Source organism: Anas acuta, chromosome 2 (assembly GCF_963932015.1).
Source record: "Anas acuta chromosome 2, bAnaAcu1.1, whole genome shotgun sequence".
Taxonomy (NCBI): domain Eukaryota; kingdom Metazoa; phylum Chordata; class Aves; order Anseriformes; family Anatidae; genus Anas; species Anas acuta.
In genome coordinates this window covers 991,346-1,205,757 of record NC_088980.1, presented here as the reverse complement: position 1 = coordinate 1,205,757, position 214,412 = coordinate 991,346, and the positions used below count along the sequence as shown (strand labels likewise).

The window sequence follows — 214,412 nt, the reverse complement described above, 5'->3', positions numbered from 1 at the left end:
CCATCTCAGAAGTTGCACTTCCCTTATCCGTTGCTTAGCTTACGTTCCTTAGCTTCAGTCGCATCTGGCCTCTCCAGTTATGAAATAATTCAGTCCTTACAGCGTGCTATTTAGCTAGGCTGGTTTATTTGCTTCTCTGCCTCATCTTTGGCTAGTTACGCCGACTTTCTCTCACTATGGTTTATGTAAGTCATCACTGAGCTAAAGTCAAGATTAAGATTCCACATCACTGCAGCAGCTGCTGGTAACATCCCACGGGAAAAAAACGAAAAAAAAAAAATCACAGATTTCTAGTAAAAATGATGAGCTCAAAAATTGCATTTATGGTAACGACCTTCCAAGCAAATACTCACAGCAACTTTCCAAATGAATCCTCACAGCTTTTCCACAAACCAAGCCTTTTCCATAAATTGTATTAGCCTCATAGTGCAGAAAAAGCCATGAAAGCTTGAATCAAAATCTAAATACTTTCATCTGCGCTGCCCTATTTTTCAACATCCCCCAGCAGCAGTCGGTCTTAGCTCTTCTGACAATTAGCTTCAGTGAAATTACACCAACATAGTATTACATCCTTTGTCTTTAGGACTACAACAAGCCAAGTATAAACCACACGCAGGATGGTATAAGCAACCCTGTAAGGAAGTCTAACGTAGCTGGACTGTAAAGGCCTCAGATCTTAGAAGATCCCAAAAAAAAACAATACCAATTACTCATTTGATTCACCCAATGAGAGCTGCAGTGTCTGGGTAGGAAGAGAAGACCATACAGGAAAACAAATTAAAAACGTGTTTTACCGGAATTACAGCAAGGCTTAATTGCTTGCACGCATTATAAATAAATAATACAGTTTCCCATCTCAGAAAGCAGAACCTTACGTTTGTTTGTTTGTTTTAATTCAGCATCTTCATTATTAGGAACTTCATTTGTGGGACAGACATCTCCTGACTGTTCTCAGTTAAGGGTGAGCAATGGGGGGGTCCCCTCTGGTGGTGCTGACCACCTGGAACCTCCTCTGCTAACTTCTAAACCCACTAACTAGTATCAAATAAAGTCAACGGGGACGTGAACATGCAGAGATACCAACTTCTTGCGTGGAGAAGAGAAGTAAGATCAGCCTCCTGTACGCACAGGCAGTCTGGATACAACGCTCACAGTGATTTTGATGGCTTTCACACTAATTGCTGCGGCTTTCACACTAATTGCTGTCACTTGTGCAGCTGGTGGCAAAGGACAGACAGAGGAGGGGACTCTGGAGACTTTTTGGTGAGTTATGCTGGGCATGGTAGTTTTAAATTTTTTTCAGAACAAAACCAGATGATTAAGTAAACCAAGCCTGACAACAACAACAAAATAAATAAATAGAAAGAAAAAGTATCATCTGTGGTTTTATCTTTACTTTACAGTTGCAAGGAGTGACAAACTGTATTTAGTATTGCATTTAACACTTGATTAAAATCAGTTTTTGCAGCATCTCTTAGGTTACTTGGAAGAAAGACTACAAAGTAACACCAGTAAAAACGGTACAATCAGTAGGAAGAGAGTAGAGGATTATAATTAAATGATCATGCTTTAGATGGCATGACATATTCTCTACAAAGTCATTGTATTAGAGTGATTTTCCATGCAAAGCCCCCTGAAACCAATTGCTTTACTTAAGGTAACTTAACAAATGACTTCTGACTGATTATGCAGGCTTTTTAGGTGAAGCCCGCAGGAATGGCACAAGTTACTCCGCTTATCTCAGCACTTTCTTTTACTGTCCGTGTTCTTATCTCTAAACACTAGAGAGGGATGAGGAGAAGCCATTAACCTTTCTGCCTTCACACTCTGCAGATGTGCAGGGCTCCGTGCTCACCTCCTGAGGAAGGGTGCGTTCTGCAGAGATCCCCAAGCATCTGCAGCAGATGAAAATTCTCTACACGGCCGCTTCCTCCCCTCCCACGTGTTCTCCGGTCGGCGTTACCTTGTTTTACGGTTCTGCGAGCAGGCAGGTAAATTCTGGGGAAATTCCACTTTCACGCTCTTACCTTTAGATGACTTCCTTTCCATCACGTTTTGCCTCTTCACTAGCGTGAAGACAGCGGTGGCCTGCAGACCACAGCAAGGAAACGAGAATTTCGGTAAGCTTTAATCACTGCAGGCATCTCAACACTTCATTCAAGGAAGCTTTTGAGTAGCTAGCATGTTTTCAGCTGTAGTTTCCATCTCACGAAACAAAGCTTTTCTTCGGATTGGTGTTCTGAAAAGTTTATTTTACAAATACATGGATGATATGAAGAATTACAGTGAATAAAAACAGCCAGAAAAGCAAAGAACTCTGCATACAAATAAGCTGTTGTGTAATAAGTGCTAAAACCTGTATCAACACCGTGTTGAATTTAGGGTTAAATTACCAGACAGAACTTAAAACATGACCATTTTCCATAAGTTTAAGCCTAGTTTTTCCATGTTTACCTTGCTAGAGAATCAGTAACGATAGCAAACCTGCATGCCCAGCGCACAGCTCTATTTATCAACGGCCCGGTTCCCTCACAAATCAGAATTTCCCTCACAAATTCAGCTACGCTCGTCGCACATTCCTGCTACCACGGCACCCACGCGATTTTGGTGTGTTGTAGGAAGCGGTGACACGTTTCGGCTCAGGGGGAACCTGAGTGTGACAAACCCTCGTGTGTTACCACTGTCAGAGCTCTACACTGGGAGGCACTGGGAGTACTGTGCTCAATTTTGGGCCCCTCGCTACAAGAAGGACATCGAGGTGCTCGAAAGAGTCCAGAGGAGGGCAATGAAGATGGTGAGGGGTCTGGAGAACAAGTCCTACGAGGAGCGGCTGAGGGAGCTGGGCTTGTTCAGCCTGGAGAAAAGGAGGCTCAGGGCGACCTTATCGCTCTTTATAAGTACATTAAAAAAAGGCTGTAGTGAGGTGGGGGTTGGTCTGTTCTCCCACGTGCCTGGTGACAGGATGAAGGGGAACGGGCTAAAGTTGAGCCGGGTTTAGGCTGGATATTAGGATATTGGATATTTTAGGTTGGATCCAGTTTAGGTTGGCTATTAGGAAGAACTTCTTTACCGAGAGGGTTGTGAGGCATTGGAACGGGCTGCCCAGGGTAGTGGTGGAGTCACCATCCCTGGAGGTCTTTAAAAGATGTTTAGATGTAGAGCTTGGTGATACGGTTTAGTGGAGGACTGAGTTAGTGTTAGCTCAGAGGTTGGACTGGGGGATCCAACCTCGGTGATTCTGGGACTTTGTGACAGTTTCATGAGGTGACTGCTCACAACAAGCCAGAAGAGGGGACAGACACTGCTCTGTGAGGCTCTCACTGAGATCCCTGAGGTGAGATCCCTGAGGAGAGATCCCCGAGGTGGGATCCCTGAGGTGAGATCCCCGAGGAGAGATCCCCGAGGAGAGATCCCTGAGGTGAGATCCCCGAGGAGAGATCCCCGAGGAGAGATCCCTGAGGTGAGATCCCCGAGGAGAGATCCCCGAGGAGAGATCCCTGAGGGGAGATCCCCGAGGAGAGATCCCCGAGGGGAGATCCCCGAGGAGAGATCCCCGAGGAGAGCTCCCCGAGGAGAGATCCCTGAGGTGAGATCCCTGAGGAGAGATCCCCGAGCAGAGATCCCCGAGGTGAGATCCCCGAGGAGAGATCCCTGAGGTGAGCTCCCTGAGGTGAGATCCCTGAGGAGAGCTCCCTGAGGTGAACCCCACCACAGGGCCCCACAGCGCAGGAGCCCCCCCCCTTTCCCCCCCCCTCCCTCCCGCCTCAGCAGCGCCTGAGGGCCGCAGGCTCCCGCCGTTGCCATGGCAACAGGCCCCGCCCCCCGCGGCTTCGCGCTCCCCAACCCTTGGCGCGGGGCCGGAAGCGCCGCTTCGCCCGGCGGGGCCGCGCCCCGGAAGCGCCTCGCGGGGGCTGCTGGGAGTTGTAGTCCTGGAGCGGCGGCGGACCGGCGCCAGAGAGTTGGCGGCGAGGAGGAGGAGGAGGAGGTCGGTGGCGGGGAGCGGGGCCTGCGCCGCTCCCACCGGGCGGCACCGGGACCCGGCGGGGCTTGGGGAGAGGCGGAGGGGACCGGGATCTGAGGCCTGGGAAAGGGAGAAGAGGGAGGGGGCCGGGCCCGCGGCCTGCAGCGGGGAAGGAGCGGGGGGATGGCTGCCAGGCGGGGCCCGGCGGGGGGCGGCGGGGCCTGAGGGGGGACCTGAGGAGGCCCAGGGGGGGCGCGGAGCCCCCCGGGGGGGGAACCTCAGCCTCGGGGGACCCGGCTTGAGGAGGGGGCGGCGGGGCCGGGCCGGGGGGTGAGGGGGGCGCCGGCCTGGGGGGGGGCCCTGAGGGGGCGGCCCCGGCCTTGGGGGGAACCGGGCCGGGCCCTGGAGGTGCCCGGGGGGGGGTCCATGAGAGCCCGGCTGCTTTTGTGTGCCCCCCCCCAACCCCCCCCTGGGGGCCTGGATGCTTCCAGTCCCGGTGTGGGGCTGCTGGGGGAGCCCCTCGTGTCCCCCGGGTCGCGGCGGAGCCACGCGTGGGGCTCTGCGTCCCCACGGCCCTCCTGGGGCTGCCCGGGTAGCCCAGGAGGGGAGTTGTGAGGGAAGCCCGGCCGCTAACGCTTTCTTGGTCCCCTTTCCAGCAGCAGGAAGCCCGCAGGATAGGAGTGGGAAAGAGAGGGTTCTCGCACGCACCCCGTGCGCCTTTGGCCCGAGTAGCAGACAGGCAAAGTGCCCCGCTTTGCGTGGATCCCCGTGTAGGTGACCCTTGAAAGTGAGTGATACGTAAGGCAATGTAATTTCTCCTTTGTTCTCGTGACAAAGCACTTGGGGCTATACCTCTGTGCGTGCCGCTGGAACGCCAGGAGGTGATAATCAGAAGTTCTGTGACGCTCGCTGTGTGGGGGACCTGGTTTCTCCTCATACGTGTGTGTATCAGTTCTCAAGTGGATCAAAGAAACCCAACAAAGACCCAATTCCTGGACCTTTGAGATTTATCGAAGTTTCCAGCACCAGATTCACTGGGTTCATGCCCTACCTTTGCAGTAGGGGCGTTAAGTCTGTCCCTTTCAGTGTCTCTTATGCCCCTGGGTTGCCAGTACTTTGCCAAGCGTGAGGCTTAGAGGCACTCTTCCTTCTGATAGTGTCATCGCTCGCTTGATTCTCATCCCAAACGTGCCATTACCTCGTCCATAAGAGTCCTGTCTCATCCTGTTCTCCTTCATAAATCCAGTGTCCTTTGACGCCCGCATCTCCCACCTGTCCTGGGACCTAACAAAACATATTTTGAGCCTTCCAAAGTCTCCCTCTTCCAATGATGCTCATGCGTCCCCTTCACGTCAGTGCGTGGTGAAGCAGCTGCTATAGTTGGACACCTCTTCTTGGTGTCAGGGTCTTCGGCAGCACCAAAAAGCCAGGATTTTCACCTGGCTGCTGCCTCTGCTAAAACTGATGGTTCCTCCTGTGAGCTCCCCCGTGTTCGGATCCACCAGATCTGGTCCTGAGTAACGTAGAGGTGATGCTGTGGTCTCTTCATAACCAATAAATCTGGGCTTATCTGTCCGAGCTCCTCTCTCTGCTTTGACCACGTTCCTTCAAGACGTGCAAGCTTTAGGTGCTTGAACTCTTCCATGCAATTTAAAAGGCGTCTCTCATCAGCAGGGTTCTGTTCCTGCATCTCACCTGGATTGATTTATCTCTCCGTGCCTTTGTTCTCCTCCACGTCTTGTCCCCGCTCCCATCCGGGCTGACAACAGCTCTTTGATTCTTGAGCCTGTTCCTGGTTGCCCACGAACTGTCCCCATCTCAACTGGAGATCTGCTGCTTGCCAGTGGTGCTCTCAGTTGTTAGTCTCGTAAGCTCACCCGTGTAGGGTTTTATTTTTTTTTCCTCAGTCTTGAAGAGATGAGACCTGTTTCTCCAACTTCTATCTTGTTTTTATTTTTGGAAGTGCCACTCTGCCCTCCCTGATGTAGGTGAGATGTTCTTCGTTCTCTTTTTCACTGATTTGTGCTCTGTAGACGAGCCTTGCTCTTCCTCTGAGTGGTGCATGCCCCAGAACGCTCTTGTAGACCAGTTTCCTCGTGTTCTTTGGAATGGGCTTAGTCTGCTTTCAGGCAAATGGCTTCCCCAGTTTTGTCATGCTTGGAAATTTGGGAGGAAGATGTTGCCTTTACCTCCGTGACTGAGCTCCAGGAACTTACTGTGTTCATCATACTTCTGGTTGTCGTTCTCCAACGACTTCAGAGTGTTCGAAGACTTACTCATCCGTGTTGGAACAATGTTGGACTCGATTTATCAGGAATAATGTTGGCTTTAAGATGGTTTGTACCCAGTCTGAGACGGTCCCTGCGTGGCTGCTCTTCACACTTTGTGTTTCTCCTGTACCACTGATGGTTGGATGCTTCAGCCTTGGGAATCTTGCTCAACTGCCACAGCAGGGCTTCCTAACCGAGCAGTGCAGCGAGTTATTGGCGCTGTTTTCTTCAGCCACCTTGGTAATTACTACGGCACGTCTGATTTTTAATTTTTAAACGAGCCAAATAACTGTTTTTGAGTCAGCCGTTGGAAAAGACAAAGCGTGGACGTGTCAGTAAAGGCAGGTTTGGTTTCGTGTGCCTGTAGGGAGCTGGCTTGCTGGAGGAGGTGTCCTGTCTGCGGAGCGTTGTTCTGAAAGCCCTGCTGTTTTAGGCCTCGTTTGCTGTTGCTGAAGAAAACACTAATTTTGTCGTTAGTTTCACTGAAGGCAAAAGAAGATCACGTGAAAGCAAAATACTTGTAGGAAACGAGTTGTGCACACAGGAATAGCCGTTAGTATGGGTAGTTAGTTAGCTCTGCGTGAGGACCCTCACCCATCAGACCTGTTTGTTTAAAAAAAAAACAAACTCGTTAATTCTCATTAACATGCTCTGTTAATGAGAAGGCCTAAAATGTATTCAATATTGGGCACGCCAGATGCAAAAACCCCAAACCAAGGTGGTTGTTTTCGTTTTTCTCTTAAGTAAAAGTTTTTTTAATGAGAAAACAAAATAGAAAATTTAATGTAATTTCACTAGTGAAGATTACCAAAAGTCCGCGTCTCTTTCTTCGCTTATTTTGCGTGAGGAAAGGAGAAATGATGGCCGTGGTCTCCCTCTCAGTGGTGTCCAGGCTTAAAAAGGTTTAAGAAAGTGTTGCCTAAGTCAGTATCACCGAGCAGACAAAGCACTTCCAAAACCTACAACCTGCCCTTTGGGTGTAGAGCAGCCGGTTACAGCAGGATAGCAAATAGTGCGTGATTCAAATGAGACAGACAGGACAGAAACACCGGGGTGAAATTTGCTGGGGACTAGTGGCTTTGTTTTGTGCCCAGGACAGCTACTTTCACGCGTTCGAAGCACTTTAAACATCTCAAAGGCAAGATGAATTCTAACTTCCTCTTCCTTTTTGCTACTCTTGCTTTCCTAGGGATCACCGCTTTCTGCCGGGATGGAGATGTTCTCATTGAATTCCCTTAAAGGTAAGCACCTCCGACAATCTTACAATTGAACAATTTTTTTTTTCCTTTGCTTAGAGATTTAACACTATGGCAGACTCCTCAAGAAAATGACTTTCTAAAGAAACAGTGCTGCCCTTCTCTCTGCTGGATAAACGAGAGGTTTATCCTCCGTGTGTCTTTGTCAGGCTTCCTTCTCAACGCCGTAGGGAGACAAAAGGAAGGAGATGTGAATTTACCAGGGCTAACAATAGGTGTGTAACACACCATGCCCAATTTTGGTTGTAACAGGCTTTTTCTCCAAGAGGAGCCCAGCTTACACAACTTTCAGCTTGCTGGGTGTGAAGCTCGTAACAGTTGTAACAACACCAGTAGTTGTTGTGGCCAAGCTAACTGAATTCTGCCTTGGTTAGTGTAGCGCGTGAGTAAGTGTTGCCCTCAGCTTGGGGCAGGCCAACCAAGTGTTGGAGAATTTCAGGCAGAGGACGGATTCTGGCAAGGGGAAGGACCTGTTGTGCCACCCAGTAAACAACAATGTAGACCCGGGGGAAGAAAGCTCAATAGGGAACTATTTAGCTCTCAGTAAGGGCTTTTTTTTGCTGCCTTAATTTTATCCTCCTACTCATAGCTGCATCCTTTTGTACCAATTCAGTGAGTGATTTCTCCCTAGTGTTTGCATACTTCAAATATTTGTCAACTGTTATCACGTCCTTATTTTCCTGTCATTGCTTTGCCAACCTCTTCATTTATTTTTTTTAAAGAAATCCCTTCATTCACTGGTTGTTTTGTTTTTTTTTTTCTTTTGTTGTTCTTTTCTGAATTCTGCTACTTGGTCTTAAAATAAGGAGCATAGCATGGAATAAAATACCCCAGACGTGGCCGATCCGGTGACGGATCGCTGCCTCCTGTCTTGGGGAAGTAATGCTTCTGCTTTAGCTCCTGGGGAACACAAGAGTGTACCAGCCGTTCTTGTAACGCTGCCATGCTAATCAAGTGAGTCACCAGTTTGTGGGTTCCATATTTAAAACAAAAATTCCCATAGTGCTTGATATATCCAGGGCGTTAATTAGGTACGAAGGAATTTTAGCTGGAATTAAAAAGCCTCTGACCTGTCAAATAAAGCGTGACCTGGGTTGGAGCCTGAGAGAGGAGGAACTTTCCTGAGAGGGCTAGTGGTTTGTCGTGGCCAGGCTGGGTTTGGGACTCTGGATGCTGTAACGCTTCTGCTCTAGGGGAAAATGAAACCTTTAAAGTAACGTGGTTGGTTAATGCGCTCCTGCACGGTGCTGCAGCCTTTGCAAAGGCTTGGCTAGAGAAGATGAATTAACCACAGCTCATCGAAGTGAGCCTGAACTGGCAAAGCCTGGGAGGATGGCTTTCAGTGATGACTTATATGCTGTTTAACTCTCATCTCTGCAAAATAAAGGTACTTGGATTGAATTTACGCAATCTGTGACTTCTGGAATTTTTTAATAAATTGAGTCTTAGTTATTTTTTCTGTGCTCACAAGATAATTTTTGTATCACTCACGCTGACAAACCACTAGCCCTGCTCGTGTCAAACTTTCCGTGTACCACCACACTGTCATTCAGCATCTCCCAGGCTACTCCTTCCCACTGACTCTGTATTTCCAGTATTTTCCCAGACTTGTGCTTTATTTATGTTTTCTTTTGCTTGTTTTGATTTTAATCATTGTGTTCTCCAGCCATGGTTTATCTCTATAGGGCTCTTGTTCTTTTTATTTTTGTGTGCCTCTTCAAGATAAAGCTTTGTGTTTGTTTTTACAAACTGTACACAGACAAATCACTAGCAAACTCACAGAGGTTCTGAGGTGTAGATTGGAAAAGGCAAATTTGTATAGTAAGATTTTCTTCAAATGTTCACCTATGTATGCTCTTCCAATGATCTACTTCTTTATCTAGGGTTTTTGTGATAACTTTCCACCTCTTCAACCTCTTCTTGAGGAGTACAAGCTTTGTAGTGCTTGTGTCAAGTTATGTTAGTCCTTCTGTGGTTTACTGGGGATTTGTTTTTCTGCTTGAACTTCATCATGATATTTAAACAACTATTCATGAGAAATTTTTGGCTTACACACAAAATATCGTCCGAGTAATAGGGTATTTAACATAAAAAGGATGTCCTGCTGTAAAGAAGCCCACAGCCTAATGGTGTGCAGCTGCATGCTGCAGCTGGGGATGTTAACATGTATATACAAACTTTATATATATATAAATAATTTGGACTTTTGTCAAATATAAAAAGGCATGAAGTGCCCTAAGTCACTTGTACAGACCCGAACAGCAGGGTCTGCTTCCAGGAGGGGCAAGTGTGTGAGAAGGGAAAGGCACTGCGGTCTTGCCATGTAACCGACTGAAACGTTTTGGTGTTTGTCTCCGATGTTAGAAAATGATATGCTGCAAGTAGGATTCATTTTTAGTAACAAACACACCTGGATATGTGAATTGCACAAGCTGCACGTGAGTGAGGGGTGCAGGCGGGCTGCTTGTGTGGGTGAGAACAAGTGAGGAACCCCCGCGACTTTCAGGCTCCGGGGCAGTTTCTGAGTTTCCCCTTCTCAGTTGTTCTGGTTTTATGAGGGAAATGGGAAATAAATGTGTGCAGGAGGGAAACCGAGGGGTGCCAATATCTCAGCTGGAGCTGCTGGGCGTTGTGTGGAGCAGCCCGGGAGCACTTTGTGAGGAGGGGTGGATGGCTGCAGGGCCCTCACCAGGCGCTCTGGGGGCAAGTTTCTCGGGCTGTGTGTGTGAAGACATCCTTTTTAATTTATTTGTATTTTTTGGGGATATCTCCCAAACATTTCCAAGCCTCTTTGAGGCGACCTGCGTGCGTGTGGCACCAACTATCCTTGAACCAACCGCCTTCGCGCTCGGCAGGAGCCGCCACACGCTCCCCGCGAGTAGATTCTCTTCTTTTGTTTTACTTTTTGTCCTTTTTTCCCTCACTTTTCCCTCAGATTTTAATTTTTTTCCCTCCCTCAGCGCTGGGTCCTCCCCGCCTGAGGTACTTCGTGGGGGCGCTGTGACGGGGAAGCGGGACCCGGGCTCGGCCCGGCCCGGCCCAGCCGCTGCCCTGAGGCCGGCACCGGGCGCGCGCGGCCTCAAGATGGCGGCGCTGGGGCTGCTGCTTCAGGCGGCGGCGGGCTGCGGCTCGGCGGGGCCGCTCCGCCTCTGCCGCCGTTACCGGGGGGCTCGGGGGCTCTGCAGCCGCCTGCCGGCGCCCGAGAGCACCGAGGAAGCCCGGCAGGAGGAGGAGGAGGAGCCGCAACCAGCAGCAGCAGCGGCGGCGGCGGGCGGTGAGGGGCAGGACGGCGGCGCCGCCATGGGGATGGGTGAGGCGGCGGGGGATAAACCGAACCGGGATAAACCGAAACGGGTTAAACCGAGCCGAAACGGGCTGAGCTAAACGTAGCGGAAGGGAGGAGCGAGCCCCGGTGCGAGGAGGAGGAGGAGGAGGCGGCGTGTGCGCGCCCACGGCCCTCCCGCCCCCCTCCTGCAGCCGGGCCGGGCCCTCACGGCGAGCACCGGGGTGTGAGGGGGGGGCTCGGTGGGCACCGGCGAGGCTTTGGGGGGGCCCCAAGGATGCGAGGCAAGGGAGAGGAAGCGGGGGGCTGCGCCGCCGCAGGTAGCGGGGCCTGAGGGGGGGGAACCGGGGCCGGGCCCTTTGTGGCGGCCGCGCCCTTTGTTGGCGGCCGGGGCCCGGGGGCCTCTCAAGGTCGCGGCTCCGGAGCTGGGCCCGGCTCTGGGGGGCTCCCGGAGAGCCCCCGGGGCTCGAGAGGGCCGCGAGCCGCGTCCAAAGGGCCCCCGAGGGAACCCGCTCGCTGCTTTTAGCTTTTACCACACGCCCCCGAGGTTACCGAGAGTGAAACGCTGCTGGTGTGGGGGCTGCGAGTGGCTTTGTGCTGGGGGGGTGCCACCCGTGTTCGTCACGGCTCTGCCCCCGCTGCCGCCTCCCAGCCTCTCATCTTCCCCATGGAAATCCCTTTATCGCGTTTTAAAGGTGCTGCTTTTTTTTTTTTTCCTTCCCTCTCCCCGTGTTCTGTGCTTCCCTCCCGCCCCCAGCGCTTGCTAATTATTTATTTGTGATTGTCTCTCTGGTCTCTAAGCTCTTCAGGCTCTTAGCTCCCTTTTCCTTTCGGAAGCTTTGCCGAGCTTTACCCCGTGTTTCAGAGCCACCCTTCAGCTGTTTGATGAAGCAAACAAACTTATTTCTGAAGTAAATGCCGAAACGCCCTGAGTTGTGGAATGGCCTCATTCGGGTGTTGCCTGAGAAAAGCAGAGAACCACGTTTTTTCCCCCTTTTTTGCTACAACCCTCAGCACTCTTGCTGCCATCTGCTGTCAGAGGGTGCCTGAGGGCTTCACCCTGGGGTTTCACCTCCCTGTGAGGTCCCCCGGAGCCCAGGGGCAGCACCGAGGGTGTGGATCTGCCAGGACTGGCCTCGTCCTGCTGCTCTGTGTGTGGGGAGCTTGCTGGTGGCAGGCGCTGCGCTCCAGATAAGCAAATAAAATGCCCCCAGGGTCCCGCTGCAAGCCTGCCCTGCCCGTGGGGCTGCAACTTGAACGTGCAGAGATCATAAAAGTTCTTTTAAAAGCTGTTAAAAGTAAGAGTGAGTGCTCTGCCTTCAAGTTGAAGTCTTGTTAGCTATCTGAGTTGACTGCTTTTGTTGCTAGCCTCAGTACGAGTATCCCACGTGGAAAAAGAACCTGGGATCTGAGGCCAGCTCTGAGAGCTGCAGTGTTACATCGCTGCTCACATCAGGGTTCCCTTCTCTGGCCCAGATGTGGGGTTTTGGAGTGGGATCTGTGGTAAAGATCACCCCTCTGCCTGCTCGGTCAGGTCTGGGGCACTTCTCCCTCTTTATTAAGACTTACGTGATCTTGACCACTGTTTTTGCTCTAAGGAGGAACCTTTCTCTGCAGCTAACTAAATTTGCCATTTCCTCATGTCACGGAAGGACCCAGGTTGGAGACCCTCTGGGTGCTGTGTGGCCTGATCCCCCGCTCAGAGCTCAGCCAGGGCTGGCCCCTGGCATGATGACCAGTGTTAAATTTGTCCTTCTTTAGGCAAGAACCACGCGTGGGTTTTTATTTCTGTGTGTACTCAAAGGGAAGCTTGGTCAGGGTCTCTAGATGATGATTTAAAAAAAGAAAAAGGTGATATTTTGGTGTGTTCTCAGCTGGTGGAAGCTCTTTTCTCTTGCCATCTCTCCCTAGTAAAGTGTGCCTGGGCTAATTCCTTATGAAGGGGCTCTTTTGGAGCCCCAAGGCTTTTTTCCTTGTGAATTTTTGATCTGTTAGGAGCATTCCTCACTGAGATGAATATGTACGCAGGAGCTTGCATCTTGGTGAGCGCCGCGTTTCATAGTTTGTCCTTGCTGCTCATTTGTTGCTTCTCCAGGGAAGACAGGAGCTGTTCAAATCGATGCAGCGCTCCTCTGTCTGCCTTGAACGAGACCACGGGCCGTTTACTTGTGCTCTTGCTCTACCTGATGGTGTCTTCACGTGTCAGATTTGTTGAGGTTAATAGAAGGCTTAGCCACTACAAAGAGGAGTTGTTTTTTTTTTTCTTTCAGAGTTGCTTGGAATTATTGTTGGCTTCCACAATCACGTTAAGCTGAAGCACTCTCTGTTTTGAGGAACAGGAATTAGTTAACTGGCTTCATTTGGCAAACCCACCCCGAGCTGCCTGTTATCTGAGACAGGCTTTTAATATTCCTTCGTGGTCTCGGAGCTGAGGTGTGGACACCACGCGTGGTTCTGGCTCGACTGGAACTGGGCGTGAAAATCAGCTTTTTTGTGTTGTTTTTCAGGGAGTATGAGTCTGTATTCCTTGCCTCTGCAGGGCTGTGCCTTCCATTAGCATCGTTCCTACCCAAATATCCGTTCTCAGCAGTCAGAGAGCTCAGGCACTCTCCGGGTGAGGGTGCCAAGAAATCCAATCTGTCGGGGAGGAAACATTCTGCAAATCCAGGGCTGCGGTTTGGGGTTGTTTCTTTAAAAACTAGGAGCGAGGCACGGCTCCGTGCAAAATAAGAGCCTTTCAGCTCTTCGTTTCGGGGTAAGAATGGACTGAGGGTGATCCATCAAGCCTCGGAGTCGCTGTAGATACGTCAGATGGCACTGCTGAATATGGCATTGTCAGCTGTGAAGAAGACATTGTGTCTCAGCTGGGAGTTCAGAGCCTCAACTGCAAGCCAGATCTCGGCTTTGTTACTTAGAGCCCCTTTTCTTTGCTTGAGGATGGATTAAATATTTAGTCCTGTCTGAGGAGTCACCTCAGAATCTGAGGAATTGGCTCTCCTTAGGTAAATGCATTTTTTTTTTCCCGGGCATTTAGAAAAAATGCACTTCTTGCCTCCATCTGTTCCCTATCACAGAATTCCTCGGGGTATTGCTTTTGAAAGGAGAAGCAACCAGAGGCCAAATAATACAGGCTGCTGCTGGAGGGTTTTATTTATGTCTCCTTTATTAAATGAATTTAATAGGACAATTGGGAATTGTGCTACTATTCCTCCCTCCGAGCGTCCCAGCACCGTGGGTTGGAATAGACGTGTGGAGGGCTAAAATTTGGGGCACTTTTTCCAGTTTTCCTGAACAGGTGGAAGCCTGAATGTGGCGGTGCTTGCTGTGCGGCCAGGTGGGTGCCTCGTGTTTGCTGTGAAATTATAGAAAATTGGCTTGTGGTTTGCTGAGACTGAGACTGTTTTCATGCTGCCCTGGCCAGCTCATGGACAAGAGGAGTTCCTAACGTAGGGTTCTTCCTCCTCTGCATCCCTCTGAGGTGTTTGAGGGGTTTGCTCAAGGATTTGTGAGGAACAGCAGCCTGAGGACTCCCCTGTTATCCTTCATAACGGTGCTACTGGGAGTGGTGGAAAGCTGTTGCAAGCTCTTTTTCCCCGTTGGTGTGGTCAAGGAGACGGCGCAGGTTCCAGGTTTGTTTTGCTGCTGCCCACAGGTAGAAAACTAACCCCGAACGGAGCCAGTTGCCAGTCAGACAGCTGTAGGGTTACAGAGCAACCTGTCCTCAGATGATACCTGGCTCTCGGTGTCCTTATCGCAGGGCCCCGGGGTTTTGTTTCAGCATCCATCTGCGTGCTGAAGAACCCAAACTCCTGTGGTAGCTGGGCTGTTTGGCTTCTGGAAGCCGTTTCTCTGAGGTTCAGCTGGTTCTTCTGTGCTTCCAAAGAAGAACTTGCAAGCCTGGTGTTAATAATTTCTTTTCTGAGCCCTGAATCAGCACTTTGGCTTTTTGGTGCTGCTGTTGGAGAGGGCGATGGGATCAGCAACGTGGTTTTTGCTTGACTTTACCCCAGGATCTCCAGTCTGACCTCCTGGTAACTTCACTTTTCTCTTGAATGAAGCTTTGTGACAGTGCCTCGCTATGCCCACATTGCAGGACTCTTTACCTAAATACTTCCTGCTTTTGAGGCCGTTCTGTCTAGCTTCATTACAGCAGCTCTGCAATCAGAGATTTTAGGCAAATGTAAAAGCAGCTCTCAGTGATGCTCTGAGTGTCATGGACGGGCCGCTTCTCACTCCTCAATTTGGTAGCTCCACCAGGAATCCCCAATTGTGTCGTGCTGCCCCGATGGTCCTCGTGGGTCCCACTTCAGAAAAGTAATCCCCAGCCCTCGTGGTGGTCTGCGAGGAGATATTAATGGAGTTCTGCCCTTGCAGGATGGGAGATCCCTTTCCCTCTTCTGTTCCTTGCACTCCCAAAATGTTCTTTCACGTTTTCAATTCCTGATGAGCAGCTCTAAGGAGCCACTTTGCGTGTTGTCAAGCCCCCCGGTGTAACCCCGAGGTGGCGCGCGTGGCTGAGGAGGCGGCTGCAAATCCCAAAGTCTGTTCGAGATGCTTACTGCTCAGTTTGTTTCTGATACCAAAGGATGGCAACAGAGCCACTTCTGCGTTCACAGCGAGGGAATGGCACCGGCTCCGAGTTCTGTGCTAGGCTGTTTGCATTCAGGTTCAGCTGGGTGTATTTTGTCTGACGTTTTTTCTGGTGATACCGTGTTTTTTTGGGGGGGGGAAAACAAAATCACAACGGTTTGGAAAGACTTTTTAGTGTCGCAGAGTTAGGGCTAGCATCGAGTTAGACTGTCAGCACTGCACTTTTAACTGGAAGTTTTAAATTCATACTTTGAAAGGAGGGGAAAAGCAATCTCTGCGTTTCAGGAGAAGTGTTGGTGATGCTGCATTTCCAAAATGTCCAACGATGCTGTATAACCTCGTGTTTGGTGCTCAGGAGACTTTACAGTCCTGCGTGCTGTTCTGCTGAGGCCTGGAGACGTTGGTGAACCTCTGAGCTTCTGCCTGCTGCCCTGTCTGTAGCCCTAGAGACATTTATGCTCCCAAAGCAGGTGTTAGGACATGTCTTTGAACAGGACTGCACAAGAATTGTAAGACATTTAGCTCTTCTGTTGTTGTTTTTTTTTTTCTTTTTTAGATTCCAGAGACTTGTTGAAGGAATTTCCACAGCCTAAAAACTTGCTCAACAGCGTGATTGGAAGAGCCCTGGGCATTTCTCATGCAAGGGACAAACTGGTATACATCCACACGAATGGGCCGAGAAAAAAGGTAATCCTCTTGCACCAGGCACTGGTGGTAGGTGGGTATGGTGTGAATGAGCTAGGAACACTGCTAAACCTGGAAGTAACCCTTTAGTAGAGAAAGTTCTAGCACATAAAGTCCATGTAAAAGTTGTACTGTAATATTTCAAACAAGATTTCCTCACTTTTTGCTGTTTCTCTATTTTCACGTGCTTCAACACGTATGTAAATGTAGGTGCTATCCACCTCCTTATTGTTTGTGGAAGGATGAATTTTTGCTCTTTTTGTCCTTTAACGGGCTTTCCTTAGCAGGAGGACACGTAGTTTGCTGTTGAGTGTGTTGGGCTTTGTAACCTACTGCCTTAGAAAATGGTAATTCAGTTCTATATGTCGGACCTTAGGGCTACATTTTGTTTCTATATTGTAAGAGAAAAATGCCTAAGAAAGCCTAAAACTGCAATAAGATAGATTTTCTTGGAATGGAGAGGCTTCTAGTACTACTTAAGGGCAAAGTTAAATACCGAGGTGCTTGTTGGTAAATGAACCAGAGGAATTCCAGGCAAACATTTTGCCAATCAGTTGGAGCTTGGATGTAAGACTCTCACATCCCATCTCTGTGAGGAATCGAGCAGTTCTGAACTCACGGGTGCTCTGTGTTCAGGGCTTTGCCTCCTCCCGTTGTACAACCCCTGTGGCCCCAGGCCTCTCGCTCTGCCTCGAGCAGAAGCCCATTCCAGCTGAAGTTTAGCTGCAACGTACATTCCAGGAAAAGATTCAGTTCTGATGGATTAACATTTTCCAATAACATTCTGTCTTAAAACTTCCCAGACACTTTTCATTACCTCATCCTTGAGAATACGCGTGTTTTAGGCAATACATTACTGATGGTTGCTTTGGAATTCCTTCGTTATTTGTGTTTCTGTGTTACTTGCCTTTCCTCAAGCAGCGGTGCAGCTTCCTAGCTGATGTTTAGGAATGCCATACCTAGTGCCTCAGCATTTTTAGTCTCTGTAATCAGTTCAAATTCTTGCTAGCACTAACACAGATTAACGTCGTCCATAACTTTAGATTTCTTAAAAACAAACTTACAACAAAAAATAGAACAGCTCTTGTAGAAAACAAGTGCTGTTGGGGAAAAAAACAAAACAAAAAAATAACAGGAAGAAGTGTGGGGACAGGAGGACAGGTGGGACAAACTGGGGAAGTCTTGGTTGGAAGTGGACAAGACTTTTTTTGTGAGCGCCAAGTAACCCGGCCTTCACGAGACAACTTTTTTTCTCAGCAGCTCTGTGTCTTTTCATGCAGAGTCCTTAGGCAAAATACGTAGCAATTTTCTGCAGTAAGATGAGATTCAGATGGCAGGCAGGCAGGCAGCCAGATGGAGGCTGTTGAAAAGTCAGGAGCCTTTTTTTTTTCTAGCCTTATAGGTGGGGTTTTCCCAGCGGACCTAAATGCCACCTTTCATCTTTGCTGCAGAAACGGGAGAGAATTCCTACGGCATTTCCCTCCTTTGAGCCTTACAGAAACTCAGCTGCGGCATCTGCGGGGCCGGGAGTCGAGCGAGCTCTTCCTTTGGAGCAGTTTTTACCAAAGGGCAGGGTTCAGCTCTCAGTGTTCTTTGCAGGTTTTTCAGCTTGGAACCAGCTGTGCGGGGAGAAGAGGAGCTCTGGTGGTGCTGTTAGTTCCGTCACAGCTTGTGCCGGGCAGCACGAGCTGCAGGCTGCTGCTCCTCTGCCCGAGGAGCACGGTACCTGCCTGCGTAACCACGGGGCAGGCTGATGCTAATTGAAACTAGGATAAGGAAGCAGAAAGATTTGCTCGCTGTTACAACTGGAAATGTGTTGGAGAGTGCTTGTTGCTCCTCTGGTGTGGTGTGCTGCGGTGCACACAGGAGCAGTTACCCTGAGACTGAATTGTTCTTTTAACAAGCTCTTGGCATTTGATTCCTCGGGGCTGACACGCTGCCACCTGCGAAGCTCCGGCCCGTGGTACGTGGTGCTGTGCTGGAAAGCAGCCTGCTTCCTGGGCCTGCCTCAGCCACCCAGCTTCTGGGTGGCTGTGGGCACCTTGTGTCTGGTTCCAGGCTTTTGTTTGTGTGGTACTGGGATGTAGCATCCCATAAAGCGACCCAACAAGCAGTTTGTTTGGGATTTTCATTTGTAGTTAACCTTCTTTATCCAGAATTCAGAGATGTTTGAAGTAACAGTGCTTCTGGTGGAGGGGCTGGGTTGATTGGTCTGTGCTGTCTCACTTTGCTGCTTATCTTTGCTTTTCAGAAAGTCACTCTGCATATAAAGTGGCCTAAGAACGTGGAAGTGGAAGGCTATGGGACCAAGAAGATTGATGCTGAGAGGCAGGCAGCAGCAGCTGCATGCCAGCTCTTCAAGGTGAGCTTTTGCCCCTTAGCTCGATGAACCAAGCCCTTGAGCATGCAGGCTTTGCCCATTTTGGTGTGTTGTTTTACTATTACTGGTTTAAGGTTGTGTTAATCTGCCTCTTATTTGTGTCTGGAAATGGTCGATGTGTGTGCAGCCACCATCAAGCAAGTACTGTGAGGTTCTAAAGGGCACTCAGATGTGGTGTGACAGCAGCCGTCTGAGGATAAGCTGCAATCTTGTCCTCAGCTCTCCCACTAGCTCTGTCTGTAACCTCGGGCAAGTGACTTTGCTTTTGGAGTTTCCCTTTCATCTGTGCAGTAGGAACAGCGCTTCCTGTTAAGGAGCCTAGCAAAGGTGCCAGGTGCTCTGACAAGAGGAGCTTTTGGATTTGCTTGCAGGGCAAGAAAGCTACGTTAAGAAACAGCTATGTAGTTCTTAACTTAAGCCTTCAGAAGTTAAAGATTGCAGCGTTAAAACTAGAAGTTTCTTCAGCTGCCTTCTGACGAGGCAAGTTGCTTTGATCCTGTGATTAGCAAAACTTGTTCCAGTGACTGCCTGACCTGAAGCATGGTGCTCGTTCAGTTCACGTTTGGTGGAGGTGTATTTTTGTTTTATCCTCACAAATCAACATTCAATGAAAGCATTGTTTTGAGCTTTCTTGGAAAGCCTGGAACTTTGCAAGGGGGGAAAAAAAGTCCCACCTACACTTGCAATAATATTATTCGCTAAATTTTGGGAAATGGTTCAACTGTGCTTTCAGTTCAGAGCTGGAAAACAACAAAAAGACAACCCTGGGACTGTAGATTAAGCATGCAAAGTTTTAAGCCATGTGCTTTGCCAGCTAGACCTCTAACCAAGAGAAACCCTCATAATGGGAGGCCTTGTGCAGGCCCAGCTCCAGAAATAGCTACAGATGCTGCTCTAAGTCAAGAGTCACCAATTCAAGAAAAGTGGTGGAGTTAATTGGAGTGGAGATGAATGCAGTGTTTGAGTACAGTGACTAGCAAAGTGAATTCTTGCTGTCCTAGGCACCCCTGCAGCACAAAACAACACCACTCAGAGGCCTAAAGATGTAACTTTTAATGTATTGCAGTGGTCTGGTAAGATTCAGTGCGTGATACAATCTAGGTATGCCTGGAACTTCGTGTAAGGCTCAGTCCTAAACGTAGGTGGTGGGCCAGCAGAAACTGGGAACTCTTCTGTTTCAAAACCCGATAGATTTGGGAGATCTTGATACTGCTTCTGCAGACTGAAAAGAGAAGGAAGCAAAAAGAAAGGAAGGGAACCATTCACTGAATTCTCACCTTGTGTTATCCCAGGTTATATTTGTTTGGGTTTAGCCTTACCAAACAGATGCATTCCATGCTCTGAGGTGCATTTCAGAACTTACAAAATAAAAGGTTTAAACAATATTTAGTAAAATACCCATAGATCTAGCCCAGCCTGTCCAACAAGCTACAGGATACCAAGCAAGTGTGCTCTGGGAAGGGAGGTTAGCAAATGGATTTCCTTGAAGTACTAATACCTGGAGGAAAGCTTTTTGTTTCTGCAAGTCCCCGTTCTTTCTCTCCTCTTTCTGTGTGATATGAAGAAATTCCTCCTGCATTTCACTCCTTTCCCAGATGTTTTGGTGTCCTGCAGTTGCCCATCTCTGTCCCTTTACTGCAGCTAACTGCGTTTCTCTCCTGCAGGGCTGGGGTTTGCTGGGGCCCAGAAATGAGCTGTTTGATGCCGCAAAGTACCGGCTCCTCGCAGACCAGCTTGGCTGCCCCGATGAGAGGTGGTGCTCGGAGGGCAAGTGGCGCTCCAAGTCCGGACCTTCTCTCGCCGACTTGTCCACCTGCTGGCGGCGCATGGAGCCGGACGACACCATCCAGCCCATGGAGCAGGGCCGCATGCCTAAAGCGATGCGGAGAGAAGAGCTGGAGGAAGGGGAGCTGGAGGAGGGAGAGCTGGAGGAAGGGGAGCTGGAGGAAGAAGCGATCGATGTTTCCGATTATTTACCTATGGCGCATCAAGATGCTCGAACCTCAGGCAGAGATGCGAGGTAAGGGCTTTGATAGCTGCTGGTGCAGGGCAATAAAAAAAAGGGTTTTCTTAGCTGAGGCAGCCCTGTGGTTCCTCCGAGTTGAGCTGCAGCTTTCCGCGTTGCTGGTGTGACCTTAAGGAGGCTATAACGAGGTGGGGATCGGTCTCTTCTCCCAAGCATTAAGTGATAAGACAGAGGAAATGGCCTTAGGTTGCAGGAGATTTAGGTTGGGTAATAGGAAAAGGGTTGTGAAGCATTGGAACAGGCTGCCCGGGGAAGTGGTTGAGTCACCAGCCCTGGAGGTCTTCAGAAAGTGTGTAGGCGTAGAGCTTAGTGACGTGGCTTAATGGTGGACTCGGCAGTGCTGGGCTAAAGCTTGGCACAAGCTGATCTTGGCAGTCTCTTCCAACCTAAATGATTTGTGATCCTATGACCTGTAGGTGAGCCGATCACTGAATATTTTGCGTTCTTCCCTGAGAGAGATCGGGGCAGCCTGGTCTGGTACCTGGCTGTAATCACCGGGGAGTGTCAAGGTGTCATCTCTGGAGTCCTCTCCTTTGGGTCGAGTGCTGCCTACCTGTTTGCTCCCTTTCTTATTCTTCTGGGCCTAAAGCAATTTCTATACCCAGAAAACTGCGTATGCAATTAGGAGTCCGTTTCTTGATACCCCTACCCCCACAGTTTTGGGGGCAATATTAATATATGCTCCTTTTCGTCCCAGTAGTTCCCCGTAGTTGCTTTCTTGGCTTCATGTTTTATGAGCACAAATTTTAGATTTTAATAGTCAACGGGAGAAAAAAAAATCAGTAAGGACCTGGTGGTGGTGGCTGTAGGGATGCTCTTTGGATGCAGAAATAACTTAATGATATTTTGTGTTGTTGTTTTTTGTAGTTTTTAAAAACAACTTAAAACCTGTTGATGGTATTTGGTTTGTAGTACTAGTGTAAAGGCTTCCTTGCTTTTTAGTCCTGCACTGAGTGATAATTCTGGGACTGACAGACTTTAGCAGCAAGGCACAACTTGACTTCTCTGATGTGAAGGCACAGATAACCTTGATCTTAGTCACAGACCTGAAGCGAGGTGGGTCTGAGCACAGGGTGGCTGTTTGCATATCCAACTGTTCTCCTCTTCCATCTAGCCGAGGAGGGAGTTCCATCGAGATGACAGACGACAACACTGCCATCCGTGCTCTGACGCAGTTCCCACTTCCCAAAAATCTCCTGGCCCAAGTGATTCAGATCGCCACCTCTTCCTCCACAGTCAAGGTAAGGAGCTTGGGGACTGACCTGCAGGGGATGAGGCTCAGAGACTCGCTGCAGTCTCTTTGGATGCTCCTTTGGGCAGCTGAGAACTGGGGAGAGACGAGGCCCAGAAAAATCAGCCTGAAGAGCAAGAAAAGTCTTAGTGGTAGGAGCTAAGGAAACAGAAGCACCGGGAACATTGTTACTTGAGGTCAGGCCAACAGAGGAGCTGTTGGTGTGAAGGAAGTAGAATATTTTCTCCTGATAAGCTTGCATTTCCCCTAATATCTGCAACAAGCACAAGCTGGTGTTACTCAGAGAAATGTGTGAGTGACAGAATCTTTCCACACCTCGACTCCTGGCAGTATGTGGTGATTCTGCCCCTCGGTGTGTGTCACCCAGCTCCCTTCCAGACCTCAGGCACTTTAGCAAGCCCTAGCTGGGCTCCACCCCGTGTGCTGCCAGGGGTGTGCTGCTCACAGCTGGCTGCTCTCACTCCTCCTTCAACTCATGAGCGGAATTTAGTGCAGGAAACTTGTTCTAGTGTTGGAAAATAATACTGATTTCAGCTCTGCTTAGAAATACCGGGGTATATTTGAAAAATTTCTGCCTGTGTAAGCTCTTAGCACCCCCCCAACCTGATGTTGGTTACGTGCCTTTTAGGAATACATGCAGTTCCGCACAGTAGGTACCAAGACCAAGATCTGCAAACTCACGCTCCGCTGGCCCTGTCCCATGACTTTTGCTGCCAAGGGCCGTCGCAAGGTGGAGGCAGAAAACAAAGCAGCGGCGTTGGCCTGTCAGAAGCTTAAGGTAAGCACGTGTGGTTCCCACATCCCATCTCCAATCTGTCATACATAGAAGTTCTTTGCACCTCACTTACCAGATTTGAAACTAATGTTGTGACGCCTAAAACTTTCTATTTCTGACTTCATGCTCAATAAACACATTTTCAAACCTTAGGATCCAGTCCAAACTGCTGTTGTACCCCTCAGGCATCCCCCTGTGATGACCCCTCGAAGGCTGTTGGGCTTGTTTTGATTCCTCAACAGAGGGATGTGTGGGGATTGCTCCTGAAGCTTTTTCTCTTGGACCCCTCAGTGCTGCCTGCTAAGACAGACTTACCTTCCTGTTCTTGTAGCCACACTGCTGTGTTAGGTTTTGCTGCAGATGCTTAGAGTCAGCAGAGGAGAAGTCCAAGAAGATTGTGTAGGGCTTAGTGCTGAGCTGTCACAATGAACCAGAACCACAGCGAGAGTGGCTGCTGTGTTTTTGATGGTTCTGTTTGAGAAGATCTTGTGAGCACTTTGTGGGGACAGGTAGCAGTTTGCTTCTGTGTCTGTTTCACCAGAGCTGTGATAGGCGCATGTTTTTGCCATGCCGAAAGCAAGCAGTGATAGATTTGAGCTACGGGGTAGGGAGTTCACCCATCAGAATTTGTAGGACCTACACGTGCCAGCAAATTGCATGCAAGTCTTGTGTCTGATGGTCTGGTTTGCCTCTCCTCTTCGCAGAGCCTTGGCTTAGTGGACAAGAACAACAACCCTCTCAGCCACGCCATGTACAACATGACCTCGCTCCGGGAACTTGGTGAGAACCAGAGGAAACCCTGCCACATCAAAGTTCCTGAAGCCACCCTGCGCAAGATTGAGAACTACCTGAATCATGTAAGGCTTCCTCAGGTGCCTCAGAACCACCTTTGGCTGATCACGTGTAATGTCAGAACTTGGACTGCGTGCACATGGGTTGAGAGCTTCATGCCAAAATGGTGGGGGGATTTAGGACTTGATGCTTCGCCACAAAAGTGGCGAAAAAGTGGCGAAACTTCTCCATGGGGAAGGAGACCCTTTCTGGGCAGAGGGCCTTCTCTGGATGTATTTGTGATGTTTGTCTGTATTGTTTGGCCTTTGAAGTGTTGGGGAGTGCAGTTTTTGCTTATAGCTGCCTCTTGTAGGCTTATGACCTGTGTCTTATGCAGCTCTTGCTAACATAAAGCCCTGGTTATACCTTGTTGCTTTACAAGAACCAGGTGCTGGTAAATTTTCATTTTTCCCTTGGGAGTTTCTCTTACAGCACTCCTAAGGTATTGATGAGTGCAGATCCCCAGCACTTGGCAGTGAGGTTGCAGGAGATCTCTCTTCATGCTGTGGGGTGGACACCCAGGGGTGCTGAAGCAGTGCCAGGACAGGTTTCCTTGGGAGCATTCAGTGCCAAAGCAGGAGTTAGTGCCAGCGTAAGGTGAGGATGGGCATGGTGCAGGTATAAATGTCTGTAGCTCATCGAAGTAATTAAAAAATGATGCCTCTGTTTGGAAGCTGGCAAGTCACTGTGCAGCACTCCTGGTGATGAACACTGTAGGTCTCTGGGGATGTTTATAAAATCTTAGGGATGCTGTAAAGTAAACCAAGTGGTAGGGAGTATCCTAGGGAGCCAAAACCAGGCCTAAGGCAGCAGACATTTCTGAGTGACCTGTTAGAGTGGCTGATTTAAGGCTGCGGTCTGCCTGCCATGTGTATGTCAGGCTGTGTGTGGAAGGCTTGCCCTTGGGACCCTGAGCAAGGCTGAACCCAAAGCTACTGATCCATCTGTCACTGAACTCCTAATCCTGTGAACATCTTTGATTTGTGGTCTAGCCAGTTGCTGACCTGCTGTTGCTCCTTTTGGTTATTCCCATAGGATCTTGGACTTTTTTGCCAAGATTGGATGTTTCTGGCTCAGCTGAACGCTTATGTTTCGGGCAAGCTAAATGTCCGGGCTTCCTGGGGGAAAGGAGGGTGGTGGTGCAACCTGAGTGTTTCAAAAAGCTGACTTCTGGGGCTGTTGCAGCCCCTGCGTGCAGTGTAGCTACTGACCTGGAGAGTTCAAGATGCTGTTCTGGGCCTGTCAGTTCAGGTGTTGGCCCTAACATATCTGTGAGAGCAGGCTGCAAACCTCAGGGGATGCAGCGAGGAAAATGCAGGGAGCTGCTCAGAGTTGCATTGAGTTCATTGAGTTGAGGTTATTTCAAGTGAGAATTACTTCTACCTAAAACCTGAAGGGTACCTAAAGAAAAAAAAAAAAAAAAGGAGGTGGGCTACCTGAAACCTGAAGAGTTTGATAAAGCTTTGTGGGCACTGATAAAGCTTTGTGGGCTCTGCAAAGCCAGTCTGGCCGAGTCCATTCCAGGCACTTGTTTTTCTGTCCTGAGGACTGTTACCGAGCTTCTCGTCCCCTCACACCTTTCTCCGTCTTCCCCCAGTACCCAGTGGACATCAGGGAATCCAGGCCCCGGATTGCTGATGACATGATGAACCTGAGCAAGGAATCGGGTGCGATCAGCGATGCCATCACGGGGAAGACCTACATCCCCATGCTGGAGGCGGAGGAGGTGCGCCTTAGCCAGAACCTGCTGGCCCTCTGGAAAAGGAGAGGATCCTCGTGGCAGGAGAGCCACCCGCTGCCGGTGGATCCTCACAAGGACACCATCCTCTCGGCCATCGAGCAGAACCCCGTGGTCGTGATAGCAGGAGACACGGGCTGCGGGAAAACCACGCGCATCCCTCAGCTCCTGCTGGAACACTACATCCTGGAGGGGCGCGGCGCCCGCTGCAACGTGGTCATCACCCAGCCCAGGAGGATCAGCGCCATCTCGGTGGCCCAGCGCGTGGCGCAGGAGCTGGGGCCCAACATGAGGAAGAACGTGGGCTACCAGGTGCGACTGGAGAGCAAGCCCCCCGCCCGGGGGGGTGCCCTGCTCTTCTGCACCGTGGGCATCCTGCTGCGCAAGCTGCAGGGGAACCCCAGCCTGGAGGGCGTCAGCCACGTGGTGGTCGACGAGGTCCACGAGCGAGACGTCAACACGGATTTCCTGCTCATCCTGCTGAAGGGCATCCAGAAGCTCAACCCCGACTTGCGCCTGGTCTTGATGAGCGCCACGGGAGACAATCAGCGTTTCTCGCATTATTTCGGGGATTGCCCCGTGGTCAAGGTGCCGGGCTTCATGTACCCGGTGAAGGAGTACTATCTCGAAGAGATCCTGGCCAAGCTTGGTAGGCACCGACACCGGCACTACGAGATAAAGGTGGGTGTGCAGCGCGGCGCTGAAGCTCTTCCCCTTGGGTCAGGGGATGGCTTTGGGCGTATCTGCAGGGCCTGGAACCGGTCCCTCGTCCTGTGGCCCTTGGGCATTGTTTGCTGAGCTTTAATTCCAGGTCAATCCTCCTGAGCTAAGATCAGCTTAGCAGAATCCCTTGTATTTTAATTAATTTACGGATAAAAGCGACTTCAAATTTAAGTTACTGTTGTCCCTCTGTAAGGGGAAGTTTGTTTGACCTTTCCCTGCTCAGCCTGGTGAGGTTTCTGTCAGCCTGAGGAGGTTCCTCCTGGTGGCTGAGCGACCACCTGGTTGTATCAAGGACTTCTCCCAGCCTTGTATCATCAGCAGACTTGCTGAGGGTGGCCCCTGGTGTTCAGGGCCATCTTCCTGTTCCTCTCGTGGCTGGTTGGGTTCTTCCCCTGCTCTTTTTAAGCTGTCCTGACTTAACTTCCAAATTACTGAGACAACAGCTGCTGCTCTGTGCCTGGTGGATTGGAAGGCTTGGTTTTGCCCTCCCAAATTTCACTTTAGCTACTCGTGAGGTGCTGTTGGGTAGAGGTACAGCTTCCAAGTCTGGAGAGCAGGAAAGGGACTGCACATTCTCACTCCTCAGCTGAGGAAACTGGCAGCAGTGGTGACCAGGGCGGGTGCCAGATGGAGCCAAACCCAGGCTCCTGAGCTTCCTGGCTCCTCGTCCTGGGGAGGCCATCCAAGAACAGGCATCTGCTCGCTCCAGAAGATGCTTGGGAAGTCTGTGCACCTTTCTGCTGTCTGCTGCATGGCTGCTTATTTATCTGCGGGTGTCCTCCTGCACTCCCAGAACCTCCTGAGCTGGGGGAGAGAACCCGTGGTGGTTTTCAGTCCTCCTGTCTGCACACAGGGCAACCTGAGGGTTAAATATTCATCTGGGATCATCGTCCGCGAGCTGCTGGAACACCCAATGGCTCGGGGATGTGACTGCTTCCCCAGGGAGCCTGTCCCAGAGCCTGACCACCTTCTCAGTGAAGATTTTTTTGTTAATGTCCAGTTTGAACTTCCCCTGACGCAGCTCTAAGCCATCCCCTTGCTCCCCCTCTTGAGGAAGCTGTAGGCAGCAGCGAGGCGTCGTGCTTTTAACCCTGCCAGCAGCCGAAACCAGGACACAAGGTCACCCCTCGCTCTCCTCTCGAAGCTGAGCAAACCAAATATCTTCAGCTGCTCCTCATAAGCCGTGCCCTTGAGCCCTTTCACTCCTTTATTGTCCTCCTTTGGGCACATCCTGGTATTTTTGGGCTCCAGAACATAACAGATAAACAGTGCTCAGTACATGAGGTGTGGCCGCAGCAGCGCTGGGCACTTTGTCCAGGAGGACACTGAGAGACAGTCACAAAGTCTGCCAAAATCCCCAAACCCCACCGGGCAGGCAACCTCATCATAAAGGGGTATCAGGCCAGTAAGGTACGGTTTGTCCTCGTGAACCCGTGCTGGTTTTGACTGCCTGGAGTAGCCAGGGTCATGAGAATGAGAGTGACATGAGCACGCTCCCAGTCAGCTGCGACCTCTGCAGATTCCCCAGCCCATTAAGCAATAACAGAGGATTTTGGAGTCACATCACCCAGCTCTTCAGTACCCAGGGATGAATCCTTTGGGCCCCGTGGATCTGCGTGCGTTGGGCTGCAGCAGCAGATCCCACACAAGTTCAGAGTCACTGGGGAGCTTATCACACCCCACGGCACGGCTCTGCTGCCCATTTTTCTCCCAACACCAAAGCTTTTATACTCCACCACTGAATGAGATGGCTGTGGCTGAGACAGGCACGTCACTGCGCCCCTGAGACCACCTCTAATTCCAAACAGCAGGGCTCGGAGGGCGCCTTCCCCAGTCAGCTCCCTTAGTGCACGTCTCACGAGTTGTCCTCACTGTGCTTCTGTTTTATCCAGCAATCAGATGATGAATGCGTCCTTGACCTCGATCTGATCACCGACCTCGTACTCCAGATTGATGCCCACGGAGAACCAGGTAGGTTCTGCTTTTCCCCCTTCCCCTTTTTTCTGGGGGGAAAAAACGTTATCTGCAGAGCACAGCCCCTGTGGACAGAAAATGTTGTGCTGAGTTCTGCAAGGCCGCCTGGAATTCCCGGTGAGCTGAGTGGTCTCAGTCTGCTGTGACCTAATTCTTTGGCTAAGACAATGTATGAGTCCTCATGCCTGAGGCAGGTTAAGGTGCCTGGTGCTCCAGGCAGTTATGCAAACCCCTCTGCTGGAGTTTGGAAAGCTGTCTGGAAGCCGGGTTGGTTGCTGATTCCCGTGTCGGTGTACCTCGAGGTCCTGGTGTCCTGAGACACCCCGCTCCTGGGATGAAGCTGTGTCTGTGCACCAGTGTCTGCAGCCTTGTGCTGCTCAGTGCAGTTATTTTCCTGTCTTGGGAGGATTTCCTTCCCTGGGTGGTGATGTTTCTGTAAAGGAGGATTTTTCAGATGTCTTCTACTAGCTTGGAAACACTTAAAGCTCTTCGAAAGCATTCACTCCCAGAACACAGCCAGCCTTGTTTCCTTTTACCTTCAAGCTTCTGAGGAGTTGACAGAGGCAGGTACAGCCGAGCAGGCAGGCAGGGGACATTTCCCTGGGTCTGACTTCCCTCACGGCTGCATCTGTCCTCGGTTTGTGACGAGAAGGGTGCAGGTTTCCTCAGCTGGCAGGGTCATTCCAGCCCTGGCCCTGCTTCTCTTTGGGTTTCTCGGGCTCAGGGTTGCTGTGGGCTTGGGAATAAGAGGTCCTGTCTGCAGTTTCTGAGTCTCTAGGATAAAAATTGCTCTTGGATTGCTAGATTAAGTGTTCTTGCTGTGTTACAGGTGGGATCCTCTGCTTCCTCCCTGGCTGGCAGGAAATCAAGGGAGTGCAGCAGCGCCTGCTGGAGATGCTGGGGTCTCAGAACAGCCGGTACCTCGTCTTACCAGGTGAGATGGCAGGGCCAGATTTCTCCCCAGGATTCGGGAGGAGAGGCCAATTGCCTTGATCAACCCCTTCAGCTGTTGCACACAGATAACAGAGCAAGTTTGTGTGCTCTGATGTATGCAAAGGCGTATGTAAAGCACAACTAGCTCCCAGCAGAGGCTATCCTAAGCAGCGTGTGATTAAAGAAACTGGCTTCCTGTCTGCCTCCAGCAATGCAGATGTAGGCAAGGAGGAAACTGCCGAGTTCTGCCCTGCTGTAGCTGCATGCTGAGCCTAAATAGAAAAGCTCTTTGGGACTTGTTTTGTGGGGTGGAGGTGTGCTCCGTGGTTCATCTTCTAGTGAATGTGATGTTCTGCATCCCGGGAGGGAAATGTAAAACCAAAGCCAGGATTACCCTGCGAGGCTTCAAAGAATTTTTGGTTGGTTGGTTTGGTTCTTTGTTTGTTTTTTAACAGTCCTCCCTATTCAGTGTCAAATAAGGTCAGGAGGGGTGTGACTTTGAACAGCTCAGCTGCTAAAAAACGCAGGTGTTTTTCTGTGCAAACTGCACATTTTTCTGCTCCCCTGCTGTTCGGTGCAGTTGGTGGGAATTTCTCTGCATCGCTGATCTGTAGTGTGGAAAATCTGATATCCAAGAGTTACAGGCCCTTGTTAAAGATCATTTTTGGAAAGTTAGAGCAGACCACGTAGAGCGTACCCCATCCACCTGCCCCAGAGACCTTTCGGAAAGGGGAAGCCACAGAACTGGACTCTGGAAGAGAGTGGGACACAGATATTCTGGTGGTGCCATTCACCTCCGTGGGGTAGGAGGGGTTCAGAGGTGATGTGGAAGTTTTATTTCACTTGCTTCTTTTTTCCCTGAGGTCTGTCTGGCAGGAAACTGCTGGTGGCATTACGAGTGGCTTCCCTGCCCCAGATTTCTGGAAGTGGGAGCTGATGGCACAGAAGGGCTGAGAATCTTGGCTCACCCTGGCCTTTACGGCAAAGCGCTGAGGCAGGGCAGGGCTGACTGATGGGTTTTTATCTCCTAGTGCACTCTAACATCCCCATGATGGACCAGCAAAACATCTTCCAGCGGCCTCCCCCCGGCGTCAGGAAGATCGTCCTGGCCACCAACATCGCCGAGACCTCCATCACCATCAACGACATCGTCCACGTGGTGGACAGCGGCACGCACAAGGAGGAGCGCTACGACCTAAAGACCAAGGTACTGATCCCTTCTCGCCTCTGCTGGGTGCCTTTGGGATGTGCTGGAGCTCGAGGATGTTTTCAGAGCCGCGTTTGAGAAACCCCTGCAGGGGATGGTAACCACTTCCCTTTCGGCCCCTGGGGTGCTGGCCCCGTGTCCCTGTCTGCGGCCTGATTTCTGACTCATCGTTCGCAGCGTTTGCCTTCAGCAAGTTCCCTGCCAGGCTTCTCAGCAGCTTCTGCTGAACAGGCAGGAGCCTGGTATCTTCAAAGAAATTTCAGGCAAATCCCACTCTTCCCAGCTCTCTTTAACACCCTTAACGTTTGTAGCTTTTCCATTTCCTCTGCCTTTTTCTATGGCTTTGTCATAAGCCTCTTTTACCCAACCAAGGCAGCTCTGACCTACTGGGTGCTGCTCCTTTGAAGCCATCTTGACCCCACTGAGCTTTTTAGTCAGCTGTAAGGGGGGGCGGTGCAGTGCTCAGGCTGCGTTTCTGGTGGTATCAGGCCTTACAAAGCTCCCTGGGAGTCCGTTTTTTAACAGCCTGAAGGCAGCTGTGCCACCGCTGCTCTTGGCGGGAGGGATCCTGGCTACGAACTGCTGCCCCTTCCCTTCCCTGTGTCAGAACATCTCCCAGGGCCAGGTGATGACTCATGCCTTGGAACAGATGTAATTTTAAAGCAGGCTTTTTTATATTTGCCCAGTTTTAACCCAGTTCATCTCGCAGGGCAGTTCCCAGCAGGCCCCACAGTGTCTGTGCATGCAGCAGGAGGCTAGGACCCGGCCCTGGGGGCAGCTCCCAGCCGGGCGCTGCGGTGTGGAGACCAGGCCAGCATCCAGCAGGTGGCATCCAGGTCTCACCCATGTGCTGAGCGGCTCAGGCCTCTGCAAGCAGCACTGCAGGATGCAGGATAATAAGAGCAAGGGTTTCTCTTCCCCTTTAGCAGGGTGGTTGACTGGTCCTGAGGAGTTCCCGAGGTCCGTGGGCCAGGTGGAAGGTTCCGTTCAAAGCAGAGAGAGCTGTGAGAGTATCCACACCTAATTCTTCTCCTCCTTCTCCAGGTGTCTTGCCTGGAGACAGTGTGGGTGTCCAAGTCGAACGTCGTGCAGAGGCGAGGGCGTGCTGGCCGCTGCCAGTCAGGATTTGCCTATCACCTCTTCCCTCGCAGCCGCCTGGACAAGATGCCAACTTACCAGGTTCCAGAGATCCTACGCACCCCACTGGAGAACCTGGTGGTTCAGGCCAAGATCCACATGCCAGAAAAAACAGTAAGCACAATACACGCCTGCAAGACTGCATCTGACTGAGCCAGCAGAATGCGATCTGCCTGGTGCCAGTTCTAGAGATGAGATTTGACCACAAACACGAGTAGGAAAAACCCAAGACGCTGCTGACTCTAGTTCTTGCTTTCCTAAACGCGCTGCTTTCTAGTGAAGTTAAGACCAGGACGTAACGTAGATTATCTAGATCACAGAGTGTGTCTAAAAGGCACTGTGCAGAGATGGAGAGGACCGAGCTCATATTGCTGTAGGCGTACGAGGAGGGGAACTTGTGGCCGTGGGGCAGAGCAGTGGGCTCCTGGAGGCTCTCCCGCTCTCTGGTCTGGGAAACATGCCTTCCCCCCACTCCCCATTCTCCATTGTGTGTTGCAGGCGGTTGAATTTCTGTCCAAGGCTCTGGACAGCCCTGACATCAAAGCTGTGGATGAAGCAGTGATCTTGCTGCAGGAGATCGGTGAGCTAAGGCTGTGTCCTGGTGTGGGCGTGACGGAAACAAACGCGTTTGCTATCTGAACGTGGGAAGTGAGAGTTGGCACGGGATCCCGCGGGACAGACTGGGCAGGATTGTCCCTCGATAGGGATGGCAGCTGGTGGGGGCTTCTCCAACTGCACGCCTTGTGGTGCTGCTTTATTTCCCACACGGCTCTGCTCAGGGAGTGGAGAGAACTTCCCAAATTAAAAAATAAATAAATAAATAAAATGGGGAGCACAGAGAAAGAAGGAAAACTGTGACCAGGGGTCCACATCTGGGGTCATGTTGGTCATCGTTTGGCTGTCCCAGCCTCTTCTCTGGTCTCAGGTCCTTCACCCTGGGGGTGGGAGGTTCTGGGTGCCTGTGCTGTGTGCCTCTTGGCAGCTCCCAAAATTGGCTGGCTGCCCCTTTTGGCCCCCTTGGAGCTGACGGCTGTGCCCTCGTGTGCGGCTCTGTTGCAGGAGTGCTGGACCAGCGAGAAGCCCTCACCACGCTGGGCAAACGCCTGGCCCAGATCTCCACGGATCCCCGGCTGGCCAAGGCAATCGTCCTGGCCTCCATCTACCGCTGCCTCCACCCCCTGCTCGTCATCGTGTCCTGCCTCACCCGGGACCCCTTCAGCAGCAGCCTGCAAAACCGTGCGGAGGTGGACAAGGTGAGGAGCCCTCCTAGATAAAGGAAAGCAGAAAAATTGGGGGGAGAAGGGGGGGCTGCTGCCTGACTCAGCCGCGTGTCTGTCGCCCAGGCCAAGGCTGTTCTGAGCCGGGAGAGCGGGAGCGATCACCTCGCCTTCGTCAGAGCTGTGGCGGGCTGGGAGGAGGTGCTGAGGCGCAGAGACAGCCGTGCCAGGGATAACTACCTGCAGGACTACTACCTGTACGGCCCCAGCCTTCGCTTCATCAACGGTGAGTCTCTGAGGCCTCTCCCTTCCTTCCCGTGAAGAGGCCGAAGCATCGGGGAAGGGCACGGTGTGGGAATGGGGATGCTGGGCAGACAAATCCTGGGGCGGGTGCGAGTTCTGCCTCTGGCTCTCAGGAGCCCAGATACAGCCCTGGGGAGGCCCCAGGCAGGAATTTTTCGTCCTGTCCTGGTGCTGAGGCTGGAGCTGGAGCTCCCCTGCTGAGGTCACTTCGTGGTGGGTGATTCACTGGTGCCCTCTCCTCCCCGCAGGCCTTGTCAAGCAGTTCTCGGAGAACCTCTACGAAGCCTTCCTGGTGTCGTCCCCGTCTGACTGCACCATGCCCTCCTCCGTATGTAACCAGTACAGCGAGGAGGAGGAACTGGTCAAGGGAGTGCTCATGGCTGGGCTCTACCCCAACCTCATCCAGGTACCGGCTCCCGCTCTGCGGTCGCTCTCCCGGGCTTGCTGGTGGCTGTGGGTAGCGCAGGGAGGCGTGGAGGTGCCAGGGACGTGAATCTTGTGCTCTCTTGGGACAGTTGTAGGGAAACTTGGGCTGGCTGCTGGTGGGCAGTGCCTGCTCGCTGTGCAGGTGTCTGAGCTGCTCTCGTTTCAGGTGAGACAAGGCAAAGTGACCCGCCAAGGGAAGTTCAAACCCAACAGCTACGCCTACCGGACAAAGGCGGGCACCGTGCTGCTCCACAAGTCAACGATCAACAGGTGAGGGGCCCACGGGTGTGAACAGGGGGTGGTGGCTCCATGCGCTTGGCTTCCCAGCACCACTGGGCTGTGCTGAGGACCCTGGCAGTGCCTCAGGCTCGTGTGCCTGTACCAGAGCGTGAAACATCTCTGGCTGTGCCTGACGAAGCTCTTTCCCTCTGCAGGGAGGCCTCCAAGCTGTACAGCCGCTGGCTAACGTACTTCATGGCCGTGAAGTCCAACGGCGGCGTGTTTGTGCGGGACTCCTCGCAGGTCCACCCGCTGGCTGTGCTGCTCATGACCGACACAGACATCCACGTCCGAGGTGAGTGCTACAAACACCTGCACCTCCTCGTGCTGCTGCTGCCACCCCAGGCGCCCGGTTCCTCCACGAGGACCGCAGCTGGAGGGGCTGCAAGTTGGTCTCGACTGCGTAGCAGCTCGGCCTTCTTGGCCAGCTCTCACCCTGCTTTTTGAGCCTTTTACTTTGAATTTGGGTGGTGTTTTGTTGTCCTGGGCCCACAAGCACAGTGATTTGTGAGCTGCTCTCGGCAGTAGCTCTGCAGGGTGGTGAGGTAACCGAGCCAAAGGCAGGCTGAGCTTTGCCTGGAGGCTCATCCTTGAGGAATGAGGTGTCGGGCTGGTCTTCAGCCATGACTGGGAAGGAGCCTGGGCTGGGAAGGAGCCTGGCGTGTGTTGTTTTAGCCCCTGGGGTTTGGGTGCTGCTGCAGTTGGGCTCAGCCCTAGAGCACAGACGCTGTGCCATGGGCTGTCAGCTGTGGGAAGCGGGGGAAGGATCCCAGTGTGATGGGTCAGAGCTCTGCCAGGCTTTTGGGGAAACGCTTTGGCCCGATAAATCCCCCAAACGGGGCTGAAATGAGCGTGGGGTGGACCTGCGCTGCCCCTGGTGGAGCGGACAGCACCAGAACAGCTCCTCACCCTTCCTGCTTCTCACCCGCTCTCTTCTCCCCACCAAGATGATGGCTGGCGAGCAACAGTCTCCCTGACAGACAGCGACCTCCTGGTGCTGGAGGGAGACTCCTACACCATCCGCCTCCTGCGTGATTTCCGCGTGTCGCTCTCCAAGATGGTGGAGACGTGCCTGTGCTATGAGATGGCAGCCATCCCCGGGGACCTGCACCACCAGCACAGCCAGCTGCTCGACATCCTGGTGGATCTGCTCAAAGGCCCTCCTGGCAGCTTTGGCGCTTAGGCAGAGCTGGAGGATTGTGTGGGGACTTGTAATTTGTATAAAGATGTTCACAAATGTTTATTTAAATAAAAGTTCTATTTATCCCTTGTGAAGTCATCTCTCTCCATCCTAGAAGATTAATGTTGTCTGAATCTCCTGCTGTCGGCTCCGTGCATGGGCACCGTGTAGGAAGAACCAGCGTCGCGCCGCCTGGGACGGACTGCGAGCGCCGATGGGACCCTGCGGCGAGCCTCGTGGACCCCCCACCTCCTCCGCTCCGACGGCGTCAGTCCCTGAACTGGAACTGGAAAGCAAGGACACGGCTGCTGCCGGCCGTCCTCCGCCCCATCCCCACAGGGCCGGGCAGGAGCAGCTCTGGTTCGAGAGCTACTCCGGGCTCAAGAGGAGGACGGATGTCTCGGCTCGCCTGTGCCTGCGCCGGGGGCCGGGCAGAGCGTGGATGCAGCGGCGCAGGGTGGAGATCTCCTCCTCGTACCCCTCCGTGCCCCGAGGACGTCGGAGGGGAGGAAGCCCCGAAGGTGCCGGAGGCGACGTTTGTTCCACGCGGGATCCGAGCCTCACAGCGGGGGCCCTGCCGCCCCACAGCGCGAGCGCAGTCGTGGCGTTATGAGTGTGAGATGTGACTCGTTGTTCCTGATCTGCCTGTACTTTTTGTCTTCTTGCGTTGTTATTACTTTCCTTTTTTTTTTTTATTATTATTATTTCTTGTTCTCCCTACGTCAAGGAGGCCGGATCCCTGTAACTTGTGCAACACAGGACGTGATTGTAGATGCCAGTCTGCCTGTGAGCGCTTTCTCCTGCAGCAGGCCAGGAGCACAGGCACAAAATTCTTTGTTTTCTATGAACAGGGACCATATTTCTGTGGAAGGAGGATTGTGACAGGCACAGCGTTAAAGGAGAGGTCTGGAGTTTAATCCCAGCTTTGCCTTGGATCCCCTGTCAAATGCAGACAGTGACCTACCTCACAGGGCTGTTGTGAGGCTTCGTTGATGTTCGTAACGCATGTGGGACCTCGGGCGGGACAGCGCCACGGAGGAACGCGAAGCGGGCGCTGGGGGAGCCGAGGGGCTGTGCCCACGGGGGCGCGGTGCTGGAGGGAGGCGCTGCCACTGCTGTGCCCAGCAGCTGAGCAAACGGCGGTCGCAGGGCCCGGGAATTCTTTGTTTTTATTCACCAATTTCTTATGCTCTTTGTATCTGAAATCAAGGCGAGGGGAGCGCCCCAGCTGGGCACGCGGCTGTGCCCTGCTGGGGGAGGAAGGGGCTGAGCTCCTGCAGGTGTGGGCGATGGCAAAGGGGGGGTCCCGGCCGCGCTGGGGCCGGGGGCTGCCTGCTGCTGGGGCCACCTTTTGGTTCTGCCACTTGTTCTTCTACTAAGATTTAATTTACTCGTCATGGGCTTTAATTAACGGAGCTGTGCCCCTGCCATCTGAACTGAGGGACTGCAGCGGGGGGTGCGGGAGCCCCGGGGCTCCAGCGGCCGTGGGCGAAAAGCACAAGGGCAGGGCAGGGGGTGGCGGGGGCTCGGGGCCGCTTCTGCCCTCCTGGAGCCGCCGGCCTCCCGCGGGCGGTCGGAGTCCTGCAGCCTGTGTTCACTCGAAACTTTTCATCTTCATTTCACTTGCTTGAGGTTGTCACTATTATTTGACCAGTGTTTGTTTCTTTTGGCCTGTATAATGGGCAGTATGGTTTTTTTCCCTTCCAGCAGGTTTAAAAAAAAAAAAAAGAAAAAAAGAAAAAAAAAAAAAGAAAAAAAAAGACTAAGCTATTGTCTAAATGGTTCAGAACTAGTGTGATATTGGGATACTTCAGTGGCTGTTATGTGATACTGGATCTTTTTACAACATAGATTAAAGACAATAAAAAGGGATAGAGTAGTAACCGCCTCTGTCCTCTTCCTTCTTTTCATTGATTCGCTTTCGGTGGCCGCCCAAAGGCTGGAGCTGGGCGAGGGGCACGGAGACCCCAAGGGAGACCCCAGCCCTGCCCCTGCTTGGCCTCGCGTGGCACCGGCCCAGGGACACCAAGCACCGGGGGAAGGCAAAGCCCATCCCTGGCAGTGCCCAGGCTGGGTGGGGCTGGGGGCAGCCTGGGGGCAGGGGGTGGCCGTGGGGGGCTTTGGGGTCCCTTCCCACCCAGACCCCTCTGTGGCTCTATGTAGAGCGCTCCTAAGCCTGCCTTGAAAACCGAAGCCTGAGAGTTGTGTTTTTTGGAGGGATTGAGGAGAGGGATCACAAAAACAGGGCTGTGCCCCCTCCTCCAGCCCAGCTTCCAGCAGCTCTTGGGGTCAGGACCCAGCTGGGGCTTGGCGGGGCCGGTGCTCAGGAGGAAAGGGCCGGGGCCTTAGGCTATGATCTACATGGGCTCTGGGGGGGGGTTCAGAAGAGCTGTGGAGGGCAGGAGGGGCTGGGTGCTGCCTGCAGGAAAAGCCTTTTTCCTCCCCTACCCCCCAATACACCCAGCCAGCAGCACCCTGAGCTTGACTGCATCCTGGTGAGGAAAGGTAGAAAAACATTTTTTTTGTTGTTTTTTGTTTTTGTTTTTTTGTTGTTTTTTTTGTGTGTGTGCTGGGGAGAGCAGCTCCTCCGGGCTCTCCATTCACAGCTATGGATGGAGCCTCACCACCACCCTTGGCCATTGCTGCACCCGCAGCCCCTGGGGCTGGGCAGAAACCAAAACTCCCCGGGAGCAGCAGGGCCGGGCTGCTCCCAGGCTCCCCCCGCACCCACCCCAGCCCCTTTACCCCTTCCTCTGGGCTCCCCAGGCCCCCACAAAGAGCACGCCATGCTGAGGAGGAACATCTAGAAGCTTTATTTCAACCCTTTACAATAGTAATAATAATCACAACATCAAATCAGGAAATGTTGCTAAGGAGACAGTCGTACAGCCCTCGGAGGAGGGTGACACAAGGCAGAAGCAAACCCGCTACGAATCCAGGCCGTGGCAGGAGGGGCGCTGCCCCCCGCTCCCTCTCCCAGGCCTCACCCCCATGCAAGACCCCCCCCCCGGCCCCAGCCCGCTGCTCCCTCCCTCAGTGCCCCCCTCGGTACGGGTAACGCTGGCGCCGCGCTCCGCCACAGCCGGGCGGCACCGAGGAGACGGTGCCCCTGCTGAGTAATCCTATGACACAAAATAATGAGAATACTTCACATTTAGCCACCGCTTTGCACGCTGCTCACGCCTCACAACAGCCCGGCGAGGTAAGTCGTGATCGTCCCCACCTTGCGGATGGGGAAACTGAGGCAGGGAGGCTCCGCGGCTTCCCAAGGCCATGGGGGAGCCGAGAGCCAGGGTCAGGCCTCCCGGGTCCTGCGCCCTGAGCTCCTCGCCACCCCACTGCCCTCTCGGTCCACCCCGCTCTCCTCCCACGGGCCGTTATTCCCCCACTACGTCTGTACGCCTTGTACCTATGTTACGGGGTAGCTGAAGCTGCAGGCAATGCTGAATGCTGGAGCGGGAAGGTCACAAAGGTGCTGGACGGGAGTCTCGTGTCTGATCATACTCTAGACACCAGCTGGTGGCCAGCGAGACTCGTGCGAGGGGGGGATTTCAAAGGCGACTGCTGACTCTAAGCAGGACGCGGGTGGTGAGGAGGAAGAAGCCACAGAGCCTGCCTTCCACTGCTCCCCCCGCTGCCGCGGGGCCCTGCCCACCCCTCAGCGCCCAGGCCCAGAGGCTGCGAACACCGAGCTGCTGCCGAGAAATTCTGCCCACACATCACGAACACGAGAGGGGCCCAGAGCCCACGCACACACCCACGCGGGGACAACAGCGGGGTCAGCATAGAAAAACTACATTCAGTTTGCGGTCAGGGCGCCGACCTGTGAGGGGAGGCCGCGCGCTGGGCGCAGCAGCAAAGTGGCTGCGGCTCCCGTCCTCCTGCTCCTGTGGCCTCAAGCCTGCACGCTCGGTTCCGTGAATGTATTTTTACAGTATAAAAAGCCCCAAAGTAACTGCACATGCCACTGATATGCAGGGGGACCCCCTCCAGGTGCCAGCAGCCGAGCAGCCCCTGCCTGGTTGCGCATCGCTTCTGCAGCTCAGCCGCCTCCAAGACAACTTGTGCCATGTCCAAGCGCTTTGGACAAAGCTTTGCTGCGCACCCTGCCCCAACGCGAGGTGGGAGCCAGCTCCAGCACACCCTGCGGCACCTGAGCCCACCGTGCCTGGCTTCTCCCAGCTGGGCTCATCGGAGCCAAGCGGCTGCTCTGCACCCTCGAGCCCATCCTTCCCTCCCTGCCTTTCCCCAGAGCACAAAGCACACCACGCACAGCTGCAGAGAAAGCCAGGACCCACCCGAGGCATCTCAGGCCAGGGACATCTACAGGCAAATTGCATCTAAGTCAGACCACAACTTATTTTTTTCTTCCCCAAGAGCATTTGCTACCTCTAGCCCTTGATCAAGCTGGTGGCAAACACAGCTCCTTCCCCTGCTGTGCCCAGCCAGCAGCTTCTCCGCAGCCCTCATTTAAGGTCTCAGCGACAACCAGCTCACTCCCATCTCTCCAGATAGGAAACTGAAGTCATTTCACCACACACCGATCTCTTCCCAGGCTAGCCATATGTACAGCCATTTCCTTAAAACAAAATTTAAAACAAAAACATTGAAACCGAAGCCGTCTTAGAAAAAAAAAAAACAACAAAACAAAACAACAACAACACACCAAGCTAATGTATCTGGACTTTAGTTTGTCAGCTAAACACAGGCACAACAAGTGTTAGAGAAAGTGGCACAGAGGCACGGGGCCGTCGGTTCGCAGCCGCCCGGGAGGTGCTGGGGGGGGGCTGAGCAGCCTGAACGCCTCCGCACCCCCGCGGGGCCCTGAGCCGAGCAGCCGGACACACAAAGCAACGCAGCGGGGAGAAGGTGCCATTGCTGTCCCTTTGCAAGGTGTGCGGGTTTTGCTTGCTTTTTTTTTTTTTTGCAGTCCCAGGAGATAAAGTGCAATGTTGCCACTCGCCTTCCTACCGCCGCACCTGAACTAAGACCAGGACAAAGCCGCGGGCAGCTGGGAGCCACCTGAGCTTCACCTCGCTCGCCCAGGGCAGCGCGGCAAGGGGGGGAGGCAGCGTTTTGGTGCCCACCTCGGCTCTGGTTGCCCAAGGCCACCGCCACGCTTTGCGTCCCCTCCTGGCGCACGCGGCTCTGCCCGGCCCCTGCCTGCACCAGCCCCGAGCACGCCTGTGCCCGTTATTGCTTCAGGAAGAAAAGTCCGCGCCTTTCCCTGCGGAGGGCATGAGCCTGCTCTCCCGAGTCCCTCTCCGTCAAACTTCGCCTCGTTTCAAGCGCTGGAACGCCAACCAACCATCACCAGATCGACAAGCTCTAGCTGGTGTTCAGAATTTAGCAATAAGAGAAAGAAGGAAGCATCAGCGAAGGGGCAGTGATATATACCGGGGGCTGCATGCGGGTGACCGGGTGGGCGGAGGCCACGGGAGCAGCTGGAGGGTTTCAGGCTCGGCGCGCTCGGGGAACGCTCGCCAGGCAGCAGGTTTCCACCCCAGCCCCGTAATGGGGCCAAAACCCCTGCAGCCGGCGGCGTTAACCCACGGGCGGGGGCTCCCCGGGCACCTCCAGCTTTTCTCTCCGCGGGACAGGGGGAGCAGGAGGGTCCCCGGGGTGTCGGTGCCGGCTCCTCGAGCCGGGTGCCTGGAGCGGTGGTGGACACGGGGCACCACACGGCACCGCACGGCTGCGGCGTTCCCCGGCCTTGGGATTCGAGGGTTGTGGCATGGAGGGGAGAGGAGAGGAGAGGGGGTGGTGGTGGAGGTGATGAGGAGGAGGAGGGGAGGAGGAAGGGAAGCAGTGGGAGTTTTCTGGGGTATATATAACCGCCCCTTTCAGGTGCAAATCTGCATTGCTTATTTCAATTTGTATTCAGAGGAAAAAGCACTTATGAAACTAGCAGACGACTTTGATGCAAACTAGTACATTTTAATGCCATTTTATTAGAAATCATGCAAACTTTAATATAAAAAATACAAGTGCAATAAGAATCTTTGTGTGTAAATACAGATTCCGGGTTATCGTGTCATTGTCGGCTTTCCCAAAGAAATATTCCCACAAGCATGAGAAGCTGCAGGCTTCCCTCTGTCCCCTCCTTTGATCAGCTCCCCCCTTAGCACACGCCTGGTTCAGTTGACTTTGATCCCAGTGTTTTGTTACTCCGCCCTTTTTTTTTTTTTTTTTTTTTGCTTTAAATTAGTTTGACGACCCAAGAACACTTCTTTCTTTTTTTTTCTTTTTTTTTATTTACATTTCTCCTTTTTTTTTTTTTTTTTTTTTTTTAGTGTCATTTGCAACATCAAACGAGGAGCTCAAGAGCCTCAAAGAGTCAACGTCTAAGCAATCCCCTCCCGAGTCAGAGCTGCAGCTCCCTGGCACTACAAACCTGCCGGCCCCAGCGGGGCGCTGCCCCCCCCCCATCTCCAGCCCTCCGCAGACGTCCCGCGACCCCCTCCTCGTGCCCCGGGCGCAGGGTGGCCGCCCCGTCCTCCCCGCGGCCCCCGCCAGCGCCGTTCAGCCTGACGGCGTGGTTCCCCACCCGTCGGCCCCGGTTAAAACGCCACACGCACCACACAACTTGCTTGCCTCAGAACTCCCGGCCTGCGTTAAACCTGCAACTCCACCGCCAAAGCAGCCTCCTGCCCTTCCTCCAGACCTCGGGCCCCGGCTGGAAAAACAGCCAGGGCTTTGGCTGTGCGAGTTAATAAATAAACAAACCGTCTTCGCCTTGCTAAGCCACAGAAGGTGCTACGGCATCCTCTAGGGCTGGTGGTTTGGCCCTACAGGAGGTTTTTTTTTTGTTTTTTTTTTTTTTTACGAGCATCGATTCAACTCGTTGCAGTCAACACAGGCTTCATCTGATCGGTTACAGCAAGGAGTTTTCCTTTAACACATTCTTGTGCCTTTCATTTCAGACATGGCTTAATCCCATGAATTTTGCTCCATCGTTTTTAAAATATTAAAAAAAACAACAACAAAAAGTTACAATTGCTGGATATGTCAATAAGAAGCCAGCACTGCAGCAGCGGTTAATGTCTCTACTCTCCTACGGTTAGGAAAAGAAGGAAAAGAGAAAAGGAAACTTAGCATGGGTTGGTAGCACGATAAATCATCAACACATTGTCACAAAGAATAAAAGGCTAAAGTCAACAGTTAAAACAGCCTAACGTGTGTGTATAATATATATCATCATCAAACAGGGTCAGCAGAAACTGAAGCAGCAAGGAGGAAAAGTTTTTTGTTTTTTTTTTTCTTAAAAAGAAAGAAAGATCACAGCTTATCCCTGTTAACTCTGGCCTGGCTTCAGCCACCAGCAGCGTGGGCGCGCTTCTCCCCGAACCTCCCGCTCGCCAGCCCCGGACAGCGGCCGTGGGCTGGAAGTCGCTGGGTGCCGACCCCGAAACACGGCCACCACTCCCTCTAGGGTCCTCCTAAAAGCCAAAGGGATGAGGCGAGGAGAGGGAGCGAAGCCCTTCCCAGCCCCAAAAGGGCCCCCAAAGGCTGCCACGCTCGGGCAAGGGGGTGCGCGGCCAGGACGCCCCCGTGCCCACGGCCGCCCAGATGGCGCCGAGCCGAGAGGCAGCGCCGCCGAAAGGGACGCGAGCCCTGCTAAACGCTGTCCCCTTCCCACCTGAAGCCAGACGCCGGGTTAAGAGAGCCAAGCTGCGTTATTGGGGGGGGGAGAGCGAGGGAGACGGGGCGGGGAGGGGGTCACAAGCCTTGCTGAGAAAGCGCTGCAAGGGGAGCTGGCTGTTGCAGCGGTGACAAGGAGGCGACCGAGCCCAGGCTCTCGCTGACGGATGTGCTACGCCAGGGGGAGGTGCTGCTGGAAAGGTTTTGGGGTTTGGAGACGACGATTTCCGCTCCGTGGTCTGTTCGAGCCTTGGCCTTCTCACGGAACGTCAGCTTGTGAGATTCAATCTGCAGCGACACAAGGGCAGGTGAGAAGGGGAAGGGTCGGGAGAAGGAGAAGAGGAGGAGAGGAGGGGGAAGGGACAGGAGGGGAACGGAAGACGATACCAGAATGTCATCATTAGATGCCTGGAAGATAAAAGGCAATTTTCTTCATTAAAAAAAAAGGCAAGAACCCTGCAGACATCGCTACAAAAACAGTTCAAAACTTTTCAGCTTACAGCGGTGGGACCGGTGCTCACGGGCGGCTGCTCTGCCCCTGCTGCAGTGCTCTCCCCGTCCCACCCGGCAGAGTGCGTAGAGAGAAGGCGCAGGCACTTACTTGTTTCTTGTATCTGAGTCTCGAAGCTCTGAATTTCCCTTTGGTCACCCCCGCTCAGGGCAGTGGGCACTGCCGGCCCTACGCCATTCTCCCGCATCTCACTGCCTGCCGGGGCCGCCGGCACCTCTCCGTTCTGAGGGGCTGGCGGGAGCTGCCCTGGCTCCGCGCTCCCCTCAGCCTACAAGGAGACAACACGGGGTGGGGAGGACGACAGGACGAGTCAATCGAAAACGGGGCTGGGGGGTGGGAAACGCGGCTCCCCCGAGCCCCCTCTGCCCTCCCCAGCTGCCGAGACGCGCGCAGGGACCGGGGTTTTTTGGGGGGAGGCAGCGGCCCCCTCGGTTCCCCCGAAAGTCACCGTCCTGGCCGGCTCCCAGCGTCCCAGCACCCACGTCCCGGTGGCACCGAGCTGCCCCTGCCAGCTCGTCCTGGTGTGGGCACCGTGGGGGTAGGAGCTCAGCCCCCGTAACGCTTGGGTGAGGGAGGAGGAGAGACAGAGGCAGGGCAGGTAACAGGGCAGCGAGCTATGGGGTGGAGAGCAAGCAGGTGGGTTGAGCAGAGCCCAGTGAAGCAGAATGCTTTGTGTGGATGTGTTTATGCAGCAAACCCTAAAGATATGTGGATCCTAAATCTGTACGAGGATGCTGGACCCTCGAGGACCTGCGCTGGCTGAGGGCTGTGGGGTGCAGTGGGGAAATGCTTTGGTGTCTGCATCAACAGAAAGAAATGGGTGAGAGTGCCACGGACAGACTCTGCACCCGTGGAGACAGCAGGAAAACTCTGAAGATGAAAGATTTTAGCAGGTTCACAACAACCCTCCTTAAAGCAGAGAGCAGCAGCACGTGGCCCGCAGCCTGCAGCACGCCGAGCAGCCAGGATTCAGCACAGAAAGCTCCCCGGCCCTACTAACACACCGGGTACCCTACAGCTACCTCCAGCTCTTCACTAAGCCCAGGCTGAATTTTACATAAAGGGTTGGAGAGTCCCACAGTGTCCCCAAACACCCTGGCAGCCCCTTGAGGTGGGGACGGCTGAGCACGAACTAAATATCCTTGTGATTTCTGCTGCCCTTCAGGCCAGGGATTATTTATTTCTTCCAAGTGCAGGCAGCGTTTAACACAACGGCTCAAGCCAGCCGAGCCCCAGGCCCTGCCGTGACACAAAAATGCTGGAACAAAGCCACGGGGGCAGCCGAGGGCAGCCGGTGGGTAGGGGGAGGTTCTGCACCTCCGCCTGGTGCTCCTGCTGGGGGCACAGAGTCCCGTTTGTGACGCTGGAGCACGGGATTGGTTTTGCTGCTGCTAGGGCCACCAGGCAATTCGGAAGCGGCAGTGTTTCGCAGAAAAGCCCCAGCACAAGCGAGTGTAATAAGGGGGAATTGCCCTCCCCGAAGAGCAGATGTCTCCTTGCTGCAGCGAGACCTACAATCTGCAGAGCTGAGGCTGGGGGGCAGCTGGAGTTAGGCGGGGAGAAGCAGTGAATCACACTGATAATAACACACGAGCCTTTCTTGCCCTCCTACAAAGGGCCTTCGGGCTGGGCTGCGGCGCAGAATCCGGCTGAGAAGTGCTCCCGAGAGCTGCAAGGTGCCATTTCCCAGCATTTCCCAGCCTCAAATTCATCAGCTTTACTGGGGGGAAGAGGGAAGGGAGGGGGAAGAGGTCCCAGCAGGCCACATGCAGCAGCTCCGACAGGCTTACAGAGCAATCCCTGCTCTCGGGTTCTTAGAGGAAGGATGCAAGTGCACGGGGGCAGTTCGAGCCCTGCAGGAAACCCATTCAGGCAGGCTGCTGAGTGGGCTCACAGCTCTCTGCTTTTCAGTTCATACTTACTCCTGGGGTTGACAAAACAGAGGCCACAGCAATAAATAGATGGCTGTAAAAGGCTGGGGGTGGAGAGGCTGGGCTGCATGAACAGCAGGACAAGGAGAAGAACCAAATTTCAACCCTACCCTGCTGTGCCAGAGCTGGCTGCACCCACCTTCACTGTTCCTCCTGCTGGCAAGTGTCCCACGTTGTCCAGAGAACCCACTTTGGCCTGGGCCTTCTCCTTGAAGTTCAGCTTCTGGTTCTCAATTTTGACGTCTCCTCCCCCTAGAACAAGATTGCGTAGGGCTGAGTTTATCAACACCTCCAGAAGTCCCACTTCAGATCTGTTTTAAAAACTGGCGAGACCCAGGTTGGCAATTTCCACCCATGCAGGCACACAGGGCTGCAGGGCAAAGCCCTGGAGGTGCCGTCAGGTGGGGACAGCCTCACGTCCTACAAGTTACCCACTGTCTGCATCCCGTGCCAAGGCTGCCATCAGCTCAGCCCATCTGTGAAGTCCCTGGTGCTGGGAGATTTCTACCCCTTTTTCTTCACTGTGTGCCTTTGCTCACGATTCCCACTCCTACTCCATCACCAGCAGTTGCTCGGCTGCCTGGTCTGACAGCTCCCTCCGCGACACACAAACCCTCGTGTCACTGCCTGCCTGCGCTCAGGGGATGGCAGGGAGAAGCTCGGGAAATGGAGAGAGGCCTCGGGTTCAGGAGAACCTGAAGGTCAGTAAAACAACCAGCAAGAATTCCCTGGGTTTAGTGCTGCAGTTCCTGTTAATAAACTAATAAGGTGCATAAAATCTGTATTCCAGTGGATTTCTCAGAAAACCATTGAAATATTCCTGAGCACAATTCGCTTCCCAGTGCCATCATTAAACACCCAGCAGCTTTGCCTGGCCAGTTGTGAAAGCCAACGGATTTGGTTCAACAAGGTCAGTTAAAACATTTGACAACAGAGGGTTCTGGACGGGTTCCTCTGCTTTAATCAGCCCTGGACAAGAGCGGTCATTGTTGCAGGGAGCTTGTTACTGCAGAGCGCTGAGCACACAGAGGTCATGCTGGTGGCACCACGGTCTCAAACGGGAGCGTTTCGAGGCGTTGAACTCGTGCGAGGAGCTTTCAACCTACGGGGCTGCAAAAAGGGTGCAGGGAACTCCCAGGAGCAGACAAGGACAGGGCTGTGGGAATTGGTTGCAGCTTTGGGCAGTGAACTTTGTCCCCTGCACACCAATTTTTGGTTGCCGTGCAGATAGCTGTCCTCAGATATGGACAAACCTGCAAAAGTCACTACGCTGGCCGTGCTTTGGGATGCCACAAAGGCACAGCTCAAACAACCTGCTACAGCCACGGAACCCTAAACTCAAGACTTGCTGGCATACCAGCTGAGTGGGAAGCTGCTCATGGGTTGTTTAGGAAACCTGGGACTCACAGGGGAGCAACTGCTGGGTTCTCAGTGGGGAACAAACAATTCCTGCACACCCATCCCATAATATGTCGTTAGAGAGCCAAAAGTGTTGTCTATCAGACAGGAGATGCTACAGAACTAAAGGCTAAACGTCCCTCGTATCTGCCTTGAAGGTCTGGAGGGAAGTTACTGCATCCCTCCGTGGCACCTTGGTCCCCAAAGCCTCTGGGAGCACGAACAAAGCTCTCTCACTCCTCAAGCAGTCGTGCTAAGTATCTGCTTTGTCAAATGGGGTGGAAAGAGAACGAAGTCAAAGACTTGCAGCTTCTGCAGATAAATCATGAGGAAATGGTAAATTTTCTACCTGGCTTATGCTTGATGTTTGCTTTCGAGCCACACTTGGAGGACACTTTGGAAAGGTCAACTTTCTTGTTCTGGATCTGCACCTAAAAGACAAAAAGAAACAGCTCAGCACAAAGAAGCATTTCCTGGGAATCTGGAGGCCAAGGCAGCATCTCATACCTCAAGTCAGGCTTAAAGAACCTGCACCCCTTCTCCACTGGATGGTTTTTCCTTACCCATTGCCCAGCCAGTGCACAGAAGGCCTTAGCACTACTAAATGCCTGGACCAGCCACAAGTGGTTAATGTGAGCAGCCTTAAACCGAGACCAGATAAAAGCTAACAAAGGACCAGCAACCAGAAGCAACTCTTGAGCTGATGGGTATGGCCACGGAACCAAAAACACCGGCAGAGGGACCAAAAAAAAAAGCCAGTTTCATTGCCATGAGCCCCAGACTTTCTGCTCGTGGCCTGGGCAGCTTCAGAGTCACCAGGACATCCATCCATCCATCCATCCATCCATCCATCCATCCATCCATCCATCCATCCATCCATCCATCCATCCCCTCATGGCCACCCTTGCTGTAGGGCCAGAAACGTGTCACCAGCTTTTTTTTTCCCCTACCATTTTCAACCTGTCTGTTCCCAGCCTCCTCACTGCGCTCTTCCCTCCCTGCCAAGGACAGGACACCAGGTAGGATCATCGTGCCCTGGTGGAACAAATGGCTTGAAGAAGGACCAAATGTCTCTCTCCTAGTACTGTTTCCTTTAATCTCCTTGTACCAGTGACCAATATCAACGTGGAAAGCCTCCCACGAAAACAACACAGGGTGATGCACTCAAGAAATCACAACACGTTCATGACTCGGTAAGTGATCTTCTTCCAAGTCAACAATGAGCCAAATGTCACAGCATGGTGCGTCAGGACTGGCTTCAATTTGGGGAGAAGTGTCTTCTCTGAGGTAGGACAAAGCTGAAGTCAAAATGTCTCAGATTTGATGTCTTTTTGCTCTAAAAATATTTCGTCTCTGACCCCTGGATCTTCTAAACACTACGTGAATTGTAGAGCCCCACTTCTGACATCTTGCAAACTCTCCTGCAGCTCCAGGTGGATGTAAGATTCCTCTGTTCTGGAATTAACCTCTGCATAACTCCTTCTAAATCTCTCATTTCATACAGTCGTAGGATAATTTAACTGGAGGAAACCTCTGGAGCTCATCTGGTCCAGTGAAAAGTGGTGAAATGCCAGGTGGAAATGTCTAGCATCAAACTTTCAGTGGGAAAAATCCACAGGCATTTTGTGTGTGGGTGTCTTTTTTATTTTATTTTATTTTATTTTATTTTATTTTATTTTATTTTATTTTATTTTATTTTATTTTATTTTATTTTATTTTATTTTATTTTATTTTATTTTATTTTATTTTATTTTATTTTATTTTTTTATGTTTTTTGTAGTAATGTTAAAAGGATGTAACCTTTCCATCCATGTCATCAACCACCAGCTGGCACCCGTGTGCACAAGCAGTTCTGCCACAAATTGTTTTTCGGAGAAAATTAGAAAGAAGAACAAGAATTTGTTCACTTATAAATTACTCTGAAGGTTTTTTGAAAACTGCCACGATAATTTGTAGCACATCGTTCTCAGGAAGCATGAATCCTCTATTACTTGTGAGGAGGGATGAGTCAAAGCCATGCTGCCTTGTTTGCTCAGCACGGTTCAGCTTCCTGCTATGTCCTTCCCTGTATCTTGTACCCTGACTCAGAGACACCAGACGCTCCAAAAACATGAAATCACGGCCTCTGAATTTCATTTTTTTAGTGGCTGCTACTGAAGTTACTGAAGCTTTTATAATGTGAGTATTTGTTTGCTTGGAACTGGACTCTATTTCATAAAAATTCCTTTTTTAAAATAATGTTTATCATCAGCAAGGGTAGACTTACCCAGTTATGAGTATTCATGATTTCACCCAGGGATCCAAACAATTATACCTAAATGGAAGTGTATTTCTTGTAAGATTTCTGATGTGAGTTGTTTTCAGCTTGCAGTGGGAGATGAGATAAATGGCTGGGCTTGCATTTGTGGAGCCAAATGCTCAGACCCTGGTGCCAAGTAAATCCTAGACCTCAAAGCTTGATCCAGAGGTTTTCAGAAGAAGTTTTATGTCTTTTTTTACAGCCATAAAAACCTCACCTTGTTTTACATTTTGTATCGTATCTCTGACCACTTCCCGATCCATCTGAGCAGGTAAAGCCAAAGGGTAGAGAAGCCATAAATTCCAAATCACCTTGTTGAATTTTCAACAATACGTATGCTATGTGCACTTTGGAAAATTTGTGTCTTTACTGTTGTTTTCTTTAAAATGAGAGCAGAAAAATACAGAAGCACAACAAAAGCTTTTGCCCAGGAAATTTGTCTGTCTTTGTGCCATGGCATTTCTGTGAAATGTAACAGAAATATGAAGGGTATTTACTACTTTTGAACGTGGCTTCTTGGGTATCTTGGAGGGGAGAAGTTATTTCTGGGGGCTTCCTTCCTTGCGGAGCCTCAAAAGCCACCTGGGCATGGTGCTGGGCACCCTGGAGCAGGGCTTGGGCCAGAGGGACCCAGAGGTGCCTCCAACCATAATGCCTGATAGGAACAACTCCACTGAGGTAGGCTGTCAACCACTTCTACCAGAGCAACCCTAAAGCTGAACCATAATGTGCTACGAACCACACCTCTTGTCCAGAGGATCCTACAAGCTTTTACTGAAGCCACAGACCATGGACTTTCCAGACATCCCCATCAGCAGTGTGGTTTGGGAATTGAGCATCAGGAAATCTTCCATCAGAAGTGATCATCGTAATTATTTGAACAAAAAAAAAAACCATCTCGGAAGAGGACACTGCTATTACAGTGCCCCAGAGTGAGTGGATATAAAAATGAGTGGGAGGAAAAACTTTTGTAGGAAGCCAGACTGGCCTCTCTGTGCCTCTTCTACTCACATTGGTACTGCCTGGGCTGGCTCTGGGGGCGTTGGATGGCTGGGAACAACTACCTGAGGCTGGCTTTGGGACATGTGGAACCTGGAAAGAATAAGCACTTTATTCTCCAAGTAAAAACCTTAAGTAAGGAGAAAAACTGTAGTGGTAAAAGAGGAGCGTGGTCGAGAAAAAGAAAGTGGGCACACACGTGTCCTCTGGAGGTGAAAACACTCCAAGGACAGAAGAGCAAAACGTAAAGAAGAAAGCACAGGTCTGGTGATTTTTTAGAAGAAAGAGTTCCTCAGTGTAGTTATCTAGCAAGAAAAATATCCTCCACATTCAAGCACATCTCTGTTGGCCCCAGAAAAGGAAGCACATGTAAGATCTATGAAGTAAGAGTGGCAACAGAAGAGTGCTTTATAAAATACAGCTCCTCTGAGTGCACAAATGGGAGCAGCAGAAACATGCTTAACTGAAAAACAGCACTACGAGGGCACCTAATTCACACAGTGGTCTCAACATCAGGTTTTCTTCCTATTTTGCAAAGCAGAGAATTTTCCTGTGTGAGTTTTTCTATGGGAAAGCTCCACACACACATGCGTGCGCTCCCATAAATACTGGGCACGTCACTGAAATACCAAATAATACTAAATAATACTAAATAGGAACGGCAAATCCCACTGGTGAGAATCAGCAAGCTGAAAAGCAAGGAAGGCAGAGACGTGCCCAAGGTTTAAGGAAGGACTGGTCACGTAGGGTAAAGATTGAGCCAGCTAGACGTACACACATAGGTTTGCCAGGAAAAGTGGCCCCAGCAGCTTGCAGCAGTCAGGACCTACGGAGTGTCTTTCTGAAACCATCCAGCCTTTGTATTTCTGCACGCTAACGCTGGTAGAAGCAGGCCAGAGCAGATTTGGGAAGTTATCACAGGCTGTGTCCGCAAGGAAACGCCCGCCAAACTACCACCGCTGTTTTCCAGCCCTTGAGGATTTAGACAGTGCTTTTTTTTTGGCCAGACACTTTCAGGCTATAATAAGCCAAACCAAGGACACAGACAGAAGATTAGCCTTCCATTTAACGAGCTCAGCTCTGTTGCCAGAGATACCAGCAGCCTTTAAATTTAGAAGTTAATCACAGCTCCATGATTAAGTCCCAGTCTTTTCTTCCTCCTTTTTTTTTTTGAAGTCTCCCTTCTTGCAAAGCACGAAGCAAAATTAATCTGAGTCAGATTAATTTTACTTACTCGCTCTACTAGCCAGTGAAGAGCAATAGGCAATTCCAGGCCACGATTCATTTCGGCTACAACCAGACATCAAAAGCAGGTCAGGGACTGATGAGGTGCCTCCATTGACTACAGAGGGAATCCACAGCGAGCTAACTCCTGGGGTCAGCAATGTGCACAGCCCACATTTGCTCAATTAATACCACGGAAACCATGCGAGAAATAGGTCAGGAGCATTCGTGCTGCTGTGCACCAGGACCCACACACCCGTGTATTCAACCTAGCAGCCCAAGGGGGGAAAAAAAATCGCCAGCCTACTTTATTTCCAGAAGCCCTGAAGCTCTGCCGTACCTTTCTGCCCCAAACAGGGCTTTCTATGGACTGACTGACACAAAACATGGTACGAGAGAAGGAGTTAGTAGAAAGACAGCTTGCCCAGAGCCCATACTTACATTCCCACCTCCAGGGACATGCTTAATATTGTCCTTGGAACCACACTTGGACTGAACATGGCTGTAGTTCGCTTTTTTGGAGACTATCTGGACCTAGAATGTTACAGAATGGAAAACAACACAAGGGAAGAGGACTGGTTAGAGTTGTCATACGGCAGGCTGGAGAGGATGCTCTAACACGGTGGGTAAACGAGGAGTTGTGTTAAGCTCAGTCCGACTTTAGTGTTAGGTGTGAAAAGCAACTGAGGAGGAGAGTGAGAAAAAAAAGGGGAGCGAAACGAGAGGCTGCACAGACGGTGTTAGTGCGAGAGCAGAAGCGCTGCCACCACTGCCCGGGTGCTGGGGGGCAGCACCGGGGGCTGCCTGCCACGAGCTGGGTCCTCACCAGCCCCGCACGAGGCTTCCTGGGAGGGAGCTGGCTGGTGAGAGCTGCCCCGAGCACGTGGAGGCACAAATCCGAGCGGCGAGAAGCAGCTCAGCCGCCTCGGTCCTCCACGGATGGAAAACACGGGGCTGCTGCTTCCAGCGGAGCTCGGAGCTGGTGAGGGGCTGCACTGTGCTCACTTCTGGTCCGTGTCTGCACTGAATTCATTTCTGGTGTCTGCACTGTACTCATTTCTGGTCCGTGTCTTTCTGGTCCATCTGCACTGTCCTAATTTCAGGTCCGTTTTCTGCTTGCCGGGACTGACTCCAGTCCTGGGTAAGGCCTCTCAGAAGCTCTGGACAGTAAAACCCAGTCTGAGAAATAGTTTTCCAATGAAGGCTGTCAGACCTTCAGTTAAATTTTATCAGACAAGCCTGACGTTCATTAAATGGATGCAGAGTTTCTCCTTGAAGCTAAAAGGACCCTTTTTTTTTCAGAATACAACGAGAGGATGCTCAATGCTGGCTTTATTCACCGGGGTGAAGTAACTGAGTTAGAGCAACACAGGGTTAGTTACAACACGTGTTTAGTCTGGGAGTTATTGAGCAGCACAGAACGTGGCAGAAGCTGTGTCCTGGAGCATTTGCTAGGAGGAGGTGATCAATTCAGAGCACAAAAGGAACCACCAGAAGATCCTCAACTTTAGCGGGTTTCCACCAGCTACTCAGCCAGTTCTGAAAGACTGGATTCGGTACAACAGAAGTTATCAAAATGTGCTTTTTCTGTTAAATTTATGTTGGTTTACTGGCTTCCTTAGAGGCACAAATTTGACACTTCTCTAACAGGCTCTGCCTGACGAATCCTGCCCGGGACCTGTAGTACGGGCACCCCGCCTCGTCCCCCATCTGGGGCTGGGTGGCTCACACACTGCGGGGTCACGACAGAGTTACCCACCCAACGGGGACTGCCTAAGGTTCAGGTAATGGGTTTTGGTGCAGCCAGGCTGGGAACATTGCTGGGAAGACATTAGGAATACCCTCAATGTTCTGCCATCGGCGTGAAAACAAGCAGCAAAGCTCTCGGCTCGTGTTGTGTACGTAAAAGGGAAACTTCCAACTCAAAATTAAGCCCATCTACAAGGGAAGACTACGCTGAAAATGTTTTATAGCAGGCATTGAAAAGTTATCCACCGTAGTGAGCTCTGATGTGCTCAACTGGGAACATCTCAGGCTTTAGAAAGAACGGGAGAAGTGTCTGTGCAGGGAACAGGGACACTGACAGGAGAAAGCAGAAGAGTTGAAGAGGAGGGAAAGTGACTCAAAATGGAAATGTTTTTTTCCTTCGTCTCCCACAGAGAAAAGTCTGAAATAAACTCACTTTCCCATTGGGCTGTTTTGGGGCACCCTCTTTTGTTACGGTTGTTTTAGCTGTAGCCATTTTAGAGACCGCATTGGGTTCAGGCTTTCGTGCAGCAGCAGCTGATTCGGGCTTTTTCTCTACTTTCCCCTAGATGGAGACAAATGGATGATTTCAACCAGCAAAAGCAAACGTGCGGGCAGGAAAAGTACGGGAACACAAAGCCACCCCAATAAAACCAGCGGAGTGGCCAACCCAGGAGAACTTTGACGTGCTGTCGCTGTCAGCAAAGCAAATCTCACGTCCAGGAGCCAGCAGGAGGGGGAGCAGTGCTGCTCCGAAATGGGCTGGCACAGAGCAATAAATGAGACAAGTTCTCCATTTCTCCAAGAACTCGTAGGTGCCCTTCATCAGCATGCCCTTATTTCCCCTGTGGCCACACTGACCAGTCTCCAAGTGAACAAAGTGCTCAGCACGGTGTGAAAAACCTCAATCCATCCTTCAGGAGCCCAGCAGCAGCTCAGGATCACCTCCTTCACTTGGAGGGCACTGCGCAGGTCTCAGAGCACATCCACAGGTCAGCTTTCTTTGCCTTGGAGCTCCAGAGCTCAGCTGGACACAGAGGGGCTGTGCTCCCACCTCTGATTTCTCACCCCCACACCGGGGTGACTCAGGCTTTGGGATTAGCAGATGATTTATTATTTATTTTTAGCGAATCCAATGCAGGCGGACCTGACTGATTTTGCTAAACTGAAAACTGAACACAAATTTATGGGTTTTAGAAAAAATCAGCAACTAGCTGAACATCCATTTTTTTTTGGTAATTTTGGTAATAATCCATTTTTTGGTAATCTGGGTCCGAATAGGAGCAGCGGACCCTGTGTTCTGGGGGGTGAGCAGAAATCCTCCAATTCACTAACCCACCAGCAGAGCAGAAAATAAATAAAAAGCCTCAGCACTCCCTAGGTGTTCTCGTACTCTGAACACATCCAGCTTAAATAAGACTACAAAACGAGCAGTTTTCCTCAAAAGCAGGATTTACCACTCTGAAAATAACAACAAAACAACGGACAGTAAAACTGAATGTAAAAATAAATCCTCTCAAACCAACACCATAGCCCTGCAAGCTAAAAAGCTCTGCGGTCCTCCAGAACCCCAGCACGGTCTGAAATCAGGGCTCAGGCTGACACGTTCTCTTTGAGCAGATGTTAGAAGGATCTGTCAACTCCCAACGTTATATATTGCAATCTGAACTCGATTTGAAAGCGTCACTGTCCTGTTCACAGAGTGGAAGTTTTGTCTTCTAGAGCTCCGAGCGCTGAGGACCATCCTGTGATGCTGTACAGCTGAGATATCTTGAACCCTGAGGAATAATCCCATGCGTGTATCTCTGTGACATGCAGCACCACAGCCCAAGAATGCCCTTGACTTTCATGTGCCTCCGAGGAGATTAAAGCTCCCAGCATGAAATGAACTCTCCCGGCATCAGATTAAAGTTCTGTGCTGGGTTACTCATTACAGCAGACCTGCAGCAAAGGCAAGCGGGCAAATTAGTTCCACTTTGTGGAAATTAAAGCCCTTTGACTGCGCGCAAGCTGCTAATGCGTGTTGTCAGGCAGAGATGGGGTACCTGTTGGACAATACCCACTAAAGGTTTTATGGTCATGCATACCCACAACATGATGTAAACCCTCAGAAGGGGGTTACGGGCATAGCCCCAAACCTTTACCATGTACGTGGTAGATGCTCACAGTGAAAATTTAATATATCTATGTACACACCACTCCCTACAGCTCCTTCATCACTAATCTCTTCTTTTCTTGTGGCCACCAGGACTTAGCTGAGGAGCAGTAAATGTTTCCTTTTCATTTCAGCTCTAGGTCTGACAAGTTGAGCAGAGTCCCTGTTCCTACAGCTGGGAAAGGTGCTGTGGAACTCGCACCCAAACCCAGATGTCCTGCATCACAGTGCATTACTCCACCTTTTGTACCATTCACCAGACTCAATTCCTCGACTCAAAGGTGGTTTTGGAATATAAACAGTGTCTGAGCTTTCCATACCAACTCTTTCCTAGGTTGGGATGTACGACAGAAAAACAGAACCCAAAGGTTTGAATTCCTGTACGTGTGCCAGTAAACACCAGGCAGGCTTTTAAGGTGGATTCCTTCTGCACCCTACTACCAATGCTTTGTTAATGCCCTCTGCAGAAACCAAGAATCCAAAGAGGAGCTCTGCTGAGTACAAATATGAGAAGAGCAGTGAGGATACAGCCACCAAAATTAGCAAAGAGCACCCACAACGCTTAGGAGCTACAGTTTCAAGAAGCATATCGGTATCAGGTCTGAAGAAACTTACCTTTCCTCCACCAGGCTGATGTTTAATATTATCTGTTGATCCGATTTTGGAACGTACATTTTTCAGATCTGGAGCAGAAACGCTGCTGGTTGGGCGAGGAGGCTTGGAAACAGTGCTGGGTTTAGTTGGAGCCTTAGCAGTTGTTTTTTTAGCATCCGCAGTTGCAGTTGAGGTTGTAGTGGGTTTGGTTGCAGCAGGCTTGGGTTTGGGACGGCTGGCGGCTGCTCCAGGTAAACTAGGTGCGCTTGAGGTGGTGGTAGGAGTGGTGGCACTGCTTTTTACTGCATTTCCAGAAGCGCTCTTAGGGCGGGCCAAGTCTGCTACAATGATCACAGCGATAGTTAGAGGGAGGGGGGGGAAGGTGGGTCAGAGGCCATTTACACAAACGTCCTCAGCATCCTGAAGATGTACAGTGGCCTGCTTAATAAACACAGCCGCAAACAAAGGGGATTTGGATTAGATGGAAACAGCAAAATTACCTGATGGTGACTTTGCAGCGGGCTTCTTGGCATCTGCAGGTTTCGCATCAGTCTTGATAGCTGCCCAACAAAAAGCACACGGGTTAGGATCTCAGACTGAAAGCCAGTTTGCACAGATGAGAAGCCCGGGATCCTGGCACAGCTTCCCCTGGAGGTCATCACGTCCTGATGGTCCTTTTTACCCACTGTCCCTGTTTCTAACATGCTTCTTGAGAGAAAGCATCTTAAGAATGACCCACTCTCTGCGAACGCTGGGCTGAGGTCCCCATCACAGCAGCAACAGCCACTCGTGTTTTCCAGCAAAAGGATCAAAAGGATCATCGCTCGATGATGCAACACACTTGAGTGTGTTGTGTGAGTTTGCTTTTTTTTGAGTTTACATATTTTTCCTTAAAATAATTTCCCGAATCTGACAGCACTCACTCCAACATTATTTAAACTCCGACCTAATTTTATTTCTTAAAAAGCCTTTCCTTACTAAATAGCAAGAGCAGAATCACATTTGTCCATCTCTAATCCTGGCATCGTTGCCAGATCCGTTCTAACCAACGCCAATTTTCGTGCACAGAAGTTATTGCACACTGTGGTCCCTACTCTAATTATATAAAAATAAAAATCAGTCACTAAACTGCAAATGTGCCTTTGGGCAAACACCAGTGGTCATGACCTGATTACAGCCCACACAGACAGAGGACAGCCCAAACCAGGAACACATCCCCATTTCTCAAAGCAGAACGAAACCATACACAAAACTGACCAAGGAAAAATCACAGACTGGAAAATATAAACAGAACCTTACTTCGAAATGCTCTTTGATAATGAAATTGTAGTTTTTGCTATCGACGATTTGGCTAAGGTCTGCTTCATTTCAATAGCCAAATGAAAGCAACATTAAAAATAAATACCAAATGGGAAAATCGAGTAAGTTAGAGACTATGAAGGTCCCCTATCCTCTAATATTTAATTTCCATTAGCAGCCTTAGATTTTTCAATAAACTCGAGTAGCTGGCAGGGTATTTTATGAAATGCCAGTACAGAGAAGAACAAGCAAAACAGGCAGATAACCACAGGTCAGGTTAGCCTGGATCATTCCACCCAGACTTTGCTAAAAGCGTGCAGTTAAACAGCTCTGATAAGACACTAGCTAACGAGATGAAACACGTCGGAATAATTTAATCAGGCCTGAAGGATAGATAGATACATAATTAATACCAATCCCTTCCAAAAGGCCCTGTCAAACCAACCTTATCTCCCTCCCTGAGACCTCAAATTTAGCTGGGAAAGCTGACTACATGGAGAGAAGGTACGTGAAGCCAGATGGACTATGATGCTACTTGGGTACACCGAGAGAGGTGAATATTTCCCCTCGTGTCAGCGGGGAGCCAGATGCCAGAACACGATCTGTGTTATTAGCAGGTAACGTCAAAGACCTGATAAAGCTCCTGCAGAAACATCTACACCAACAAAGTGCTGTTAAACCACACAACTTCCAAACAAGCCACAATTCACACGTGTTTGTGTGCTGAGCACGACTGAATATTTGAGCGAACCACAAGAAAGGGACTCTCTTTTGACACCTGAAAAGCGAGAGCTGATGATTTCCTTCTGAAATACCACCTTTAGCCAGAAACTTTGAATCTGGCCTCATGCTGGGTTGTGAGAAACGAAGCTGTGACCAGCAGAGATCCAGTCCCCCATCACCTGCAGCTCTGCACCTCGCTGAAGCTGAATCTGCTCTGCCCAATCTGAGTTGTTGCTGTTCGGCTCGCTTTGTGGCTTCACACCCTCCCCTATCTCACGCCCTTGCTTTCTCCTCTCCCAAAAGAAGCCTCGTTTTTATTTTTTTTTAACCATTCATGACTCCCCCAAGCACTCCCAGATCCAGACAAAACTGCTCTGCCTCCTGATGGAGTTTCTCCAGCTGTCCTCAGCTCTCCATCGCCCACCCAGGGCTCTGGCTGTTCCTTGGCACTGTCCCTCCACGCTCTCGGGTGCAGAACCTCTCCCGCCGTCCATCTCAGCACTTGGAACAACTTCTCTGTGTCTCTGCATCACTGGCTCCATCTCCTTTCAAATGTCATCAGAAAACCCTTCTTTGTTCGTCTCTCCGTTTTGGAAGGAGAAATGAACTCAGCTGAACTCATTAAAATGTGTAAAGCATTCTGTGCTATGGTTTGCATAGAAGACCACACAAAATGAATTTTACAGGAATGGCCACAGGATTAGGTAAGATACGTGGCTCTTGGAAAGTGCACTGCTTCCTCTGTGCAGGGTTAATTATATTTTCCCCTGGAGCAAAAAGTGGGGGATGTCCATCTGGTCTAATATGTTTGAACACAGTTCTAACACTGTTGTTCTTTTGGGGAAGATGGGTTCCGAATTCATGCTTTGGGACTCAGAGCAAAGCAACCAGTATTCATTAGTTTTTACCCGTTTATTAGCAAATTTGGATAAAGGACTGATGAGATCCAGTCATTTGAAAAGACTTGAAAACACTTAAGTGTATTTTCATCCGAAGGTAAATCTCTCAAACTGTTAAGGTGAGTGGAAATAATGTTTTCATCAGGCTAATATTCTGCTCATGTTTCTTGCTGACTCCGTTAAACTCGTGGGAAATTCCCTCTTTGGCAGCAGTGCCCGGGATGGGACACCGCTTTTGGATGAAGCTGATGTGATTTCAGCTCCAAATTCTTCCAGCACTAATGAAGAGGAAAAAAAAACAGAATCCACGCAGAGAAAGAAGGTGAAGCTCTTTCCTCACATCTTTGTGTGGCTAAGAGATAATTAAACTAAGCAAGCACAGCATCCAAGCCCACCTAAAAGCCACCCATTTCACAACGGAGTGGGAAGTCAGACTTCAGCCAGCCCAGCACCTGAATCCTCCTGTTCTGCTTCAAGCTGTCCATGAGCTACAAACATCTTCTGAACAATTTTGACCAGGCTCGCTGACAAAACTAAAAACACAGCTTGATCCCATAAACAACCTAGGGCATCTGAAAGATAAGCCAGTATCTTCTTGCCTTTTTTTCTCTTTTTAAATCCTTCCAACATTCCATGTAGGGGATGCTACACACTTTTTTTTTTTTAGACGCATCAGTTTGAGAACTTGAAGTATCATCCTGAAGATTTGCTTTCCACAAGTTTTAATTGTTTTGAGTGATCATTTTAACTGTTACAGTAAAAAACCAAAGAGGTAATAACATCCTTAAATCAAAGGTTCAGTAATTGTATTAATTTTGAATTGCACAAAGCTGACTGGAAGCTCTGGAGAGAAAAAAAGCCTAACCCACTGTCTCCATGCTTTGGCACAAGTTCCTGTCCCATGCTGTATGAAGACAGTTAATATTTATTTTAATATAATAATACAGACAGCTATAATTAAGCCTCTGGTCACTTCTGACTAACAGGTAGGGCAGTTTACACCTCTCAGAAGAACAGGTTCACAGCAGCTACAGCTTCTCATAAGTGGTTGCATTTCCAGGTTGTAGGTTTTGAAACCTACAGCTTAGGTTTGAAAACCTGCAGCTTAGAGAGAGCTCTGAAGACAAGCAAGGGAATACTTACAGGTCGGCCTCTTCGGTGGAGAAGTAGTGGTACTTTTCGTCCCAGCAGCTGCAGTGACTGCAGATGCTGCTGTTGTCTTAGGAGCAGCAGAGGTGCTCTTGGCAGCAGTTCTAGGAGTGACAGACGATGGAGGCTTTGAAAGTGAGGTCCGCTTATCTGGGCTCTTTGCTTCTGTAACCTGAAAATGGATGGGCTGCGTTAAAGCCAGAATTTCATTGACAGGCTCTTCAAAATGTTTGCCGACAAAAAGCAAGAAATAAATCGAAATTCTTTTCTAATATAGAAGGTACAGTTGTGTAAATTCTTGAACGTGTAAGCTGGGCACTGTCGAGGCATTATAAAGCAGGAAATTAAAAGAACATAATTAAGGTATGCAAAAGTGGCTGACTATATCCAGTACTGGACACACTGAGTGTTAGAATTCATCCACACCTGCTCCAGCATTAATGCTTGGTGTCCGTTTACAGATGTGAACAAGGCAGTGATTTCCAAAACAGGTCCACTAGCAATAAAGCTGCGAGAGGGTCCTTTCCTTCATGAGCAGAAACACTTTTTAAGCTAAGCACACTCTTAAGTATTGAGATCCCGAGTTAATATGTGAAAGCAGAAGACACGAGTGATTACATCAAACAGGAATTCAGAATCATGCAAAAACTTAAATAAAACTGAAGACGCTGATATGCAGAAAAAACTGATCTGTGCCAATTTGGTTTTCTTTAAAACACTACAGGCAGTGACTTCTGCCTGCTGGGAGTTCAGCTCAAGGCAGGTTGTTTGTTCAGTGCTACCTGCCCAAGTGCCAGCATTTCCACCCAGAGGGATACTGACTGATCCAGCAAGTACAGATTTACGTCTTTGCTTTCAAATTCTTTGTTATTTTCATAACTAGTTTTTACAAGAAGCTCGATTGCAGTTATTTAAGCTTAAACGTGTAGTAAAAACACGAGCATTTGAGCATCAGCTGAAAGCTTCTGAAATAGTTTTTAATATTCCCTTCCAAATTTCAGTTTTTCTGCTACATGAGAACTTGGATGTAAAGAATCATGAACAGAAAGGTCTTCTGACTAGAGCTAAAGAAAGACCCAGATAAGACCTCAGCCAATGTATCTCAAGCAGACATAAGAGGTGAAATAATTTCATGTGTCAAGCTCAGTGAGAGCAGAAAATTCGTCTTAGCATCAATATGATTCCAGGCAAGAGCTGATTACATTTCTACAGTGTTTAAACTCGCAGGGGCAGGGGAGGGATGCTCCACACGCCCAGGACCTAGCTGCAGATCTGCACAATGCAGAAAGGTCACGGAGTCGGTGTAGGGAAAACGCAAGGGACATTTCCCATTCCCATTGCACGTGGATACCTCCCTGAGCGTTAAGATGGGACACTAAAAATTGTGCACAAAGCTTCTTGCTGGAGAGTTACGAATCTCCAACATTTCCTAAGCACACACATGTTATTATGAGTTATCTCTCTACAGTTTTTATTATGGCCAGACACCATAAAGGGACAATCACTGGGCAACACTGACGTGTTCACACTGATTTTTCCCCCTCAATATTAATACAAAAGCTCTTTACTTCGCTTTCCCATGCTCTTGTCAGGATTTAACAGTTATCCTGGGTTTGCAGCATATCTATATTTTAGAAAACCCTCCTTTAGGAATGGTGAGGCATCAAGAAATATCTCGTGTATTTGACAGTCCCACAAGTCAAGTTTCATTTTCTCCTTCGTGGTGACACAATTAAATGCCTGGGACCCGAGGCTGTAAGTGGGTTAGAGGAAGCTGATACCAATAACTGTGTGTGTCTTGCAGTGAATCACGTTCATTATCCTATCCTCCTATGTTTAGCACCAGAATTTTTTGACTTCTGGGTAAAAGAGCTGGTAGGCTAACATGTAACTACGGTCTTGGAGCTCCCGCACAAAAGCAAAGAATCTCTTACCTTTGGTTTAGGCTCTTTTGTAGTTAAGGTGGAGGGCCGTGTAGTACTGGTGGCTGGGCGTTTAGGAGCAGTGGCTGAAGTAGGACCTGCAGTAGGGCTCGTGGGCTTTTTGTTTTGGGCGGGTGCGGCAGAGGCTGGCCGCTTGGGGCTGGTGGCGGGCAGAGGCCTGGCTTTCGTTGCCGCAGGCTTTGCTGATGGTGTGGCTGCTGCAGGCTTTATGGTTTTTCAAAAAAAAAGCAAAATCCGGCGGAACAAAAGGAAAAACACAACAAAAAGTAGCGCATTGTAAACCAAAACGTCAAGCTGCAAGAACACGGAAATGATACGTAAAATGAAAGGAAAACTTGGCTTTCTGTTTTCTGAGCACAGCGGAAAGATCACAACGAAGCAGCTCCGGTGCCTTCGGAGCCCAGTGGAGCTCTGCCACTCAATTCAAAGGGAACGGGATTTATTCCAGCAACATCCAAAGCAACAGAAGGAATCGCTGGTAAAGCTGGGATTAGTAATGGGGTGCTCCTGGCCATCCAGTGCCGCATGCAGTAACCAGGACACTGCTTTCCAATTACATGCACACAACGGATTGCAGGCTCTAAATCCTCGCCTGATCAGCGCCAGGGGTCACACCAGCAGTGCCTGCGAGGGGACCAAGCACCCCCAGCCCCTACCCCTACTCTAACTTGGAGAATTTGGGCTTGGTTTTGTTAAATGCTGCATGCTTCTTAGGCAGGTCTCTCTTATTTCACAAACAGCCCCAAAATAAGAGGTTACCAGGTCCTGAGCAGGACCTCTCAGTGCTGTCTGCAATGCAAATAATGTCTTATAAACAGCTAGAAGTGTATCAGTATAGCAGAAATATTACGATGTCTTCTATTTCTATACCACAGATACCAACCAGAGCATTACTTTAAATAAAAGCCTACCAAGAATTCATGAAATCCATTTTCAGCCAAATTTGCTGCAGCCTGCCTTGTTTACAGCTCCCTAACTGAATGCCTTTGTTCCAGCAAAGTGGCTCGCAAATGGCAGCTCAGAAAAGAGAACTCGTGTCGCCGTGGCTTAAGAAGCAGAAAAGCTGGCAAATAAAAACTGCAGAAGCAAACAGGCTCAACGTGAACCCATGCCTACCTTTGTCTTCTTCTCAGGGCTGGGAGGAAGCTCTTTGTTTGGAGGCGCTGTGATATCGTTCCCTGTCACGGCTTCAGCTGCTTTGGGCTCTTCGGGTTTTGCTGGTAAAAAAAAATAAAACGAATGGAGACTTAAGTTTGAGCTTTTTCGTTTGCTTGGTTTGTTTGTTTTACTTTTTCTCCCTTATTATTCAATGCTGTAACAAGAGGTGAGGCAACAAGGCAGTTAGGGGTTGGCTATTTCTGGAAGAATTTCCCCCAAATCAGAACATTCAGAGGAAGAAAAATTTCATCCAGATGCCATTAGCATCCCATTACTCAGCTGACGAAGGAAAGAAAGGCAGCAGCTGAAGGAAGCCTCTGGTTTAATTAAAAATAGCAAACTTCCCCATCTCTCAAGCTGGTAAAATCAATCGTTGGAATATGAACAGTGCAGCTCTGGCTTCTGAGAGCTTTCACACCACGACTGTTACCTTGAAGCAGGGCGCTATTTTCGGGCTGGCCCTACCACTTCTGGCTTTTCTTCCAGAGGGCAGCAGCAGCACGGGGACCTCAGCCTGCCACGGAATTGGTGAGCGTGGGGTGCACGGTGCCATGCTGCTGCACACGGTGATTTGCAGAGCAAAGCCCAGGGGTGGTTCAGGTTTTCTCAGCGATTGCTGGGGTTTTGTCATCGCCCCGAAGGGTTTTGTGCCGGGCAGGGAGCAGTGAACGCAGCGTGGGAGCCACAACCGCCTCCTCCATCACCTGGAACCTCGTTAAGGCTGATGGTGGATTGTCCAGCTGGCAGCAAAAGGCTAACAACCGCCTGCCCCCCGAGGTAAAACGACACAACACGACAGGACTCAGAGCAGCAGCTCCCCAGGTTTCATCCCCAGCTCCCTGGGGCTGCTGAGGACCTACAGCAGCACCCAGGGGACCCTCAGCACAACTCCCCGGCGGGCAGCGCGGTGGCACCGGCCACCAGCCGTGACCCTCGAGGCTCCTGGCAGATCTGAGAAGGGCACGGAGCTACCAGCCCATCACACATCTCTTCCTTTTCCCCTTGTCATCGGGGCACTAAAACAAAGCCAGTGTTGGGTGTTTCTGTCTCGAACAAGGCAGCGGATTGTTGTGCCGCAGCGCATGATGAGGGCTCACCAGACAATGGCGCAGCGACTCCAACAGTAGCAGGTTGTTTTGAGCACCCTTTGAAAATTGCTGTTTCTGTCTTACATTTTCTCGCTTGCCAGCCTTGAAGGGAGAGCCTCAAAGCACAGTTCAGCCCTGCTACGGACTCCATTGTTGAACCAAGCAGAATAAAACCCTCCTCCTGCCCGGGCGATGCTCAGCAGCACAGCGATTTTGCTCTCGTTGATTTATTTATTTTTTCTGACTTGGGACAAGTTTAGCAGCTTTCTCATCCTCATATTGCATTAACCTCTTCCTAGTCATGGCTCCCAAGTCACCTGAAATGTTTTGCAGCACTGTGCTTCATGCCTTTTGCATACAAAAAAAGAGTTATAAAAAAAAAAAACAAGCACTAAAATGTCCAGGCTGGCTGCTAGCTTTAATGCAGAATTATTAAGGGGCATTCACGTTCATCTAGAAAGTCCTTTTTTGGTAGCTAATCTATATCGGCTCCTCTCTGCTGCTCTTCTCCACCGAATCTCAATAAACCTTTATGCTCTCCCTCATTTAACTTGTCAATTTTATCTACAGCAACGCCAGAAAGAGCGACTGGCGTGGACAGATCCTGCTGCTGAGCAGCCACCTCCTTTCTGCCCATTCAGTGCTTCCGTGCCTGGAGATTTGATTTTGGGGAGCTTAATTTGGAATCCTGCTTGTCTCAAATACAAAGACACGAGGTCACTTGTCCTTGATTGGAAATCACCTCTCAACTGTTATTGTTATCAGATGGTGGTGGAGGCGAAATCAGCAGCACCACCAAACCTCTCGCACCCCGCAGCCCCAGCGATGTGCCGGCTCAGGAAGCCTCAAGCAGCTTCTTGGAAACCCTGAGCGCAGCTTCAGGATTTAAACTCGGCAGCTTCCTTGTTTGTGATCGAATGAGAAGATGAAATTCGTGGTATTTCACACTACCTTGTCCAACACAGGGTTTTTGGAGGTACAACCTCACTGGACACACAAAGGAACTGACCCGAGTGGATGGAGGGTCTGTAAGACGAACAAGATTTTTCCTTTTAATGGGAACATATAAATGATGGATGCCAGGACTGCTGGGGGAAGCTTGCTGCCTCGGAGGGCTGCAGGATGCTACGCAGCTCCCTTCTGAAGCCCAGGAGCCTGTGCACAACCCCAAGGGACTTCAGAGGGGTCAGTTCTGTGCTGCCTCGATGCGAGCCACAGCCCCGTGTGCTCCCCGGGTGATTACGAGGTGCTCGCTCCCACACAGAGCGGAGAACGGCCTGGGAAAGATGTGCTAGCTGCAGGACATTGCGTTGGGAAAAGCTGCCAAATCTTAATCAAATTTGCTCATTAGTCTGCAAGAATTATTGAAGAGACTTTTCAGCCTGCCCGTTCCCCCAAGCACGGCAACAGACCTCGGAGAGGTATTTCGAGGACATCTTGCTCCGAGCTGGGACAGCGACCGCTGTGCCAGGGGCAGGAGGAAGGGGCTTGAGGGAGAAACGTGTCCAGTTTCCAGAACTGGGTCCAGTTCTGGGCTCCCCGGTACAAAAAAGACGGGGATCTCTTGGAAGGAGCCCAGGCAGTTCTGCACCAACACGCGAAAGAAATTCTTCCCGGTGAGGGTGACGGGGCACTGGGACAGGCTGCCCAGGGAGGTTTTGCAGGCATCAATTAGGAGTGAGCAAACCCGATAAGCTGTGCTGATGTTTCCTCTGCAGTCATATCGGGTGTCCTTCGGAGGTCCCTGGGGCCGGCCGTGGTGCTGCGGGGTGTAGGGACCCCCCGGCAGCCTGCTGACCCCACGGGGCTTCGGGGCTTCGTGTGTATGGAGCGGGTGATGGAGCCTCTGGGAGGTGTTGGACAAAACTGTTACTGGGTGAAGGACCCAGCAAAGGCAACGTGGTGCTCGGATAAAAGTGAGGTCAGTGGGAGCACGAGTCCTAGCAAACACGGAGCAGCGACTTCTCAGGGGCTGTAAAAAGAGGATGCTCTGTGCCAAAGGATGATGCTCGGAAATACAGGCTTTGGGTCCTTGCTATAAAAAGGGAGATGCTGTTCCTTTAGGTCAGGAAAATTACAAAGAGAGAACTTGTCCCACACTATCAGGGCAAGCCATGAAGAGCACGGAGGAGGAGGTTTACACAAAGCAGTCAAAGGACTGATGTGTTTAAGACAAATCTTTTCCCACCAAAGAACAGACCGGAGAGCAGCTACTTTGCCATTGTTTTAAGACCAAAACTGTCCTCCAAGGCTCAGTTTTAATTTTTTAACACTGTTCTATGGTTGCTTATATACAGCACACGAGAACAGCTTCTGACGGAGCCCCCGAGCGTATCTCACACTTAGTCATTCAGCCCCAGCCCGTGCTACCGCACCTACGGAACACCAAGTCACAAGCTCCTGATGTGCAGCTCCTCCTGTGGTTAGCTCTCCTTTCAGGAGACTTCCTCTCCTTAGAAAACAGGTTAGGAAATTGAATCACAGAGCCACAGATGGGTCAGTGTGGGACCTCAAAGCCCCCAGCCCCATCCAGCCTGGCCTTGGGCACTGCCAGGGATGGGGCACCCCCAGCTCCTGGGGATCTTGATGGAGTTTTCCGGATGCTAATGGGGGATCTTCCTCAAAAGCAGCACCAAATGGTGGCGAAAGTCATCGTAATCTGAAAAGAGAAGAGCTGGGCAGTGGGAAATGACAGCGTGGGTGATGTTCAGCTGGTGGAGGAGGAAGGCAGGACGAGGCGCCCCGCTCCTTCCAGCTGGCCCAGGTGCCAACTGCCCATACGGACAGCTCGGGCAATGCTTCAGGTTTTTAACCTTGGCTCGTCACTCGGAAGGCAATTATACCTCTTGGGAGAGCTCAGCATCACCTCCAGGTCCTGCCGGGTCGGGCTGCTTGTGACCAGCAGCTTCCCAGAGCAAGGGAAAGGTTTTTCAACACGAGGGAGCTCAAACAGAGGCCCAGGAGCACTGCGTGCTCTCCATCGCTGGAGACTTGCAGACCTTGCAAGGGACAGATGTGGCCCTGGAGCTACGTGACCTACTTAGGCGTGATCTTGAGTCTGGGGTTAAAGCAGAGACCTCCGGAGCCCTGCTCCGATCTGAATGACTGTTACGGCATTGTAGAGGAGGATGCCCACGCCATACGCAGTTAATCATATGTCTCCTTGAAACCAGGAGCTGTTTATGAATAGAGTAACCATATATAGTTTTCCGAACCATAAGGAAAAGAAAAAAAAATCCCCCGTTCTCCAAAATAAATCCCTCTCAGCAGCCTGTGACTCACAATCTAGGGACTACCCGATCTGGAGGGGATGGCTCTAAGTTTTCCATGAGCTTCTCCACCAGCTTTTTAGGCAAAGCAATCATTTAATATTAGAACGACGGAAGAACGCAGGTTGGGAGGGATGCCTGGAGGTCACTCAGCCCAATTCCCGACTCGAACCAGGCTCAAACTGCACCAGATTGCTCAGGACGTGGCTCGGTTGTGTCCCGAGCACCCCCGGGAGCGCCTGCTGTTACTGGCATTTGACGACCCACATTCTTACACCGGAAAAACCAAACAGACTTTTCCTGTTCACAGTTTCTGTCATTCACGATACAATTTGTGTCATTCATAGGCAATCTCACACCCATCCCTTCCCCAAGTCCTCTCTGTTCTAGGATTGAAAGTTAAGTTATTCAGCCGCTCTCCGTGTGAATTTCTCTAGCGTGATGCCTTTGTTTATCACCTTTTGAAGTCGACTACAACCTTTTTGAGGCAGAGGACAAGAAGATTTGCATGTTGTATTCAGAACAGAAAGGTGTAAAGCATCGAGAAACTGATGCAATTGTTTCCCCAGTTTGATCTCCTTTCCTTTCTGAACTCCCACAATTTCATCTGCCGAAGGAAAGCCACACAAAAGCATCCTTATGACATCCACAATTACAAAATCCCCACAACAGCAGCATTATTGCTCCTCCTCAGCCAGTGCAGGAACAAACCCGTGAGGGTTCCAGCTCGTGCTACGTGACCGAGCGGGAACACAAGGGGAGCACACACCGACCTCCGGCCTTTCAGGGCCCTTCACGAGCAGTGTAGCTGGGGCAGATTTGTCCCAAAAGCTGTTAGGGTATGTGAAAAAAATAAATAAATCGGACGCTAAATCTGAGAAGCTTTACAGGTTGTGTTTCCTTCCCTGAAAAAGTAAAATTAGGGAAAAGTACACAGGAGCATCTTTTTAAAGTTACACCACGCAACCGCACGGTTTTATGAATGATGGACCTCGTGCAGAACAAAACCCACGGGCATGTATCTCTCATGTGCCACGCCACAGCTCACTCAAGAACTGGCACTCCCCAAAATTCATTCTACACGTCAAAAGGAACAGGTGAAGACCCCTCTGTAATGTGACTTAAGTGCCAGCATCTTCTCCCATCTTCTGCTGCTGTGCTAAGCAAAAGCCCAAGAGCAGAAGTGCAGATTGGTGGTAGGGGGAATTATTTATTATTATTATTTATTATTATTATTTATTATTATTACCACGCAGCTGGAAGATTATGAATGTTAGGTCTTGCTTTCCTTTCTTCCCTTCTGTTGACTCGTTAAAGGAGCATTTCAGCTCCCTGAGAGCACAGCACCTCAGTCCCCTCTCCTCCCACCCTTCCCATTTGCTTCCCCTTACTGGGGTCTGCACTGTACCTTCCTGGCACCAAGGCTCTGCCCGAGGTCGGCTCGTTGCAGGCTTGGAGCTGGCCGTGGATTTGCAGCTGCGTTCAAACGCGGCGGTGAATGAGGCCACACGCTCATCCTCCATATCCCCAGCAAGGGAGATTGGGCAGGCTAAGCCGAACTAAAACATCATTCACTGCACCAGCTCCGTAATTCTCGTAAGGATTAGAGTCATCAGCAGCAAATCCATTAAGAGAAATAGATTAAGCAATAAGGCAATGACCATCTTTACTCTCCCTCTTCAGCGTAAACAACCTTGGAAACAAAACCAGACCACGCTCAGCGCTGCCTCTGCCCAGATGTTGGCTTCTTGTTCACCCATCCTCCTCCAGCAGGAGCTGCTTCATCGCAAAACTCACCCAGTTAAAGCCTTTCTGTCGGAGGTTCTTAAGACAAAACTATCTACAAAGATACCAAGTCTCAATTTAAGCAGAAATACAGCCCGATCTGCTGTCCCCTCTCCAGAGAAAGCTAAACAAAATGTCTCCTGCCTGACCCAGACACAGGACAGGTCAGCGTTTTCTTTGGCACAGAATGAAACTCCAGCAACTTGTAGGTTTTGGCTGATTATCAGGAATCGAGGAACAGGCCCAGATATTCTCCTGGCCTGCATCTCATAAGCCCAGGTTGATTTGTTAAGGCTATTTTTGACCTGGGAAGGGAAGTCCTAAATCAGAGTGTCCTGTATCACAGAAGTCCTAAATCAGACACTGCAGTCAGGTGTTTATTTAGAGTAGCTCACACACATTCTGACTGTAATGTTGTGCTAAAAAATTGATGCTGGACATGAAAAAAGCTGGAACTCGTATTCCTGTCTGTCCCTGAGACTGCTCCAGATGTTGGAGAAGTCTGAGAGCGCTTCAAAGTGACAGCCAAGGTTTGGGCATGCCTGGGACAGGGGATCCCGGGCATCCCTTCAGGTACCATAAATGTGCAACTGCAATCCTCCTGCTCCAAGTGCAAAAGCATTTCAAGCAGGATCCCGTCTCTGAGCTGAGCACACGGATAAGATATCACCGGTGATGCAGCCAGGCCCGTGTCACACTCCTGCACCTCCCTCCCCTGCAGCCCTTTGTTTCTTTTCTCATCAGAAGCCTGATTTCATCTGGCAAGGAACCTTGTAACAGGTAACATCACTGGAACGAGTATCAGGAATTCGTTACAAGGTGCTTGGGCTGAGTTTTCCTAATCCCGTAATGAACTTTCATCTATTTAAGGTGGGGCGATGGGCTTCCCACCCTCACCCCGCAGTGACTCCAGTCTCAGGTTCTACATTTACCTCAACCATGACCCAACGAAGTGTGCTGCTGCAAAACACCACGGGAGATTGAGAATTGATGTCGGGTTGCACACCTTGCTTACAGATCTCGATGGAGAAGGGGTCAGGAAACCAGGACAATTTTCCCGATGCGTGTATCGGGCTACTGAGTAACCGAGAGGCGACGGTCTCGGCTGAATTTGGTCCAACGGTGCCTGGAATCTCTGATATTTCAGAGTGAAAAGTATTTGAACTTGGAGAAGAATCAAAAAAAAAGAGAACAGGCAGAAGGCAAAGGCAGTGGGGAACCACGTCGTTTCTGTGAGACCATCGGAGCTGACATTTTAGGTATGTGCAAGAAATCACACAAGAAAAACACAACGCCGACGTGAATCGAATCTATTGTTAGTGCAGGAAACAATGCGGCCTCTTGTTTGGGGAAGAATCTGCAGTGATTACTGATGGAACAAGGGAGCAGAAACAAGTTCCACGATTCAGCTCTGATCAGTTCAAACCTGCCACCGTGGTCTCTCGCTTCAACTACCTGCCGTGGGTACGCGAGACTCGAACGGGTATTCCATCCTGACAGCCTTTAGACTGACATTTAGCTAGGTGTGCAGTCATCCTACTACCCAACTACCCGTAAAAAATATTGTATGTACAGTTCTAGGTCACCCTAAAACCAGGAGTGGCAGAGGTTTAGCAAAAAACCAACAAAACCCAGAAGAAACCGAGCTGTATAGGGCCGAGGAAAGCTGCTTTGGGCAGCAGTTCTGAGAAACGCCACTCGAGTAATTCCCATCTGCTTGGGCGACTCTTTCAGGAATATCAAGACCAAAGCAAGGAGGCTGCTGGGGATACGAACGGGTAATTGAGCCGTGAATGAAATGCAAAGGGCAGATTTATCATCAGTTCTACACGTACATGTACAGCCTCGGCTGCTTGCCTGGCTGATTAGCGGAGGAGAGGAAGCCGAAGCTCATCGCAAAGTGTGAAGCCTTTCGGAAACATCCAAGGAATTTCTGTCTGTTTCCTTTTGCATTCCGAAAATTCCTTCTCAGCTGCAGATATACAAAGCAAAGCAAACATTTATTGCTTCTGCTGCTGCGTTTCCTTCCAGCAGCAAATAAACCCAGGCTGTTTCTTACCAAGGCAGCACAGGCAACAAAACCAAGCAAACCTGACCAATTCCTACCTGTCGATTTTGGAGAAGGGACTAAAAAAAAGCAGTTACATACAACTCCCACCCCCTTACCTAGGAAAACCTTCGTGCTGCCTGCTAATTCAGCTGTTACCAGACCGGCTCACACCGAGACCTGTGGTTTTAAGGGCTTTAAACAAGCTTTTATAACACAGATCGCGAGAGTGCAAAATTTCCAACCCAAATGCTTAAAAAAGCTCGGTAACATGAACTGGCTGTCTACAGAAAGCAGAAACCACGGAAGACCCAGGCGCTGCTGTCTTTCAGTGACCTTTGCAGTTGAAATCCTTTTTAGTGGTTTTCTGATTTGAAGACCCCACGTACGGGTCCGGGTTTTGCAGAATGGCCGGCCCGGCCGAACCGGGCTTCCTACGTGTCCAGAGCACGAAGCTCCTTGCTAACGACCCCACGGCCTCGCTGCAAACACCCTTGGGTCACGGAACAGATGCCAGCAAAGCCCAACACCGCAGAAATTCCCTAAAACATGGAAGGTGTGCAGCACAAGTACATGGGAGCGTATAGACAGGAGGGGGAACGCCTTTATGCGTGCGTTGGTGGCGATAGGACACGGGGGAATGGTTTTAAATTAAGACGGGTGATTTAGGTTGGAAATTAGGAGAAAGTTTTTCACTTGGAGGGTGCACAGGTTGCTCGGGGAGGTTGTGGATGCTCCAGCCCTGGAGGCGTTCAAGGCCAGGCTGGAGGGGGGCTCTGGGCAGCCTGCTCTAGACGTCTCCGCTCAGGCTCCGGAGGACTGATGTCTGTGATCCGCGACGCGCTGCCACCAAACCTGACACTGCTGCATCTCACGGCTGCCAGAGCGACTCAAAGTCTGCGCACCAAGCAGACCGTGAGGGGCAAGGCAGCTCCGAAATAACCAAGGGGGCTGAGGACAAGCCGTGGCGGCACGCCGGAGCGGGGAGCTCTGCGCTGCCAAAAGCTCTGGAGGCAGGCCCGAGCACGAGCCCTGGAAATTGGAGCATCTTAAAGAAATTATTGGAGAGAAGTGAAAGCCGTGACAGACAGAACATGACTGCATCGAACATGACTACTGATAGCTGGAAGCAAAACGTCGTCAGAGCATCTCCCAGGCTGCCACGCGTCTGGGGCCGACCATTGGGTGTCACCAACACGCCGCCGAAGCAGGAGACCGGCATCTGAGCCCGCAGCGAGCACAGCACTGGCAGCCTCTCTGCTCAACACCCCCAAACCAAGCGTTTCGGAGCTGGACCCGGGCAGCACGTCCCCATGCCCATCAGGTTGTCACCCCCCCCTCCACGTGCCACCACCTCCCGTTTGCCGTAGCGCCCCGGGCCGAGCTCACCGGCCAACTGCACATGAAGTGGTTGGACGCAGGAATCCTCGCGCGTGTCTTTTGTCTTTATTCCCCGACACATTTTCTTTCATCTTCCCGTGAAAGCTCAGGCAACAAAGACAAAGCACGCCGACCCTCCTCACACCCCAAACCTGGGCAAAAAGCAGGTTTTTGGGGGACAGATGCTTGTTCCAGGCTGGAGAAAAGCAAATAACTTCTCTTTTCAGGAATTCTACATCTGGGAAGACAGCCCTCATTCGCCACAGCACCGCCAGGCAGCAGGCCACCACAAATAAAACAATCTGACATTGCCACTGAAGCCCCAGGGGAGGGGAGGATGCGATCAGGAACGGGGAATTGCATTTTGCATCTCAGCACCGAAGTGCTTCGGGAGAGCTTAACTCCAGACACCGTTCTACCCAGGTACTGCTCAGCTCCAACCAACACCGAAGGGTGTAAAAGCTTAACCAAAAAAAAAGGACAATGCTCAGATCTCCGGGGGGGAGAAGCCGCGAGGTTTTAACTTGGCTAACGCCCTCGCTCCTAACAATACGGCCCCGATGCACGCGGGAGGGAGTGGCAGGAGGGTGCAGAACGGAGACCTCTCGCCGTGAGGATGCCACCGGCTTCAGCAGCTATTTTAGGAGCCCAGGAAGCAATTCAGGGCTGCTGCCAAAACAGCTGCTGTGGAGCCAGCCAGGCAATGGTTCTTTATTTCATTTTTGATTTTTTTTCCTCCATTTTTGTCCACCCAGAAACACATCCTTTGTTCTAACTACCGGAACCCGAACTGTGTCAGCCCCGTCAGGTGTGCCGGGCACCCACCCTCCATCCGCAGCCCGAGAAGTCACTCAGCTGCTGGCTGCCTGCTCCCAAGGGAGGTAAAAATTAGCAACATACCATCACGTGGTGAACCTCCTTGCTTGGGAGACGGGGTGCTCTGCACATCGCTGACCTCGATTTCTTTTCTCTCCGGTGGAGCGGTTTTGCTGCCTTCCATCTCGGCGCATTTGCTTTTGGGAGAGTCGGAGCCGGCGGCCCCATCGGGGCCGTTCCTCTTCTCCCCCTTCGCCGCCGCTGCCTCCTCCCTCCCTTTGTCCTGGCCGCTGATTTCAGGGATTTGCTCCAGTTTGCTGTGATACAAGCCCGGGCTGCCCAGCTCCTTCCTGGCCGAGTTGCTGCCGCTGCCCCTCTCCTCTCTCTTCTTGGCAGCCGGCTCCTCGGCCGCCAGGGGCTGGGGTTCCTTCACCACCACCAGGCTGGGCAGCCCCGCGCGGCTCTGCTCCGTGCCCGCTTGCTCTTCTGCCACAGTCATCGACCTCTTCATCGGGGCGGCCGGCTTCCTGGCCGTGGGGCTGGAGCACTGGCTCAGGCTGCTATTAGGAGAGAGCAAACCGGTGGCGACGTCTTCCCTAAGCACCGGCTCGGGGTATTTGTCAGCCAGGTTAAGGGTTAGGGGCACGGATAAGTGCGAGCACTCGGACATTGCACGCCTCATTGCCTTCCTTTGGTGGGCAGCCCTGTTCAGAAAATTGCCGTCGTCTGCACAGCTCAGCTTGTCTTCCATCTCTTCCTCCGTTTCGGTGGCGTTATTAAAGTCACTACTTTTGGAGTCATCTTGGGCGAGCTCCACGGTCGTAGTCGGGGGTTCTGGCTTCGAGGCAGGTAAGGGAGAAGAAAATCCACTCTGCCCGTAGTTGTCGTTAACCACCCCAATTACACAATAGCTGGGGGCTCCATCTTTTTTCCCGGCTGCTTCCTTAGACCCTGAACTGTCAGGCAGGATGGGGTGGAAATTAGGATTCCAGACACTGATCTCCTCCTGTTCCTTCGTGTATTTGCTGGGCTCGCTCTCCGACACGGACAGATTGGGCAGGTTTGGCTCTGGCTGGCACTTGGTCTCCATTCCAGCCTTCCCGGCTGCCTTCTCCTGATCGGTGATGGCTTCATTTTTACCCAGCCCAGAGCAGGATTTTTCAGCTCCTGCCTGCCCTGAATGAAAATCTGTAGTTTTAGGGTTTGCGAAGTTCCCCTCTGCAGAAGGAAACGTTTCAGAAATCAGAGACCAGCTCTCAAGGTGACCTGCAGCTGCCTGGTATTTTTTCCCTTGCACCTCAATTTCTCTTTTGTCTTTCTGAGCTATTTTTAGCTCTTTGTCTAGTTTGCCTTCAAAGAAGCAGAGCTTGTCCTCATCCGTGAAACCGGCGTTCTTAACGAGCCCGTCCTTAATCGGTCCCCCTGAGTTTACATTCAAGCCAATCTCGTTAAGCTTCCCCTCAGTCCTCTGCCACTCGAATTCGGTTTTGCCGAAGTCTTTCGGGGACTCCATGCAGTGGAAGGCTTCCGAGAAGCTCTCCGGGTTCTTGCTTTTGCACAGCTGGCTGTATTCGGAGAGCGGTGCGGGCTGCTTGTTGGAGAGAGACATCTCCGATGCCTTCGCCTCCTCCCGGAGCTGTGAGGCTGCCGCGGAGCCGAGCGAGCCGGCGCTGCCGCCTGTGACGCCACGCCACGCCGTGCCCCCGCTCGCGGCACAGCTCCCTCCTCCCCACCCCTCCCGAGCGCGTTCATTTACCCAAGGCAGCCACTAGTTCGAGCGACGCATCGGAGGTAAAGCAGCAGCTCTCGGCTTTTTGTAGGGCCGTAGAGAAAGGGCGGTTTTGTAGCAGGAACGGTGGCCTCCGGAGAGATGCTAGCGGGGTTTCGGTGAGCTCGGTGAGATGGTGTTTCTGGGAGCAGCGTCTCCTCGGCAGTCAGGCACTCCTGGAAATCCTGCTGTCACCCTTTCCCCTGTCAGCCTGTATTATGATCGATGCCTTTACAAGCGTTAATTCCTGCCGATGAGCCACGCAAGAATACCGATGAACTAAGGTCAGCGTTTTCCTCCCCTAAAACCAAAACAAAGCCTCGAAACAAGCCCAGCCAGCCCCAAATGCCCTGCTGCAGGAGGGTCTCTCAGGGCAGGGGGGGCTTTTGTGTTCAGTGAATTTTAACACGTTCGTTAGGAGCCACCGGTGACAAGTATTGCTGCAACAAGGGGTTCGTGATTCGCAAACCAGAAATCCCATCACTCATATGAGCAAGTGGACAAAGCCGAAAAGGATCAAATCTCAGCTAGAAGAGGTTTTGTAGTTTTTAATACCACAAACCTGATTTTTTATCTCTTTTCTTTATAAAATAAAAAGGAAAACCAAACACACCCGACAATATTTTTGAACTGCCTTTTTTCTGTAGCGTGTAATTTACACCTAGCATTTCACATTTCATGTCACTGCTTCAAAACCAGTCTCAGCACACACCAAGTGCATTTGGGCATCCCACAAAGCCTCTACAAGCAGCATCCTCGGCAAGGCTTTTTAACGGTGATTCCTGATTTCAATATCAATTCCCTGATCAAACTGGGAGCCTGCTGCGAGTGTTAAAGGTCGCTTCCAGCCGCTCCGCCCCTGGTCTCTGGATTGCTGTGACTGCATTAGGATCAAACTGCAGAGCTGTCTTTTTTTCTTAAGTGCCTGGTACCGATTAATCCTTAACGAAGGCAAATTTTCTCCCCCGAGCCAGTTACACTGCTTTACAGACACTCACCATTACAGACGTCAATAAACTCCAGCCCAGGAGAAAATGTTATCCTTACAGTTCAAGCAGTAGAAGGACTCCCTGTTATAGCTTCACTGAGCATAGATGTATTTTTACACCCAGAGACAGCAAGCTAGAGTACGCCCCCTGAATTTAACCTGCTGCTGAGAAATGTTACAATCCACACATTTATCTACTTGTATTTAAGCTCTGGGTTTAAGACGCTGCTATATTTAAAAACAATGACTAAGGAACTGTAAGTTATATGAATCTTTCACGACACCCTCTAATTAACCAGAATACTTCCACCCACAAGCTTCACTTCTCAAAAGGCCTCAACAGTGTGATTTTTTTTTTTTTTTTACTTTAAAATATTCATGGGGATCTTGCCTAGTGGAAAATGGGACCTTCGTGCAAGGCTTGCATTTGCTCTCCTAGCTGGTGTGGGACTCATGTTTGCAAGCACTTGCTCGCCCTGTACGTGTTTATAGACTGGTCCCCGAAGATGTAAGACCCCGAAGTCATCCGATCCCGTGTAATTGCTGTTAATCCTTTATTGCTCAGGTAATTCCAAAACTAGATTTTAACAGCAGCTCTGGGGCCACTGCAGACCGCTTAACGCACCGCAGCAGGGGTGAGGGCACGGCTGTAAAGCTACCTCAGCCCAGCCAGCAGGCTTTTGCTTGGTTCTTTTTTTTAAAAAAAATCAAACATTTACCATTTAGAGAAGAGACCAGGAAACCCACATCGATTTAGGGGTTGGTCCTTCTGAGCCCAGAGATGCAGAAGAGATTTCCTATCACTGGCAAGAAAAGCCTGACTCATGATATCCCCAAAATACAGCCACCAACCACCACCACTGCTCCTTTCTGTTATAATGGGTTTTAAACAGACGAACTGATCCATGTTCAATACCTGCGATAGTCAGGAGCAGCAGAGTGCTTGGCTATGAAAACCTCTGAAGTCATCTAATATTTATTTTCTCAGGACATTAATGGAGGTAATTTAGAGTTCATGCGCTGAGAGCCTTTCAGCAGCTTCATCCTGCCCACAGCACGTTGTCTCCAGACATCCAGTCCCAAGCCTCCAGCCACTACTTTCTCCCAAGTGCATTATTTCTTGAGATTTCTTACCATTCTGCCCCGAAGCTACGTTTTTTTCAAGCGCTCAGCTTTCAGCAAGACCAAGTTTGCCAACACAGGCAACGTGCCACCGGCAGCCCCGATCCCGGAGTTTTGGTCCCAGATCTTCCTTTAAAGTCTTACAGAGCTTAATTTTTCTTACAAATGATAGGAGAAGCAGCATCAGGCAACGAAAGACGAGCAGGAAAGGATGAGTGGATGGCCAGAAAACAGGAGGACTTGGACAGATTTAAGGAAAAAAATGACTCAGGTGGGGAAGAGCCCGTGCTAAAGAGCAGTTGGGTCAGAAGGGCAAGGGAGAGACTTTCCGAAAGGAAGCCCCACCATTGCTTTTCCCCATAGTCCAACTTTGGGGAGGACTGAATATTCTTCAAACATCACATCTGGGGTTTCACAGCCCGCTCGGCTCCCCAGCACCTTTCATTCTGTGACGTGGCTGCGAGCCTTCACGAGGGAGACCCTGGTGCAGAGCTGGGCACGGAGTCCCCAGTGCCTGGAGCTTCTATCAACCCCCCAGTGGTGAGACAGCAGCGGATTTCACACGGGGACGTTATATTTTGGGGACGTTATATCCTCAAACCCTCCTATCATTATCTCCTGGCCTTTCTTAAAGGTACATCTGAGACAAGTAAGCTGGCCAAGGCAGCTGAGCACATACAGCGCACGTTTCAGTACGAATATTCAACACCCACAGCCATTTATCCATGCTGCCTGGATATTTTGGCACCTGTGCGTGCCCCTGGGTGTGAGGACGTCCCAGGGCACGAGGCACCGCGTGCTGCAGCGGCTGCGAGGAGCCCCCGGCCCCGTGCGGGCTCTGAGATCACTCCGTCGGCGCGTCAGGGCTTCGTACCCGATCTGCAAGCTTCCAGCTCAGCAGATGAATCAGCCCAGCGTTTCTATTTTTGCTTCACTCCCAGAGCTATTACTTATCCCTCCTAATGCCTTTGCTGCCTTTTTTTTTTTTTTTTCTTTCCCCTAATCTAACACAATCGTTTCTGTGCAGTCCTTTGCACTGGTTTCTAAGGCAACATCACTTTCCAGGATGAGCTACTCCTTGCCAGTGTCTCCAGCTAATGTGCTCTCTAATTAAGTGCTATTACCAATAACGGTCGGTGCTCAGGCCGGCCAGAGCCATCACGGATATGCTCTGGCCATAAAAGCCCAGACCACAACGCCGCAGTTCACATCAGCTCGTCTGAAAGGGTGCAAAACCAGCGGGGACGTCTGGAGCCCAAGGTGTGCCATCACCCGCTGAACCCACGCGCCTCGATTATTCTCATGGTCTGGAAGAAGCCCATCAAAAGGATGACAAGGTGAGCCAGAATATTTAGGATTCTGGCCATTGTGACTTGGAACTACAGGGTGAAAGGTGCGGAGGGTGACGAAACGCAGGCTCACGTTGTACAGGTCAGGCTGTTTGTGGATGAAACCCCATTTAGAGTAGAACAGAATACTCTAAGATCGTCTTCAAAGATCATCTAGTCCAACTTCAACTCACTTTGGCATTTACAGATAATATATTAAAAATCCTAATGATCAGCCAAAACCAGAACTCGAGTTGGAATCACTCCAAAACCACTTCGGATATTACCAGTATCGGGTTATCGTACGAGTATTTGATAGCAGAAACTGCAAACAGGCGAAGCAAACTCACAATACATGAGCAACGAACTAGCAATGTAAGCCAAGAAGGATGAGATTTCCAATTCAGGTATCCCCAAAAGACGAGCAGCCTCCCTAAGGAAATGTGTTCAGTATTCTCAAGCTGGCAGAACTCACAAAGAGCCGTGGTTCTGTTTCGTCCCCAGCTTTTCTTGAACTTCGGAGCGCGAGGAGTGAGCGGGAACTCAAAGACGAAGAACCAAGCCCTAAGGCGATGGCCAAAGCCTGCGGGTGAGCTCCTGAATTTAGACTGCGCAGTGACAGCAGCAGCCAGGATGAGCACAGCCACGGCCCAACGCCACGCAGGAGGAGATGGACGCGTGCTGGTCTGAGCATTCCTCACCACGAACGCGTTTGATGTATTCAACGTAAGACAAAGAGGCCTCTAAAACCCAGCAGCTGCAAGCTATAGGTCTGCAAAATGTCTTCTTTATTTACCTGTTAATTAAGATTGAACCGATACCTCACCGAAACTTTCTGCTGAAGCAGAACCAAATGCAAGCACACGACTGCTTTTTGGAGGAAAAGCAGATAAAAGCAAATTTCTCTTGCCTCATAAACACCTTTAGTACTGAGATGAGAACTGTCTGGTGCCATTGTTTGTGATTCACCTTCTCATATACCTACCTAGGATAACGAGCAGTCTTAATTAACACAACATGATGTTGTGCTGACCATTCGAAAAGGCATTATGAAAATACCACTCCGTTATTCGGAAGCACTTGTCCTAAACACTTTTGTGATTTTGATTTCGGCTACAAATCCATACAGTCCACAGCCCCTTCAAGCTCCCCTATATCATTACCTCGTATTAGACAAACCCAATTACAGCGTGGGGTCCCACAGGAGAACTGCAGACACTGTATGAATGAAGGGTGGCTGTGGAAATGCTGAACTGATTTAACATGATAATGACAACAGCACAATGCAAACCAGCCGGGAAAAGAAAACAGAGGAAGGGCTTCATCACGGCTGGAAAAGAAAAGCAAACGCCGTAATTAAGCAGGGACGGCATTTCTTGCCGTTAAATGTATCCTATTTGCACACAAGGGATTTAGAGCTGTCACACTGAGAAATACGTCCTGCGTTACACACCGAGATGGTGCCAATGGAGAGCACTGGTGACTGCTGCAAAGACAGCTTGTCATCGGCTCCGCTGAAGGCACGGGGGCTGGAAGGATGCCCGCAGGAGGCGGCGAGACAATCGCGATGGAAGCTTTTGAGGAAAGGGGGCAACTCAGCAGCAGACGACCACCTGGACAGGTCCCTCCAAGCCACGCCTGGGAGGATGACCCCGAAACGTGGCTGTCCAGGCCACCAGGCGATTCTGCAGTGAGCTCGTTACTCTGCGAGCAGCCAACCTCACAGAATCACAGAATTTCTAGGTTGGAAGAGAGCTCAAGATCATCCCCGGCGCTACGCACCGCAGCAGCAGGCTCATGAAGATGGCCCCTTCCCAAAGAGCTTAAACAAATCACAAACCATAAGAAGATACAAAATCCAAACCACTGAAACAAATTAATGTGCTGTTTGTTTGTTTGTTTTTCTTTTTTTTTCCCTTTTTTTTCTTTTAAATAGACTTTTCTTTAAGGACAGGCTGGAGGAAATACATTTTTAATGTCTCAATGCTGAAATACAGCTTGAGGAGTAGAGGGACGAGAGCAGTAAATCTGAAGCACAGGGCTCAACACCAGATGAAAGAAAACCTTCCATCATTTATTCTGTTTGCTATTCCTCAACATCACATCTCAAGCCCTGCGTCAGCCAGGGCTCCTGCTTGGAAGCACTGATTTTAGGACCCTGCTTTTTATAAATAATTTCCAATTTTAGTTTTAATCCCAGACAAGAAGTGGCATGAAGGCTCAGTCGCATTTTAAAGGCTGATAACGTCTAATACGTTTTGGTTATCATCTCAACTGCCTCCTCCTGACATTCAGGGATATAAAACAGTTTTCCAGAAGAATCCAGGGAAGTTCTTACATTGGCAACAACGAAAATGAGCAACCGAAATCAAGCCGAAAGATGCACAAAGGATGAAATTCAAACTGCACGAAGAGCTCGGCATCTGATGGCTCTTAACTTTAAACCGCAGTCAAAATTAGAAAACAAAATTACAGAAGTTTGCAGGCAGAGTTTCTACCCGACGCACACAACTTCCGCCAGCGAGAGAAATCTGCAGCATCACTGTTGCCATGACTCCCGAGGGAGCCGTACCACAAAGCCCGTACCTATTTTAGCCGTTCATACAGGAGCTGATGGAAAGCCATCCCGTTATTCCAGAACAGACAGTGTAAGACACGGGTGCCTGGCTAAAGAGACTGCAGTTCCTAAACTTCAGCAGCAGGTTATCCAAAATAACTCCATGCATTATTCTTATAAGACATCGCTGACTGCCCACCAGGGCGAAAAAAATAGCTCCTGTGTGCGGATATTCCAAGTCGGGATATTCTGTTCTGTGACTCTCTATTCCGTGCTGCAAAGTATAAGCTTCACATCGCCCCCTGAGACACAGAGATGAACTGGTGGCCAAGTTCTGGTGGTAGGTAAGGAGAGAAAACCTTTGAGCAGTTTATTGCTACCTTAGCAGGAGAATGAGGCAGAGAGAATGAGGCAGAAAGGAGAAGGTAAGCACAGCCCTCGGCCCCACCAACTTTGTGAAAATTTGGGTTATAATATGATCTCCTAGCTCTCTCTGGCTGCTGCTCTACCTAGTAAAGAAGCACACACATTCATGTTTTTAGATCTCAACACCTTCCCTTCACCGATTTCTGTTCCTGACCTGCGTTGAAGCAGCGTGTGGGTTTCCTGCCTTGCCCTCAGGTGCGGCCTAAGGCACTCGCACACGGGCTGAACTCACCTTAGGGACTCAGCTCGTGTTTTGCTGGCTTTCTGTGGCTCACCAAACAGCTAAAGAGCTGCGAGCTGGGAACTGGCTGCAAGGAGAGAGGCCCTGGTAACGTACATGGTGGTCAAGCAGCCCAGAGGCCTGGTGCCGCGCTCACCGGGGCTGCCAGCGGCCTACTGGGCCCTGCCCGGCACCTCACAGGGCTGGGGCAAGGAGTGCCTCGACCAGCATTTCCAAAACAGGCTCGGTCTTTCAAACCTTCTTCTCTAAGAAATAATAAAAAAATCCAACCGTGGATCTGTGAATTTCTGAGAGGATGACAGCTAGTGAAGGTTGACAAGTCCTGGGCAAATTTAGGCCGGGCCTGCTTACAGACGGGGAGTGTGCCCCCAGTTCACTGATGGGTTATACAGATGGCTCTGAACTAGGAATCCTTCACCTAATTACACATTTTACCTTACTAATTCCACAATTTTCTTGAATATTTACCTGTGAGATATTCATGAGGAGCTTTTCTTTGTTTGCATGGATCTCCTACTAGAATACCACCCCCTTAAATCCAGCAGTAAGCAAAGGAAAGTTAAGACTTCTGGCAGATGACGGAAAGCCTAAAGATTTTTATTTTTTAATTTTTCAAAGATGATGCTGTCTTTAGCTTTCCCCTCACTCTGTATCATCATGCACCAAAGAACATCACTTCTGCAGGCACAAGTTCATGCAGAGAACACCACTTTCACCAAAATAGAACTACTTCAGGTTATGCAACACTCATTAAAATTACAAAACCTCTCAAAAACCTGACCAGCATGTTAAGGCGCACTGGAGCTCTATGTTTGTTAAGTTAGTGGCTGCATCATGCAAACTGGCAGCGAGGAACTCTGCAGGAACGGGAACAAACTTTCCTGCCCGATGACGAGGCAGAAAATCGGGGCGCCTCAGCCCGTCTCGGCGACGGCCCTCAGGGCAGCCCCGGTTCTTCATGAGGAAGGCTTGGACTGAGCAGAACGACAAGGGTTTTATAGTACGGATGGAGATGATGTGTAAAGGCTCTAATTTTAGAGGTCTAGAATTTCCTTCCGTTCTATGAAATTAGAACAAAATCCTGTGAGAACACGGGGCTGTCCCCTGGTCAACAGCCCAAGTGAAGAGCCCCGGCTGCTTACCAAGCACCTCCACAGGCTCAGCAGAGAGCCTTACACTTTGTTACAGTTCTGCTACACTTTGCTTTCGTAAAGCTTATTACTCTAGGAGAAAGCATGCTTTACAGACTTCACAATTTGAGGTATGGCAAGATAAAGTCACTGAGCGACTGCAGGAGGAACAGTGGCTGGTTGCAGTAGCCTCTTGTAGCATTACAGGCCCGACACAGCAGCAGTCGAGAAGATTTCCTACCACAGGAACACCCAAATCCCTGCCCTCCAGCAGCACACAATGCTAGTTAGTGACCGCGATGATTCACTGCTGCGTGTCGGATGAATGCCTCTCTGTCTCTGATGACAAGAAGCGAACGTAACTTAACACCAAAAAGTGCAAGTTTGCTTTAAAAAGCCATGTACCGCATGTATGTAAAATCGCCTCTGAATGAACAGAACAAATAATCGAGTTCTGGAACGTAAACCAAACTGTCAATCCCTCGGAGGTTGGGAATTAGCACTGTGAGACAGGCAAGCAGAACTAACAGCCTTTTAAGATCAGCCAAAAACCCAGTCATGCCACACTCGCTTGTGCCACATAGGATTAACGATTACGTATTCATGCCAACGCACTGACAAACAGCAAGGTCTTGCACGCAAGCTGCCTGGATTACTGCTGCTAGCTCCAACCACAAGCACACACCTTTTTCTTGCCTCTGCCGGCTCATACCAGTGGCTCTCAGCTGCCTTTGTCTCTCCTGGTCTTGAGCAGCAGACCTGGCTGGCAGAGTCGGCACCCCTCTTGACTTTGTGGGTCTCATGTAGCTTTTTAGCTGTCCTGTTGCTTTAACTCTCTCTTTCTTTGCCTCCTTTCCAGCTTTTTGTTCAGACTCCTCTTCATTTGCTTTAATTGCGTCTTTATCTTCCCCAGCCTTTGATACTGGGCCATCCTGCAGGTGAGCAGCATCCTCTTCTGCTGGGTGAGAATGAGCTTCGCTGTTACCTTCAGGACTGACTTGGGTTGTTGGGGCAGCTGCTAGATTTACACCAGCTGCCTCTGCTTCAGCTGCTTTCTTGTCTAAGCTGCCCAGGCACGTCACTGAGCCCTGCTCACTATTCCTGCCTCCATCCAACCCAACCTCTTCGGCTTTCTTCTCCACCAGTGCTTCCACCACCTGCGATGTGGCTGCATCTGCCTTGCTCTCTGGTATCGCCGTGTCCTTCTCTCCAAGAGAGACGGTTTCTTCTAGTTTCTCTGCCCCTTTGGCACCTAGGGGAGCTGGTCTGTGTTTTGCATCTGCCACCTTCTGAGGAAGGTCAGAGGAAGTGCTGTCAGTGATTTGCTTTTTATCAGTGGTTTTTACTTCTTTATCATCAGCCTTTGCCACAGGAGAAAGGCAAACTTCATCCTCTTTAGATTTAATGTCCTCTTTAACTGAAGGATCCAGAGGAAGTGCTTTACCTGCCTCAACACCACCCTGGGAAGCAGTGCCTTCAGTTTTATCATTCTCTTTCTTTGAAACCTCTTTTCCAGGCTCTTCATGTCTCAAATTGTCTGGTTGCTCAGGAGCTTTCAGGTTCTGGACCCCCTCCTGAGCACTAGGTCCAGGCTCTTTGCTGCTCTTCTCTGCTGTCACCTCAGGAGAAGGAAGCTCCTCAGCTCCTGTACCCCTCTCTGAAACATTGCCAGTGTCATCAGGGCCCCTTACTGCAGCCTGAGCAAAGGATTCAGAGTAGTTTCCTTTATTATCCCAAAGCATTTGAGGGCTGATGGGAAAACCTTTAATATTTCTGTTTTCATCTACAAAATCCATTTCTTCCATTCCATATTCCATCTCGGGTCCCATGGGAGGCAGCGCTTCGCTCTTGTTCATTTTTCTCTCTAGAAAAGCAAGCTGCTCAGGGGCATTTTTAGACTTTTTACTTCTTCCATCGCTACCTCTCTTTTTAGATCTATCAGTAGCTGTGGCTGACCTGTGATCTGCTGCTGGTTGCTCTAGAATAGGAAGTCCGACCCCAGTGCTACAAGGAGCGGGACTTTCTGCTTCAGATTTGGCAGATGTCTCCTTGTCACGAAAAGGAAACATCTCTGCACCTGCTTTGGGCTCCAGAAGCAACGGCTGCTCCAAGCTAGCCTCCACCTTTTTGCATATCTCTTTGTTATTTGTGCTCAATTTTTCTGGCTCCTGAGGTGCAGCAGGAGCTTGTGCTTTGCTTGTATCAGAGGGGTCATCTAGCGGGCTCACTAAAGCACTGAAATTATTCTCTTTGTCTTTAGCAGGAGACTGAGCTTGTTTAGCATTTCCCACCTCTTTGACTACTGCGGGGATGTTACCTGGACCCGCTGCGGCAGGCTGCTCAGGACTATTTTCAGCCTTTTTGCCTTTCGTATCTCTACCTTTTTTCTTAGGCTTGTCTGTCACCAGGTCCCTGACGGGACCGCATGCTGCAGCTGCATCTGCCCTGTGCTCTGGCAGAGGCTCAGCTGTTTTAACACCTATTTCCTTACCTTCAGTACCGGGCCAAGTCTCTTTAGTGCTGGCTGGCTCTGGCTCTGCTGTCTCTGTTTTATGACCTGCAAGAACTGGCTGGTTAGAGGAACTTTTCCTATCACCACCCTCTGTTTCAGGCTTTTCCAACACCTCTTTGGCTACTCCTGTCAGGTTCTCTCTTTCCAAATCAGATGCCTTATCTTTATCAAAGGTCATTTCCTTTGTTTTTCCAGCCACCTTCTCTTTGCTTGGAACATCGGTTGCTTCCACCCTGGTGTCCAGGCCAGCTGACTGCCCAGAAGAACTTTTTTCGCTTTTTTTCCTTTTCCCATCACTACTCCTCTTCCTAGGTTTGTCTGCCACCAACACTGCATCAGAATCTGGCACAACGAATTCACCTGGAGAAGCAAGTCCAGCCTCTTTGCCCTTAGCCATCGCTTTTACCTCCTTTGTTGGGCTGATGGTGTCAGCCACAGCAAGATGCTTTGTCTCCTCTCTCCTACCCTCCAGAAAGAACGGTTGGTCTAAAGCAACCACAGCAGCCACTTCACTTTTCCCAACACTTTCTTTAGGTCCCTCTGTTGTTAGTTCAACGGGCCTCTGAATTTTATTTAAATCCAATAAATTCTCCTGAAAAGACCCAGCACTACAGCCTCTCTCTCCACCTTTATCACCTACTTCCTCAGTTTTATCAGCTGGGGCAGGAAGACCACCAAGCTCCACCTTACTCTCAAGAAAAGGCTGCTGGAAAAAACCTCTTTCACCTTTTTTACTTTTCCCATCGCTACCTCTTTTTTTGGGCTTCTCTGCTGTTTTTGCAGGGTAAGTATGTGCATTTGCTGATGGGTGTCCTCTTGTAGGAAAATCAGCCTCCCTGCAGCTATCAGAGAAAGTTGCTTCTTTCATGGTCTCATCTACCTTCACCCCATCAGCAGGTTTGCCTACATCCTCCGAAACAGCTACCTGCTCAGAGGAACTTTTGATTTTTTTGACTTTCCCTTCACCACGCTTTTTTTTCGGTCTGTCCATCCCATGAGCAATACTGAGATCTTTTCCAGTCTGCTGCTCTAACGCAATAAACCCGTCCCCTTTGTTTTTATCAGGGGAATCTGCCACTCTAGCTCCGTCTGCTGCTTCAGCAGAAGCAGGATGCTTGGCTGCAGCAGGCTTAATAACTGCCTCGGGTTTTTGTACAGCTAACGGTGTAACAGGCATTTTGGTAGTATCTGCTGGGGTCTTTGATAATCCCTCTGAAGCACTTAAGTCGACTGCCAAGCACTTATCGGGGGACACTGGCTTGGTTTCTTCAGCTGGCTTGTCAGGATGTTGGTTCGATGGGGCCACAGCCCCTGCAGGAGGCTCTTTGAAGGATTCGTTTTCAACCCCTTTGCCTTTTTCACAACTACCTCCTTTCTTCGCTGCTTCTTCCAGTGACCCACTGGAAGGCTGAAGCTCACGGGGGGCAGCGTCCCTGGGTGTTTTATGCTGAGGAGATACGCGCTGAGCTTCCTTATCCTTGTCAGAAAGGAGAGTTTCTGAAGGCTTGACCTCTAAAGGAGTTTCTGCTTTGCTTACACTGATCGCTTCTGAAAGAGACGCCTGCAGGCCAGCACATCCTGCCTCATCAGACTCCCTCTTTTCATTTTTACCAGGAACATTTCTTTCCATGGGCTTGGTTGGCACCTCTGCTGTAACAGGTTCCCCCGGCTTGGTCTCGCCTCCCTGCTTCAGGGGAACCTGTTTTCTCTTCCCTTTGGAGCTCGACGTCCAGCTGTCATCTCTCACGTCTTCTTTTGGGATGAAGTCTCTATTTTTTGGTGACTCAAACGGCACGCTGGTTTTCTGGACCTGCTGTCCTGGTGCCGGCACTGAGAAGGCATTTTCATCAACCAGGTTGGGACTTCCAGTTATTATTTTAGCATCCTTTGGCACATCTGAAGTTCTGATGGGCATTCCGGGGCCAACATCTGGTTTTTGCAACTCACCACCAACTGGAGAATTTTTCGGAGCTCTGGAGACTGCTGAGTTTTCATCCCAGAACTCCGTTGCTCTTGGCGGCTGGTTTCTCTTTTGTTTTGGTTTCTTTTTCTTTTTCTTCACAACAGCCAGAGAACCTTCCAAATCCCAGCTCTCCCTGGGTGCATCTCTGCAGCTCTCCACAAGCTCTGGCAGCACACCGGACGGCTGCTCGGTTGCCTTTTTATGTGAAACCCTAGTGCGAGGGGATGCTCCAGCAACAGATCCGGGTTCCGCTACCGAACAGGGGTCTACTCTGGGGTCAGTGCTCTTCTGCTGTGGCAGACCTACGAGCCGTTCCTCTGGCACATCTGCAACAGGCACTGCTGCAGGTTTTGCTCTGCCAAACCTGCGGTCACTTGATTTGTTAGCTTGCCTTATTTGTGCAGTAGGTAGACCTGGAATACAGGAAGCCTGCTCAAACATCAAAGCAACTATTTGCTTTTTTTAAAAAAAAATTATATTATATATATATAAAAATGTGATTTTAGCCATCTAAAACAATCCATACAGTCATATATGCAGAAGTTCCCAGCACCAATACCACACTAATTCTAAATCCACCTCAGCGTAGCTGGGATAGGCATTTACACACAAAACCTATTGCAACTGGTACCAATAAATACGTCAATGCTATTTAAAAATCCATAGCCCCTGACACATGCTCTCACCCCACCAAAAAGCAATAGTTCTGGTAAGGCCATGTTATCTTTTTTTTTTTTTTTTAAAGTGCATTAAGGATCCATTTTGTCTCGGCAAGACAAGACAACGCACACTTTTTCTCTCCCTAATTGGCAACCTTCCCAAGTGCGAAAACAGAGGTTTAGTGGAAAGATGAGACTGGGGAAGAAAGGAGGGGGGCACCGGGAGGGGGGAGCAGAAGAGCCAGGTTTCCCACAGCACCCAGAGTGGAAGCAGTGGAAGGCAGAACCTCCGTCGCAGAAGTCGTTTGCTGTCCCCGGTTACAGGCAGGGTTTCCTTAGCTACAAGCCACCGATTTTAAAGAGAGCGTCAGTCAGTTGTCAGTTAGCCCTGGCCCACAAATCAGCCTCCAGTCACAAATGTAAGCAATAACAGCTCGTCGGAGAGGCTGGATTAGTGGAGCAGGGGAAAAAAAAAAAAAAAAAAAGATCCCATTTTCCTTTGGTAATTACAAAATCCAATTTGGAAGGAGGCCTTCCCTGGGAATATTGCAATAAGAATTAATGGTCCTTTTTAATACCAGGATAAAAGGAAATAAAACAGCAGTGGTAATGGCAGAAGGATGGTGAGCTGTTATATTCTAAAGCAGAAAAGATATAAGCTAGGAGCAGTGATAAAGTAACGGTAGCAAGCATATTTAGGCTTTTAGTCCTGTGAACAGGAAGGAGAAAAGATTATTTTAGAGCGCAGGGATTAGAGGCGAAGTGCAAGCAGAATCACCGATGAATGCAAAGAACTGCACAGCTGATTGGTGCAAAAACAAATTTTGCTTGCTCAGGTGGCACAGAAGTCAATAGAAAAAGGTGAACAGTTCCCAGAGGACATTTCCATTCTAAAATTGAATTATTATTTCTATTCTACCTGTAGGTTCTTGTAGAGCTTTTTCTTGCTGGGGTTGTGCATGCTCGATATGGTTGTGCTCAGCCTGCTCCTTTGGTTTCTCTGTAACAGTAACATCCACAGTAACAGGTTTTTCTGGAAGGAGGTCTTTGTTTTCTAGTGCAACAACTTCTTTTGCTTCTACTGGAACTGAAATACGAAAGTGGAAAGAAATTGAAATGAAATACAAAAAAAATATGAATAGAAGACTTCAGCTCCTATGAATACACGTAACCAGCAGTTTAAAAGCAAACCTTTGGAGAGGGTACAGGTTCTATCTTCTTTTTAATAGGGATGAAGTTTGTAAGATTTGATTGTCTGCTATGTATTACCTCCTCTCGATCCCATTTTAAGAAGCAGTTTTATATTTTGACTGACATGCAAAAGTATAGGTAAAGCATGAAGCTAAGACCATCGTGGTGCTTATGGACACAGTGAGGTTGTCAATTAAAAAAAAATCAAACCAGTGCTAAAATATGCTCCATTATCAGTCTGCAGTCCCTATCTAATGCTAATCGTCTAGTATTCATAGATATTTTAGGATACATTCATATAGACACTACTAAATTCCTAGCTACACAGCTATAACAAGTTTTAATTTATAAAACGATCACTTTGGAGAATGGTTGTATTTTTAAAATATGAATAAGATTGATTACATAAAAAACAAAGATTGTGAGAGATGTAAAACAAATATGGATGAGGAAGAAAAAGATAAGTTACATGCTGGTCATTTCCAAAGTGAAGGCTACCACCTAGTTCTAACACAGTCCCCACGTTTGTACATGTTTATAACCTTCCTGAGATTAAATCTTTGTTGCTTTGTCCTTCACAAGGATAGGAGAACGGTGTCTGGGAGAAAGAATCTGGGTGCTTGGGAAGAACCAGCTGAGAGCAAAGTGCTTGCTCCAGCTGTATGCTGTGGTTTGCATTTCTCACCTGCTGGTGCAGGCAGATGGTTTGTCTGTTCTGGAAGACGATCTTCATGGTGGCTGGGAGATGGAACACTGTCTTTGGCTTTCTCTAACGGAAGATCAACACAAGCCTCTGGGCCTTTCAGTTCTTGTTCCACGCTTGCAGGTGCTTCTGAAAACAGAATGTAGAGAATAAAATTTCATTTTTTTTTAATTTAGATGAGATTAAGCAGGATAAAATTACGTCCTCACCTAATTCCCATTTTCCTCAGGAAACTAGAGGAAACCATCACTTTCAGAACAGTGATAACCTGCTTTTTAGGATCACTTTCTAACAGCTCTCCCCTCCTGAAAGCTTAACTGCTACAAATCTTCCTGTATTGACTTGTATTTAGTCTTTCATTCCCCCACCTATGCCTTTCAGCTACTACATTCTAAAAAGGTTTTTCTTTTGCTAACACTTCTCTCCTTTGAAATGTATTCTTATCATTACACCAAAGAATATTAGAAGGCAAAAAAAAATGAAAAAGAAAATTTCTTACTACGCAGAACTCTTTCCAACAGTCAATCAATACACGCTGGGTCTGCCCAGTGCTGTTTGCTATAGTGACTGTCATGTCTCTCAGAAAGGATAGTGTCCTTTGAGAAATCCACGCAGCACAAAAAATCCATTGTCCACCACATGGAAAAAGCAAAATGCTTGCTGCCCTGAATCGATGCCTATAGTCATTGCAAGGAAATGTCACCACATCACCAACAAAGCCTGTCAGTCTCCTCAGAAACTATTTTTCCAGATAAGAAGCTTTGTTCGAAAACGCTGTCCTGCAGCATCTGTGGAAATTTCTGTATATGATAATGATGCAAAAATAAATACTAACACGGATGAACTAGAAAAAAATAAAAATAAAAATAAAAATAAAAATAAAAATAAAAATAAAAATAAAAATAAAAATAAAAATAAAAATAAAAATAAAAGACACAAACACACAGCTCTGTAAAGAATGCCAAGTCCTTAAAAAATCATTTAGTTATTCTAGTTTCATATTTTCTAGGTGAAAAATCCTTGTGAAATTCTTCCCCTGTCTGTATCTTGTCAGTGGAGCTGTGCTCTACTTAAGATTCTGATGTGCCTTGAATTTAAACATCTTAACTACTAAAAAAATATGTTTTTTTATGTGGCAGTCTTACTAGAATTGTACATCTCTGTAGTAGTCACTATCCACTACCAGGCTTGTTGCTGCTAGTGCTGTGCCAACTTCGAGTGGCCTTTGCACACCATTTGCTAATTTATTTCTGGCCTGAACAAAGCTTTCAGCTAAGCTCACCTGCAGGAGGCTCATGGAAGGGTGACTTGCCATGCTCAGCAGGAGATTCAGATGTTATCAGCTCTTCAGATGCAGCAACCTTGGTGTCAGCTGCAGGGACAGGCTTAGCTTCTGATGCAGGGACAAAACCTGAATCCACAGCAGGAAAAGGCTTGGCTTCTGCGACAGGAGCAAACCCAGAATCCACGGCGTGGAGGTGGTTAGCTTCTGCTGGAGGGGCAAACTCCAAATCCAGGGCATGCTGAGACTCAGTGTCTGCTACTGGGCTAAATGCCAAATCCATAGCATGGTGAGACTTCGTGTCTGCTGCCGGGGCAAACCCTGCGTCTGCTGCTGGAGCAAACTCCAAATCCACGGCGTGATGGGGCTTAGAATCTGCTTCTGGGTTCAAGCCAGTATCCACCACTGGGGCGAACATGGCATCGATACCATTAGGAGGTTTGGCTTCTGGGGCAGGAGCAAAGCCCACATCCAGAGCCTGAGGAGGCTCTGCTTCTGCTGCAGGTGCAAATCCAACATCTGCAGCCTGCGGAGGCTTGGTGTCTCCTGCAAGGATGGACCCAGCTTTCTCGGCAGAAATGGACGTGACATCGGAGGCAGGAACACACTGTGCATCTGCTACGGAAAAACAGATTGCAGAAATCAACAAAAAATAACGAATGTGAAAACCCAACAGTGCAAATTATGGCTAGGGAATGGTTTTCCCTTGCCCTCTTGTGCCTTTTCAGCAGCATTCACTCCCCCGTCCACTCCGCTCAGGTTGCACTGCTCTTGCTGACAGATTCCCCAGTGCACCCAAGCCATGTTTTGTATCCTTGGCTACAGTGCCAGACATCCGCCTGCTCCTAGCCTACAGCAGCCAAAAGATGCTTTGTTATTGTTTAAAATCTGACGCTGCAGAGCTGGCAAGAGACCCGAGCGGGTAGATCCACTGCAAGCAACACATTCCAACGGAACAGACACCAGAATCCTAACGAGGTTTTTTCCCTGTACAGGAGGAGACAGAAACTTTTGGTGCCACCTTTCTGAGCACGGCAGCGTATTCCAACAACTGAAGAAGTCCTGAAACGTTCCAGAGCCACATTTCAAATATTGTTTACACTGTTCATGGGCAGGCAGTACCGCAACTCGAGCAAGGGTGCTGATACAGAAGGCTCTGCCACCCAGTGAAGCGCCAGCTGCCCCTTATTCTTTCAAACTTGGCCTCACTCACATTTTACATAATAGCCACTAAAAACTCAGCTCTTTGTTTCAAAATAACATTCAAGTTTCAGCTGTCTACAGGCAAATTTTGCAAATTATCCAAAGCCAGAAGCACTGGCTCTTGCGTTTCTTCTGCAGCTACTACTTTCAACAGCCCCTGGTACTGTCCGTACGCTGTGCGGTGCAGCACGGTGACCTCAACAGCTTAGATACACAGCTGAGTAGATGTTAAAAAATAAAACTTCTCCTCAATGTTTGAACTGCATCTAAAAACATCCCCCTGCCAAACACTGGGAAATATGTTTAAAAGATATGTAATAAACTGAAAAATGAAAGAAATTGGGAAAATGGTAAAAGTCCCTTTCCAAACTGTGCTGCAGGATGTATTTAGGTAGAACCAATGCTCCACCAAAACAAAACCAAGTGGTTTTTGTTTAAGGATTTTGATTTTACAGAAGGATAAGATGTTGAAGAAATAATTCTGTACTGTGAATCTCCTGCTGTCTATAAACAAGTTAAAAACTCTGTTTTAAAGTCACTTTTTCTCTTCTTAAAACAGAGAGCTTTAAGGTGTTTATAGACAGCAGGAGACCCATGGCATAACCACGTTCTTGACTCACCCTAACACTGTCAGGAGGTGAAACTTGGAGAAATTTTGATTCTTTACGAATCATTACGTCTGTTACTGGGCTGTGACAGCAGAGTTGAAAAGTCTAGCAGATTGCTCTTTCTCACCAACACAATCTATATAAACCTTTAGTTCTGATGGAGATTAATACTTTGCTGTTTTATCTTTCCACTACTACAGCTTGCTCATGACAGGTCCAAAATCAGCACCAGTCATGAGGCAAGGGCAGCTTTACCTGATGTGTCACCTTTTGATGCATCAGTAGCTTCAGCCCCTTCTGGGGATGCTGTTATTGCAGTAGGAACAAAATCAGGAGTCACTGCTGCCGGGCTTTCTGGCAAATTTGGCTTTTTTGCTTCAGTCACTGTGGGGGGCACTGGGCACAGAAAATGAAGTTTGATTAAGCACTCGGAAAGATCTCAGCAAACAGCTTTATCTCCTGGACTTGCCAGGATTTGAATCACCCTCTCAAGGCGCTGCCTGCTCCGTGCTGCCTGCAGTCTGATGAGTGAGCTCCCCCACTGCAGCAACGCAGTCGGGTAGGACAGGACCAGAGCCTGTTTGCAGGGTCTGTTTCAGAAAAATGACTTGTGCAATACCTAAGAAAACACTTGTGTCCTTAGGGAAGCAATTGCTGTAAGAAACTTGAGGAATATTCAGCTACAAAGCATCCCTGCTCTACCTTGAATCCTAGGTGGAGCCCTGAGCTCTAAACACCCCATCTACCCACAATCGGTGTTAAACTGCTCTCTTCCTGGCTCGTTCACCAAAATCAGCAATAAAGATCCCATTGCAGGTGAAATATCGTAATAGACATGCGACTGCAGTGCAAATGTGTCCTCCTCAGTGGAGCTTCAATGCTTTAACTGTAACATCTAGTCTAAAGAGAATTGGGCAGAGTATACAGGTTTGCAATTGGAATTTAATTTAAAATTCTGTTGATTATCCATGAGCCAAAATTATGTTTGTTGGTTCCCTCAGCTGCACTGGTCCTTGGAAGGAGTAAACATGAGCACTCTGACAGATTATTCAAGTCAGCAGATTTGACTCGAGTGTGTTCAAAGACTAGGGCTCTTGAAAGTAGCAAAATTCCAGTTTTACAGACTTTCTTTTCTAGAGTAAATTTTATTTATCCTATTTATTATTTTAGGGTCAAGTAACACTTGAACAGATACCCCAACTGGAATCCATGGTACCCTCACTGGTCCACGAGAAGCACAGAACAGAGATGTAGTCTGGAATCCACCAAGCTTGCTGCTACCAGGGTTATTTTGTGCATATCTGCAACTTGAAGTCCCCATAGCCCATGGAAGGGCATGCTTAACCCCATGCTTTCAGAGGGTTAAAGTCCAGCTATATGCCCCAAAAGGGCACACCACTAGTTTATACCAAGAGTTGGGCTTGGAACTGTATAAATTTGTCACCCTAATTAACAAGGTAAACAGTCTGCATAATGCAGTGTTCCCCCCATCCCTGACAACACTAAACCTGAAAATGTGTGTCAAGCAACATTTAAACCACGCTTTTTTATTCTAAGTTGATTTGAGAACCAGAAATGCTCTTGGCCAGGTCCCACTTCACTCCGATACTGCTTTTTGTTTCTTGAAAAGGCAGACGGGGACACAAGTTCTGTTTCTGCTGCTCATAGACTCTAGGAATGAGAGGAACTACACAGTTCCTGCAGACTAAGTCGAAACTGTTTTTACCTGATGGCTCAACAAAGAAAGAGGCATCTGGTCCCTTCACATCATGCTGAGCTCCCATCCAATGTTCTTCAGGCACTACAATAAAACACATTTAGTCCTGTCACTAACAGAGAATCACAGGGGTTGGAAAAGCCCTCCAAGCTCATCAGGTCCACCCCCTACCACCAATGTCACCACCAAACCCTGTCCCCAAGCACCACGTCCAACCTCTCCTTGAACACCCCCAGGGACGGTGACTCCCCCACCTCCCTGGGCAACCCATCCCGATGCCTGACTGCTCTTTCTGAGCAGAAATGTCTCCTTCTTTGCTCAGGGTATTGACTCTGCTGCTGTTTTGACTGCACTCTCAGGTAACTCAGTTCATTTTATGAATGCTATTTGATTATAACTAGTCCAAGCTTGCATCAGCCAGAGAAGAGTTTCCCCAGGACCCGACAACGCAGGTTCTTTGCTCAGTGGCACATTCATCCCCTTGTATCTTTAGAGCATTCCCATTGATCAGGGAAATGCTGTTTCCAAAAGGATATTTTTTAATCTCAACTCATTTTATGCATTAACTCCCCCACCAAGATTCTTCAGGACTAATACATCGAGATTTTCCAGCTGCATATCCTTCAAAGCCACCTACAGTGAGACAGACAGCAAGAGCAGAACATCTGTTTCTTACCTGCGTTGTCTTGCAGAAATTCTGCAGCTGAATCCAGGCCCACAAAGGCTGACGGGTCAAGAACCTCTGCAGGACAATAGGGGGATCCCAGGAAAGGTTGTTCAGGTACCATCATGGATCCATGTGGTGCTAAGGAAACAAAAGGCCGGTTTTCAGTCATTTGTCATTTTAGACAAAGTTTGTAAGCAACTCTCTCAAGTAGTTCCCCTTTACAAGTCGCATTGTGAACTGTACATCTATTTTTTTCCGACAAGGTACAAGAGAGTAAATACAAATAATTTTTTTCTTTCTTCTCTCCTTTTGCTTTCTGCTTCTGCTCCCATGAATTCTCGTTAATAACCACTTAAGCTGCAACAGCCCGAACACCGAAGACCATTTTGTGGACAAAGTTCCTGCAGCTTTGGTTTTTAGCCATGAAGACAAGAGCTGTGAGTAACTCCAGCCCCAACTCAATTTGTCGAGATGCCCCATCTCCTTCTGCCTAAATATGCTTAAAAAGTAACAAACCAACAAAAAAAAAAACACACAAAAAAAAAACCCTCTTGGAAGCAGCTACCAGAAAGTCTTTTAGGCAAAAAAAAACATAATCATGCGAAGAGATTGTATGGTCTGTGCACTTATCAGCTTAATAGTTTTTAGTATGTGAAGGTCAATGGAGAAGACACCAAAAAAGACCATCAGGGACAGATGTGGAGGAGGAACTCACCATGGATGTCTGTGGAAGTGTCAACATGGTCCGTGAAGAGCTGCACGTTCTTCATGTCAGCAGGAAAGGCCAAATCAGGCAGGTTCTCCCCTCGGTGCATGCTGAAGGGGTCTGAGGGGACACAAAACGAGGCCAGTGTTACTGCACAAAGATACGACGTGGCACAGGGTTATTTAAAAACAGTGCTGGGATGATCCCAACACCAGCACTGCTGCGATGCAGCAGCAGAGCGAAGGACTTCCAAGGGAGAGCTGCTTTCAGGACTATTTATCGAGGACAAACGCCTCCCTAATTAGACTTTACACCCATGCAGACTGCACGGTAGGGAAAATCGCCTGAAATGCAGGTGCTAAGATTTGTACAAAGAACCCGTCTCCTCCTGTGGTTTGTAAGATGGATTCCTGACCAAAACCTGTCCCTTAGGGAGCAGAGAGCCTTGCTGATAAGATGAAGGGAAGACGACCCCACTGTGCCTTACTCCAGATGAGAGCAAGGTGAAGGGAAGGAGCCGTGGCGCTCCCATCACAGACGAACTGTCCCGAGGTTTACAGCCCCCGGGGGGGTTTTGTGACATCTTGCCAGCCTGGACCAGCCACCCCATCCATCCCCAGGGGGGCACAGCCCCGCGACAGGAGGCTTCGATGGGAGGCGTCAATCCCTGCCTTGGCCTTGCCTCCTGGCTTCCCAGGAAGGTGGGGATGGACTCCACGCTCCCGAAGCGGCTGTCACACGCCGATGGGCAGACACCACGCAGATTTCTTCAGGTTAAGCACAATGAGAAGGGATTCAGCCGAAGGCTTCTCGTTGTCTCTCGCCAGACGTGCTATTTCAGGGGACGGCAGCAAAGCCGCGAGTGTTCATTGTGCTCCCAAATGTCAGCGCTGGGTGAGCACCACGAATTCTTTCAGAAATCTCGCAGCCTGGTTGAGATCCCCAGACAATGTCTCGCTTCAGAGGAAATTTTAGAAAATGTTAATTTCGAGCTGTTTACAACAGCACCACCAAGACTAAATCACTGCCTTTTTCCAGTCCGACAAAACCCAAGAAGCATTCCAACCCAAACCGACTGAGAGGCTCAAAGGGGTGCTGAGGATTTCCCTCGGTGCCAGCAGCTGCTGGATGCGGCACAAGGGGGCTGGCCAGGTTCTGCTCTGCGGGGTCCAGGGAGCGTGGAGGGGCTTTTCTTGTCCTCTTCAGATCCCCATGGGGGCCTGAGCCCCCTCTAAAGCAGGTGAGTGGGGTCCTTCTGCCCCCAGCACTGCATGCCGAGGGGCATGGAAAGGTGAACGGCACGGGTGGGACCCAGCCAGAGCAGTAAGGAATCAGTCCTTGGGTCCGAAATAATTCTCTACCTGCCCCAAACTTGCTGCTTGTTTGTCATATTATGAAGCCAGACGAATGTTAAGGATCTGAGAAGGTTTCTTCCAGGCAGCTGGAGGTAAGATTGACAAAACACTCCGGAAAAGTTCTCAGCTCACATCCACGGCCACTCACAGCTGCTGCTGCTCAGAGACACAGCTCGAGTTCGCTGCTGATCCTGGACTAACAAAAGCACGTTACTTTAGACTGATCAGAGGTGTAGCTCTTCATGTGCAGTGATTTACCTGTAGCTACAGTAATGAATCACGGGACGCTCCTGATGGAGAGCCTGACAGCATTTTAAGGCTCACAAGCAACGAGGCAGTGCTTGAGGTTTATTCACTCTGTGCTATAACAACATTTTTAAACAACTCTTTTTATTACAAATAGTGTGAAATATATATATATATACAGATACATATATATATATTTTTATATATATGTAAGATTTTGCTGATAACCATTGCTTTCACAGGGCTGAGCCCCAGCACCAGACCCTAACTCGGTGTTTGCAATAAGGAGCAAGGAGCAGGCTCAAACACACATTTTTTAAGCTGCACGGAAGCAGCAGAGGATTGCAGAAGCCAAACTGAGCTTCTCGCCATGTTTCTTACCACGGAATGAGGAATTACTGCAATGCTGGTTGGGAGACCTGTTACACAAGTGGCCAGAGAATTCTCGCCTCTGGAGGGAAATTATCCTACAAAGAGCCTGACTAAAAATATGCAATAAACCCATACACTTTTATGAGACTGCTGTTCACTTCTTCCCCTCCTGCTGGCATTCTTAAAGCTCGCCTGCTCTGTCACTTCTCAGATGTAGGAATTTATCCAGCTTTAAGCTGCCTCTTGCTTACTCAGCACCAGGAAGGGCAGTCCCGAGGAATGCCTTGGTCCTGCAGGATGCACAGTAATTTAGGCACATGCAGGTGCAGGAGACACTCTAAGGACATGAAACCTAAGGACGTGGTTTCCTGCAACAGATCACCCACAGACCTGCTTCATTTCGGCAAAGAGAAGATGGGAGGATGGGCTAGGTATTTAAATTGCCCTAATCAGCTACTTTATCATCTGGCTATTGAGTGTAACTACAGCACCACCCCATTCTCCACCTAACAAAGCAATGGGGCGGGGGCAGAAGCTGTTTCAGAAACCAGTGGTTCCTTCGTTCCAGCTGCTCCGTGAATCATTTCTCACCATTGTAACAGCTCGTAATTTTCTCACAGAATCTCTTAGCAAATACAAAATTCAGACAGCAAGAAAATAATTTCCTAAGCAGGTCTGCAGTGTTCAAAACCATCACAAAAAAGTTAGGTTTCATCCCGTTTCAGCCAGTCTCCTTCCCGAGCAGATAGCCTGTTGCAATCTGGGTAGCCTGGTTTTTGGTCCCCTCAAAAACTAGCAATTGATTTCACATATTTTTTTATAAAAAATAAGAGAAAAAGGGGTGAAAGGTATCTTTCTGCAGGTGCAGCAGTTGGAGGAGTAACAGGGGCATACCTGCCATCTCCATGGGTTTGAACACGGGCTGCGATTCGAAGCACAGGTCCCTCTCATCCATCGCCCAGGTGTCATTGCGATCGAGAAATTCTTTGTAGGATAGCTTTTCATCCATGATTTCTCCTGGGAACACTGAAATTAGGGAAGAAAATGGCACAGTCAAAAAAAAACAACCACCAATAACCCAAACCTTTTAGAGTTTATTACCCCATGATGACATTCAAAGGCCAAGAGGTAACATCAACGATTAGCCGAAGCAGAATCTGTGATTATTTTATTTTCCACTGCTTTGATGCAAATACTTAAATATGACACAGAACAACGGGACTTTCTGCATTTTATTACACACCAGGTCAAGCTGATCAATATGCCCAAGGACAGAGAACTGGCACACCACGGCGCTGCCTTTTTTCCAATGTTGGACTTTCGCATCAGCTGCTCGCACTCATCTTTAGGGAGAATTTTCACAAGAAGAGGAACAACCCCGAGGAGCTGCCCGAAGCTGTCACGCCTGTGATGCAGGAGTCCTGAGCACAACTCACCAGTTACACCAAGGAGGAGGGGAGGTCACAGCCCCTTCTCTCCCGCACAGGCATCGTGTTTGATGCTCTGCCTTTGGCTGTATTAATAAAAGTGTCCACATCACACGCAGGCAGCACCCATCCAGATTTTTTGCTCTGTATTCCACTAGGAGGGCAAACTCCAGATCATTTAAGGGAAGAACCTTTCCCTGAGTGCCTGGAGGACCTTTATCTGTGTATCTTCATCTCGCACTTAAGCCCAATCCCCCCTGGTTCACAGCCCCGAAGCACACAGCACATCAAAGCCCAGCAGCTTCCACCTTCCCAAGGGAAATATTTGTCCTCTTTTGCTGCCCACGTTAGGAAGACCCGCGCTGGGATGCCAGCCCTCGTGGCCTGGCACCGGCCGTGTGCATGCCAGGGGCTCTGGGCCCTAGGGCCAGGCTCTCGGGGTCGCTCCATCCCACAGATGGCCCCATAAAGATGCATGGAAACGAAGAAGAAATTAGACTACAGGAGGTAAAATTGTTTAAATTGGGCTGTTCTGAGGAAGATTGGGGATACACCATCATCTTTTTCCAATGTCCTTATGACACGTTGGGAAACGTGTAGGAATCAGAGCAAGGAGGCGCAGCTGCGAGCTGAGAGCCTCTGCTGCCCTCCTCCTCCTCTTCCTCTTTCTCCTCCTTCTCTTCTTTCTCCTCCTCTTCCTCGGTGCTGGGCCTTCTCGGACACATCTGCATCACCCCAGCCACACTTCTGCCAGCGCAGTGCCTGGGGATGAAGTCGTGGACAGGCTGAGCACTGGGGGTGGCTCCAGATACCAGGGAACCAGGCGCACACCTCCACTGATCCTGTCCTAGCTTCACCTTCAAATCGCTCCAACAGAGCAGTGAGGCAGGGGCAGCGAGCGGTAGTGGCCAGGACGAGGGAGGTTTTGGTTCAGTTTAAGGGATTTCTCAGTGTTTACAGCACGCAGAAGCTCGCCGTGCATGAGCCAGCACCTGCAAGGTCTGAGCTACGCTTCAGGTTAGTAGAAGTGTTTGCCAAAGCAGCCACTGCTGGAGAAAGCACGGCTGTTTCAGCTGCTGTTCAAAACGTTTCCAGATCTGGTGGTTTTGGTTCTTGTGCATGACCACAAGTTCTGAGGTTCTCAAGGATGATAAATGCAGGGGGAAGGCTCCAAGCAGGCTCCCAGACTCCTGATTCTTCAGATCAGTCCTCGGGTTCAGGAGACCTGAATTTATCAGGTCAACATCACCAAACTTCCAAAGCAATTTCCAGTTTCCTCTGGATAGGAATTAAAATAAAAAAATACACAAACCCCTCCCCTCATCACCTAATGCAATATTCTACACCCTCTTGCCAGTACACCTCTGTGTGCTTTCAGTGCTTCTCCCTGCACTCGCAAGGCTGCAGCTCAGGAGAGGACACCGGTTACATGCAGAGGAAGAGATCCCTCCAAAAGCCCCCTGATTCAGTGCAAAACTGCAGTTAATAAAAGCAAAAACAATGTTAGCAAATGGAAGTAAGAGAATAGAAGAAATAATAAAAAAAATACAATGCTGATCTATTAAAAAATAATAATAAAAAAGCCAAGCAGACCTCTTCTAGAAGTCTGCAGTAGCAGCTGGTCAGGGAGAATTCATGGCAAGGTCGAACAGAGAGACATGGAGAGGCTGTAAAAATTCTAATAATAATAAAACAACGGGATTGAGAAAAAAAATAAGGAAAAAGGTGATTTGGTCTCTTTGCTGTCATATAACTGAGCCCAAGAGGTCGACCATACATCATCCCTTGGGTGACAGACAATGAACTGCTGGTCACCCAAGGGATGATGCAATGAATCTAAGGACGTGGTCTTTTACCACCTCGTTTCTGTGTAAACACCACTGAAAAAAAAAGCAGGAAGAATTGTTTCTGAACAGATCCAATTTCTGACCGTCAGGGGAGTTATTCCTACCTCCTGCAGATGCTACGGGCTTCCTAAAGCCGAACTGATTTGGCAAGCGCTCGCTGCTTGTCTGCCAGTGCCTTTTGGCTCTGCTGCTGCCCGGCCACGTTTGGCACGGCTGGCTCGAGTGGCGAGGGCAGAGCAAATCCCCAGCCAGCTTTGGATGGCACAGGATGGCACAGGATGGCACGGGATGGCACAGGATGGCACAGGATGGCACGGGATGGCACAGGATGGCACAGGAGGCACAGGATGGCACAGGATGGCACAGGATGGCACAGGAGGCACAGGATGGCACAGGATGGCACAGGATGGCACAGGATGGCACGGGATGGCACAGGAGGCACAGGAGGCACAGGATGGCACAGGATGGCACAGGATGGCACAGGAGGCACAGGATGGCACAGGATGGCACAGGATGGCACAGGATGGCACAGGAGGCACAGGAGGCACAGGATGGCACAGGAGGCACAGGATGGCACAGGATGGCACAGGAGGCACAGGATGGCACAGGATGGCACAGGAGGCACAGGATGGCACAGGATGGCACAGGAGGCACAGGATGGCACGGGATGGCACAGGAGGCACAGGATGGCACAGGATGGCACAGGATGGTGATGCCAGGCATGCAGAGGAAATCATGTATAACAACAGACAACAATCACTGAATTCACAAAATGTTTGGAAGAGAAAGCGTCCCTCCACGTGTCAGGAGGCACCGTTATTTATAAGGGTGTGGGATACGATAGCAAGGGGGTTAATTGCATTCTGCTGGAAATTGCTCAGGACAGGAGCTGTCGTTCCGTTCTCTTACAAAAACAACAAAAAACAGAAAAATGGTGTGAGAAAGGGACCTAGGAGCCCAACGGCAATTTGACATCGACTTTCTCTAAGAGGACTGTATCAGAATTTTCAGACTGGGACCTGCTAAGTCTGCAGCAACCAGGCACAGCAACAACCCCTCGCTGCTCCTTGTCACAGCGGGTTTTGGCACCACTCACCGTGCAGCTAAAAGCAGACACGTCCATCTGATCCATCCCCACCCCGTCCCCATCCCCAGCTCCTCCTCGTTTGTGCCCGCCTGGCCAGACACGAGAAAGGCGATCGCAGAAACAGGGGCCCAAGGGCTGCAGAAAAGAGGATTTCCAGTTCTGCAGACCCTCCTAAAAACCACAGCGTGCACGTGAGCTTCAGGTAAGAGCCCAAACAAACACAACCAACCAGCCCAACTCTTCCGAGGACCACTCCCGGGGTGCTAGGAGCACCCACCGGCAGCAGAAAATGTACTCAATGCTAAATGTGAACGTGACAGATCCTACAAACTGTAATTTCTTGGGTATTAAAGCTTTGCTCGTAGCTGAAAACCCAGGTACAACCACGCAGAAACCGACGCAGGAGCACAGCTCGCAAAGCCTCATTTCAAGAAGATTCACCCTTACGGAGTACTTACAGAGCGAGCTGGCCTCTGAGAGTAAGAATAAGGAGCCCATGCACGTGGCGCTCTCCCTGCACTGATCCCACTGCTGGTCCTGGAGAAGGAGTCGGAGTGTTCAGCAAAGCTGCTGCTGGTGTCACTTTGTTGGTCTCGGCACCTGCTAACACCACCCGGCCACACAACCCAGCCCCGAGGCTGATCCGTACAGAACCGCGCTCCTGCGTGTCCAAGGGCTGCCAGGAATCACCCAGCCAAACCTGCAGCAAGGAGCTCTCTTTTATAGGGGATTACCACCCCAAAGCCCTTTTGCCGGAGGAGCCTGCTAATCTCGGCAGGTCACCCAGCAGCTCCCTGGCTGGAGGTTAAGGAGCTGCCAAGTTAATGAGGCTGCGGCCACGGGATGCCCCTGCCAGCGCCACGCCAAGCAAACAGGGCAAGAGGAGCTTAAGAGCTTCGTTCCTATAGCTGATCCCAAAGCTAATTTGCCCAGCTCGCCGCGCTGGTTCAGCATCCTACACAGACACCAAGCTTGCTGAAATCAACTGCTGTGACCAAGAGCAATCCTGGTGCTGGCACAATAACCCCAATAACCCACGCACCACGGGATGCTCCTGGAGATCACAAAACACACAAAAAGGCTGCGGGGTCTGACAGGTGCTGCTGGAAGGGTTTTGGGAACAAGCAGGAAGCCCAGAGGTCTGGGGTCTCCCCCTTCCCTTGCCGGTGACACTAATGCGTTATTTAGGGTGAAGGCACCAAAATCCCAGCCCTAAAGGGAATGCAGCAATGGGCAGCACCTTGCAGGGACAGCTCCTCAATATTTCATCAGCGCTTTCATTATTCTGGAAAGCAAAATATCGCCTTGCCACCAAGCTGGCTACTTTCTGCCCACTGCTTTTCCTCTTGCCAAGCTGACACACGCGTGGCTCCACTAAATTTTTAGTTTTTAATCAGACTGTGAGGCAAGTCGAAGAGCACACAGGGTGCCCGGAGAGGCTGGGGAGTCTCCATCCCTGGAGATGGCTCAAAATCCATCAGGACGGAGCCCCGAGCAACCTCCCCTGGCCTCCCTGTTCGAGCAGAGGGGCTGGATGTCAGATGGCAGAGGTGCCTCCCAGGCTCATAAGTCCTGCACGCTGTTCAGATGTTGCTTTTGGAGTGAAAAAACTCTGTCCTTGCAAAAAAGATAAAGGCTGACCTACCAGGAGCTAACACTAAAACCAAATCCAGCTGATTTCGCTCTAAAACCGGCTTTGTTGCAGTGAGAAGTAAATGAAAATCCACCACCAGGCTGGACGGGGAAAGATCAGGAGATGATAAAAGGTCCACCAGAAACTGGAGGGCATTTCAGACGGTGCCGACAATTCGAGGAACATTTTATTGCTTTCCTTCGGAAATTTCCTGCTGTTGTATAACCCGGAATGCCAAAAACGCTCGGTGCGTGACTGCCAGAGCCGGCACCTCCCGGCTTAAAAGATGCAAAGTCAGGAACTTGGACGTTCAGCACAAGTTTTTCACTGAACCTTTTTAAAAAAAAAGAAACGGAAAGAAGAAAAAAAAAAAAAAAGAGAGAAAAATTTGTTGCAGCTCATTGTGGAGCTTCGTTCCTTCCTCCTCCTCGGAGAGAGGCTCCTTCAGCAGCGCCCGCACGACGACGCACACCTCCCACCCTCGGCTCTAATTGCTCTGCCGGCGCTATTTGTTCTCGGGCTCCTGCTTCCCGCGGGGAATGTCAGCTGCTCAGGAAGTGAGTAATTTGTTATCGCATCTCCCATGTTAGCAGAGCGGGCTGGCAGCTCGCTGGCAGCTCCGGACGCCGCGCGCCTTCCCCCGGCTCCGCTCTCCAGGTGCCCCAGGTGCGCTGCCGGGGCTTCCTCGAGTGCCCAGCCTCCAAACTGGAAGGGAAACGAGGGATGTGCCCAAACCCAAAGCCTCCTCTTCCCACAGCAGATCAGCATTTTCTTTGTCCCCAGGAGTTAAGGTGATGGGACTGAAGGAGGAGAGGAAGGATTCCCCAGCAAGGCACCCGTGAGGGCAGCACCGACACCCTGCGTGGACTGATTTGGGGAGGAAAAAGCAATTATCAGGGTCCTGAACAGCCACTTCTTTCTGAGCGAGATACCTGGCCCAGGAGAGACCATCTGCTGACGGGCAGATCCCACAGGTTTTTTATAACAAAAGTCCTATTTTTGTACAAAAGCCTCTAACGAGGACGATTTCCACAGCGTTGTCACAGGCGCACGCGAACACAATTGCTGCATTTCGGAGACTTTCTCCCCATAAAGTGTTCCTCTGAGGGGAATTACGAGAAGGCCACTTCTGTCTGAAGGCAGGGGAGGGTTGCAGGAACACCGCCTGTGTCACCACGTCTCTGAAAACCAGGCCCTTGGGGCACGGTTGAATATTTTTGCTCCCTGCTATCCTTTTTTTTTTTTAACGTGAGATTTTGGAGAGCCAAGTGACACAGCTAAAACAGTTTGATTGTTTCACCTGGGGCTCCTTCCGAAAGCTGAGGGCTTTCTGCATAACCTGGTAGTGAGTATTTGAACCCAACGCCAGGCAAAGAACACGAACGTGGTCAGTAGGCGTAGCACAAGAGGCAGACAACGTAAAAGATGTATCCACACAGAAACCCCAAGGGAACAAACCCAAGCCTGAGTCAGCGGAAACACTCCCACCTTCCAGCCTCCTAATTCCAGAGTCCTTACGAGGCCTCACCAGGCAGCTTTGCCTAAAGCTTATGAACTTGAACAAAGCAAAATTTTGAGGCAAAAGCCTTGCAGTGAAGGATCCAAGGGCTCCCGGGGGATGCAGAGACCTGCCCAAACCCAGCTGCTGCTGCCAAAGGGGAGCCCGAGAAACTCAGGGTTTCAGAGCAGAAGCCTTTGAGAGCAGGGGAAGCAGCAGCAAGGATCACACCTGAGGATCTGCTCAGTGAAGGTCAGTGCTGAGCCTCAGAGCTCAACTCTTTCAACCACAAAGGGAGGACATCTCCTCCCTCTCGGGTGGGGAACAGCTCAGGGACACGAGGCTGGGAAGAGCCGTGCTCCAGCCAGACAATGTGCTAGTCCTGGGGATGGAGAGCGCCGTGCCACAGCCCGGAACGTGGCCAAAGAGGGTTTGGCACATCAGCAATGCACCAAATCTATGGCACGAGCTTCTGCTGCTCTGCAAGGAGCAATCCGGGTTGGAAGGGACCTCACAGCTCACCCAGTGCCACCCCCCTGCCAAGGGCAGGGATGCCAGCCACCAGCTCAGGTTGCCCAGGGACTGGGGCTTTCGAAGCACGGTGCTCCCTGCCCGGCCCCAGCAAGCCCCAGTGCAGAGAACACCCTTAAAAAATAGCTGAGATACAAAAAGGCAGCGAGGTTTTAAGGAAACCATCCCTTACCTACCACCCGATGGTGATTTGGTAATGTGGCTTGAGGAACCCAACTTGCTCTAAGCTTTACCCGTCTGCACTGGGACCAGGTGACATGTACCCAAACAGTCCGAAAACACGTCTGCAAACACCTCCTCCGCTGGACACGGTGTTTCTTCACTTTTCAGATCAGTCGTTACCAGCACAAGACCTCCTCTTATCCCAGACAGACTGATCCATTTCCACTCTTCATAAAAAAACGCTCTCTGTTTGAGATGTCTTTAAGGAGTCGGTTAAACATCAGGCGTTCCCCACGTCCCCAGAGTCTTGCCTTTGCCTGCTCGGCAGCCAGCGGGCAGAGCTGCCCCCGCCAGCACAGCAACTGGAGCAGAATAACAGCCTCTGCCGAGCCGTCCTGCGCTGAGATCCATCATCCCGGGCTCTCTCCTGACAGCTTCCAGGTGCTCTTCTGCTAAATGCTTTCTTCAAACGCAATCGGGGCCAGTGAAGGGAGCTGAAACTTAAAAAAGCACTTACAGCACTGCTGGAGGAGCATCATCTGCAAGCGAACCCTTGTGGAAGTCAGTGTGCAAACACAACGAGGTCCATATAACAGTGTACCCAAAGTGTCCAGCCAGCTCCTTGAAAGCTCCCACTGAGGGGCACTTGGAGAGCTGGTTCCCAGCTCAGGAGGGCACAGGATGGCCCCAGATGTCTCCATGAGGTCTCCACGACCCCAAATTCACCATTTGCAGCCGCACAGAAGGTAGCAGCCCCCTCACCGGCTCCGTCCTGTGCCCCGTCTCATCAGAAGCAGCTCCAGGGACCATCTCCAGAGCCTGTTCCTCACCCCGCTGTTCTCCAGGTGGCTGTGAATGGGTTGATTCCTTTGTCCCGATGTCTTCCCAGGAATTTAATGCAGCCCCTGCCCTCGCTGGGCCCCCAGCCCCACGATCGCAGCGCACGCCCTGGGTTTAAACTTGCTTGAACCTTCCCCCCTCATCCCACGGAGCTCTGTACCGCTCACCAGGGCAAAGAACATAAACCAGACCTGCAGCAGACACGGGGCTGAGTTCTGCAGCCTTTTGGCAGTGTTTTCTCCTCTGTCTGTTTGGCAGTGGGTGCTTCTTTGGAGATCAGAAAGCCCCTTCTTTTTGACTCGTGCTCCAGTGGCAATAAATCACTTTGTACCTTTATCTGTACAGTTTTTACAACTCGAGCTTTGCATCCTAGCTAAAAAAAATTAATAATTCAGGCCTCTGCTTTCTCCTGACCCTTTCCAGAGCTCCCGACGCAGCCATGTTAGCAGGAGTCTACGAATGCCTTGCCTATACACAAATAATTTCCCTTCGGTTTTGCATTTTTCTTTGCATTTTTCCAACAGATTTACCTGGAGAGTTATCTGTCAAGACAACCTTAAGCTCCCTGCCCTGCCGCTCATACCTCTCCTTGCCTAAAAATAGCCGGTTCCATCCCACTTATTTGCCTTCCAACCTATCTCCCATCCTTATCTTCCTTCGGCTCTCATCAGCAAAACCACGCAGCAGACACGGCAGCAGCTCCCTTGGTAGCCCTTCCCCTAGCAGAAAAATCCAAACAATTTAGTTCAGACACTCCCGGCTCCGAGGCCAGCACTTATCACCAAAGCCAGATGCCCCGACCTGCTGGCAGGGAAGCCGCGGGCAGCAGGATCGCATGGCAAACATTCACGAGCTCCAGGAGCTCCGAAAAATTAAGAATCTAACACTGCTTCAGGTGCACACGACATCACTAATTCCAGCCCCACACCCATCAGGGTTTGATTGCTGCTCAGATCCAAGGCGCGTCGCTTCTTCTGACCTACATAGCTCACTGCTTTCACTCCTTCCCCGCCTGCTCCGCACGAGGTGCAGAGGAGCCGTCCCCGGGCCCGTTCAGGAGTGACAATACAGATATTTATTGTCCCTCCTGGACACATATCTAACCTACATGCATGTGTGTGGATATCTATGCACACGTACAGCGCGCATCTTCCCGGATCCCATCTGCGGGTGCATGCCCGCAGAAGTCCCCATATGCTTCCCCTGCAGAATGAGATGGCGATAATGGAAAGAAGGGCTTAAAATAGAAAATTTCCCTTCAGCATGACAGTCATGTTTGTTTAATGCTGCGATGATAGCCCGTTTCCCAGCCCGTGTTCACACACATCGCCGTGACCTACTTTCCGCTTTTAAAATCCCATGGCAAGAGCAGCGAGCTCACGCGAGGAATCGGGAGCAGTCAAGAGAAAATCTGCCACGTTTGTAATAGAGTTTTATGGCCATTAATTCCAGCTAGTGTCAAACTAATGACACGAGGGACATCAAAGCATGAAGCCATTTACATAATACCGGGAGAAGCTCCGATCCTATAGCTACTTATTCAGGAAGCTGCCGCTTGGAGAATGAGACAAATGACACGCCGTCGCTGCTCCTTTGAAATCTCCGCAATTTGCAGCCTTGTGAAAGTCACCCAGGCTTCTAGGAATTCTCTGGATCCTCACAAAGACGTTAGGGGTGCTCTGCAGTGCTAAGCAAACCTTGTCAACGCTGCCTCCTCTCCGTGCATCTGACCTGCAGAGTGTTTTGATGCGTGCGGACAAGCCACCCGAGACGGCGCGCAGCGGGGTGCGCGGGGAGCATCTCACCACGGGCTGCTGGGGCTGGTGGCCACGGCGAAGCTGCTGCCTGCACACCGCAGGTCCACGATGTAAAGAAAAATAAAACAAACACATTACACAGATCTCTGCTCTAATACTGAATTGCCTCACCTAGGTGTACGCGGCAGGGTCGGGGCTGAGGCACGGAGCCAGCGCGGGAGCGACAGCGCTGCTGCGGGGCTGATGATAAGTGGAGTGGACAGCAGCAGGGTTGTCAGGAGGCTTCCGTGGCCTGCGAAGCTGCAGCCGCAGTGAAGGCCCTGCGGGGCACGGCTGCAGTCAGGGCAGACACGGCTTCGGGTTTGTTTTCGTTTTAGGAAAAACACAGGAGCGCACAGCGTGACCTTGGGACGCAGCGGCGCGGCCCCGGGGGTGCAGCGTGCACCTCGCGAGAGCTGCTAAGCTGCTCACAGCACCCGCTGCACCCCTGGGAGGCAAAAACCCCAACCTGTTGCAGGCAGGTAGGCAGGAGGTGACTCCTAAGTGGAGGAAAAAAGAGGAAAAAAGAAAAAATTCATATCACCCCCAATATTTTTGGAGGGATGGCTTGAGACACAGAATTTGCATCAAATCCTGTGTTCCACGACGCAAATCAAGATGTTTAGCCCTGGTTAGCCCCCCCAACTCACTGAGAGTTGGTGCCCAAGCTTGTCTACGCAGCCATCCTCGCAGGGCTGCCGATGCTCGGGGCACAACGCGGGGACGCGGCGGTGCACCCGGTGCCCTCTCTCCAGCAGTTTCGCTACGGCAGCGACAGGAGAAGCTCACTCAGCAGCGGAGACGGCGGCAGCACTTCCAAAAACTTGAATTCTCTGGCTGACTCAAAGACGATATTCCAAGAAATGAGAACTGCCACCGTGCAGAAAGGAGCAGAGACCAATATTAGATGGAAACTGTCTCGGTACGCATTTGCTTTCCTGCACGCTCTTTGGCCCCTCCACAAGTCCTAGCAGACCGTTCCTGTTCCTTGTTCCCTGCTACTTCAGCGGAGCCGGTCGTTATGGTTGTGAGATGAAGACACCGATCGCTCCCTAAAACCTTACCCGAGTGTTTTCGTGTGAGTGACATTTTGGAAGACAAGCTGTTCACATCGCTGAAAAGCAGAACGCCGCTAATGCAACAGATTGAACAGAACAGATTTTGGAGACAAAGTAAGTAGGCAAGACTCGACTTAGCTGAAAGCAAAATATTTTTATCTGTAGCCAGGGGAAATGTTAGGGAAAGTGGAGACACGAGGAAATGACATAAAGGTAAATAAAGAATTGGCCAAATGACAAGTGGCTTGGCAATGTCAAGAGGAGAAGTATCTTGCTGGAGGAGCACAACTAGTCACGGGAGTCTGAAGGGCGAGAATCCAGGATAAATCACATGTAACATCTTCTATTATAATCTTAGAAAGGGTGCTGATGAAATGAGTTTAAAAGATAAAGTCAGCAGTGTCAGGGTGCCATCCAGAAGGAGTTGGGGATTTTGGTTATCAGAAATTCTGATGTTATGAAATTCAAGGTCATGCCAGGGAGCAAACCAGGACCCAGCAGGAATTTATGCTGTGATCAGGGGTTTCAAGGAGAAACAGGCTGAGGTCACAAATCAAATACAGAAAGACGAAGCTGTGTGATGAAGAGATGAGAGAATGAAGGAGCCCAACAGGGAGGGGATGGCATTTAGAGAACGGGAGCACTGGCACCCGTAAGACAACAGCAAGACTTGTGCACAGCACATCACGCATCCAGCATCCTGGGACAGATTGGGGATGGGAATCTGGGGCTGAAAGACGGACTGTGGATATAAAAACTGTTCTGAATAGCATGAAGAAAAGAGCAAGAATTCAGTTTAGTTTAGAAAAAAAAAATATATATATATATATATGGAAGAGGGAACAGATCTTTCTCCATAAATTTACAGGGGAAATTGCTAGGGAGCACCTCCCCGAAGTGTTTCCCCAGACTCCAAGCCAGAATTTGCACCAGAACAACTGCTCGTGTCATCTCCAGAGTATATTTAGCGTGGAATGAGAAGAAGCTTTCTCGGTAAGCAGCAGGGAAGGGAGGCAGCGAAAGGAGCCGAGCCCAGCCAGGCGCATCTCCCCTCCCTGCAGAGGCTGGGATCTGGATCTGATTACCCACGAACGGCTCACGCTCATTTTGTAGTGCTATTAAATTAAAAGATGTACTTCGAGATTATTAATGATTGCTTCAGCATCTCAGTGGCACCGGGCAGCTCTGGGAAGTGACGTGGGAACATCCCGGGACACGAGGCGCTGCCCTGGGCTCGCCGCCGCGTAACCTCGAAGCCACAAACAATTAGGACAGCAGGTTGGGCTAAATGTCGTTTTGGGCTACAACCAGCACACTGAGCCCGAGTTTTACAAAAGGGACAGGGTTATGTACATGAACAATTGCATTTCAAAAGCTGCTTTCTTTTTCTCCTGTATTTCATGGTGAACACACTGAAAATAAAAATATTCTACAAAAGCAAGTTGGATGGATGCAGATAGCACGTGAGCAAGCAGGAGACACTTTCAAAAAGTGACTCAAAAAGTGAGGGTCTGTATTTGTCTATGGGTTTGTGTAAATGGAATTAATTCTTTCCGTTCTTCACCAGCTCGCCATGGGACGTGGGGATGAACTACCAGGGCACTCTTGGACCCCTGGTGGGCAGCCGTTTGACATATTAGCATTCTAGCTTTTAATCTGCCCAGAAAAAAAAAAAAAAAAAAGGACTCCAGAATTTCAAAATGCCATTGTTTAATCCTACGGTCATCTCCGAGGAAATTACCAATCCTCTTAAGTGCAAGTAACTGCAAAATCCCCAGCGTTCAGGAAGGGCAGAGGAAGACGGCGAGTTTAGCCCGAGGACCTGGTGTCTTTCTGCAAGACAGACGAACCTTGAGGGCACAGAAAAAGCCAACTTGTCACACAGAGCTACAGAAAATTCTTTCCTTTTTTTTTGAGATAGGTTAAATATAGAGTGCTCTAGTTAAAAGGAAGAAGGTTAAATAATGCAGCAACTCACACAACAAAACAAAGCCAAGCAACCCTTCCAGATCGTTTGTTTCCGAGGCTGAATCATGTTGCGTTTGCTTCCCAGAGCCTCATGTCACTTCTGGGCCATGCTAAGTCATTTCGAAGTTCAGAGCTGCCTACAGCATCAATAGTCTGGAGAAAAATCCACAGCCCCCCAGCCATGCCATCGCTGCGGGGGGAGCTGCTCTCCTTGCAGAGCTGAGGATGCATCTGGCTGCTGGTGTTGAATCTCAATTTCAACCCAGCATTTTTCCAGTGAGCAGCTTATTTTGCCAGATTTATGGTCAAACATAAATCACAGCACCTCCTCGCTCCAGGAATCGTGATCCTACACGGTTCGTTCAGGCAGAAAGGAGCAGCTGCAAGTGACGCGGGACCGGTGCTGACACATCGAGGTGAGCTTTTATCAGAGGGCATGAAGGAAAGAAATGGAACAGAAATGGAACAAGGAACAACGCACTCTTAAAAATAAAAATAAAATAAAATAAAATAAAATAAAATAAAATAAAATAAAATAAAATAAAATAAAATAAAATAAAATAAAATAAAATAAAATAAAATAAAATAAAATAAAATAAAATATAAAATAAAACTTTCCATTTTGCAGACTCCAAGAGCAGGATCCCAAGCATCCCTCACCCCTTGTCTCAGAATTTTATAACTCTGGAGAGTTAAAAACTGGCTTTTCTTTTGATATTTAGTCACCAATAACTTAGCCAACATCGCAAACTTGCTGAGGGTGCCTCAATTTCACTTTCCGTATCCCCGACGGATGTCCAACAGCTCCGGTCCCTACACCAACCCCCAGGACCACCACTGGTCACTGATCTCCACCAGGACATTGAGCCGCTGAGCACAACTCTCTGAGTGCCACCACCCAGCCAATTCCTCACCCACGCAGTGCTGCACCCATCACATCCGTGTCCCTCCAGTTTAGAGGCAAGGATCCCAAGGGGGACAGGGACAAATGCGAAGGGTCCGTGGCTTAGCCTCAGGGCCCAGGTGAGCTTTGCAACGGGAACATTTCCCTTTTCCAGCAAGGCTCAGATTAACCCAAGGTTACCCCTGGCACCAGTTGACACCGCCGAAAGGAGAGCGCTGCAATAACAACAGCTGCGGTGCGGTTATAAAAGCGAAAATGCACAATATAATCAGCCTGACCCTATTTTCGGTGATGGGGCTGAAATGGAAGAAGATTACAGAGCTGTGGCCTCGGAGCGAGCTGCAGCTGGAGCCCACGTGAGGGAAGCCTCCTCACCCCCAGGCCCACACCACAGCACAGCACGTAGCGCTTCCCAAAGCTTTTCTAGGCAGGAGGAAACCCCATTACACCAGGTGGTACAAACAAGACGACAGCAGGTTTTAGAAAAAGAAAAAGAGGTGGAAAAGAAGAGAGCTTTAAACAAGGGAGCCTGCCCTTGGCACAAACCCCCCGGGGCCACTGCTTCCCCCCGGGGACGTGCGGCCGCAGCGCTGCGGGGCTGATCTGGTATTGCAGAGAAAACCTTATGAAGCTAAATAATTAAGCCAGATCTAGCAAAAAGGTGAGGATAAAATGTTTAGACACTCCCAAAAGCTCTATTTTGATGTGTGTTTCACAGCACGGTTTTTCTTTTCCTTTGACAAGCCTTGCAAGCACGAGCGGTGTTATCAATCCCAGTAATCCAGAGGGTCGCTGCAAAAGTTGTAGTATGAACCATCAGGATAAGCAATAAAAAAAAGAGATGTTGTCCCAGGCATTAAAAAGGAAAACAAAGCATATCTTTAACATGCAGAGAGACAAGTTAATTAAAGGAAAATCGGGTAACAGAAGCATAGGATGGAAGCATGACGCATCTTTGGGTGCCAAACCAGGATGGGCAAGTGGTCCTGCTTCTTTGCTGCAATAAACCTCGGGGTCTCTTCTACCTGCCTCAAAGGCTTGTTTGAACAATACCATTCTAAAATAACTGGACGTTGCAGCTGCACTTTTTTTACTGGGTTATCTATACAAAAATACGCTGGGTGAAACGAAAAAGAGACGAATTTAAGATGTAATTTCCCAAGCTCGTGGCTTGACCAGTTTAAGTAGCAGCTACTGGCTTGGGAAATTCAAACCCCACTGCTCCATCCAGCTGTCAGAGGCTCGCTAGAATGAATATTAAACACCACAAACTCTAAAGGGTTTTGTATTTCCATTTGAAAAATCTCATTAGGCCTCGCCGCACAGCTTTTAACAGCCTCCTTGATGTACGCATTACTTCATTGTAAGCTTTTCTCTTTTCTATTCAACAAGTTAAGTCAAGACGCCCGAGTCCACCTTTGAATCCAAGTTGAAAGGCAAAAAGGGGAAAGCAGAAGTAGCAGGTTGCTAGGAAAATACCATTTGAGGGAGACAATGCCATGGCAACGGTGTTTTTAAACAAGGAGGGCCCCTCCTTCTGCTCCACGTCCTCCCTGGAGCTTGCACCCCAGCACCTCCTGCCCCTGCACCAGCAGCCCCTTTGGCCCCGGCTGACACTCGGTACAGAAGCTCGTTGGCTTTCTGCAAATCCCACGACCTCGCTCGCTCCCACCTCTTCCCTTCCTCATCTCAGGGATTTCTCTCTGCCGGGCACGCGGCGATGCCACGGCCCAGCACAGCAGCGCTCTCGGCCAGGCACCGGGGTCCTCGGTCGCAGGGGGTGACCGGGGCAGGTTCCCTTTGCTCCTGGGGAAGAGGAGCATTTCGTAAAGAAGTTCCCGTGGGCTGACATGCTCCACTTTCCTGCAAATAACAGAGCTCGTTACACAACGGCTTAAGCTGATTTGATACGAGCAGCAAACAAGACTACGGCACAGGGAGAAAATCTTCTTGAGCCCGTCGGTTAACATATGTAAAAAGCTGACTGATTTATGTCAGCGGAGACAACTTGGGGATCTAATCAGCATCTCGAGGCAGCCAGCCGAAGATTTATCTTATTTACAGCCCCTTCCCTGGAGTGGCAGTGAGTGCCGGCAGGCGCCAGCCCGATGCTCATTGCCAGGTGCGGCCCCAAAATTAACCCGGTCCTCGCGGGGAGAGCCCTGCAGCTTGGGCACGCTGCATTTTAGAGCCATGCCCTGCAGCCATTTGAGCTTGCTTAAGTCTTACATTGTGCCTTACAGGTGGTTAGTTGCCTGTTTTCTCGGGATACCAAGGTTTTTGGGGACAGAAATGCAAAAAGGACATCTTGAAGCGTTATTATGGAAAATTACTCGCTTTGCGTCTGAAAAAGTGGAAATCTGGAAAAAGATCTTGGTTTTCATTTAAAAAATATTAAAAACTTTTCTACATTAACTAATGATTATTTTTTTTAAATGGTGATTTCCTGCAAGACGCCGAGGCCAGGACAATCCTTTTCTCCCTTGCTATCTGAGCACCACCATTCACTAAAACTGGAAACCAAAGGTTTTGTTGATTTTCTGCTCTGCTTTGGTCCTTTTGCTCTTTGTTCTCATCACCTGCTCTCTCAGTTATGAATGAACGATCACCCTGAGAGTCACTGGAGTTATTAGCACTGCTCCCTGAGCCTCCAATAACGCTGTTACTGCCAAAAGCAAAACTGCTGGGGCCAGCCTGGCCGGCACGAGCACAGCCCACTCCCTAAAAGCTCCGTGGCACGAGCTTGCTGACATGCCCTGCCTGCTTTGAGCAGATCCCAGAATTTAGGGATTTACATCCCTTGGCTGTGGGGCCCCCAGCACCGGGACGTGGAGCTGCTGGAGTCCAGGGGAGGCCACGGGGATGCTCGGAGGCTGCAGCAGCTCTGCTGTGAGGAGAGGCCGAGGGGTTGGGGTTGCTCAGCCTGGAGAGGAGAAGGCTGCGGGGAGCCTTCAGGGGGTGCAGGAGGGCTGGGAGGGACTCTTGGGCAGGGGGTGTAGGGATAGGACACGGGGTGACGGCTTTAAGGTAAAAGAGGGTGGGTTTGGGTTAGATGCGAGGCAGAAATTCTTTACTATGAGGGCGGTGACAGCACCTACCTGAGCTCAGGCACCGTGGGTGCTGCGGCTTTATCTGCAGGTAACAGCCCTGCCCCTCCGTGCTCCTTCCTTAATCTGCACCATCGCTGATCAGAGGGGACTTCACAGCTCCACACATCCACTACCAGCATTTATTCCCTTCCTATTGCATTTGGGGAAGTCGCAAAGCTTAGGGACAGGCTAATTAGAGAAGAAATAAGGATGCTGACGCAGAGACTCCACAAAGCAGTGGCAAGCACAGACAAAAGAGGAGCTGTGCTTCTGCTCCGTGCTCAGGGTAGAAGTGGCACCAAGATATGACAGGTATAGCAAAGACCAGCTTCCTGTAATTATTTCCTTTTCCCAGGTGTTCATTGAAATGACCAAAATAGCAAGCTGAACCACAGTGCCAGGACTCTGAACCACGTTTGAAACAAATCCAAGAAGTTTCAGAAAAAAAAAAAAGATATTTTTAAACAGTACACATAAAGGACTTTCTCTGTCACCATAAAACATTCCCATGCTTGCTCTGCTCTTTCTTAATTATTAATTAATTATTCTCAGTTACTAATTTTAAGCAGTCTGAGCACGAGAAGTTACTTCTACTTAATACACAGGCATGCACTTAACAGGTAAGTTACTGGTGAGATCTCTCTTGCTGCACCTGGAACAGGGAGAAGTGTCGATATTTTGAGAAAACCGACAGGAGACCACCTACCATGCCACCAGATCACTGCACGAAGCACAGGCACAGGTGTCAGAGCAGGCACCACGCTGCAGTTCAGAAGGGCTTGTAATTTATTTTGCATAAATCCAAATAAACTTCTCGGATTTGTCTCTAGGAGGCAAGGAGCCTGCTACCAGCCAGCCCTGGCATCAGCCATCGGAGCAGCACAAAGGGACTGCTTTCACAGCAGGCAAGCCTTGCCTCGTTTTCTTATGTTCAGATGAACAAAATTTCAGATTTTAATTGTTCAGGTGAACTGCAGGAGAGAAGCTGCGCTGACCACATCCCTCCGCAGAGGGGACGCGGCGCGCCCTGGTTCAGCAGGGCATTGAAGAGGCCGAGGCTCCTGCAGGTGACCTGAATTTTAGGCTTTCCTAAGGCTTCAGAAGGAAAGGAAATGCAAAACGTGTCATTCCGAAGGATTTCAAAGCCTGTATGTGTGTGTAGTGTGATACAGGTGAGCCTCCTCTGCTTGGATGGTCAGAGAAAACGTCAGCACAGCAGACCGACAAGCACGTTGCACATCCAGAATCTGCAAAAGAAAACCCTCACGCGGCCTCAGAAGCAGCCGGGTTTTTGTCATGATTATGTATCCACACAGCTGTTCATCGTGATGCACTTCTGAGCCCTCGGATTCAGAAATTATTCTGTAATCAAGATGATCCACCAACAGCCAACACAGGTACGGTGAACAAGGTGACCTACGGCTGCTCACTGCCAAAGAGATGCCCACGTCCATCTGATGTGCAGATATCCCTTACAGAAGTACGAGGAGAGCTGATCTTACAGCTGGAAGTAAATCTCTCAAACTATTGCTAGCTTGAAGTTGATTGAATTTAAAATAGAAATAAGTGCTTTGCTTTTTAAGTCGAGCATTTCTGGTAGGAAGCCCCTGTAAAAATGCAAGATTTGCAACATTCAGATGATGAAATCCAGGTGATGAAAAAATTAAGATCAGATGATTATGGCAAAAATGTTCCCTGGTCCTTACTCACCAAGGACTGTCCTGCATTGTGGCAGTAAGGCAGTGGTCATGAGTGGACATATCTTCATGAAACAGACAGCTAAACCCCAAAAACCTCCGAGGTGCACTGCCACATTTAAGCTTCCTCACTCTGAACTTTCATCTGCAAGAAGAGGTTGTGTGAGCAGCTGGCTCCTCCTCGACACGGAGGAATACATTTTCCCTGCGTCATCTTCCAAAGTCAGGGGTTTTCGAAGGAGCTATTCCCATGGTATCGAAAAAATCATAAAAAATTCATGCGGTTCTTTCAAGGTGCACACGAAAACGGTATCCTGAACTGAACGGTAACCTGAAATTCACCAAACTACCCAACACCTTAACAGAAGGAGGGATGTCGAAAATTGCTGTAATATTTTAAAGCTACGCTGCCACCAAACATTGTGTGTGCTTAAAGAGCTCCGAAAACAGCTTCTTGAGTTGGTATCAGTCAGGTACCTTAAACTAGCGGGCTCGCAGACAACACAGGAGAGCCGCATGAGTGAGATTCACATCCAAGCTGGTCTCCAAGTCCTCTGCCACTGCATGGGGAGCACCCAGAGCCTGCTCATGAGCCGAGGTTACACCAAGCGCTGCTCTGAACTCCTCTGCCAGGTGAAGAAAGCTGCAAGGGCTCCTCAGGTGAGCAGGCAGCAGCTCCTCTGGAGCCCTGCACTGCAGAGCAGAAATTTTCCTTTTCCACACTTACCCTCAGAAGCAAGGGCAATAGGATCGGCATGGACAGGAGCCAGAGCACGGAACAAAGCAGGAACAGCCCCCGCCTGTGCCCCCCGGGGCTGCCGACCGGCTCCGTAGACGCCCACCTTCACCCTCCTCCTCCTCAGTCCTAAAAATAAGCACCCCCAAAAGATCAAGCAGACGCACACAAAAACTCTTAGTCATGCCAGTCTGAAGAACTAAATGAGCCTTGTGAATTATTCAGCTTCATGCTTTCTTTAGACGGAAGCAACACAAAATAACTCCTTCAGCAAATATGGCTGGATCCAGACCCATTCTGAAAAGCCTGAAGAGCTCTCCCCGAAGTCCGGGAAGTCTGAAGAGCCTTTATAAATAAAACCTCCTACCACACATGAAATAAGCAGACAGGTGAAAGAGGAGAAAGAGCTTTAATAAGAAAAGCGCATTTTTAAGTGTCCTGTTTTCAAGATGCTAAAGGCAAGGAATATCTATATAATTTTAATAAGAACTTCCTCTAAAAGCAACTTAGTCATCAGTGAGAGGGGGGTTAGTTAAACTAATGAGGCAGCAAAGACTGCTAGGGAGGCCGTTAAATGCTCCCACTGTAGTCATCGGAATACTCCGAAAGGTTGTTAAACGTAGATTACCATTCCCACAGCCACGTCATTTTTGTGTGAATCCTCGCAAAATCAGGTACCTTAAGCCACCAGATGTGCATCCACCGCAGAGCCCCGAGCACTAGGTGTTATTTATTTGCTCATTTATACGTGCAGCACAACCCAACAAGATTCTCAGCACAGCACCACTCGTGAGAGGTTAGTTTGAGGTGTTTATTACGGTGTTTTATTCAACAGCGATACACAGCTTCACATCATACAAGGCATCGGAATCTGAGAAAAACCAGCAGTGACAGCAGACAGGCTTATTAGCACAGAGGAGGTATAGTATGTTCTGAAAACACTGCATTGCCTCCCAAAACTGGACAAAATAACGTGAAATTTAAACAGAGGAATACATTTGGTAGCTACCCAGCTTTCCGGAAAAAAAAAGATACAAAAATAAAGACACTCTCTAGCATATCAATTTTCTGCCCTAGGTTTTCAGGGAGGTGCGTGTACATTTTCTGGGGGTGAGCGGAGACGCGACACGCCGCGCCGACCCCCCCACCTCCCCTCGCAGCATGCAGCCCCAACACAGCCCCACCACCCTTCTGCCCCAAAAAACATCCCTGTCACATCACAGGGCTCATGGTAAGGAAGGTGGGCACAGAGACACAGAACCCACCAGCTCTTCCTCTGCCTGCGCTTTATACTCAACGCAAACCTAATGACATTTAAAGGAGGATAAAGACATGAGGGGGAAGTGGTGGTGCGATGGAAATGAGTGACTCGTGCTAGCGTGAGCAGCTGACAGAGGCTGAACCCTGGGTGCCCTGCTCTCATTAGCAGCCCTTGCACTGCTCGAGGCGATGCTGGGGTGGTTCAGGGCTGGTCACAAGCCCGACCCTGCTGTGCTGAGCCCTCCCGGCACCGCTGGCCAGCAGCTCCCCCGAAGCAGGGCCTTAAAACATCGCTGTGCTCCGCTGCAGTGAAGCACTGCGGGGGAAGAGGCTCTGCAAGCTGTTACTCAGTCTGAAAATTCCTCTGATTTATTATTTACTTTCTGTTTCTGGGGCACCGGCGGCTAAACCCACTTAAGGCAAAAGGTGAGAAAGCTCGATTTGTGGCACCAAAGCTAAAATGCCTGCAATGCTGCCTTGCTCCGGAGTCAGCCATGCTAAAAGGCAGTTACAGGAGGTCTTTAAAATACGTCTGTCTTTATGGGAAACAAAACCAGGAGGAGGAAAGCACTTCATGCCCAGAGGAAAGGGCCAAGCACCCCTCCTTGCCTCATCGCACCAGGGGGGCTCTGGCCCCAGAGGTGGAGGCTGCCAGCCTCGTGCTGCCACACAGCACATCTCCAGTACCACCAGAAAGGCAAGGGACACCCTCATGGCCCTTTTTGCCACTGTGGCTTGGATCCCAGTCACCTCTCCAGCCCTACTCCATGGGCAGCGGCCATTTTTGTACCTCAGTCACGGGCTGGGCCCAGCAGCTGCAGGCCTCACGTCACCAACATGGTGGCTGCCAGGAGAGGAGCCTGGCTTGTAGGCACACAGGTATCATCCCAGTGCTGCTGTCTCAGCCCAGCAAACTGGCACCACAAGGCTACCAGCTGCTAAGGAGGCTTGGGATGGTGGGCAAAGAAGTTACGTTCCCACTGACATAGACAACAGAAGCCTCAGGCCTTGCTGCCCATCGCTAGCAGGGTGATTATGGGCCACTCACTGCCACAATTCTGGGCACTATCACCCTGGGGGGAGCGTGTGAGGGCTCAAAAAGTCATGGAGATTGGCTGGGTTGCTCTCTGAGACAGCTTCAGAGAGAACCTTGAGGTGGTGTAACTGCAGCACTCATTCCCAGTGCAATAATCTCACAGGGAATGATCAGCAGGCCAGCACCACAACGCGGTCAGGTGCTAGCAGGGCACTGGGAACATTCACGTGCAGGCCACTCTCTTCACAGAGAGAAAAATTATTTTTTTTAGGCCAAATGCTCAGTATAAGAGCTTTTGGCAATTTGGAGAATCGTGTTCTGCCTCTGGATTTTGATTCAAGTAAATCCTGTACTTGACTCGCCTTCAGTACCTGAGAATTTCACCTGCACAACTCTGCTGTCCTCAAAGAAAACATTCACTGGTCTACCAAAAAGCCTGAGCTTGCCTCATTTAAAATACTAGAATTTAAAATACTAGTGTCCTAGTAGTCTTTCAGTTATTCCCTTTTCCTGAGCTTTATCTGTTAATGGTAGTAACTAAGTAGTAACTACGCTTTTGGAATTGCAAGGGGCTGGCTGACCTCCTGCAGTTCTGCCTCAGGTTCAAATGGACACGCTCCTCTTGGTGTTGCTGGAAACTGCTTTAACTATTCCAGGCTAGATTTGGCAACCTGTTCATGGGTCTTTTGTTTCTCTAGGAGTTGGAAGGGGCAGATTTTTTGACAGATTTTTTTTCCATGGCAGGTATAATTTCATCCAGGTACGCTGTCATACCAAAATGGAGCTAAAAGCACACAATTAAGGAAAGGCTTACCTCCAAGGGTTGTGAGAGGCAGTACGATAACAAAGCAAGCCTACAGAGGCAAGAAGCTGGGGCTGGTCATTCTCTTTTATTCTCCCAGTTGATGGCAATCCTTCAACCCACCCCTCACAAACCAAAGAGGAACCTCTTGTAGCTCAGTAAGCAAGGTTATTCCTAATCTATTTTTCAAGTCTTCCTAATGAATGTTATGAAGTGGAAACACTCATTTCGACGATGTCAGAGTTGTTAAAGATAAAAACCTCACGTGAGAAGGTTTCAAAGCAGCAGGGGTAAAGGCAAGTAGCGTTATTCTAGGCTGTGGTGAGCGGGGGGAGAAGGGAGAGGAGCTGCAGTCATGGTGCACCCATCCGCATGAAAGCACAACTTTAACACCAAACCTTCTGTCATTAAGCATCCATGAAAAAAAAAAGGATTTAAATTAAATTTAAAGGTGGTTGAACTGAAAATGGAGCCGTAGTTGTGATTTGGATACAGTGGGAGTGCTGACATAGTGCAGTTAAAAACCATCATGCACGTTTGTGCTTACACAAAGAAAGGAAGGTTTCAACAAGCACTGCAGAGCAGAGGGAGGAGGAGAAGGGCTGATCGGCCGACAGCACAGCTACCCTTTGGTTTCTTCTACACGTAAAGTCCAAGGATGTAAAGCAAGAGCTCTGTAAAATGCTGAAGATTTTAGAAGTGTAATGGCAGGTAGAAAAGTACATTGGTCTTGTAACAGTGGCAGCCCCAGTGTTAGGAGACAGTCTAGGCTTCTAGGAGGAGAAAATAGAAGAGAGGAAAAGAAGTAGGAGAGGGAAAAGGGATGGGGAAAGGGGCAAAAAAGCGCAAGTCATTAGTAAACATGAACATTCAGGTAGCACACTGCACAACAAGCAATATTTCATCTAGTGCAGCCAGGAGATTTGCCAAAAGCCAGATTAGAGACACGTGATATTTTGCTCTTACAAGTGTCCGAAAATACATCACCGGCCATGCTACGGCATGACGCTGTGCCACATGCAGAAATTAGCTGTGATAAATCAAGATTAGTGACAAATTGCTACCAAGAGAGCAGCAGCGCAGGATGCTGCTTGTGAGCACAATTTGCACTGAAAACGGTTACAAACTATTTTTGTGACCTGATCTCAGAGGAAAGACAAGCAGGCTGGCTTGGAGAGAAAGTCCATCTCGGGGAAGTATGGACCCGAGAGCGATACTTCCCCAGGTAACTTCTCTTCCAATGAGAACGAGAGCTATCACGTTAATCCATTTGATTGTCCTTGATGGATTTCTTTGATAAATTTGTCTTTTTTTAAAAAAATATATACAATTCCTTTGAACTCTGGGCAAATATCCTGCAGTGAGGAGTTGCAAACATTGCACTGTTCAAAAGTTACTTCTGTGTGTTTTGCTTTCGACCTGCTGTAGCTTGACCAGGCACTTTGTAGGTTTTGTTTTGCATGGTGAAGGTTAACAGCCATCCCAACCCCACTACCTGTGTGCTGCCAGCAACCACCAGCTGCTCCCCAAACCAGTGCCCACCAGTGCCCACCAGCTATTCCCCACAGCCGTCCCGGGCCTGGCCCCAAAGTCCTGCTCTCCTATTTGTCCTTATAAGGAAGAAAAACCCGATAGAGGCTTTGTGGGCAGGCTGAGGGCCCGAGCCCGAGCTCCTGGTCTGCAGCTCTGCAATTCTCAGCAAAGCAAAACAAAGAAGCCACCCCCCCAACCCAAAGAAACTGGTGCCCCACCGGGCTCAGCCCTGCCAGAAGCCGGGCTCCAGCTCTGCAGCATGACACGAAGGCTGCTCGGGGCCCTCACGCACGGGCAACGTGAAGGCAGCTTCCCTACCTCTGCTTTATATTCTGCAACAGCGAGCTCCATGCATCCCTCCAGCTGCCGTGTGAATACATCATGCTGTAATAATTCGGAGGTTAACCTGGGTTTTGCCCCCGTGTTACAGTCATTCTGGATTTACGCCACCTTCTACATTAGCAGGACTTTGCGCGGGGCAGCCGGTCAGGAGGCAGCGCGGGCTGCCAAGGCAGCACTAAGATTTCAGCCCCAATTCTAGCCTCTGCATGCACATACACCAGATGTCTGTAGATTATGTTGCATGCAATAAAACATTAACAAGTCAACACCTTGTTTTATTTGATAGGTGAAAAAAAGTGTAGCGATGCTTCCTGGGAGACCTAGGCCGGAGCGGTAAGCGGGTATTTGGATTTTCAAAGAGCCTGACTACAGCTTTCCCCTTTACCTATGGCGTTTCAGAATCCAACCCAAACACAGCTCTGCTGTTAAAAGCTCTCTGTAGCTCTTAGGACAGCTTTTTCCTGCAGAAAGCTGGGTTTTGGGAGCATCATCCTTACCCCTCTCTCTGCTACTCCTTTCCTACCTCTGCACAATCCATGAGAATCACTTCAGCTTCAAAAAGACAAATCAGGAAGGAGATCCATTTGAAAACAAGCAAGCCAGCCAAAAAACTGAAGGTGGCTTATGGCCAAGGACAAAAGGATGTAGGCAGCACCACCTCCCCAACGCAGAAGCAGGCCCTACTGACGTCTGTCCCCTGCCCTGGAACAACTTCCCTCTATTTCTGCAGAGCGTCAACTCTTCAACTCTCTGAAAAAAATCTCTATTATCTGCTTAAAATTAGCATTTATCACTTACTCTCAAATGTATAAGCACTGATTTTTTAATTATTCCATATGGAAGAGGGTAAGGGGAAAGAAACCATGAAGTAATTGTGTAGATCTTGTGTTATTCCGAAAAACCTCATTAACTTGATGCCTGTGACTGTTTCCCTTCTGACACGCTGTTTCTACCACTTTGATGTCACTTTTAGACAGTCTTCAACGTGAAAAAAAAATTAAACCCCACCCCACAAAGATGGAACATATGAATAAATTAAAAGGCTGCAGACACATAAAAGAATCTTTGATCAAAATTGTTAGCATCTCGCACGTGAAGAGTTAAACCTCCAGAAAGCTAGCGTTAAAAACTATCAGCCATTTTAAAACACAAATACAGAAGTTCAATAAAAAAATACCAATGCATTTAAACAGTCCTACCTGATGTGTTGTAAGTCTGATTTTATTATGTACCAAATAGAGAGGAAGTATCCTTAGGGAGGTTCAGAAGTGTCCTTAATTTCAGTTCTACACTAAATTACAAAAGATGCACCTCTTTCTTTTGACCAGATTTACGATGGAAAAGTACACAAATCGCATTTTAAATTCCCATCCTCAACAAGAACACACTAATGAGAATTGAAAAAAGGGCATTTTTCATTCATCCTTGCCTCTCCCACTCCTGTTAAGTTCACCATGATCTGGATTATTTCTGTCTCGGGGCTGCACCTACGGACCAGCAAGGCTGCGGGTGCTGGGAACATCGCACGCCTTGGCGATGACCTGGCCTGCTAAAGCTGAGCTGGAGATCATTGAAAGGGACACCAAGAGAACAGCTCCTGCCGATGCCAGGATGACAGTCAGCTCTATCTCCGGCCTGTCAAAGCCCACACCCTCCCCATCAAGAAATAACCAAGTTTCCAGTGGCTCATACACACAGACTCGGAGTTCAGCGCTGCTCACACCGAAGAGTTCGGCTGGAATTTGATGGGAAAGCTGAGTCAGAGCGAGAACGTCTCATCGGAGGGAAATGGCATTTGTCACTAAATATAACTGTTAAAGACAGCTAACTCCAGCATATGCTATGCTGATAGCAAGATCAGTTACTTTCCAGATTCCTTGCAGGTCTGAAATATTGGTCCACTTAATTCATAACCAGTTTCTTGCAGAATGAGGTGGCCTCGTGCTGTTCCAAAGACCTCAGTTTTGGCTTTGGCAGCACACTGCTACAGCAATTATTGTGAGCAACTTAGAGAAGGGCAGTTATTTAGGGTGGAAGGAGCTGGAAAAGCACAAGAGAAGCTGCAGAATGATCAGAGCAGCGTAATTTCACTGGCAGCTATGAAAAAAATGCATCAAGGGATGACGTACTCAGAAGAAACCTCACCGTCAGCCTCACTGGGAGCAGAAGTCACAAGGGTCAGGGTAGAGCTCAGGTATGAATGTTACAGATTCCCTGGAAAGCCATTAAGGTATCCGTGCCCTAGATGTTACCTTCCCAACACTGGCCATGGATAACGCCCACAGTGCCTTCGGAGTGCTTTATGCATATAAGCAATTTCAAACCCAAAAGAAAATGGGAGATTTATGAAGAATTTGAAACAAAATAGGTAATTTAAAAAGCCCTCTGTGGAGAAATACTAGTTAAAGACGACTGCATTTGGTCAAAATGAGGTTATAGCTGTTCCAAGGACAGATACAGACAGCGATGTGATTCACTCAGACATCAAGCACTTACCTGGGCGGTGATCTTCTATTCCATGGTCACCATTTTCTAGAACCGTTGGCCCAGAAGCCGAAGTATCTGCAACAAATGATAGGCAACGTTGGTGTTGGATGAAATGGATCGTAATCCAAAAAACAAGGCAGCACTGGTGTTATCAAACACAAAGGATTTTTCCCCAGGTTTGTTTCTGAAATGAAGGCACCCACGTTGTGCTGAGCCTGCACACCTCAAACCCCAAAAGAAGAGCTGGCACAGAGCACCTGGTCCCATGATGGACACCCAAGGCACAGTTGGCTATTTGTACCATCACCCCAAATAAAACCTTCCTAAGGGCCAGCACTGGACCACTGGGACTCCAGATTTCCTTTAAGGGGTGTTCTGGGATTTTTAATCCTATTCTAAAGATAGGGGTCCTTCTTGCTACACTGCATAGAAATACTCATTGAAAAGGCTGCTTTCAGTCAAAAACTTGTAATCTTCCGCACAAGATTTACTCTGAAGATGCTTATGTCTGACTTCCTGAAGCAACTTTACTCCAAACGGAGCATACACAGAGGTGAGCGGTGCCTCTGGTCACTCAAGTGCCCTTTACAAATCCTGGGGCCTGATGTGCTGCACCCATGAGTGCTGCGGGAGCTGGGCAACATCACTGTGAGGCCACTCCTGGGTATCTTTGAGAGGTTCACGGTGACTGGAAGAGTTTCCTGAAGGCTGGAAGAAAGCAAACATCACTCCCATCTTCAAAAACAGCAAGAAAAAGGATCCAAGAGCTACAGAGCCATCAGCCTCACCCTCTAGCACCTTTTGGTGGGGACTGAAGACCTTCATCTCAGCTCTGACAGCACATCGCTAAAGGAAACATCAGGGAGAGGCTTACAGAGGGGTAGGTTGGGGTGGAAGACAACCAAATACAAAAGCTTGTAAGACAGCAACCACCGGGAGATTTGCTGAATACATTCAAGGATATTCTCAGTTCCAAATCTTGTTCCAACACAGAAAAAAACTCAAGAGGCACTGGGATTCACACACTGAGCTTGGACGGCATGGCAGCAACACGAGACCTGGTGGGAGTTGAGGCACCTCAGAATCAAAGAGCTGGGCTCTAGCCTGGACTTTGCCATCTGCTCACTGGGCAGGATTTAATTAACATACAGTAACATGATGTTTTTAAGAAGCACACTTCTTGTTCTGGTAAGCAAACAGCTTTTCCTATTCATCGAAACACACTGGTGAAATTCTATCTTCTCCCCTAACCTTTACGCCGGGCTGCTGGGAGTCAATCACCCTGACCAATTTGGCAAACTGCTTGAGGATTTGTTCTATTTTTAGCGAGTGAGATCAGACTGTGGTCCTTACAGAAGCAGCTGGATTAGGCCAGCATTAGTACTAGAGCGGGCTGCCAGCAGCACGGGGTCTCTGCACCCCCAGGACAGGTGAACATCACGAGGCCGTTTACATAAATGAAAGGCATCGTTCTTGCAAGAAGCACCAAATCTTAAGATGTTCTCTGATTTCTTCAATAAACTTATCTTAATCTCTGTGAATTTAGGCTGTTTCAGGACTGGAAAAGTGGGAGGAATCACTCCACAAACGACACCACAGAGTGTTAATTAAGCTTAATGAGTGGCACAAGCCTTAAGAGCAGTCCAGCTCCTCAGGACGTTTGCTCTGCTCACTGTAATGGCTACAGAAACCTAAAAGCCATTCAAATCAAATCACTCCCCAAAAGCCAGCCGGAGATGCTGTCGTCCCTTCCCTGAGCCCAAGCCATTTTAAAACAAAGCTACGTTACCGGTGGACGTCGGGCACAGCTCTTCAGGGCTTCATCCAACTCGTGGGGAAGCAAAAGGGAAGTCTTTCCAGTTAGTTCAGCGGCTCATGCTGGTGTTTTACAGAAATCCAACATGAACTTGCCAGACAGCTTATAGAAAAACATACACCTACATCCTTTTCAAGTAGCTGAAAATACTACAGGAATCCCTGGACCTGTTTCTTAGCAGTTAAACACACCAGCTCCTCCTGCTGTCAGTCTTCACAAGGTCTGGTACTTACTGTAACAGCAGAGCAGGCTGAGCCAGTAACTGGGAAACCTGCTGCCAGTCCCTGGGGGTGCTCATCACATCACGCAAGGAGAGAGCGGGTGCACGGGGTGGCTCGCACATCGGCTTCGCCAAGTGGAAGGCCGGGTGTCCTGGGGAACAGCGGGGTCTTACAGGGGATCTCCAAGGCATTACGCAGAAGCCAGTGCTCAGCCCAAGTGCAGGAGCTGTGAGCTTTCTCGAGCCCCACTCGTGTGGGTGCTGTAACACTGGTTTAATGAAGGAGCTGGCAGTGCTGTTACAACCACGGCTTTGGAGGCTCAAGTCATGGTACACGTCCTAAGAGGCTTTTTGTGGTGGGGAAATGAGCAGCAGCCCCGTTTCTGCCACCCACGGACACTTCAGGAGCTTAATCTGCAAGTGGAAACGTGAGCACAAGTTCTGGTTTAGGCTGGGCACCACCACACTGCTTTGAGCCATCCCAATGTGAAGGTGACGCCTCGCTCAGCCAACCGGCCACTGGGAGGTCTCTGCTCCTGGTGCCTTAAAACCAGGACTCTGGATGATTGCAAACATGACTGGATACTGCATATTCACTGTTTGCATACTTTTAATACCAGCTTCAGGTTGTAAAAGTGGTCATTTGTAGCCTGGGCTGGTAGCACGGGTGACCAGCTTGTGTGCAGCTGGGGACAACCTCCACCCAGCGGTGCTCATGGCAGGTTGATGCACTTCAGCTATTCAAACACTTCATCTGAAGAAAACTTTCATTTTGACTGATCTCCTAGGTAGCAAGAGATCCAAGCCAGCTGTCTGTTATCAAAGCCAGGACAATGCACCCTCCCCTACCGAGGGCTCTGCAAATGTAAAATGAAACCAGAAAGCCACCCAAATGCTGCTCAAGACATGGTGTTCAATTCATCTGCTCCTTTGGCAACCTAAAGTTGAGCTTAAAGTCTCATTTTGATGTGGCCAGCTGAGTGTTTTGGTTTGGAGAGGCCCTCTCCTGAAGGTGAGCCCAGCACACGTGTGCAACGTGCCTCCGCGCTGCCTTGGCAGGACGATGAGCAGGTGAAGTGCTTTCCTTTAACGTTTGGCTTCCTTGGGAGACGAGCTTCCAGCAAATCAGGTCAAATCAAACACGCGCTGCCATGAAAACAACTCCCAGCAGTGGAAGGTTTGGATTTTTATGCCTCTGAAGGTCAGCTCCTCTGGAGCAATCAGATTCACTTTAGGTAACCGAGCGCAAGTGTGAGAGCACCCGGGCAGCCTGCGGGCCGGGGCTCCTCCCCTCCATATTCTAAATTGCTTAAAACCAAAAACCCTGTCAAGATGTTGTAACTACATAATCCTCATCAGAATCACAAGATGGTATTTGCATCTGGCCGGTGGATCAAAGGATTGTTTTTATATAAACAAATTTCAGGCAGCATTTGCTAAACCCCATAATCTGAAGCGAGCGGGCAGCGCCGATACAACCCCTAATCCCCGGGGGTGGCTGGGCACGGCGCGCACGGCAGCGTAACCACAGCTCCACGCGTTCCCACCAGCCGTGTCGGAGCACCCAGGGGATTTCGGAGGCCCGAAGGACACCAGAGACAGCGGCCAGGCTGTGGACACGGCCCCTTCGGCTCCACGGTTCAGCAGCTTGCTGCTCCTTTGGGTGTGCAGACGTGGTTGGATGCAGCTTGTCAGAGAGCTCGGAAAAAAGACTTGGGTGGGAACAAACCTGCTGATAAAACCGTGCACCAGGCAGTCAAAACTAGCTGGAAACTCTGAAATAAGTAGCTTAGGCTGTTTCAGTTCAGACATTTAAATATTCTGCCTCCAAACAGCTTCAGAACAGGCGTCAAGCTCATCTCCCGCAGTCGTAAGGCGGCTCACAGCTCAGCTTGCCTGACGGCATTCCCGTAGGATGTAAGCACTCGGATCACATTTCCAAGCTTCCCCTTCTAACCATCAGAATTAAAGACAATTTGACTTTAAAGGCAGCCAGGGCTCGCTAGGTTCTGTGTTTCTGGGCCGCCAGGGCGTTGGGAAGCACGCTCGGGCTGCTGGGCGCGTTGGCAGACGCAGGGCTGTGCCGGCGGGTCAGGCATCCACAGGCAGCAGGGCAGGAACACAAATCCTGCTCTGTCCTGCCCCTTCTCCACCCCTCTCCTCTCCTCCTGCAGTAGGAAGCTGGAAAGTCTCACCAGCTGGAGGACCACTAGCTGCCTTCGATGGTGTTCAATCCCAGGTGGCAAGCGGGGCTGGCTAGCTGAACTCGATTACCCCGGAGATCCTACAGTCTGTGCAAAACGACTGCCCTAAAAAAAATCCAATCATCCTGCTTTGTCAGCTAACTCAGCCAGATCAATTCCAGCACTTTATTTCAGAAAGCATTGAAAACATGTCAAGAACACTTCAGCTTATCAAGATGATGCCCAAGGCTCCCGGCTCCTCGAGCAGTGGGAAGGGACCAACGCAGGGCGCGGGCAGCTTCGCTCAGGAGCATGCAGAGGGGCAGCGCCTGGCTTTTCGGGACTGCCTGCACACTTTGGGTACAAAGTGCCCAACAGAAACCCTCTGCAAGGGGGCACGGGCAGATTAAAGAGCTCAGCCCACGCTCGGTGCTTGCTTTTGTACAATTTTGTACAATGATTCACGCTTGCAAAAGCAAGGCCTGCAGTCCCCTGCGAGAGGAGCTCACTCCTCCTGCGGAAAGGGAAACGACAGGAGGGGAGCGCTGCGGTTTGGCCTCAGCTTCCAGGCTCTGGGGATGTGATTTGTTCCTGCACCAGGAGGATGCTCAGCTCGGTTCAGCTCAGCTCGGCTCAGCCCTGCTGCTCAGCAGGGTCCGGCCGGCAGCACCGCGCAGCGCCAGCAGAGCCATCTCGTGGTGAGAAGCCCCAACGTTGACCGCCCGTGGCTAATCCAGAGGCCTTCCTCCAGCATTCGCACCCTGCCCAGGATTTGCTTTCCTCTAAAAATCACCCCCGAATTAGGGAGCTGGGTGAGCACAGGACGTGCACATCCACATCGACGCGCTCGAGGCCACGAGCAGCTACGGCGCAGACCCAGCTTCGTCCCCAGCTACACGACGCAGCCGTGCAGAAACACGGTGTGGGTCCTCACCCGAAATTCATCCCACAGGAGTGCTGCTGCCCTGTGAAAGCTCTTACAGCGTTGCTTTTGCCTCTCAGCTAGCACTCACTCCCACCCAAAGATGCAAATCCCTTGCTTTAGGTAAACCCAACGGAGAGCTGCCCTTGTGTCCATCTGGAAACTGCTCCGGGACTTTGGTGGGAAGCTCCACAGCATCCCCTGAATTCCTGGGGACAAAACCTGGGACTTGAACTGGTGAGGGAAGCTTGCTGCAAACAGCACAAAACCCCGCATGCACCCATAGCAATCCTTCAGCGTTACGTAAAGACCACGGTGCCCTAAGAGGATTACCCCAGAATTCACCAAGTTATGATGCCCAGCCAGGTGCCAGAAGGAATAAAACCCTTTCCAAGGATACTTGAGAAATTAATTATCATTAAAGCTTCACCTAGGACACATTTAGCTGACAACTGCTCATCACCTTTTCTTCCTCTTTACCTCTCTGCACTTGGAGTTTACTGGTCTAAGCTGGGGCCCATCTGACCACTGGACTTGCCTGATCTGGCTCCTGAGTTCAGAAAAGAGTGGAAAAAAAAATCCTGGAGCAGCGATGGAAGAGCTGGAGCCCGCCAGGACGCGTGATGAAACCTCTCCTGACTGGGGAGAGGCAACGTCAGTACCGAGGCCGTGCTGTCGGACCACATTTGTGCCTTTCAGCATAAATAAACTAACAGGCAGGGGCTGCAGAGCCCGATCCACGACCGCTGCTCCTCTCCCCGAGGACAGCAGGGCGCTGTGCAGCCCGGAGGCAGAAGCCTCGTGCCCAACGCCCCAGGAGCAGCAGCAGAGGGCGGCTTCCCCTCTGCAAAGCCTCACCCCACACCTGGGGCTCACCTGTTTTACAGCCGCAGTAAGAACCAGGACATCGAACTTTATGTTTTGTGTTTTTTTTTATAAAAAGCATTTATAAACCTGGCAGAAATCTCTCCGAAGAAACAGGGATCCTTAGCGCTTCGGGGAAAACCAGATGAGACAAATTGAGACGTAACAGGATCAGATGCTAAGACTCACCTGCAGTAAACTGACACCATTATGGACTGCGGAGCCTGGCAAACCCCGACCGCCCCATACGAGGTGGCAACGCTGAAAAACCTTATCTCATCCGCTCCAAGCAAGCAAGCTCTCCAGTTCTGTTAGTTACGGTCTTGTTTTGATCTTGCCAGAGATTTAGATAATGTCCAGAATTGTTCTCCAGCTATCCCAAAAAAGGGAGAAACCGACCTCCAGACCGGGAACACAGATGCAGGAACTGCAGCCCCCCCCCCCGCCAAGCAAGGAGAAACAAGTCCTGCTCTCAAATCTTTGCCTCCGTTCTGCCCAGGACCTGGCAGTCTGCTCCCAGGGCAGCTCAGCAAGTTTTAATTACTGAGCAAACCCAAAAGGCCTCGTTACACCTGCTCCTTGAGTCTGAAATTATTTGAAACGCCGAGTCCCGATGGTACTGGTCAAGGGATGCACATCTGGGGGGACCTAAAACCTGAAGCTGGTAACACAATGATTTTAACAGCAACTGGAAAATTCTGGTGCTGAGATAGCCTAGAATCTGCAACTTAAAGAATAAGGAATTGTTTTAAAATATCCTTAAACCCCAAGCAAAAATGTTAACAAGTCTTCATGTTTCTGCAACGCTGAGCTACAAAATAGCTGTCATTAGAGTTCCTATAATTGAGTACGATAACACGCATCTGAATAGACCAAAGCTACAAGTTTTACAATCTCTGCCCACTTCCTTCCTTCCTAATTGTTTGTTACCGTTTAATGAACTATGCTAGCACAGGAAAATTCTGAATTATATTTTTCTGTACTACGGGGCACCTGACTCACTTCTAAACAATGCAAATAAGTGCCTTAAAACAGAACAGAAATTCCCTTTGTGTAAATCCCCACTCCATACTCCTGGAGGTCTTATTTATTCTGACGGGTGATCATTACAGTTCTCTGTACATCCCACCTTCAGCAGCATTAGTGAGCAGGAAGATTAAGGCAAAAAAAAATTTCTTCTGAAAGAAATCACCAGGTTACCTCTTTAGGAGCAATCTTTTTTTCTTTCTTTTCTTTTTTTTTTAACATGGCAGAGATCAAGGGAAAAATAAATGGAAATCAAAGCACTACACGTCAAAGGTGACTAATTTCAGGTGAAGGGGGAAAAACTGTTGAGAAATAAACAGTGGAGGACCCCTTACGTCTCACTGTTCTTTTTATCCAGCCAGGGAAGTATCTGTTAAAACCTCTCCTTTTCCTAAGTAGTTTCTGATAAGGTTACTAACACCAGTAAATAGCACCTGGGCCAGTAAGTGTTGAGAACCAGCAGATACACCACCACATTTCACTGTATATACAGGAGCAGCACGTACGTGGCAGCAAGGAATCAAAACAAGCAGCCCCTCGGATCAGTGGGCAGAAGCAGCTGTAGCTGTTAAGCACTCGAGGCTGAAGCTCCCAGCAGCAGGGGCCTCGTGAAGATGCCAACCTGCAGACCACAGCAGCAACAAGAGCTTTATGCCTTCATAAAGAAGGCAAAACATGCCTTCATTTCCATCTTTATGCCTTGGACTTGCTGTTATCTGGAGTGGCAGTTACCAAACCTTGCCCTATTCTCATTTTTGAGATGGACAGGACTGTAAATGTAGCTACAGTGCAGCACTCACACACTTCGGGCAGTGCTTTCTCTGAGAAGCCCCAGGCAGCCCACAAAGCATTCCTCTAAGTAAGAGCATCTTCTGCCGAGTAGGAGCGATTGCTTATTTTGCTTGCTGAAGAGCCGAACAGAAGGCAGAGCAGAAGAAGAGATAAATTTGATCTCAGTTCCTTGCTCTTAAAATAAACTGTTCGGACTAAAACCAGCAACGCATCGAAGTCCTGCTTCAGTGGGCCTAGCAGTAACACAATAAGCAAAAGCGTTCTGCGATGCCACGCGGTGAAGATTTTTGTTCTGTACCAAGACACTTACGTTCCACCTGATTGCTGTCTGCATGGGCTTTGCCTCCAGCTTTTGCATCGTCATCATCCAGCAGAGGAACATAGTCTGTTTTGTTTACTGTTTCTCCGACCACATCGTCAAACTTCTCTGCTTCCAGAGTGGCAATGAAGTCCCTTTTCACTTCTTCCTCGATCTCGGGCGGTGGCTCGGTCAGAGCGTCCGCGAGACTGAGATTGTGATCCAAGTCAGCCATATTTTAGCACCTCTGCGACCTACAGAGCCATTTGGGGGAGAAGAACAAGAAACAAGCATGTTTTAGTAAGAGACCTTTTAAGCGTGCTCAGTTTTGCTGATGATACCTAACACACGAAGTCACAGCCACCTCAGTGCGCACCAATTCCCAGATGTTTCCAAACCCCCACCACACTCCAGAGGCAAACAAACAAGCCAGATCACCCGAACCGTGTCATGCTCAGGCAGTAAAACCTACCACGTGATGTTTTATCAGAACCTTAAAAAAAAAAAAAAAAAGAAATACCTGGCCAGCACAAACACAATCTTATATTGATTGGTGCCCTGCCCCAGATCTGCGAGTTAATTACATATCCCCAGCAGCAGGAAGAGAAGTGACGCAAGCGAATTTAGTTCTTGGGCTGGACTCCACCCAGCCTCCCCTATGGAGATTAGGATTTTACATAATCTCTGATGTATACTTCAGGGATGCTTCTGATCCCGTAGATAGGGTCCAGCTGGGCGGTTCTGTCCTCAGCAAACCTTGCTAATGCCGCCAAACCCAATCTAGCCCTGGGATTTGTGCTGGAAGGTGAAGTTTTAACGATGTTTACGCAGAAAACAATGTAGTGGAGAATAGACATCCACATCATGCAGAAAGCTATAACACAATCAGGAACACAAAGGAGAAAGAACACAAAGGAGAACACGAAGGAGAAAGACTCACCATCTTCCTTTTCCTCCCCAATTTATATCTCTGCTTCAATTTAAGCTCCTCACACTATACAGAAGATGTACCTAACCCAATTCAACTGCTCTGCAGCAAAGGCGTTCAGGTTGACATGAGAAATACACCCATAAACAATTATATACACCCATAATTAATTATTTTTTTCAGATTTCATCCTTACGAAGCTCTTAGCAAAGACCCAACAGAAGCTGAAGCAAATCTGAAGCCGTACAAAGAAGAGAAGCCCACTGCTCCTGCCTGGCACAAGGCACATTTCTGAACTTCCTCGCAGGCCAGTTGTGCACACGCAGTGCTCCCGGCATACCAGAGGAATGAAAAGCTCCATTCTTGTATTTTAGACTTCAGCAAAAAAAATCAGGTTGTGAAAGGCAGAGACCAACGGGCCATTAGCATCTGAAGCCGCATACTTACAACTCCTACTACAGGAACTCCGCTTCCTTGAGTTTTTGTCTATGCTTGGAAGAGCAAAGCAAGATGATGCCAACCACAACAATGCTCCTCAGGTGCACAACAGGCACGGAGAACCTCTACCAGCGTGGAGAACCTCTCTAAGAGAAAGATGCCCTCTGCTTCAGGAGCCCAGCAAGGCGAGGCAGGAGCGCCCCATTCATCAATACGGGACAAGGACAGGAAGGAAGGTTTGGGAAGGAAGGTTTAGAGCTCCAACAACAACAAATTCACCTAAACAAAAGGATGAGGAGGAGCTCAGCTCAAGCAGTTCATCGTTTTGTGGCCAGTTCCCAACACATGGGACGGGACCACGGAGCCAGGTCGGGACCAGAGGCGGTGGGGCCGCAGAACGGCGCCCGCGCAGCCACACACACAAAGGTCGTTTGTGTGCTGCTAACGAAGGGCTGACCCATGCAGCCACTACGCTGCTCTCCGGGGTCACTGCCTAATGCTGGGGTGGCAGAACACAGCCCCCTTGTTCCAACACAAAGGCTCCTACTCCTTGGACTACGGGAAATTCTTCATCAGCAGCATACGGCCGCTGACATACCTACGGGCTCGAGCTGGGCAAGGCAATGCTCGGCATTCTTTACAGACAATGGTTTTACACTGATGCTGGTGTCTGTGTAACCACATGCAAGTATGCTAGGGGAGCTAATTCAGTTAAAACCTCTTCTTTCTTCCCTTCAAAGGTCAAACTTCAAGCCGGATCAGACTCCAAGCAGCAGCTGCTGTTCTGGGGGTCAGATAACGGCACCGAGGAGTTACCGCTTACTGCAAACCCGGAGGTGAAAGGTTTGGAGATTCAGCACTTCGTGCAGGGCCCCAGCTGAAGGGGTCATTGCTATCAAGACCAGCTGTATTATTATTATTATTTTTTTTTTTTACACAAACAGAAGTCTCAGAACAGGATTTAGGCTCAACTTGCTCTTTCAGATGGAGCTCCACGCTAACGCTGTTTGAGATGCACGTCTTACCCCGATTGAAACGGTGGCTTTGAGATCAGTATCTCGGAGAGTTTGATGCTAGGAGCATTTCAGCCTTTTCTTCTGAAAGTTTCAGTTCGCACAGAGAAGAAACCAATATTCAAAATTTTCAGCAAGCTGCTTCATGATGCCACTAGGAAATGCAAGGATCAAGGCTGAGGTGAGGAACTTGCTGGAGAACATCCAACAACCCAGGGAGACAACAAGCAGAGGCTGCACGGACACAGCGTGCTCCAGGAGAGGACTCCAGCTCCTGTCCTTCACGGCAGGCAGGTTTACAACGTGGAGGTGGCATTTAGGAAAACCTCTCTTTTTAACCTTGCCCCAAAGGCTCATCAGCGATAGATGGCAGTCAGTGAACCGAGCTCCCAGCTCACACCATTCACACAGATTAAACGTTCCTGCTATTTTGGTTTCGAGCACAGGAGGGGCCTTTTAGCAGCGTTTCCTCCTGACAGCTTAATTTAGGGTCTGTCCAAGCAGCAAGACATCTCCCATCCTCCCACTCCGATGGAAACTATTACCCAACTGCCCTACAGAGGAGCCCTGTAACGTTTAGCATCCCCTCCCCTGCACCATCCGAACCGAGCGGGCGTCCACAGCCAGCAGCAGACCGCACGTGGCCGCGTACTGCCATAATCACTGCTTTGCAGTCAGAGAAAGCTCCTGAGCAATACTTTGATGGCCCAGAAATTACCTCGGTCTTGCTCCACTGAGATATTCCATCATCGTTCCTCTAAGCCTAAGCAATTGCGCGCCAATTAACATAGCAAACTCCTCCAAGGCGCCACGGGAACGCATTGGGGAAGCCAACAGGAGTTACTAAACCCGAGTCAGTGCTGATCCCACCCAGATCATCCTCTGGCACCCAAATATTCCATCCCAAGCCGCTGCTAGATTCGCATCCTGCAGTTTTTGTTCCTGATTAAAAGAAAAAAGTGGCACCGTAATGAACAGTTGCCATGAAGCAGCATTGACAACGTCTCCGTTTCAGACCCATGTAGGACTGGGACATGAAAGCAATCTAGTTTCTGGGGAAAAATAAATAATAATGAGGTTACGCAGGCTTATCAGCAGGACATTTCCTTGTCTATATTTAACTTAATAAGCAATGCAGAAACGAACAAAAAAAAAAATCAATGCAACTAATAACAGCCACGCTGTGTTTTGCAGCAGAGAATCCATCTCCCTGGCACATAAAGCACCCAGCTCACAGCTAGGGCAGGAGGGTAAGGAGGCTGCACAAATTCTGCACAAGGGTAGAAGAAAACTGACAAAATAACCACGTGTTGCCCAGCTTAGGAAGACAGATGCTTTCTGCACCACGTTCATCCACAGAGAAGAGCTGGCTGTGCACGGGAGGCGTTCGGGAGCATCCACCAAGACACGATGCGCTGGGCGTTACGCGGCTGGGCGAGCCAGGCACACAGAGGAGCACTCGGAATGAGAATTCTGACATCAACTTACAGGATGAAAGGGAAAACCGAGCAGTGACGGTTTCAGAAGGCAGCAGTTAAGAAAATATTTAATAATTCTTCATCTGCAAGACTGCTGCTGCGCTCCTGACGTCTGCTAAGTGGCGCGGGGAGTAAGAAGCGATGGTGTAACAGCAGCCTGAGTGACTCAAGGTCTGCATCCCTTGGAGGGCCTCAAAGGACTGCCAGGGTCAAGCAGGCGCCGTGCTTGGGGACAAGGTGTGGGAAGGAGCAGCCCGTGGTGCCGGTGGCCCCGCAGGGTCAGCTGTATGGCAGAGGAGGAAGGGAGCTTTCCGGTAGCCAGGCGTTCTTCGATCTGTTCCAGGAAGTCTTCAAATTACTCCGCAGCAAATCAATTACGTTCCTTCTCCTCACTTCTGTTCCCAAAAATGGTTTGTTCAGGCCTCTTCGTGTTCCAGCAGCAGCTGGTCCGTTACAGCCAGTATCTGCCCCATCTGTTCTGCTTTGTGCTCAGAGTCTGTGTGCCCAGCGAGCAACCTATTCCTTTCCATACAAAGCCATCTCCTGGTAGCAGAGCCGAAAGCAGCAGCACTGTTTCCATCAGTTATCACAGACCCCTGCCCTCCATCTCCAGCTATTTACCCAATTCTCAGCCCCCACCTGCAGCGAGCTCCTTTCCAGGCACTCCCAGCAGCTCAGATCAAGTCTGCCTGTTGTGAGGAGTGGGCTGCAGCCAGACCAAAAGTCCTAGAAAGAAACCCAGCTGGCAATTCCACGCACGAGTTTTATTTTACGTACCCCAGCGGAGCAACTTTCAAGAACCATCGTCTCCTGCAGCCACCCTCCGCAGGCAGGAGGGACACAAACAGAGCTTGCATAAGCCGCCGCCTCTCAGCTTCCCATCTAGGGAAGAGTGGAATTTGTTTCCTGAACTTTGTGTTGCCATTTTGGAGCTGCTCGCGCTGCGCCGCGGCGTACGCGCCTCCGGGCACGCAGAGGCTGAGTTCAAATTTATGAGCGGTCTGACCCAGATTCCCTGCGTCTCGGCTGAGGACGGCGAAAGGGGAAGACAGGCACGTGGGCGCAGGGGATGCTGCCCCCCAAAAATGATACTTGAAGGCCTGTCTGATGCTTGAACAGAGCCGCAGCTGGCTCGAGGCGCTGGCTGAGTCCCCTCAGCCTTCTGGGTCATTAGGAGCAGTACCCCCAGAATGCGTGGCCCCCACCAAAGCAAAGTGGGAGCAGCTTTCATGGCAAAGAGGTGAGAGCATCTAAGTGCATCTAGGAGGAAAAAGAAACAAAGCAACTTTTCTCCTGGTTTTGTTTAGAGGAGACACCGGCACAGGGAGTTATTAGCAGGAATATTGTTTCACCAGATCCCCTCGCTCCTTTAAAATCAGCTCCCAGCCCCGTGCAGAACAGACTCTGACTGGGAGACGCAGACAGCTCGGTCATCGTGCCATTTCTCTCGTCCTCACCCAGCCTGCTGTTCTTAGCTGAGGCTCTCAGGAGCACTTAGCGGTGGGCACTGAGGCAGAAGGGAACAGGGCAGCAGGGAGCAGAGAGATGCAAAGTCATCGTCCTTCGGCGCTGCGTTTGCAGGGAGTCACATGAAGAGGACGCCTGCATTTATCCTCCCAAAAAGAGGGCGCCTCAACTGCTGACATTTTACATTTTGTGCACAGACACACCAAGTCTGTGACCTCTTTTTTTCTTTTTTTTTATGCACAAACTAAACCAAGGGGTTTTGTTTGTTTGTTTGCTTTTTCCCCAGTAAGTTAAACAAGTTTGGAGCTGGGCTTCATTTCTGTGGGTGTTCCAAGTTGCAGGACATCACTCCAATTTCCCAGAGGCTCATTCTCAGAGGTAGGGAGATGCAGCTCCAGGAACCTTTAACCTTCAATGGAAAGGCATTAATTTCACAAAATCCCAGCCTGATTGGGGTTGGAGGCCCCGTGGGTCCCTCTGCTCCCAGTCGGAGCCCCCGGAGCTCCGACAGGGGGCAGGGGGAGCCTCCTGGGCTCCAGGCTGAGCAGCCCCAGCTCTCCTGGCCTCTCCTCGCAGCAGAGGGGCTCCAGGCCCTGTGGCATCTTCCCGACCCCACACCGGGCTCTCCCTATCGCGCCCATCAGGATTAGTGAGTGTGGTGTCGTACAGAACCACGCCGTCCTTCAGACAATACATAACGCAGCAAGAAAGCTTCTCGTTGCTCATACAACTTAGCAATTGCTTCCCTTCTTCATGAGGAAGAGCAGTGGCGAGTCCAGAGCAGGTAGATTTGGGGCATTTTGGGGGGCAGGTGTTGCTTTTAGGCCAGGACTGCCACACCACCAGGCAAAGCACTTGCACGATCGCTTCCCTTCTCAGGGCAACTTCATCAGCGGCTTCCTGGTTAAGTACATGAAACAGATGGAGAGTCTCAGCTTCCAAATCCATGCAGAAAACAAATCAGAACATCTCTAATAATAATAATAAGATAATTCTAGCAGGCTGGGAACGGGGGGCAGACATGGGGGTACCCCGAAAACAGACCACAGGGGGCCAGGCACACTGCAAGGTGAGCCTACGAAGCCCGGGCTGCTACAGAGCAGTGAGAGCCCCTGCGCTGCTCACTGATAACCACGCGACAGCCGCAGAGGCTCGATGCAAATCTCAGCTCACTTCCAGCAGCAGCTCGTGGCCGCGCGAGATAAGCGCAGTGCTTGAGCTGCTCGCTTCAGATAGGCTCAGCAAACCTGCAGTTCAGCTCGTCAGCGGGGTGGCACAGAGGAGACAAAGCTTCGGCCACTGCTGCCTCCTCACGGCACGGCTCGCTCACAATCACTTCTCCTTCCTATGCCTGCTATCTCGCAATTCCTGAGGTTCTCGAAGCAATCCCCGAGGTTCTCGAAGCAATCCCCGAGGTTCTCGAGCTGTCTGCAGCCTGTTCAGCCGGGGATAACGGAACGTGCAAGCGAGGGGCTGCGCCAGACCCCAGCAGATAACGAAGCTCCAAGCACTGCTGCTCTGCCCAGGAGAGGACGGTCAGAGGAAGCCTGAGAAGAGGCAGGAATACGAGCAAAAACGCCGACTGGAGTGAAAGCTTGGCTGGAAACCAGACGTGTGCACTTCGGGTAAGGAAAATAAAAGATTAAGTCAAAAATGGAAACAAGCCTAAGGAAGTGGAAGGGGTGGACAGAAGAGGAAAAAGATCAACACAAGAGGAGTGAGACATCGGTCAGCTCCACGTTTCATGAAATTTCGTGAAATGGGCACGGCGAGGTCTGTAATAAATGATGAGCAACCAGCAGAGCAGAAGGGAAACCACCGCAGCGAGGCCACTGGACTGCAGCAGGGAAAGGCACAGGAACAAAACGAGCTCCAGCTGAGCGCTGCTGTTTGTTTTGTTTTTAAAGCGTCCTACCTACAACATTTATAAACTGCAGCTTCACAGTTTCAGAGTTGGCGGCTTAAAATAAGCGCAGTGGTTCCAGTTTCCTGCTGCCTCTGTAAGGATCTAAATAATTCCATTTTTTATTCAGTAGTTCCAACCATTTCTCTGTAGTTGAAAGTGAGGCATTATTTTTGCTGCTAATAGACTCTGCCCTTATACCTCGCTTCCACAACCAGGCTGGGTACAGGGCTGTAATGAACCTTTCTGCTCCAAAAGCTTGAAACATTTTCATCAACTACATTTCCTTGAAGCAAGCAGCCATAAAGCCTATAACGCTGCCTTCACCTCGTGGAATGATTCAGCCAGCAGGAGAATTAGCCAGGACAGACACCAGGCAGCCTCCCATTATTTGCATCTCTTCAGTAGCGTTGGAAAGATTCTCTCAGTTTTCTGCGGATTGGAGACAAATTCGGCTTTCTTCCTACTTTTTAGACATTCATAGCCTGGAGAGCCTCCGTTTGATCAAAGGAGAACGTCTGCAAAGCAAACTGGGCAGACGTCCTGGACTAGCCAGAGGAAAGCCACAAGCTAGCCTCCTCTTTCCACACCTCTACCTACCTGCTGTCAACATAAAAGCTACAATTAAGGCCAGCCTGAGAGCTGAGTCCGACATTTAGCCCAACTAAAGCCACATCTCAGTTTAGAGCTGGACATTTACTTACATTAAAGTCATCTGTCAACTGGCCCCAAGTCAACTGGGTTTAAGAAAGATTTTTTTTTTCTTAAACGGATTTTAAAAGAAATCACAGGAACCGGGAGAAGTCCATGCAGTGGTGGCGATGGCAACAAGGACAATTCAACTCTACCTTCCTCAAGTACTTTTAAAGAGGAACTTTACATTGCTTCAGGACAAAGAGCACAATTTGTCTTTCCGAAGAGCACAGTGCGGAGCCTAACCAGTACAGGGATGCGGACACCAGCTTTCCATCTCCACGCAGCAGCTAAGTCTTCAACATCAGCCAGATCTGCAAAGCACGTCCGAGAAGTTACACAATCCACACAGCATCAAGTAATGAAGCACTCCCAAATGCAAATATAAAAGTCTCAGTGAAGCTGGTAGCTGCTAGAATGGTCTTCAGAGCAACCAGGTACCAAGAGACCTGACAAAAGGACTACATAAATTAAGCTCCCCAAAAAAACCACCCACACACCTCCTTGGAAAACCAAGCAGGCTGTTCCAGCCTCTACAGGGCAAAAGCTGTGTGTTCTGGGATGATGTTTGCCCAGAAACAAACCTTAACGCCAGCAAGGACAGATCAGAGCATCGCTCAGCCTGTTCACCTTCGTGCGTGCATCCACAGCAGACTCCTCCAGGGGGATTGCAGTGCTCTGTCCTGCTCGTTTAAATAAAACACGAGCTTTGCAGCAGCCGTAGGAACAGGCTTGTACAGTGATGAGAAAGTCGGGTCACCGGCGTTGACCTTTGCTGTAATTCAGCGCAGGAATCGATCTTGTTATAGATTTTTAAAGAAGAGGTCTCTGGTGATGCAGCGCATGGCAATAAAGGCCAAAACCCCTCAGGAATCCCAGCCTTGCTCACAGAGGCTGTCATCTGCTGCCCCCAGCCTGCCGATGGACGCAGCCCTCCAGGCTCTGCCTTCCAGACTCAGAGCAAGCAGCAGGGCAGGCAGGTGGCTCCGAAATGGTCACCTTCAGTGCAGGAACCCCCCGGGAGGCTCCTGGGGCTCAGCTCCAGGGCGAGGTGACCGTGAAGGGAGGCGATCCTGCCCGAGCAGCCCCGCCTGTCCTTACAGGAGCCCTTACAGGAGCCCTGTGCATGCACAAACTGGTGGCTGGAGCCAGATCTGTTATTAGCAGAGGGAAAAATGGTAAAACTCCATGTTGGGGAGGGATCTCTGTACCCACTGGCAGGTGCTACGTGCATACCGTATGCCCCCTCCCCCTTGTTTGTTTGCCAATTAGGTAAAAGCAGGTTCAAAATGAAGCCTAAATTCAGCACTTATGCAAACTAAAATAATGAGCCGGAGTCAGATCTCCATCAAAGATGAACGTGGAAGGAATACCCAAATGACAGAGCACCAGTAAAAACCTGTTTGTACCTCTAAATATCTATACACATGAATAGGGGTGCTTGGCTGCACAGCGCTGTGCCGTGGAAGGCTCAGGAGGCGTGAGGAAGACGATGGCACGACTGGCTTTGCTAGGAGCAGAGACGAAGGCAGCTGGAAAGGAGATGAGGAAAAGTCTCCTATGAAAGCCTAGGAAAAGAACAGGATGAGCCCAAAAGCCCTTTCGTTTTACATCTTGAAGGCAAGCCTTAAAAGCAAACCGAAACACCCCCCCCAGCCTCCCCGGGCACACGCACAGCTTGGGGAAGGATCCCTTCCCCTTCCACCCCGCGTCCTGGGACGATGAAGGGCTGCAGGGAGTTCATCAGTACAAGGGCTCCTGCCAAGAACAGAAACAAGACAAGGCTACGTTAAAGAAATGAAGGAACGATTCCAGAACTCGCACCTCTGCCAATCTTGTTCATTCAGGTTTTCAGGTAACCTTCTGGCTCTTCAATTAAGACCTAAAACGACTCTGGGTGCTACGAAGCCAGCTCCAGGAGTCCCAACTCGTCCTGCCATGGAAAGGCAGCCACCGATCCTGCTTCCTAATATACAAACATCTCCCTCCTGCTGCTTCAAAAGCCTCACAAGTTATTACTTGTCTCCGATGGCTTCGGTTTGTCTCCTGTGCAGGGCCCCAAGTCAGCGCAGTAGGAAGAACCTGACTCGCAGAACCGTGCACACAACCAGCACTGTTCTAGAGGGTCAGCTCCAAAAGCAAGAATTTCACGTACGTACCGCGAGGCTGCCGGTTTCTCACTACTCCTCACCTTCCTCCTGCACAGCAAGGCACGTAACCATGCGGCTTTAAGGCAAAAACAAGTCGTATCAAGAAAAACCTTGCACACGCTGGCACTTTGTTAAAGCCTTTGGGCTTTGCTAGCTGGCTGAAGCCACTCTTCCAGGTGAGAGCTGGTCCTAACGAGGAGCTCCCAAACCAGGGCACCACAATTCCAGCCCTGCTCAGCAGCACGCGGTCACAGCGAGGAGCCTCATGAAACGGGAGGGGAAGAGTCCTATGAAGTCACGCGGCTTCTTATTGCTCAATTTTTCACTTTTTCATTGTTGTAAGATCTCTGGTCTGAAGTTTTTATCCCTTTAGTCATATCCCAGCAAAGCCCAGGGTGCTGAGGGGTGAATGGGAGAGCCCAACACCTCGCCAGCAGCTGGGAGCGGCCGAGCTGCTGCACCCCATGTGTGGGGTGAGCACGGCCCCACTGCGCCTTCCCACCAGCACCAGAGCAGGCACAGCACAGGCACACCTCTGCCTGCTGCATCCACGGTGATTCACCACTCCTGGAGCACTCCGGATAACTCTATTGTAGTAATTTGTTACCCAACTCGGGTTTGGACTACGAGACTCCTTCCCTTTGAGATAAAAAACTGTCAGTGATGTAAGATCACCTACACCAACTCGTAATGTGTGCTCTTATGAAAATCAAAGGCACCGTATCGGGTTTTATGCCTTCGTGCATTTCCTTTGGGGAACTTGTTCCCAAAGTGTTGCTTTAGGGAAGGCAGGAGAGGTCATGGAACAGGCCCACTTACTGCTCTGAAAGCTCGGAGTTGCTGATGAACCTGAGGGGGCTGGACTTACTCGTTTGCTGCTCTTGCTCTCTAAGATAACATCCTGGGACTCCAGGGCAATCACATTCACAGCATCACTTCTCTGGCACGCAGCACTTCAGTGGCACAGAGCAGCCCCTGCTTCTTCCACAGACCTCAGGAGGAAATCCAGCGTGCACAGACAATTTTCCTGCCCAGTGAGACCCAGGTTGCCAAGTCAGACTTCAGACTCCGTTGCAGTTTTCCATCTGTTACAACCCCTTTTGGGCTTAATTCCTGCTCTCTCTGCTTGGGGTGGAGAGGTACTTTTCACAGAACTCATCTTCTCTCTGTGCAGGGAAGTAACCACGTGCAGCATGCCCAGAATGAGATGCACAGGAACTACAGGGATGAAGCCTCCAATGCTCTTTATCAGACGCTTACCAGCTGGGCAAAGCCAAGACAGGAACTCCTTTTGCTAGCTGGCATCGAAAAGCCTGATTCTGGTCACAGTGCTCACGAAGGAAAAAAAACTCCAGGCATTTAAGAGATTAATTCCACCGCATCCCTGGGAATTAGGCTTAAATTGCTCTGGGTTTGTCTAAAATCCTGCAGTGAGTTCTGGAATCTCCCCATGGCAGCAGAGCTCCTGCACTGACCAACGCTACGGGGTGAAGTCGGAACCAAAGGCAAATTGTCCACATCGCTGTAACCCCTGGAAGGACAACAAAACAGGAGGAATCCCACCCAAACTCATCCTAAGGGGGTGGAGAAGCCTCCTGGGAACCAAGGGGAAATCTCTGAAGAAGGGCAGGGAAGGGGGAGCCTCACATACCAAGGTGGCTTTGCATCAGCCGGGCCCCAGCCAGCCAAAAACCAGAGCCAGGCGGCTGTAGGAAGAGTGACAGCTGTAAAAATTAAAATCAGCTCAACAGACCTGTTCCAACCCTGACATCACTTGCACCCATTCCCCAAAAATGTGGCATGTATCCGTGCCTTCAAAGAGCGTTTTATTAGCGTTAATTATACTTAAGCACAGCGAGATAAGAGACTACCAGCCTCCCGAATGATTTCCTTCCTTTGGGCAATTTCATTCCTATTAACCACTCGGCAAAGATGGGGTAAGACCGTCCAAGTTAGATTGCTCCATTATGAGCTGTACGGCTTCCAAGCTGATAAAAAGTCACGTTAATAAACTTGCCTTAAGTTACAGCAGGAGAGATGCTCTGCCAGAGCAGCTTCGCTGGGAGGACGAGAATAACTTTCCTATAAGCCCCGGCAGGGATTAGGGCCTCTGGAAGGTGGGGATTAATGGGCTTGGCCGGCCTTCAAAAAAGCCACATGGAAGATGAGTTCATAGATAATAACTGTGAGGGACTTTCAAGTGTCTGGCTGAGCACAGGCCTACGAGCATTGAAATAAGAGCCCTAAAAAAGGCTGGTATGTCATCTCCAAAGCCCTAAACGCTTCTCGAAGGGAAATAAGAGGGCTCTGCCCACCTTCGGCGCAGGCTTGGAGGTTTTAGCTAAGAAAGAGGTGGTTTCAGAGCTGATTTCAAAAGAAAACAAAGTCCTACTTGCGTGCCAGCCTGCGAGGCGTTTCAGAGGAGAGGGGATTTTCGGAGCCGCAGCAGAGCAGCGGCACCAAATAAGGTTTTGCAGCATCAATCAGCGCGGGAAGAGCCTCCCGCCGGCTCCTGGCAGCAAAGAGAGGGCGAGACAACAGCATAGGGCAGGGTACGAAAAGCCTGGCTGTGAGCAGAGCACTTTCTTTTTTTCTTTCTTTCTTTCTGTGTTGCACATGGACTGCTAAGCCACAAAGCAAACAGGCAAGGCGAGCAGCTGTTGCTGTCAGCTGCTTTCCTTTAATAGCACACGCATCAGAAAGGAAAGCAGCTCCGACCTCACGGAAGGCAAAACACAGAAAATAATGCCTTGGACTTTTCCTACAGAGTCCTTTTCCTTGGGAGGGGGAAAGGCAGGCGCATTTCTAATGGGATCAATCAGCGATTCCCATTTTTATCAGGCATTCTTCCTCCCCCGAGATCATCTCGCTGCCAAGGCCTGGGAATGACGGCTCGAGTGCACGCAGAGGGAAGAGTTTCAGTGCAGAAGTTCAGCTCAGTCACTCAGTCCTCCCTTCAGCTCCTCTACATTCATCCTACTCCACGTTTGTCTTATATGTGCTGTTCCCAGAATGAGTTATGCTTACTTGACAATCTCAGCTTTCATTTTAAGACGATTTCTTCTGTTACCGTACTGCTTTCTTCCCAAGCAGCACGAACACTGCAGCTACAAACCCAGAGACGTGAAAGAACTCACGAGTCATGCTGGGAGAAGAATGATTTTTCAGAGATCCAGTTCAGATTAATTCTGGCTGTAGCAGTGCTGCTCAGGCTCTCGATACTTTCACGAATTCTGTGGTTTGCCTCATCTACATATAAGCATCTAAGAGGGTCGCGGGGAAAGTAAAGACCAGAGAAGACAGATATTCTGAGATGAAGTGAAACAATAAAGTGCTCAAAGAGTAAAATCTGCAACCATTAAATAGCATTTAAATGTTACACTCGTATGATGCACACGTCAATAAGTTTACTGCTATAAGTCCCCAAAATTGGGAGCGAAGCATTCTGTAGAACAGCCGAGGCGATCGAGCTTGTGGAAACAGCCTGGCAGGAAGAGGCCAGAGACCCAGCAGCTCTGCTCCCCTATTTCACAAGGGGTATCAAGGGTAAATCGAGCCACAGGTGGCACTGAAAGAGCTCACATCCAGCTGCTGGAGGCCACCTTTATGTACACAGCGACGATCTGATGGCCACGAGAAAGGCTGGGCACCACCTGCAAGCAAACCGACCCCTGGAGAAGCGCCCCAACATCCCCAGCTGGTGTTACCCAAAAAGCAAGGCAAAATCTGAGCAAGTAGCATAAAACACGACAGGTTGCACGGAATAGGAGCTATGAAAACAGAAGCACTTTGCTTGGCAACTGGGTGCACACAGTCACTGCTTCCAGGAACTCCGTTTACATACAAGCTTTACTCCTTTACCTATACAGAATAATCCTCGTTATGTTGGTGACTGCATTAGAGCAGCTACTTCACTTTAATTAAACTAAGCACCTCTTGACAGCCTAATTACATAGCATGAGAACCTGTAGATCAGGACACAGAACTGGTAGCTTCCAAATGAAAAGGCTGCCTAGTGAACTATTTCCATCAGTGACAGCTCACCACCAGCTGGATGTCTGCGCCAGATGAGTGAAACAGCAAATCTACGGATGCTTTTTCAGGCAAATGACTTGCAAAGAACAAAATATTTGAAAGCTTTCGCTATCGGAAGTTCAAAAGCTCCCGAGGAATGCAACGAACCACACATCTAGGCGAAGAAACAAGTTCCAGCTCTTGTGACTTCTGCAAAGCCTCACCATAGAAAGTGGTGGCTTATGGACTCGTCAGGTGCCCTGGCGCACCGTGCCCTGCCCTGGGGCTCCTGCCAACTGACAGAGGTGCCCCAAAAGGGATCTGGAAGTAGAACAGACACCTGAACTAGCTGGGAGATAGGGGGTTGCCATTTCAAAACCACAACAAAGCCCTCTGGAACCAGACATTTAAGAAGGAGAAACAAACGCTCTATTAGTGCCTAGCCCCGGTTTTGGAGCACCAGGCGGCACGGAGCTCTGCAGCACAGCTCAGAGGGAGCCGGGCCCATTCCACTTTGCCCCCGTCAGGTCCTTCAGCCAGGAACGAGCCGGTCCCTGCACTCACGGGGAGGCCTCGCAGCTGCCCATGAATTCATGAAGTCCCTGGGCAGTGCTAGGGTGGGAGCAGAGCATAACCAGAGGACCAAGAGCCGTAGAGCCCGCTGCTCCTTCTGTGTCCCTCTGTTTTTTGTTTGTTTTTCTTTTTTACTTTTAGGTAGGGATATTTCTGTCTACACATAAGCGGGGAAAATAAAATCAGAAGTCCTTTCAAACCAAGGTGGAACGTAGATCAACGTTCCTGGGCACCTCTACAAGAGGGACTGGAGTCTTTGGCTACGAACAGCTCATGGAAGGATTTGCTAGAAGCCTGGAAGTAAATACTGCCTCTGACAGGATGAGACACTCCTCTTGGAGCAAAATGCAGGTGGAGAGAAGTTAGAAGTGCTCAGCAAGGCGCTCGGTAGCACGTTACCAGGTACCCAAGATGCAGGCTGAGGCCCAACGTGAAACACCGCTGGGCTGGAAACGCAGCAAGTACGATCACGTCTCCTTTCCCAAGGTTAGTTATCAGATTCTGCAATGATAAAAATAGACTGTTGGGAAAGCACTGTGTCATCGTGCACCGGCGAACCGAGCAGCAAGGAAAAGCAGGAGGCTACGTGCCAGGCCCTTCTGCTTCCTGCGGACTCGCAGCTTATCCCTGCGGAGCACGGGGAGGCCGCTCCCCAGCGGCACGCCATCTTCGCTCTCCCCCGGGCAGGGAAGTAACCCCTGCTCTCACGTGATGTTTATTCTTAGCTAAGTAAAAATCCCCGGGATCCTCTCGAAGTTCAGCCATGCAGCTGGCCGAGCGCCATAAGAGCATCACGGAGCGGCCGCGCTCGGGGCCGGGAGCAGCATTAGTGCAGCAGGGGCGCATTAATGGTGTTACGGGCGGTGGGTTACGCAAGGAGGCACTGCAGAGAAATAACTCGCCCCAGAAAGTTGTTACTGCCGTGCAGGGCTCAGGAGAGGCTCTGGGTATAAAAAGCAGCACATGACAGCCTACGGTTTGAGGTCAGTTTAACTCTCTAACCTGCAAACAGCTCGACCCAACCCCTCCCAAGCTGTAGAAGACCAAGCGTTACTATTTGAACCTTTCCACTGTCTTGAGCTAGTTTTAATGGCAAAATTCACCATGACAAAACTCATACCCAGCTAAGAAAGCTACCAGCATCAGCTACTAGTGACCCACGGTGCTACAAGAACCACACTCAGGAAGCAGCTTTCTAAAATAATTGCAAGCTGAGGTCTGGGAGAACAACGCTGCAGCCGGTGAAGGCACCGCCCCCATTTATTAGTTACTCTTTTTATTAATTATCCTCTTAAGACACTCACTCAAGCATCACAAGCGGATGAACGCAGAGTTAGTTCAACTAGAAGGCTGCCTGCACGGTTTTCTGGCTACAGGTTTAGGTAAAGTGGAGAAAAACAGCAAGATGTCCCGTTAGCCTGTGCTTGCATGAGGCTGGAGCACAGGAGAGTGTTGAAGGGCCCTTACCTTACCTCTGTCTTAACACATACATGAGAGTACTTGTGGGTTTTTTTGCTCACATCCTTTGGTTTTTGACATCTGATGGCACAGCACTGGGAGGAAGAGTACTCATTTCTGAAATTCGTTAATGCAGAAGAGTAATTTCCACCTTCCAAAATGCATGCAGGAAGCCACCAGAGGAGGAAGGGAGTAGCTGCTGCAGTTCAACCACTATTGTATTTACGTTTCCGTGCTCTTGATAGCAAATACATTCAGCCACGGCTTAAAAACAAGGCATTGGTTAGAAAACAAAGGCTGGGTCTTCGATGAAAGAGATCAATAAAAAAAAATCAGGTTTCCCTGCAATGTTATCAGGTACAGCCTCCGAGTTTCTGCAGGGAATGGTTCACTGCCTTATTGCAGGTACGGCTGCTGCCAGCATCCACGGCTTTGTGCCCTCTGACACAGGCTGCTTCCCCTCCAAAAAGAGGGAGATAAGGGCCAAACAGCGCGGTATGGTACTGAACAACCCCCTCCCCTGCCTTATTTTTCATTTTTTAAGGATTAAAATAAAGGGTTCTGCCCACAGCTCTTCAGGGAACTCAAACTACACGTTGTAGGTGATGTATTAGCGTTGCCTTCTTCCCAAGGCTTCTCTCACTTCAAGGGCTAAACCTCGAGTCTGTTCCCACTATTCTCAAACTAAAAGGCCAGTGCCATCCTCAGCCCCTTTTTGAAAGGGTGGCTGCCTAATGCAGTAGCTCCTCGTCCAGCAAACCACAGAAAATCCTCCTGCAGCACAAGAAGTCACTCCACTTGCTGAAGGACAGGGGCAGAGAAGTTTCCCCGTCTGGGCGAGCTCCCCAGCAGGATGGGACCAGGGAGTCACACAGCAAGGAGCAGCCACTTACTCCTACTATAAGTACAGCAGCCCCAATCTAGCTCGCTTTTTATCAATAACATTGATCCTAAAGATGTGCTTTTGTGCTCATTTCCTTCCAGCTAAAGCAGCTGCACAAGAAATAAATTAATCCAGCAGGAAATGTTTGCAGAAGTACTTACTACGCATGTTACAACACAATAACCAAATGAAATTGGAGGTGCCACGAGAGTCCTAGTACTTGTCCAGTACTTGGAGTTTAGGCAAGATGACCAAGGTGAAACTGTCCTTGGTGAAACCAGCTCCTGACAGAACAAGCAGGCAGGGTTTGAGAGGAACAGGTTCTCGGTTTTGCTTCGTAAGGAACCCCAGACACTCCTCTGGGTGGTCAGGTCACCCAACGAGACCCAAGCGACGGCCGGACCCGCACAAACACCTCTCCTTCCTGCTGCTCTCCTGGGCTCCCCCGAGGACAGCGGGGAGGAAGCTGCCTTTATTCATTCAGCAGTCAATGAGCGTGGATTAGACGTTCCCGGATAAGTTACTTCAGGAAGCATTTTTAGCTGCTGAATGCAGTCTGTGGGAAACACCTGTGTGGTTCCATGTCCTGAAACCACGGAACAACAAACGTTGAAAGGTGCAACTCCGAGTATGGCCGGGGCTCTGCGAGTCAGCGTATATTGTAACTTGGGTTTGTGCATGGAAAAAAGGAGGAAAATGAGACCGTAGCGAACTCACCACCTCGAACAACTTGGGGGCTAACAACACGACCAAGGAAATTCAAGTCTGAGGTCAATTCAAGACGTGCCAGGAGCCTGGCAGACATACAGCCACACCAAAGCCAAGTGGAAAGGAAAACTCAACAGAACACGCAGGGAGGACAGTGCAGGGCTCTTCCACCCCGGTGTCATCGCTGTACAGCTGTGTGGAGCACCAGCTCCACTCTGCCTCCCGTGACCTCTTTTGCTCCACTGCAGCCACCACGAAAAGCACGCACAGAACCTGGGCGCCTCCCCTCTCACCCCCTCCATCCCACCCAAAGCCAGATAAGCCATCTCAGCTGGCTTCTTCTCAAACAGCTCTTAGAGAACGACTTCAGATGGCCTGGCAGGCAGCCCCAACACGCAGCACAAACAAGCGGCGGTGATGCTGAGCCTGGTTTCAGTTGTGTCATGAATGGGCACGAGTGTTAGCCTGACTGCAGAGACAGGACTTTGCACCTCTCCTCCAGTCAGAGTAGGCAAAAAAGAGGCATTCTGTGTCCTGTGCACACAGCAAGGCTTTAGGAGACGTGGGTTTACTAAGTCCTATTAGATAGCTGTTAAAAGAAGTGGTAATAACTGTGTGCATTTTGACTCCTCGATGTTCTTTACAGCCAAGTATCGCTGGACTGTACTGGCAGACTGACGTTAACAACTTGGGCATTTTGTCTGTGCCCTGTGTTGAAGTGGTTTATATCTTAGACTACTTAAAGGTGAAGATAAAAAGTATTAATTAGTGTAGTAAACAGGCAGTAAACTGCTCCCAGGACTTGGAGAAATAGACAGCATTTGAGAGTAGCCCCTGCCACACTGCTCAAACTGCAATGTGGAATTCATCTGGGCCCCTCAGTCCACATAAATATCAAGAAATGGTAATTCCTTTGCTAAAATGTGTTGTGGAAGCACCTGCCCCTCACATGTCCTCTGCCTGCAGACATCACAACAGACTCCAGCAGAAGTTCAGCTTCATGGTGCCTCCCGCAACTGGAGGACAGGATAAGCAACTCAGTCAATTTAGTGCTCCTAATTCCTAGGAAATCAAATCAGAGCTGGTTTCATCTTAGCTGAGACTGCCCAGCTTAATCTTTGTATCAGTAAGAGGCCTACAGAAGGTTTGTGTGACACGTGGAGCAGAATGTCTGCCCTCTAAACAGAAGCAAGGGAGTGTTGGACGCGAACACTCGAAATGAAGGAAGCAAAATGAGCAGTACATAAAGCATTTACCCAAAACGGAAGTTAAATGTATTTCAGACATTTATTCTGCAGAAGCTCAAGTCAAAAAACTCTCCATATAATGCCTTTTAAAGGCATGCAGACTATCCCGGAGTCCATTTAATACTTGGCTTGTCATAGCCAGGCCTGCCTGCTCCGCCAAGCCTTGCTACTGAGCTTCTGCAGGAGATAAGGAGATTGCTGAACTCTGGGTGGTAGCTGGGAGCTCAGGGCTGCTGAAGCTCAGTGTGTACACACAGCAGCATCAAGCCTTCACTTCTAATCAGAGGTTTTGTGTTGGATAATTAAAAAAAAACCAAACATTTCATACCTCAAAAGCAGGTGTTCCCTTCAGCAGGTCCTTCAGTCTTCAGAGGCTGCTTATCTGCAAAACACAATACATGCAGAATTAAGAAGAAGCCAGACAATTACTGAGTACTTGCACGTCGTCTTTGAGGGATGGCTCAAAGATGATTTCTGTCACTCAAAATGAACTAGAACTGGAGGTCTTGCTACAGCCCCACCAGAAGCTTTTTTTAACGTTCCCTTCTCAACAGGAACACTACCTACCTATGACTATTTCACACCAACATTTGCTCGAGCTGCCAAGGATATACCATGAAAATTGTAAGCAATTTTTCCCTTATTACACAATTAAATAAGTTTTTATAAACACACCGTTAACCTGAAGTGGACGATCAGGACATCCCTCCACTAAGCACAATTTCAGGCTCCTAAATTTAAAGGCTCCTAAAATTTAAAGGCTCCTAAAGTCACTGGTACAGGGACACACTGCCCAGTCCCCTGCAAAGCAGGCTGGATTCCTGCACTGGGTTTTATCAGACTGGAGATGACCAAAGCTAAAGCAGCACCAGCACGCCTGTGGCCTGACACAGCAGTGAAAGATAGAAAACCTTAAACTGCATTTTTTTAGATGCTAATTCACGGTATTTGGGTTCATATTTTAAGGGCATCCAGACTTCAATAAATCAATTGGGAGTTGTGCTTTTCAGGTTGAAGATTTGCTGAAGATTTGTCTATTTGCTGTACACTTGCCATGATGCCCGTGAAGCAATGCCCACTAGCTTTACCAGGAACATTTCCTCCTCTGCTGCACACTTCATCCCAAATTTTTGTATACATTATTTCATACCTTGCTCATTAGCGTTCCTTTATTGCAAAACAAGCGTATCTAAAACCAATAACGTATTAAAATAATACTCTCTGCATTCCCCACGTACTGCTCAGTGGCAGAGAACACGAACCAAGCTGCAGAGGAAGAGCCAGCTCAGCATTTCGGTGCACACACACAAACATCCACCCGAGCCGTTCCTCACCACGGCAAGCAGCTGAGTCAGCCTCACTTGAAATGGCAGCTCGGGGCCTGTCGGTAATGCAGCCATACAGAGCCAGCAGCTCCTGTTCCTCTCGCTACAGATCCGTGTTTCCCATCCCATGGCAGAGGATGAGAGTTTGCAGATAAATGGAAAAGCAGGCCCGTGGAAACACCGCCGTTACAGCTTTAGCAAACAGAGCCACGCTCAGGAGTGGGAAAAACTTTCTGCCAGAGCCCCGTTCCCTTCCACAAGGCTGGAAGTTAATTAAGGCATGGAGAAATACCTCGTGTGTGATTCAGAGATAAATATTATGGATGAGCTCCTGCTTGTATGCTAACATTACCGCTCCCCCTCCGACAGAAGGAAGCGCTGCTAATACACACCAGAAACCCACGTTTCCCTTCCCCACACCACCACTCGCCACCCTGTGCGGGATCAGAGCATCGGGGACTCGCTCCCCAGCTGCCTGCAGCCGACGAGCACCCCACTCACAGCAGGCCCTGGCGGTCTGCTCCACTAAGAGTTCATCCCACAGCTTCCACAGCAACCCACCAGCTCTCCCACGCTGCATCTCAGCTGCTGTTTGCGTTGAGAATACCAATTTCTTATAAAAAATATATATGTAAATGAGCAAGCCGCTCTCTTCTGTGGCAGAGGATTAAAGATAATGAGAAGTACTTGAGAAATACCAGCTCCTGTTTAGTGCTGGGTGTCACAGCTCCATCTCCAGCCGCACAGCGCTGCGCCACGCACGGTTTTGGTGCCGGTGAAGGGAGGGTGGCTGCGGGCTCTTGGTCTGGGCAAGAGCCTCCCTGGTAAAGCTGCACCTGTAGCTGCTCTACGAACCCTGAAGGAAAGCATTCACGTGCTACCAAGGTTTTATCAGCTATCCAAAGTTGTAAAAAAAATTGTTTTTCTCCTTATGTATAGAACCAGAGAATGGCTCGGGTTGGAAGGGACCTCAAAGCCCATCCAGTTCCAACCCCCTGCCATGGGCAGGGACACCTTCCCCAAAAGAGGTGCCAAGGCTCCATCCAGCCTGGCCTTGAACACCCCCACGGCTGGGGCACAGCCTCTCTGGGCAGCCTGTGCCATTTCCTCACCACCCCGAGTAAAGGATTTCCTCCTAGCCTCTAACCTAAATCCTCCCCTCCTGTAGTTTACAGCCCCTGAACTGCCCATCCACCGAATCTCTCCAATTTGGAGACCAGGACCGTGCCAAAGGCCTCACAGAGGTGCAGGCAGATGACGTGGGTCGTTCTTCCCTCTCATGGGATGTCTGTGAAGAACAAGCAGAAGTGCTGCTTGTTCCTACCCCAGCTTGACAGCTCTCCTGGCACAGAAGGTGGGACAGCAGAGATCTGCATGTGCGAGACCTCACAGGAGTCAGAGACGTGCGCTGCCTCACGCCCTCAGAATAAACTGAGACAGGCTCCAGCCACTTTTAGAAGTCTTGGTGAAGGGGGGAAAAACACAGCATCGATCACCCAGGCAGCAAACACTGACCTGTGCCCATCACCACCCGTAGTTGTTTCCCAGTTTAGAGAAAGAGGGAATTATTTTAATATTAGGGACACCTCTCCATACACTGTAACCCTCACTCCAAGTCCGCAACTTTCTCCCCAGGAGAGTTTTTACACAAGTGACGCCGAAGAGCGACGCAAGAGGAGCAGAGCAGCCTCCGCTTCATTTCCATCCCACACCACACCCGCTCCTCGTTTTTATCTTGCCTGCACTATCAGGGAGCAGGCAGTGCCTGGTATGCATCCTGTCCCGTGTTTGCTATCCCCTAATAGCCAGGTTCTCGTCCTGCACCAGTACTTCTCGTTCCTCAGCTCCCCAGGTTCCCAAGCTTTTTTTTATTCCTGAACATTTTGATGGCTCCTCTCATCCCCTCCACTTTTCCACCGATGATCTTTCACCAGCTGAGCTGCCGGTCCCATTACGAGACTGCGGTACTTTCTGCTTACCTCTCACCTTCTGCTCCCTTCTCACCTAAGGGTTTACCAGACCATCCATCTGTAATACTTGCATGCTTTTGGGACTCTGGGAATAACAGTGCTTACCCTGAAATACAGCAAACAATTCTTTTGTTGTGGTTTTCCCCCTTTCACACAATATTGAACAGTTACTGCTCCAAGCAGCAACTACTCGTCTCTGCCAGCTGCCAACCTCTGAGGATGGAGTAAGCTACTACCACCTCCCTGGTCCATGAGAAAAGCACACGATCTTGGTACGGCACCCAAAAAGATGTGAGAGGAGGAAGAAGTTTCCTCACAAAGCTACCACAGTTTGGCAGCCCCTGGTGATTCAGCACTTGAGGTGCAAACCCTGCTCATCTCAGTGTGACCAAACCTGCCCTTACACTCGGGGTTGTCACTCTGACCCCACCAAAAGGGAACACACTTCAGAGCAATTAAGGAATCAGAAAGAAGGCGCTGTTCTATCAGACATCCTTACACGTTCCCTCAGCTTCTCCAGATAAGCAGCACTTCCCACCTTCCCATCCCCAATTTCAGAAGATCCCATGTCTTGGGTCCTGGTAGAGGAAGCCCGTAGAGCTTTTGGCTTCTGTCCCCTCTCACCCTTGGTGCTTTATTTCCACATCTCGGGCTCAGCAGGCACCTTTAAATAGTCCCGTCTCAGATCCGCCTGGTGCACGAAGATCACTTGATATGGAAAGCGAGGAGGGACGACGCCCCGCAGCGAGGGTGCCACATGCAAAGCAGCATTGCACCACCCAGCACCCAAACGCGGCCCTGGGGACCCCGAGCCTCTGCGGCCACATTGGCCACGAAACCCTGAGCTGAGGACATCTCAGACATCCACCCCAGTCCTTCCCTAGAGGAAAAATACATCACGCGGTGAGTTAACTGCAAATGGACACAAGGGGAGCTGCCTTCATGGCCACAGCCACCCTGGGGATACACCAAAATAGGTGCCCAAAAACCAAGATCCTAAAACACCAGGTTATTCTGCAATACAGGGAGGACTTGTTTCCGCCATGGGTAGCATTGCCAAGGAGTCAATGAATTTCTGATCACCATCAAGTTCCTGCTCCTACGCCTGCATGAGGCACCTCCGATAATGCTGACAGTACGTGGAAGATTGCTTCTAGACTCCATGCCAGGTGTTTGAGTAGAGCTTCTGCCAAGAGAGAAGGAAATGCTGAATTCAGACCCGAATAGCTCAAAGAGACCTCAAAACATGAAGACTGAGCTCCACTACACTCGAGAAGTAAATAATCTTCCAAGGAAACATCCACGGACAGGAAGGCAGACGTCACACGAGACTTGGTACTTGCAAAATGAACTCGTACTTCCCAAACGCAGGTAGCAGAGGGAAGAAGGAAGCTCTCCAGCCGTAAGGAAGCAGATACTCTTTGGCAATATCTGCCTCTAATCCTTATTAAAGAGGACAAGCTTTAACAAACAGCCCTCTGCGAGAGCTCCGGCTGACAAAGTCAGGCAGTGAGGTTCACACAATCAGACAGTAAATAAGCAGCTGCACATGGCTTCTTTTATGGCACCACGGATTTTCATATGTCAAGAGCAATTTGACTAGGGAAACAACAAGCAATGATTCAGAAAGTTGCAGGAATGACTCATGGCCTTGTAAATCACTGGTGTGAAGGCCCCGCCAAGGTCCTTCCAGAAGAGCCCTGAACCCCAACGGGGAGGTGAGCTCCTGCAGCCTTGCTTCGGCAGCACATGGCCAGCCAAGGGGCACGGGAAGGGCCAGGAGTTGTCACCAGGTGCGTTACAAGGCAGGGAAATACACGACAGGAGGCTGAGAACTGAGATGAAATACTTTGACAGATGATTTTTGAAGCTTTCTGTGGGTCAGATGTGTTGAAATGAAACAAAAACCTGAACACACCAAGCCAGACCCACAGAAAGAAGAACCATGGCAGGTAACATGCTCAGGAAGTGAATTCCTTTTTGGTAGCAGCTCAATAAAAACAGGAAGATTTAAGCAAAACCAGAGTATGTCTTCCCAGCTGAACAACTCCGCTGCCAGCAGGGCTGTTCGCTAATTTTAGCTCTCACAGTTGCATTCCCAACAGCACCTCTTGCTTCCTGTGTGGATGAGGAGTTTTGCTAAAAGCAGCCCTCGTTTGGATTCAGAGCATGCAAATTTCAGGAGAATAGTGATTTCTGACCAGTTCCGTCCATCAACACTGATGCATAACAAAAACTGTCTTTCACATTGCAGTTTAATCCTCTCCTGAAGTATTTATTTTCGGAAGAATTCATTAAACAGCAAACCTTCAGCCTGAGTTACAGCTAAAAATAAAGGCATTAAAGTTCAGGAATTCTTCCTACTGTTCCATCTAATCGATACAGATCCACCGGGACTCCTGTCATCTGCTTTATTTGTCACAGCACATGCCCGCGCCCACACTTCGGCAGCGCTGCCATCTTTTGGGGGTGATAAGACCAGAGAGAGCCATTTTTAATGAGTCGAGATGTTACAGGGACTCAGAAGCAGATTCAGCTGCACGCACATCCGAATACGAAGCTATAAATACCGGAGCCCGGTCCTGAATGTTAACACAGCTCAACTACAGCAAGCTGAAGCTCACCCAGAGGCCTTTCCCCCTCGGTTGGGTCTAAGCATAAATGGTACCCTGAGGAGGACAAGAAAAAGCAGCCCTCACTGCTCAGCCCTCACTGGGCCTCTAAGCAAAGCCTGCTGAGCCGACTGCACCTCCTGCAGCTGGGGGACACCTTTTGGCTGCCCCCCAGTAGCACGCTCGGGGTCAGGACGCCTGGAGAGGGCACTCACATGGCTCAGGTCACACCCAGCACAGTCGCAGGCAGCCTCCAGACGCTGAGCAGCTTCTCCTTCCTGCACTGGGTTGATGCTCACATCGCTCCCAGCTCCCTGGAACCCGCCGCAGCTGATCCTCCTCTATGGGAGGCACATCCTACGAGTGCCCCAGCCCCCTCCTGGAAGAAGCAGGGGTGCTTGCAAGGTCTTCTCTCTTGCTGCTTTTAGGAAATAATCGTAACAGGAGATGCATTATCATTTTTACTGGTCTTTTTAAGGGACTTCTATGAAGTCTGCTCTATAATGCCTGGCCCTCAGGGCTGTTTAATAGGACCAGGACGAAGCCAACCTCCAGCTCCCAGTCCTGGCGGGCACTGAGGCCACTCGCCCAGCAGGCAGCAGCAAAACCTGGGGCAGGCTTAGCATAAACCAGTCACAATAATACAACGTGCAGAGCAGAGAGCAACCCTCTCTGCTCACTTCAGCCCCACTACGCCCATTTACACCAGCGCTAATCCAGACGGCGCCGCTGCCCTCCTGCAGCACAAGAAAGCTGCAGGTGCCAACAGCAATGTCACAAAGTTCACAGATTGGTCTGCAGCTTCTTGGGGACATCGAAGTCCAGCTCAGCAACAAGTTACAAGGGAACAGCTTTAAAGAGGACCAGTTGTCAGGGTTCTGACCACCTCCGAGGTGTTACAGCTGTAAGGAAGGACCCTCACAACACTTGGATGTATCCATGTTTTTGAGGTGACAGCTGCCAACCTGCATAAACTAAGTGCCAGCATCACCCACTCCGTCCCCTCACCTACTCACAAGGCTCCTGCAGGGTCCCAGCCCTCCCCTCGCATCTTCAGCCCTGCCCTGAACCCCCCCCCGGTGCTGACCTAGAAGAAATACCTTTACAGCACATTTATGAAGTTCATTCTAACACCAGGTTTGACATGGAGTGTTCTGAAAGAAAAACTAAACACCCCAAAATCCAGCAACCTATCGAGTACTCAAATTAAGCAGAACACACACTGGGGATGCTTGCCTAGTACCCTGGATTAAAAACCCTGGAAAGTGTGTGTTGCTTAGCTAAAAAGAGAAGGTACCTACGTAGAGGAGGCCATTCACTTAGACCAAATCCTCACATCCAGCTGTGCTTTAAGTAAACAAAAACCAGTGTCTGAGCAAATCAGTCTGACAGATTTAATAACCGGTGCATTAAGTGTTCCCAAATACCTTAAATATTTAATCTAAAAGGAACTGAGCTCGATGTTAACTATATCCTTTAAAAAAAAAGTGTCACACCCAAGCCAAGACCATCACTTTAGCAGGTGAGCAAGACTGAGACATATCCACTTAATAGCAAACTCAGCACCTCCTTTTTTATGGCAATATATTTTAGGAACTAGTTGCTCTTTTTATCAAGAAGTCTGTGAGCAGATCTGAATTCAGGTCACACATTTCCATACCGAGCCACAGCACACGGCTCTGTGTTCTATTTATCGTCCTCATCTCCCTAAGAAATAAGGAACAGGAGGCAACATTTTCAGGCGGCGCTCACCCCTTCCACATAGCAGGCCACCAAAAGACATTTCTCTGCTTTCTCCAGGGGCAAAACGGCAACAAGGAACAGAAGGAATAAGAGGGAGCAGGGGGAGAAGTAGAACAAATCCCATACTCACAGCGCTGCCATCGGTGTGCTAGCAATCAGTGCACTTTTCTGTTTGCCTTTTTTCTTTTTTTTGGGATTCCCTACCGAGCACAGATGCTGCTCCGCAGGAAATTGCCATCCTCCACCCGATACCTGCTACCTGCGCACATGGGTTGGTTTGCAGCGCCTCGTTTCTCTGCTACAGAAATTGAAGACTGCGTGGAGCAGCGCGGCTCCAAGGGCACGAGCAGCAGGGCCGGTTTCAGCACAGCCAAAGTCTTCTCACAAACACCTGACACTCATTAGGCACAGGTGAACAGCAGCATCCCCGGGGCAAGCCACACACACGCTGCTTCCTACAGCAGATGAAAGGAGGAAGGCAGCACCTCCTCTGTGCGAGAGCTCGTGTATTAAAAGGGGTGGCTGGAAACCAACATTTTGAAGTTCAGACCACGCCAAAATGCAGTATTTACAAGTGAGAATCACAGCAGAACTTGGTTTTACTTTTACCTTTTCCATATCAACTTTGGGACCTACGTAGCCAATGATGACACAGAAGATGCATCATCAGCTCGTATTAGACAGAGGGAATGCAGTTTTATTTCTAGTGCTGCCAGACAGCAATGTAACTAGTACAGAAAGGAATAAATTTTAAGAAAAGAAATGCTATTTTTTTTTTTTTGGTTGGTTGGGTTTTTTTGGTTACACAAACAGGTTTAGAGTCTCTGCATCATCAGTAGATCTCTCTGCCTTCTCTCTGCCTTCCCCAGAAAGAAAATTTTAACAGGGATCAGAAAGAGGAAGGAAAGAAATAAAACATGTAACCCCCCTATGCACAAACACACCATCACTTTTATGTAAGTGCCAGGAGTCTCTGAGCTTCTTGACTTGCTTTTCTGGAACCAGCCCCCAAGGAGAGCCGCTGCCCCACGCATCTCTTGGACAAGTGGCACCCTCACCTCGGGGTGAGACCCAGCTGAGGACACCGAGGGTGACTCTGAGCCGGTGTAACTGCACGGAGAGATCACCAAATATCCCACCAGGATCATCGAGTCCAAGTCCTGGGTCCCCAAAGGACCACCCAAAAACCAGACCCTGTGTCTGAGAGCATTGTCTGGATGATTCCTGAGCTCTGGCAGCTCAGGGCCATGCCCACGTCCCTGGGCAGCCCGTCCCAGTGCCCGACCACCTCTGGGTGCAGACCCTTTCCCTAACCCCCAGCCTGACCCTCCCCTGTCCCAGCTCCATGGCGTCCCCTCGGGTCCTGGCGCTGTCCCCAGAGAGCAGAGCTCAGTGCCTGCCCCTCCGCTCCCCTCAGGAGGAATTTTAAAGGCAAGGAAAGCCGAATGACAACCTGAATACAAAATTAAACCTGCCCAGAGCTCCAGTGATCCTCAACATCTGACAGCGCAAAGTTCCAATTCTCGCTCTTGCAGAGCCTGGGCTGCAGAGTGAAGAATCACAGGTCCTCACCACTGTCCTCCTACAGCATGTGAAAACAAACCCCACTCAGCTCTGGGTGCTGTAAAACAACCCTGGCAGACTTTGTGGGGGGTTATTTTCCCCTCCCCAAACTAAACAGCCTTTTCAGGAGCCATGGCTATTCAGCAGTACAGGGCCTATGCACTTTTCCTAGGATAAAAACATTTGCTTTTAAACTAGAGGGCATCCTCTAACAGCTAACAACGACACTCGGATCATTACACACTGCATGAAGCGTTATAACTGACTAAAACCAAGACCATTCGGAACAGGACTATATTCCAGAAGCCTTCGGGACCTGCTGCTTGAAAGCTCGAGGTGCACAAGACCAGAGCCACCACAACTGTGCAGTATCAGCATGCTGAGGCAGCAGAGCTGCTGACACAGTGAAGCGCACGATGGAGCCTGGTTATACAGCCATTAGAGCCTCATGAGGATACCGTGTGGGTGGAAACGATCTGCAGAACACCCCCATCAATTCTGAACCCCACCTTCAGAAGCTGCAGACCATCCCTCCACATCCCGCTGTCCCTGGCCCTGCTATGAGCAGCACGCTGGGGCTGGTGGAGCTCAGCCTGGGACAGCTGCTGGCTGTGTTCTGGAGATCGCTCGGCTTCCCCGTCACTCCTACCTAGCACCAGGGAATTAAGGTGGGCAGGGGGAGCCACACAAATCAGCTGTTCTCCCCTTGTGTGTCCTGCAGCACCTACGTTTCAGGCCTCTGGCTAAAATCAGAGCAAGCACGGGTAGATTTGTTGTGCAAGGTGGAAGCAGAAAGCGATATCCGCACCTGCTGAAAGGGAAGAAGGGGAGATAGAGGTCAGAACAGTGAGCCAGGTAGGATTAAGATCATTAACATTTAGTTATTCGCCTAACAGATTCCGTATCACATTTCCAAGGCACAAAGCAGCCCATTTTACCTCTTTCTCCCACAGCACTCAGCCTGATTCAGAGCACTCCTCTACCTGACCGACAGCCTCCTGCTGCACTGTCGTGCACAAGAGCGCTGAGAAAACAGAAAAACAGCCAAAACTGCTTTGTTTTAGAGGGGGAAGGAAAGGGCAAAACAGAACATGTGCCAAACAGCCTTTGGGAAGGCGCAGCCCAAAACAGGACTGCACTCTGAGACATCTTTTCCCTACTATCTGTCACTATCACCCCACCCCATAATCTACCTAAAACTGTTGGGTTTATTTATTTATTTTGTTTTAATAGGGGCTGTGCTTTTGGGGTTTCCATAGGAGTCTTCACACTTTGAGGTGATGTAAAAATGCAGCCTGCTTGCAACTGAAAATTCTCTTCTCTCCTAAGAGAAGCAGTCCCTGGGACTCAGACTGCCTTCTGTTGGTGGTTGGTTTTTAAAACCTGTAAAGATAAGCAAACTACCATCAACCCCCTCCCCTTTTCTTTTTACAGTCTGATTCGATGCCAATTTGCAAACTGATTACACATTTAGTCTGAGCTACAACACGCTAACGTTGTGCATCAGAACTGTGGCTGCTTAAGTCACCGTATCGCTCCTTGGCAAGTTAAAGGCAAAAGTAACTGGACTTGAAACTACCTGACAAACACTTATTTACAACTTTAGAAGAGTATTTAAGGCAGAATGTTTCTAAAGTTTGCAAAAAAATAAGTAGACAAGAGGAAGAGCACCAACTTCCCATTGTGCCACTGCCTCTGAAAAGAGATTTGTCCAATTTGGTGTGAAGCAGAACGGCCTCCGAGCACCCAACACAGACATCAGGCTACGAGGAGCAGACAGCTCTGAGAAGCCGGATCAGGTGAAGGAGTCAGCTCAGTCCTGAGACCCGATACCCGCAGCGCTGGACCTGACGCAGGCTCTGAAGCGATACCCTGCAGGATGGCTGCAGAGCACAGCACTACAGGGTACAGCCACACTCTGACACTCGCCTTCCCCCCTCTGAGGCACTGCGGTGCATCATTAAACTTTAACAAAATATGCACAGACATCGAGGAGTTATGGCCATGGCCAGAACAGCTAGAGGCACGGGGAACGCGAGACTCGTCTATTTTTATTTTGCTGCATCTTTGTAAATTGCTGTTCGGTCACAGGGAATAAAACGTGAGATGGAGAAGAACTAGAGGGGAGAAAAATGTGAGACTCAGCATCGGCGAGGATTCCCTCCCCACAGACCCTATTCCATTTCGCTGAACACAAAGGAGCAGCCACAGAGAGCATCATCACGACAACAACACCCTACACGAGGGGAGCTTGGTGCAATCCCAGATACCCGTGCTATGCTTACCAGGGGAAGTCCACATCATTTCTGCTCTGAGAACAAAGATAAGCAGCAGTTTCCCATCAAGAGTGAGAATTGTACAACAAGGGCACTTCACAGCACAAATTAGTGCACAGATTCCCTACCTTAAGCCTTACTTTCCAGAAATCCAAAGCTATGCAAACAATACAGCAAGCACTGGGGTATGACTAGATGAAAAAACCCCTTGTGAACATGTTCCCGATGTGCCAATAAGGCTTCCAGCTGTGTGCTCAAGCCATATGATTCTCATTTCTCCCAGCTATTGGAACCGAGAAGCGCTGCAGAGCCCCGAGCTGCAGGAGCTTGCACGAGGGAGGGCGGGGAACACGCACACGGCACATCCCTTATCCGGGGCAGCAAGGCCCTGAGCGAGCAAGGAAGAACCCTAAGAGTGGTCCCAATAGCAAAAGAAACCCATTCCTAGTTAAGATCCTTTACTAGGAGCTGTGCCCACGCACCCACCCTGCTCATGCTGCCCTCGGCTGCATGGGGCTGCTCTGGGAGGAGTCACCTGCAAACCACCTGCATGGTTTTAGGATCCGTGGGTTTAGGATCTACTGCAGGCTCACCAGCAAGACCCGAAGCTGTTGTGCTGCTTCAATGCACCAGAATCTTCACTGCAGCTTTGCACCCACAGGTCGTGCTCCCAAATCCTGGCACCACCAGTGAAACCTGGCCTGGAGGTGGGAAGGGGATGCCCTGCCTTTGGGGACTTCCCAGTCTGCAGCCCCCAGCAAGCAGCCCCCACTCCTGCTGCATTCATATTTAGAGGCTGTTTCAGTTCCAAAATAACTGATGAACTCTTTCCCCCCAGCCCCATTTTTAAGACAAATTCCAAGAAGGAAGATAAGTATCTTATGCTGTCTCCCATCCAGCTGCATTATTGTTTTTTTAAACAGTTCCCAGCGTTTCACCAACAGACAGAAATAAACCGTCTGAATTTGAGCTGAACGGGAACTTTTGGGCTCCCCCTACACACAGATAGTGCGTTTCAAACTGGAATCAGCCTGTGGCTCACAACGCACTCAAGGACAACAGATAATCACAGAGTGGTGAGAAACCGAAGGAACAACAACTACTACAGCTTGAGGAACGGGATCTCTGTGTTTTAACATCAACTTAGACTCAAACTCCTTTTGTTTCTGGCACATGACTGAATTCCAGCTCAGTGAGACAGATATAACTGCCGACTCCCACAAGCAGCACAGAACACGAAGAGCTGGGGTTGGGTTTGCTCTTACTTACAGACTTCAACTGATCAACTCATTGATCTAATCCTCTCTCGTGATCTAATGATGATCAACTCATCGTACTCGAGCTCTAAAATAAATAAAACTATGAAGAGAGAGATCATATTCAGTAAAAACGGTAAGACTGGATTTCATTCAGATTCTTTTAAAAACTTATCGGTACGATTGCCAGAAAAACACACTACATTCACAGGGAGTAGTTCCACCTGAACCCACCTCAGAGACCAGAGCCCGTTTCCAAAGGGCAGTGAGGAGGTGCTCAGCTGGCACGGCGGGAGGTGGGGGTGCCACAGCCGCACACCAGCGAGTTGCTCGGTGGTCAGCCCGTTCGGCATCCTTCTGCTTCAGCAAATAGTTGGAGCATTGCATAGAGACCGCTTGGTCACTAGGATGAGATCATTCCCGGCAGCAAACTCTGTCAAAAAGCTGTTTGTTACACGCTGCTGTGCTTCAGAAAGTTCATTTCAGTCCGTGATTGAAGATGGCGCACAGAAAGTTTGCTTGATTATTCAGAAAATATTCTTCTGTTGTTGTTTTGTTTTTAAATATTCCTACCTCTTTAGATTTAGCATGCTTATGAAGATATTTTTAGGCAAATTGTTAAGAACACAAGGGGGTGACTCCTGACTCGGAGTATCAGAGGGTTTGGGGAAGGGCTTCCCCCCCCATGTGCTTTTTAACTCTTACAGCCTCCCTTCAGTCCCTCTTTGCATCCCTTTCAAGCAAGGAGCAAGCGTCCTGACCTGCGCACAGCTGGCCTCAGGCTGCAGAACAAGAACACAGCAGCAGGGAAGGAAAAGGTTGCCACAGCTCGAGGTACCCTTGGAGAATGAACGAGGAAGAGGAATAGCACCCACACCACCATCCTTTCTTCCAAAGGAAAGGAAAACACACCTCTTGGGCTCCCCTTGCAGGAGCTCAGACACTGCTTTCAAAAGGTGGCTTCAACCAAAGCCCACCAGGCTCCAGACAGCCAAACCCTCCACCCAACTGTGTCTGTGGTTCTGATACCACACCTGCCCGAGGGCATGGGCACTTGTACTGAAGATCAGAATATCAGATTCACAAGGGAGGCATCCTTCTGCAAGGACTCCGCATATCCCCAGCACACAAAACACGCACAAAGCATCAGGCTGAAATACCTAAAGTGCCTGCAGCACCCCCACTTTGGGTGAAAGGGACTCCAAACCTTGGAAGCTGAAATCCTGTTGCTCTTTTTTTTGTTGGTTTGTTTGTTTTGTTTTTTCTTGCTCAGCCAGAGACCACCCAGACCCTCCTGCCTCCTTCTGGGCAGAGCTCTCCAACCTGTGGCACCTTGCACCGTGCAGCAGCTCCCGCAGGACGGCTGGGCCAGGAGCAAGAGCAGACAGAGCATCTGCCCGTCCCTCCTAGCCAAGCACTCAAGGCTTTTACTTCTCCCTCAAGAACTGCTTTGGTTTTATGCAAGAGGCTTGCTGGGTAAAATCAGAAGTAATCCCAAGGACATAAGCCAGACCCCGTGAGCCCTGACACCCGAGCATCCTATTCCCTGCACTGCAGCCGAGCATGCCAACGTCTGCGCCTCCTTCCAGACCTCCCCTGGTATTTTCCTCCAGCGTACGCGAATCCTCAACTCAGCTACAAGAAGCAAAAGAGAAACAGATGCAGAATTAGTTTGCCATTGCATAGCACGAGTGAAACAAATCAAAACGCAGCAGCATTTATTAACAGCTGGATCACAGGAATGAAGAACAAAGAGCAAACCAAGAAGCCCTGTAGTATTTAGGAATGGAGAGCAGCTCCGGTTGTGTCCTGTGACCAAACCAATCCCGCAAATCTCTCGCGAGGCACAGGCTGCCTGCTCTCAGCTCCCTTTCCAGAGGCAAGCACAGATGCTTCCAAAAGTTTCACCCTGTGGTTGGTTCGTTTCTTCCCTCATCCAAGCGTCTGCTGCCTGCAGCTCACTCGCTGCAGCCTTCCAGCCTCAGCTAGAAGGAATGAGCCAATTAACCCGGAGGTTACCCGAAGAAAGGGGAAAGCAGGCGGCCTTTAATCAGAGCGATCCAGTCAGTAACTCCAACACTCGACTTTTTTTTTTTTTTTAAATAAAAAAAAAAAAGGAGACTAAAAAAGTCATTTAGTGAAACCTAGCTAAGATAGAGACAGGCAGCCTCCAGATAAGAAATACAGGATTTGAATCAGAATCCCCCAAAACACAGGGTACTTCCCTGTTTGGTAGACGAAAGTGGACCCCTCGATATGCACACCCCCTCTTCTTTTATTTGGTATTATGTTTCTGAGAAACATAACACTGAGCTTTCATCTGAAGCTTCTGGCTCCTGTACTTTGAAAGACTAAAAGAAAGCCTCTCAGAAGAGATAAGCAGTGACACGGGGGCAATTAGCACGACATGCAAGCTACAAGTTCGATAAATCGTGCCAGGAGGACAAAGGTAATGGTGGTAACCAAAGGTAACTCTGCTGTTTGGAGACGTCAGGACTTGTGAGCTGTGGCATTTCTTCACTAAGACCTGCCTGCCTTCGGGTTATTCACCCCCAGGAAGCAAAAGGCATTTCTGCAGCCAGTCAGTGCTGGCAGCACAAGGAGACCGAAGGAGCCACGCTGCACGCCTGCAACCACTGCTTACTGTGCCCCGCTACTCTGCTCCACGTGCTAAGATGCTTGCTCGTACTCCCTCTACCCCCAATACATGCCACGTATGTGTCACACAGATATTTAGTGGCTTTTTCTACCCCCAGCCCCACAGAAAAGCTCAGGCTTGAAGCTAAAGCATTATCAGGAGTGCTGAAAGAGACCTGCTTTGGAAGTCTGGTATCGGTAAATACCAAGAGTCACTGGTGGATGCACGGCTTTCCCTTGGAGTTTGACCCAGCAACAACTTCCAGCTTCACCCAAAGCTTATATTGCTTAGGTAATTACATCCAGTCATCTGGAGTTGAAAGTTGAAATAACTTCAGGACAAAACCAGGTAGGCAGGTCACTTCCTAAGTGACTTGGTAAGCTGGAAAGTGCCTTTTCTTTAAAAATTTAGTAGGGAGAGCAACGCTACCCGAGCATTTCTGCACGGGCTGGGTCATGCACTCGAGATCAGAGACTATTTCTGTTCCACCTTCCTGTTCCAGAGGGTTGTTTATAAGCCTGTTTGTTTTACTCCTCGGTTTATAAATTGTGAAGTCTTTTTTAAGCAACACTACAACTTGAGAAAAAGGCTTCTTTTTACAGCTCTCCAATCAAGATGCTCCGATGCATTTCAACTCTGATTACCTGTTTTATGCACTCCTTGTGTCACCCTCTTCTAATTTGCAAATTAGACACTGTGCTGAATTAGCTATTGAGAATGCAGTTGTGAGGATAACTCCCACTGAAGTCCTGATGAGATAAGGATATGCCACACGTCAGTCCCAATCTCCCCCCCGGCACTCGATAAATTCACATTTCTTCCATTAAATGACCAAAAGTGAAATTGCTGAGCAGCATAAATGCCTCCTGTAAGATACATAACGTGAACAAATGTATTTAAATCCTACATAGATTGCAAGAGCGAGTTTTGCACGGTGTAATTTGCTGTTCAGTTCACGTTCAACCATGCGATTACATCAGCACCTCAAAATGATATTAGGAGATGTGACGCCTGCCAGGGAATTGCATTTGGGAGCTGTAACAGGCACAGTCAGCATATTTGCCTGCTGAAAAATAAGGCCATGGACAAATTACATAGCAGAGAAAACAAACATACCCCAGGCCCAGAGGAAGAAAAAGGTTTTATTTCCATCACTTTGGCATTTTCGGCCTTTCTGCAGGCACGCCACAGAGGGAAAGCGGTCGAGGGGCTGATCAGGACCAGACCGAGGCGAGCGCCTTCGTGGTGGGATCCAGCACAGCCAGGAGGACTTGGATCTCCGGGAGGCATGGGATGGTCTGTGGGCATGGGTGGAGTTTGCTTTCACTGTGATAGGTGACCGATTACACCAAGAACACCTCTCAGCACGTTCTGCTCCCACTCCCCAAATGGGGTTTCTTTAAGGGGAAGGAAAGGATCCCCAAGGAGAGGATCCCAGAAGGGTTGGTCTCAGCTCCAGATCAAGGCCAACGCCTGCAGGGAGCTGTAACCCTCCCACTGGGCTCCCTGCACCTACACAGCCTCATCCCTCCCTTCCCACTTCCACCCAGGAAGAGGCGAAGCGGTGCCGACCCCATATGACCATCAAGAGCACCCCACGGCCAGGGAGCTTACCAGCACACACGAGCTCTGCCAAAAATCTTGATCTCAGACCTCACCCCAAGAGCTGTAAGTGTGAAAACACGATGTGTTGTGGGTAACACGTGTGCCATCAGCCCACGATTGTGGCCCAAGAAAAGCCAATTTCCCCGCTTTCCTGAAGATGACACAATGTCAGCACTGGAATACAGGTTATTGAGGAAGCAGGAAAGAAACAGAAATAGGAACCAAATTAATTGTTGTTTTGTTCCCTCCTCTCCTGGCCTGTATTCTTGGAGGCATGGTCAGCTACAACACAGAACAAGACATAAATAACAAACGTAATAAACAAGAAAACAGAAAATCTCATTACTCGAGATGTAAGTATCTGGAATTAATCAGTCTTAAGCTTCTTTGGAAGAGCCGTACACAAACCCCATGAGCAACACTCTGCTTTAAACCCGGGGGAGCAGCACCCCTGCAGGATGGGTCCCAGCACGGAGCACTGTGTGTAGCAGATGGATTTGGGTTTGGGAGGGGAGCGCTGGGCGAGGCAGCGAGCTGCTGCTGTCCCAGGCCTGGCCAGGAAAAGCTGCTTCCAGCACTGCCAGGGGGCTCTGGGAACAAAATGTGGGTGGAAGGATGGAGCCCCCCTCGTTCTGACACTACCTGGGGGCAGGGAACTGCCCCCCAAGCACACAATAGCTCAGAAATACCCTGCACTCAGGCCTTCGAGTCAAAAAAGCAGAAGCTGCCACGGCTCTCCTAGAGACTCAAGCTCAAAGCCACGTTACTCTGACAAATCACAGCAGCCTCTTCAAGGAGATTACAGGCAGTTTGGCAAGACCTAGCTTAAGAGCCCTAGACACACCGTACAGCTTCACCCTTAATAACTTAACCCCCTGCCTCCGCTCCAAGCCAGGCACTCCCTCACTGAGCTCCTCAAATGTTTTCCTCTCACTTCCCAAAGAGCATGCAAGTTACTGGTGCGCTCCCGAGCATAACTTTCTATTCTCTTTCCTGACAGTCAATTACCAAAATAACTCCTCTATCCTCCCAGCGTCACTTTTGGACCATTTCCTACTCTCATTATATAACCAGGGACCTCTACTTTAAAAGGAAATCTCATTTTATCGCAGGAAGTCGGTCCCCCAGGGGAAAAATATTAGAGACGCCTGCAGCGCGTTTAAAAAAGACACGGATCAGCTGATGCCAGCCGGAGTTAAGGTTTTTAGCAGTGCTGTATTAAATTACGTCCTCCGATCAACCCTCAAACAGCCTTCCTGAAAGGTCTTCGAAGCAAAAATAAAAGCACCCCACACGCAATGAGCTCAGATGGCCCACGGACGGGCTTTGGTGGGCAAGAAAGGTAGGTAAAGGGGAAAAAGAGCAGCATGGGCCAGGAGTGAGTCGGGCTGGCATGGGCGCAGATGGAAGAAGGAGCAGCCGAGTACCCCTGAGCACAGACACAGCTCATGGGGGTTCAGCAGAGCCCCAGATCGGTGCTTTAAAACTGAAGGCTTTCATCAAACGTGTAAGGAGATTTACTGCACAATTCGGCCAGCTCCTGCCAGCCCACAAATTCAGCTGCTCCCGGCTAGCACCACCCCAGCCGTGCACTAACCCCCTGTAGAGCCCCCTACCTGAGTGTGGTTCCAGCACAACGCCAGCAAACAGAGCACACCCAAATCACGGAGCAGTGGACTGAGCAAACACAAACCCTGGGAAGGTCCCTCTCCAGCGAGGGACCAAGTCAGACACGGAGGAAGCCCCTGGAGCTTTCTGCAGACACACACAGGGCTGTGCCCATCCCAAGGCCTTTGTGCAGTACCAGCCACTCGGCGAGTTGGAAACCTCAGCTTGGAATCGCTTCCCACCTTCATGGGGTTCACGTTTTTTATTGGAGAAGGAAATCTCCCAGAAGCTGCCAGTAAAAGAACGTAGTACACCAAGATAATATTAATATCATGAGTTAAAGAGTCATAGTTTTAAGAATAAGAACAAGATCACTGATGCAAGCAAGAGAACAGCTGACCAATTATTTTAAAACCATCATTGCCATCTCCTGCACTAATGCCACGGTTCTCAAATCAGCGTACAGCTTACTGGACACATTTGGCTTGCAGCAGCCAGGCAACGCCATACACTGTATTCAGATAAATAATCGTTATTGGTAGTAAAACCACCATTATATTTAAGTGGGAATTAAGCCTGCAAATGTCAGTTTCAGGCAAGTTACAGAATCTCTCCTTAAAAGAGAATTCCCAAGCTGAAAGTAGGTTGGACCAAAAGCAAATAAGCCTGGGTTACATCAAGGCAGTGCTAATGCAGATATACATCCCTATAAATCCAGGCAGCCATTCACCAATTACACCAATGCGAGCCACTAAGAGGGTCACCCTGGGACAAATATGTAATCCCCAATGTGACACTTGATCCTATTGCCCTACGTGCTCTGTCCAAATCCCAATGCACAACAAAAACAAACAAAAAAAAAGTATGTTTTACTCTAAAGACCAGTTTAAAAAAAAATCCACTCCTCAGAAGAGGAGAGATATACCCATTAATTCTCATCTTTCACATGCTTCAATGGGTGGAAGCACAGTCTGAGAAAAAGCAATGCATGTGCTTTAAGCATGAAGATATCCTGAGAAAAGCAATGCTGAAGATGACGTGGGCTGCGTTATATATAAGCTCTGTTTTATGTAACCCGTTCGCAGCTGAGCCACCCAGCACACCCCACGCAGAGCTCCACCGCGGTGTCCCAGCACTCCCCCGAGACACATTAGGATGTGTCACCCCCCGGCCACCTAAGGGCCACCAGCCTTGGACACAAGGTGACAACGTCCTGTCACCCCATCCTGCTGGAAGCTTCTGGAACCATCCTGCAGCCCCAGCAGGGGCACGGGCTGCAAGTACCACCTGCACCGCTGACCCAACATCTCCTCCAGGGCCCTAGAGTCGTTTTAAGGGTTTCCTTTCACATCCCACCTTGCTCTTCTGAGGTTTCTCTCTGCCTTCTCAGGGATAACTTCATACATGCTCAAGTTTTCCTTTTATTAGCCAAGTAACGCTCCTGAAGCTGTGCACCAACAACTCATCTCGTGACTTTCATCCTTGAATACATTTAAGTTACCACTGCATATATGAATCACCTTAAAATCCACGGCTCCTGCTAAGTTAGAAGTCCAAGTCATCTCTCTCAACATCTAGAACCCTTTTTCTAACTGCTTTCATTTCATGACCAAAACAAGAAACCATCTGCTGCCACCACAGCAGTCGGAGGGAAGGAAAAGCCTGTGACTCAGTTCTTTGTCTCATTCTTTACCTCTTATGTCGGCAGCATCCAATTCGAAGCCGCTGCTGCAGCTGGCTGGGGGATTTTTGTCTCCGCTCCTCCAGTTTTGATGTCTCCAGTTACTTTTACTCTTAAGTAGTAAAATATGCAGACGAACTTCACAGTGAGGGTGACGGGGCACTGGAACAGGCTGCCCGGGGAGGTTGTGGGGTCTCCTTCTTGAGTATCTCGGAGATATTCAAGGCCCATCCAGATGCCCACCTGGGCAGCCTGCTCTAGGGAACCTGCTTTGGCAGGGGGGTTGGACGCGATGAGCTCTGGGGGTCCCTTCCAAGCCCTGCAATTCTGTGATTAATGAGGTACCCATGGGCAGCAGAACGCCTGCTCTGAGATTCCTTAAGACCGGTGCAGAGAGATGCAGGAGCATGTTAAAAACGAGCACCACACCCAGCACAACTGCAGTAGAGAAACAGCTGCTGCAGTCAGAAGACTGACAGAAGGAGAACACCCAAGGTGAATCAGGAAGAGGCCCGGAAATGGATGAGAGGAAAAATCCCCAGCAGCGGCAACAACCCCAACTCCAGATCCGTGCACTTGTTCTGACATCTCACCCCACCCAGACGAGCTGCAGCACAGACAGCAACGACGTTACAGGCAGGAGGGGAGCACCCAGAGCTGCTCTAAGCAGCGCTAACAATCAGTCACACACACAAATGCTTTCTGTAGGCTCTCCAACAGAACATATTCGTGTTTTTGGATGCTTCACCCCACTCCTCCCCAGGCCTTACCTCCGCACAGCTCGCAGCCACACCACTGGCAGCGTTTCTCCACGAACTTTCCGCAGCCTGCCCGCATCCCCTTCTCAGCCAGTTCCTTCAGCCTCCCCTTTACTGTACTATGTGCCTCCTAAAAATAGTCCGAGAAATCCCACCTGACCGTAACCCACTTTACAGCACGCGCAGTTACAGTGCCACAGAGAGCACGACAAAAAGCTGCAGCCTCAGAGCAGTCCCCCTACAGAACAGACACCGCAATAGGGGAACAAACCCCGGCAGCACGCCGCTGGAGGGACAAACAGCACGGAGCTACAGACAGACCTCCCGCAGCGAGCACACAAGTGGCAGGCTGGGGGAAGGGAAGGGACAATGAGAGTGACAAGAAGCGAGAGCACACGCCTGCTTCCCCCAGGAGCATGTTAAGCATGTCACAAACTCCAGCTCAGCCGCACGTAGGGCAGGGGGCTCAGAACCCCATGGGCAGGGGGTCCCGCTGGGTCTGAACCGATCCCACACTGCAGGGCTTCAGGAGCCCTAACGGGAGCGTGTAAACACACTTTGAAATCCATCTGATTGAAGCTCCCATAGTTTTTACTTTGTTTAAAGCGAGTGTCAACACCCTGAATTGGGCTGAAGAGCAGCTTTCCAGGATGATGTAGCTCCAATGCAATTTCACCAAAGGAACAATGACTCACTCCCAGGCGGAATGCGGTGGAAACGGATGACCTAATGCTCTGAGAGAAGCTTGCTTTTTCAAAAAGAAACAGCTCCAGTGTGTACAGTATCGTCCCAACAACTAACGTTTTAAGCAGGGAGTTTCTGCACAACGGAGCTCACAAAATGACCTCTTTTTTTTTTGGCGTGTTTCAGCTCTAGCCAGGCTGAATGGCTTACAAGGACTCCGCACGCAGCCCCCCGAGCCTTAATTTCGGTCGAAGGCTGCACAACCCCATCCCTGCGTGCCCCTGCTGCCCCACGTAGGATGGGGCAGAGCCAGCAGGAGGGAGGCGCCGCCCCAGCACCCAGCGGGGACGGAGGCGTTATGGCAACGTGTCAGCGCTCAGCCGGTACCAAACATTTGCAAGCTGCGAGCACTCGACTGACGAGCAGGACAAGCCTCCTTCACGTCGAGCTGGATTCCTGGCAGCGTTGTGGGGGATCCTCTATCTACCAGAGGCTGATTTTATGACTGAGCAGCCAGCAGCTGTACGGCTTACTAAGGTTACCTGTCACAAGGATGCCCAGAGTGACCGGAGGGATTTCAGCTTGGGTTTCGTCCTGCATTGTTCCCCGTCTCTCTCCAAGACTCCAGACAAAAGGGGCAGAGTGTGGGCGGAGAATCGGAGTTGGTGACACAGCCTAATCAGGATTTCAATCATGCTAATGGATGTGATTAACTGCATACTTCTCCTGGAAGCTTCCTGCAGCTGCACAGGAGTAGCCTGATAGCCAGAACTGCATGAGGGAACTGCTCAGCCCAGGGTAATCTCCAGCTACACCACGTGTGGCACGTCACCCAGGGTGCAGGGATGCACCTAATACTTAGCCTTAATTCCTCCCACATAGCAAATCTTCCCCCGTGCCAACGCAGTCATCTGGGGTAGGCTGCACAGACTCCGGCCCTGTTTGTGCCGAGGTCTCTCCACACAAGCAGGTCACCACACCGCGAGGCTGGAAGTCTCACCTTCACACACAATCTGGTACGAGGCCTGCAGCGTTGCACGAACAGGCCTCAATTATGCAGCTAAAACTGATTTTTGCTTGCTAGTTTCGTCCAAGTCACAAGGACACAGCTAGCTTTCCCTTGGAGTTAGCATCTTGCTACCTCTTACGAGAGCTCCTAATTCAGTGGCAGCCAATATGAGGAAAAACTCCAAGAGGAGCCAGACAAGGATGGAAAAAAAAAAAACAAAAAACAAGAAAAATGCTTTTCTAACAGTTGGGTAGGCAGGGAAGAAGTCAGACCCTTCCCTCCCTGTTCCCTCAGACAAGTAACCCACCAGCCTCCCACCTGGCAGCAGTTCCAAGGGAAGGACACGCACTTTGGAGCTTCACCACGCACACTACCCCTCACACACACATCCCCCTGCAGCTCGGCAGCAGACCTCCACCTCCCAGCACCACATCCACCTCCCAGCACCACGTGCCTGCTGTGTTTTGCAGAGCAGCAACTGCAGACAGGCTGCTATCAGCACCCGTTTGGACAATACAAGCATCCCGGGCGCTGTCACACAAGTCTAAGACTAAACTTGTTGGGGAGGGCAGGGCTGTTCCCAAATAAATCCTTGACACTCTGATTTTTTTTTATTATTTTCTTCTTAGAGCTTAAACACTGCTCCAGTATCACACTGGTGTCTGTCCATAGTCCTTTGGGTTTAGAATTCCACTCTGAAATAATTTGGAACATTTATAGTTTCAAGCTGTATTAAGGAGCCTCCCTGTGAACAAGACAGAGCAGCAGTGTGAGCCAGAAGCATTGTGCTTGTATTGTTACCAAGTTAAAAATCTGCATAACATCCACAGCAACTGATTTCGCTGACCTTTCCGTCCCACGAGAAATTCTTTTACATGTGCAAAATACCAAGTCATGAAATTGGCTTCTGAGATGTGGGAGGCTGCAGAAGTTCACGGCTAGGGACAGGAGGGCGAGCTGGACGAGCCTACCTGCACACCCAGTTCACACGGGCTGTACTTTGGCAGCCTGGCTTTTATGCCACCCCCTCGAGGATCTGATCCAAAGTACATTTACCCTTCCCTCCGGGAGATGAACTCTGCAGCAGGGGACAGCAGCGATGATGGCTCAGGCTCAGGCTGCTCTGCCACCGCTCTGCAGGCTGTAATCACAGAGCCTGGCATTTCTCTGATCTACATTTGAGTATGACCTAACCTGCCTCCGAGGAGATACAAAACAGAAAATGAGTTTGATAGCACTGTTAAGACATGAGGAAGCCATACACACGGGCATTTGACTAAGCAAGAGATTCATCTATTTTAGTTGGGGCAGGAAGCATAAACATGAAGCTACAGGAAATAACTCTGCCTTTCAGAGCAATACCAGCTTCTTCCAGTTTGCCTTTCAAACTCCAGAAGCACACACACAAAATATATTTTCGCTGTCTGCAATCAGACTGGCAACAACATGATGAGTAACATGCCTTGAGCTCTTAAGTTTCCGAGGAGGAGACATGGATTTTATCTTCAATCTACATCGAGACTGGCAAGATAAATTATTTGGGATTTTTTGGACTAGACCAAGGTACAACTACACTCTATTTGTCTTTTAAGTAACCACCACTTTCATTTGAATTGCAAGTAGCTCGAATTCATCTTCACAGATTCATACCCTGTCTGACCAGTGGTTTCCCTTAGTCATAAGTTTGGCATAGATCAGAATTTGGAAGTCTGCACATCAGTGTATGTGGAGACAAATGCAATTTAGGGAGCAGTTATTAGCTGAAGATAATGAATAGAGAGTTTATTAAACAGCAGGTGAGCTGAAGAATAGCACACAAGAACAAGAAAAGCACCAGGTGGTACATACAAACTGGCCCTGAACTCTACAAGAACTCAAATTTGTTTTAATGGCTCAGATTCATTTATTTCTAGGGAAGAGAGGCAACCACTAAAACACAACAGGGGTTGGGACCTCAATTATAATTACTGCTCCATTCACTAAAATTAAGGCTGAGTCAGCCCTTTCTACTAACTCTGGAGGGATATGTAATTTATTTGTTTAAACTGAGTATTCATCAGACTTCATAGAACAAGCTTAAGAATGGAAATCAAGTCCTAGCCCAACCCCCGTGCAGCCTTACCTACTGCTCCTTTGAAAAACAAAGTTGTTCCCATTTTCATGGTGTTTCTGCTGACCGGGTTGTCTTGTGCTCACGCTGTTGAGGGGCAGGTGGGTGGTGGAGGGCGTTTAATGCCGCGATAGGACAAGTTCACTTTGGTATTTAAAACCTAAACTTCACTGGCAAGCATCCTTAGAAGTTAAATGAAGGAGCACCCTGAACCAAGTACCTGAGAGGCGGCGTTGCCACCTTTACGTGAGACTTCCCAGCACCACGAGGCACGGCATATGCAGATACCAGAAGTCATCCACGCTGCTGTCAGCAGCTTATGGGAGCTCGCCCTGCCATTATTCACCTCCCAGTCTCTCTCCTCTGCTCTCTACGATGCCCACAACCCACTCGGACAGAGCAGAAGGCAAGGACTGAAGCAAGGCCCTGGCCTGCAGCACTGCACCGCTCGTAACCTTCAAAGCTTCCCACAGACAAATTGGAGATGTGCTCCAACAAGTTGCCCAGATAACCCGCACGGGGAGGTCCTGCGATTCCCAGCGCTAAGCTGCGGCGCTCAACGCTTCTCAGAGCCAGCCCGAGGATCACGGGCCAGCAGCACGTAAACCGACTGACAGAGTCGTTAGCTTTTAAGAAACTACCTGATAAAGCTAGATATTAATTGCTTAGCGAGTGTCCCCTGCCATAAGCACACAGGCGAGGGGCTGGATCCTCCCCATCATCATCCGAGGGCTCACTGGGCGCCCACAGAGCTGTGCCAATAGCAACATCGGGCTCTGGCTGAGCTTCCAGTGCCACAATCTGCAAGTCACTGACACCTCTTTGTATTATTTGATCTTTCCCTGGTGTCACTTCTGTAGAGACACACAAAACAGATTTAATAATATCTGTGTCCTTCAGCCTGAGAGTGAATTGCATTCACAAGCATCAACTACTCTCCCTTTGGGCTAATTATTTCTCGCTAAGGTGTCATTATTTCACAAAGAAAACCGAGCACATTGCTGCCACTGCAACAGAAAGTCAATTAAGCTATTTTCAAAATTGAACAGTCCACCTCATCTGATCCGAGGAGGGCAAGAAGCCCTGAATCCTCCGAAACACGACTAAAAGGAGAGTCAGAAGCCTCATCAGTTCTCGTAAGCCTCCCCCTTTCTCCCTGCCTAAGTGGCTACTTGGCTGGGCAAAACTGCTTCATCATAACGATGTTACAGCCTTGAATATTGTTGAATTATTTCTTATCTTCCTCAAAGAGAAAGTTAATCGAGTTACAGCAGAACATTCTATAATGCCAGTAGGACGCACACTACCAGATGGAATAATTAAGGCCTAACAAAGAGGAAATAAGTTTTACAGTTGGAGAACTCCAGCGCAGGCAGGCCTGTCCTTTCAGTTTGCAAAACACAGCTACGGCAGCGTCAGACAGAGCGCCCTGCGGAGGGAGGCACCGCGCAGGGCTTGCTAGCCCACAGGCTGAAACATTAGAAACGTGCTTGGATGTCCATTATACTATTCAAGGAGCCTTTCGGATGCACTGCTGGAGCTGCAAGCTGGGAAGAACGCAGTTCGTTAAATATAGAAAGTCCGGCTTCAAAAGAAGAAGACGACCCGTTTACCTTATTTTTTAAAAGTTATTTGTAAAATAGGGATCAGCGGACAGAAAGAAAAGAGGAAGCAACCAGGACTTATCAAACACCTAGGAAGGATTTTATCGTATATATATTTATATTAAGAGCCAGGCTTAATATGCTTGCAGACCGTGAATTTCACACCCACCGTGGCAGAGTTGGGGGCCGGGGGGGGGTTCTCTCAGCAGGGAGCACCCACAGCCCCCCCCGCCCTGCTCGGCCCTCTGTGGGGGGGGGGTGGGAAGCCCGAGGAGCCCCCAGGAACCCCAGAACCCCCCCAGGAGCCGCCCCACGCCGGGCTGCCCGCCCCAGGGCCTCCCCTGAGGGGACAAAGGCGGCGCCCGCACCCCCCCTAAACCCCCCCCCAGCCCCCTCAGAAAGGCCGGGGCCGGCCCACGCCCGCCGCTCGGTACCGGGGGGGGGCGCAGGGAGCGGCTGCGGGCCGGGGCCGGGCGGGCACCCCTCAGAGACCCCCCTAAGCCCTCAGAGACCCCCCTCAACCCTCAGAGACCCCCCCACAGCCCTCAGAGAGGCCCCCTTAACCCCCAAAGACCCCCCCCAGCCCTCAGAGACCCCCCCACAGCCCTCAGAAACTCCCCCCACAGCCCTCAGAGACCCCCCCTCAGCACTCAGAGACCTCCCCCAGCCCCCCCAAGCCCCCTCAGCCCCTTCCCACCCCCCACCCCCCCCCTCACAAGGCCCCGCCGCCTCAGCGAGCGCCCCCCCCCCCCCTCACCGCCACCGCCCCTCACGGTCGGGCCCCCCCCCCGGCCTCCCACCCCTCAGCGGGGGCTCCGTGAGCCCCCCACCCTCCACCCTTACCCTCGGGGGGGGGGCTGCGGCCGGCTCGGAGCCGCCTGGCGAGGGTCGCTGTCCCCTGCGGGCCCGGCCGGGGAGGAGGAGGAGGAGGAGGAGGGAGCGGAGCCGCCGCTGGCCTCACGCCGAGCGCCCTCCCCTGCTGGCGCCCGCCCTGGGCGGGCCCTCAGCCGCTCAGCCAATCGCGTGGCGCCGCCGCCCGCCGCCAGCCAATCGGAGCGAGCGCGGGCGGCGGGAGGGCGGGACAAAAAAAAGGCGGGCGGGGCTGAGGCGGTGCCGCAGTGACAGGGCGGGGGGGGGAGGGGGCGGCGCGGAGGGGCCATGGCGGGGCGGGGCGGGGGCTGAGGGGAGGGGGTTGAGGGGAGGGGGCTATAGGAAAAGAGAAGGGGTTATAGGAAAAGAGAAGGGGCTAAGGGGAAGGAGAAGGGGCTATAGGGAAGGAGAAGCGCAGCAGAGATGGGTTTTGGGGAGCTGGGGATGATTGGGAGAGCCTGAGGGGAAGGGATGTGGGGCAGAAGGCAAGGGGGCAGGGGGCTGAGGGGACATGGCTGAGGGACAGGGCAGAGAGGATGGGGATGAGGGGACAGGGAGATGAGGGGATGTGGCTGAGGGACATGGTTAAGGGGACAGGGGGATTAGGGGACATGGCTGAGGGACAGGGCTGAGAGGATGGGGCTGGGGGGACAGGGGGCTGAGGGGATGTGGTTGAGGGACACGGCTGAGGGGACATGGGACATGGCTGAGGGGACAGGGGGGTTAGGGGACATGGATGAGGGATGTGGATGAAGGACATGGCTAAGGGGACAGGGGGCTGAGGGGACGAGGGCTGAAGGACAGGGCTGAGGGGACATGGCTGAGGGGACATGGATGAGAGGATGGGGCTGAGGGGACAGGGGGATTAGGGGACATAGCTGAGGGACAGGGCTGAGAGGATGTAGCTGAGGGGATAGGGCTGAGGGGACACAGCTGAGGGGACAGGGAGCTGAGGGGACAGGGGGATTAGGGGACGTGGCTGAGGGACAGGGCTGAGAGGATGGAGCTGGGGGGACAGGGGGCTGAGGGGATGTGGTTGAGGGACACGGCTGAGGGGACAGGGGGGTTAGGGGACATGGATGAGGGACGTGGATGAAGGACATGGCTAAGGGGACAGGGGGCTGAGGGGATGAGGGCTGAGGGAGAGGGCTGAGGGGACATGGATGAGAGGATAGGGCTGAGGGGACATGGCTGAGGGGACAGGGAGCTGAGGAGATGTGGATGAGGGACATGGATGAAGGGCATGGCTGAGGGGACAGGGGGATGAGGGGACATGGCTGAGGGACACACATCTGAGAGGACACGGCTGAGGGGACAGGGGGCTGAGGGGACATGGATGAAGGACATGGCTGAGGGACATGGCTGGGGGGACAGGGAGCTGAGGGGACATGGTTGAGGGACACACATCTGAGGGGACATGGCTGAGGGACATGGCTAGGGGGACAGGGGGCTGAGGGGACACCTCAGAGGGGACATGGCTGAGGCAAAGCCAGAGGCTGGAGGGCGATGGCTGAGGAGAAGCTGTGAAGGGCGATGGCAGCTGAGGGGAAGCAGTGAGGGGAGGTGAGCAGGGACGAGCAACCCCTATGTGCAGTGCTGAAACACAGTGACGAGGGGCACCTCGTGCTTCGTGGTGTCAGGGCTTTCTCCTCACACCTTTGGGGACCAAGGAGGTTGCCGACAGACAGAGAAGTCTGAGGGTGGATGAAGGCTGAACAAAGATGAAGGAGATCCCATGGAAGTGGGAAGGAGCCACATTGGGCCGGGGAGAGGATGTCCTGGGAGCACAAATGTGTATGATGGACATGGAGACTGAGGTGGGGAAGCAGCTGGAAGGAGGTTCCTGCTCCAAAACGTAACGTCCAGGGCAGGTGGGGCATTCACCCACCCACCCAAGTGTCTGAATGACAGACATCACTGCTGCTTTTGCTTAGAATCTACCATGGCCCTTCTGGTCCTGAAATGTGTCTGTCTTTGCCTGCAGGACAGGAGAAAGACGGAAGAACAAGTTGTAGTGATGAAACGTACAGATAGCAGGATGGAAAGTGATGAAAGACCAGGCTTTTTACAGCAGGCGTAGCTGTAGCGCACACGGCTGAAACTTCATAGGAAGCAGATAAGTGAAAGGTGAGACCATTAAATCTTGGTACGGTGACAACAGCCGCGCAGGAGGAATGCTCAGGCTCATGCTTCGTGCCTTAAACCACTGCAAACTATGATGCGAGTTCATCCTGGAGGGAGGGGAGGTTGTCCCTGTCTGCTGGCAGCAAAATTTGTGCATGTGCCCCAGGGGTGTGTGTGTGTCACTCATCTAACCGGGGGGAGCTACTAAATCTCATGGGAGTATGCAACACACTGGCCTGCTAGATAGGAAAATCAAAGTCTGGTGACTAAATTGAACCCAAAATAGGTGTGTCGCCTAGGTCGGGTCACTTGCGGGAGGGAACACCCTCTGCATCAGGCTGTGGGAAGGGGCACACCCCATCCGTGTGCAGGTAAGGTTGCAGCTTCTGCCCGCCCCCCCTCCTGCCAAATTTGAGAACTGGGTGCTTCCCAGGGCCCTGCTTGCAAGGGCAAGATAGGGGGAAATCCCATGTCCTGATGAAAGGCATATATATAACAACTGCTTGCACCATGTGCTATTTTTACGCTCTGTGATAAAATAGCTTCTTAATAGCTTGCTTTGGGAGGACCAGGTGACGGTTTGAATTTCAGGGCTGTCCCAGCCTATCCAGGACTTCAGATCAACATAGGCTTAAAGGTCCCTCTCTCCTCCTTGGTAAATCCACCTCGGTTCTCTCCAGCCTTTCTGCTAGGTGCTGTCAGAGGTAGGCTAGACCCTCATTCTGGTGCAGAACAATAATTCCCATGCCTTGGAGCAGACTCTGTAACACAACAAAACGTAGTGGGTCACATCAGTGCCATGCTAGGGAGTACACCTGACCACTGGGCTGACTGCTTTTGGCTCTAAAAAGAACTTCTGGTTGCTCACCAAGCCCTGGATTTATTCCCCAAAAAGAAAATGTCAGAATTCAAAGCCTAGACTTCAATGCACACTGGTCACATTGGAGACAGACCATCGGTGTTTTAAGGAGACAGAAGTTCCCAGACTTTACTGGGTCAAGCGACAGCTTTGATAACACCCTGTTCCCAGCCAAGCACACCTAACCATCATAAATCAGGGCAGGTGGCAGCCCTTTGCTTTTGTTAATGATAGGTGTGTCCGTTCCAAACTATATGGTACAGCAGGCCACTGCCCACCCTAATCCAAACATCCCTATTTCACTGCTCATGGAATGTGGGAAATGTCCGTTTGTAAACTGGGCTACCATCAGCCCCAAAGCACTGCTTTTTCTCCTCCTAAGGGGACAAATTAAATCTGTTTCTATGGCATGTAGCACCACTGTCCAGACAGCTCTCTGCCATCACTACTCTTTCATATGCATCACTAGCTGAGATCAGATTCTTCTGCTTGCCTCATCCCCATCTACAGCTTCTTTGTTCTGCATGACATGCTCCTTGGACACTTTAAGCTGCTTTGTTTTTTGTCCTATAGCTTCTCCTTACGCTGAGAATTGGGCTTCCTGATTTCCTTAGATCCTGTCTTGCTTCAGCTGAAGCCGGTCATACTTTTATGGTTGGCTTTGGAAGCAGGATGGAAGAGTGTTTGACAGCTCAGCTTACATCTGAAGAGCAGAATAACTTGTTCCTGACCAGAAGGAAGAGCGATAATATAATACAAGCTACATCTCTCCTCTGCACAGATAAATCCCTGTAACTTCAAAAACCATCAATGTAAAGGCAGGATGAAATCCCAGATGGGCTTGTTTCAGGGTGAAAAATTGACTGATGTGTTCTCGTAGTTGGTACTGCACTTACAAGCCTAGCCTGCCCAGAAAACTGATGGCTATTTTATTAACCTACCCAGGTTCAGTGCAAGTTTGTGGGGCACTATTTAACAAGAATCCTCCCTGTTTTTGCTTAAAATCTAAAGTCTGTTTTGTTCTTTCTGGGAGCAACTTAAGGACAGACTTGATTTGTTGCTTTTCCATGTGCCTCCCCTATGCAAAACTTCAGAGCATTTCATTTATCTTTGTTTATGCCTCAAAAGAATATAACCTACTTCGCCACTTGCTTTTCCAGCTGCCTCTCCAGACTGAAGAGTCCTTTCTCAGCTGCATGTGGCCTGAAAGAGAGGGCAGCAAGAACCACTTTCCTCTTGGCAGGCTGGCCAACATCTACAAGGTGCTGCAAGTGCATCTGTCCTTGCAGGAGGGAGGGAGATGATTTTATTTTTGTGAGGGAGGCAGGGAGAAAAGCTTAGTAGGCAATAGCTCAGCCCTTTCATCAAGCCAGACAGTAAAAGTGGATGGGGGAAAGGGAAGGGGACCAGCTCATCACCCCAAAGAGTCAGTCCTGCCCAGCAGGGCAGGTGGAGCGGGCCAGAAGCTGGGCTGTTCTACGTGTAAGCCTGACTCGTATCTCCTGAGTCACTGGGGAGCACTGAGAGCTGGAAAGTGAGAGCTCATTTCTAGCAAATGCGCATTCATCTCCACTTTGATGGGAGCCAGGGCAAATTAAGGATGCCTGGTAATGTGGCAGGGTTTGGCTCTGCTGAGTCTGGGGTACTGACAGCAAAAGTCTTGGAGAGAAAGAACTGTAGAGCTTTCTTGCCCATTTTTCAAGGGTTTGTCATTCACTCCTCAAAGCAAATGACAAGATAGCCGAAGGTGAATGCCTGACAGGAGCAGTGCTTGCGAGGCAGGCTGCTGGGGCTTGTCCTGGCTCCGCAGGGATGCTGCTCTCAGAGCTGCTTGCTGCTGAGGGGTTCGCTGTCATTCCTCTCATCTCTCACTCATCTCAAACAGGCAGCAGAGCCTTCGGAGGGGTCATTTCCAAAAATGAACGCTAGGCAGAGTGGCAGTTAGGAAGTAGTGAACCTGAACTTATATAAAATAATAATTAAAAAAAAAAAAAGTTGGACTTGAGCTATAAAGTGCTTGAGTGGAGCAGTCAATTAGTGCAACACTTAGAGCAGCACCAACAGTCTCTCATTTCCAGGAAAAGGAGGTGTTTGTGTGCTTTTCAAAGTGAATGCCTCAAAGCACCTTGGAGCATTTGAATCCTCTTACAAAACCAGCCTGTAACTTTCACTCCCATGCCGCAGTCTTCGTTTCACATCCACTTCCCTATCGTGAATCAGGATGCAATGAGAAGCTAAGTACTCAGAGCTAGGCAGGACGCTGCTCCGGCGACAACAAAAGCATTTGTGGGTCACCGGCAGATAGTCGCCGGCCAGACAGGGCTGTTTGCTCAGCGTGGCTGACTCCAGCATAATGGAAGGCATGGAATTTTGGCCGGGGATCCCTGCCGCCCCAGCGACCTGCCGAGTCTCTCCGACCGGTCATGAGATTTGCCTTGCAGCTGGCACACCCCGTGGTCTCCTGATCTGGGCTCTATCTGTCACCGTCCCCAGTGTGCGGGGTCACAGAGGAGGAGGAGGAAGAGGAGGAGGAGGAGGAGGAGGAGGAGGAGGATGGCTGCAGCACGGTGCTGGGTAAGAACCACTGCTGGGGCTCTGCAGTCCTGGGAGCACCAGCAGAAAGTGCAGCCGGCATCCCAGCCCTACTGGGGGTGTCCCAGGGCATGAGGTGCTCCCTGCTCCCCCCACATGGTGCCTGGTTTTCCATGCTGGACGAGGAGAACCTGCAAACATCAGGGGATGTGGGCTTGTTGTGATGCAGGAGCTGAGACTTGCAGAGTTCTTTAAGCAGAGCTTTACCCTGCAAAAAGCACCGGGCAGCCTTCTGGGGACTTAGTCCTGCTCCTCTGCACCAGAGGGGGCTTTTAGCATCGGGCTGCTCCCCTCTCTAGCCTGGGCCCCTGTAACCCGTGCCCACCTCTCCTGAAGCAGAAAAATTGAGTTTGTGCTGCAATGACAGAACGGAAATGTCCTCAGGAGGCTGTGTGTAGCCTTGAGTTACCTTTTCTAAATAGGTTAACAGCTGGAGGGCCCGTGGTTGTTTAAAGGGAAAAGACATACAGAACATGCCCTATATGATATGCTCTGTCCTAAGTAGTTCTGCCATTCTGTTGATTTATGTCTGGAGATTAAAGGATTTGCCTTTCAATAAAATTATTCTCCCCAAACTCCTAAGTGGGGGAGCGAGGGGATTTTAAGCACATTCTCCACAGTGTGCAGCTCTCCCTGGTGAAGCCACGGACGTTTTCTTCCTTGCCGTGCCGCTCACGAATTCCTCCTGGTGACTTTGATTGTGCTTTGCCGTTCCTCTCCTGCTTCTGGAGCACAGGACACGGGGGACAAGGCGGGGTGAGAGGTCTCCGGGCCCCAAGGAGCTTCCAGCCCAAACTAGACGGAGCATGTAACCAGGACTGACAAAAGCTGTGTGATGAGACAGAAGAAGTTCTGGGGAAAAAAATAAGTTTGCAAAGAGCCCAGCTTCGTGGGCCCTGCAGGTCTGCACGAAGCTTTCTGCAAGTCAGATCCCTCACCAGCCAGGAGCATCTCAAGGCCAGGGCCTTGCTTGTTGTAATTTTACCATTCTCTTCCTCCCTCATGCGGTCAGGTGCAAGATAAGGCACAGAAAGCAGCAGCAGGGAAGTTGTGAGCACTCATCTAGAGGCTGGGAGGAGCAGAGCTGGGGGTGGCGAGACGAAGGACACGGCGATCTGGGGGCCTGCCGTGCCTCTTTTACCAGAGACGTGCTGTCATCGCTTGGACAAAGTGAAGGAATTGTGAAAAGCCACCAAACCTCCCTTTTTTTCACATCACCTCGTCACTGATGGTGCCAGGTGTGCAGAAACAGGAGCAGTCAGTTTGCCAGCCCGTGGTAGGGGTGAGCTCCTCGCATCAAACCTCACCCCGCGCTCTCATTGCTGGCCTCCGAAAGCTCTGGGACACGGGGTTTAATAACTTCCCCACACCACTCATTATGACTGGCCCAGACTTCTTGGGACCCAACGGTCCACTCCCTTTCTGAGCTGTAATGAGCCAGTGGCCGCGCTTTCTTGTGGCAACAGGTTCCCCGGTGTAATGGGACATGTGCAAATTAATGGGTTGGAATGCGCTGTTTTCTAATTCCTTTGTTTTTGTGCTACAACAAAAAAAAAAATAAATGGAAAGCTGCTCCCGCTGCAGCTTCTGCAGGCTATTCAGTATTTTCTCCGCTTCCATCACACAATTTCTGACTTTCCTTTTATCTGAGGTAAGCGCGGCCGATCCCTCAAATCTCTCATCGGGTGCTCTTCTCTTTTCCGCGGCTGCCTGCCCTACTTTTGGTGAACTCTCTTGACTTCTTCAACTTCCTTGCTATCGTGGGAAGTGACAGCACCGCGCGTGTTGTTTTTGGCAAGGCTTTGCCCTTCGCCTACATCTCCTACATCACTCACCTGTGTTGCAGCACTTCCATTATAATTCATATTTCTTTTAAATCTCTAATGTTTTGTTTTTCCTTTTCTTATTTTTTTTTTCAGAGTAGACAGAAGTCGGGCCAGCGACAGTAATGCCCAGGTTCCCTTTCTGAAACGACACAGCCACTTTAGAAACCTGACTCCCACGAAATTCCCCTTGGTTCGTGGAAATGGTTGAGAGCACTTTGGCTGCCCGAAGAATTCCCAGGGCATTTTCTCTTGTTTGTTTTCCATTTGGGCAGCTGGCCCATTTGCACGAAGCCTATGAAGGACATGTGGGACGGACAGACCTTGTGCATGATGCTCATCCACTGCTGGTCCCATTTTGCACACTCATCAGTCCAGACATGCAAATAGAGGGCGTGTAGCTTGCATTTAGATGCTTTGGTTTTAAATATGAGCCACGCATGAAAATTGCATGAAAAACATCTTTTCAGGCTAGAAGCAAGCCCTCTGTGGGGATTAAAGGCAGTGTCCCATTAGTGCCCAGCTCAGCAGCAGCAGAGCAGCGGGCTGCTGAAGATGGACCTTCCGAAACATTCAAATGCCTTGCCTCACCGGGACGAGTTTTTCAGGCTTGCAACTGGAGAGGTTTTTCTCAATCTGCTCGCAAACCCTGGCTGCCAAAGCAGGGTGGAATATACGAGCCAGAGAAATTCAGCGAAGCCCCGAGGCCGGGGTTGGAGAGGTGATCTCTGAGGAATTATCTCGCATCCAAAATTGTGGTAGGGAAAAAAAAAAAAAAAAACAAGGCTGGGGTGAGGGCGTAACTGCTAGAAACTAGCCCAAAGGAGAAAAGTGAAAGCACGTCAGTGTGCTGCGTGACACGGCCGCAGCAGAGAGCTGCATGCATTATATATAAAACAGAGGGAGGATGACACTCGAATTAAAAGTTGCTTGAGAATGCGGAAGGATGAAACCCAATCTGTCCTATAAAAATTTAATTACGTTGCTGTTAAACCCAAGGTTTCTGGAAGAGACAAAGTAAACACAGTTTCTAGAAGACTCTTTCTTCTCTCGGGACTTCAGAACAGACCTGGAGACCTGATTGTGAAATTTCATCATCGTCAGTAGGAAAAAAAACAAAATCCAGACAATATCCAAAGCTCATGCTCAGAGGCCACAAATGGCTATATATTTTTTTCCACATATTTTTCTGCTCTCACTGTAAAAAGAAATGAGAGCTGAGGGAAATGACAGCAGCTCTCATTACTATGGGTGAGAGTTCCCATTTAAATTCTTATTCATCTTCCAAAAATGCAAGACTTTAAGCAAGGGGGGGGGATGCACTCCAGTTGCTTGGAACAGAAATCCAAATCGTTCGTACAAAGCATGGAAAATAACGATAATCTGATGAAAAAAAAAAAAATCTTGGCAAGCCGTGAAATTCAGAAAAGGAAGGAGGGGAGAGGGAGGACAGAAGCTTGTAGAAAGCCTGGCCCTGGCAGAAGTTAAGCTCAGCAAGAAGGCTGGGAGCCCCCGAGCGTTTCGGGGTCATGGGGTAAACCGCGTCCTGCGGGGACTAGGCGGGTGATCAGGGCTCAGCAAAGGCGAGTTGATGGGGGCTGAGTTAAGTCTTCTTTTGGTGTTTAATTTTTGCAGTCAAGAGGAATTATCACGGAAAACAGCATGGCAGCTGAGAGGCAGAAAATTAAGGAACGTTTAGGAACACCTCTGTGAGTTGAACGTAATCGGAAATTCAGGGAGCGTTCGGACAAGGATCCAGGCAGCCAGATAGCCCAAGTTTTTGGTAAGTTAAATGAATCTTTATTAGCAGCACTTAGCTGCGAAGTAGAATCTCTATCAAAGATTGCCTTGAAAGGGAACGAACCAAATTCTGAAGGAACCAAGGCCCCCCTCATCTAACCTGCCCCCGAGTTACTTTATTTGAAGGTTTGCAGCAGCTGGGAAAATTGTGGGCATGAAATGCCACAAAATAAGCGATAAAGAAACAGGAGATAAAAAACGAGTGATAAAGACTTCTTTAAATAAAAGTCCTCAGTGCCAGCGTTAGTCAATAAACAGAGAATCTTACAGACAGAGAGAGCTTGGGAAAAAATGAATCCCAGAGAATGAGCTAAAAAGCTTAGAAGAGAGTCAAGACAGATCAGCAAGTTGTGTTGCAATTAACTAATTTAAGAGCATAGTTGAATATCTTGGCGACAGATGCCAGCAAGCAAACCTTTAGGAACACAGGGACGCCATGTGAAAACGAAGCTATTGGCTTGAAAGTTAGAAATGACTCAAGAATTCTTTCCAAAATTAAAAACAACCCCAAAAGGTCGTTTCGCAACGTAATGAAATATGTGCTACTGTTGCTGCTTAACATGAAACCCTGGGGGCCTCAAACAGCCCCAGTTCTGAAGTTATTTGAGTAGATCTGTGAGCAGCAGGCTGAAGGTGGGATGGACTAAACCTGAAATTGGAGATAAGTCGAAGGCAAGAAGGACTTGAGAAGCTGTGGGGCCAGGCAGCACCCAGGTGAAAGGCACAGGAGGCATTGAAGGCGTTGTTAGCACCCCTGAGGGATGCCCTCAGGGACATCCCTTTCAAGGAGGAATGTCCACAGCCCATGAAAGAAACTCCTGGTGTTGTTCTCCTGGTAGGCAAAGCCTTTGTGGGGAGCAGTACTTAGAGTACTTGTTATTACATCACTTTTTAAAGATTTTAGCAAAAGCACCAGGGGGTAAACAGCTTGTGGTTTATGTAACCCCCAAACGAAACTGGATGCAGCAAGGACAATGTTCAGCTCCCGCTACCACTTGGAAATCGTCGTGGTGCTTGCTTTAGCCAGCAGAAACCCTTTTATTTTTAGCTGTATGAATCTCTCATTGTAGAGAGGGTTTGGGAAAGGGAGAGCTCTGTTTGAAGTCGTGTCCCATGTGGGCATCCCTCCCATGTTCTCTTAACGCTCAGCTTCTCTCAGCCTCAGCCCCAAAGCAGTTGGAAAGTCAACGGAGCAATTCTCTGAGAACAGCCTCCGATGCCTATTGTCTCCTTCACTTGGCCGTGGAGCCCTTGGAAGAGAGCACGAGGAATAATCAGTTTGTCATAACCGCCGGGAACGCGCTGCACATGCTGACAGAACGGTGCTGCTTGTAACCAGCCCAAACACTGCCCTAAAATTAGTACCCAAATAAATCCGTTGCTTTGGGAAAGCATCTGCTTCCAAATTAAACGAATCCAGACCTGAAGGCGAGCGATATTTTTTGCTGAACTTGAGCTGTCACCCGAGCAGAGCGTGATTAAGTATGAGTCTGCAACAAATTCCTCAGGAAACCTGAGCAGTAAAATGTCAAGCCACTGAGAAGAGCCAAACGACTTAAAAGTCAAGTTGCTGTCTCAGCAAATGGAAGCAGATTTGGAGCACTGGGGGGAATATGCAATTTCTTGGTTGGGAAGATGAGCCACAGTCATAATGAATATTTTGCCAAGCCTATATCTGGTTGCAAAATCTTCCCACAGTCATCCCAAATAAGCATTGGTGAGAATGCAATGTTATTAGAAAGGGGACGGCATAAGAACAGCCTGAGAAGTAATGAATGAATGAATGTAGGCTGGTAACAGAGGCTCGTTAAACAGGGGGCACCAGCTCAGAGGTTGCAAAATGAGGTCCCGTAGCGTGCAAATGGGGAAGGCGGGGGGAACACAGAGCCCTGCAGCCTCGGGGGACAGAGGGGCTGCAGTGCTCCTGATTTCCCCTTAATGGGGAAAAAGCTGCGACCAGAATTATTGCTGGGACTGTAAAACATGGCTGTGTTGATTAAAGAAAATCATCGCTTCCTCCAAGAACGACTCTCTGTTTCGGCAGAGGTTACTCATCTTTTCTTTGTTTGGGGCGGCAGCAGCTTGGCATCGCTCCTCCCCAACCCGTTTTAAACCTAAATCATGGAACAGGAGATTTAAGCACTGGGCAAGCAAAGGAACACTGAAAGCTGGCCAGCTGGTCACCCAAGAAAATTTTATGACATATTTGGAAATTGAGACAAACGCTGCTAATCTTCTGGTGAAGCCTTTGGGGCCGTGCTCGGGCAGTGACCACCACCGGTCCTGTGCGGTGCCAGGAGGAAGGGCTGGGGCTGGGGGCACCCGGGGGGACCCCGGCTGCTGCCTGGGGAGGAAACTTATAGGAAAATATATCATTTTTTTCTGTGTACCGAGTTGCCCATGCGCTGTGTTCAGCTGGGGAAGGAGCAGCAGCAGCTCCTTTCGGCAGCGCAACGGAAGAGCGTCGATCTTGGTGCCGTTTCCAAGGTTCCTCACAGGGTTAGATTGAGAGATAGGTTGGAACAAATCTTGGAGAGACGGCGATGAAAGCAAAGCTTCATGTTTGTATGGTAAACATGCCCAGTTATTAAAGAGTGTTAGGATGTGATTTGTAACCAAATATTACAAATACGGCTCTTTATTACCGAGCGATCCCGCGGTAATCCCGAGGGGCTTCCCAGCCAGAGTGCTCAGGCACAAAGAACGGAGAGATAATCTCTGCTCCAGCAGTTGACTACAGACAGCCTCTTGTTCAGAGAGGAAAATCGGGCCAAAACTGGAGGAGCTGCTCAAAAAAAAAAAAAAAGGAAGTCTATTGTTAGGGAAGGCTGGCGTGTTGACGCCCTGCTGCACGGAACCGAAAAGTGCACGAGTGGGGTGCGTGGCTGAATCGCTGCCATTTATTTATCGCTGCAAATACATCTCGCCGAAAACAATCAGCATATTTTTAAACGCTAATGTTTGCTTAGAAATATCTGCCTTTCTGCCAGGGCGGCTGAGGGGAGCTTACTGAAATAGCAGAAATTGCGTCCTGATGTCGTGCGGAGGCAGCCTGCGGAAGGGAGCAGCGCTTACGTCTGTTTCTGATAGTTACAGGCCATTAATTGTAAAGCAATTAAAATTGCTAAACAAGGAGATGGCATAAAAGTGCTGTTTTATACATGCACGTACGTATAACGATGTGCAGGAGAGGGTCACCACCAGACACGAGGTTTCTGTGTAAAGGCACAGCTGCACAGTGCCCGCAGCAGGTCCTGCTCCTCGGTGATGGATGATTTGGGGCAGAATGCAGCAGACACAGCACTAACGGGTGGCAGGAGGCATTTCGGGTGCTGCCAGAGCCCAAATCGTGGTGCAGGCTTTTACCCCAGTGTCTCTTGTCCCCTCCTTGAGCATCCCACACCTGCCGAAAGCCAGGCTTGGGGTTTGCCCAGTTGGTCCAGCACATAAATAACACGCAGGAGGATGAGTGCTGATGTTTGGATGTTGGAGTTCTCCTCGCTGGGAGTTTGGTGAGAGAAGAACGGACCCCCAGGCATCGGTGGCAGCCGGGTGACAACACGGTGAGGCTCCGTGTCCCCCATGCTCCTGCCGCTGCTGCGTACTGCAGGTCCCCGTCTGCAGCCAAGCCATGAAGGGCTGAAGCATTTTGTTCTTTTGAGCTGGGGCAGCTTCTCCCCCCAAATGTCTTGCGGTGGATGCTGCGAGCAACCTGACACCGTGACTCAGCCAAACGCAGGCGCTGGGCCCTGCGCTCGCTGCGGCGGAGACGGAGACGGCCACGGCCCGATTGCACGGGGGCCCCGCAGGAAACTATGGCAAAGACCAGCTCTGTTTGGAAATCACGGAGTAATTTATCAGGGGGTGGGTGCCCGCCTGCGTTCGTCAACAGCAACATCAATCTAGAGACAGAAACATCTATTTGAGCTGCCGAGGGGTGAGGGAGGAGAGGTCACCTGGCTTTTTGGGCAGGGATCTGCTCATCTCAGGATGATCATCAGGAGGAAAAGCAAGCTGGGGGAGGAAGCCTCTCCAACAGCCCCTCCTAACCCAATGTTTTTTGGTTTTCCCAGCTCTCCTCTTGAAGTCCTGGTGACACGGAGGCATGAAGGCACAGAGCAGGCAGCTTTTTGAGCCCTCCAGGCTCAAACCCAGGCTCGCTGCCCTCTGCACAAACACGCTTCTGATGAGAGGTCCCAGACACCCATCTGGGGAAGAAAAGAGCACCTGGCTCCGCATCCAGCTCCTGCTTCGGGCACGTGAGGCAGCCAGGATGCTGCAAAGACATCGAATCGTTTAGGGTAGAAGAGACCTCTAAGATCACCGAGTACAACCCTAAGCTGTTGAGCCCCTGCTGTGTTCAGCCATGCCCAAAATCTCTGTGGGGCCCCAGCACCTCTCTGCCCCTTCCCACATCCCCCCCACGGGCACTGCCAGCCTCCGTGCATGGGACCAGCCCCCAGGTGCCAGCAGCTGCCCGGTGCTCAGCTGCACGCAGCCGCAGCGCGAGGCCCGGCCACGACTCGCCGGCTCCACCGCAGCCTCCGCACCCCACAGCCGCCAGCTGCTTTGAAGCCCGTCCATGATGTGGGGACAACAATCGTGGCTTTGTCCCCACTGCAAACGTCCCTGCTCCTGCCACCCCCTCCGTGAGCTGCTGCTGCAGCTCCTGCACCCGGAGCCCCGATTCGAGGCTTCAGACCCAGGCTGAGGCTGGCATCCCCTCGCTGCCACCGTGCCCGTCCCCAGTGGCCTGGGGTGATCCCCGGGACCTGGTGCTTAGCTCCTGGTGGGAAACGGGGATTTCTGAGCGTGCCAGGGCCAGATGCAGGTGCTCAATGCAGGGCCTTGGCCTCTCACCCCCTCCGAGCATCCTGAGCGGTGCAGGGTGGTGCTGAAGGGCTGGGTTTGTGCCCAGCCAACCCTGTCCCTGTCCCGCTGTTCCTGGCCGGGTTTCCCAGGGAATTTGGGCTGTGTGGTGCAGGGCAGGGGCTGTGCCTCGTGCCGTGACCGTCAGCTTTCACTCCCAACTTCAAGCACATCGGGTGGAGGGGAGAGGAGCAGCCCAGCGGGACTTGGGGCACCGCTCGTCCTGCTGCAGGACAGGGGAACAGCCAGGCCCCTGCTCGGCCCCTCCGCATGCAAAGCACGGACTCTGCACCCAGGACAGCCCCAAAGCCACTTTGTGGTGCCCCCTGCGTGGGCAGAGCCCACATCTGGGGCCGTGAGGATGCCTGGAGAGTTCCCGCGTGCACAGGGAACACGCGTGCACAGTGCGTGCCGCACTGGGGGGCTTGGTGGTGGCCTGAACCCCTCGGCACACCGCTGGCCCTGGCTCATGGGATGGCCCCGTTTAGCAGGGCTGAGCGCCACAGAGCCGGGCTTGCACCTTCCCCTGGCACCGGGCAGCTGCCTGAAGAGGTTTGAGCAGCACCGCGTGGTGTTTGCGCCTGCTAATCTCACCGCCGTGAAGTAGCTGCTGTCTCCATCCCCACCCTGCTTCATTCCTTCGGCAGAGACACCCGGGATGTGGCCGTGGGGGCCAAGGATGTGCCCTCCTTGGGGACCCTGTCACCTGCCCAGCCCTGTGGCAGCAGGGCCGTGGCGTGGGGATGTGACGGGAGCCCTCGGTTTTGGGGGATTTCCCGCACAGAGTGAAACAGAAAGAAGAACTTGGCCGCGTTCCTCTTGGCCTCCGTCCACTTTCCTCTTTTGATGTCAGTCTCCCTTTTTACGGCTCCTTGCTCAAGCCCTAAGCCCCAGCAAACATCGCTGGAGAGTTCATCCAACAGAAACAAAGCGGGGCTGCGCCTTCCGCCGCTGCGAAGCAGCAAACCTGCCCCGGAGCCAGCGTGCCCTGTCTGCGGCCGCGGAGGCTGTGACCGCAAAAGCAGAAACAAACCCAAAGGAAGCCCCGAGTGGCCGAGCTGCGGTGGTCTCCGTGACATCCCTTCTCCTCCCTGTGCCCATCCTGGGAAACATTTTTGGGGGGAGGAAAACTGGGGCAGTGCAGACCCCTGCCTGCTGTCCTCACCCCATGCCCTGGCAGTGACCGACAGCCCCGAGGGCCTTGGCCCTTCCCAGGAACATCCCTGGCAGCGGCTGCGATGCAGCCAGCCCGAATTTCCCCAGCCCAAATTTCCCCAGCCCGAATTTCCCCGTGCAGCAGGCGCTGCAGTGCAGGGAGGAGCCAGGAGGCAGCAGTCGGGGCCCCGGTGTTGCTCCCAGCCCACGCTCGCAGCTCCGCAGCTTGTTGGGCACGATTCTACCCCCGTGGATTTGCCCAGCCCGGCTGTGACAGCCCAGGTCACAGAGCCTGGCAGTGCCAGGAGGACGAGTTCCCAGCCCAGACCTGGTGACCTCCAAAGAGAATCTGCCTCCTGGCAGTGCCAGGTGATGCCAGGACATCCCCTGGGGCCATGGGACCAAAGCAGGGGCACGGTGCAGGGGGTGACCCCATGCAGGAGGGGGCTCGCAGGGCACTGGGTCATGGCACAGCCACTGCCTGGCTCCAGTACAAAGGAAACCCAAAGGGGAGCCCGGCTGAATCCTGCACCAAGATTCCCAGAACCGCCCAGCACCACCACCCACACGCCAGCTTTCTGGGGGACGTCTTAGTCACATGTGGCACTAAAGCCATTGCCAAGAAGGGAAGTCAAGGGTTTTTTTTTCCCCAAAGCAACTTCTGCCCAGCAAAACCCTGTGAATGTCCTTAAAAAAAATAAATAACTACATAAATAACTACCAGCCCTGCTGCCTCCCCCTGGAGTAGGGAGCACCGGCCTCAGGGAAGACAGAAATTATAAAAGGTGCAAAAGGCCTTGGGACAAGGGGTTTGGCCAGCACCAAGAGATGCCTCCGCTCCTCACAAAGCAGCAGCTGAAAAGTCACAGGGAGGCAGCCCTGCAGGGATGCCCCTTTCCAGAGCCCCCCCAGCCCCCTCCGAGGGAGCTGCTGGCACATCCACAGCACCGGGTCCTTCACAGCTTGCAGGAGCCAAAAACATTGTGAAATAAGCGGCAGGACAAGTTTTCTTTTAGGCCAGAAAAGGTAAAAGCCAAATGGAAGAAAACATCAAGCTTTGTGGCATTCAGGAGCTTGTGGCAAAGGCTGATGGAGCCGTAAGCTGCTTTCAGCATCAGTTTTAAGTATGACAGATGGAGGCAATAAGGAAAAAAAAAACCCTCCCCTACTCTGCTTTAGCCTCCAGTGGATTTGAAGTCACATTGCTGCATTTTAAGTGAAGCTCTTAGTGCTTTTTAATGCTGACCTCATTGTTGGCCACCTGTTTTGCAGCCCCGCACCTCCTGCTGAAGCCCCCAGCCTTCAGAAAGCAGCTCCGTGGGGAAAGCCGTGGGTGCAAACACCACGCACAGCTCTGGCCAGGGGGCCTGGAAGCTCCTCAGGCACCCAGGAAAGCGGGGTGCATTTTGAAATTACCCCAAGACAGGAAGACCACTGGATTCTTTCCGATGCAGTTTCTTTTCCAACACACCAGGGAGCTGCGCGTTCCCCTGAGCGCTCCTGCACCCCTTCCAGCAGGGAAAAGGCTTCAGACAGAGGCTGGAGTTCAAGTACTTTATTCTCTGTGCCTGCAGCAGTCCATTAGTACAGTCGCAGGCTGACAAGGTACAGGTCCTGGTCGGAAACATTCACGGCGCAGCTTCCCCCTCCCTGCACACCCCCAGGGCTCACCGCAGGACACGGGGATGGGGCTGGGGGGGAGGCGAGGGGCTGGGTACAGGCTCAGCAGGGCCAGAGGCATTCCTGACGGCTCAAGGCGTGCGCTGCAGCTCCGTGCTCTGACACTGCCAGAGCAGAGCAGCAACACCCGCAGCAGTTTGCCCCCTGAATATCAGGGAGCTCAGGACAATGCTTATTTGCATTTGCTCCAGCAGCTGTAATCTGAAAAGAGCATCATCAATCCAATGAATCTATTCCCCTCCACCCATTTTTGTTTTTTTTTTTTGAATAGGGCAAATTAAACTTCCACAGAGTGACTACATGCTTGTTTACCAAGCTGCACTCAAACAGCCCCTAAAATCCTATCCCTGCACTGATCCTTCACCACTTCAAAGCAGTTTGGGTTGGTCAGGGTGCTGCTGCCTGACAGGCGAGCCCCAGGGCAGAGCAGCCCCCCAGGCCTCAGCGGCTTCCTCTGAAGTTCCAAACCTCGTGAGACGTAGGACACACGCAAAGAGCAAGGGGGTAGTCAGGATTCCTGATGCGTCATTTCATTCTCCCCCCCCTCAAGGTAATAATTTTTGCTGAAACAAAGCTTGATTTCTTTTTTTTAAATGAGAAAGTCAGAGTTCAAAGCCTACCTCTCTGTTCTCAGGAGGATTAACAGCAGGTTTTAAAAATCAGATTTAAAAAGTCAAGTTAAAAGCTCACACAAGACACCTCTGCTTCCAGTCAGTTCTTTGACACAGCTGTAACAGCAGGCAAGACTGGCTCACGCAGAGCAGGCCAGGCTATGCAAAATGTGGATTTCTGCTCAAGCCACAGCAGTTTCCAGGACACGGGGCTGCTCCCAGCCTGCACGAGCTTCACTGAGCTGCCACCAGGTCCTGCGGGTGTGGAACAAGAAGGGGCAGCAAAGCAGTTTTAGCACTTTAGGTTTTTGGTCCCTGCTATGCCACGGAACTGCAAGCCCTGCTTTAGGTGGGCAGTTCGCACGGCTCAGCCCTAGGGTACAAAACTACCCCAGGAATTCTTCTTTCTGCAATTAATTGTGTTTCCTGCCTCTCCTGGCAGAGGCTCGGCTACTGGAGGGCTGGCTGAAAAACCCACGGCAGCAGGAGCAGCTTCAGAGCAGCCTCACGGAGGCACGTGGACAGGCTGAGCCTGGTCCCTCCCGGCCAGGCTCTCTCCTGGACACATTTCACGACACAAATACACGGCCTGGGAGGGAGCAGAAGCAGCAAACGCCGCTGCTGAGAGCTTTGTGACAGCTTTGGCACCTGGTGTCCCCAGGATCACCCGAGGCAGTTCATTCCTGAAATCAGTTCCCAGAGATTCATTCTGCCCACTTGGAGACACCGATTTCTTTAGAACTAAAGCAGCAGCTAAATTCAAGTTAATACAAAATAAAGCGATTGAGATTAAGTAAATGAGGCGAACATAATATCTATATATAAAAAAAAAAAAGCAATTTCCCCACAGGTATTTCTTCAGGAGGCTTCCCTCAGCGTCACACAGGAGCTCAGTGACGTGGAAGCCCTGGCTGTGTTTCCATCGTGCTGCACCACCACGCGTTACGCTAACAACACAACCCAAGCTGCAGCTGAGAAAAAAAAGAACAAAACCTCCACCCGCACCCCCACCACAGGCTGCCCTTCAGCAGGAACAAAGCTTGAGTACACCCCAGATGATTCAAATGCAGCCGTCTCCGCTTCACTTGACTGTATTTAAATAAAATAAGGCATTTAAAAAAACTGACAGGCACTAAAACATCCTCCCCTCCTCGCACCACATGCCAGGCCAACGCGCACCGCCGAGGACAGCCTCCTGGGGCAGGCTGTTGGACAGTTTGTGGATGTCAGAGCGTGAGAAGCCGTTTCCATGAGGCAGCATAAGAATATTGAGCACAGGCGGCCTCCAGCCAGTACCTGGGTTGCTCGGTTGAAGCCTGCGGCCGCAGCGTTGCCGTTAGGACAGATGAGGAGAGGGCTGGCACCCGGTAACCACCAGCAAGGAGCAGGCTTCCCTCCCGCTACAGCTCCCCCCGACCCCGCAGCGCACAGTCTTTGCTCATCCCATCAGCCCTCAGAGCTTCTTCAAGCGGCTGTACAGTTCCCTTTTGCTCCTCTCACCAGCCCAGGTTCGGCTTTTGGTGCGAAATCTTTTCAAGTCTTCTTTAAAGTCCTCGTGGTGCATGGGGCGGTAGCTCTGGGGCTCGCAGAAGCTCTGGGGAAAGAGAAGTTGGTTTCACCTCAGCGCTCTGAGACATCGCCAGGGCCTGGCAGCAGCCGCTCAGACAACGGCCTCCAGAGCAAAAAAAAAATGAACCCACTGGGCTGGAGCAGCAGCAGGAGCCGCATACCAGGCGTTCGTGAGCAAAGCCGAGTGACATTCAGATTACAGCTACTTCAGAAGGGGTAGTTATCAAATTAAGGACTTTCAGCCCTGTGCACTGAGCTCTCACCCCACTTTTCTGGCAGACATCAGTATGTAGTGCAAGCAAACTAAGGAAGCCTGTCCGGTGCTTACCTTGAAATAACAAAGATTTGAAAAATGCATCTCCAGGCCTGGCAGCTCCTGGCTCTCAGATCCGAGAGCAGTGAGCGCTGCCATCGGCTGTCCCGTGCTGCCACCTTGAGGCCCTTGGTCCTCCCATCTCAGGAGTGTGGCCAAGGGGCCAGAAACAACCCCTGGGGCATCCACGGCCACACAGGAGAGCCAAAAAACATGACTGTCGTGAGCAGCAGTAACCCCAAGTGGGCCCAAATGCTGCTAGACATAAACGTGGGGACCAGCACACAGCCCTGCCCTGCTGCTGACACCCCGGCTACAGAAAGGCTGAAGGAATCCCTCCCACCTGTCTGGAAGTGCAGCAAGGCTTGGAACAGGAAGGTGATCTAAGAGATATTCCAAAGTGTGAGGCCCTGACAGGGACTAAAGCCAAGAGTCAGACCACAGCCTAGTTTGTGCCAGAACAAGGAGAAACAGCCAACAGCTGAAATGCCAAAGCACCAGAAAACAAGCAATAAAAGAAACACCACTGTCACGGTGCTGGGAGGAGCTGCTGGGCATCTATTAGTCTCCTTTTCTGAGTTAGGAGTTGAAAAACCTCAAGCTTTGCGCTTCCAATTTTGCTTTTTTAGTATAGCATAGGACTTGACATCTCCATTCGTCATACAGCAATTACTGTCAGGCCTCTCTCTTCTCTCCTAGTCCTTGCAGGCTAAAGCAGTCTTAAATTCCTTCTCTGAATGACATTTTAAACTCCTGGTTCTTATAAAAAGGCAGAAAACAGTTTTGTGTTTTACTCTAGAGACAAGCAGAAAAACATTTCAGCTACAGCAGCAAGACAGCTGTAAGGTATGGAATCAGCTTAGAGAAGTGAAGGGAACGTCACTGCCAAATGTTAACTGCTCCCAGTACAGGAGAGCACGGAACAAAGCAGAAAAAGCCACCCCAGGAAATTGGGGTATTTACTTATCCTTTCTCCTCTTTGAGTATGAAAACAGAAGGGTTGAATTTAAGTGTTACTTACACGGCATCTTAGGAAGAAATCCCTGTAGCCTCCCTTCAGGACATAGAGCTCTGGGTAGTGGAGGTTGGGGTATTCGTTCCCCAGCCTGTCCCGCTCCCTCACAAACCGGCACCTGCAGCAGGAACAGATCCCACATCACATCTTGCCTTTGACAAGTACCACATGGAGCCACTGCTCCCCCACTGCCTCGCCTAGCACAGCGGTCAGTTTGTGTCTGGTGTTGTGGGGTAACTCACATCCGCGGGCCCCGCTCCGAAGAGAACTCGCAGTGGAACACTATGATCACCCGTTTGTTCTCCGACGGCAGGATTGGCTTCTTCAGCAAGAAGTCTTCCACGTCCTCTTCCATATGGAGGTTTACAGCACCCTGCAGAGGCAGGCACAGAATCAGAGCTTGGAGCAGATGATCCTGGAGGTCTTTTCCAGCCGTCCCCCTGCTACCAATGTCACCCACTAAACCGTGTCCCTAAGCACCAGTCGTGCCCAAGTAAAGAACAGCAACAAACCTGTCCTGCTTCCTCGCGAGCAGCTTTACCTCAAGTTTCTCAGAGGAGAACATTGGGAACAAAGCTTCAAACCCAAGCAGAATGTTACACACACAATCTAACACTGCCTCGAGTGACTGTGACCAGCCCCAGGTGGCCACTTCAACAGCGGGAGGCTGTGGCTGGTTGGATTTCACCTCCCACCTCACTGTGTTTGAGGGTCAGCCAGCTTACTCAACACCAAGAACAATTATGCTTTCCACAGCCCTTTGTTCTACAGATGAAGCAACCATTTAAATGAAATATACTACTCTAATCTTAGCTCCCCTGGATATCGGGATGCTGGACACTTGAAGATTTCACATCTTCCTCTTTCTTAACATCTCCCTGCTTGCCACATGGGCCACCTCCTCTGGTTAAGGAAAGGGAACGGCTCCCTCCTCAACGTGCAGTCACTTTGTGAACCAAGTGAGCGCTCAGTGTGCAGGCATAACAGGATCCCAAACTTCTCTGGGCTACCTGAGCACCTCAGCCAGAAGATACACGTGGTCTGAGACACCCCTAGGAAGCAAAGCAGAGCCCCACACGGTGCCAAGTGTCCCCATTTTGCCCGAGGGGCAACTTCAGACAGCTCCACATCGCTCTTACAGAGTCAGCAACAAACCTTAATGTGTCCCCCTTCATACTCGTATGGATATCTACAGTCAATTATCACACATTCCTTGATGAAGCTTGCAAATTTTCCAGTCAGCACAGACACAATCTGAAAACAAAAAAAGAAAACCCATACAACAATACAGTTTAGATATTTTCAGATACTTTTAATAAATGAAGAGTTTTCCTTACTCTCCCTGGAACACATACCATTTCCGAGTCGATGTATTTTAAATCTTGATGCTTCCCATCAACAGTGTGGAACAAATAACCCTAGAAAACAGACAGCATTTAATTGAGAAATTCCAAGCATGTCCCACATACTTGGTAGCAGGGCATCCAGCAGCTAACTTTGTAACACAAATGCTTTATTGACCAGAATCTCTTCAGCAAAGCTTAAGAGCTAAAACAATTCTAAAATTCGAGGACAGCTTTTCTTTGGCTCCTGTGCTGAAGGGATTTTGTAGATATTTTTGAATGACCAGAAAAGAATCACTTCACATCTAACTTATGAAAGTGCTGTTCTCAGTGACAGCCTTCACCAGTAATTTGATTATGTGCTGTTGAAGAGAAGTGCTTCACTTGGGCTGGTTCAAGACATCTCTACCAAAAGAGAATTAATACAAATCACTTAATTACCTTTGAGAAGTCACCAATAAGGTCTCTCTGATCACTGTCCAAAATGCTTTCGATCTCTGCTGCAGAGGATTGTGTCTTTACTATCTTCAAATTCTAAAGGGAGACAGGTTAGAGAAGAACACTGAGCACTGACAGCAGAGACCCTTTCCCCACAGCATAACCAAACTCTGTGTTTGCTGACACCCTGAACTGTGACTCAGTTTCCCTTTTGGCTCACAGGAGAACAGGTTCAGGAGCATACACCTAGTGCACCAACTCCCCTCAGCCCCTACACTATGCACAGAGTTTGGATAAATCAGCAACTCGTTAGCCTTCATAAACTAGGGATAAACTTGCCAACTGTATTTCACCTTCCCCACTTAATTAATTCTCTGCCACAACACTGAATGCCAAGCCACCAACCGTTGCGTCTTTGGATGGTGTTCCAGGCAGGCTTTTCCTCTTCTTGCTTTTCCCTGGAGAATTCTCTTCCTGCGACCTCTCCATCCTTTTCTGGGTAGTTCTGCCTACGCCACTGGGCAGAGCTGAAGAGCCAAACAAGCGGCATCGTTTGGCCTGCAAGGAGAGAAGTTACAGTTGTCTAGCAAAGATTAAGATTAGAAATTAAGCCAGTCTCAGGCTCTCAGACTATTGAAAGTTTTGCCTTATGTAAGACTGCCACTGCATAGCAACAGCAAGGAGTAAATAGGGTCATCTAAATTGGGGACCTACACTGCCAACAACACTTGTCTCTTGCTGTGCAGACTGGGTGAGCGTAGAGCACAATGAGATGTGCTGGCAGAGTGCTTTCTATCAATTAGCAGACAATCTACCAGCAGATTAAAAGCCTTCTGCTGCGAGACTGAACTGCCCTCACAGTCTATTGCCAGAAGACTGGGCTACAGGCACTTCAGGTAAGCCTGTGAAAAATGTTTTCAAGATATGTCAACAAGTATCTGATAAGGGAAGTCAAAATCTTCCTGCATTTATGAAGTGTTTTAGTAAAAAGTTAACAGATATACACACACAATGAGCATTGTTCTACACTGACACAACCTTTCAGGCATCAGGCTTTAGCGATTACAAAATTGTGTAGGGTTTTTATACTACATCTTGTTTTGTTATACAGGATGTAGGATCAGAGGCAGTGTGATCACTTTTCCCAGGAGTGAAAATGTCTGCCAGAACAAAAGTTCCCGTCTCTGTTCTGTTGTGCTCTGCTTGAGCACTCACCCGCATGTCCGTTTTCCTCATGACTAGCGGTGCAGTCCAGAGGCTTGCCACGTCAGATGGTATCTCCTCATCATTCTGGGAAACGAAAGTTCATTCTCATTTATTTCACCAGGGACAGACACTGTAAATATCTAAGGCTCTTGCATAGCTTGGGCAAACATTGCAATTTAATTCAGCTGCCAGAGCAGGTTTCGGAATTCAGCTCAATTACTAGCCCAATACTCAATAAAATAACAGCATGAGCTGACACATGTTGGAACAGGTTAAGTTATATCAATTGTTACTTAACAGCGATACTCTTCCAAAGCATTAAGCTTCTCAACTCAATTAGAAATAGTCTTGAAAGCAAATATTATCTCTAGCTCTTTCAACAAGTTTTCTTTAGAAAATATCAACTACTCAAATGATTCTTCCTAGTAATGCAATTCAACTACCAACAGAACAGCAGCAATACCTTTAACTGCTGCTCTCCCACCAAGCAAATACCACTGCCTGCACTAGGAAACAGCACACAGAAAAACAGAAAAATGGAAGCATTGCAAAAGATAAGTCTTTCAGGAATCCCTAGTACCTGGCTTTTTGCAGACTGACATAACACTGCACTGACTTCTAGAACATACATGAGCTGCAGACATATTGTTGGCAGACTTAACGTTATACAGAGATGATTTTAAGTGTTGATATTTTGTACATACCTTCAAATCTTGCTCATCTAAGAGCTCTAGGAATCCATCATCATCTTCGCTTTCAGAGGAAGCTAGAGGAGACTGCTGCTGGAAAGCTGACCTGTGGTTTTCCAGCTCACCCGTGGGTATTTCATTAGATGGAAACTGAGGAAAAAATAGTTAGCTTTAATATTCTCTCTTTACAGTAGGATACTGGAAACAGAGGTGATGCCATGCTGCTCACTAAACTACAGAAAAGATGGAGGTTATCCCAGCATTTTGAATAGATGGAGTTGAGCAAACCCCAGACTGAGTTCCAGTACTTTATTTGATCCTTACAACTGCAGAGTGTTTTGTTATTGTGTCATAGGAACAGGAATATTCAACTCCGTAGTTCCCAGGTACAAGATCAGGAGTACTAAGCGTGATGAAGTACTACCAGATTCAAGGAGTGGAGAGAAGACTTGGCCCCTCAGCTCTGTTTCTGTGCAAGGATCCATCATGTTTGCTTTCTAGTTGCTTCTGCAAAGTTTTGCAAAGCAATAGCACATCAAGTAATATTTTTTTCCTGTGTGTCATATCTGGATAAGATCCAGTTGCATCTACACAGTTGGCTTCCTTGTTCCCAATGCATCTGCATCAATATAAATATCCACTTTCCTGATAACAGAACCAATTACAAATTAACTTTATCTATTCCGCATTTATGTCCCCATTCACTTGACTTACTGCAGCATAGCCTCAGCTCTGTAATTACTCGTCTTCCACAGACTACAGAACAACCTCTCATGAGCCAAACGAGTTTTCTCATCTGACAGATAGATGAGCTTTCCTATTTGGCACATGAATAGTGACAATAAACAGCAGTGTCATAGAACCACAATGCAATTTTTCCTCTTCCCTAACAGTACGTATGTGGAGGAATAGGTGGGAATTTGTTGTCTAGAACACCACGGTACTTACTCCCTGAGCTGAGGAGGAATTTTGCCTTTGTCCAGGAACACCTTTGCCATCACGGGAATGGACGTGCACAGAACTACGAGAAGCTGGTTTGGTTGGCTTCTTAAACTCAAATGATTCCTGAATTCAAAAACAGAAAAGCGATCGTTTTACCAAAACAAGCTGTGTAAGTTGCTAGGATCATTGCATCTTCTTTCTTTAAGCTATCTGACATGTTGGATGTTAAGTTCCCTGCTGCCAACAGAAATCCGAGCGTGAATGTTTTCAAAGTAAAGATGTTACAATAGTGATTCATTTAACGTAACCAAGCTTTCATCCTCTTGTTATCTGCAGGTTTAAGGATTTTATTTTTTTTTTCTTTTAATTTCTTTTGGTAGTCAATTTCTCTGCAAAAGAAATCATTTTTAAGGCAGCCAAGGCTGTGGCTTGGTCAACAGAATTATGTTTGTTGCTAGGTGACAGGCCCTGGCTGCTGAGCACCACTTTTCTGCAGAGACCTGTCGATGGCATGTCCAGCAGCCAGGCCATACACACCAAGTAAGTAAAAGAACATTTGTGATGCTGAGGAACCCAAGTTCCTTATATCAGCAGTGAAAAAAGATATGGTGAACCATGCAGCCCCCTCATAGCTACCTAAAGGTAGCACTATGAAAACATTTTGCCCTGCCACAGACTAGCCAGGTCCTATAGCACAAAGGAAGATCTGCACAGCCAAAGCCTTCCCAATTTTTATTAACCTGTAGTCAGTTTGCAGACACTATTATAATCACTGTTGCTGCACTTCACTGCAAGTTTCCCCGAGATAAGCTGTGCAAAAACTTTGTCATATCTGAGCTGTAGTCTGGCAGGCACCAAGCAAAGCCTCTTCCACTGTGCCTGCTGAGGAAGGGGTGTGCTAATTCAGCTTCCTCACTATCACCTCTTACACAATCATCTCGGGAGACAAAAGGCAATGCTTACATTCTCCTTGTTTTCATTTTGCTCTAAGAGTTGAAAAGCATCACAATCCAGAGAATCTGAATGGCTTCTCTTCAGAGCAGGACTGGATCCCAGGAGCCTCTGCTACAAAATTCATAGAGAAATGCTGGTTTAGTATCATGCTGTAACCTTTGCACAACCAGATCTTAAGCAAAAGAGGAGTTCTCAGGAATATAAGGCATTCATCTGCAAGTTGGGGCACCTATGTGCAAGACATCTCATGCAGGTATCAAAATGCAGTGCTCCAATTGCACTGGTGACAAAGCTACAGCACTGAAGTTTTACATCAACACGTGGACAAGATTTCAAGTCTAGAAGCTGTCATTTTGACAGTTTAAGTCAAGCACCATAGCAGCTGTTCTTGAAGCCAAGAAATTAGCAAGATGTGGGACAGATCCAACTAAAAACACTTAACACACTAAATCCTTTAACATTTACACAAGATCAATACCACCCTCACTTACTGGCAGTGAATGTATTCTTCTGAGAGGCAGTCGAATGCTACAACGAAAAAGAACCAAGATTACTATCTTTTAAAAGACAATGTTGAAATAAATGTGAGTAGAACTCACTTTTTTTCAACAGAACTATAAGCTAGAGGCAAATCCAGAACAGTCACTGATAAAGTTAAAACAAAAATACTTACTTCAGCCTGCTAGATTCAAGAATCGCCTTCTCAAACCTGAAATTGAGATGCCCCACAGTTAGCAAAGGATAGTAGACTAAAAGTCAGCCTTTTATTTAAGTCAGAGCATTATGCTAAACAGAAGCCAACATGCTTTTTGATGACGCTTTGTCCTTCTCAAGAGGTATTTACAGCCAGCTTATCCCATCCTAGTTTTCAAAGCACTAACTGGAATCCTGCTCTCTCCTCTCAGCATCATCTAGACAAGGAGCTAGATTAAAGGAATAAAAGCTTGGTAAATCAGGAACCAAAGGCATTTGGCCCACATAAATAAAGGACAAAGGATCTTTTTAAAGCTTGAATTGGGAGAGGCAAATTCCAAGCTAAAAACAACTGCTTTGTACCAGTTAAAGCATACACAAGCAAAAGTTACAGGGTAAGTGTTGAGGGCAAAACTCCATGTGACTTGGTGCAGCCTCAGACCCTTGTAAGGCACCAGTGTCACACACAAATGGCTGAGTTAGTACAACACCAACGCAGACCCAAGACCTACAATTACTCTAGGACACAGACAAGACAGCGAGCCAGCATCTGCACAGCACTAAAGCACACATTTCTAGAAGTCTGAGACAAAAACATGCTGCACACATGCCACACCAAAGGAAAAAACAACAAAAAAACACATCAAGGTTCTCATTAGCCTGTATTTGTTAGTAGTACAACATGAAACAGAAGTCAGGCTTAGCTTGGGGTTACGTACGTTTCTTCCATGATGTCGTTGGAGGCCAGAGGACTGGGTGAATCCAAGGCACAACCTGCACAAGACAGACAGCATTTTCTAACAAGCAGTGTCTTAGCACCAAGCAAACACAAGTTATTGGGCTTCCCTATAGAATTCCCCAAAAAAGACACTGAGTCACCTAACATGGAATAATCTTGGCTTATTCTCTCACATATATCTTAGTCATTTAATCCTTTACTTTTTTTAAGCCATGTTCTCAGTTACATCTGTTAAAAAAAAAAAAAAGGCCATTTTTAACACATACTAGTGCACTAGTGTAAACAAAAACAAAGCACCCCAATAAACAAAAATAACACAAGCAGAACATTACAACTACACAGCCTCTTCTAAGTACAGTCAGATATGAAACCTGCTTAAACACAGATCCTCAGGGAGCTTCTGTTTTACAGTGTCCACAATCCCTAGTGACATGCACACAGCTTACCAGAACGTGCTCCATAGGATCACGTCAAAACTTGCTGCTGCTTCAGCAACTGATCTAAGCTAACAGCTACAAAACTCACCTGGCTAACAGGACAGGTGGAGGTCTCAGCACAGCAGAAGCCTTACAAGTATTTTGTAAACACTGGGGACCAGCTTTGGAGGCAGGAAAAAAAAAGCCAAGAAGTAGAATAACCAAGCTGGCTGCATCTCTATCTCCCCTTGAGGCTTGCCAGCTGTATTCACTTTCTGGCTTCCTTTGAAGAAATATGCACAAAGTGGTGCACAAACTCCAGTGGAAACACTGGGCCAGCGAAATATCAGAAGCTCCTCTGAATCTGCAAATTATGGGGTAACTGCTTATTTTATTTCCACTGATAAAATTCATCTCACCCAGAGGGGGAAAAAACAAATCAAGAGCACTTCTAGGCAAGTATCAGTCCTAAAACACAGCTCCCCAGATATCAAGATAAACAGCCAGCTTCTGTATGCAAAAAGCCACAAACAAAACCCAAGCCACAAAGGAAACCCTGCTGAACAGCCTTGATTCAAGCGTGCAGGGCAGGTTAGCAGTTTGGGTTTAAAGAGAGAAACCACTCGCTTTCAAAGTTACCACCCTGCAAAGGGCAGAAACCCCGAAGTGGTCCCATTCAGAGCCGGGTGCAGATACGTGCTGGCTCCTATCAGTGCGTAACGAAACGCTATCTCAGTTCTCCAGACCACAGCCCCAACGTGCAGCAGGATCTGCCAGCCCCCACAGACTGGAGGATAGTGGGGCTCCAATTCCCCGGGGAAGCTATCTCGGGCTATCTCGAGCTTCCACCCCTGCTGCAAGAGGGGCTGATCCACTCACGATAAGGTGTTGACCTACTGCCACGTACAGAGCAGATCAAGGCAATCAGAAAACGTCCTGATAATCTGGATTTTCTCTCTACAAATCATGCTGGAGCACAAATCAGAGCAGGTCAGTAGCTACATCTTGCTTTACTTGCTTTTCTTTCCCCTCCTTAGGACAACTTCTCTGTGTCAGAGTCCCCCTCTGGAGCCAGAACCAGTTTTTCCTCCACGCTAGCTCTGCTGCTAGCATGCTCCGGGACAATTAAAGAACCCACAACCCAAAACAGGGACTGCAGGAGCTTTGCTGAGGGATGGAGATGTGCCGCCTTCCACGAGCTTGGGGATGAGAAGTGGCTACAGGGATTGCAGGCAGCATTAGCTCTGTGCCCCAAACCTGAAAGCAGGGTGCAGATGCAATGCCCTTCATCCCTTACCTGTTTTTACTCCCTGAGAACACCCTACCTGAGTCTGTTGACTCCGATGACACCGTTCTCTGCAGACCATTGGTGTTCTTGTTGCCCGGATCTTGTTCAGCGTTTTCGTGCTGACTGTAAAAGAAGTTCAGGGCTCATTTTAAATGTTTGTAAAGTGAGGAATACAGAAGAGGATACAAAGGCAGCTATACAGCACAGGGAAGCATAACCCAAAACAGTTACTGCCAGCCAAGTACAAGGATTCCTGCAGACAGCAGTCTTTTGTGTGCTCCTTGCTGCTGAACACACAGGCAATGCCACCACCAGCTCACTGCACCTACAGACATGCTCAGGGCCTTCAAGGACCTCAATTTCAGTGTTTTTTTCTTTTAAACAATACAGGTGTAGTATTGGTGATGTTAGAAACAAGGCTTCCAAGAGAGGAAGATGAGGGGTGGCTGGAGAAGGGGGTGTGCAGAGGAAATAACTCAAGCCATGAGGGTTTTCTGGAACTACACTTTAGAGTCTCTCGTGATCCTGTACCTTCCCAAATTGAGGTTCTAATATAGCAAAACAACACCTTGCAATAAAACTTTAGGACTAAAACCACTTTAAATGTGGAGTAGAACATCGGTGCCTGGAGTCCTGGCAGCACCTCCCATATAATCCACTAGAAAAACCTTTATCAGAGCCCAGTTATCTTTCTAGGGACTGTAACCCTCTGTGGCAGCCACTGATTTGATTGCTGTGTATCTAAAAAGTTAGATAATTGTCTTTTTTGGTGTTTTTTTTTGTTAAGTAGTGAGGTCTCAAGTTCTGACTGATCAGTTAAGACCCTCCCCTCCCACGGGACCATCAGATGAGTGTGTGGGTGAAGGGGCTCGAGGCACCCAGAGCCCCACAGAGCTGAAGGAGCGCACGAACTGCCCGAGCCCTGCAGGCACACGCGTCCTTCACACGTGGGCAGGGGTCCCAGCAGCTTCACAGAGATGCATATTGTGCCCAGGAGCACTCTGTTATCTGAATTATGGGAAGAGCTTCTGCAGGGCGGCTTCTCTCCTCGCGCCAGGTAATTGAAAAGGTGCACCGGGGCACGAGCTAGGGGCACCAAGTCAAAGGACAGAAAAATAACCGTGGAGGGGGCTGGTGCGAGTCGCTCGCAGGAATTCCAGGAATCTGAAGGAGGGGAGAACCATAAAGAAGGCAGATTACAGAAATGAAAGTGAGAGAAAGCCAAAAAGCAAAGGGCAAAGAGCAGGAGGGATCTCAGGACCGCACAGGAGGCCAGAGCAAGGCAGGGGCTGTAGGGGATGGATTGTAGAGCTGGGAAAGGGGAAAAGCATGCAGCCTTGGAGCTAAGTACAGGGAAGGGCTTGGAGTGAGGCAGATGCCCAGAGCTGGGAGAAGATGGTGGCACGTGGTGAGCCACCAGGGGAGGAGGAACACGGCCCAGCAGGCAGGAGGCAGCAGGAGCCCCAGCACGTGTGGGCAGGGGAGAAGGGCCTGCATGGGAGGGAAAAAAAGGCGGCAGGGAGGCAGGGAAGGGGGAATGCGGTGGGAGGAGGAGCAGTGGAGGGGGCTCGGTTTGGGGGCAGCACGGGAAAAACTGCTTGGGGGGTGGGGAATGAGCTCAAGGTCCTGCATTTTGGGGGTGGAAGAGGCCCTCGAGGCTTCAGTTGGGGGAGAGGGAGAGGAAGAGGAGGCCCTTGAGGCTGCAGTTGGGGAGGAAAGGAGGAAAAAGAGACCCTCGAGGCTGCAGTTCAGAGGGGGGGGGAGGAGGAAGAGGAGGCCCTCAAGACTGCAGTTGGGGGAATGGGGGGGGGGGAGAAGAATTCCTCGAGGCTGCAGTTGGGAAGGGGGGGGGGGGGGGCGGGAGAAGATGAGGCCCTTGAGGCTGCAATTTGGGGTGGGGGAAGAGGAAGAACAGGCCCTTGAGGCTTACGTTGGGGAGGGGAAAGAAGAGACCCTTGAGGCTGCAGTTTGGGGGGAGTAAGAAGAGGAGAAGAGGAGGCCCTCGAGGCTGCAGTTGAGGGGGGGGGAAGAAGAGTTCCTCAAGGCTGCAGTTGGGGGGGTGGTGGGGGAAGAGGCCCTCAAGGCTGCAGTTTTGGGGGGTAAAAGAAGGGACTCTCGATACTACAGCTGGGGGGAAAGAAAAAAGAGGAGACCCTCAGGGCGGTAATTTGGGGGGGGAGGGAGGAGGAAGAAGAGGTCCTCGAGGCTGCAGTTGGGGGGGAAGAGGAGGGGGAAGAAGGGACCCTCGAGGCTGCGGTTGGGGGTGGAATGAAGAGGAGGCCCTCGAGGACGTAATTTGGGGGGAGGGAGAGGTAGAAGAGGCCCTGAAGGCAGCAGTTGGGGAGGGGGAGAAAGAAGAGAAGGCCCTCGAGGCCCTGTTTCTGCAGGGGGGGAAGGGGCAGAGGCGCCCCTCGGGGCCCTGCCGGAGCAGAGGGGACGGGATGGGACAGGACCCCCCCCCCCCCCGGGCCTCGCCTCACGTGTGGGGAGAGAAAAAGAAAGGAGGGGAGAGAAAAAGAAAAGAGATGAAAGGGGAGGAGAGGAGCCCCCGGCCCTGCCCTGAGGGGAGCGGAGCCCCCAGGCCTCGCTGAGGGCCGGGAACAGGCCCCAAGGGTGGGGGGGATGAGAGGGGGGGACACGGGGCCCGCGCGGACTGACCCGGCCGAGCCGCGTCCCAGCTGCTCCATGGTGAGGCGGAGGTCGGAGACGGGCGAGAGCTCGGCGGGGAACAGCGCCTTGACGGCGGCGGGGGAAGCCGGCGAAAGCAGCAGGAGGCGGCGGCGGTAGGAGCCTCCCGGCGCGGCCTCCATCGTCCCTCCCGGCCTCCTGTCAGCGCCGCCGCCCGCCCCGAAGCTGGCGCCAAAGCTCCCGCCGCCAATCGCAAGGCCGCTCTGCGCCGCGCCGCGCGGGGGGCGGCTTTTATAGCCTCCCGTCGCCCCGCCCACCTCCCGCCCTCCGGCCAATGGGAGTGGGAGAAGGGCGACTTCCCGGCTGGTTGACGGCCGTTCTGACCAATAAGAGAGGGGTACGGTGGGGGGACTGCATTTCCCAGCGTGCCGCCGCGAGGCGGGCAACGCGCTCACTGGTTGCCCGCCTCGCTGTGGCATGCTGGGAAATGTAGTCCTCTGCCTGTGCCTCCCCGTCGGAGGCTCTGTCCCCGCGGCCCTCCCCCCCCTTAAAATGGGGGAAGATGAGGAGAAAAGGCACAAAACGGGCAAAAAACGGGGCCTCGGTGAACCGAGGGGCCCGGCCCGGGCCATTTCTGCCCAAACAATGCCCCTGATGGTGATAAACAAGCGGTGTCCCCAGGGAGGGAGGCGCTGAGCGCCGGCGTCCAGCCGAGCACTGCCGCAGTCAACACAGCAATGGAGGCGTCTGTCACAAGCAGCACATCTGGAACCTTCCACAGCCCCACAGCCCCCCCCAGAGCAACCCCAACATCGGGGCACGTCCCGGTGGCACCCTCAGCAGAGCCCCAGAGGCACCTCTGGGCTCCGTCTGTCCCCTTTCAGTGCAGCACGAGGTCCCCTTTGTCTCGTTTCCCGGCCGTTTGCTGCGTCCCCAGGGCTGTGGCGCCTGCACAGCTCATTGCTCCTCTGTGTGCTCTGCCCGCCCGCCGATTCCCCGGCCCTTGGGGCGAACGGGGAGGAAAGGCACGCGTCCATTTTGCTCGGCTGCAAAATGGATGCGTGCCCGGCCTCTCAGAGGACAGGCACCTCGCTGTGCCCTGCCCTGTAATGTCAGCCCTGCCTCCGGCCCTTGGTCGTGGGCTGTACACGATCCGGTTTTGTAGGCTGAAAAATAGGGAAATGGTGGGACAGGCCCCGTGTTTTCTCCTTGTATAAGGGGTTGCAGATCTCTGCTGCTGGCCTGAGCCCCCAGGATGTGCTCTGCCAGAGCTCCCAGTGCTGCCCTTCCAGCCGCAGAGCTGGTGGGTCCGACGTTATCAGTCCTGATAAGTGTGGGTATGGGCCTGGCTGGGGGATCCCATGGCTCCACGACACCACACATCCCTCAGCCTGGTGGGCCCTGCCACCCCATTTGGGGTGCTCGCGGTCCCTTGATGAGACACCACAGCATTTGCTCCCTCCTATCTCCCCCTGACCACCCGGGATCTCACAGATCATCATCACACCCCTGCCACCTCCAGCCCTCCCTGCAGCTCCCTGCTGGGCCCTGAACTTTTCTTATTTAGGGAGGGGAACATTTTTTGATGTTTTATGTGGGCACTTCCCAGCACAATTAGCAGCTCTGTGTCTCCACCCCGAGTTCCCAGGTGTGGGGTGACTGTGTCCCAGCGCTGCCCCCACCACACCAAGCAGCGCTGTCAGAGACCCCACGGGCACCCAAATCTTCCCTGCCTTCTCCAGGGGGTGTCAGGGAGGTTTTGGGGTTCTTCTCCAATATGCAAGGTTTTGTGATCCCTTGAGATGGTCAGGGATGGGTTGGCTGTCTCTGCGTCCAGTGTCACCTTCACTAATGCACAACAGAGAGCAATGTCGGTCTGTTTCCTGCTGAGAAGCAAACCAGCTTCTTATATTTATATATATTTATATATATTTATATATATATATTTATATATATATATATATATATATATATATTTATATTTATATTTATATTTATATTTATATTTATTTATTTATATTTATTTATATTTATTTATATAAAGCGCCTATCACCATATTGATAAGCACTCGTTGGAACCACTATGATGATGGGTAAGGGCAGGCTCATCCTGCACATCATCCCCAAAACTGAGAGGGCAGACAGCAGATGGACTGTGGATGGCTTCAACCTGCCTCAAGCCCTGCGATGCTGCCAGGACCATGGGGAGCCCTGGGAGCACACGGAGGCGTTTCCAATCTCTGCCTAAAAGCCAAAGGTGTGCACCCGCTGCCACGTTTAACCCAGGTCTCACAGATCACAGCGTGAGAAAAAAAAGTCTTCAGAAACAGCAGAGCCAAGGGCCGAGTGCTGCCCCAGCTCTTCTGTGGCATTAGCATCTCTGGGTCACTCCTGGCGTGGAAGTAGAGCTTTATTTTCACGGCAGACCCAGTTAAAACGAAGGGATCCAGTTTTAGACGGACACGGGATTTAGATGTTGGGCTGTGAACCCATCACTGCCCCAAGGAGATAAGGAAGCTCATTTCTGGAAAGTTTCTCTCCCTGTTTGTGCCCAGCAACTCCAAAATCTTCCCCCTTTCTCTGTCCAGCGTGCTCAGCAGGTTCACTAGAAGAAGGACAGGGAATTAAAGAAGGTCTCTCTCCTCTTGTGGTGCCCAGCCACTGCCACACTGGGTCCCAGGTGCTGGCACAGCCTCTGCCCAGAAGGGCCACGTGTGGAGGAGACACTGAGCTCGTTTTGTACCTTTCCAGAGCGTGTCCAGCAGCAATTTCCTCTCCAAATCAGGTCACCGTGCCCCAAGGCAGACACGCAGAGACCCCTGAGCCACCCCCTCCTCTGTAGGATGCGGTGCTGCAAAGAGGGGGACAAAGAGCACAGGGAAAGGGAAAAAGGGTTTGGGGGGAGAGCAGGAGGAGAGGGGAGAGAGGTGGCAAGGCTGGATGTCCCAAAATGACAGCGGAGCTGAACGAGGCCAGGATGGAGGGATATATGGGATGGACAGGGAGGAAACAGCAGTGTTACGGGGATGGGGATAAAAATTAACGGGGAGAGGGAAACACGGGGTGTGCCCATGAAGAGGGGTGGGCGGACAGGCAGGGAGGGCATGGCAGGCACATAACCATCAGCGCATCGCTTCTGTTTCCTCATTTGGGATTAAACTCTTCTTTCTGTTTTTCTAGGGAAAAAAAAAAAATGGTCTGGACCGTCTCCTAGAGGAAAATAAAAGCATATTTGGTGATTTGGGGGTTAGATTTGCAGGAGTGAGATTGCGTCACCAAACAGACCCTGGGGGGGCAGAGAGGGGTGAGTGGGGCACAGTTTTT

The 214,412-nt window shown here is 50.1% G+C and overlaps 3 protein-coding genes and 1 long non-coding RNA gene across 21 annotated transcripts; 2 read left to right on the top strand and 2 right to left on the bottom strand.

Moving 5' to 3' along the window:
* The first annotated feature begins 3,870 nt into the window (after positions 1–3,870).
* On the top strand, positions 3,871–36,308 carry DHX30 (DExH-box helicase 30). 5 transcript variants are annotated; one of them, XM_068673147.1, is made up of 20 exons: positions 3,871–3,985; positions 7,421–7,472; positions 15,917–16,047; positions 18,296–18,406; positions 20,089–20,444; positions 21,565–21,691; positions 22,331–22,480; positions 23,182–23,334; positions 24,906–25,727; positions 27,662–27,740; positions 28,573–28,677; positions 29,708–29,883; positions 30,928–31,134; positions 31,519–31,600; positions 32,080–32,273; positions 32,364–32,523; positions 32,789–32,946; positions 33,133–33,236; positions 33,401–33,540; positions 34,193–36,308. In XM_068673147.1, exons 2-20 carry the CDS (start codon positions 7,442–7,444, stop codon positions 34,426–34,428), a joined length of 3,522 nt encoding a protein of 1,173 aa, XP_068529248.1. In that variant the 5' UTR covers positions 3,871–3,985; positions 7,421–7,441; the 3' UTR covers positions 34,429–36,308. The 5 variants fall into 5 exon arrangements, with proteins under 5 accessions (XP_068529248.1, XP_068529247.1, XP_068529245.1 ...); XM_068673146.1 differs by lacking the exon at positions 3,871–3,985 and adding an exon at positions 4,472–4,748; XM_068673144.1 differs by lacking the exon at positions 3,871–3,985 and adding an exon at positions 6,330–6,471.
* A 4,033-nt stretch (positions 36,309–40,341) lies between these two features.
* Positions 40,342–179,472, bottom strand: MAP4 (microtubule associated protein 4). 13 transcript variants are annotated; one of them, XM_068673135.1, is made up of 25 exons: positions 179,316–179,471; positions 152,359–152,412; positions 133,090–133,331; positions 124,966–125,031; positions 98,118–98,249; positions 95,260–95,370; positions 94,554–94,682; positions 93,887–93,961; positions 92,416–92,556; positions 90,350–90,967; positions 89,050–89,196; positions 88,093–88,260; positions 82,725–86,927; positions 62,053–62,153; positions 60,928–61,140; positions 58,988–59,165; positions 55,424–55,483; positions 54,945–55,264; positions 52,611–52,739; positions 50,870–50,962; positions 46,256–46,337; positions 44,648–44,760; positions 42,668–42,845; positions 42,454–42,474; positions 42,215–42,354 (listed from the first exon to the last, which is right to left on the bottom strand). In XM_068673135.1, exons 3-24 carry the CDS (start codon positions 133,310–133,312, stop codon positions 42,467–42,469), a joined length of 7,488 nt encoding a protein of 2,495 aa, XP_068529236.1. In that variant the 5' UTR covers positions 133,313–133,331; positions 152,359–152,412; positions 179,316–179,471; the 3' UTR covers positions 42,215–42,354; positions 42,454–42,466. The 13 variants fall into 13 exon arrangements, with proteins under 13 accessions (XP_068529231.1, XP_068529235.1, XP_068529234.1 ...); XM_068673136.1 differs by lacking the exon at positions 42,454–42,474 and having other exon boundaries at positions 42,214–42,354; XM_068673130.1 differs by lacking the exons at positions 42,454–42,474; positions 42,668–42,845 and having other exon boundaries at positions 40,342–42,354.
* A 440-nt stretch (positions 179,473–179,912) lies between these two features.
* Positions 179,913–191,660, top strand: LOC137851968 (uncharacterized). Of its 2 annotated transcripts, none has more exons than XR_011093591.1 (4): positions 179,913–181,213; positions 181,327–181,469; positions 186,837–187,498; positions 188,376–191,660. It is a non-coding gene; the product is annotated as an uncharacterized lncRNA (long non-coding RNA). The 2 variants fall into 2 exon arrangements; XR_011093592.1 differs by having other exon boundaries at positions 186,837–188,523; positions 189,700–191,660.
* Positions 191,661–196,104: 4,444 nt separating this feature from the next.
* On the bottom strand, positions 196,105–211,368 carry CDC25A (cell division cycle 25A). Its single transcript, XM_068673128.1, has 16 exons — positions 211,119–211,368; positions 208,498–208,583; positions 206,737–206,791; positions 205,998–206,033; positions 205,816–205,852; positions 205,334–205,435; positions 204,377–204,493; positions 203,444–203,578; positions 202,749–202,823; positions 201,939–202,091; positions 201,537–201,629; positions 201,108–201,170; positions 200,908–201,006; positions 199,995–200,125; positions 199,759–199,870; positions 196,105–198,449 (listed from the first exon to the last, which is right to left on the bottom strand). The coding sequence occupies exons 1-16, from the start codon at positions 211,268–211,270 to the stop codon at positions 198,309–198,311; spliced, it is 1,587 nt and encodes a 528-aa protein (XP_068529229.1). The 5' UTR covers positions 211,271–211,368; the 3' UTR covers positions 196,105–198,308.
* Positions 211,369–214,412: the final 3,044 nt, after the last annotated feature.

What these genes read in the sequence shown, in the direction of transcription:
- DHX30 (XM_068673143.1), top strand. Translation starts at nt 10,572, where the DNA reads ATGGCGGCGCTGGGGCTGCTGCTTCAGGCGGCGGCGGGCTGCGGCTCG. An exon ending in CGAATGGGCCGAGAAAAAAG is followed by an intron (nt 16,048 to 18,295) that starts GTAATCCTCTTG and finishes TTTGCTTTTCAG; the next exon opens with AAAGTCACTCTGCATATAAA. An exon ending in CACAGACATCCACGTCCGAG is followed by an intron (nt 33,541 to 34,192) that starts GTGAGTGCTACA and finishes CTCCCCACCAAG; the next exon opens with ATGATGGCTGGCGAGCAACA.
- MAP4 (XM_068673130.1), bottom strand. Translation starts at nt 133,312, where the DNA reads ATGGCTGACTTGGATCACAATCTCAGTCTCGCGGACGCTCTGACCGAG. An exon ending in CAAACCCATGGAGATGGCAG is followed by an intron (nt 95,371 to 98,117) that starts GTATGCCCCTGT and finishes GTGTCCCCTCAG; the next exon opens with ACCCCTTCAGCATGCACCGA. An exon ending in GCCCTGAGAAGAAGACAAAG is followed by an intron (nt 61,141 to 62,052) that starts GTAGGCATGGGT and finishes AAAACCATAAAG; the next exon opens with CCTGCAGCAGCCACACCATC.
- CDC25A (XM_068673128.1), bottom strand. Translation starts at nt 211,270, where the DNA reads ATGGAGGCCGCGCCGGGAGGCTCCTACCGCCGCCGCCTCCTGCTGCTT. An exon ending in TGAGGAAAACGGACATGCGG is followed by an intron (nt 202,092 to 202,748) that starts GTGAGTGCTCAA and finishes CTCTCCTTGCAG; the next exon opens with GCCAAACGATGCCGCTTGTT. An exon ending in AATACATCGACTCGGAAATG is followed by an intron (nt 201,007 to 201,107) that starts GTATGTGTTCCA and finishes TTTTGTTTTCAG; the next exon opens with ATTGTGTCTGTGCTGACTGG.